A 288,358-nucleotide genomic window follows, 5' to 3' on the forward strand; every position below is an offset into this window, starting at 1 on the left:
CTGAAGGACACCTCTAGATCTGTCCAGCACAACTTGAGTATGTTAATCGTTTTCTTAATGGCACATCTGGTTCTCATTTGGCTTCTGCTGTACCATTCTTGGGCTTCATTGTTTGGCTTTCACCTGTGTCATTAAGCAGGTTTAAAGGAGGTATCCCTTGTCTCCAAGCAGTCACCCCTTAAGTCTGTTTGCAGTTCAAAGAAGTTGGGAAGCTTGGACTGCTGCAACCCGAGAATCTGGCACACACCTGCAGAAACCTTTCCTTATGGTGGCATACCAGCTGCACATTAATGGAATGGGAATCCTTGCGATACATAATGCCACGTGTGTGCAATTGATGATGCCCTGTACCTGTGGGAAGCCTACCAAAGCCACAAACCTGAGAACCCGTCATTTTGATTGGTAACATCACAGGCAAAGCTGACATCATTACCAGCTCTGGGAAACAACCCAGCAGCAACTTGCCTTATGCGTTTGTGTTCAGCTGACTGGCTGTATCTCCAATAGCACGTTGGAAGAAGCAGACAAATAGGTTGAACGTTCACTTTCATCACCATTGGTAATATGTGGTCACCAGGTCCAGCAGGAAGCTAGCCTTCTTCTGAGAGGCTGTCATCACCTGACACGACAACCTCAGCCTTCATAAGCATTGCTTTTCTGAGATCAAGGAACCTGAGCCTCTACTTGTACATCCTGTTTCATGGATAGTGACACCTGCAAGTCCTCTGCTGCTCCACTCTCTGCTCACCACCTGCAGGTCTCACTGCAGCAGGTTGTTGTGCTGCTGCCCCCTCCCAGCTGCCCTCTCCCAGCTGAACCCCTCACTGCTGCCCCCCTCCATGCTGCTCCTGCCCTACTTCCCCCCTCCCTGCTGCCCCCTGCCTTGCTGCTGCTGCCCTCCTTATGCTTCCCTGTTCCCTGCTGACCCCCTCCCTGCTGCACCCACCTTACTTCCCCCCTCTCTGCTGCTGCCCTCTCTGCTGCCCACCCCTCTTGCCGCCACTTGGAAAAAGTGTTCTAAAGTCCATCTGGAGTATTGTTTATGGGACCGTCATCTATGGTACCCCCCGATGTGGGATTGGGGCATCATCACAATCCCACATGATTGGATCACAGGGTCGCAGAGAGGTGAATTCATCAGACCTATTAGACTTCGGTCCTGTGTTTGCCAGCTGGTAAAGCTTCATCTGATTGATGTGAAAACACTTAACCTGCTTGGGCAGCTGGACTGCATACGTCATAGGGCTAGTTTTTTTCAATATTGAATATGGTCCCTTGTAGAGTGGATCAAGCACTCCCACTCTAGCTCTAGCGCAATTTTGGACCATGACCTGATCACCCACATCCCTTTCCTGAGGTTTCAGTGGCTCCAGGATCAAGCAGTTTTGCCAGTGAATGTGACCTATGGTTATTGCGGGGTTACAATATAGGGAACGCAATGTCTGCCACAATTCAACTGTACGTTATCCTTGGTAACTTCCCTAATCTGTGGCTGGGTAAGGGTGGGCACCAGTATATGCACTGGCTTTCTCATCTGACACCCAGTGACCAGCTCATGAGGGGAATAACCCGTTCCTTTGGATTTTGTACCTCGAATAACCATGAGTATCAGTGGGAGGACTTCATCTCACTACCCGTCCCGAGCGAGGAGATCTTTATGTATAGCATTTTTGAGGGCTAGGGTTCATGCCGATACCTGAAGACTAGGATTATGCGCAACATGCCTTTTACCTTCAATCCCTAATAGCTTTAAAGTAGCCTGCGTTACCTGTGAAGTGGCTGCCCTGATCTGACTCCACCACCTGTGGTCGCCCCCATCGAAAAAACACCTCCCTAAATAGGGTCTTGACAGTCCACAATGCAGAGGCAGCCTTACAGGGAAAAGCTTCCACCCACTTGATGAAATTGTCCACTAGAACAAGGCAGAACTTGTTACCTTTCTTTGTGGTAGGTAAGGGGCCAATGAAGTCAATCTGGACACACTGCCAGGGTCCCTCTATGCACCTAATATGACCCATTGAAACTTTGTGATGGTGAGGATCAGGATTGTTCACTACACAGACTAAACAGGCTTTACAGTAACTGTCAACATCCTGGTGAATTAGCGTCTCCAAGCCACAGACTTGATCTGTTCCCAGGTAGTCTCAGGGTCAGGGTGACCCGCTCTTGGACCCCCATTAACTAGATTTATAATCTCTTAATGATATCCGTCAGGGAAAACTCACCATCTTTAAATAACATGCCTTTCCTTAGCTGGACATCAGGGCCTCGAAGGGTCCTTCCATTGTGTGGTTTGGCCTGGGTGACTGCCCTCAGGACTACATCCTTCATCTGTAACTCTTTCAAGTTGGGTGGGAGTGGGATCTCAACCGGTGTGCTGGGAGTAACTGCCTTTACTACTCCTGACTGATAGGGGTCCTAAAGCATCCCTTCTACAGCTCCCCTTTTGGCTAGTTCATCTGCCTTCTTACTCTCCTCTCACCTAGGCTCGCTTTTAGAATGGGCCTTAACCTTGTGGATGTAATATTCACCATCCCCTTTCCCAACCACTTGGAGAATAGCCTTCAGCAAAGGTGCACTGACTAGGGGCTAACCATCTGCCAATACGAAACCCCTACAGTCCGTCCCAAATTGCTAAAAATTCTGTCATGGCTTTGCAAGTAAACACTGAGTGGGAGCAGACTGTATAGGGGGTAGGAAATTCCTGAGGGTGAGTAACCACATCAGCGACAGCAGCCTGTTCAACCTGTTGCACACTGAGGTGGGATGGTAATTTTATAGCTAACTCAATGCTTTGGAGGGGGGTCATAGATCCCACAATCCGTCTTCCATTCTCCTTGTTTTCCAAAACCAGACCCGTTCATAGGATTCCCCTGAATAGCTAAGGTTAGCTGCCAGTCGAGGCTCCAACAATGCCTTGATCTTTAGGGTGGTGCTCTGCAACCAAAGTGTCCACCTGGCCACTCATGCACTGGAGACCGTCCCTTCCAGTAATAGCCTGGTGAGAGTGTGATGGGTGGTCAGTGTCACTAACTGAGTGCCTGTAAACACGTCGATATGTTTCACTGCCCTAAAAGTGGTTAACAGATGGCGCTCACACATTGAATATCCCTTCTCTACCTCTGTGAGATCTCTGGACACATACGCTACTGGCCGCTGGAGGCTGTGTACTTCCTGCATCAGAACTGCGCTTAGGCTGGTGTCTCTGGCAGCCACTTCCAGGGCAAATTCTCAGGTCGGATCCACTATATTGATGGTAAATCTCCCTTCAATTGGACAAAAGCCTCCTCACATTGGGGTTTCCATTCCCAGTCCACTCCCTTCTTAAGCAGGACAAACGTGGCGCTGACTTCCCACCATAATCCTCAATAAACTCCCTGCAATACCCAGTGAGGCCCCAAAAGGATCGGAGGGCTGGCACTGATACAGGGCGGTTAAGGGCCTTTATGGTTTTCCAAATCCCTTGATCTATGGCCCGTTCCCCTGGTCCAATTGTCAAGCCTAGAAATTGGACTTCCCTCTGTCCTATCTGCACCTTCTTAGGGTTTATTTTAAAACCTGCCTCTCTTAACAAAACCAGCAATTAAGGAGTTCCTTATGGTCCCCTTTGGTCTCAGTGAAGAGGAGCAAATCGTCCACAAATTGGGTGAGGTGGATTGGACAACTAAATCCTTTCAGGGCATCAGCCATGCCCTGGTGGAAGATGGAGGGGCTGTTATGGAAGCCCTGGGTCAAACATGTCCAGGTATACTGCTGACCCTTAAAGGTGAAAGAAAATTTGTACCAGTCCTCCTTCCTTCCTGGGATGGACCAGAACCCATTCCAAATATCTAAGACAGTAAAAATTTGGGCATTGACCGGGATAGCACCTATCAAGTCTGCTGTCGCATCAACTGGGCGGACACAAGCTGGGATGTTCTTATTCCAGACCCAATAGTCCACTGTCAACCTCCATGACCCATCTAGTTTCTTCACAGTCCAAATGGGGGAAATTGACATGGGTGGCTAACAGTCAGAGAACTCCCTGTTCCATTAGGGATCCCAACGCTTTCTCCAAGTCATCCTCTGCCTCTTTTAGGTAGGTGTATAGTTTCTGGGGTTGTGCCATAGCTTCCCCATCTACCTGCACCTTCATCCCAATCATCCTCCCGCAACCATGCTTATGGTGGCAAACGAGGCCCTCTGTTTCCCAATTAAATCTTTATAATCAGAAGGGATATGCTGTCCTCCCCATATCTACAGCCACCTGGTACAGAGTATACAATCTGCTTCTAAAACTCCTACTCCTGGCTTTGAGCTCAGGACGTTGGTCCAACTAACAATAAAATATATGTTATTTTACATAACATATTTTTAACATAAATTAATTAAAATATAATCAATAATTATATTTTACATAACATATATTTAACATAACTATAAAAATAAGGCAAATTAAAAACAAAGAAAGGCCTTATATCATGACATAAATACACAAAATATCAAAATGCCTTAAGGTTACTCCTGATTGAACAAGATTTAAGATTTTCATTAGTCTTTGAGTGAATAATTAGCCTAAGCTTCTGCCATAACAGTGATCTCCGTGCAGATTCCATTGGCCAAGATTTTAACACTGTAGGCTGTAGAGGAAGAGGATATCACTGAAAGCAACTTCCAAATTTATTATGTGCAACTACACATATGCAGAAGCCAGGTGTTGCTGTCATTTTTACACAGTAGTAATGGTGAATGCTGACAGATTCATTGTTACTAACACAACCGAATCCGGGATGTTATTTTACAGTTTGACAATAGACACCACAGCCACCTTGCACCACAGTATGACACTGACCTTAGGCCAAGTTGTGGGTCATATATGTTCGTGCATGTGTGTATGTGTTTGTGGGGGCGGGGGGGAGGGTAAGTTACGTAGGATAAATGGCACACAAACAGGCCAGTCGGCCCAGCAAATCCATGCCTATTGCTGGCATATATGCTCCACTCGAGCCTTATCCCACTTTTTTACCATTGTAACTTATTACAGCACCCCCTTGTGATCATTTGTGTATATATGTATATATATCAAACCACATTAAACTAGTTTAGTTGGGTGCTTGACTTCCATGTGACACATTGTCATTTTTGTACTGCAAATATATTACAGTTTGGTGATGAGAGTGGGATTACAGACTCCACAGCCGAACAAATATGGTTGCCGAAGATTTTAGCAAACCAGCAGAAGAACTGACGTTTTTTTTTGCTGAGAAATGGGCTTAAAAATCCGATCTTGGGCTGTTTGTACCTGTGGCTGGACTGACCTTTGAAGATGGTTGCGTCAACAGGTATTATTATTGAGCATCTGGGAGAGTACAGTTGTGACTGAGAGCCTTTCAATGCTTATGTGGAGCAGCTCGAGATTCTTCGCACTGCTAATAATATCCTCAATGATCCTGATAATCCATTCTGGGCAGTGAAACATGTTGCCATGTATACAGGCACTCAGATAGTGGCACTGAGCACCCATCACAATCAGGCAGTGGGGTAAAGGAAAAGGGTGATATTTTTGACTGGAGCAGGCCCAGAAGTGTATGAAGCACTCAAGAATCTGCTTGCCCTAGGAAAGCCAAAAGACATACCGCTGTCAGACATTTTGTATAAACTTGAGCAGCATTACAGGTCCAAGCCTTTGGAAATTCCTGAAAAATATCGGTTTAGAACAAGAAATCAGTTACCTGGTGAGGACATTGGAGGATTTATCACTTGATTTTGCATGGTCTGTGTGGAGGTGTCATGAAGATGTGCTTTATGCAAAATGTTTATTTTTAATCCACTGGCTGGAAGTCTGAATTGAGCTCTTAAAACAGACTTTTTAACAAAGAGTCTAAAGTGACTTGAACTCACAGCCCAAGGTGGCTAACCCCAATTTGCAGTACTATATGTTCCACATCCCATTCATTGGAGTCAGCATAGCCAATTAAAGACAATGGCCAGGATTTCCCGGTCGGCAAGCAGGGGGCGGGGCCCACTCGCCGACGCATAAAATGACGCAGGATGACATTGGGCGGAACTCCCGACGTCACCCCACCTCATTTCAATTTTCAGGTTGGCGGGGGCTCAGCCGAATCAGCTATGCGCCTGCTGACCTGTCAATGGCCTACTGAGGCCATTGACAAAGTAATTAATGTGACTAGTGGACCTGCCCGTCCAACCTTAAGGTTGGCGGGCAGGCCGGGAGCCCTGGTGGGCATTGGAAAAAGCATGAAACCTCATCCACGGGCACGATGAGGTTTCATGTAGGTTTTTAAAAATTTAATAAAAGTGTACTTAAAAGTGATGGACATGTCCCAACTCATGTGACAGTGTCACATGAGGGGACATGTCAGGAAATTTTTTTTTCTGTTTTTAAGATTTTTTATTGTGGAGCTGATCTCACTGAGGCAGCTCGTAGCCTCAGGGAGATGAGTGCGCTCTTTTGCGTGCGTGCATGAAAGGCCGCACTCTCGGCTCAGGGAATCCGTCCCCGCCTGCACAGGGAGCGCACAGCGCTTCCTTGCGGATGTCACGCTGGGCGGGCCTTAATTGGCCCGCCCACGTAAAATGGCGGCATGCCCCCAACCGGGGACGTGCCTCCACACGCCCGCTCCTGAACATCCCCCTCAACGGGGGAAAAATTCTGCCCCATAACTTCAGGAAAGTGTGAAGGACTCACATCTCCAGTATCATTAGCAAGGCATCCATAGCACTCATCTGAGGCATTCAACTATTGGAGACAGGCCCTTTAGACTAATCACTTTGACAATGGGACCCTGGCTAAGTTAGCTTCCAGATATGAGCGAATCAAGTCACCTTTGGAATACACGGACAATGTCTTCTTTTGAATTCCCCGGCAACTGGAGAAGGCAGGTCATAAGACAAGCCAGCCTTTTGTAGGGTTTAAGCCCTTTTTTTCTCAGCAGCACTGAGGGCAAGCAGCTTAGGGAGAAGACCTAAATGGGGGCTTCTCCTCCCTCCTTCTTTCTTTCAACCCACATGGTAAGCTTCGAGCCCTGTTTACTGACTGTGATCATCCAGGAATGCCCTGCTGCTGACAGAGATTTCTTAAAAGAATCCAACCCAGCTCTATTGTCTTCCAAAGAACAATCAACTCAATTGTCTACATCTTTAATTCAGAAGCATCGAGACAATGAAATTCAGCCTGAAGCCAGACGAATCACCAAACTACAAATTGTATATTCTAACTTTTTTTTATGGACTCTAATTTGGCTAACCTATCCTTCCCCACTCTGTAATGTGTGAACTGTGAGAGTGTGTGCGCGTGTGTGTTGTGTGTATGCACGAATGTTGATGCATATTTTATTATTTTACTTAGTTGTTTAAGTATAAAAGCTAACCTCTTTCTTTGTTAAACTCAAGAAAATCTATCCTATTATGATCTATCTTTTATGATCACAGTGCATAAATAGTTAAATACTCACTGAATTGGCAAGTATATCCTTTTCAAAACATAAAAGCCTGTAGCGATCAAACGAGGAGGGGGCAAAGAGATGAGCCCTTCGACCCCTCCTCACCTGGTTGTAATAAATGGCTTTGAAGAAGCTGCCCATTCCCTGTAATTTTGGAGAATTTCAAGAGAGAGTTTTACAGGACAGATTTGTGTGCTGTTTAAAAAGTGAATGCATTCGCAGTAAGTTGCTGACATTGCCAAAGTTTACTTTTGACCTAGCTTGCCAAACAGCATTGTCTGTGGGCATGGCGGAACGTGACTCAAGAGAAGCCAGGCTTAACAACAGCCAGTCCTCTTCTGAAGTAACTAAGCTGCAGCTGAGTAAGCAGCAAGCTCCAACGACAACAGTTAGTAGAAGCAGAGATATGACCAAGTACTGTTACTGGTGCTTAGGCCAACATTGGGCACAGAATTGTCCAGAAAAAGGGTCATCTTGCCGAGGCATGTCAGAAGAAGGTAAATGGAGAACATGCAGTCATTGCATACAGTTGTCGAATAGCACCAGGTCGATGAATTCAAAGCACAAGGATGTCCAATAGAAATTCGCTGGGCATGGTAGCCCAAGTTGGAGTTTGGGTAAACATGGGGGTCGACATGGGTGTATCAGTCAGCGTGATTCCTAAATTGATATAGCATCAAAAATCGTGGCAGCATCAGCTGGCAAAATCACACATAGAATTACGAAGTTATGGAGAGAAAATCCCCATAATGGGAAGTGTGTCAGTTCCAGTTACATACAAGAAGCAATGCGCAAAATTGCCCATCATTGTAGTGGAAAGTGAAAAACTAGCCTTATTAGGAAAAAACTGGTTAACAGCAATTAAGTTAAACTGGATTGAACCTTTTCACATAGAAGCGAAATTCACAAGGCAAGACAATGTGATTGTGAATTATCCTCAGGTGTTTAATGAACCCGGCAAACTGATTCAAGGATATAAGGCCAACGTGTAGGTCCAGGGGAGCACAAAACCAGTTTACTCCAGGTTTCATCCAGAGCCTTATGCGTTAAAGGAGAAAGTAAAGCAAGAACTAAAAAGACTTACGACTGAGGACATTATCTCCAAAATAGAGCAGAGTAATTGGGCTACTCCCATAGAGGTAGTACCAAAGTCAGATGGTGGTGTAAGAATGTGTGGGGATTGTAAGGTAACCGTAAATCAGGCACTAGAATGTAATCCATCTGAAACTTTGCCAAACATGGAGGATCTGTTCACAATGTTGGCAGGAGGCCAGAATTTTTTCAAAATGAGATCTGACAAACACCTATCTGCAACATGAGTTAGATGATGGTCTAAGTCATATTTGACTATTAATACACACATGGGTCTATTTCAGTCTCATAAGCTGCCATTTATTGTTTCTTCATTTGCCAGAATTTTCCAAGGGGTAGTGAACCAAATTTTGCAAGGACTTCAGGGAGTAGTGTGCTATCTGGATGACATGCTTATTTCAACTCCAAACAGGCAGACCCATGATGATAGCTGAATAAGGTGGTCCCAACATTTGGAAAAGCATGGAGTTCAGGCAAAGGCACACAAATGTGAAATGTTCCAAAACTCTACAGAGTACTTGGGTCACAGGGTAGACAAAGATGGGTTACATCTTACCAAGAGTAAGGTTCAAGCAATAAGAAATGTGTCACACCCTCAGAATATTTCTGAGCTCAGATCTTTTTTGGTCCTAGTAATTACTCCAGTAAATTCATAACAAATTTGGCAACCTTACTGCATCCATTGAATGAACTCTAAAGGAAGGGTGTTCTGTGAAATTGGACAAGGGGGTGTGACAAGACATCCCAGTTGTGTAAAAGTAAATTGGTATATGGCTTTTAAAATTTTTAGTCGGCGGGTGGGCGTGCACCCAACCGAGCATAAAATGACGTGCGATGACGTTGGGCAAGTGTCCCGACGTCATCGCGCATTCGCATGATATTTCAGTCGGCAGGTGCACGCCGACAATTAAAAGGCCTAGTAAGGCCATTAAAAAGTTAATTAAAAGAAATTTTTCGCTGCCCGTCCAACCTTACGTTTGGCGGCCAGGTGAAAGGCCAAGCGGCCTTTGCACTTTTTTGGAAACCTCATCCACGGGTGGGATGAGGTTTCCAAAAGCAAATAAAAATGAAATAAAAACTTTATTTTAAAATTAATAACATGTCCCTGCTCATGTGACTCCGTCACATGAGGGGCACGTTTCACGCTGGGCAGGCCTTAATTGGCCCTCCAGCGTGAAATTGTCTTCCAGCTCCGATCGTGGGCAGCGGTCAGCTTTCCAACTGCCCCTGCCGAGCCCGCCCAACAGGGGTGAAATTCTGCCCTGTGAGTTTCTAGAGGAAATTGAGTCCGACAACAGACCTCAGTTTTGTTCAGAAGAGTTTTCCAATTTCATGAGAATGAATTAGATAAAACACACTATGGTTCAATTTGGTTTACTGCATTCGCTGCTCACAATGTGGTCGTGGAGAGACTAAACGCAGGCTGGGTGACCGCTTTGCGGAACACCTTTGCTCAATTTGCCAGCATGACCCCCACCTTTCTGGTGCTTGCCATTTCAATTCACCATCTTGCTCTCATGCCCACATTTCTGTCCTTGGTTTGCTACAATGTTCCAGTGAAGCCCTATGCAAATTGGAGGAACAGCACCTCATCTTCCAATTAGGCACTTTACAGCCTTCCGGACTTAACATTATGTTCAACAACTTTAGACCTAAACTCTGTCCTCCATTTTGATATTTTTTTCCAAACCCCTTCCCCCACGAGGGCAAGTCTGTAACTTATTCTCATGTTTTACTTTCAAACAGCGCTGACCCTTGTTCGCCAGTAACACATTCAGCTAACTGATCTTTATGCCACTATTAACACGTGCCTTAGTCTTTAACACCATCATTAACACTCCCTTTGTCTTGTCAAATCTCTCCTGAATTCCGACCTATCCCTGACCTTCTATTTTGCTTCACCTGCTGCACCCCTTCTCCAACAGTATGAAACCCGTCATATTTCTACGTCTTTTCAGCTCTGAAGAAGTCAAATGGACTCGAAATGTTAACTCTGTTACTCTCTCCACAGATGCTGCCTGAGTTCTTCCAGCATTTTCTATTTTTATTTCAGATTTCCAACATATTTTGCAGCATTTTGCTTTTATTCCACCGTATCATCCTGCTTCAAATGGAGCAGCAGAGCACACAATACAAACTGTTAAATGCACTCTTGATATGAAAGTGCTGGATACAAATTGGAAGAAATGTCAGCTGTCATTGACTCACAAACAGGCAATTTTTTGGTTTATTGCAATGCACCTCAAACTACTACCAGCAGAATGCCAGCTGAGTTGTTTCTTAGAAAACAGCCTGGAACGAGTTTTTCATTCTGAAGCCACATTTAGCAATCGTTAGAAGACAAACAATCCAGGCTGCAAGGGAGTTATGAAAGGGGTAGAGTCAAAGGGGTAGAGTGCGAGCAAGAAGTTTGAACTTGAACCAGAATGTTAAGGTGAAAGAACATCATCATAAGTGGTGACCAGGAAGGGTCATGAAAATAAGTGGTCCTTGCACACATTTGGTCACAAGATGTTTGGTAGTGGAAAGGTTAGGTTTGTACATATAGGCCATGTTTTATCTTCAGAGGCTCATGAAGAGGAAGGAAGTTGGAAGAATCAAATGAGTCTGATGAATTGGATAGTTGGGATACGAGAATACTAATAGTTACTCCAATACAAGTTATGCCTGAATCCATTTCAGAACTGTCTCAGTCAGACATGTCTGATGAAGTGGACATTTCTATTTAAGGCCAAGAGCAAATCAGTTTTTTTTTGGCGAAAACGTCTCAGACTTAGGCCTAGTATGGTCAAGCTCATTCCCCAAGTTCTTAAGGTTTGGGTCAAGAAAGGAGGTATCCTTTTAGGAATAGGAAACCAATGGTTATGTTAGATCTTTAAATAAAAGAAAAACAAGAAATGTATATAAATTACATGGAATTTGAACATTTGTGTACTTTTATTAAGGGGGGAGGAGTGTAATAGTACTCTCTTGTGGCCATTTGTAAAAGAGTCAAACCGGATTAAACTAGTTTAGTTCGATAGTTGACTTCCACATAGTATTTTGTTTTTAACACTGAAGGTTTTGTCCTGTAAAGATACTACATAATCTACAATTGCCTGATATGCTCCTGTATCTGTACTATTCACTTCAGCTACTCTCTGTGGTAGCAAGTTCCACCTTCTCACCAGTCTTTGAGCAAAGATGGTTCTTCCGGAGGGGAAAGAAGGATCAGAGTTTGGAAAAGATCGGGGATAGTTAGCTTCGTACAAAGTGCAAGATGTAGACTGATGTCCGCAATATGTCTATAAAGTTTTGTTGAAACAATCCCAGCTCCGCTGCCAAGGAAGACCCACCTCTGTGACGTCAATGGGAAGCAAAATGTCCAATCGCAGTTAAATACGGATGTCGTCATCCCGTCGTGTGCGTGCGGCGGGACGCAGCTTGGATGACGCGTTGACATCATCCCCTTGCGAGCGTGCGGCGGGACGCTGCTTGGATGACGCCTTGACATCATCCCTTTGCGAGCATGCGACGGGTCGCGCCTGTTCGTGACGCGGTGACGTGTCCGGTCATTGTTGGCGAGTAACGTGGTGGATGATAAAATGTTTCGGAGGAAACTGTCGGCTCTCGAGTATCATAATAGCGGTGTGTTTGACTGTAAAGGTACGGAACAGAACGGAGCTGGCAGTGGTTCGCAGGGCCCGCAATGTCTGGGCTACTCGCTCTGTCCAACCCACGCCTCAGAGTCTGCGGATGGAGAGAGGGGCCCGGCCTAGTGTACGAACATCCACCCCAGCAGTGCTCTCTGCAGTTTACACTAAGCTTTAACATAATTAAAGACATCATAGTATTTATACATTTCAGCACATCTTATGAGTAATGGGCAAAGTATATCATATAAACCATTGAATTGCAGTCACTCTTGCTATCTTGTCGACAAATGGCGCAGCCATTTTATGCACAGCAAGCTCCCACAGGCAGCGGTGAAATGATTGAGCAAATGATTAATTTGATTTTGGCGGTTGAAGAGGAAAGTGGTACGAGAGAGCTCCCCTTCCCGTCTTTTAAACAGTACCGCATTTTGTTTCAAGTCTACCCAATCTGTATCCCTAATTTATAAGAAAACAAAATTGAATTAAATGTTATTTGTGCAGGATAAATACTCCTCCATAATACTTTATTTATACTGAAAGTGAATAGTGAAGCTCTTCAGAGAGAGATAAAAGTGCACAACCTAGACAGAAAATGTTTCCCCCCCCCCCCACAGTAACTAAAGTTTAAAATGGATTTGTGATATTGAATTATAGTCTGTTGTGGAAGTACTTATATTGTTAGATGAAGTGTTGAGAAATGTATTGATACTGTTTTAGGAATTGAAGGTATTTAGACTGCATATGCAGTGACAGGCTGGTGTAACCAGGTGGGTCTTAAAATGGAGCATGCTATGTAAAATGTAAAGTTGCAATCAATAACAGTAGTTTGTTATGCGTTAGGGCTTTGTTGAAAGTTGATAGAAATAGCTACTTGAGGAAAGATGTGAAATCAGGCTTGAAATGAGAAGGGAACATGAAATATCATGGCCCCAGTGTCCTATTAAAAATGAATGCAGCCTGAATGTTTTAACCCTTATTTCCTATCCCAGTTATAAGATTTTACTTAATTCTAATTAAGTTTCTAATTTTTAATGAATATTACATTTTTGTTTTGCAAAGTTGAAAATCTAATTGTATCATTTTGCACTTGCCAATAAAAAAAATCCTCAGGAAATGTGAGGTAAGTTTAAGCTTTCAATTGAATTTTTCAGTTCATTGAAGGACTAAGTGTGGTTGACTCTTCAAATTGGCAGTGATGTTCCAATAATCAGTGAAGTGTGTGTGTCATTGGATTATGAAATCTGAAAAATATTGTCAGGTGTACAAGCTGAGAGTACTGACTCTTAAGTTGCTGCTCCACTTGTGCCAGCAGTTCTAAACTATTTTCAACAACACAGATGATTTTTTTCCCTTAATTAATCTATGCAAAAGATGACCAGGAATTTTTTCCTGATGCAGATTTGACATTTAAAAAGTTACTTATTTACATAACACTTAAACATATCTTTATAATATTTCAGTGTACAAGCAAAATCAATGAATTGTTTCTGAAGTGACAAAATCCTGCAACCAGTTAATGAGACCAGTGACTAATCCATTTTCATTGGTATTGATTGAGGGAGGAATGTGGGACAGGGCACTGGGAGAACTCACTGCTGCCTTTTGTCTGAGGCCATGAGAACTTTCATGCCTGCTGGAATAGGTGGATAAAGCCTCATTTTAAATGATTCTTTTGAAAGATGGCACCTTTACTAATGTAACATTTCCTCAGTCATCTGTGTTCAATTCCCAGAAAATGGACCTCTCCCAATATGACTTTCACAAATTAGCAAAAATTGCCCTCCAGTGATCTTGGACCATATGAATGAAAATGTTGAGTGGGGAAAAACAATGAATTAAAAGGCTGTTTGTGAAAATAAATCCATTAATTCTGCACTATTGCTCTGTTTTGGAGGTAGAATCAAATTGCCATTTTCCAAAAAACCCTTTTATGTAAAAAAAATTGTAGGAATGCTGAGGAAAAGTGCAGTAATTTCTTTCCGACATGGAGTTAATCAACAAAGTCAACTAGCTTACGTTTGAGGAGGGAGGAATATGATAAAGCATCAATCAATCTTTAAAACTGGGGAGAAGACGATTATTAAAAGCTGAGGTCTTTCTAAAGGAAGCTTTAATATTTAGTGTCCTATTTTGGAAGTATTGTATAAGGTGAACACGAGCCTTAAATCTAAATATAAATCATATAGTGAATCATAGAAGTTTACTCGAGAAGTTGCTTGTAGTTTAGCACTGGATTTTACCTGTGTTGACTCTTGATGTTGAAGCTGGTAGATCGATTTGCAGATCGATTTAGACAAGTAAAACAGCTGTAAATTATAAATTCTGGAAATAAGTCTCCCTTGAAGTGGATGGTATAGTGCTAATATTTTTAGCACATTTAATATTCTTAAGCTTGGAGTTTGTCAATGTATTTTTTTTTAACTAATCTGTGTCTGAAGCAATTACTTTTTATATTCTAGATGAGGTGGAATTTAGAAATTTAATTGTGTGGCTTGAAGATCAGAAGGTAAGACATTATAAGATCGAAGAGAGAGGCAACCTTAGAAATGTGCACAGTAATGAATGGCCAAAGCACTTTGAAAAGGTGAGCATTATTTTGAATAAAATAATGTATGTTTTGGTGTTATTTGAATGTATGTCAAATCTGCATGTTTTAGTCTGATATATTTGTAAATTGTTTTACCAATAAATTATCATATTTTCCATTTCCTGGATGTGAACTTTTTAAATTGCAAACAATGGTGATGTAGAAACAACAGTACCGAAGTGATGAAAATCGTTTTGGTGGGGAAGAGAAATGATGCAGATCAGTATGCATTGACAGTCACAATAATATAGCTGATCTTTATTGGGATTGGCTTGCATTTTTCTTTTCTATCACGTCTTTGCCTGTTGTCAGTTCTGCAGCTGGTTGCCAATTTTCAACGTTTGACTTGAGTTTTGATAGAAATAGCAGCTGACACATGAAGTGATGAACTTGCATAATATTTTCATATAATTCCACTGAATATTTTACTATATATATCCCATGGATATTTCAGGCTTCAGTAGAAGGAGGAGCTATCTTGCTTGAAGTTAATCATAGAAATTACAGCACAGAAGGAGACAATTTGATGCATAATGATGGTGGTGGTACTTGATTTTCCATTATCTACTCTAATCCCACTTCTTTTGCCCTTTTCTGCATATGCTTTTATATTTTTTAACACTTCTCAAGTTCCCTTTTAAGCCTCGTAGCAGCTGCCTCTATCACCACTTTGTGGCAGCTTATTCCCTAATCTAATAACCCTGTGGGAAAAAATAAAATAATTCTTTCTTCTCCCTTTGTTCTCTTAGTAAACCTGGATCTTTGCCCCCTTATTTGTGATGAATCTCCCTCTTTCTGAATTTTGAAAGTCACTATCTGATTCTCTGTCCATTCAGATTTTTTTTTAGCCCTTTTTTTCCTAATTCCTCATTCATTGGCTCAGCCTTAGCTCAGTGGCAGAACTTTTGCCTCATCCGAAGGTCTGATGTCCAAATTCTCTTCCTGATACTTGGGACGCATTATCTAGGCAGATGCTTCAGTGCAGCACTGGGGGATGCTGCACTTTTGGAGGTGACATTTTTAGGATGAGATGGTGAACCGAGGCACTGTCTGCCCTCTCAGGTGGATACCAAATTTCCTTGGTGGTATTCAGAGAAGAGCAGAGATTTCTGGCATCCTGGTCAATTTTTATTCCTCACCTGAAACTACTGAAAGCTGATTAGCTTGTCATTTAGCTCATTTCTGTCTGTGGGACCTTGATCTGTGCAAATTGGCTATTGCATTTCCTTATATTACAGCAATCATTATACTTCAAGAGTGCTTAATTGGCTGCAACGCACTTTAGACATGCAGAACTCAAGCAAGTTCTTTCCTGGCATAATTATAGTAGCATGCCAACTGCTCTGGAGCCCCTAAAGCTATGTCGAACTGGAGGATTTATTTAATATTAGACTGTGGGGAATTCCTGGCAATAATGTACAGACTGACAATGCAGATGACATTTACGTTCTTAATTGCACCCTGTTGTATCACAGAGTTTCATTAAGCGCTTTTCATGTCTGTAAAAAGCAATGCTAGCAGATTTGCTGTTGCCAAGAAGCTACATTGATGGAAGGAAGGGTTATTTATAATTCACCACGTCCAAAGCCACCGATACTATCCCTCTCCCTGGCCACTGTCTGAGGCTGAACCAGACTGTTCGCAACTTTAGAATTTCTATTTGACTCTGAGATGAGCTTTTGATCGTGCATATGTTTCATCCCAAAGACAGCCTAATCCCACCTCCACAATGTCGCCGATCACTGCCCTGCCTCAGGTCATCAGTGCCTTTGTTCCCTCTAGATTTGACTGTCCCAGTGCTCTCCATCTTCCTAACTTCTACCCTTCATAAACTTGAACTCATCCAAAACTCTGCTGCTTAAATCCTAACTCGCACCGAGTCCAGTTCAACCATTATCCCTGTGCTCGCTGACCTACATTGGCTTTCAATCCAGCAACATCTTGATTTTAAAATTTTCATACTTGTTTTCAAATCTCTCCGTGGCCTCGCCCCTTCCCTATCTCTGTAACCATCACTAGCTCCATAACCTCCGAGATATCTGTGCTTTTCGTATTCTGACCTCTTATGCACCTTCAGTTTTAATCGCTCCACCACTTGGTAGCCGTGTTCTCAGTGTCTAGGCTCTAATGTCTGGAATTTCCTCCCTAAACCCCTCTACCCCTTTAAGACAATTCTTAAAACCCACCTCTTTGACCAAGCTTTAGATCATGTCGGAATATCTCCTTATGGAACTGGATGTCACATTTATCCTGTGAACTGCCGTAGGATCTTTAACTACTTTAAAGGTGTTATCTAAATGGATGTTGTCGTAGTAATTTCTCAGGGAATCTGCGGACTTGAGCCTAAAATAAGTATGGCACAAATCTACAATGTTATTGTGCTTCTAACAACTCCATAATATTTTAAAATACGGATGAAAATAGGAGACCCCAAGACTTAGCACCTGACAGTTTATAATTGGAATTACATGCATACAAATTGACATAAATAACTCTGAAAATGGACATATTTTGTACGTTCACTACTCTTTATTCGTATGAAGTCTTAATATTATAATAAACATTTAACAATGACTTGAAATGTATGTTTATGATTTTTTTGTTTACCAGTAAACTTTCCTACTGCTAACGTGTTCACAGCCCAATGTATTTAATGATCCAAGATTCCCTATCATCTATTATAGCCATCAACACTGTCTATTCAACACTTATATGAAAACCTTAATTTAAATATTATGCGAATCCATGTAAATGATTAATTTTGCAAACTTAAAATTCTACTGTATTTGATTCATTTACTTTCAGTATCTGGCAGATGTAAACTGCCCATTCAAGGCTCAGGAAAGACAGGAAAATGTTGACTGGCTTCTGGGCTTGGCTGTGAGACTTGAATACTCGGATAATGGTATGATTCTTTAAATGGCTCGATGTTGCTGACCATTTTATAATTGCCATTCTGGAACTTCCTATCCTTTCAACTTTTTAAAGCAACCTTTTTTTTGTTTACATCATAATTTTCCTTTTGAATTTTACAATGTTAGTTTATAAATTGGTAATTCAGCTTTCATTAGATGTAGACCACAATATAACATTGGGGCAGGATAAAGCTATAGTGCATGTGAATGTTTCTGTTACAGTCCCTTGATTATTTGAACTTAAGCGTCCAACTGAACTTCAGCCTCTAAGCATTCATTATTTTCAATATATTTGAGTGCTGGTTGTGGTTAGTCTTCTATAGTCTACTTTTAAAATGGAATCTTTAAATATTGAAATTAGACTGTTAAAGAGGGAGCAATACTGTTGAATAGAGGTGAGTATCCAAAGTACTCCCCCTCTCTCTCTTACCCTCCTTCAGCCTATGATTTTATCTCTCTTTGTCCCTCAGGAGACATTACAAATTTCAGCTTATAACTGTGTTAGTTACGTGAGTCAGCTGTGCTGCTGTGTACAGCAGGTCCTTTGGTACCTTTTCTGTGTGTACCAAATGGTGAATAACTACTGTTTTCCTCTACCTACACAATGTAGGACCAATATTAATCAAGTTCTTGATGCAAGAAGTATTGATTACTTGGAATGTTTACCAAATAGGCTGTTGGAGGCAAAAAATCTTAAAACTCTTTCAAAAGTAAGACACATGACATGATGGGGAACTTTTATGTTGGAATTGGGGGTTTGCATTTATGTGATGGTTACATTAAATATATAAAGGAATTAATTTGCATGATATTAAATTTCTGTTGTGAAATTTAAAAATGTAGAATGAAATGGATTAACAGTAAAGAAAGGCAGTTAGCACCTCTTGTATGTTAATGTTAATTAAATGTGACCAATTGCCTTTTCCATATGTCAACTTTCCATTCCTATGATGCATATCTAAAAAAAATTTTAATATCTAGAACCATCAACGTTAATTCAGAACAAGAGGGTATAGGTTATGCCATGGTAATAGAACAGAATTGTGTGGCTGTGGAATTCACTTCTGCTGTTAATGGTTGAGGTAGAAACTAAGTCAGCGTTTAAGATTAAATTGGATAGGTGGATGAAGCAAAAGGAGATAATGACATGCAGATCAGGGTGGGCAAATAAGGTATTTGCTTGCAAGCAGGGAGAGAAGGGCACCTGGTTTGTCTTGCGTGTGACTGTAGTCCTACACTATGTAGTTGATTGTAAATGCCCTCAGATGCAAATGCAACCCCTAGCAGAGCAGCTAGGAGGTCAGCAATGTGCTGTGCAATACACACCTCCTGAGAAAGTTTGAAACTGCTGTCTCCTGCCAGTAAGCTTGTTTTTAACTATGAATGTTTGTTTTCCCTCACAGTGGATAAATACAAGAATTGTACAGCAGAAAGTGTAAGAAATGATGCTACTAAAGGTACCGATCCACTTATTAATCTGGATGGTAAGTAACAGCCATGCTCAGCCATAGTTTACTGCAAGACGAAGACACATAATTGAAGCAGATGGTTGGGTTGTCCAGATTGACCAGAAAGTTGCAGGGAAGCAGTATGTTTCTATTGAAAGGCCCAGGGCACTCTTCAAATACTGCAGTAGCCTGTTAACATCTGGAGGCTATAATCATTGACACCTACATTTGTTTTCAGATATATTATAGAAAAAGTTAGGAATGTACCACGCAGCGAATCATGGATGTGAACTTCATTATTCTCTTAGAATCGTAGTCATAGAGTCATTAACGCACTGAATGAGGCCATTCTGCCCATTGAGTCTTCGTCAGCAAGAGTGCAAGTAGCAGAGAATGGTTCCAATCCATTGAACTCTGTGAGCTTTGGGCCCAGCAAGCTTTCGCTATGCCACTCTGCTACAGAAGATTGGAGAATATGGGCACTGATCCCACTACCTCTCTCTTGCTAAGCGACACTCTACCATCTGAGCTAATTCCCCAGTCTCTCTTACAATGCCTCTCTGGGTTGCTGGTGCATGTCCTTCTATTCATTTTTATACTTTGATTAAAAATGCTAATGTTAGATTTTTGTGTCTGACAGAAAGTGGTTTCTCCCAATTTGGCATCAATTTTAGTTTTTTTAAGCTCTGCTAGCAAGCCAATTTTAAAGTTAGAATTATGCTGCGATCTTTTCATTAATGCAAAATAGCTTTAGGTGCTTACTAATACAGAAGTGATTATAAACTCAGGAATTAGAGCCCAGTCCAACACCTTCAGCCAAGTGCGACTCCTACCACTTCGTGGCACAATGATTTTGTATCAGCTGATGATTAACTCTATTTGGTGCACTGTTGTATTATGAGAGCCTTTAGGCAGTCAGTGATCCTTCTGAAAACTTTTAAAACTTTGTATGGAACCCTCAACACCGAGCAGATACTTCCCGTTTTCTATAATCAAAAATTAGTTGCCTGCGTGCATTGCCTTGTAGGTGTCCAAGCACACTATAGTCCAAACTTGGTGCAATATGAGACAAATTGCAACTGACATTATAACTTCAATTTGCCAGCTACATAGCACTCTAGATAGCAGTCTGAGACTGATAGCTTTAGTATAACTACATCCTAATCCTCACTCTTTCCCAGGTCTGTTCTAGATTTCTGATTTCCCAATAGTTCTGTTCAGATGTGGTGTCCAACTGCGTGTTTAATTAGTTTTTTTTATGTTGTAACTCTGCACAATTCTGTACAAGTTCCAGGAATGGATAAAAATGTGCATTTTCTCATATAATATAGTCCTTTATCAGATGGCTTTTGATTGTTCTTGGTTAGCTTAATTTACATATAATATGAAAATATAAAACTTCAGATGAATAGAGGTAGGGGAGAAAATTTTTGAATTTCAAAAATAAGACATATTTAGATTTTATTAAACTTGAAGGCCATGTGCCATTTGAGTTTGGCAAAAATTTGAACGTAGTAATTATTATGATGCAGAAATATCAGGAAATAATGGTGTCAGTGACATGCTATTAGGCACACCATGCCATAATTTGCTTGGTCTTTTGTATTATGCCACAGGGACCCTTGCCAAAAGAGTTGAACAGCTCATTATCAAAGCTCCACCTCCTGTGAAATCTAGAACACCACTGTGATAGCATGGCCCGTAGACCATTACAGACTGACTTTGGAGGGCTTAGAGCCAATAAAGTATTTAATAGCTCTCAACATGTATGAGGCTAACATCTTTATTGGCTTATTCTAGAAACGTCAAAATGTCAACTAAGTAATAAAATAAATGTTTTGACAGCCAGGCATGCATTGATTTTCCCCCTGACTGATATTTTTATCTCATTTATTGAGCTACATATATATTTGATGTTTACTGTTTCAATGTAAATTCATAAATCAAATTAATCCCAGCCTGGACACACTGCCTCTACAAACCGTGACCCATCATCACTTTATCGGATTGGAACTACTGCTCCTAAATGTGTTCCTGTTGAATAACCTGTTGTTCCATTTTTATAGAGCCCGGTAGCTCAGATATGTATCAGCTATATGCTATACTGCAACATATTCTAACCATTTTTCCATATGGTGTGTGTAATTGCCACTGGAGGATCAGGGAGCATAACAATTTCGTTTGTGGCATTCGCCAATATTGCCACTGCCTTGAATTCCTAGCTGTTGTTATTTCCGGATTCTCAGAGAAACAGACCTGTAGAGGGTGCTGTTTACAGCCACTGGTGCTGCATTGCATTTACCATATCTTTTAGCCATAATTCCTTAAACTGTTGAGTCAAAGTAAATTGTTGTTTTTTTTGGAGACTTTTAATTTAAACTATTATCCCAAATTTACAATTTTTGTTGAAATAAATTTGCTTGCAGTTTATATTTTTTCAGTTCCATAACGTATGTTTTTTTGCCATAGTTAACAACCCTGACTTTAAGGCTGGTGTGATGGCATTGGCCAACCTTTTGCAAATCCAGCGCCACGATGACTATCTGGTAATGTTGAAGGTAAGCATAATCGCTTCATTAGTGTTCTTTAAATGTGTCTCAACAACTTGTGTAAAATAGTTCTTTGTACTGCATCTATGAAAGAAATATTTTAGTGAGTAATGTATTGATGCATTTCCTAGAATAGGTACTTCATAAAGTAAATAAGCTTACATCTCATTACATAAATAAAAGGTAAAAAACTGCAAATGGTGTAACTGAAACTAGAACACAAAGTGCTGACAATATGCAACAGGTCAGTCAAGACCTGTAAAGAGAATGCAGGTTAATTTTTGGGGTTTAGAGCCTTTCTTAGAGCTGAAAGTTGAGTAAGGGGAGAATTAATTGGCTTTTCAATCAATCAGAGAGAGAAAATGAGTGGATTGAATGCAAGCTACTTTTCAGAAAACCGTGATATCAAAGCTCATCCCTGAAACAATGGTAAGATGTTAAAACAAAAAGAGAAATGCAAATAGCTGAGAGTGTATAAAAGACATAGAAGAGAGTCACTACAAAAAATGGAGAAGAGGTGGTGGGGAACCCTGTAGATGCAGAAATTCTGAAGTATTAATCGAAAAGACTAGAAACATAGTTGGCCTGCTAGCTCCAAAAAACAAACAAAATAGCAAAATATGGCAGGTGCATTACTGCTGCCGGAACTTTGTTCTAAGGAATGATCTATACCCAGAATGTCAACCTCACCCCACTTCTTCCTCTCTCCCATAGCCAGTAGATCCAGCCCACATCACCAGAACTTCCTGCTGTAGCAAAATGGGGATAGTATTTAATGTCTAAAATCAGTGGTCAAACCAGAGGTCACTTAATTTTACATGGGTAGCATTTCATCATATTGGTACTAGAGCTACCTTTACCATGACAGTTTGCATTGATGCTAATAACCTGATGCGGCACAGCCCTACGTTACACTCAGCCGGAGTGTGAAGAGAATAACCAGTCCTTGGAAGTTACTCCAGTGTCACTGATTTAGTGCAAACAGAGCACTGCAGGAGGAAGAGAGTAGTTTATCTAGGCACGACTTCACTGTGAAGGCTCCAATTGAATTCAAAATTAATATTAGTTTAGTTTGAGATTGCACTAGATATTAATTCATGACTTTTATATAAGCAGTGCACTGCAATGGAATAGTAGATCACAGGAAACACACTGTCTTAGTGATGCTCTCAGGAAAAGTGTAGCAAAAGCACTTTTTAAAAAATCTCCTTGAAACAAAATCTCTCTCTTGGAGTGTTGAATTCCAGCTGAATACATTTAATGCCTTGACAGTAAATGTTGACTGCTGTCCTGTGAATACTTGGCGGGGGGGGGGGCCTTCAGAGGTCAGTATGAACTGGCCTTATCCATTGTCCTCATTGCAATCCAGTAATCCCTCCTAGAAATGTCAATCAGGTTGTACAGCTGGCTGCTCCATTCTTCTCCACCCTTAATTTTATACTTTCATGGGATGGGAATGTCACAGTCTAGGTCAGCATTTGTTGTCGACCCCTAAATGCCTTTAGAGTAGGTGGTGGTGAGCAGCCTTCTTGGACCATCTGGTGTAGATACACCCGCACTGCTGTTAGGAAGGGAGTTCCACGATTTTGACCTATTGATAATGAAAGAATGGTGATATAGTTCCAAGTCAGGATAATGTGTGGCTTGGAGGGGAACTTGCAGGTGGTGATGTTCCTATGTGTCTGCTGCCCTTGTCTTTCTAGGTGTAGAGGGTTTTAAAGGTGCTGTCAAAGGAGGAATGGTGATTGCTGAAGTGCATCTTGTAGAGGGCACACACTGCTGCCACTGCGCGCCAGTGGTAGATGGGGTGCTGCTCAGTCAGCTGCTTTGTCCTGGATGGTATCGAGCTTCTTGAGTGTTGTCGGAGCCGCACTCAGCGAGCCAAGTGGAGGATATTCCATTACACTCCTGACTTGTGCCTTGTAGATGGTGGACAGGCTTTGGGGAGTCAGAAAGTGAGTTACTTGGTGCTGGATTCCTAGCCTCTGACCTGCTCTTGTCGCCACAGTATTTATGTGGCTGGCCCAGTTAAGTTTCTGGTCAATGGTAACCCCCCCCGGGATTTTTTTGTTAGGGGGTTCAGCGATGGTAATGCCGTTGAATGTCAAGCGTAGATTTTCTCTTGTTGGAAATGATCATTGCCTGGCACTTGTGTGGCACGAATATTACTTGCCACTTATAAGCTCAAGCCTGAACTGTATATGGACATGGATTGCTTCAGTTTCTGAGAAGTTGTGAATAGGACTGAACAGTGTACAAGCATCAACAAACATCCTACTTCTGACCTTAAGATGGAGGGAAGGTCACTGAGGAAGCAGTTGAAGATGGTTGGGGCCCAGGACACTATCCTGAGGAACTCATGCAGCGATGTCCTGGGACTGAGATGATTGACCTTCAACAACCACAACCATCTTTCTCTGTGCTAGACTCCAAGCAGCAGAGATTTTTCCTCTTGATTCCCATTGGCTTCAATTAGGCTGCTTGATACCACACAGTCAAATGCCACCCTTTGTGTCAGTCAGTCACTTTCACCTCACCTCTAGAGTTCAGCTCTTTTGTCCATGTTTCCACCAAAGCTGTAATGAGGTCAGGAGCTGAATGTCCCTGGCGGAATCCAAACTGAGCATCAATGAGCAGGTTATTGCTATGTAAATGCCGCTAGATAGCACAGTCATTACACCTCCCGATATTTTGCTGATGATCGAGGGTAGACTGATGGGGCAATAATTGTCTGTATTAAATTTATCCTGCTTTTGTGGGTGTACATGTCTATGAGAGAGCCCCTCGTGTAGCCCTTCTCCTACTTGGAACTGGCTAGAAAGGTCACAATGATTTTCTTCAGTCTCCTATGCTTCTTTGTTCTCGGTTACTCACCCTAACACAGCCAACACATTTCCAGAAATGGCTTCTCTTCGCATTCCTACATTATGATTATCTTCTGAATGCCCCCTTTCCTCTACTTCAGATACGTTACCTCTGTACTTACGGTCAGTTTCCATTTGTAGACTACTTACTTTCAGTGCTCCCACTATCCCTCAATTCTGCCTTTATCTTGTCGCTGCTGGTGCATTCGTTGCAACAGCAACTTGTACTACTCTAGGTTAATCAGGGAATAAAAGTGGCCTTGTCGGTGACTCCCTCATCCCATGAATGATATTGTACGATATGGTATAATGTCTTTAAAGTAGTAAAATGTCCCAAGGCACTTCATAGGAGCATTATTAATCAAAATCTGACACTGACACATGAGGGATCAGGGCAGATGGCCTAAAGCTTTATAAAATAGGTTGGTTTTTGAGGAGTGTTTTAAAGGAGAAAAGAGAGGCAGAGAGATTTAGAGGGGGAGTTCCAGAGCTTCGGGCAGGGCCTTGCCGCCTGAAGACGTAGCTCCTTTTGGTGAAGGGATTAAAATCAGGGATACGCAAGATGCTAGAATTGGAGTAGCGCAGAGATTTCGGAGGGGTGAAGGGCTGGAAAAGTTTACAGAGATAGGGAGGGACCAGGTCATGAAGGGACTTGACAGCAAGTGTAAAAATTTTAAAATTGGGGTACTGGTTAACGGGAGCCAATGTAGGTCAGCAAGCACAGGGATAATGGGTGAATGAGATTTGACCAAGTTAGGTCATGGGAAGAAGAGTTTTGAATTACCTTAAATTTACACAGTGGAATATAGGCCTAGAATGTGTTGGATCAAAGGCATGGACGAGAGTTTCAACAGCAGATTGGCTGAGGTGGAAATAGGCATTCTTAATGATGGTGCAGATATGTGGTTGGACATTCATCTCTGGGTCAAAATGCTGAGATTGTGAACAATCTGGTTCAGCCTCAGACAGTTGTCCGGAAGAGGTATGGAGTCGGCGGTTCGGAAACAGAATTTTGTGGTGGGAACTGAAGGCAATAACTTCACTTTTCCCAATATTTAGTTGAAGGAAATTTCTGCTCGTCCAGTGATGGGTGATCGGATAAGCAGTGTAATAATTTAGAGACAGCGAAGGGTTTGAAAGGGATAGTGGTGGTGAGGTAGCGAACATGTGAAAACGGATGCCTTTTTTTGAGCGATGTTGTCAAGGAATTGTATGTAGAGGAGAAATAGGAGCGGGCCAAGGATGGACCCTTGGAGGACACAAGCATTACAGGTGATTCTCAGGCTACAGCTGAATAGAGAAAAATGGAACAAAGCTAATGCAACCCAGCCCAGCTGGATGATGGTAGAGAGGTGTTGGAGGAGGATGGTCAATCATGTCAACGGTTGCAAACAGGGTGAGGAGAGGTATTTTACCATTTCCACAATGAGAGGGGATGTCATTTGTAGCTTTGAGCCATTTTAGTACTGTGGCAGGCATGGAATCTCGATGAGATTCATTCAAGTATGGAATTCTGGGAAAAAATGGGCACAAGTATGAGAGGTGGCAACATGTTCATGAACTTGGGAGAGGAATGGGAAATTGGAGATAGGTGTCATGAAAGTATAATCATTTTTTTTTTGGTTTATTATAAAGTAGGTTTATGGGGATAAGTACAGTTAGGCCTGTCTGTGTGTGATTTAATTACATTTGAAGTCAAGTAGACTAGGCTTTGATTCATCAAAAGAAGCTAGGTGCTTGGTGTGCTAATGAGTTAACATGGATACTGGCTTAGCATAAAAGCTGTTGAAGAGTCATACGGACTCGAAACATTAACTGTGTCCCTCTCCGCAGATGCTGTCAGACTTGCTGAGTTTTTCCAGGTATTTTTATTTTTGTGCTGGCCTAGCATGTAAGGTGTGAAGGGAAATTGCATTTTTAGATAGGTGAAAGGGATTTTAGTTTATTTACAATTAACCAGACAAGCAAGGCTAAGGAATGTGTTTATTTTTCCCAAGGGTTACTGACAATATATAGTGACAACGTGAAAGTTTTAATGTTATGAGGGAGATACAGTTTCAAAGACATATGAAGCAATAACGTTTACATATTAAAAAGTGAGAAACATATATTAAGGAGAATGAGGCTGTGTCAGGGGAAGGCATTGTGAGATCTAACAGAAGTGTGTGAAATAGCTTTAGTGAAACCTCCAGTATTTGTGTATAAGCCTGCTGTCTACAGCAACTGAAGCTGGAGGAGAAAGCCATTTGGAATTCCACTGTCCAGGGTATTGTGTTAAATTACTGGATCTGTTTAAAATCTAAAATCTGTTTTTGGACTGTTGCCTTAAAGGGGGTGTAACTGGGAGTAAGGTTAATTAAGGATTTTAGGAGTTATTATAGTAGTAATTTGTAGCTCTGTGTATGTGCTTGAAATCTTCTCTTTTGTTAATAAGTATTTTAATTTAGTTTTAAAAAAATCTCTAAAAGTCTTGGTTGACTTATTACTTCTGAATTCAGTGCACAGATCTTGAAATAAATACAAATTGCAAAACCGTTGTGATAGCACGATCAAGTTCCCCTCGTGGATTTGAACCTCCTAGCACACATCATCTGCTGCGTCATAGGGCAGTGGTCTCCAGGGTCGAGGGGTTCAAGGCTTGATTTTTGAGGACTGGTTTGATGATGCTAGATTTGAAGGAGATGTTGCAGCCTCTGAAGAAAAAGAACAGTTAACTGATATCAGCTAACATGGGAGGCTGAGTGGTCACCAGTTTAGTGGGAATTGGGTCAAGGGAGTAGCAGGTGAGTCTCATAGATAAGGTATCCTTGGAGAGGGTGCAAGGGAGATAGAGAGAAATGCAAGTTCAGGGCTGGGTCAGTGGGAATACTTAGAGAAAGTTTGGCTCAGTGGGCTGAGGGAGGGGAGAGAAGCAGCAGCTGATCAGATGGCTTCAGTCTTTGTGACAAAGAAGTCCATGAGCTCTCCCACATCAGTGAGGCTGGAGGAGACAGGGAAGAGGAATTTAGGAACTAGTGAAAAGAACATAGGTGTTAATTTTGCATTCCGGATGATCCTGAAATAGTGAACAGATCTGAGGGTGAATGGCTAAACCAGTTGTCTGCCGCATCTGTCCCAATCTGTGTCTCCATGAATTAGGGGAGTGAAGGTGAGGGCCTATGAAGGAGAGCGGTCAGGATAAGTGGGAGTAACTATGTTAGATGACAAAGTCAAGGCTGTGAATATGGGTAAGAAAGTTTAAGTGGAGGGAGGGATTAAGGAATGTTAGGGGGGCAGTAAACTCGGGAGAGAGAGCATGGTGAATTGAGACGAAGGTTGAAATCACCAAGATGCGAAGTCACTTAGTGCAGAGGCTGAGGGAAGAAAGCAGTGAAGATTTTTACTGAGTATTTTTAATGTAGGTCGTCTGCTTGTGTTCTGTAAAAAGCCACTGATTTGGGTTTTCTGAGTCAACCTCAAAGTTAACTGTTGGTGGCAGTGCAACATCGTGTATCGCTGGCTGTAATCAATCACCTTGGATGGCCCTTTCAATTGTGTGTCTCATTCTTCCTTGCTGTCCTGCCCCCTGTTGCAACTGGTACTGCTGCCTGCCTGCCCCATTCAACTTTGTGGATTTGGGTCAATGCTCACTCCTCCCATTGCTGCTGCAGCTGCCCTATTAGTGAATGGGAAGAAGAGTGAATTAATTGAAGTACTGAAGATCAATATAGCATGATTTTAACAACTTTGTGCTCCCATCAAGAGCCAGCACTGCTGGGATAATAAATTGGAAGTTCTGGTGCATTCTGCAGTTTTCGAACTACCAACTGAAATAGTTCATGTGCCAAATGTACATGTACCCATATTTTGAAGCAAGCATTTTTTGCAGTACATTTTCTAGTGAAAAAGAAAGTATTTTCTCCAGCAGCTGCTACTGGATCTGTAAGATGTCTGTTTTCCCTAAGATTTCTTCTTATTTAGAACATTTTCATTGTTTTATTTAGCCAGCTGTTGAATCTATATTTTTACTACTGATAAAAATGTCTCAAGTCATTATACACTCTTTAAAAAAAACCAGATGTGAGCACTGAAATGCACAAGTATTTTTTAGAACTGTAAGCAATGGGACTATCTGCTTTGTTCCCAGCAGAGTTGTAAATAAACCATTTTGTGAAATTGATTCCATATGTTAGCCATGATATCTGTAAATTCTTGGTGAACTGTATGAATTGTCTTATAATATCGATACCATTGGCTATATTAAAATGCTTCTCTCAGTTGATAAGAAATTATATTTTGAGATACCTGTAGCTGAACTAGGGCCAATGAAGTCTGTATTCTCAATTTCAGATTTGTTTTTTTAGCACCTTCACTTATCTTTCAAATTTTGATTTTAGGCTATTCGCATTTTGGTACAAGAGCGATTAAGCCCGGAGGCCATTGCAAAAGCAAACCGATCAAAAGAGGTAAACAATGCTTTCAAAAGTTGTTCAGAATGAAAATGACCAGTATGCTTCTCTGTTTTAAGCTTCGATTTATATCTTTGGTACAGTTAAATCAGATGTACAATTCTCCTGAATCTTTTGTTACTCAGCTTTGGCTAGATTTAAACTCGAGAAGCAAGATTGAGGATTTTTTAAAAAGGCCAAAAAGAAAGGAAATTACTCACCGCAGAAAGATCAAACCAGAAAAGGAAAGTTTTAAACAATAGAAGTGACTGAACACTAGCCTGTTGTAGCAGTTGAAAATCATGATATATTGTGTCAGACACATGGTTAACTTTCAGTGATGAGAGAGGAGTACAACAACAATGGGTTTACAGCTTTCAAGAAGGATACGCTACACAGGAAAGGAAGTAGGATATGATGTATTTGCCTGGAATACCCAAGACATAAAGGACATAGATTCTTTGGTACAGAATAAACTTGCTTCAAAGCTTGTCTGGCTTTGAAGTATGCAGTACAAAAGGAGCAAAGTAACTGTAGGTTTTCTATAGACCACCTGGCCAAAATGAATGAGGAGAGAAAGAAGTTGTGTGCAAAAAAAAAAGGCTCTGTATAATGGGGCCTTTAATAAAGTGGGAAATGCCTTGTTGGTAGCAAATGTGGTCAGATCAGGTTTCTGTGAATGGCACATCCATTGGACAGTGGACCCTATTATGTTTAACAGGTGGCAATCTCACCAAGTTGTCCGCTTAAGGTGAAGTAAGAACACAGCAGAACCAACAAAAGTTTTGTGAAGAATCCATCTCTCTCTTGATAGAGGAAGTACTTTTGCTGCATCTTAGCACTCATTTTTGCAGATTCATCTACCTTGTAGCCCCATGTTGACTTATTGTGCCAGCTCTGTTCCATTTGATTCTTATCTATCAAACAAAGCAAACTATCTATGAAATGAAATGCATTTTTAGTTCCTTAACTTCGCTGTGAAAATGTATTATTGAAGTTGTCATGCAGCCTTTCTTCCCAGCGGCCAGTTGCAACATTGTGTTAGTGTATGTGACAGTTATTAATACTTTCAAACTAGAATCTTGTAACTCAGATAGTTGAGGGTAGGTGCATACACAAGCTTCTATTAGATCCCATTTAGAATACTGGGCACCACATCCCAGGTAGGGTGTAATTGGCCTTCAATACCATTCATTGAAATGGAAAATTTCAAAACTGAGATTAATTAAGTTTTGTTCAGCAAGTGTATCAACAGTTTTGGATCCAAGGTGAGTAGATGGAGTTAGAATACAACTTAGCTATGATCTAATTGAATGGCGGTACAAACTCAGGGAGCTGAATGGCACCTCTTGTTCCTCGCCCCAGTGAACAAATGCAGTCTACTGCCTTCAGATCCATTTCTGAGACAAGTACACCATGCAACTCCCTCTCCACACTTTCTCAGAGATATTTCTTTCAAGGCAGCACTTGGTAATACTGCAGCTGAAGAGGGCACACTTCCTTATGAAGGCTGTTAAGAAACCCATATCCTGCTATTTAATGGCATATTCTGTATGGCTTGTGCACTATAATTGATAAATCACTGATGATGATCAAATCTGGCATCTGATTACTGGTTCTTCACCTCAGAGTTTACTTTCTGCCTGGGGCTGATTAAAAACATTGATATTTGTGCCGAGAGGAGAAAGAGCAGGGAACTGTGATTCAGCGGAGAGACCAGTCACTGGTAATAGAGTGGTTTGGGCCCTACCAGACTGACTGTCCCTAAAAGATACTTCAAGTTTCTCATGGAAAAAGCAGGATGCTGATTGAACAGCGCTTAAATTCCGCTCAGCACTGATACCATATACCCAATCGATGGCAAAAACTGCGCATGTACAAAGACACCAAGGATGTCTTCAAGTCGATGTCAGGAGATACAGTATTCTCAAATCCTCCCAGTTCATACTGTTCATCTCCAGCCCAGTTAAGGTAGTGCTCATCTTCCAATCTCCTAGTTCATGTAAGCATCCTTCCTCCCTACATTCTCTATAATGCTGACACTCGTTTTCCTCTTCCATCCAAAAAGCATACTTCCAGCTTCTCCCATCTCTTCCCCCAAAGCACCACTTTAGCCTTCTCTCTCATGCCCCTCCCCAAAAGCCTCTTTGTTCCCTATCACGTTTATTATCATCAGTCTCCCGTTTTAGTCATTCATTCCCCTTGATCCGATCTGAGTCTAGTGGCTATTGAAGTGGAACAGGTCCTATCTGTTTTCTATGCCATTCCCATTGTTCTTAAGTTCCTAACCACTGTATAGAGAAACCACATGCTAGCCATTAGTACTGGGATCTGTACAGGGAGCAGGCAGAGAGACCTATCCTGATGTAATAGCCACTTGACATGAGAGGAATAGGTGAGGAACAAAGCAGTAGCACTGGGATCTGTACAGGGAGCAGGCAGAGTGACCTATCCTGATGCAATAGCCACTTGACACGAGAGGAACAGGTGAGGAACAAAGCAGTCATGGCTGTGCTGACTTTTGTCAACAAATGCGTACCAGATCCTCCAAAAATTCATTGTCAGCATGAAGCACTGCCAGTTGGCATGTTTCCATGTATTCTTCTGCCCTGTGGATTAATCTGGGCTCTCACATTGATTATCCTCAAAATTTAACTTTCATGTTCATGAACCAGCTCTGCACTGAACATTAACTTGCCACTTCAAGTTAAAATTACTGCATTATGCTAGTATTTAAATAACCTTTATTTTTTACTTTTATAATGAATTAACTGATGCTGTGCTGAAGATTTATTTCTAAGAAAGGATTGTAAAAGTGTGGGGCTCTAGCTCTGTGCAGCCAACTATAAGATACAACTTCTATTCAAATGGAAGTGAAACAAGGAAGCAATTCAGTTCTACTGCAATGTCCGTGGTTCAGATGTGAAATTTATTTGGGTACTTCTGTTAGCATCTTTTTCTCCTTGCAGATCTTCCCTTACTTATTATACAAAACCATCTAACGTTTAGTTTGGAAGAGTATTGCTCCTTGTTCCGAAAGCTAGAAGTCAAACTCTTTATATGCTTTGTTAATACTATTTTTGCTAATATACTCTTCCATTTTATTTTTCAGGGCTTAACTGTATCTCTAGAAAAGCATTTACTTGGCTTTGATACTGGAGGTAAGCGGAATGACATTGAATTGCAAATCTTAGAATCACTGGTATGCTGTAACTTGTATGTATAAAGTCATAGTTATAACGGCACAGACGGAGACCATGCAGCTCATCACACTCATGCCAGCTCTTTGTAGAACTATTCTGCCAGTCCCATTCCCCTGCTCTATCCTTATAGCCTGCAAGCTTATTTCCCTCATGCGCCCATCCAATTTTCTTTTGAAATCATTGTCTCTTCTTCCACCCTCGTAGACAGCGAGCTCCAGGCCATTACTACTCACTGTATTAAAAAATGCTCTACCTTACATCCCCTATGTATCTCTTGTCTAAAACCTTAAATCTGTGTCCCCTAGTCTGTGAACCATCAGCTAATGGGACAACTTTTCTTTAACTACCTTATCTAAACTTGTCATAATCTTGTACACCTTGATCAAATTTCCCTGCAGCCTCCTTTGCTGCAAGGAGAACAATGCCACAGCATCTCCAGCCTAACCTTCTGCCCAAAATCCCTCATCCTGGAAGCATACTGGTAAATTTCCTCTGCACCCTCCCAAGGACTTTCACATCTTTCCTAAAGTGTGGTGATCAGAACTGGATGGAATACTCTAGTTGTGGCATAACCAGAGCTTTACAAAGGTTGAGCGTAATTTCCCTGCTTTTGTACACAATACCTCTATTTATGAAGCCCATGATCCTATATCTTTGGTAAGTGCTCTCTCAATATGCCCTGCCACCTTCAAAGATTTATGCATAAGAACCCCCCAGGCCCTCTGACCCTGCACTCTTTTTATAACTGTGCCATTAAGCTTGTATTGCACCTCCCTATCCTTTTTGCCAAAATGCATCAGCTCATGGTTTTTTGTATCAAATTCCATCTGCTACCTGTCTGCCCATTTTGCTAGCTCATCTATGTCCTGTTGCAGTCAATTGTTATCATCTGCACTGTTTGTCACACCTCCAAGTTTGGTGTCATCAACAAATTTGAACATTTTTATTCTGCATTCCAATATCCAAGTCATTCATATGTATCAAAATAGCAATGGTTCTCACATTGGCCCTTGGGGAACACCACTGTCTACCATCCTCTATGCTGAAAAATAACCATTTACCACAACTCTTTTCTGCCCTTAGGCTAGGCTTTTTTTAATCCCAGCTGGCCTCGTATTCCACAAGCCTCAATGTTATTAACCAGCCTTTTATTTGGTACTTCGCCAAATGTTTTCACAAAATCCATATAAACAATATCCACTGCATTCCCCTCACCAACCTTCTGTTACTTAAAGCTGTAGAAAGAGGGCAGGAAAAGACCAGTTATTTCATCAAGCTTGCCCCATCCTGACATGGTATAAGCTCCACCCATGACCTTATTAAATTTTGCCAATCATGTAAGATCCTGGGGAAGTAAGAATCCAGAGGGATTAAAAGCCTCCAGTTTAAGAAAGGACCTCGGAAATTCCTGTTTGATCCCTGCAATCAATCAGCAGGTTCCTGGAGACTGCAGTGACTGGTATCATTGCCCCATTTATCCACCTACCTTCTGTGCTTTGCACACGTGCAAATTGGTCCATATCTCTCTCGAACACTTGGTGAATCAGCAGTCACTGTGCATACTGGCAACTTATTCTGGAAATTGACAACTTTATAAAAAGAAGCACTTCCTAGCATTAATCCTAACTCTTCTGCTTTCATGACTTGTGCTCATTACCCCTTGTCCTCCTTATCCTATCTAGCACAAATAACTATTCCATGTGGATAGAGCTAATCTCTTTATTATTGTAAGTACATCAGTCATATCAAAGACCTCAAAGCCTGTACTTTTCCAAAGTTAAAAGTCCCAGCTGCATAAGCTGTCCAGATAACTAATGGCCTTTTACCAAGGATCAGTTGAGCAGTCCTCCTTTGAATCTTTCCAGAGCCTCAATATCTGCCACCATGTGAGAGAACCAAAACTGGACACAGTATTCCAGATACAATCAGACCAAGGTCCTGTATGAGGAAAGGATGGTACTTCCAGTTTTATATTGAATTTTTCTAACTATCATCCTGATGCCCTATTTGCTTTTGCATGAGCTTTTTTGGCATTGGCACAGACCTATGGTGACTCTTGAGCTGTAATCCCCAGGTCCATCTGCTCAGCATCATTGAGCACTTAACCTTGAATAATGCTCAGTGTGATGCATTTGACCATCCCTCAAATACATCACACTGAACTTCTCTTAAAAGACACCTATCAGTATTGGGCCCATTGCATTTCGACCTGTTTGTAATTTTTTTTTCATCCAGACTCCTTGTATTTGCTCATGTCAGGCAACTGGGTGTGAATTTCTGTATTGAACTGCAAGAACCAAGCTATGTAATGATCAGATTCTTCTCACTTACAACATTACACATTCTAATTTTTTTTTTCATAATTAGTTCAGTATGATTAGTTCAGTTCTCCACTACTAGGTTTAGTTATTCAGAGTTAAATTCAATGACGAAGTAGGCACTGCTAAATAATCAATTGTTAAGGGACATTGATGGAGCTGCATTTTAAAGGTGGCAGAAGGCATTTTGGTTTTTGAAAATGTACACTGGGGGGAAGTTTTTTAAACTCAATTTATCTAAACGAATTACTTGAATTGTCCTAACCTTTCAGCATGACCTTGTGTATAATTACACATACCCTGTTGCCTTAATTTATACTGTAACCCATTATGGCATTGAAATTATTGTGATTATTTACTTTCCAAACAGTGTTTCCAAGTCAAATGGGTGTTGCATAATTTGAGTATATATACATCAACATTTTAAAGAGATATTTAACTTATCTTTCGATTTTGTCAAATTGGGATCCTATATTATTATGGGATTTCTTCAATATTGTAGTTTGTAATCTCTGGTTTCTACTGTCAATGTACTAATCCTTCAAGTGATTAAATAATATGAAGTTATGTATCTATTCAGTTTATCCCGTCCACACTGGTATTTAATTTTTGTGGGAGCAGTAATCCTAATCCCAGATGTCTACCTTACTCTCATTTCTTTAGTTTCCCACTCTTTCAATCACCTATCTAACCAATTAAAATTCAGCATGGTTTCAATCATCTAACTATATTAATGCATTCACAGCCTCACAATCTGTTGTACTTTGGAAAAAAGTTTCTCCTCTTTCCTAATTTTAAAAAAAATTAATCTTGTATCAGAGTGATAGCCTAAATGTCTTCAATGAGCTTGCTTCTTGTCTTGGTACAGATGAAAGATGTGAAATTCAGATACATTTAAAGTGATTTTCATATTATAGTCAAGGTATTAACTATTTAACTTTATTAATGCCTTCAGGTAGCTACAGATCACAAGCTTACAATGATTTAGCACTGAATTAATCTGCTCCCAATTTACATGGTACCTTCACAGGAATACAGGCATTGTACAAATTCCAACTGGGGCAGGTTTGTTTTGTGCTAGGAGAAATTTACACTGCAGGATTAGTCAGTTGGTCTTGCTATGCATGATCAGCTGATCCTATTATGTAGCAGTTGGATCTGTTCCAACTATGTTCAAATTGGCTTTCTAAATTGCTTGATTCCATTGCTAGCTGTTACTTTGAATTTTTCCAGAAATAACCAGTATTTCATTGGCTTTAACAGATGCCACCTTGAATGAGGCTGCAAGAGTCCTGCGGCTGCTCCATATAGAGGAACTACGAGACCTTCAGACCAAGATTAATGAAGCTATTGTAGCTGTTCAGTCAATAATAGCTGATCCCAAAACCGATCACAGGCTGGGAAAGGTTGGAAGATGATCAAAAGATGGAAATAGTTGGCAATTTGCACTGTGTCATTTTTATTTTGAAACTGTAGACTTAAGTTGTTGAAAAAAGGAAGCTAACTTTTGAGCCTAGGTGATTAAGTAAACTGACAGTGGTAAACAATTCACTAAAATGGAATAAATGCTTAAAGAACATGAAAAATTGCAAGATGTGTTTTTTGAGTTTATTAAATTGGAATGAAGTTACAACAGTGTGGTTACAAGAATATTGTCTAGTTACACACATTCCAAGTGATGTATATGCTTTTCAATAAAACATTGAAAAAGTACAAAATTAAACTGTTCAGGTTGTGTTAAAATTATAGTTTACGTCTTGCAAGAAAAAAAACTTGCATGGAACAACACTAAAATGTATGCTGTAAAATGAAACAAATACAAAAATGTTTGAGTGTGTTCCTTTATTAAATGTTTATTGATACATAAAACCATGAGAACTTGTGCTGATCAAAGTATTTCTTAACTTTTTTCAGTGAATAGTATAACTAGAAAAGCTGAATAATTTATATTATTTTCTATGATAACCAGTAGAGAATCCCACATTGAACCAGTTGGAAGTGGGTTTATAGTGCTGTCCCCACCTGGAGAAGCAGTTTAGAAACAAAAACAGGATTATTTTTAAAAAGTGTAGCTTAGTGTTGGAAGGCATGATAGAATAGCAAAATTTGAACTGTGGATGAATTAATCAAATAATTGAAGGGTTCAAATTAATTTTCCTTCAACCTGTCTGCCAGTTTTTGTTCACACTAAAGTGACATATTATCCTAGTGAAATATTTGCATGTCTTCTCATTTTTTGTCATCTTTTGCAATGCTTCAAGAATATTAGTTAGAGTTAGACTGGGAGTAAACATTTTGTGTAACTAATATAAATCAATAGTGCATATCACTCAGATTTTGCACACACAATGTCTACTGTGAAGCTACTTTAACAATTTTAAAACATAACTAAGGTATTTAAGAGCTACTGAGACAATATATTTTCCTCCTCAACATTTATTACCACAAAATCTTGGCTCAATATAACACTGAGGCTATCACCACTCACCGATATTAAAGAGTAAATGGGAGAGCAACTCCCAGTATCTGCACATACACAGTAAAGTATAGAAATCAGGATGTTCCTATCTGATTTGCCCTGCTCCTCTACAAGCTTTGCAACACCGGCATCTCGCTGAGAGATTGTAATGAAACATGTGAAAGGTGTGAAGTTGTGGTGCTTACCCAATAGGCACGCCTAAAAATTTGTGTGAATTTAATATTCTAACTTGCACTTCCTGGTTTAGGTATTGCACACCTCAGAGAGGATTCCTCAATGCAGTTGAAGAGGCAGGCTGTTGCTTGTCCCACTCTCACTTAGATCCCCTGGGGAGAGTGTGGTACTGATTTCACTGTCTACAACCCTAAGTTGCTGCTCAAAAGCCCACTAAAACTCTTGGCAGTTTAAGCATAATGAATGGTGAGCACTATTCTTGCCAATGACTACATAATCCAGGTTTTTTAATATGTGATTACTCAATAGAATATCTTTGTGATAAAATGTAGAATCTAAAATTCTGAATTGCATTTAATGAGAATCAGTTCCACATTATAAAGTCTGAAGAATGCCTGGATTAAACTGAACTCTGTGCTTTCCCTTTAGATACGAATAATTAAACTTCAACTTTTTCTTTCAAGCTTTTTTTCTACTAGGATGTTTTTAGCAGGATTTGTGAGTGATTAATAATTCATATTTTAAAATTAACATTAAGTATTAAATTCGTGTATTATTTTCTACCCCTACACTTCTCAATCTGTAACAAAGGTTGAATGCCTGTTGCAAAGTATTTTGATAATTTCCTAACTCAGTTATGAGCCTTCTGTACCTTGATGAGGAAAAACAAGTTGATTATCCAGATGCTTTTCTTCCTGCCCCTCTATCTTTTGTCTGTTTTTGCTGCCCAGGTCCTTTTGAGAAGTAAAGGTTGAAAATGCTGCTTGTCCAAGTCCAGTTTGTGGACTGTGAGGATTAAGGACTGCAGGGAAGGGTTACAGCCTTTATGGTCAGTTATAACAACATGATACCCTACTCATCTCTAGAGTTGCTGGGTACCTTTTATGTAAATCAATACTTTCTAATGACAGGAATACAGAATAGATCTACATATTGCAAAACCACTAAAATTTGTGACATCATCAGCACTGAATCAATTAATTGCCAAAAAAGTTAACTTTGCTGTTGCTTCATTTGTTAAATAGGCCAATTAAAAACTACAACCTGTATTTAGGAAAAAATAATGGTTCCATAGTGTGTCAATGTGTAAATGCATCTGTGTCGGAGTCAGCCATAAAGATCAGGAACGCGCTGCAGATTCAGTCCAGTTCTTTTCAACTCTTTGAAAACTGAAGCCAACTTCAAGGGAAAAACATGCCTAATTCTTAGATATTCTTTTAAAATATTCATGATAAAGTGATTTCTTAAATTTGAATCATAGCTTTTAAAATAGTTTGACAATTTTTAATGCTTTTGAAAATAAATAGCCCAAGTATAATATGATCTACTATAAGCATTATTCATCGCCTGTAAGGGTCAAGGATGACCACCTGACATTTTGGGTTTTGTCTGTAGTATTCATCTCATACATCCAGAATATGTCAGGCTAGTCATAAATGACACTCAGCAATTGCTACTTCACTAATATGATACACAGGCATTTCACAAAATAAAACCGGTATTACTGTGGTTTGTTCCAGATTAAATCCCCTGATGTACCAAACTTTGGCTCAATTTTTAATATTGCTTTGTGGTTAAAGCAGTTTCAATTAAAGAGAAATCTCCACTTGAAACAGGAACTAATTATATGCTTTATCAAACTATGTCACATTCATATATCTGATTCATCTATTGTATGTATCTTGACAAAGGTAACAATTATAAACATCTGGCTGAATACTAAATCTTGCAAAGTTTTAGGTGCAGATTCAAGATGTAGAACTTCTAAAAACCATGATTGCAGTTATTTGAAGCTGACTGAAGAATACTACAGTCTGTGGTAAATTCTGGATGGTGGGAAAGGAAATTGAAATCTTTTTGACAACCTTTAGAAAAAATTACCACATCTCTGAAGTGTTTGTAGTTTTGCTTGTGCTCCACTGCATTGCACACTTCTGTTATATATCCAGCATAGAGCTACTGTTTAAGCTTGTGTTCGTAAACTTCAGAATGAGTGGTCAGGTAGGCTTGCATTCGTACCAGTCAGTCATTGTCTCAAATATGCCAATCAAAAGGCAGCACAGTAGTGTTTTCTTTTAAGTCATGAGGTATGAAAGCTCTTACAAAAAATGTAGTTGCTATGTAACACATTTTCAGTTTAGTTCCCTACTAACAATGGGGGAGAAGTACACACCAATCTGTGCAGCATTCTGCTCCAAATAGAGACCTTTTCCTCCATTTGTATTAGCTGAAACATAGTTTTCGTTACCAGCAGAGTCATTATTTTCTTCCTGCCAGAAAGGAAGGAAAAGGTGGTCAGTAAATGATGGACTTCTATTAGGAATGCATGCACGCAAGGTTAAATGGACAAAGCTATTTCACCGAATTTTAGCAATTGAAGCCATTTGAGACTACTTTGTTTTTCTTAAAGCTGAGAATAATACATTGTTAATTAACAAGCTCATATCCTGCTACAATCGGGCAAGAATTAAGTTATTTCCCTATAATTTTTTGACTTAAGAATTCTACCAACTGAGAGCTCCAAGATATTGATTTGAGAACTCTTATTTTGAAGAGGGGCATTGTCTTGAGAATGTGAATGCAGAAGAAAATGAAGATGGGTGGGGTGAAATTGGGAAAACCTGAGAGACTGAGTTACTAAGCCAGGAAACAATTACTTCACATCATTAAAGATAAAAATGAGAGAAACAAAAAGGCAGTGGTGTATATCAAAATAGGTTTTACAACACTTGTTTATGTAGTGCCATTAAATTAACAAAATGTCCCAAAGTATTGCAGAGGAGCGCTATAAAACAAAAAAGACACCAATCACATAAGGAGACAGGGTCAGATGACCAAAAGCAAAGGAGTGCTGTAAAGGAATAAGGTGAGATGGAGAGGCACAGAGTCATTATGGCACAGAAGAAAGCAATTTGACCCATAGAGTCATTGCATGTTCTCTAGATCAAACCAGCTAGTCCATTCTCCTACTCTTTTCCCATATCCCTGAGAGCTTACTTTGCTCAAGTGCCCACCCAGTTCCTTTTGAAATCATTCAAGGTATCCACTTCCACTAGCCTTGAGTTCTAGGCCATTACCACTGGCTACACACAAAAAAAATTCTTTCTCACATATTCCCCCTGTATCTCTTGCCTAAAACCTTAAAACAGTCCCCTCCTCCTTGTACTATCAGTTAATGGGAACAGCTTTTCTTTTGTCTACCTTTTCTAAACCTATCATAATCTTGTACACCTCTACCAAATCTTCCCTCAATCTCCTTCGCTCCAAGGAGAACCACCCCAGCTTCTCCATCCTAACCTTGTAGCTAAAATCCATCATCCCTGGAACCATTCTGGTAAATCTCCTGTGCACCCACTCATCCTTCCTAAAGTGTGACCAGAACTGATGCAATACTTTAGTTGTAGCCTTATCAGAGCTTTATCCAATTTCAGCATAACTTCCCTGCTTCTGTATGCACTACCTCTATAAAGCCCAAGATCCAATATGCTTTGCGAATTACTCTCTCATATCCTGCCACCTTCAAAGATCTACGCACATGAATCCCCAAGGTCTCTTTCTTCCTGTGTATTTTGTGGATCTGTGATTTAGTCTATATTGGCTCTCCCTATTCCTTCTGCCAAAATGTATCATCTTACACTTCTCTGCATACTTGTCTGCCCATGCCACAACTCCAAGTTTGGAATCATACAGAAAATTTGGACATTTAACTATATTCCACAAGTCATTTATAGATATCAAAGAAACAATGGTTCCAGCACTGCCCCTTGGGGAACACCACTGTCTGCCATCCTGCTGTCTGAAAAACAACCATTTACCACAATTTGCTGTTTTCTGTCCTTAAGCCAATTTTTTTTTTATCCAAGCTGACACTCCCTCCTATTCCATGAGTCTCAATTTTGTTAACCAGCCTTTCATGTAGTACTTGGTCAAAGGCTTTCTTAAAAGCCATATAGACAACATGCATTGCTTTCTCTTCATCGAGCTTCTCTATTACTTCATCAAATAGCTCAAGTAGATTAGTCAAGCATGATCTGCCTTTTACAAATTACTGCTGGCTTTCTCTGTAATTAACTCAAACCTCTCCAAGCACCTGTTGATTTTTTTCCCTTGATTATGGTTTTTAAAATCTTATGTTAAACTGACCTGCCTGTAGTTAGTAAGAATGTCCTTGCACCCTTTCTTGAATAACGTGTCACATTTACCACTCTTCAACCCTCTTCCACCTCCCCTGTATCAAGGGAAGATTTGAAGATTATGATGAGTCCTTCCACTATCTCCACTCCCACTTCTTTTAGTGACCTGAGATACAAGCCATCCAAGCCAGGTGACTTATCTACCCTAAGCATTATCAACCTTTCCAGTATATCCTACTTGTCAATTTTCACCCCATCCATTAACACTACCACCTCCACTTCTTCTGATATTTTGTCAGCATCCCATTCCTTCATAAAAACCAATATAAAGCTTAAGTATTCTAGCCTTGCCCTGTGCCTCTAAGCATACATCATCCACTCTGACCCTAATAGGCCTCATTCCACCTCTTAACTTGCCCGCTTACCATTTACATGTCGATCTAAGATTTTTGGGTTTCCTCTTATGTTAAATGCCATTCTATTCTCATATTATGTCTTTGGCAGTCATATTTTCCTGCATCATGAACTCTCTTTTTGTTTCATCATATTCTCTATCTCCCTAGTCATGTAAGGAGCCCTACCTTTCTACCTTGTCGGAATATACTTGGCCTGTACCTGAAACATCACTTCCTTAAAGATCACCCAATGTTCCATTACAGTTTTTCTTGTCAATCTTTGATTCCATTTTCCCCTGGCTAGATCCCCCCTCAATTCATTGAAGTTAGCCCTTTTTTAATTTAGAAGTTCTACTTTAGATTGTTTCTTGCTGTTCTCCATTACTAATCTAAACTTTATGATATGATGATCACTCTTACCCAAGTGTTCCCCCACAGACACTTGTTCCACTTGGCCCATCTCGTTCCCTAGCAATAAATCCAAGAATGCTTCCTTCTTAGTTGGAGCGAGAACATACTGGTCAAGGAAGTTATCCTGAACACATTTCATGAGAGAGAGGTAATTCCATAAAGGGATTTGAAAACAAGGGCGAGAATTTTAAAACCAAGATGTTTGACCAGAAGCCATTGCAGATCAGCGAGTACAGGGGTGATTGGGAAATGGGACTTGGTGTGAGTTAAGGCATGGGCAACAGAGTTTTAGATAACCTCAGGTTTACAGACGATAGAATTTGGGAGGCCAGCCAGGAGTGCATGGGAATAGCCAAGTCTAGAGGTAACAAAAGCATGAATGATGGTTTCAGCAACAAATGGGCTGCAACAGGGGCTATAGAGGTGGAAATAGGCAGTCTTAGTGACAGCACCAATATGAGGTTAGAAGCACATCTAGGGGTCAGATGCAACACTAAGGTTGTGAACAGACTGATTTTACCAGAGTTTAGGAATACTTGTATCAAATTTCTTTGAACAAGCATAGAGCCATTTTTAATAGTATATTGGTATGGTTCTTAAGCCAAAACTGTAGGAAGGATTTGCTTAAAAGCTAGTACCCTTTAATCTAATTGTACAGATGGATGTAAAAGTAGGACTTTTCTTTCATTGATGTTTTAAGTTAAAGGAGGATTTTCATCACCACTTCTGTTACATCAACTCTTAAAATATTTGCCAATGTGATTGATGCAAATGGGATCTCAGAAGGTGCAATGTGATTTGAGTCACAAAACAACAGATTTGTATAAGTATTAGCATTACCTCATAAAAATTACATTCCCAAAATGCAAAACTTTTTCAGCTTGCAGTTACGCAGTTGGGTGAGGAATATTGGTTGGGGCACCAGAACTCCTTCCCTGCTCCTTTGAATAATTCTACAAAATATTTCAAGTCTACTTGAACAAGCTTGTTCTAACTCCTTTTGTATTTATATCTTCTGTACTGCACTGAAGTGTCAGCCTATGTTATGTGCTCGGGTCCCATGCAGTTTGAACCCACGGCCTTCTGATTCATAAGTTCCATCAACTGATTAGATTGTCAAGACCTAGCTTTGCAAACTCCGCTTTGAAAACTCTGCATAAACTACAGTCTTGAAACAAAAGTTCTAAGTCAAATGCTGACTTTTGGCAGCAACAATAAGAGTAGCCCTGTAATACATTTTTTTAACCCTAAGTTTTAATTATTCTTGTTTTTAAAATTCTAAAGTAATGGGAGGCTGCAGTAAGCCTATAATATGTTGATACATGATCTGCACCAGGAAAGCTTTCAATAAGAAGTAGCATTAGAAATAGAATGTGGTTGCAACTTTATATTGGACCTTTTGGAACCACAGAAAATTCTTTTAGAACACAATGCTTTAAGGCGGAGTAATATTGCAAAGCCCAGGAATTTTAAATTGAAAGGAATTGCATTTCCTGGCAAGAAACTTCCAATTTTTTATCCTCTTACCATGTGGACAACGAGGGTAAGCCACAGTTATTCCATACAGATGTGATCGCTGATCAGGTAGGTACTCATCAGTAATCTGGTTGCTATCTTTGGTTACAACTATAATTCCATCTCTGAAAAGTAAGAAATTGAAGACAATTAAAACCACAGAATTCAAGTTTGGAAAAACTGGAAAGAAGAAATATGCAACCCCAGTGAGTGGTCTCCAGACACTAGTCTAATCAAGAGGTCTAAATAAGTTGTAAACACGTTAACCTTTGCTCTTGTGAATCCCTCAATTAGGCTGCTGCCTTGAAGTTGCTCTGGTATTTAATGTGTATAACATTTCCTGTTTTATATTGGTTTTATTTTGGTCTTTAAAAAGACTGCTGGAGGCCACTAAAGAAATAGTAAGAAAAAGATTTTTTACATCTCAGATACAGGCCGTTACTTTGCACCCCAGTACCTCCTCTATATATTGAAGCTTGTAATACTCCCTGAGCCCAGTCAGGGTGCTCAGTCCACTTCCTTGTGTTCCCATTTGCCTACCAGTGGAAATAATCTTTCACTGTTTACCCATAGTAAGGTCCCCAGGTTTCACTTGCCCTTTTACTGGCAGCTCCTCTCAATGCTGCCCCCACTTACTGCATTGCTGCTGTGGCTTCTGGCTTTCCCATCCTACTCCATTCCTCTCCTCGCCCAAGCCCCTTCTCAAGCCCAGATCCTTGCCTGCATTTTCCTAGCCCTCCTCTTTTTCCCTGAGCCCCCATTTCACAGTTTGTGACTCCTGAGCCACCTACACATGTCTCCCTGCACCATTCTGTGTTGGTACAGGGAATGCTGATGCAGTGCTCTCCTGGGCAGCTGGAGCAGACTGTGAAGAGTGCCTAGGAGATTTGTGGCCCATTTTGGGACATGACAATGTTAAACACATGACACTGAAGGCTGCATTGAACTATATCGTGAGCAGATGTTTGACACCCCTGCATTGGTACATCACCTCCTGGTCACACACCATCCTGACTAGGCCATATTATGGCTCATCATCACTGGATCAAAATCCTGGAACATCCTACTCAACAACATTAGAGGAGAACCATCACCACCTGGCCTGCAGTGGTTCAAGAAGAAGGCCCATCACCTTCTTGGGGAAATTAGGGATGGGAAATAAATGCGGGCTCTAGTAGTAATGTTCACATCCTGAGAATGAATTGTTTTAAAAATTAACTCTATGCATCAAGTCTTTGTATTTTTCTCCAAATACAACTTGTATTTATATACCATCTTTAATGCAAAAAAAACACCCAAAACATCTCGTAAGGGCATAATCATAAAATGGGTGTGGAGCCAAAAAAGATAGTCAGATGGGGGTGGACAAAAACTTGTCCAAAGACCTGCATTTAAGGACGATTTTAAAGAAGGAGAGGTAGAGGGCAGGAATGCCATCTCCTATCCTATTAGCAAAGTATCCAGATAATCACCTGGGTACCCAACCGGTGGAGACAAACCATTAGGCATAATCACTTGACAATAGAGCCCTGGCTGAAAGAGGAATTCCCAACCAGAATATAATCAAGTTACAATTGGAATACATTAGCCATGATCATATCTGAGTCACTGGGCAACTGGAGTGAGAAGGTCACGTGACAGGCCAATCCTGTGTAGGTTTACACACCTGTTTTCTATGCAGAACAGGCCAAGCAACTGAGACGCTGAAGGAACAAAACTCTGAATAGGTTCTTTCTCTCTCTCTCCATCCAACTTGCAATTTTTGAACCCTGTCTGCTGAATTTGATTATCCAGGTGCCACAGATGGGAGATTTTAAGAACAATTTAACCCAGCACTGCTGTCTCCAGAAGAACAGATAAAATCATCCACTTACAGCTTTAAAACGCCTCAACATCAAAAGCTGCAGGACCACCGAGTTCACCTTGAAGTTCAGCCAAGTCACCAACCTTCAAGAGCTGTATACCTTTTTAATTTTACTGGACTCTAAATTCTTTAATCTTATCCTCCCCACTCTGTAATCTATTTGTGTGTATGTTAACTTTGAGTGTGGCTGTGTGTGAAAGTTGGAGCATTTTTATGATTTTACTTAGATTGTGTTAAGTACAATAAAAACTATCTTTTTTAAAAGAAAACTCAAAAAATCTGTCTGATCGTGTCTCTTATGGTCATAGTATATAAACAGTTGAACACTCACAGAATTGGCAAATATATATTTTTTAAAACCTGTTGCGGTCAAGTGAGGAGAGGGAAAAGTGGGACCCATTCGATCCCTCCTCACCTGAGTGTAACACATAGTTGTTTAGTAGGGCAAATGGAATATTAGATTATATTCACTCTTACCATTTCATATTCTTAATTGCAAGTTATCAATTAAATCCCTTTTAAAATAAACTATGGACAGACATTTGCTTTGACAATGGCTTGTGGCAGAAAATTTCAGTTATAATCCCATTTTGTGTAAAGGTTATTTTTCCAAACTTAGTAAACTGCTGAGAAATTAATAGTTGACTACCGATTAGTGGGATTGGTTCCTCAATTTTTGTTTTCTTTATTGGTTGATGGGATGTGGGTATTGCTGGCACGGCCAGAATTTGTTGCCCATCCCTAATTGCCTTGGAACTGAGTGACTGGTTAGTCATTTCAGAGGGAAGTTAAGAGTCAACCACATTGCCGTGGGTCTGGAGTTACATGTAGGCCAGACCAGATAAGGATGGCAGATTTCTGTCCCTAAAGGATATTAGTGAACCACATGGGTTTTTACAACAATCAATGATAGTTTCATGGTCACCATTACTGAGACTAGCTTTCAATTCCAGATTTTATTAATTGAATTTAAATTCCACCAGCTGCCATGGCGGGGTTTGAACCCATGGGCAGAATCTTCCGGTCGGTGTGCGGGGGCGGGCCCAACATGCCAACGCGTAAAATGACGTGCGACGGCGTTGGGCGTGCGTCCTGACGTCATCGTGCATCATCACGATATAGCCGAAGTTGGCTGCGCACCCGTCGAAATGTTAAGGACCTATTAAGGCTATTAAGAAATTAATTAAGTATTTAACAACGCTGCCCGTTCAACCTTAAGGTTGACGGGCAGGCGAAAAGCCCAAGTGGCCTTGGCGTTTTTCAGGAAACCACAACCACAGGCGGAATGAGACTTCCTGAAGCTTTGATAAAACAATTAAATAAATTTTCCCACCATTACAAACATGTCCCAACTCATGTGACACAGTCACATGAGGGGACACGTTTGAATAAATTTTTAAATCCATTATTTAACTTTTTGCATGATCCATTCAATCTCCCTGAGGCATGGAGCTGCCTCAGGGAGATTTCTGCACCCTTTCATGCGCATGCGCGAAAGAGCACAGACCCCGACTCTCCCTCCTTCCCCCCCTGGTAGCGTTCAGCACTACCGGCTGCGCATTACGCTGGGCGGGCCTTAATTGGCCTGCCTGTGTAAAATGGCGGCACGCAGCCGATCGCAAGCGGCAATCGGCTCCACGCCTGCCCCCGCCCAGCCCACCTGCCATAGGAAAAATCCAGACCCATGTCTCCAGAGCATTAGCCTGGGTCTCTGGATTACTAGTCCAGTGACATTAACACTACGTCACCATCTCCCCCCATCTGTCCATCAATCGAGTATAAGCAGAATTTAAGATATAGTTAAATTAACAGTTCCATTATGTTTTTTGTTCCTACCTTCTCCAGTCTGTGTAATAGAAGTGATTTGAGTAGGCAACAATACTAAAGGGATAGTTTAGACCACGCTGCACCACATGCCTTCCTGTACCATCTGAAAATATGCACTCCAGGTCTTTGGTTCCTTTTGATCCCAATCATTAATGAAAGCAAGTGTAATGAGAAAGGTAGTTAGTATTCAACAGCAAATTTCAAAAGTGGAATTCCTCAACTTTTCTTTATTCTTCATGACCTACAGTCATATTTTAAAACTTTAATGCCAACTAACTTGATCCTTTTAAAATGTTTCCTTCAAAAATTAAACCTGCTTAGCCCGTGGAACATACCTGCATCAGCCCAGCACAGTTGTGAGGAAAATGGGTCAAAAGTCAGCCCATTGGGCAGTCCAATGTCGTTTTTAACCAACACCCTTCTGTTTGTTCCATCTACACGAGATGTCTCAATTTTAGGAGCTTCACGATTCCAGTCTGTCCAGTAAAGGTTGCTGAAGGGAAAGCAAGAGGAGCGCAAGAATTAATACAAACAAGTCAGTGTATCTAATCTAAAGGCAGTGCGAGCCTGTCATTTAGCATTTACAAACAGACCATGATCTTTATTGAGGCTATCTTAAAAGGAAACATTTGCTGGCCCCAGGCTTTTTGTTTAATTCTATTCGAACTTTGCTGCTAGTCAATGAGATATTCTACAGATTTCAATTTACTGCAATATAAATTTTCTCCATCCTAAAAACAGAGGAAGTATTTTAGATCCACAATATAGTGCGGTACCAACATCTGTGCAACATGATGCCACATCATGTAATTTGGATGGTTGTCATATGTTAACATTTTGGAAAAACCCTGCTTTTGCTTGATATCTTGTAAAAGCTATAATCATGTTGTCTACATGGGCTGTGTATGCATGTCTAACCAGAAAGATAATACGCCAAATATTTTAAAATTATTTTCTTCTGGAAAACTCTAAAGTTGTAAAAATTTGATACCTTCATATGAAACCTACCCATTTCGAGAGTCCACTGCTATTCCTCTGGGATTTACCAGATCAGTATCAACAAGAACTTGCCGTTCAGATCCATCCATTTTGGCAACTTCTATTTTATCCAATCCACTGTCAGTCCAAAACATGTTTCTATGGAGGTAGTCTATGGTTAATCCTTCAGGACTAATCAGGTCTAAAATAGAAGCAGAAACACAAAGAGTAGGTACAAATTATTTAGTATCCATCTGATCACTTACTAGGGTAACTGGCCAGGATAATTGCAATTATGGGTTGGGTTTGACACTGTGCTGAGGTCTCTGCACCAACCCCCCCTCCCAAACCCCAATGTAAATGTTGGCGGCGAACCCAATCCTCTCTGGTGGGTTGCATGGCAGCTGCTTAATGCTCAGCAGGGAATTAATTCTCTCTTCATCTGGGGAGGAAATCCCACCTCCAAGCTGGCAGCTCTCTGAGGAGGGGGAGGGGGAGGGGGAGGGGTGGGTGGGGGTGGTTTTGGCAGATCCAGGTAGGCCCTGGTGAGGTGGTGAGTGGTGTTTGGGGGAGGTGGGATGCTGGGGTGGACAGGCCAGGGAAGATGGGGGTGGAAGTTGGGGGGGGGGGGCGGTGCTCTGATGAGCCTGGAGGATTGTAAAGGAGGTACTACTCACCTCCTTGTCCAACACCAGCCTGAGCAGTGAAAGCTGCTGGGCTTCTCATTTGGCACTGGCCTCTGATATCCACAGAAGAAATTGCAGCAGGGGTGGGAACAGGCCATTAATAGGCCCATTTTTACACCCCCTCACCTGCCTGCCAACCTGCCCCTGGGAAGCATAAAATCCTGCCCTATGGGTCGATTATTTCCAGTGGTAAGGTCTCAGAACTTAAAGTTATTTAATGCAGTGTGTCACAAGATATAAAAGTGCCAGCACTCTGGGTTTCCTGTATATAGTTAGGTAATCTAGAGTTGCACAACAATGAGCCTGCAATATGTGAAGCTAAGGAAAAATTGGAGAGATAAGTGAAAGAAAGCATAACTGCTATTTCATCTCCCACTCTCCTCAAGTAGTGAATCATGTTGGATAAAATTCCACAGCCTCAGGCAGCCTCTAGTACCTCATCCAGTTGTCCATTTTTCTCATCTGAGTTTAGGCTGAGTGTCAGCAAGCTGCTCAACTGAGATTTGACCCTATCCTCATTTGTATTCATCACATACTTACAATAAGGATCACTGGGAAGTGTTAGAGTGGCATCACTAGCCGATTATTTAATCAATGATGTATTTTCCTTTCCTCCCTCCCTTGCCTGAGGGTATTGAAGTCAATTGTAATTCCCCAACGGTGCTCCATCCTCCTAAACTAATTCAGCATAGATAAGAGATCATGGCTGCATTTTTGACAATATTTTGAAAGGGAATGCATTAATGTGCTATTAATGTAAGCCATTAACGGCCATTTTAACATGAATTGTAAGAAACACTAGCATGAATAATACTTGGGCGAGAATTTTCCTATTGAGGCCATTCAAAAATCAATTAAAGCAATTAGTGGACCTGCCCGTCCAATCTTAAGGTTGGCGGGCAGGTCGGGGGCGCTGGCGGCTACCTGAAAAAGCATGAAATCTCATTCACTTTTACTTAAAGTTACATGAGGGGACATGGATGGCAAATGAAATTTTCGAAACAAAAACTTTTTCCCTTTGGGAACCGATCTCCTTGAGGCAGCACTTAGTCTCAGGGAGATCGGAGCGCTCTTTCACGCACATGCACGAAGGAGCGCATTTCCACAATTACCATTCCCCCTCCCCACACAGGAAGCACACAGCACTTCCATGTGGACGTCACACTGGGCGGGCCTTAATTGGCCCGCTCACAAAAAATGGCGGTGCGCCCATGATTGGGGGCGCCGATTGGAGGGACGCCCGCCCATGCCAACTCCCGCACTCCCCCCACCCCCCACCCACCCCTCCGACGTGGGGAAAATTTTGCCCTTGGGCAAGAGGGACAATCAGAAAGTTGAGAACATTTAGCATTTCACTTGCACCACCCCCACCCCATTCATACTCCAGCCCTTAAGAAGAATGCAGAGATGCCTGCCAATATTTTTCATTTGTCTGACAAAAAATAAATCATAATTACACAAAAGTTTAAGTTTACACTATTTAATTTTCTTATATTCATGATTTTTGTTCTTATCTACTGTAAAAGTGGGACCTGTTAGCTCAGTTGGCTAGATGGCTAGTGTGCAGTTCAGAATAAATGCCAACAGTGCAGGTTTGATTTTCGTTCCGGCTAAGGTGGGCTCGGGACCTGCTTCCTCACCCTGCCCCCTCACCCTGCCCAATGGAAGGCAATGGAAAACCGCCACCGACAAAATCACCAAGGAAAATGGCTCAGGATGAAGCATCAGCAGACCCAATGGGTTAGGGACCTGCCTGTAAGCAGAGCACAAGTGATGATGATAATGTTGATGATGATCATAAAAGCACAATACATTTCAGGGCCTGAATTAATGACAACTCACCCGAATTAATAATAATTTCTGGCTCAGCACCTGGTTCCAAACTAACTCGATTAATGGTTCGGCCAGAAACATCAGTCCAGTAAACCATCTTGTCCCTGCAGTCGTAATCAATGCCAATAACAATTGAACCCTGGAAGGAAAAAATAAGCCAGGAGAAAACAGTTAATCATCTCATAGACCACCATTTGGAAATTCAATAAAGCCGTGAACTCGATCTGGGCAAATTTACAAATCTGGTTAACAGCTGGAGAAACTCAAATACAAACTCAAGTTTGCACATTATCTCACTGGAAGGAGATCACAATTTACATAGCTCTGCTTAACTACCAGCATTTTTGACATTAGTGTCTACTTTATCCAAGTTTAAAGCCAATTTCATATGTTAAACATTAATTAATGCAAAATAGCAGATGCACAAATGCTTTTAGGCCATTGTAGGAAGACAAACATAAAAAGTAGCAGTAAAGGAAACAATTAAAACTACTCATGAAAGAAACACTCTAGCATGTAAGTTGCAGCAGAACCTGAATTACTTTAAATTAATATTTTTCTCTAGTGGTTACATAAGTTGATTCACAGAATATGACATTACTGCAAATTACCTACTCCAATTTGGTAATGACTTACTATTTAAAAAAAAAAATCTCTGCTCAATCACATAGAAAGGAACTGACAGCAGGTACAGAACATACATTTGCATGTGCAAATGATGGTGCTCAATTTTCTGCTTCTGGCTTGCCAGCAATAAGCAGAGCAATTCACTTCATGCTGAAGGGCCACAACCATTCCCTTCATTCCCCAATAGCTTTTATCTCTGGACTGAGAACAGAGAAGGCCTGAATAAAACCTGAGTGAAACCAGGTCAAGTGTGCACTGATCTATTATTTCAACAAGGTTGTCAAAAATCATGACTCCAAAATCCCTGGGTCAGGAGAGGACACATGTCAGGTTTCTCTCTAGGGGCGATCTGGAATATGAGACCATACTGGTTCCAATGGAATTGTGCCTTGTTTGGATTGGACCTTTAAATACTGGTCAGAGTGGGGGTGGTGATGGGGGGCTAGGGGCAGTGGTGGGTGGCCCATAGATGGATCTATGGATCCCTTATCCCCAAGGCAAGGAGGTGTGATGGGGGGTGGGGTGGGGTGGGGGGAAGGGAGTTCCCGGGCTTCCCTGGGAAATTCCTCCTTTTGTGGATCCAATAGGTTTCATGTCAGTTGAGACCAGGTATGAGTATGAAGGCCCCAAACCTTTGCTGGATTAAGGTAATTAATCCCAATGCAATGGTTTGTTTATCTTCTCTAATGGCATAATGACTAGAGTGAAAAATGTTTCTCTTTGGTTCATTTGGGCATCAGGGGTCCGGAGGCAGAGCAGCAAGTTGCTCTTTCACCCCACAAGGGCAGAACAGGTCTATATGGGACAGTAGCCCCTGGGGTGTCCCTGCAGGAGCCAATGGTCTGTCTTGGCCATGCTAATGGCCTTGTCTCCAAGATTTGGAACAAGGGCTTGGACCTGGACTATGATCAGTAGGGGTTTCACTCAGTTAGTGGAGCAGCCCCCAGGAATGTCAGGATCCATTGCTCAGCACTGGCTCCATGGGCCTCAAATGTCTTAAAGAATGAAAAGAGATAAAAATGCTCTCAACAAATTGTAACACAGGGGAAGCAACTTTCCTATATAATAACTGTGGCTATTTGTCGAAAGTAATTAACTGGTAGTAAAACACTTTGGAATGTCCTGAGATCATGGAAGGCGCTATATAAATGCAATCTTTCTTCCAACTTACCAGTTAACATCTCTGCATTCACTTCTCTCACTTCCACTACTGTACTTGCCACTAACTCTGTTTCAATTAATCTCATTTGCATAGTACCATTAATTTTCCTGTCCTAATGCTTGATTTGATTTTTCTTTTATATGCATCGGTCCAATCTGATGGTTTTGACCCATATACACTTGCTGAAAAATGAAAGTAACCTGCTGTTCCCCCTTCCCAAGTGCTAAATTTATCTGGGGCTATTCCAATGGAGAAACTTATAAAAATAGATACTTTACATGAAGAGCTAACAGGCTCTTGGCTCCCTCTTTGTTTAGCTGAGTACCATTCAGGGGCAGGTACCCAATGTGCTGTCCCTGAGCATATAAAAGGAAGGTACCCGTGCGTGGTGGAGTCACAACAGGCGCTGGAGAAGGCTGTATAATAGGAGGTGCAACAGTTGGTATACCTGGCAAATTTAACAGAAAAAAATATTTGTAAAATCGCTTGGATGAATTCTAAATCTTTACAAAACTACTATGATTATAATGCTATGTGTCATTAAAAGACAATTAGTAAGAACAATTCTGATTAACCAATGCAGACTGTGACTTTGTACTGTTGCTATCTATAATACCACAAGGGTAAACTTTGGCTCAATTTGTAGTATTCTTGCCTCTGACTGAGAAGGTTGTGGGTTCAAACCCCACTCCAGGGGATAAAATATAGGTTGACTCAAGTGCAGTATCAAGGGGCTGGTGCACTATCTTTTGGATAAGACATTACACCAATGTGCAATATGTCCTTTCTGATGGACACAAATGATCTTCTGCCACTATTCGAAGACAGAAAAGGGAGTTTTCCCTGGTGTCCCGGCCAAAATGTATCCCTCCACCAGCATCACTAAGATAAGATTATCTGCGCATTGCAGTTTGTGGGATCTTGCTGTGCACAAATTAGCTGCTGTGTTTCATGGGATCTTAGAATGGCTACAGCACAGAAGGAGGCCATTCATCCCATCATGTCTGTGCTAGCCCTCTGAGGGAGCGATTCACCTAGTGGCACTCCCCGACCTTTTCCCTGTAGGGCTGCACATTTTTCTTTTTCAGAAAATAACCCAACTTCCTTTGCTTGATTGAACCTGCCTCCGCCACACTCTCAGGCAGTGTATCCTAGGTCCTAACCACTCACTACATAATGTCAATTACTTTAAATCTGTTGCCCTCTGGTGCACAATCCTTTGGCCAATGGGAACAGTTCCATCCTATCTACTCCATCCAGAATCCTCATGGCGTTGAATACCTTTATCCATTCACCTCTAAACCTTCTCTTCTTCTGCTGCATGCAAATCCGAAGCCTCAAACCAAGGCATGGATAACCCTTCCTGTGACCATTGGGGAGGGAAGAGAGGTGAGCCGCCTGAGTGAGACCTAGCACTGTTGGCTGGGCAGAGACATGGAGAGCGCGGGGGTTGGGAGAGAGAGCTGGGGGAGACCATGGAGGCCTGCAGGGGCCGGAGCAGCAAGTTCAGCGCTAGGTTAAGCCATTGTTACCAACAGTGGCTACAATTCAATAAAGTACTTTCATTTATTTTGATCATAAAATATATTACATAAATGCAATGGTATAAAAGTTGTTTCTTTCTAGAAGTGCCCCGATGATTTGAACTTCTCATTTTGGAAAGCATAGAACATTTTTACTAGCGACTGTGTTTTGATTATTCTTTTCCTCTATCTTTAAACAGGGCTTTAATTTTCACTTTACAATCAAAGTAAAGATGGAAATGCTCACATGCTGGTGGACTGCCAGGTTCAGTTCTAGTTCCCTGAATTTCTCGACCGTCTCTATCCACACACCAACAGTAACCGCTGTTTCCATGGCATTGTAAGGGGCTAAAATTCCCAAACTCATTACACTCGGGAATATATTGATCATCAGTTGGTCTGCCACCATAATGTTCCAGAAGGCTCAGTCTCCAACGTTCACACACAGTCGGTTGTCGCTGCGTGGGTGCTTCATTCTGAGAACCTCCACCTATTGGATGAAACAATTATTAACAATGCTTTCTTGTTATGACTTAATTCTCTGAATAGGGTGCAAAGAGATCTAGCCCAGAATAATTGATTGGAAAAATGACATATGGCAGATTAAACAGTGGGGTATATTTAAGTATGAGATCTATGTTTAATTAAATTCAGAATAGGAGTAAAAGCAATGCTTCAATAGCTGGATTCTAGGGATAAACAGATTTGAGCAAAACATAAGTTTAAAAACAGACATGTTAACTACAGTGGGAGAATAATATATAAGCAAACCGAGAAACATAAAAAGTGTAAAAGGAATGCAAAAACTAAAATTAAGAAAGCAACAGTAAGGGCATTGATAAGCGCGTAGGAAGCAAAGGGATAGTTAAAGGGACTAGTTAGTGATGAAGAAGGCCACTTTGTACTTGAATGTGAGGCAATGACAGAGAAGCTAAATAAGTATTTAGCCTCAGTTTTATAGAGGAACGTGAAAGAGGCTCTGTCAGAGTTTCTGAGGAGGATGTAGAAGAATCACCACTAGACATAAATATTCAAAGAGAAACCACATTAAAAAAAAGTTAATTGGTCTCAAAATAGAAAAGCAATCAAACCCAAATGATATGCATCCCAAAATACACAAGTGGAGGAAATTGTAGGTGGAGGGGAGCATATTGCTCAGCACCCCCAGCCCACCACTGCAACCCCCCTCCCCACCCCCTCCCCGGAACGAAAGTTGGTGCCACTCCGATCGAGGCTCAACAAGGCTGCCTCGCAGCAATGAAGCACTGCCAGTGGCATAAACGAGGTTAGAGTGGGACATCTGCCCCCTCAGTGGGAGGAAGTCCCACCCTTGAGTGCTGCCAGGTAATCTGATTGGCCGGCAGCTCTCATGGCCCTAGCAGTGCCAGAACTCAGTAGTGGGCACTGCTGAGAGTGCAAGGAGGAGCAGGAAGAAGATGACATGGATCCCAGAGCGAGATGAATCTGGGTATTGGACGGGCATGGATCATGGAGACTAGGGAGGGGTCAAGGGAGTTGGGAGGTGGCAGGTTTTGGAGGTCAGGGAGGCAGGGATAAAGTGGGGGAACATCTTGGGGGGTGCCCCCGATGGGCACAGGGCAACCCTTGAAGGATGTACCCCACCTGCTTCCTGCCTTTTAAGCAGTTTGCTTAAAAAAAAATGCCTACCCATTCCTGCCCGCTTGCCCTGTGGTAGAATGGGGTAATGAAGTAGTTATGGTAATGAGCGATGTAGACCATGAGGTAATGACATCAGCAGCCATGTGGTAGATACTTTGTACAGCAGATAAAGCAGGCAGAATTCAGGAGAGATGTGCCTACTTTGTAGCTTAAAATGAATATTGTGTGCCTAGTGTAAATAAAACAGTTTGAAGTAACTACCCGAGTAGGCCTAAGGTCTCTCTAGATAAGATACACATCACCAGTATACGAAACATGGTGGCAGCGGTGGTGACACCAGTCTAACCAAGTGTTGGTGCCATCGGCAAAACATCCACAGCCCAGAACTGGAACAAACCCTGATCGGAACGCATATATGCAAGCATACTTATGAAGAAGGCTAACAGGAAAGGGTAGTGATGGCTGCACTCAACAAGCAGTCGCTGCCCCTACCCCACCTGCTCGAAAGTCTCGAGGGCCCACACAGAGGTCAACATTGGAAAACACGGCAAAAGAACTTCTTGAGATACCAAGTGTTGTGTTTTTATATTGATATGAAAAGCACCAATTTCTCAAAACGGATTGGGTAAACACGTTGTGGGTTCCTTTATTAGACTAGGCACATGAGAACATATATACATGGAAAGAAAGTTTGAAGGCATCAGAGCTGTTCTGCTCACAGGCAAAAATAAAACTGAGGCTGGATACATGACACACTTCCATTCTAGTGATGGCATGCTGTTATCCCTTAATGGCATATTACAACACCAAGCAGCCTCAGGTTTCCTTACAAAAGAGCAGAAGCACTAGGTTAGTTCATTCCTCAATGTCGTTGGGCCCATCACCAATGAGATCCTTCTCAGACAGGGGGTTAAAAGAGACTTCTGCAGACTTTGAATCTGTTTTAAAAGCCTTCAATGTGTTTTTTTACTCAGAAATGAAAACTTGTTGCTGGGTGAGCACATTTCAACCAGAATAGGAAGCAAAATCGGCGCCTCACACTGAGGCATCAGAGGTTGCCACTCACAGTTTAGGCCCAAAGGTGGTAGCCCCATCCACGCAAAAGCCCGCCAAATTGGCCAAAAGAGTGGGAAACCCTACAGCAGCCATTTGAAGTGCTTATGCTGCGGCACAAAGAAGCAGCACAGATGGCAAGCTTGCCCAGCAGGGCGCAGAATGTTTCCGATGTGGGAGGACAGGACGCTTCCAGCAATTCTGTACATTTAAAATCATCACTAAGGGAACAAAACAACTGAACAAATAAAGCTTACAGGTCACCCAGAACTTGGATCACAAATAAACAAATGCCATCTCCAATTTTCATGCAGAAGTACAGGACCTCAACAAGGTCTGTCACTTTGGAAGTTAAAGGGTTTAAAACCCACTTTAAGCTTGATATTAGTGCTGGTGTTTCCATATTGGCTGATCATTTAGCATGGCTCAACGCAGTTCCTGTCCAGCTATCAAACATCAAACTTCAAGGTCCAGGAGGAATGAATCTGCAGATGAAAGGTCAGATACTCTTTGCCACAAGGGGCGACAGATCACAGAGGCTCTCTATATTCTGCATATTCAAAGTATCTCTTTACTCAGCAGGATTGCGTGCATGCAACTGGACATCCTACAAAAAGTGGATGAAGTCCTTCAACCAGACATCAGGACTGAACTCCGCCAAGAATTCCCACAGCTCTTCCAGGGACTTAGCAAGCTAAAAAATGAATACCATATTACACTGCTTCCAGATGCCATGCTGGCGTGCCTATTTACCCCCAGGAGGGTACCACATCCTCTGCTGCTGGAAGTCAAAGAGGAGCTTGATCCATGCTGCACAGGGGTGTCATATCACCTGTGACAGAGCCAACCCAGTGGTGCTCAGAGCTGGGAGTAGTCCCCAAACCAAATGGTCAGCTCAGACTGTGTGTTGACCTCCCGCAACTAAATAAAGCACTCCGGAGGAAAATCCACCCAATGGCATTGGAGGACAACAGCCTGGCAACGCTTGCCAACAGTGTCCTCTTCACCAAACTTGATGCTAATAGTGGGTTTTGGCAGATATTCCTTGACCAGGAGTCCAGGCTGTTAACAACCTTTTATCACGGTGTTTAGACACTTTTGTTTTAATCACCTTCTCTTCAGCATTTCATCCTCTCTGGAGATATTCCAGCACAAATAGTCCATGATCTTAGAGGGTAAACAAGGAGTCATTTGTCACATGGTTGACGTCCTTATCCATGGGTCCACAAGAGAGGAGCAGGACCACAGGGATCGGGAGATTCTCAAAGTCCTACACGAGGCAGGTCTCACTTTAAATGAGAAGTGTGAATTCACCAAAACCAACATCAAATTTCTGGGGCATATCATTCAAAGACAGGGTATCATGGTAGGCCCTCAAAAAATGAAAGCCATCAGCAACCTCCCTCAACCAAATGCATTACTGATGTCCAGAGGTTCTTCAGAATGGTCAATCAGGTTGACAAAGTTATTCCAAATCTAGCCACCAATTCGGAACCTTTAAGAGATCTCCTACGAAAAGGCCAACAGTGGTTCTGGAGCATTGAGCAAACTAAAGCATTTCAATGTATCAGGGAAAGGCTGGTCTCTTCAGATGTGTTGGCACATTATGATCCACCATTACCCACAGTGGTGGCAGCTGATGCATCTTCAACAGGCCTTGGAGCTGTACTCATTCAAGTCCAGAAGAATGACAACATGAAGCCTCCAGGGCATTGACAGAAACAGAGCAATGCCATGCCTCCGCAGAAAAGGAAGCACTGGCAATCACATGGGCAGTGGACAGGTTCTCTGACTGCCTGATGGACTTACCTTCCCACATTATGACTGACCATAAACCGCTAATTACCCTCTTGAATTCCACAGAGGTCATCAAAACGCCCCTGTGAATTCAATGTTCAAGCTTCGGTTGATGGGTTGATGTGTATGTTCCAGGAAAGTTGCACACTATGGCTGATGCTCTCTCCAGAGCTACAATGGACCAAGCTGTTACCCAGGACCTCATCCTTATTTCCATGGTGGAAACATTCTCTTTGACCATAACGAACTTCTTGCCAATCTCTGCCAGAAAGCTACAAGATGAAGGAAGAGCACAGAAAGAGGGCGTGGAATATGTCCAAGTACGAGAGCTCTGCCGGAAACGTTGGTCCAAATATAATGCTGCTGACCAGCTCCTCTGTAAATGCCACCAATAACACAGACACTTAGCCATAGTGGATGAACTCTTGATTTTTTATCATCACCTGGTCATTCCTAAATTGATGTGGGAAGAGATCCTTCCTAGAGTCCATGGGGGCCACCTGGGGGCTGCAAAGTGCACAGTATGCACACTGCAATCTGTGTGGCAGCCAAGCATTACATAGGATGTCCAAGATTTTGTTCTCTCTTGCCAGACCTGCAAAATTAGCAGTCAGATACCCACAGAGCCCCTAGTACCATTCCGCTTCCCAGACAGACCTTGGCAGAAATGGGACTCGACCTCTTTGATTGTCAGGCAAGATGTAACTCGCTAGGTAACTATTCCAGGTGTTTGGGAGTGGCCAGACTCCACACCACTAGAGTCGAGTCGGTGATGAGGGTGCTTCAGACCATATTCTACACACAAGGATTTCCAGGTGAAATTCTCTCAGATAACGGACCACAAATCGGCAGTGAATACTTTAGAAAATTTGCCGATGACAATGGGATCACCCATGTCACCAGTTCTCCTCTCCAGCCACAAGCTAATGGAGAGGCTGAAAGAGCAGTGGGGACCATCAAGACCCTAATGACCAAGCATTTGGACTGACATTCAGCCCTGCTGCACTATCAAGCTATACCTTTATTTAATGGTTTCTCACCAGCACAACTGCTCATGGGCCGATGTCTGAAGACACAAATTCCCCTGCTGCCAAGGAACATCCAACCTAACGTTACCCTTGCTGACCACAAGAAGGTGAGAAACAGGGAGGCTGGCCTCCGTGAGAAGCAACAACGTTGGTACAACTCCAGACGTAGGGCCAAGACCCCAGAGCCCCTAACAGTAGGCCAGAGGGTTTGGATTTGGGATTGTAAATCAGAAGGGGTGGTCCTTCAAAGAATGGAGCACCACGGTCAGACTTGATCCAAACACCATCTGGTACTTTCCGATGCAAGAGGAGAGCCCTGATTTCATTGGTGCCCAAAAGAGCACAGGTCTTTGATTACCACACGATGTGGAATGGAGATCCCAAAGGTACTTTGAGCAGCTTGCATGATGCTGACCCACCCGAGGATCCAATTCAAGACCACCTGCCCCATGTAGCAGCCACAACCACGTGGTCCAGGAGAGTAGTGAAGGCACCACAAAGCCTTCACCACTGACTGGTGGATTTTGCGAGGTGGAGATGGTAGAGCCAATGCAGTGTAAGTAGATTAAAGTAAATGCAATGTAAATAGTTTCAAAAATAGTTAACATTGTATTAAAGAAATTGGTAGTGTACTTGGTCAGGGGTAGTGTAATGGGTAAATGGGATAATTACGGCAATAAGTGATGTAGACCACGAGGTAACAGTGACATTAGCAGTCATGTGCAAGAGAGTCTGTACAGCAGATAGAGCAGGCAACATTGAGGAGAGACATGCCTACTTTGTAGCTCATCATGTGTACATAGTGTAAATCAGGCTTGTCTAACATGCGGCCTGTGGGCCAGATGCGGCTGCGAAGCCTCTCTACGTGGCCCCCGGAGCCAGTTTTCAAAATTCCGGTCAAACAGGTGAGATTCAATGGCAGGTTCTGCATGGAGAGCTACTCATCCAATCAGAGACTGTTTCTCTCCTGCGTTTGCTGCTGATAGGCTCACCAGTGACCACCCGTACAAGGAAGTTCACAAAGATGAATAAGATGTTTGGCTCATCTAACTCATTTTTCAATAGAAACCTATAGTGGTCCCTTCAGGGCATCTAGTTGCCAGTTGAATTCTCCCAGGGTTTTGGCTCAATTACTCTATTCAGAAGACAGTCCCAGATATTAATCACTCAGTGTGAAGGAATGTTTCCTGAATTTCCTTTTTAAAAAAATAATTTTATACATATGACCCCTTCTCCTGCAGTTGTGGCTTAATTTACAACAATTCTCTGGATTAACTATTTCTATTACACTTAGTATTTCATTTGGCTCTTTTTCCTTTCACACCCAACCACCACTGCATCCCCCAACCACCCAACCAAAGTGAAATACTCTCTTCAGTCAAGCTTATCATGTGAAATAAACAGGTTTGGCGATTTACCATTGGCCTTATCTCTGTAGAATATTTATCTGTCTGCCTCAAGAATAAAGAAGATAGAATATGGAGCGTGTAAGAGATCACAGTATCTAGTACACACAATGAGAAGGTCTTATTGTTACAACTTCGAACTCACATGATCACGTTACTAGAGACATGGCAGTAATGGTCCTCTCGAGATTGTAGTGCCACTGGGCTTGCTTTATGGGAATACCCAGTGACACAGAGCCCGAGAGGATGGCTCAAATCTTCCCTGGGGTGGAAACCCACTGGAGTTGGATTGCTACTGCACTCCTTTTTACTTCCGACCCAGGCCTGCTGAGAAACGTGCAGTGTAGCTGCTCCTGGAGGCCTTCAGTGCAGTGCAGGGTTGTTGTCGGGGGTGGGGGACAAAGCCACGCCCTCTTTTATGGCATTAGCTTAACATAAACCGATAGGTTTAAATCTCCCAGCCACTTTGATGCACAGTAGCAGCAGTGTGTACCACCTACAAGACGCACTGCAGGAATTCACCAAGGCTCCTTAGACAGCACCTTCCAAACCCATGATCTCTGCCATCTAGAAGGACAAGGGCAGCAGACACATGGGAACACCACCACCTGCAAGTTCCCATTCAAGCCACTCACCATCCTGACTAGGAATTATATCGCCATTCCTTCACTGTCAATGGGTCAAAATCCTGGAACTCTCTTCCTAACAGCACTGTAGATGTACCTACACCACATGAACAGCAGCGGTTCAAGAAGGCAGCTCACCACCACCTTCTAAGGGCAATTAGGCATAGACCACAAATGCTGGCCTAGCCAGTGACACCCGCACGCCCACATCCATGAACAATGAGAGCTTCCTTTTTTGCCTTATCTTAGTCTGTAAACCCTTGACATCAAAGAGGTTGTGGATGCTGAATAATACAGGGGGTGTGGGGGAGGCAGACTGTACGACTCCCTGGAAAACATGCCGGCGTGGAGCCAACACGCTCCATGCCAACCTCCCCCGCAGCCCTAAAGCACTACAGGGTTGACTAAAAAGGGCTAATTGGCCGGCAGCTCCAACAGTCCCGGCAGCACTAGGAAGGCGTCAGTGGCCACTGCTGGGACTGCTGGTGAAGGGAGGACATCAAGGCCTTGGATCCCTGGAGCAGGTAAGCCCGGGATCTTGGGCTAGGTGGGTTTGGGTAGGTTAGGCAGAGGGGCAGTTGGGGAGGTGAGGAGGGGGGGAGAGGGAGGGAGCAGGTAGAAAGGAAGTTGGGGGGGTTCAACCTTAGAGGAGGCTGCTCCGCGATCGGCAAAGGGCAGCCCCCACAGAATGACCCCCGCCTTCCGTCCCGCCCTTTAAACATTTAGGTTTAAAATCAAGCTTCCCGCTTCTGCCCTGCTGCCCATGCCAAACGTTTTATGGTGTGGGCAGTGTATTATCAGGGTCAATTGGCTTGATAACAAGCCTAATTGACTCTTAACTGTTCATTTAGATATGGTGGGTGTGCTGCCGTATTATGGGGGCTAGCTTGGGGTGGCTGGGAAGGTAGTGAGATGGGTGCCAACCCCATTTTCATGCCCTTCCGCCCCCCCCCCCCCCCCCCCGCCACCCCCCCGTGGGAAACATGCCTGCTGAGGGGCACATAAAATTCAGCCATAGATTTAGGAGTCCTACCCCATAACTCATGCATGCCAGTCCCGCTTTCTCCAAGGTTTGAGCAATCATCAGACAGTACTTAAAGAGACTGCTGGAGGCTTACCATAAAAGCAATGTTGTTTGCTTTTTTTAAAAATAAGAGATTTTAAAATACTCCTCAAGGCCTTGCAAAGATTTTCCAGCTTATTGTGTTCTGGTCTTGTTACCACCACCACCCCCAGCATGTGCTCCTCCCAACAGGCTTAACCCTGGTGCGTATGACCACCAGCTGATCTTCTATCTCAGGAAAGCAGTGAGTTGCAACACTGCATTCTTTTGCCAACCATTGCTTGCCATGGAAAAACATTAATGGAATGGGCCTCCTGGATGCCACTTTGGACGGGTACTGCAGGCACACTGCCAACATCGTGCCTGATTGGTGCCCAAGTGGAAAATCCCCTCTTACAACTTCTTACATTTAAAGTGTGGTGTAGGAAGGTGAAATCACATGATGGAGAGCTGTGATGCATTCTTTGAAAAGGTGTAATGACTTGACAGAGTGGACAGGTTTCAACAAGAAACAGATAAACATTATTACAGAGAGCTTTTCATGCGCTACATGTTCGATCAGGACTCGTCAGGAAGCCCCAACCCCAGGATTGCCCGCGCTTAGGGCTCATTAGTCGGTGCGTACCAGGACATCACGTGACCCCTGATAGACAGCAGGAGGGGCTATACCCAATGTTACTACATTTCCTCCCCACTTTGCTTTTTTTACAATTTTTATTTACAGGGAAACATTGAATATCCAACAAACATTGAATATCCAACAATATACACGTATGTACATCAGGTAATTAACGATCAAGTCTCTGAGGTGGTCTCCTTATACCATTAGAGCAGCACAGCTCTACAGCTTGAGGTTCCTCAACAGGATCTAGAACTGCAGCATGAGGCACATCATTAGAAAGTGGCAGTTCTGGGTTTGGCAACTCTACAGAGACATCAGGCATGTCTATCCTAGGTCAATCTGTCACCTCAGGAATTGATGTTTCAACTTTAATGACACGCAGAATAATTGGGTGTTGGAATGTCTCTCTAACACAAATATGATCCACGTGCTTACAAACGATTCTATCTTTCACTAGTACTTGGAAATATAATAGACCAGTCTCTGAGATAATGGTCCCAGGAACCCAATAAGGTCCACTTCTGAAATTTTGCATGATTACTGTGTCACCGGCATCGAATGTGTGAGTTTTGCTTTGCATATCATGATTCAATTTTTGATGGCTCTGATTCTGCTGCACCTTCCCCTCTAAATTTGGAAACACCAGACTTAACCGTGTATGTTGGCAGCATTTCAGCAATAATTCAGACGGTGTTGAGCCCGTAGTCGAATGTGGAAGCGTACGATAACTGAGAAGAAAGTGGGAAAGCTGAGATTCTAGCGTACCTTCTGATAACCTTTTCATACCTGACTTGAAAGTTTGCACAGCCCTCTCGGCTAAATCATTTAATGAGGGATGGTAAGGAGCTGTTTTAATATGTCTGACTCCATTCAGATTCATGAATTTCTGAAACTCTGCGTTGGTAAAGGCTGTGCCGCTATCAGAAACGACAATTTCAGGTACGCCATGTGTACTAAAACAGTGACGTAGCTTCCTGATAGTAGTGCTCAATGTTGATGATTTTACTTCATATATATCCATCCATTTAGATTGTGCAACACGATCAATAAAAACATGGTACCTAAGAATGGTCCTATGTAATCAATATTCCGTCTAACCAAGGGTCCACTAGGCCACTCCCACAGATGTAGTGGAGCTGAAACAGTGAAGCAATGGAGACAGTGCTTGACTATGCTTTCAATGTCACTGTCTATGCCTGGCCACCAGACATAGCCTCGTGCAAGCATTTTCATCTTTGATATGCCTGGAAGCGCATTGTGAAGCTCTGTCAAGAGTGGTTCTCTGTCTTGTGATGGGGCGACAACTCTTGATCTCCACAACAAAATTCCACCTTGACAGCTTAACTCTGTTTCTGGCATGGAATGGTCTCAACTCTTCAGATACAGGCGAATTTGACCATCCTTGCAAAACAAAGTCTCTGGCTTTTGACAACATTGGATCTCTCTTTGTCCAATTTATAATTTGCTTCAGGCACACAGGTGAAGAATCCAGGAAATTTTGTAATAACACAACTTTTTGTGGAATAGGAGCATGTACAATGCTATCTGGTAACGTTAGATGACTGAGTGCATCCGCATTAGCAATGTGTAAGCTAGGGCCGGTACATAAAGGTGTACACATACGCAGATAATATCAGAACCCAACATTGAATTCTTGCTGAGGCTACTGGCGGAATGGCCTTATCCTCACTGAATAAAGCCATTAATGGTTTATGGTCCAACACAATGGTCAAATGTCGTCCGTGCAGGTACTGGTGGAATTTCTTCACTCCGAATGCCACCGATAAACCTTCCTTTTCTAGCTGGGAATGACTATTCTCGGTTGTGGAGAGGGTTCTGGAGACATAGCCAATGGGCCTTTCTGATCCATTTTCCAGTCTATGTGATAACACTGCTCTTACACCAGAAGGAGAGGCATCACATATTAACTCTTTCGATGGGTCGTGGTGTAACAATAAACACAATGAATGCAACAGTTTCTTAACTTTCACAACGGTTTCTTCCTGTTGTGAATTCCATGACCAACGGTGATTCTTTCTTAACTAGTGTAATGGTGCCAACACAGTTGATAAGTTAGAGAAGAAGCGGCTATAGTCATACCCAGGAAGGACTTGAGTTTGGTAACATTGGATGGTGAGGGTGCATCTTTTATTGCCCGAACTTTCTCTTCTACTGGATGCAAACCCATGACATCCACCCTGTGACCCAGGTAAGTAAATTCTGGTGCCTGACATGTACATTTTTCCCAAAAGCCAGCTTCCATGAACCTTCTTAGCACCTCCTCCAGGTTGGCCAAGTGTTTGGTCTTGGTTGACGTTGTGATCAGATCATCATCTAGGTATACTACCACTCGGGGAAGTCCTGGCAAAAGACTCCACTGTTTTCTGGAAAATAGTGCACGGAGACGATACTCCAAAGGATAGGCAAGTCTACTGATAAAGACCCTTGTGTATGTTCATAGTCATGTGTTCTCTCGACGTGCTATCCAATTCATTTTGTTGGTAGGCGTGGCTCATAACCAATCTTGTATAAGGCTTGTCCCCAGCCAGCTTTGCATATAAGTCATCTATCCTTGGAATGGGGTACTTATCTAGTTTTGCTGCCTTGTTCACAGTCAATTTATAGTCCCCACAGATGCGTATGGCTTGGTCAGGTTTAACCACTGGAACTATGGGTGTTGCCCATTCCGAGAATTGGACAGATTGGATGATGCCCAGTTTTCCTAACTCGCACAGTTCTGCATCCACCTTCTCCTTCAATGCATAAGGTCTGTCCTTAAAGAAACATGGTGTCTGTCCTTAAAGAAACATGGTGTCACCTGAAGATCCACATATATCTTGGCTTCAGGCCTTTTAACTTCCCTAATTTGTCTTGAAAAACCGTGCTATATTTCCTTAGCAGTAGTTCAGGAACTCCTCCTGTTTTCAGGTGAAATATCTCAGACCAGTCAAGCTTGATCTTCAGTAACCAGTCTCGCCCTAAAAGACTGGGTCCTTGTCCTTTCACTATTGTCACAGGCAGCTGGGCTATCTGTTACCTGTAGGACACTGGTACTGTGGCGATGCTCTTTACCTGAATAGATTCTCCAATGTATGTCTTTAATTTAGCAGTTGTCTGCACCAGATTTACTGGTTTTCTACCTTTGTTAAGGTATTTGAAAGTGTGCTCTCCCACCACTGTAGTTCAGGCACCTGTATCCACCTCCATTATTAGTGCTTCTCATTAATTTGGATTGTGACAGTGATAGGTTCAGTTTTTACAACGGTTACATCATACAGTGAATAAATGTTGATGTCGGCAGCTTCAGGTTCTGCTGTAGTCTTTAATTCAACCATGTTAGTTTGTTGCTTTATGGGCTGTTTTGACTTTTCCTTGCATTGCCTTACTACATGACCTTTCTTATGGCAGTAATGGCATTCTGCCTCCTTAAAGTTACAGGTGTCCGCTCCGTGGTCATCTCCACATCTATGAAAACTCACTCTTGGAGTCGCTGCTGAAGTGTTTCTACTAGGCCTTTTCATGAATCTAACAGCCGACATTGCATCTCGCATTGATACTGTGGGCCTGGTTTTGGGCTTGGCAGTAGATTCCCGCCCCACATGAAGAATGATGCCATGTATGTGTTGCAAAGCCTACGAGTCTCTCGCCACACTTTCCACGGTGAGGGAGATTCCTAGGGTGTGCTTAAAGTCGATGTTGACCTCAGCAGGTAAACAGTGCTGTCGGTGTCATCCTGAACTCCATAAACTAATCGGTCCAGCAGCATATCATTTAATGTGTCCCTGAAGTCACAGTGTTCTGTCAACTGCTTTAGGTTTGCTACATAGGTTGTGATGGACTCTCCTGGGGTCTTAACTCTGGAATTAAACTTAAAATGCTGCGTTATTATGGATGGCGTTGGCTAGAAATGCATTTTCACGAGGTCCACCAATTCATTATAGGACTTGGAATTGGCTGTGCTCAGGGCCGTCAGGCTGTGAATGAGGTTGTATGTCTTACTGCCATATACACTCTAAAGGATGGCTTTCAGCTTCTCTTCCGTGGTAATTTTGTTCTCTACGAAATAAACCTGAGGCGCTCTACATACTGGCTCCAGTCTTCCATAGCTGCATCATAAGGATCGATTCTGCCAAAGACTGGCATGACTGGTGAGTAGTCTTCTTTTTCTGAAGATTCGATGTACTCACGGTAACAAGGTGTGGTGCAGCGTCAGAGCTATTTTACCCTTGTCGCCAAATGTAATCACTTGACAGGGTGGACAGGTTTCAACAAGAGATAAACTTTATTACAGAGAGTTTTTCAGGTGCTACATGCTCGATCAGGACTCTCGTCAGGAAGCCCCACCTCCCGGATTGCCCGCGCTTATGGCTCATTGGTCGCAGCCTCCCAGAACATTATGTGACCCCCTGATAGACAGCAAGAGAACCAAAGTTACTACTAAAGGTAATGGAGTTGTGAGCAGCATCTGTGAGCTATAGATCATTTAGATGGTACATTCAAAATATTTAAGAGTAATGCTTATTTTCAAAGAGTGGTTTAGACATCAAAAGCATTGTGATCCAAAACAAAAACAGAATTACCTGGAAAAACTCAGCAGGTCTGGCAGCATCGGTGGAGAAGAAATCAGTCAACGTTTCGAGTCTTCATGACCCTTCGGCAGAACTGAAGCATAGTTAGGAGAAAGATGAAATATAAGCTGGTTTAAGGTGGGGGGGCGGGTGGAGAGAGAGAAGTTGAGGGTGTGGTGATTGTGGAGATAAGCAAGCAGTGATAGGAGCAGATAATCAAAAGATGTTACAGACAAAAGGATCAAAGAGGTGTTCAAGGTGGTGATATTGTCTAAGAAAGGTGCTAATTAAGAATGGAAGACAGGACACTCAAGGTACAGCTCTAGTTCTCCACCGATGCTGCCAGACCTGCTGAGTTTTTCCAGGTAATTCTGTTTTTGTTTTGGATTTCCAGCATCCGCAGTAGCTTTTAGCTTTTTGTTTTTATAAAAGCATTGTGATGTTCTGTGAACTCAATATAGACTCTTCATTCAAAATTTCTGAATTCAAATGAATCTGATTAATTTTTAGCACATAATTCCCACTTTGCTGCATTATTTACATTGTTAATTTAAATTATTGGATAATCTGTTAGCACAAAAAAAATAAAATTTGCAGAGAAAACTGTACAACCATTTGTTAAAATGTGAATGCTCAGAACCAATTACTCTAAGGCTCATGGAAACTATATACACTTTAAAAATGCTACAAAAATGTGTCGGAAAATCTGGCTAACTTCAGAAGCAGCCTTATTCAGTCATGTAAGAAGTTTGCAATGTTGCTTGTGCCAGCAAAACTAGGAGCCAGTCGGCTATTCAACAGGCTAGATATTGTTGTTTTAGAGGAAGTTAAGTCCTTACACAAGTTTAAAGGTTACTTGTTCCATACCATTCCCTTTGATGCCAAATGACATGAAGTAGCGGTGGAGTCAGTATGAAACCAATTACATACACTCAGACAGACATCATTACAGTATTTTCAAAAATAAAACTGTATATTGACTGACCTTGCAGCCCACACTGTGGCTGATCGTTTCCAGGGAGTGTCCTGGTTCCAGGAATTTCCCGGCCTAATTCATCCACACACCAACAGTGGCCTGTACTGCTGTGGCACTGCAGAGGCCTGAAATTCCCTTCTGCATCACACTGAGGAATATGTACTCCGATAGCAGGTCGAGCGCTATGCATATTGAGCTCTGCTTGTATTTGATCTCGCTGCTCCACACAAGCAGTTTTTGGATATTCAGTTCGTGCTAATCAAGTGAAAAGAAAGAATCCAGATTTCAAAATATCACACAGGTAAAAATATAAAGGGCAATGTTTGAGCATTTAGTGTAATTTTTGTTATCTTTCCATTCCACGGATTACTTCACAAAAACAAAAAATGCAACATCTGGTCCACGATAAAGCCTGCATGAGCGTAAAATGGCTACATTCACCAAATCAACTGAGATCTCTTTAAATGCTCGCTCTCATTTACTGTCTATAATGATTGTTCGCAATCACTTTTATTGAAATTTTATGTCAAAGTAACGCAAGATCCAATCTGTCAATAAATTTATTTAAAATCAGAATGAAAGGCTCAATGTTTTTAACAGATAGGAAAATTATATTATATTTAGTCATTCAATACGAACATATTTATATACGGGTATCAATTAAAAATATGCAAATGTATAATTTAATACAATTTTACAATTGCAAAGTTTAATTTCATTTATATCTGGCAAACATTTTCACCCACCAGAGAAAATCTATTTTTGACCTAGCCTTTAAATCAGTTCCTGAATGGTTTTATGAAGGTGGAACATATGCTTGCTCCTTAAATGTCGTTTTAAAATGATTTTGTGGGGCCAGGGGAAGTACTAAAGCACTTTCACACTTCCCCCATAAAATCAACCCCACATCTTTCCCATCCTCCCCACCCCCAACAATGCCCTTCCCTGGAAAAGCCATCCCCTCCCCTCACTTAAATTGCTTACACCAGTTGGGCACCATGTGTATCCTACACCCTCTGACCAACCAGTCGAGCAACCTGCCGACAGAATGTTAATAAGCCCAACCATGAAAACGGTCCAGAATTCCGACTGCTTCCATGAGGCAGGTGCCGCTGGACACTCTCTACTTGTCTCCCATCCAATGTAGGTGAGTAGGCTGAAATCCGGCCCGTTATGTTCAATCCACTTCCATGTCACAGCTGCTCCAAATGATAGTAACAGGCGCTCAACAGCCACACGTATAATGAATGCTTAATTAATTTAGCTTCCCTGAAATTTTCCAGCAACTCCCTAGTTGCATCATAATTAAGCGTGAACCATGGTTCAGTGATTCAGTGATAGCACTCTGACTCTGAGTCGGAAGGTTGTGGCTTCAAGCCACACTCCAGAAACAAAATCAAGGCAATCACTTCAGTACAGTTCTAAGGGAGCACTTAAAACTCGAAGGTGCTGTCTCTCAGATAAGATTCTAAACCGGGGTCTCATCTTCCCTCTTGGGTAGACGCAAAAGATCCCAAGGGACTATTTTGAAGAATGGTATGGGAGTTCTGGCCATTACTTATCCCTTGACCATCGCCTAAAACAGGTTATTTAGGTACTATTATGTTGCTGTTGGCAGAATCTGGCTGTGTGCAAATTAGCTACGGTGTTTCCTACATTATAACAGTGACTACGCGTTAAATGTGCTTCATCATATCATAAAGCACTTTGAAATCCTCAGATCATGAAAGTTGCAATAGAAAAGCAAGTCCCTTTTTTCTATTTTTGCTACAAATATGGTGATTTTGCTTCATTAAAATACTGACTGACCTGGCAGTCCACAGCGAGGTTGACCAGTTCCAGGTGATGTCCTAGTCCCAGAAATTTCCTGTCCCCTTTCATCCACACACCAGCAGTAGCCTGTACTGCCGTGACATTGCAGAGGCCTGAAGTTCCCTTCTTCATCGCACTCAGGGATGTAGAGTCCAACAATAGGTTCAGATCCACGCAGGTTCAGCTCTGCTTCCAGTCTCTCTCGGTGCTGTTCACAAACAGTCTTTGGTCTTTCATTGGTTGCTAATCAAACAAAAAGAGAATGGTTTTGGAACTACTATAAAATAAAAGTACAAATCTCTCAGGCTGTAACTTCGGCTGGTATTTTCCAGTCCCTCACGCCAGCAGGCTCTTCCTGTCCCACGGATGTGAACAGACATTTCGATGGCTTGCCGGCCCCACCAAGGGGGAACCCGCTGTGAGGAGCTGGAAAAATCTGGCCCTCTTCTCTCATATGCTGCTAGTTGTTACCGGTCGATTTAAATGAAAGAAAATATACCTAAGGCATTTTACATTTCAAAAGTAAGAGATTTAACTTTGCTCATATGTTTAATTTCTCACCTCAAATTGATCACAATTCTACCATCACCAGAGATACACATGTACCCATAAGAATTTAGTATTTTCAATTAGTGTTCTACAGTTTATTGCTGACATAGCCATAGATTTTTGTTAAAACTTGTTATGATCCCCATAGGCATAAATAACTCAAAACAAGGTTGAATTCCCAGGGACCAATGGAAAGGAATTGCATTTCAAGATTTCAAGGCTTAAGACTTTTACTGTAACAACAAACTAAAAGCGACATTAACTAAATAATACCCAGTGGACAACTCATTATCTAAACGACAGAAAGATAACCCTCGTTAATATCTTAATGCAACAATAATCCAATGCTGCATGTAAATATATAATACAGCACACTTTCCACAGAATTACACTCCTTATAAGAAACAGTCCACAGTTACTCCCAGCTTCCAATGGGTTCATGTTTCCCCGCTTCTCTGAGTCAGAACGTGCCCAGACTGTCAAAAGGTTCTTCCCTCAGTTTTCGGGGAATTCCCAAACTGAGTACCAGTAATAATGTCTACTCCAATGATTTCTCCTCCTGGCCTCACCAGGGAAAATCTTCCAGAGTCGTTAGATTGACACAGGAGGCATCTTTTCAACCAGAGACCACCCTTCCTCCCACGTTCAGCCTGGTAGCTCACCAAGGATCAGCAGCTTTCTCCTCTCTGCTGCCCACACCAGCTGCAGCCCTTTGTCTCTGAGAGACCTCTTTCTTTCAGTCCAAAATGCTCAGAGGCAGAAAGTCTGTTCCTAGTCAGTCTAGCTGCTCTCGTTTTTGTTTTCAGGTTGAAATGCATTTCAACAGCTCTGGCCTGGGCCCTTACACCCCACGGTAACCAAGCCATACAGGCCTGTTGTCAAATAGATGCCTTACCAGATCACAAGACTCTCTTTACTGCTCCATTTTACCTTGAATTAAAGAAACAGTCCAAAACATAACCATCTTATAAAACCTCACATTCCTAACAAATTAAAATACTGACTGACCTGGCAGTCCACAGCGAGGTTGACCAGTTCCAGGTGATGTCCTAGTCCCAGAAATTTCCTGTCCCCTTTCATCCACACACCAGCAGTAGCCTGTACTGCCGTGACATTGCAGAGGCCTGAAGTTCCCTTCTTCATCGCACTCAGGGATGTAGAGTCCAACAATAGGTTCAGATCCACGCAGGTTCAGCTCTGCTTCCAGTCTCTCTCGGTGCTGTTCACAAACAGTCTTTGGTCTTTCATTGGTTGCTAATCAAACAAAAAGAGAATGGTTTTGGAACTACTATAAAATAAAAGTACAAATCTCTCAGGTTGTAACTTCGGCTGGTATTTTCCAGTCCCTCACGCCAGCGGGATCTTCCTGTCCCACGGATGTGAACAGACATTTCGATGGCTTGCCGGCCCCACCAAGGGGGAACCCGCTGTGAGGAGCTGGAAAAATCTGGCCCTCTTTTCTCGTATGCTGCTTGTTGTTACCGGTCGATTTAAATGAAAGAAAATATACCTAAGGCATTTTACATTTCAAAAGTAAGAGATTTAACTTTGCTCATATGTTTAATTTCTCACCTCAAATTGATCTCAATTCTACCATCACCAGAGATACACTTGTACCCATAAGAATTTAGTATTTTCAATTAGTGTTCTACAGTTTATTGCTGACATAGCCATAGATTTTTGTTAAAACTTGTTATGATCCCCATAGGCACAAATAACTCAAAACAAGATTGAATTCCCAGGGACCAATGGAAAGGAATTGCATGACAAGATTTCAAGGCTTAAGACTTTTACTGTAACAACAAACTAAAAGCGACATTAACTAAATAATACCCAGTGGACAACTCATTATCTAAACGACAGAAAGATAACCCTCGTTAATATCTTAATGCAACAATAATCCAATGCTGCATGTAAATATATAATAAAGCACACTTTCCACAGAATTACACTCCTTATAAGAAACAGTCCACAGTTACTCCCAGCTTCCAATGGGTTCACCTTTCCCCGCTTCTCTGAGTCAGAACGTGCCCTGACTGTCAAAAGGCTCTTCCCTCAGTTTTCGGAGAATTCCCAAACTGAGTACCAGTAATAATGTCTACTCCAATGATTTCTCCTCCTGGCCTCACCAGGGAAAATCTTCCAGAGTCGTTAGATTGACACAGGAGGCATCTTTTCAACCAGAGACCACCCTTCCTCCCACGTTCAGCCTGGTAGCTCACCAAGAATCAGCAGCTTTCTCCTCTCTGTGGCCCACACCAGCTGCAGCCCTTTGTCTCTGAGAGACCTCTTTCTTTCAGTCCAAAATGCTCAGAGGCAGAAAGTCTGTTCCTAGTCAGTCTAGCTGCTCTCGTTTTTGTTTTCAGGTTGAAATACATTTCAACAGCCTCTGGCCTGGGCCCTTAAACCCCATGGTAACCAAGCCATACAGGCCTGTTGTCAAATAGATGCCTTACCAGATCACAAGACTCTCTTTACTGCTCCATTTTACCTTGAATTAATGAAACAGTCCAAAACGTAATCATCTTATAAAACCTCACATTCCTAACAAATTAAAATACTCACTGACCTGGCAGTCCACAGCGAGGTTGACCAGTTCCAGGTGATGTCCTAGTCCCAGAAATTTCCTGTCCCCTTTCATCCACACACCAGCAGTAGCCTGTACTGCCGTGACATTGCAGAGGCCTGAAGTTCCCTTCTTCATCGCACTCAGGGATGTAGAGTCCAACAATAGGTTCAGATCCACGCAGGTTCAGCTCTGCTTCCAGTCTCTCTCGGTGCTGTTCACAAACAGTCTTTGGTCTTTCATTGGTTGCTAATCAAACAAAAAGAGAATGGTTTTGGAACTACTATAAAATAAAAGTACAAATCTCTCAGGTTGTAACTTCGGCTGGTATTTTCCAGTCCCTCACGCCAGCGGGATCTTCCTGTCCCACGGATGTGAACAGACATTTCGATGGCTTGCCGGCCCCACCAAGGGGGAACCCGCTGTGAGGAGCTGGAAAATTCTGGCCCTCTTTTCTCGTATGCTGCTTGTTGTTACCGGTCGATTTAAATGAAAGAAAATATACCTAAGGCATTTTACATTTCAAAAGTAAGAGATTTAACTTTGCTCATATGTTTAATTTCTCACCTCAAATTGATCTCAATTCTACCATCACCAGAGATACACTTGTACCCATAAGAATTTAGTATTTTCAATTAGTGTTCTACAGCTTATTGCTGACATAGCCATAGATTTTTGTTAAAACTTGTTATGATCCCCATAGGCACAAATAACTCAAAACAAGGTTGAATTCCCAGGGACCAATGGAAAGGAATTGCATGACAAGATTTCAAGGCTTAAGACTTTTACTGTAACAACAAACTAAAAGCAACATTAACTAAATAATACCCAGTAGACAACTCATACTCTAAACGACATTAAAGATAACCCTCGTTAATGTCTTAATGCAACAATAATCCAACGTCGCATATGTATACATTACAGCACACTTTCCACAGAATTACACTCCTTATAAGAAACAGTCCACAGTTACTCCCAGCTTCCAATGGGTTCACGTTTCCCCGCTTCTCTGAGTCAGAACGTGCCCTGACTGTCAAAAGGCTCTTCCCTCAGTTTTCGGAGAATTCCCAAACTGAGTACCAGCAATAATGTCTACTCCAATAATTTCTCCTCCTGGCCTCAGCAGGGAAAATCTTTCAGAGTCGTTAGATTGACACAGGAGGCATCTTTTCAACCAGAGACCACCCTTCCTCCCACGTTCAGCCTGGTAGCTCACCGAGGATCAGCAACTTTCTCCTCTCTGCGGCCCACACCAGCTGCAGCCCTTTGTATCTGTGAGACCTCTCTTTCCCTCTATCTTTCTGTCCAAAAAGCTCAGAGGCAGAAAGTCTGTTTCTAGTCAGTCTAGTTGATCTCAGTTTTCAGGTTGAAATGCATTTCAACAGCCTCTGGCCTAGGCCCTTACACCCCATGGTAACCAAGCCATACAGGCCTGTTGTCAAATAGACGCCTTACCAGATCACATGACTCTCTTTACTGCTCCATTTTACCTTGAATTAAAGAAACAGTCCAAAACGTAATCATCTTATAAAACTTCGCATTCCTAACAAATGAGGGGTGCATCTGTCAACAGCATGCTGTCCCCGATGATGTAACCGGAAGTGGGCACCACTTCTGATCTCTTGCTTTTTCCCCATTTCCCATGTGATTGCAATTGAAATTTAAAGTACTGCTGGCATGCATGGAGACACATGTGATCACGCGGTGGGGGAAGCTTTTCAGTGGTAACACCCACTGTCAGCTGACAATGCAGCAGCTACGGGCAGGCTATAAAAGAGTCTCCTGGTCAAACAGTGAGGCTCTGCATCACAGTCACAACTTTCCTGCCAATTCCATTGCCATTATCATAAGACTTACTAAGAGCACAAAGGTGGCACAGGTATTTTCAAATTTAAATTTCAATTGCAAATATTTCACATTACTTTGGTTTCACTTTATTCATGTATTCATCATTGTTATTTGTTGAGACTAGCTTAGGCAGAGGGTAAAATGGATTGGCATACCTCATAGTTGGCACACCTTGATGGTTACAGGGAGTTAGGAGCGTTTCCTTTATTGCAGAAGAAACAATGTTGTGTTTTTTTTTGTTCACTCTTTATTGAATGTTCATGTTATTATCCAGTGTTGTACTCGTCACTCTGTGGGACATGGCTGAACTTGCAGGCTCAGCTGGCCCTCCCTTCTACACATTGTAAAGGACATTGTCTGAGATCACTCTCAGTGGGGATAATTGAAATGTTGTAGGTGACCAGGAAGCCCTGTAAGGACTCTGACAGCCAACTCCCTGAGATGGACACACATTTGGACAGTACTGACTCTGCCCTTTAGGCCCCTCATTTTCTTACCTTGACTGGCTGTTCCCACCAAACTTGCCACCATACCTGGAACATCAAACCCCCCCCACTTCACTCTTCCATGTCCCTAACCCCGCCCACTGTCCTCCATTGGATCCCTCTTCCATTCCTCAAATCCCCTGACCCCACCCTCTGTCCAATCCTGGATCCCTCTTATCTCCTTCCTGACCCCAAGCCCACTCCACGCCATCCCCCTCACCACTGACTCGCCCTTGCCCATCCTGAGTCTCCATGCAAGCTGCCATTCTCCTGATTCCCTCCCTTTGTGCCATAGAGTTCAACAAGGAAAATCACTGACCACACATGACTGCACAAAGCCGAATCGCCATCTTTAAACAAACGTGAATCGGGTGGCACGAGATTCTCGTGCGCCGTTGACTTTATCTTGAAGGTAGGGCGTAATTAAAACAAATTTCATGCTAATGAGTATTCATGCCATGCAAATGTGTGACAAGTGTGAAGCTGCCAGAGGCAGGTGTGAGGCTCGACACCCTGCGAACATACTGCTGACCTTATCTCGGCATCTCAACCCGCCGTCAGGATATCGAAATTTTGCATCCTGCCTAATTCAGTCAGCATGTTTCCCCTCTCTTGCGGGGTTCATAAAATCCACCCCGTCCCCCTACAACCTCTATCAGCACCATTACACACTGCAGAAGTCGGATTTTCCATCAATGTTGTATAGTTTATTGCAGACACAACCCTAGATTTTTGTATCTATTTGGTGCATGTTCATTTTTGAGCATTATTATAGCAGCAATTATCTTGCAGGATTAAACTTGCTGGAGTATGATTGGAAAAGAAGTTTGCTTAGTAGAAGTGCTGGTGTAGGATTTATTTTACTGGAATAGAATAGGGGAGAAAAATTTGATGTCAGATGACTTTGTATGCAGAGGGATTTAGCAGTCCTCGTACATGTTTCTCCAAGCTCCAAGTTAGACTCACAAAAAAAAGTAAACTCTGAACTCCTCATTTTTTACAACAACACTGATCATTTAGCTTAATTAAAATACTGACTGACCTGACTGTCCACACTGTGGTTGACCAGTTCCAGGTGGTGTCCTAGTCCCAGAAATTTCCTGTCCCCTTTCATCCACACACCAGCAGTAGCCTGTGCTGCCGTGACATTGCAGAGGCCTGAAGTTCCCACCTTCATCACACTCAGGGATATGGAGTCCAACAAGAGATTGAGATCCACGCAGCCTCAGCTCTGTTTGCAGTCTCTCTCGGTGCTGTTCACAAACAGTCTTTGGTTGTTCAATGGGTTCTAAACAAACAAAAAGAAACTTTTATGAAACAAGAAGATAAATCACTCAAATTGGGTCATGTAACATTGATTTCTTGTCTATTGTCAGCAGTTGCATTATAGAAAAAAATTCATAGTTAAGCCAACACATTTTAACGTGCAATATAACCGATGTTCATTTTCTCAATTGGTTTCCACCATTATCACCACCAGGGTTACAACAGTAAACAATACAAATCCGATTTTCAATGGATGATATAAAGTTTATTGCAGACACTACCTGGATTTTTATCTGTCATTGGAAAAATGTTCTTTTGTTAGCATTATTATGAGGAACCATTATAACAGCACTCACAAAATTATTTTTCACGGAGTGAATTGGAAATAATTTTCTTTGGTAGAATGTAATTGTGTATGATTAATTTACTGGAATGTAATAGGGAAGAAAGTTGATGTCAGATGGTTTTATGCAAAGAGATTTGGAAGTCCTGGTGCATGAAACACAGGACGTTATTGTGCAGGTACCGCACAATTGGAAAGGCCAATAGAATGCTTTGCCTTTATTGCAAGGAGGTTGGTGTATTAGAGTTACGAAATAATGCTTGAGTAGGACATTGGTGAGACCACAGTTGAAAAATGAGGAGTTCAAAGGCAATTTAATTTTTTTTTTGGGAGCATAACTTGGAGCTTGGAGAAACACATGGGTGAAATTTATAGAAGCTGGTTATCATGAGATCAGCTGATATAGTCATCTGTTATCTCCTGTATTTACATAGTGCCTACTCGCGACAGTTGAAGTATTGGGTAAGGCTTTACTCACCTTACCCACGAAGTATATACTTGCCTTGAAGGTGGTGTAATGGAGGTTCATTAGATTGATTCCTGGGATAAGAGAGCTGTCCTTTGAGAAGAGATGGAGTAAAATGGACCTAATTGCTTTGGGGTTTAGAATAATAAGATGTGATCTCATTGAACCATACAAAATTCTTAATGGCTTTTCAGGTAGGTGTGAGAGGCTCTTTCCTAAGACTGGTGAGTCTAGAACTTGGGGACCTAGCAACAGGATAAGGGATGGCCATTTAGGACTGAGATGAGGAGAATTCTCTTCACTCAGTGAGTTGTTAATCTTTGGAATTCTCTTCCCCAGAGCACTACGGATACACATTTAATGGGTATTTCAAGACTGAAATCTGTAGATTTTTAGGCACTAATGGAATCAAGGGATGTGGGAAAAAGGCAGGAAAATTGAGTTAATTTAGAAGTTCAGTCTTGATCTTATTGAATGGCCAAATAGGCTCGAGGAGCCATTTGGCCTAACCCTGCTCCTATTTCTTATGTGTTTACAATGGTTTTAGTAAGTAGCTAAAATTTTATTTAAAACATTTTTGATTTCTCTGTTTTTACATTCATCTGTTACTTTTCTGATTATTTTTATTTAATCCTTTATTCATACATATATTGTGTATTACATCTCCTTCTGAATCTTAGAGCAGAATTTTCCCGCCATCGGGGGGGGATGTTCAGGAGCGGGTGCGCCTCCGATCGGCGACCCTGATTGGGGGCACGCCGCCATTTTACGTGGGTGGGCCAATTAAGGCCCGCCCACCGTGACATCCGCAAGGAAGCGCTATGTGCTCCCTGTGTGGGCGGGGGGAGATTCCCTGAGCGGGCGGGGGGGAGATTCCCTGAGCGGGCGGGGGGAGATTCCCTGAGCGGGCGGGGGGAGATTCCCTGAGCGGGCGGGGGGAGATTCCCTGAGCGGGCGGGGGGAGATTCCCTGAGCGGGCGGGGGGAGATTCCCTGAGCCGAGGGTGCACTCTTTTGCGCATGAATATTGAAAATTGAAACGGGGCGGGGTGATGTAGGGAGTTCCGCCCGACGTCATCCCGCATCATTTTACGTGTCAGTGAGCGGGCCCTGCCCCCGCTTACCGACCGGGAAATCGTGGCCTTACAGTGTAGATATACTAGTCTGGAAATAAAGGGTGAATTAATTTGGTGAGAACAAGGAAGCCAGAGGCACAGCAGTAGAAAAGGAAGATCAGTTGACATGAAGGAGTATGAGGGTAATGTGAGCTGGGTGACAACCAAAGAGAATGATGGGAGAGATGGGGGGGTAATAATCAGGAAGGATAATCAGACTTTTTGGATAGAAATGGATGTGGTCAGACCTTTTGTTCCAGTCACACTTACAGCACAATACCAAACAATAGTGATAGGCACTACGTACACACAGGAAATAAGAGATGACCAAATCAGCTATTTCCATGATAACCAGCTTCTGTGAATTACACCCGGGTGTTTCTCCAAGCTCCAAATTAGAGTCATTTACAGCATAGAAGGAGGCCTTTCGGTCTATCGAGTTCATGCAGTCTCTCCTTGGAGCAACTCAATCAGTCCCACTCTCCAGCTTGACCCCATAACTCTGCACATTTTTTTTGCTTCAAGGGCCCATCCAATTTCCATTTGAAATCATTGGTTGTTTCCATTTCCACCATCCTCATAGGCAGCGAGTTCCAGGTCATTGCCACTCACTGTGTAAAAACGTTCCTCCTCAGATTTCTCCTGCACCTTTTGCCCAAAACCTTAAATCTGTGTCCCCGAGTCCTTGTATCATTAGCTAATGGGAACAATTTTCCCTTATCTACGTATCCAAACCTGCCATAATCTTGTACACCTCTAAAAAATCTCCTCTCAATCTCCTCTGCTCCCAGGAGAACAATCTTACTTTTCCAGCTAGCTTGCTACCACCACAAACACATCCTGCAGGTCTGCGCACAGTTTCCAGGAAGTGTCCACGACTTCGACATTCTCAGTCGGTCACAGATCCCTGGAGTCTTCCAGGGTCCACAGAGGCTGAAGCGTTGGCTCCTCAAGGACCATGGCTACCCGCAGAGGACCTGGCTGATGACACCCTCAGACTGCAGCAGGGCGAAGAAATAACAAGGCTCATGCTGCAACTCACAACTTGGTGGAACAAACCATCGGGATGTTGAAAATGAGGTTCCGGTGCCTGGACTGGTCTGCTGGAGCCCTGCAATACAGTCCACAGAGGATGTCACGCATTGTTGACACCTGCTGCGCCCTTTACAACCTGGCGCTGCAACAGGGAGAGGAGCTGGCTGAGGAGGAGATAGAGGAGCGGAGGTCTCCTCCGATGAGGAGGATGCCGATGGGCTGGGGGTGAGGAGGTCCTCGAAGGCGACGATGACGGGGGTGAGGCCCTTGGACTGGCCAGATGTGGTAGGCACACTCAGAAGGCCGGCATAGCTGCTAGCTTTATGGAGGATGATGATGACACGCAGTGAGGAGACACCATAGATCCTCACAGTGCATCTATGAATGTTTGACTCCAGTCTGGCTTATGGCAATGCACATACCCCCTGTGATAATGCTCCTGTCATGGAGAGGCAGTGGAGGCCCTAATAGTCACTCAAATCCGGGAAGATGATGATGACACGCCATGAGGACACTCCATAGATCTTCACATAGCCTCTAAGCATGTCGGACTCCTGTTTGGCCGAGGGCAGCTCACTTGCGCTCTGTGATCAGGGTCATATCATGGAGATGCAGCCATGAAACTTTAAAAGCATCTGATCCTTTGTCTTCCTTCAGCACCTGACCCCTTTAGGAGCACAGTGTCACTGGTCAGAGATGCTGAAGAGATGGGGGCCAGCCCCACCTTAAAGCTGCTGAGAGCAGACAGAGAGAATGTTCTGTGAGTGATGCCTGCCCACGACATTCTGGCAGCAATGACAAGCACCATCGAGGTGCATGCATCAGTAATGTTTCCAGGGAGTGTGAGGCCGGACCATCACTTCGGTCTGAAGGCTGCGCAGAGCATAGGGAAGAAGCCTTGGACTGAGACACCTGTCTTGATCTTGTGCAGAAAGATTTCACATCTGAGTGACACGAGCACTGCTCATCAGAACAAGGAACCATAGGCAGGGAGACGTTCTTGGGAGTTCATCGACAATAGTGAACATCATGTACAATTGATTGACACCCACGCCCTGGCTGTGCAATTACATCTTCTTAATCCGGGGTCGAGTTCTGGTCATAAACCAGCTGATTGCCGCCATGCTGTTGTACCGGCTGGTCACTTTGACCCCTCCCCCGGACTTTGTCACGAAAATCCAGAGAATGCTCGTCGACTTCTTCTGGGACGAAAGATTGCACTGGATCGCTGCTGAGGTTCTGAGTCTCCCGCTTAGGGAGGGCGGTCAGGCGCTGGTGTGCCTTTGCACCCAGGTGGCGACTTTCCGCCTTCAGGCCCTGCAGCGATACCTTTACGTTGAGCCCGCTCCGAGATGGTGTGCCCTGGCGACGTATTTCTTCTGCCAGGTGCACGGCCTAGATTACAATGTGCAGCTCCTGTTTATAGAGCTGAGGGGCCTTCGTGGCTCCTTGCAGGCGTTGCCAGTCTTTTACCAGGACCTGATCAAAGTCTGGAACATGGTCGCCTCGTGACGCAGCTCTCCCCTGAAGCAGCTGGAGACACTTCCTACCCTCAAAAACAAATTAAAGACTCTTTGAACTCATTCTTTGCTAAAAGGTCGATCATTTTGCTTAATTAAAATACTGACTGACCTGGCTGTTCACACTGTGGTTGACCAGTACCAGGTGGTGTCCTAGTCCCAGAAATTTCCTGTCCCCTTTCATCCACACACCAGCAGTAGCCTGTGCTGCCGTGACATTGCAGAGTCCTGAAGTTCCCTTCTCCATCGCACTCAGGGATATGGAGTCCAACAAGAGGTTGAGATCCACGCAGCCTCAGCTCTGTTTGCAGTCTCTCTCGGTGCTGTTCACAAACAGTCTTTGGACGTTCAATGTGTTCTAATTAAACAGACAGAAACAAATACAAAAAAATGCATAAATGTCTCAAACTGTCATGTAACATCATTTCTTCTGCACTCCTGGTGTCACCAGTCTATTTATAGGAAAGAAATTATATCTAAGCCAATACATGTTAACATATTTCACGCCTGATTGTCTTAATCATCACTTCAAATTACTTCCGTTTCTAACACAACCAGGGAACCATCTGTACACAGCAGAATTCAGGTTTGCAATGAGTGTTAATACGTTTATTGCAGACCCTACCCCAGATTTCTGTATCTGTAATTTGATATATGTCCTTTTATGAGTATTGTTGTGAGGAACTGTGATATCAGCAATATTCTCGCAGAAATATTCTTCCTGGAATGTAACAGAAAACAATTTTCTTTGGTAGAATGTAAATGTGTATGATTAATTTACTGGAATTCAATAGGGAAGAACATTGACGTCAGATGATTTTGTGCAAAGAGATTTAGAAGCCCTTGTACATGAAACACAGGACATTACTGTGCACGTACAGCACACAATTGGGAGGCCAATAGAATGTTCCCGTTTATTGCAAGGTGGTTGGAGTACAAGAGGAAGGAAATCTTGTTTATAGAGGATATTGGTGGGACGACAGTACTATTTGGAGTTTTACTCTCCTTCCTCATGAAAGATTCATTTGCCTCGGGGTTGGTGCAATGAAGGTTTACTAGATTGATTCCTGGGAAGAAGTCTTTTGAGAAGAGATTGGGCAGAATGGGCACAATTGCTTTGGCGCTTAGAACAATAATAGGTGATCTCATTGAACCACAGAACATTCGTAAGGGCTTCACAGGTAGATGTGAGTGGCTGGTCTGTGTAGAATTTGGGGTCCTAGCAACAGGATAAGGGATTGGCCATTTAGGACTGAGATGGGGAGAACTCTCTTCACTCAGTGAATTGTTAATCTTTGGAATTCTTTTCCCCAGAGCACTATGGATACACATTTAATGGGCATTTCAAGACTGAAATCTGTAGATTTTTAGGCACTAATGGAATCAAGGGATGTGGGAAAAAGGCAGGAAAATTGAGTTAATTTAGAAGTTAAGTCTTGATCTTATTGAATGGCCAAACAGGCTCGAGGAGCCATTTGGCCTAACCCTGCTCCTATTTCTTATGTGTTTACAATGGTTTTAGTGAGCAATTAAAATTTTATTTTTAAAATATTTGATTTCTCTGTTTTTGCATTCATCTGTTACTTTTCCAATTATTTTTATTTAACCTTTATTCGTACATATATTGTGTATTACATCTACTTCTGAATCTTAGAGTGAAGATATACTAATCTGCAAAATTTGAGTAAATGGTGAATTAATTTGGTGAGAACAAGGAAGCCAGAGGCACAGCAGTAGAAAAGGGAGATCAGTTGACATGAAGGAGTATGAGGGTAATGTGAGCTGGGAGACAACCAAAGAGAATGATGGGAGAGATGGGGGGGAATAATCAGGAAGGATAATCAGACTTTTTGGATAGAAATGGATGTGGTCAGACCTTTTGTTCCCGTCACACTTACAGCACAATACCAAACAATAGTGATAGGCACTACGTACACACAGGAAATAAGAGATGACCAAATCAGCTATTTCCATGATAACCAGCTTCTGTGAATTACATCTGGGTGTTTCTCCAAGCTCCAAATTAGAGTCATTTACAGTGATGGAGTCATAGAGTCATTTACAGCACAGAAGGAGGCCATTGTTGCCCACTGAGCTCATGCAGTCTCTCCTTGGAACAATCCAGTCAGGCTGCTTCCCCATTCGATCCCTGTCGCCCTACAAGTTTATTTCCTTCAAGAGCCCATCAAATTTCCTTTTGTAATAATTGATTGTTTCCATGGGCAGTGAGTTCCAGGTCATTGCCACTCACTGTGTAAAAATGTTCCTCCTTATATTTCTCCTGCACCTTTTGCCCAAAGCCTTAAACCTGTGTCCCCTAATCCTTGTATCATCAGCTAATGGGAACAGTGTTTCCTTATCTACGTATCCAAACCTGCCATAATCTTGTACACCTCTAACAAATCTCTTCTCAATCTCCTTTGCTCCCAGGAGAATAATCCCACTTTTCCAACCTAACCTTGTAACGAAAATTCACCATCCCTGGAACCATTTTGGTGAATCATCTCTGCACTCTCTGAAGGGCCCTCACATCCTTCCTAAAGTGTGGTGACCAGAACTGGATCCAATACTCTAGTTGGTGCCTAACCAGAGCTTTATACAGGTTCAGCATAACTTCCCTGCTTTTGTACTCAATACCTCTATTTATGAAACCCGATCGGCGGGATTTTCCGCACCCGCCCTGCCATCGTGATCTTCCGGTCCCACTGCAAGTCAATGGACTTCTGGCTGGGGCTCCGCCTCGCCCACAGCCAGTTCCACCCATGACATGGCCGGATAATTCCAGCCAAGATCACTTATGCTTTGCGAATCTCTCAATATGTCTTGCCACCTTCAAAGTTCAATTCAAATGCACACCAAGTCCCTCTGTTCCTGCACATTATTTGGGACTGTGTCATTGGGTGGAATTTAATGGAGCCCGCTGGAGTGGGCATGATGGCAGGGGGAATCAGGAGAATTGGCCGGGTGTCTCTGCATCTAATTCCCTGCAGCAGGAAAACCATCCTGCATTTTGGGGGGTGTGGGAAGGGCACCCGCTGGCAGTGGGATGTCAATCAGGCTTGTTAATGAGCTACTCGATTGCACTTAAATAGCATTGGGCCTCCTGAGAAAAGCAACACGGGGTTCCCACTAGCTCTCCCAACAGGCGGGCAGACCGTCACACAAACTAAATTCTGTTCATCAGTGTATTTTGCCTCTCCCTATCCCTTCTTCCAAAATACATCACCTCACAATTCTCTTTATTAAATTCAATCTGCTACTTGCCAACACATCCCACTAGCCTATCTATGTCAAATTTTGTGATTTGTATCATTCTCACTGTTTGCCTCTCCTCTGAGTTTGTTGACATCAGCAAATTTTGAAATTCTGCCATGTATTTCAAGATCCAATTAAGTTAGATGTAGCAAAAACAGCAGTGGTTCTAGCACTGGCCCTTGGGGAACAGCATTGATCATCCTCCAGTCTGAAAAATAACCATTTAGCATGATTCACTGTTCTCTATCCCTAAGCCAATTTCTTATCCAATTAGACACTGACCCTCCGGTGCAATGAGACTCAATTTTGTAAACCAGCTTTTTCTGTGGTACTCTATTAAAATTAAATAAAATCCATATCAACAACATCCACCGCATTTCCTTCATCACGTTTCTCTGTTATTTCATCAAAAAATTCAACTGGATAAGTCAAGAATGAGCTGCATTTTATAAAGCTGTGCTGGCTATGCTGCCCATGTGTCTGTTGATTTTTTCACTTGACTGTTGATTATTGTTTCTAAAACTTTACCCACTTTTAATGTCAAATGAACTGGTCTGCAGTGGACTGTCTAAACATTCTTCCTTGAATAAGGGTGCCACCTTTTTTTATTCTTCTATAGGATGTGAGAATTGCTGGCAAGGCCAGCATTTGTTGCCCATCCTGACTTGCCCTTCAACTGAGTGACTTGCTCGGCCATTTCAGAGGGCAGTTAAGAGTCAACCACACTGCTGTGGGTCTGGAATCACTTGCAGACCAGACCAGGTAATGAAAGCAGTTTTTACAACAATTGATGATAGTTGTCCTGGTCTGAGGCTGGCATTATATTTCAGGTTTTTATTAATAGCATTTAAATTCCATTAGCTGCCTTAGTGGGATTTGAGCCCATATCCTCAAAGCATGAGACTGGGTGTTGGGATTACTAGTCCAGTGACATCACCATTAAGGCACTGACTCCAGTGCTCACCTCTCTCAATTTATACTCTTTGCTATTGCCTCATGTGCTGTCACTTGCCCATTCATGACAGGATGTGGACTGCACTCCTTCAGGGTAACATCATTCCCAGCAGTCTCCAACACTGAGTTCGAGTTTGAGAGTGGCACACACCCCAAAGATTCCTGCATTTCCTGCTTCTTCCTATTCTTCCTGATGGTGACCCACCAACTATCCTGAACTGAGCTTGACTGGAGGGGTAGCCAGCTCCTGGAACCTACGATCCAGGAAACTCTCCTCTTCGCTGATGCCTGGCAATGACTCCGGTTGCCCCTCGAGCTCAAAAATCCTGAGCTTGAGCTGAAGCAGCTGGAGACACTTCCTACTCTCAAAAACAAATGAAGACTCTTTGAACTCCTGATTTTTCACTACAACATTGAACATTTTGCTTAATTAAAATACTGACTGACCTGGCTGTCCACATTGTGGCTGACCAGTTCCAGGTGGTGTACTAGTCCCAGGAATTTCCTGTCCCCTTTCATCCACACACCAACAGTAGCCTGTACTGCCATGACATTGCAGAGGCCTGAAGTTCCCTTCTTCATCGCACTCAGGGATATAGAGTCCAACAAGAGGTTCAGATCCATGCGGCCTCAGCTCTGCTTCCAGTCTCTCTCGGTGCTGTTCACAAACAGTCTTTGGACGTTCAATGTGTTCTAATTAAACAGGCAGAAAATGATTTGAAATGATTACAGAATAATGCACAAATGCCTCAACTTGTCATGTAACATCATTTCTTCTACACTGCTGGAGTCACCAGTCTATTTATAGGGAAGAAATGCTATCAATGCCAATACATTTTAACATTTTTCACATGTGATTGGCTTAATCATCACTTCAAATGGTTTCCAACTTTAACGCCACCAGGAATCCATCTGTACACAGCAGAATTCAAATTTGCAATGAGTGTTATCAAGGTTATTGCAGGCCCAACCCTAGGTTTATGTTTCTGTAGTCATTTGGTAGTACAGAACTTGAGTATTGCTGAAAAAAGAGACATATTGAAGGTTATCATTTTGCACTCATCAGGACACTTTGCAAGAATACCAATAAAAGGAGAAAGCAACAGTTTATACTGTATGTGAAGAGTGTGCTGATTGTTTGGCAAGTGGAGTCTGATTGGTAGAGGCATTGCCATGGAGAATGCACCAGTGATGGTGACTGACAGTTAATTGCCGAGCATTGTCTGAATTTAAACCAGGCAGCATCACCCTGATTGGTCAAGGCATTGCCCTGAGGAATGATTCAGCGAATGGCTGTCACTTATTTTGTTTAGCTGAAACAGGCGCAATGTGTGTTAATGTTCCTTCTGTCTGCAAAGAACAGCAGGGCCCTGTGTACTAATATATGTAGCTTCCAGTACATGCAAATGCGCCACATTGCGAGTCTGACTGACAATCTTAAATTGGTTATCAGCGTAATTCATAGCACACTGAGGATTATTTAGCAAATGTTGTCTAATCATGGAACCAATCTAAGTTGGACACTGTGCTTTGAGCTTTGTAAGCACAGGCTGGTTGGGTAGGATCTGTACCTTGCCCATTGCGAACAGTGGCTGGGACATGCTGTTTGATACGATCCGCCAGTCTTTGGGACATACAGCCTCCATACCTAGCATCACACTGGCACTGAAATTCATATACCACATTGCTCATTTGTGTGATAGGCAGAATGTCATTTTGGCTTGACAGTAACATCCTGTTAATGGTGAATACCACTCCTGTTGCTACTGTACATTAGCAGCGTAAAACAGCTAGCTTCACCTGTTGCTGCAATTGCGGTAGACCATGGTAGAGAATCCCCTGGCACATTTCTCAACTCGTACTTCAAGGAAAGGGAGTTCATTTGACTGCTCCATTTCAAAGGTGAATTTGAGTGCAGGATGGAGCCCATTAAGACATGTAAGGAAATGATTACATGCAGCTACGGATTTAAATAGAGCAGACGTATCGTCCACATATCGGAAATATGCGAGCAGCCGGACATCAGGTGTCATTCCATCGAAGAACGAACCCTCTCAATTCACAACGTCCACGTGTGTATGGGCTGTCCAAGACACACAAAGCTGATGTCCCTTTACACCATATCTTATCTATGACCGGTTCCGCACAGCATCAATTGGCCAACTGGTTGGGCGAATTGTTACAACCAGTTTTGACCAAGTTTTCCACATAGACAGTGAAGGATTCTTTCACATATGCGAAGGCCAAATAGGACTTGCATATCAATAGCAATACTGTGTCCATGTGCTCATTTGACATTGCTAGCCTATTCACCAATGTTCCATTTAAGGAAGCCATAGGTATTTGTGCTGCAGCACTATAACATGGCAATCTAGGCTTGCCACCGTTGCGTGAATCAGTATTCACTGAGCTTATGAACTTGGCAACTCACGCAGTTGAGTTCAATTTTAATGACGCCATGTATGCCCAACTAGATGTTGTTGTCATGGGATCCCCTCAAGGTCCAGCTCTCACAAATATCTTTGTTGGGTTCCATGAGAAATGTGTCTTTGATGGAATGACACCTAACCTCCTACCCCTCGCATATTTCTGATATGTTGGGTGATACGTTATTTAAATCCTATTTTTAAATCTATATTTAAATCCGCAGGTGCACGTAACAGTTTACTTACATGTCTTAATGGGCTCCATCCTGCGCTCAAATTCACCTATGAAATGGAGCAGACAAATGAACTCTGCTTCTTTGATGTACTATTTGAGAAATCTGCCAGTGGATTCTCTACCATGGTCTGCCATAGGCTTACCTTCACTGGTCAATATATGCGTTGGGATTCTTACAGTCCCACACACTATAAGATTGGTCTAATCGGCAACCTTGTAAATAGGGTCTGAGTCATTTGCTCACCATGCAAGCTTGATGCTGAAATAGGGCACATCAAAGACATCCTGCAGGATAATGGCTACACTGATCAGATCATTTCATGCTGTATATCATGCAAATTCATGAATGGGCCTAAGGCCGTCACCTTTGGCCCTGAAAAGTGCCCAGTCTACCTCAGATCATCCTGGAAGGGCAAGGCATCTCAAAAATGTCAGCAACAGGTGAAGCTAGCTGTTTCACGCTGCTACTGTGCAGTAGCAACATGAGTGGTATTCACCACTAATAGGATGCGGCCGTCAAACCAAAAATGCGTTCTGCCTATCACACAAATGAGCAATGTGGTGTATGAATTTCAGTGCCAGTGTGATGCTAGATATGTAGGCTGTATGGCCCAAAGACTGGCGGATCGTATCAAACAGCATGTTCCAGCCAGTGTTTGCAACGGGCAAGGTACCCAACTAGTCTGTGCTTACAAAACTCAAAACACAGTGTCTAACTTTAAATGTGATTTGGCGATTAGACAACATTTGCTAAGTACTCCTGAGTGTGCTAAGAATTACATTGACAACCAATTTAAGATTGTCAGTCGGGCATGTAGTGTGGCGCATTTGCGTGCACGGTAAGCTACATATTTTAATACACAGGGCCCTGTTCTTTGCAGACAGAAAAGACATGTACCCACCTGTTTCAGCTAAACAAAATAAGTGACAGCCACTCAGTGATTCATTCCTCAGGGCAATGACTTGACCAATCAGGGTGATGTTGCCTGGGTTAAACTTCAAACAATGCTTAGCAATTAACTGTCAGTCACCATCACTGGTGCATTCACCATGGCAACGCCTCGACCAATCAGAGTCCACTTGCCAACCAATCAGCACTCTCTTCACATACAGTATAAATTGTAGCTTTCCTCTTTTATTGGTATTTTTGCAAAGTGTCCCAGTAAGTGCAAGATGACAAGCTTTGACATGTATATATAATTGGATAAATATCCTTTTATGAGTATTGTTGTGAGGAACTGTTATATCTGCAATTTTCTCGCCGAAATATTCTTCCTGCAATGAAACTGCAAACAATTCTCTTTGGTAGAATGTAATTGTCTATGATTAATTTACTGGACAGTAAAAGGGAAAAAAATTGATGTCAGATGATTTCATGCAAAGAGATTTGGAAGTCTTTGTGCATGAAACACAGGACGTTAACGTGCAGGTACAGCACAGAATTAGGAAGGCCAGTAGAATGTCTGTCTTTATTGCAAGGGGGTTGGAGTATAAGAGTCAGGAAATCTTGCTTAAGTAAGATATTGGTGAGGCCACAGTTAAAGTACTGTCTAGAGTTTACTCTCCTTACCCATGAAGAATACATTTGCCTTGGAGTTAGTGCAATGAGGGCTCATCAGATTTATTCTCAGGATGAAAGGCCTATCCTTTGAGGAGAGATTGAGTAGAGTGGGCACAATTGCTTTGGAGTTTAGAACAATAAGAGATGATTTCATTGAACGATAGAAAATTTTTAAGGGCTTCACAGGTAGATGTGACAGGCTCTTTCCCATGACTGGTCTGTCTAGAACTTGGGATCATAGCCACAGGGTAAGGGATTGGCCATTTAGCCCTGAGATGAGAAGAACTCTCATCACTGAGAGAGTTGTTGATCTTTGGAATTCACTTCCCCAGAGGTCTGTGAATACACACTTGATTGGTACATTCGAGACTGAGATCTACTGATTTTTAGGCACGGAGGGAATCAAGGGAAAATGGCGGGAAAGTGGAAGTCAGGATGATCTCATTGAATGGCAGAGCAGGCTCAAGCAGCCACACGACCTACTTCTCTTATTATTTATGTTCTTAAAATGGCTGTAGTATATTTATAGTAAGAGGTTAAAAGTTCATGTTAAAAATACTTGATTTCTCTTTTTTGCATTTATCTGTACTTTTCTGATTAATATTGAAAAGAGAGACATGTTGACAAAGGTTTTTGTCTTGCACTCATCAGCACAAACGCAAGAATGCCAAATTTCAAGCGATCACAGCAGTTTATACTAAAGGAGAAAAAGGTGCTGATTGGTTGGCAAGTCAGTTTTGATTAGTCATAGTGTTGCCATGGAGAAAGCAATGAGGAACTATAGGCTCCCCCAGCTCCCAGGTAATTCGAATATGTTGCAAGGCTTGAACATATTCCTTTCGTTTGCAGAGAACAGGCCCCTGTGTATGAATGTATGTTGCTTCTAGCAAGCTTAAATGAACCACATTACAAGTGTGGCTGATTAGCTTAAATTGGTCATTAGTGTAGCTATTAGCACACTCGGGATTGTTCAGAAAGCGCTACCCAATTGGGGAAACACATTGAGCGGTAGATGTTTTCTTTTGGGTACTGTAAGTGTGGGCCGGTTGTGCATGTCTGTACTCTACCTATTTTAAACAACCAAAGGAACATGCTGTTTCCCTTGATCAGCTAATTGTTGGGATGTATGGCCAAGGTGTCTGCCATCGCACAGTCACTGAAATTCTTTCACAACTTTGCTCAGTAGTGTGGTAAGAAGAACGTCCTTTTGCACTGATGGTAGCACCCTGTTAATAGCAAGTACCAAGTGTGTAGCCACTGCATAGTAGCAGCTTGAAACGGTCACTTTAACCTAACATTCAAATAGTTGAGATACTCTGCCTTTCCAGGGTAATTTGAGGTAAACTGGGCAGTTTTCAGATCTGAATGTGGCAGGCTTTGGCCCATTTATGACTTTGTATGATGCACCATACCTCAAGCCATGCATTGACCATTGATATTTTCCTGTTTCTAGTCTGGCCAGCATGTGCATTCAGAGTAATCCAGAGATTAGCACCTTTAAGATCCTACTTCTTAACTTCCTTCATAGTTCCATAGGACCTCAGCACCTGCCCTCTCTGGGTCATTGGTACCAATGTGTACGACAACTTCTGGCTCACTCCCTACCTGCAGAACATTCTACATCCTCTCCGTGATATCGTTTACTTTGGTACCAGAGAGGCAACACACCAAGTGGGATACACAACGATAGTTACAGAAATGCTTGTCTGTCCTCTTGACTATGCAATCTCCTACAACAGCTCCATTTCTACTCTTTGACCTTACTTCCCATGCTGTCCGCAGTCCATTGGTTCCATGGTCTGGACTGTACTCCAGGGTAGCATCACGCCCAGCAGTCTGCAATACTGAGTATTTGTTTGAGGATGGCAGACACCCTGAAGACTCCTGTACCTCCTGCCTCTTCCTACTCTTCCGGATTGCCATCCACTAACAATCCGGAACTCATCTCGGATGGACGGGTAGCCGCCTCCTGGACCTATGATCCAGGAATCCCTCATCCTTCCTAATGCTCCGCAGTGATCCCAGCTGCTACTCATGTTCACTTGGAAATCTGGAGCTCGAGCTGAAGCTGCTGGAAACACTTGCTAATCTCAAAACCAAATTAAAGACTCTTTGAACTCTTCATTCTTTGCTACAATGTTGGGCATTTTGCTTAATTAAAATACTGACTGACCTGGCTGTCCACACTGTGGTTGACCAGTTCCAGGTGGTGTCCTGGTACCAGGAATTTCCTGTCCCCTTTCATCCACACACCAGCAGTAGCCTGTGCTGCTGTGACATTGCAGAGGCCTGAACTTCCCACCTTCATCACACTCAGGGATATGGAGTCCAACAAGAGGTTGAGATCCACGCAGCCTCAACTCTGTTTGCAGCCTCTCTCGGTGCTGTTCACAAACAGTCTTTGGTCGTTCAACATGTTCTAATTAAACAGACAAACTGATTTGAGACAATTACAAAACTATGCACAAATGTCTCATACTGTCATGCAACATAATTTCTTTTGCATTTCTGGAGTCACCAGTCTATTTATAGGAAAGAAATTATATCTAAGCCAATACATTTTAACATATTTCACAAGTGATTTTCCTAATCATCACTTCAAATGGTTTCCAACCACCAGGGTTCCATCTGTACACAGCAGAATTCAAATTTGCAATGAGCGTTATAAACTTTTCCTCATTCATTTATGGGATGTGGGCATCGCTGGCTAGGCCAGCATTTATTGCCCATCCCTAGTTGCCCTTAAGAAGGTGGTGGTGAGCTGCCTTCTTGAACTGCTGCTGTCCATGTGGTGTAGGGACACCCACAGTGCTGTTAGAGAAAGAGTTCCAGGGTTTTGAGCCAGTGACAGTGAAGGAACGGCGATGCATTTCAAAGTCAGGATGGTGAGTGGCTTGGAGGGGAACTTCCAGGTGGTGTTGTTCTGATGTATCTGCTGCCCTTGTCCTTGTAGATGCTGGTGGTCATGGGTTTTGAAGGTACTGCCTAAGGAGCCTTGGTGAGTTTCTGCATTGACTCCAATTTTGCTAGGGCTCCTTGATGCCTTGATGTCAAGGGCAGTCATTGTCACCTCACCCCTGGAGTTCAGTCCTATTGTCCATGTTTGAACCAAGGCTGTAAGAGCGTCAAAACCTGAGTAACCCTGGCAGAACCCAGACTGAGCGTCATTGAGCAGATTATTGCTAATCAAGCCAAACTCTAGATTTATGTATCTGTAATTTTAATAGATGTCCTTTTATGAGTGTTGTGAGGAGCAATTTTATCGCAGAAATATTCTTCCTGGAATGTAATGGAGAAGAATTTTATTTGGTAGAATGTAATTACGTATGATTAATCTATTGGCACTGAATAGGGAAGAATACTGATGTCAAATGATTTAATGCAAAGAGATTTGGAAGTCCTTGTGCATGAAATACAGGATGTTACTGTGCAGCTACAGCACACAATTGAGAAGACCAATAGAATATTTATTGCAAGGTGTTGGAGTATAGAAGTTAGGAAATCTTGCCTATGTAGGACATTGGTAAGACCACAGTTAAATAATCGTCTAGAATTTTACTCCCCTTACCCATGAAGGCTACATTTGCCATGAAGTTAGTGCAATGAAGGGTCATTGGATTGATTCTGGAGATGAAAGGGCTGTATCTGAGAAGAGATTGAGTAGAATGGGCATAACTGCTTTGGAGTTTAGAACAATAAGAAATGATCTCATTGAACCATAGAATATTCTTAAGGGCCTCACAGGTGGTTGTGAAAGGTTCTTTCCTGTGACTGGTACGTCTAGAACTTGGGATCATAGCCACAGGATAAGGGATTGGCCATTTAGCACTAAGATTAGGAGAACTCTTTTCACACAGAGAGTTGTTAATGTTTGGAATTCCCTTCTCCATAGGTCTGTGAATACACACTTGATCGGTATGTTCAGGACTGAGTTCCATTGATTTTTAGGCACTAAAGGAATCAAGGGAAAATGGCAGGAAAGTGGAGTTGTTGCAGAAGTTCAGGGTGATCTTATTGGATGGTGGAGCAGGCTCGAGGAGCCATATGATCTCCTGCTGCTCTTATTGTTTATGTTCTTAAAATGGTTGTAGTATAGTTATAGTAAGCGGTTTAAACTCCATTTTAAAAGTATTTGATTCATCATTTTTTGCATTTAACTGTTACTGATCTGATTATTGCTGAAAAGAGAGAAATGTAGCTGAAGGTTTTCATCTTGCACTCATTAGCACAAACGCAAAAATGCCAAATTTCAAACCACCACAACAGTTTATACTAAAGGAGAAAAGGGTGCTGATTGCTCAGTAAGTCAACTCTGATTGATCCTGGTGTTGCCATGGAGAAAGCATTGGGGAACTAAAAGCTCCCCAAGCTGCTGGGTCATTGAAATATTGTGCAAGGTGTGAATATATTCCTTTTGTTTGCAAAGATCAGGCGCCTGTGTATGAATATATGCTCTGTCTAGCAAGCTTAAATGAACCACGTTACAAGCATGACTGGTTATCTTAAATTCATTGTTGGCGTAACTATTAGCACACTTCGGATTGTTGTGCAAGTGTTGCCCGATAACAGAATCACATTAAGCAGTAGATGTTTTGTTTTGGGTTTTGTAAGTGCGGGCTGGTTACCCACAGTCTGTACTCTGCCTATTTTGAATAACAAAGGGACATGCTGTTTGATCTGACCAGCCACTTGTTGGGGCGTAACGCCTACATATTTAGCATCTCACAGACACTGAAATTCACACATGACTTTGCTAAATAATCCGGTAGGCAGAATGTCTTTTTGGACTGATGGCTACATCCAGTTAAGGCCAAATACCAATCATGTAGCCACTGCATAGTAGCAGCGTGAAACGGTTTCTTTAACATAATATTCAAATATTTGAAATACTCTGCCTTCCAGCGTAATTTGAAGCAGACTGGGCACTATTCAGATCTGAATGTGGCATCCTTAGACCCATTTGCACCTTTGTGTGATACACCATACCTCAAGCCATGCACTGACCCTTGCTATTTTCCTGTTTTCTGCTAAGGCTAGCGCGTGCATTCAGAGTAATCCTGTGATTTCTACATTTAAACTCCTACTTGTTAACTTCCTTCCTAGCTCCTGAAAATCTGGCCATAGGACCTCAGTACCTGCCCTCTCTATCTCATTGGTACCAACATGTACCATAGCGTCCGGCTCACTGCCTACTCTGCAGAATATTTTGCATCCTCTCCATGATATCCTTTACTCTGGCGCCAGAGAGGCAACACACCAAGTGGGATTCACAACAACAGTTACAAAACTGCCTGTCTGTTCTCTTGACTGTGGAATCTCAAATAAGAACTCCGTTTCTACTCTTTGCTGTTGTCTTCTATGCTGTCCTTTGCCTATTGGTGCCATGGTCTGCACTGCTCTACCTCAGAGTAGTGTCACACCCAGTAGTCTGCAATACTGAGTATCTGTTTGAGATTGGCACACCCCCCGAAGACTCCTGTTCTTCCTGCCTCTTCCTGCTCTTCCGGATGGCCATCCGCTAACTATCCTGAAGTCATCTTGGTTGGATGGGTACCCACCTCCCGGAACCTATGATCCAGGAATCTCTCATCCACCCTTGTGCTCCAAAGTGACCTCAGCTGTCCCTGAAGCTCGGAAATCTGGAGCTTGAGCAGAAGCAGCTGGACACACTTCCTACTCTCAAAAACAATTCTAGACTCTTTGAACTCCTCATTCTTTGATACACAATTGGTTGTTTTGCTTAATTAAAATACTGACTGACCTGGCAGTCCACACTGTGGTTGACCAGTTCCAGGTCCTTTTCTGAATATTGGTATAAAGAGGGACATGTTGCCAAAGCTTTTGGTCTTGCACTCATCAGGACAAACACAAGAATGCCAAATTACAAACAATCACAACAGTTTATACTAAAGGGTGCTGATTGGTTAACAAGTCAACTCTGATTGGTCATGGTGTTACCTTTGAGAAAGTAATGGGGAATTATAGGCTCCCCAAGCTCCTGGGCAATTCAAATATGGCGTAAGGCTTGAACATATTCCTTTTTAAAAATTTGTTCATGGGATGTGGACATCGCTGGCTAGGCCAGCATTTATTGCTCATCCCTAATTGCCCTTGTTCAGAGGGCCATTAAGAGTCAACCACATTGTTGTGGATCTGGAGTCACATGTAGGCCAGACCAGGTAAGGACAGCAGATTTCCTTCCCTAAAGGACATTAGTGGACCAGATGGGTTTTTACAACAATTGGCAATGGTTTCATGGTCATCATCAGACTTTTAATTCCAGATTTTTATTGATTCAAATTTCACCAGCTGCCATAATGGGATTCGAACTCAATTCCCAGAGCATTGCTCTGGGTCTCTAGAATACTAGTTCAGTGACAATACCACTACATCACTGCCTCCCCTGCAGTGAGAGCTGTTCCTTTCGCAAGGAACGGACCCCTGTGTATGAATATATGTTCTGTCTAGCAAGCTTTATTGAACCACATTACAAACGTGACTGATAATCTTAAATTAGTTGTTAGTGTAGCTATTAGCACACTCAGGATTGTTGAGCAAATGCTGACTGATCGCGGAATCACATTGAGCAGTAGATGTTTTGTTTTGGGTTTTGAGAGTGTGGACTGGTTGCACACAGCCTGTACCTATTTTGAACAACCAAAGGAACATGCCGTTTGATTTGTTCAGCCAATCGTTGGAACATAAGGCTTATGAAACTGGCATTGCACAGGCACTGAAATTCATTCACAGCTTTTCTCAATAGTGCGGTAGTGCAGTGGGCAGGATGTCTTTTTGGGCTGACAGCTGCATCCTGTTAATGGCATATACCAATCATAAAGCCACAGCATAGTGGCAGCGTGAAACGGCTTGTTTGCACAATCGGTCAAATTTTTTAGATACTCTGCCTTTATAGCGTAATTTAAAGTAGATGGGCTCTTTTCAAATCTGAATGTGGCAGCCTTAGGCCCATTTGCGACTTTGTGTGATGCACCATAGCTACAAGCCATGCATTGACCCTTGCTATTTTCCTGTTTCTGCCATGGCTAGCGTGCTCACTTGGACTAATCCAGAGATTTCCAGCATTAAGCTCCTACTTTTTAAATTTGTTCCTAGCTCCTGAAAATCTGACCATAGAGAGGGCAGGTACTGAGGTCCTATGTCATTGGTATCAACATATATGACAACTTCTGGCTCTCTCCCTAGCCTGCAAAATATTCTGGTCCTCTCTGTGGTGTCATTTTCTCTGGCATCAGGGAGGCAATACACCATGTGGGCCTCACAACGACAGCTACAGAAATGCCAGTCTGTCCTCCTGGCTCTGGAATCTCGAATAAGAACTCAGTTTCTACTCTTTCCTGGTGCCTCCTATGGAGTCCCTTGCCCATTGGTGCCATGGTCTGGACTGTACTCTTTCAGGGCAGCATCACACCGAACAGTCTGCAATACTGTGTATCTGTTTGAGAGTGGTGCACACCCCGAAGATTCCTGTACTTCCTGCTTCTTCCTACTCTTCCAGATGGACATCCACTAATTATGCTGAACTGAGCTTAAATGGACGGATTGCCACCTCCCAGAACCTATGATCCAGAGATCTCTCATCCTCCTTGGTGCTCCATAGTAACCCCATGCTGCCCTTCAAGCTGGCTTGGAAATCCAGAGCTCCAGCTGAAGCAGCTGTACACACTTCCTACTTTCAAAAACAAATTAAAGACTCTCTGAAATCCTCATTCCTTGGTAAACAATTGGCGATTTTGCTTGATTAAAATACTGACTGACCTGGCTGTCCACACTGTGGTTGACCAGTTCCAGGTGATGTCCTAGTCCCAGAAATTTCCTGTCCCCTTTCATCCACACACCAGCAGTAGCCTGTGCTGCTGTGACATTGCAGAGACCTGAAGTTCCCTTCTTCATCACACTCAGGGATATGGAGTCCAATAAGAGTTTGAGATCCACGCAGGTTCAGCTCTGCTTGCAGTCTCTCTCTGTGCTGTTCACAAACAGTCTTTGGACGTTCAATGTGTTCTAGTTAAACAGACAGAAACAGATTTGAAACGATTACAAATAAATGCACAAATGTCTCAAATTGTCACGTAACATCATTTCTTTTGCATTCCTGGTGTTACCAGTTTACTTATAGGAAAGAAATTATATCTAAGCCAATACATTTAAACATATTTCACACGTGATTGTCTTAATCATCACCTCAAATAGCTTCCACCTCTAACACCACTAGCGATCCATTGTACACAGCAGAATTCAGATTTCCAATGAGTGCTATAAAGTACATTGCAGGCCCAACACTAGATTTATGTATCTGTAATTTGATAAATGTTCTTTTATGGGTATTTCTGAGGAACTGTTATATCAGCAATTTTCTCACAGAAATATGCATCCTGGGATTTAATTTGAAAAGATTTTCTTTGGTAGAATGTAATCCTGTATGATTAATTTACCATATAAAATTCTTAAGGGCTTCACAGGTAGATGTGACATGTTCTTTCCTGTGACTAGTCTGTCTAGAACTTGGGGTCATAGCCACAGAGTAAAGAATTAGTCATTTAGCACTGAGATGAGGAGAACTCTCTTCACTCAGAGAGCTGCTGGACTTTGGAATTCCCTCCCCCAGAGGTCTTTGAATACACACTTGATCAGTATATTCAGGACTGAGGTCTATTGATTTTTAGGCACTGAGGGAATCAAGGGAAAGTGGCAGGAAAATGGAGCTATAGTAGAAGTTCAGGATGATCTTATCGAATGGCAGAGCAGGTTCAAGGAGCCATGTGACCCACTGCTGCTCTTATTATTTATAATAATATATATAATATATAATGGTGATAGTATAGTTATGGTAAGCGGTTAAAACTTAATTTTAAAAATACTTGATTTATCTTTTTTTGCATTTATCTGCTACTTTTCTGAATATTGATGTAAAGAGGGACATGTTCATGCAGTCATCAGGACAAACACAAGAATGAAAAATTTCAAATGATCACAACAGATTATACTAAAGGGGAAAACGGTGCTGATTGGTTGGCAAGTCGACTCTGATTGGTCATGGTGTTGCCATGGAGAAAGCAATGGGAAACTATAGGCTCCCCATGCTCCTGGGCAAATGAAATATTGTGCAAGGCTTGAACATATTCCTTTTGTTTGCAGAGAACAGGACCCTGTGTATGAATATATGTTGTTTCCGGCAAGCTTAAATGAACCACGTTACAAGAGTGACTGACGATCTTAAATTGATTATTAGTGGAGCTTTTAGCACACTTGGCATTGTTCAGCAAGTTCTGCCCAATCCTAGAAGCACATCGATCAGTAGATGTTTCGTTTTGGGTTTTGTAAGTGTGGGCTGATTGCCCACGGTCTGTACACTCCCTAGTTTGAAAAACCAAAAGAACATGCCATTTGATTTGATCAGCCAATCTTTGGAACATAAGGCCTATGAATCTGGCCTCACACAGGCACTGAAATTCATTCACAACTTTGCTCAATAGTGCGGTAGGCAAAATGTCTTTTTGGACTGACGGCAGCATCCTGTTAATAGCAAATGCCAATTGCCTAGCCACGGCATAGCAGCATGAAACGGCTTGTTTAAACAAACATTGAAATTTTTGAGATGCTCTGCCTTTTCAGGGTAATTTAACATAGACCAGGCACTTTTCAGATCTGAACAGGGCAGCCTTTGACCCATTGCGAGTTTGTGCGATACGTCATACTTCAAGTCAGGCAATGACCCTTGCGATCTTCCTTTTTCTACTATGGTTATTATGTGCACTCAGAGTAATCCAGAGATTTCTACCTTTAAGCTTCTACTTTTTAACTTCCTTCCTAGCTCCTGAAAATCTGACCATAGGACCTCGGTACCTGCCATCTCTATGTCATTGGTACCAACATGTACCACAATGTCTGGTTCACTGCCTACTCTGCAGAACATTCTGCATTCTCTCCGTGATGTCATTTTCTCTGGCATCAGGGTGGCAACATACCATGTGGGTCTCACAACGACAGCCACAGAAATACCAGTCTGTCCTCCTGACTATGAAATCTCAAATAAGAACTCATTTTCTACTCTTTGCTGTTGCCCCCTATGAAGTCCCTTGCCCATTGGTGCCAAGGTTTGGACTGCACTCCTTCCAGGTAGCATCACACCCAGCAGTCTGCAATACTGAGCATTTATTTGAAGGTGGCAGACACCCTGAAGACTCCTGTCCTTCCTGCCTCTTCCTGCTCTTCTGGATGGCCATCCACCAACTATCCTCAACCGAGCTTGGGTAGATGGGTAGCCACCTCCCGGAGCCTGCAATCCAGGAAACGCTAATCCTCCCTTGTGCTCCGTAGAGACCCCATGCTGCCCATCACTTTCGCTCGGAAATCTGGAGCTTGAGCAGCAACAGCTGGAGACACTTCCTACTCTCAAAAACAAGTTAAAAGCTCTTTGAACTCCTCATTCCTTGGTAAACAATTGGTGATGTTGCTTAATTAAAATACTGACTGACCTGACTGTTCACACTGTGGTTGACCAGTTCCAGGTGGTGTCCTAGTCCCAGGAATTTCCTGCCCATTTTCATCCACACACCAGCAGTAGCCTGTGCTGCCGTGACACTGCAGAGGCCTGAAGTTCCCTTCTTCATCACACTCAGGGATATGGAGTCCAACAAGAGGTTGAGATCCACGCAGGTTCAGCTCTGCTTGCAGTCTCTCTCGGTGCTGTTCACAAACAGTCTTAGGTCGTTCAACATGTTCTAATTAAACAGACAGAAACAAATTTGAAACAATTACAAAACAATGCACAAATGTCTGAAATTGTCATGTAACATCATTTCTTCTGCACTCCTGGTGTTAGTCTATTAATAGAAATTATATCAATGCCAATATATTTTAATATATTTCACATGTGGTTGTCTTAATCACCACCTCAAATGGTTTCCACTTCTAACACCACGAGGGATCCATCTGTATACAGCAGATTTCAGATTTGCAATAAGTGTTATAAATTGCATTGCAGGCCCAACGCTAGATTTATGTATCTGTAACTGGATAAATGTCCATTTATAAGTATTGCTGCGAGGAACTGTTATATCAGCCATTTTCTTGCAGAAATATTCGTCCTGGAATGTAATTCGAAACAGCTTTCTTGATAGAATGTAATTGTGTGTGATTAATTTCCTGGAATTTAATAGGGGAGAAAATTGATGTCAGATGATTTTATGCAAAGAGGTTTGGAAGTCCTTGTACATGAAAGACAGCACTTTAATGTGCGGCTACGGCACTCAATTGGGAAGGCCTATATAATGTTCTCCTTTGTTGCAAAGAGGTTGGAGTATAAAAGTTAGGAAATCTTGCTGATGTAGGACATTTGTGAGACTACAGTTGAAGTACTGCATAGGGTTTTACTCTCCTTACCCATGAAGGATACCTTTGCCTTGGAGTTGGTGCAATGAAGGCTCATTTGATTCCTGGGATGAAAGGCCTATCCTTTGAGAAGAGAATGAGCAGAATGGGCACAATTGCTTTGGAGTTTAGAACAATAAGAGGTGATCTCACTGAACCAGAGAAAATTCTTAAGGGCTTCACAGATAGACGTGACAGGCTCTTTCCTGTGACTGGTCTGTTTAGGACTTGGGATCATAGCCACAGGATAAGGGATTGGCCATTTAGCACTGAAATGAGGAGAACTCTCTTCACTCAGAGTTGTTGATCTTTGGAATTCTGTTCCCCAGAGGTCTGTTAGCATGCAGAAAGCAATGGGGAAGTATAGGCTCCGTAAGATCCTGTGTAATTCAAAAATAGTGCAAGACTTGAACATATATCCTTTTGTTTGCAGAGAACAGGCCCCTGTGTATGAATATATGCTGCTTCTAGCAAGCTTAGATGAACCATGCTACAAGTTCACTTACTATCTTAATTTGGTCATTAGTGTAGCTATTAACACACTTAGGATTGTTCAGCAATTGCTCCCCATTGCGGAATCACATCTAACAGCAGGCGTTTTGTTTTGGGATTTGTAAGTGCGGGTTGGTTGCACATGATCTGTACTCTGCCTATTTTGAACAACCCAGGGAACATGCTGTTTGATTTGATCAGCCAATCGCTGGGACGTAAGGCCTATGAATTTGGCATCGCTCCAGCACTGAAGTAAACACACAACATTGCTTAATTGTGTCCGTAGCAGATTGTCTTTTTGGACTGATGGCAGCATCATGTTAGTGGCAAATACCATTTGAGTAGCCACTGCATATAGTAGCGGGAAACAGCTTGTCTAACCTGCCGTTAAATTTTTGAGATACTCTGCCTTTCCAGGATAATTTGAGATAGACCGGGTACTTTTCAGATTTGAACATAGCAAGCTTTGACCCAGTTGAGTTTGTGTGGTGCACCATACCTCAAGCAGTTCACTGACCCTTGATATCTTCCTTTTTCTACTCTGGCTAGCACGCGCACTCGGAGTAATCCAGAGATTATCTCCTTTAAGCTTCTACTTTTTAACTTCCTTCTTAGCTCCTGAAAATCTGACCATTGGATCCCAGCATCTGCCCTCTCTAGGTCATTGGTACCAATGTGCACGACAACTTCTGGCACACTCCCTACCCTGCAGAACATTCTGCACTCTCTCTTTGATTGCTTTCCCCTGGAACCAGGGAGGCAACACAACATATGGGACTCACAATCACAGTAACAGAAATGCCTGCCGGTCCCCCTGACTATGGAATTTCCTATAACAACTCCATTTTTACTCTGTGCTGTTTCCTCCTGTGCTATCCCTTCCCCATTGGTGCCATGGTCTGGACTGCACTCCTTCAGGGTAACTTCACTCTCAGCAGTCTCCAAAACTGTGTAACTGTTTCAGTGAGGTACACATCCCGAAGACACCTGCACTTCCTGCTTCTTCCTACTCTTCCAGATGGCCATCCACCAACTATCCTGAAGTGTGCCTGGGTGGATGCCACCTCCCGGAACCTATGATCCAGGAAACTCTCATCCTCCTTGATGCTCCATAGTGACCCTAGCTGCCCCTCAAATTCGCTCGGAAATCCAGAGCTTGAGTTGAAGCAGCTGGAGTCACTTCCTACACTCAAGAGCAAATTAAAGACTCTTTGAACTCATTCTCCGCTAAAAAGTCGATCATTTTGCTAAATTAAAATACTGACTGACCTGGCTGTCCACACTGTGGTTGACCAGTTCCAGGTGGTGTCCTAGTCCCAGAAATTTCCTGTCCCCTTTCATCCACACACCAGCAGTAGCCTGTACTGCCATGACATTGCAGAGGTCTGAAGTTCCCTTCTCCATCACACTCAGGGATATGGAGTCCAACAAGAGGTTGAGATCCACGCAGCCTCAGCTCTGTTTGCAGTCTCTCTTGGTTCTGTTCACAAGCAGTCTTTGGACGTTCAATGTGTTCTAATTAAACAGACAGAAACAAATACAAAACAATGCACAAATGTCTCAAACTGTTGTGTAACGTCATTTCTTCTGCATTCCTGCTGTCACCTGTCTATATATAGGAAAGAAATGATATCTAAGCCAATACATTTTAACATATTTCACATGTCTTAATCAGCACTTCAAACGGTTTCCATCTCTAACGCCACCAGAGATTTACCTGTACACAACAGAATTCAGATTTGCAAGGAATGTTATTGAGTTTATTGCAGGCCAAACCCTAGACTTTTGAACCTGCAATTGGATACATGTCCTTTTACAAGTATTGTTGTGAGGAACTGTTAGATCAGCTATTTTCTCACAGAAATATTCTTCCTGGAATGTAATTGGAAACAATTTTCTTTGGTAGAATGTAATTGTCCATGATTAATTTACTGAAATTTAATAAGGGAGAAAATTGATGTCAGATGATTTTATGCAAAGAGATTTAGAAGCCCTTGTACATGAAACACAGGATGTTAGTGTGCAGGTACAGCACACAATTGCGAGGCCAATAGAAAGTTCACCTTTATTGCAAGTGGTTGAAGTATAAGAGGGAGGAAATCTTGTTTATATAGGACATTGGTGAGACCACGGTTGAAGTACTGCCTAGAATTTTACTTTCCTTGCCCAAGGAGGATACATTTGCCTTGGAGTTGGTGCAATGAAGGTTCATTACAATGATTATGGGATGAGAGGACTGTCCTTTGAGAAGGGATTTAGTCAAATGGGTACAATTGCTTTGGCATTTAGAGCAATAAGAGGTGATCTCATTAAACCATATGAAATTCTTAAGAGCTTCACAGGTAGATGTGAGAGTCTGTTGCAAGGGACTGAGCTGAGAAGAACTCTATTCACTCAGAGAGTCGTTGCTTTTTGGATACAGGCTTGATTGGTATATTCAGAACAGAGATCTATTGTTTTTTAGGCATGAAGGGAGTGAAGGGAAAATGGCAGGAAAATGGAGTTATTGTAGAAATTCAGCCATAATCTTATTGAATAGCAATGTGGGCTCAAGGAGTCATATGACCTACTGCTGCTCATATTTCTTATGTTCTTAAAATGGTTATAGTAAGCAGTTAAAACTTTATTTTAAAAAATCTAATTCCTTGTTTTTTGCATTCATCTGTTACTTTTCTGATTATTGATTAAAAGAAAGATGTGTTGCTGAAGCTTTTCGTCTTGCACTCATCAGGACAAATGCAAGAATGCCAAATTTCAAGTGATCACAACACTAATACCAAAGGAGAAAAGGGTACTCATTGGTTGCAAGTCAACTCTGGTTGGCCATGGTGTTGCCATGGAGAAAGCAATGGGGAACTATAGGCTCCCCAAGCTCCCAGGTAATTTGAATGTGACGCAAGGCTTGAACATATTCCATTTGTTTGCAGAGAACAGGCCCATGTATTAATATATGTTGCTTCTAACAAGCTTAAGTGAACCATGTTACAGTGTGATTAATTGCCTTAAACTAGTTGTTAGTGTAGCTATTAGCACACTTAGGATTGTTCAGCAAGTGCTGCCCAATCACAGAATGATATCTAACAATGGACGTTTTGTTTTGGGTTTTTTTAAGTGTGGGCTGGTTGCTCATTGTCTATACTCTACCTATTTTGAACAACCAAAGGAACATGCTGTTTGATTTAATCAGCCAATCATTGGGACGCAAGGCCTACGTATCTGTTATCACACAGGCACTGAAATTCATACATGACTTTGCTCAATAGCATTGTAGGCAGAACATCTTTTTGGGCTGTTGGAAGCATCCTGTTAGTGGTAAGCACCATTCATGTACTCACTGCAGAGTAGCAGCATAAGCAGCTTGTTTAACTTGTTGTTCAAACTTTTGAGATACTCTGCCTTTCGAGGGCAATTTGTGGTAGACTAGGCATTTTTCAGACCTGAATGTGACAGACTTTGACCTATTTGTGAGTTTGTACCTCAAGCAATGCATTGATCCTTGCTTTCCTGTTCCTACTATAGTTAGTGCATGCACTCGGAGTAATCCAGAGATTACCACCTTCACGTTCCTACTTTTTAACTTCCTTCCTAGCTCCTGAAAAATCTGACCATAGGACTTCAGTACCTGCCCTCTCTATATCGTTGGGGCCAACATGTACGACAGCTTCTGGCTCACTCCCTACTCTGAAGAATATTCTGCACCATCTCAATGATGTCCTTTACACTGGTTCCAGGGAGGCAATACACCATTCAACATTGGTCATTTAGCTTAATTAAAACACTGACTGACCTGGCTGTCCACACTGTGGTTGACCAGTTCCAGGTGGTGTCCTAGTCCCAGAAATTTCCTGTCCCCTTTCATCCACACACCAGCAGTAGCCTGTGCTGCCGTGACACTGCAGAGGCCTGAAGTTCCCTTCTTCATCACACTCAGGAATATGGAGTCCAACAAGAGGTTCAGATCCACGCAGCCTTAGCTCTGTTTGCAGCCTCTCTCGGTGCTGTTCACAAACAGTCTTTGGACGTTCATCATGTTCTAATTAAACAGACAGAAACAAATTTGAAACAACTACAAAACAATGCACAAATGTGTCCGAGCGTCATGTAACATAATTTCTTCTGCACTTCTGGTGTCACCAGTCTATTTATAGGAAAGAAATTATATCTACCCCAATATATTTGAACATATTTCACATGTGATTGTTTTAATCATCACCTCAACCAGTTTCCACCTCTAACACTCCAGGGATCCACCCGTACACAGTTCAGGTTTGCAATGAGCATTATAATGTTTATTGCTGATACAACCCTAGGTTTTTGCTTTTGTAATTGGATAAATGTCCTTTTATGAGTATTGTTGTGAGGAACTGTTATATCAGCAATTTTCTCACAGAAATATTCTTCCTGGAATGTAAGAGGAAACAATTTTCTTTGGTAGAATATGGATGTGTCAGTCTATTTTACTGGAAGTGTACTTGGGGAGAAAAAAGTTGATGTCAGATGATTTCTCGTTGATAAACTTGTAACTGAGGAAGAAAATAATCCAAATCAACACAGGAGAGAGGGACACCAGAACACTAACAAAGGGATATGCAACTGAAGACACGCATAAAGACAGGTGAAGTTTTATTTTCAAAATATTATTCTTCCTTTTTGCTTTCTTGTATTACTTTTGTCATGTGCTTTTTATTCAGTTTGAGTATTTTGCTCATGCAGTATCTATATTGTTCTTTTCTACTTGTTCTGATTCTTAGAGTGAGGATAAACTGCCACTTTTGTTAGGCTGTAAAATCTGAATAAAGGGTTAATTAATTTGGTGAAAACAAGGAAGCCAGAGACACAGCAGTAGAAAAGGGAGATCCATCGAAATGAAGGAGACAAGGGGTAATATGAGCTGGGTGATAACCAAAGAGAATGATGGAAGAGTCGGGGGAATAATCAGGAATGATCTTTTGGATGGAAATAGATGTGGTCACATCTTCTGATCCAGTCACACTTACAGCACACTACCAAACAATAGTGATAGGCACTACGTACACACAGGAAATAACAGATGAACAAAGCAACTATATGCACAGGCTTCTGTGAATTACCCCTCGGTGTTTCGCCAAATTCCAGGTTAGACTCACAAAAAAACGGAAGTCTCTTTGAACTCTTCATTCTTTAATATACAATTGGACATTTTGCTTCATTAAAATACTGACTGACCTGGCTGTCCACACTGTGGTTGACCAGTCCCGGGTGGTGTACTAGTCCCAGGAATTTCCTGTCCCCTTTCATCCACACACCAGCAGTAGCCTGTGCTGCCGTGACATTGCAGAGGCCTGAAGTTCCCTTCTCCATCACACTCAGGGATATGGAGTCCAACAAGAGGTTGAGATCCACGCAGCCTCAGCTCTGTTTGCAGTCTCTCTCGGTGCTGTTCACAAACAGTCTTTGGACGTTCAATGGGTTCTAATCAAAAAGATTCTGATTTTAAAATAACTACAAAATAATAATACAAATCATTGGGTCAATGAATGCCTCTCCTTGTCATTAGCAGTCTGTTTACAGAAAAGAAAACAGAGCGGAATCTTGTGCACTCCCCCATGGCTGGTTTTGTGGCAGGGGGGCATTAATTAAGTGGTAGGATGGCATTTGGGCAGCCCACCACCTTCCCAACTCCTCCCAATTGTGCCCGTGGCGGGAAGGCCAGTGAACAGCCTTCCCACCCTGCCAATTGAGGCCTTTCGGTGGGAAATTACTGGTATCAACCCAGTGGCAGGTGGCGGGCTCACCATGCAGGGACCATGACAAGCGAACCCTGTTAGTTTGCTTGTGGGGTCTTGGGGGATTGATGGGGGCGCGCGGTCCCTCGTTCAAAGGCACTCAGTGCCTGACCGAGGAACCCAGCATCAGGAAGTGGGGACCCACTGAGAGTCATCACCCTGCCCTTGCTGCTGATAACCCATCCTACAGTCCCCACCTTGCCACCCTGCGCAATCCACCACCCCACCCCATCAGCACTCACCTCTGGCCTGGGATCCAGCAACGAATCTAGGCCTTAGGTGGGTGCATACTGGCAGCAGCTACTGCCTCCCAGTGGTACTGTCGTTCAATAGAGCTATCGGCCTCTGATTGGCAGGCAGCGTTTGGGTGGGTGGGGCTTACGCCCGGGGTCCTTGATCCTGGGGGAAAGCCTGCCACTGGCCCATCAAGTGTCTTAGTGGAACAAGATGCTGCAGGCCTTCCAGAAAAGAGATGACGCAGAGTTCCCACCTCCAGAGGCCCCAATCGCCACTGCAAGATTCCGCCATAGACTTTACATGATATTCCTGATGCAACACCTCAGCTTGCTCCCACTTCTATCATCATACCTAGGCCTGTCAGAGTTATTCATTCCAAACAGAACCTTAGATTTCTGTGCATGTTATTTCATTTTGAAACTACGGATGAACCTGCCCCCATCACAATGCAGTACTTGAGTTGAAGGGCCACAGCTCTTTGAAAATCCGCGAGGGTTGGTCATCCTGGCCACCATTATTAAAGTAGCCTACTGGCCAAAGGCCCACCTTTTCAGGCAGTCGCCTCTGTTCGTACGCAATTTGGGTCCTGTGACATACAAAGGCCACTGATTGCCATGATTAGAGTTTCGGTCACAGAGTGTGGCACGCACATTCCAACCAGTTTTGCTGACTGTCTGGCTAAAATGGACTTGTTGGTTCCTGGCATGAGGGAGGGTGTTGGCTCCCACATTTGAATGTCAGAAAGTTAAAATCTACCCCCACATATAGCTCACTCCAGACACAACATTAAAGTTGTATGTGTCTTTTCTATGATGAATTTTACTTCAGAAGTTTATAGTGAGATGGGCAAGGAATGTTCATGTGATCAGTGTCTCATAGGACCTTTTTTTCCCTGGATCATATTTGGAAAGAATTTTGTTTGGTGGATGCCTGCAACTCAGTGTATATAGGCAAAGAATCAGCTTCTTTGAAACAGCTAAACTCCAGTTCTTCAGGAGGCTCAGAGTATCCTGTCAGGTCATTGCAGACATTGACAATCTACAGGGAAGAAGATGTGCAGCTATGTGACCTGATGGTCATGCTTTACCAGCGGCTTTTAAAGTGGCCATCATTCTTGCAGTAATTATAGTTATGTTAAATGTTGGACTGTAGCTTTAAGAATAATCCTGTGCTGTAAGATCACATGATCTGTGTAAACCAATATGTGAGCAGCAGCGCAGGGAACCTCTACAGAGAGAAGACTTCTTTAGTTATGGCGTTGAATGCACACGTCTAATTGCTACTACTGTCTTGTAAATAAAACCAAATGTTTCCACTAAGAAAGTTTGTCTGAAGATCAATTCTATAACAAACTGGCAACTAAGATAAATCAGAACCGACGCTGTACCTCGCCCAGCGATTGTGACTAAGTTTGTTTAAAATAGCAGAAGATATACTCATCCGAAATGTCACAGTTCAGCAGAATCAATCCCTTTGAGCCAGCCACAGATGACTGGTCTCAGTTTATAGAATGTCTTGCATTCTTTTCTCAAGCAAATTAAATCACAGGGGAAGAGTGTGGGAGCAAAACCTACAATTTTATTCGAAGCTTGACAGCCCCCAGTGCCCCATAATCAAAGATCTTCAGTGAATTAGTAGACCTCATTAAGGGACATTTTCAACCCAAGCTCCAAGTCACAATGCAGAGGTTCAGGTTCAGTTCATGAAATAAAGCCCCGGGTGAGACAATTGCTAACTACATGGTTAAATTAAAACAACTAATGGAATATTGTGATTTCGGTGAAACCCTGAATGACATGCTCAGAGATCGTTTAGTATGTAGCGTACAAGAAGACACTATTCAGCAAAGATTGCTGGCTGAAGTGAATCTCAATTTTAAGAAAAAGCGTTAGAAATAGCGCTGGCCATGGAGAGCGCTGCGAAGGATTCACAAGCAATTCAAGGGGCGCAAAATGGCGCCATATTCCTAATCGGGCGGGAACAGTCAGCCAAAAAAGGCGTGAGAAGTCGAGACTCCACCGTGAAGCGGGAAACAGAGCCACTAATCAAAAAATGAGAGGAAACAGCTTAGCAACGAAATCAAAAAATAACTTGCATCGACGTGGAAACAATCAATCAGTCTTCTCGTGATTGGCGATTTAAAGAAGTAGAATATTATTTTTGTCACAGAAGTGGACACATAATTAGACAGTACAAAGTGAGATTTAAATAGGCTTCCAAACAACAAACTAAGTCCAATGAAGTATATAGTGTAGAAGAGCCTGAAATAACAAATTCTGACATTTATTCATTATTCAACTTGAAAGTTGGGAAGACAGAGCCAATACTTGTTACTGTGCAAGTGAATGGTTAACCATTAAAAATGGAAGTAGACACGGGAGCTTCCACCACTGTAATAGGAGAAAACACTTTCAGATATTTAAATAATGGTAATCAATTAAATTTAGAACAAACATCTGCCAAGTTGAAAACGAACACAGGTGAAGAAATTCAGGTAAAAGGTATCATTAGAGCAGCTGTTCATTATAGACACCAAGCAGCTCAGCTACTAGTGATGCTGGTAGTAGGTGAAGGGCCAAGTCTTCTAGGGCGAGATTGGTTAAAGAAGATCAAATTAAACTGGTCCAAAATCTTCCAGTTGAGAGCAAGCGGACTACCAGAGCTGCTTAAAAAGTATGACGCCATCTTCATGGATGAACTGGGAAAAATCCAAGGCCTGCAGGCCAAGACTTGTGTGGACCCTGAAGCAAGCCCTTGATTCATGAAAGCTAGGCCAGTGCCATACGCCCTGACAGAGAAGGTTGACACTGAGCTGAACTGGCTAGAGAGGTTGGGAGTCATAAAACCAGTTCAGTTTTCAGAATAGGCAGCACCGATAGTCCCTTTCCTTAAACCAGACCAAACCGTCCGCAATCTGTGGGGACTATAAATTAACGGTCGACAGAGCAACCAAACTGGACAGGTACCCCATTCCCAAAATTGAAGACCTATATGCCAAACTAGCAGGAGGGACAACGTATACAAAGCTTGACATGAGTCACGCATATCAGCAATTAGAGCTGGATGACTCCTCCCAGGAATGCGTCACCATTAATACCCACAAAGGGTTATGCCAATATACACGCCTGCCCTTCGGTGTTTTCTCAGCTTGTGCCATCTTTCAGAGAACAATGGAAAGCGTACTGCAAGAACTATCCCAGACAATTTGTTGATAAGTGGATTCACAGAAAAGGAACACTTGGCTGACCTAGAGGAAATCCTGAAACACTCTTTACAAGCAGGAGTGCGCCTGAAGAAGGAAAAATGCACTTTTCAAGAATATGAAGTCATCTATTTGGGCCACTGGGTAAACTCTCAAGGGTTACACCCGGCTGAAGAGAAAGTTAAAGCAATAAGAGAGGCACCTGCACTCTGAACTTAATTTATCATCCCTAAAAATGATTTATTATGAGGGATCTTTACCTAATTTATCCACAGTTCTGGCCCCTCTGCATTCACTGCTAAGAAAGAACCAGCGTTGGTCTTGGGTGGCACCCCAAAAAGATGCCTTCATGGAAGTGAAACAGCTCTTACACTCATCCAATCTGTTAGTGCATTATGACCAGACGAAAGAGTTGGTGCTCATGTGTGACGCGTCACCCTATGGGGTGGGAGCGGTACTATCTCATTAAATGGACGACGGCACAGAGAGGCCAATAGGTTATGTATCCAGGGCACATACTGCAGCTGAAAGAGGATATTCTCAGATTGAAAAGGAAGGTCTATCGGTTATTTTTGGTGTAAAAAAATATTCCACCAATATGTTCACGGGCGGCATTTCACAATAGTACCAGACCACAAACCACTGTAGGGTCTGTTTAGTGAGGAAAAGGCTATACCTTCCATAGCCTCAGCAAGAATACAATGATGGGCCCTAATTTTACAGCTTATGAATACACCTTTGTACATAGACCTGGCATTCACATCGTGAATGCCGATGCCTTGAGTCGCCTGCCCTTGCAAGAGAACAACGATCATGTCCCAGTTCCACAGGAACTTGCATTGGTAATAAATTTTCTAGATTCCTCACCAGTCTGTGCCAGGCAGATAAGAAGCTGGACGAATCACGATCCAGTCCTATCTCGAGTGAGAGACTAAACATTACATAATTGGTCCCAGGAGCCAGTCTCCGATGAAATGTAACCTTTCTTCAACCATAGACACGAGATGAGCAGTCAAGAGGGTATTCTATTGTGGGGTGCTCGGGTAGTTGTTCCGAACAGGGAAGGGAGCCACTTTTAGTCGAGCTACACAGTGCCTATCCAGGGATCTCCCAAATGAAGACGATAGTGCGGGGTTATCTATGGTGGCCAGGGATGGATGGCAATATTGAAAATGTGTAAGACACTGTGTACATTGTCAACAGTTGCAAAAGTTGCTGGTGACAGCCCCATTACACCCATGGGAGTGGCCTGGTAGATCCTGGGTGCGGTTACATATCAACTATGTCTGTCCTTTCCTTGGAACCATGTTTTTACTGATTGTAGGTGCTCATTCTAAGTGGCTACATGTTTATGAGGTAAAGTCACCCATGTCAACCGCTACAATAGAAAAACTACGTCAGAGTTTTGCCATCCACGGCTTACCAGAGGTGGTCGTCTTAGATAATGGCACTGCATTTACACGTGCTGACTTCTAATGATTTATCAGCCTCAACAGTATCAACCATGCGAAAACTGCACCATACCATCCGTCATCAAATGGACTGGTGGAAAGGGCGGTACAAACTTTTAAGGCAGGAATGAAGAAGTGAACAGGTGATTCGTTGGAGACCATAGAACCATAGAACGACCCCCCACACTACGACAGGAACATCACCTGCAGAATTATTGATGAGGCGCCGTCTTTGGACAAGACTAGGCCTAATACTTCCCAATTTGGAGGGGAAGGTGGGGAAAAATCAAGGGAACCAAAAAGTGATGCACGATTTGCATAGTCGTGAGAGACAATTTACTGTTGGAGACGCAGTATACGTAAAGAATTTCGGTGAAAGACCGAAGTGGTTACCTGGTAAAGTAAGTTCTGTGACCGGACCATTGTCATACCACGTGGAAGTGGAGGGCTGGATCACTCATAAACATGTGGATCATTTAAGAAAAAGAGAGATACCGCAACAAGATATTGTTCCACTTGTAACCATTACTGAACCAGTGGTTCCTGTTGAAGATGCTCAACCAAGGACAGACATGCCTGATGTCTCTATTGGAGAGGAAGATACTGAACTGCAAGTGCCTAGTGAGGTACCGGGTGTTAATGCAGTTTCGGAGATGGTGGTTCCTGCAAAAGAATCTGAAGTCGTGAAGCTGCAACGTTCCACAACAGATCAGGAAACCACCTGAAAGACTGAACTTGAACTTTCCTGACCTTTGTAAATATTGTAATGTCATGAGATACATATCCTTGTAAATACAATGTGTACAGAAAAGTTAAAGGGGCAAGAATGTAGCAATTATAGTTGTGTTAAATGTTGGACTGTAGCTTTAAAAATAATCCTGTGTTGTATGATCACATGATCTGTGTAAACCAATATGTGAGCAGCATGGGGAACAGGGAGAAGAGACCTCTTTAGTGAGCATCACCAGCATTTATTACCCATCCCTAATTGCCCTTGTTCAGAGGTCATTTAAGACTCCACCCTCTGGAGTCACATGTAGGCCAGACCAGGTAAGGACAGTAGACTTCCTTCCCTAAAGGGCAATGGGTTTTTACAACAGTCATTTCATGGTCATCGCTAGACTTTTATTCAAATTCCACCATCTACCATGGGGGCATTACCCTGGGTCACTAGATCAGCAACAATACCACTACGCCATCACCTCCCCTTGACGGCCTATGGAGTTGAATGCACACGTGTAGTTGCTACTACTGTCTTGCAAATAAAACCAAATGTTTCCACTAAAAAACGTTTGTCTGAAGATCAACTCTAACAATCCACAACCTCTTTGCCTCTAGCTCACTTCAGAGATCTGCAAAAATTATATGCGAAACACCACAGTCTGCCACCCCAATAATGCAACACACAAGGACTAATATCATTTTGTCAGAATAGACAATTATGTACACTTTGCAAACAATGAAGTTGCCATGGGAGTCAGCAGTAGAGTTATCACATGGAGGATTGGGTCAATGTTGCAAGAGATCAATGACCTATTACGGTCTGGGAAGATGAATGGCAAGTGATAATCCGGGTGTTAGGTCTCTAACTCTGTCTGCAGCAGCATGCATAAAAGCTGAGCAGACTGAGTGCATAAACTTCTCCCTAACATCGTCAGAGCAAGTGGCCAGTTGCATCAGTTAGACACCCTCATCTAAGGGGCTCAATTGTGAAGGGGGTATCACTGGAGGAGCACAGGTTTCTCAATGTCATGTTGGGATAGGGAGGGAGGCCAGGTCACTCATACATCATTCCCTCCTCATCCTGAAGGAAAAGCAAACGCGCAACAGGTGTGAGATGGCTCAAATGGGCAGTGGTGTTGTTCACCTTCACAACCTCACACCAATGGAGGAGATGGTGTAGGATATTGCATGGATGTCATCACAGCAGGCCGTCAGTGAGACTTGAAGCCATGAGGAGCAGAAGCATTTGATAGCTCTATCTTCATGTGAAGGGCATGGAAGAAATTTCTGCTCAACGTGCGCTGTGGCTCTTCACCGCTGTCATCATGGGGTTGGTTGCACCTGCTGAGTAGCCCGAGCTCTTACCACCATCTTCTTGTGTTTTCCACGGGGCCTGTACTGAAGGGGGAGCTGAGTGGTCCTGCACAGGTCCTGCACCAGCCTCCTCAATGAGGGGAGACTCCACAGAGCCTGTACCATGACATCATTCCTCTGCATCGTCCACCATCACAGACATACTCACATCAGTTGGGCCTCAATCAAGATTAGGAGGAGGAGCACTAGGTGAGCAGCACATCACAGGGTGAGCAGGAAGAGGGCAGTGAGACAGAGTCAACTGTGGACAGTCCCCCGTTGAGGTCGGAGGTTAGACACAACCATGCTCCGCTACGTGGAGATGCTGGGCCTTGGGTGTCACAAACAGGAAGGGTCTTCCTGGAACATCAGAGGCAGATGAGCTCCCGAATGTTTGAGATCCCTGAGGCATTGCAGAGTCATAAGCAGACAATGGAGGAGACCATGCAGCACATGTTGCTCCATCAAGGCTCGGTGATTTGAGTGCATGAGCTCCTCCATTGAGAGAGCGGCCAACCTCTTGGGGATTCACTCCGGGTGGTTGCAAGAGCAGTGGACTGATATGCATAAAAAGAATGAGACTCTCTGAAGATTTGATCGTTCAGTCTCACTGATGGAGCAGAAATGCTTGGAGTGGATGCCAGCTGTGTGGCCTCGTTCAGCATGCAAGAGTGCCATAAAAGGGCTGAAACAGTCAAAAAGGGGGTCACCCCTCAGGGGGCACCAGTATCATCCCTTGTCTCCTTGATCCTTCCAACTCAAGAACCACCCAAGCCACAAGGCCCTGTGGCCAAGACTGCCCCTGCAATGATGCAGCTGCAGCAGCTTGTGGGGAGGTCCTGATGGGCGCCTCGATGACGAGGAAGGGAACCTTTGGGCACCTTCACCATGGGCAGAGACAAGAAAACAGACTGGCGTCACCTCTTCCTCAACCACAGGGGGAGAACCTTGCAGGAGCGTGCATGAGCCCAAGTGATGCCAGCAGCTTGACATCACCTTCAAGACTCCAACTTCTCACTGTTGACTAATACAAGCCTCTCAGTATCAGCAATGGAAACTCTGTATCACTGGTTGTACACCGAAGCCTTATTTTCCCTCATTTAAATGAGTTGATCAGCGTATCCATTAGCCCTTGTTTCATTTATAAGGACAGCTGTACTTCTTCAGTGTGTACTCAGTGAGAGCCTTTATTGAACTGATCTTAAGATGTCTACCCCTAGAGGCAGAGTGCCTCATGGCAGTCACATGGCCAACACTAGTTGGTCAGTACAGCATTGCCTTTCCAAAACCCAAACATCCCCTTTTTCATATAAAAAAAGATACACATTCCCTTTTCTGCCAGTGAACAAAAGAGACATTTGCATGCACGATCCTGTGTGACTGTGAGTTGCCCAAGTTACCCACTATATACCCACTGTTCTCATGCATTGACAACTGTTTGGTTTACTATTCAGTATCTGCACATGCATTGCACACAGTCTTTAAACTGTGCAGGTCTCTTAATGGAATGCGTGTGTGTTGATGTGCCTTGTCCGGAGAGTGTCGTTCCCATGGCACCTGTTGCCTTGGTGACTGTTGTTGTTTCATTGCTGTTGTTTAGGAGTCATGGACCTCTGGGATTGATGGTAGTTCTGTATTAAGTTTCCTAATATTCCTTCTTCCTGACCACCCGATTGCTGTGACGGAACAGCTTAGCTAGTTGCACCAGTATATTTGGTCATTCACTTGCACTGCGTACAATCGAGGTGACAATTTCTCTATGCATGTGCCAAGTTTCCATGTGGGCTGACTCCTGTTGAGAGCTTTGAAGGTTTGCACCCTGTCTGGCTCTCCAATGCTCAGCTCTGGCAATGGTTTGGCAGTCTTGTCATACTGAAATTTGGCTTTCTGTCGTTTTACCTTGATCTTTTCACTCTCACCTGTTACTACTTCTGGTTTCAGTAGCTTTTTCGCTATTGGAAGAGTAGTTTGTGTGCGGCATGGCATCAGTCTCTGGACAGGACCAGTTTCCATGCCTTCAGTCAGTGTGTTTCTCAAGGTTTGCCTTGTGTATGGATTTACTCGATTTCTTGATGAGTCCTTTGGCGATTTTCACTGCCGCCTCAGTCTTTCTCTTCAACTGGGGAGAGGGCGGAGATGATGTGTAGTTCTGAGTTTCCCAATCCATTGTGAATCGGCTGAACTCTTCACTTGTGAACGGAGGGACACTGTCACTCATCACAATGTCTGGAATGCCATACTGACTGAAGTGGGCTTTCAGGCATTCTACTATTTCTCTCGTTGCTGTTGAAGCCAACTGTCTAACTCCCAGTCGTCAGAATAGCAGTCTAAAGTGACAAGACAATCAGTTTCTGCCAAAGTTTAAAGTTCTTCTCTCAGCTTCATCCATGGTCTGTCTGGGATGTCATGCTTCATCAATGGCTCTCTAGCTGGCTTAGCTTGGTACTTATTACAAGCACCATACTGGCCAATGTGGTCTATAATTTCATTGCACATGTTTGGCCAGTATGTACTTCTCTTGTCTTTCTCAGAGTCGATTCAATTCCTTGATGGCTTGCATGGATGCACTTCAGCGTCTCTCCTCTCATATCCTTCGGGATGATGACTCTATTTCCTTTGTACAAGATTCCATATTGGGCTATCAATTCATCTCAGTATGCCCAATACGCTGCTGTGACCACAGGTGAGGCCTAGCTGCTCTCAGACCATCCTTTCATCACCACTTCCTGTAGCACTGGTAAAGTTGCATCTTGTTTGGTTGTTCGCTTGATTTGAGCAAGGCGGCTGTCTGTCAGATTCAATGTCTCTGCTGGGTTGGTGGCTTCCAGATTATGGCTAGCTGCTGTTTTACATTGAATCTGGAAGATTTTGCATTCTGTTGCAGCATCCTCAACTTGCTTCATGGGGAGTACTGCTCTCGACAGCATGTCTGCGATGTACATCTGGTTCTTTTTCTTGTGTCACATCCAGATGATATTTTTATAAACAAAGTAGCATTCTTTGCAGTTGCTTTGGAGCAGATAGGAATGGTTTGCGAAAAAAACTCTGAAGAGGCTTGTGGTTGGTCTCTACTGTTACTTTGTTTCTCCCAAGCAGGTACTGATGAAAATGCTCACATGCAAAAACAATAGCCAGGCACTCTTTCTCAATCTGAGCGTAGCGTTGTTCTGTTTGCGCTAGTGCCCTGGATGCAAATGTGACCGGTTGTCCTTGCTGCATCAGAGTCACTCACAGACCCATCTCGTTGGCATCACACTGCAAGGTGACTTCCGTCAAAGACAGCACAGTACTTCAACACTGGCATTGTCGTCACTAGTTGCTTGATTTTAGTGAATGCTGCTTCTTATTCTGTGCCCCAATACCACACACATCCTTGGCCACAAGTTTGTATAATGGGCCACGCTCTGCTGACAAATTAGGCAAAAGTTTTACTAGATAGTTCATGAATCCAACAAATCGATGCACTGCTTTCACATCTGTCAGCCATTGCGTCGCTGCTACAGCTCTCACCTTGTCAGGATCCAGGTGAAGACCTTTTGCTGTCAATACATGACCCAAGACTTCAGGCACCTTCAGTTGCAATTTTGCTTGTTCAGCTTCAGATTGATCTGGTGAGATCTCTCCAGCGGTTGTATTAAATTCTGATCATGGTCCGCTATGGCTTCTTCCATTGTGTCTTCACATCAACAGACTAATAGATCATCCACTATGGTTTTCACTCCAGGAAGATCTCTGACTATCTCGTGCTGTCTGCGTTGATACTCTTCTGGAGCCGTGGAAATGCCAAACCGAATGCGCAGCCATCTGTATCACCCAAACAGTGTCCAGACTGTCTTTAGAAAGCTGCTGCTCTCACCCAGCTTCAGTTGTCAGTAACCATCCTTCGCATCGAGGGTAGTGAATATCTTTGCCTTGGCAAGTTGCAGCAAAGTTCCTTCGATGGTTGGCATGGGGTAGTGAGATCTCTTCAGTGCTTTATTTAGATCCTTTGGGTCTAAGCATACTCACAGCTTTCCAGGTTGTTTCACTGCTACCATGCTGCTAATTCAGTCTGTGAGAGTCGTAATTTTTTTGATTACTCTCTTTTCCAGCTCTTCAATCAAATAGTTACATCAAATAGTTGTACCATCTGGATACAGAAATGAAATATTGAGAGTAGCTCATTAAATTCCGATAGCTGGACATTTAGGAATTAGGAAAACTCAGGCGAAAATACAAAAACATTTTTATTGGCCTGGATTGCATAAAAATGTAGTCAAATTCTGTAGATCATGCCACACATGTCAGGTGACAGGAAAACCTCAAGCAGTGATTAAACCGGCACCTTTAATTCTGATTCAAGCATTTGAGGAACCTTTTACCAGGGTCCTGATTGATTGTGTAGGACGCCTTCCTAAGACTAAAAGTGGAAATCAGCACTTGATGACAATTATGGATGTATCTGCAAGGTTTCCGGCAGCAATACCTTTACGAAATACTGCAGCAAAGAGAATTGTAGAGGAGTTGACTAAATTTTTTACAAGATATAGGTTACCAAAAGAAATACAGTCGGATCAGGGTTCGAATTTCATGTCACAGCTGTTTAAGGAAGTAATGAGCAGCCTCGGGATAAAGCAGTTTAAGTCATCAGCTTGTCATCCTGAACCACAAGGTGCTTTGGAGAGATGGCATCAAACTTTGAAAACCACGATGAGAGCTTGTAGACAAGACTATCCGCAGCACTGGGATCGGGGGATTCCATTCTTGTTACTTGCTATTAGGGATGCTCCTAATTAATCAACAGGATTTAGTCCTTTTGAATTAGTCTACGTTCATGAAGTAAGGGGACCACTTAAGTTGATTCAGGAGAAGTTAATGGGTCAGAATTTGGAAAATACTCTCCTGGATTATGTGACAAACTTCAGCAAAAGATTAAACAGGGCATGTGAGTTAGCTAAAGAACATTTAAATATGTCACAGCAGGGGATGAAGATAAAGGCAGAGAAGAGGGCCAAAGCTCCTACTTCTGTTGCTGGGGAAGAGGTATTAGTCTTGTTACAGTGTTAGGCGAACCATGAAAGGCAAGGTTTAGTGGGTCTTACAGGATTGAAAAGAAACTGAGTGAAGTAAATTATTTAATAAATACTCCAGATAGAAGAAAGAAACAGAGTTGTGTCTTGTGAACATGCTTACAAGGTACTTTGACAGGGAAGATAACCAAAAGGAGGTATTAGTGGTGGTAGATAAGGAGAAAGAAGTGGAAATAAGAGACTCTGAAACTGATTTTCCTCTAATCAAATTGGATGATGAGGGGGTACTTAAAAATTTAAATGTAATAATGAGTTACCTTCCAGACAAGTGTCAAAGTGATTTGGAAAAGCTATTGCAGTCACCCAAACTATTTGTGGGAATAAGCTGGGAAAGACAAATTATACAAATGATATAGATGTGGGTGATTCAGTTTCAATGAGGCAACATCCTTATAGGTTAAATCCAGTAAAATCTCAAGTACAGAAAAATATTGAATTCATGCTTCAGAATGACATTATAGAGTCTAGTTGCAGTAACTGGAGTTCACCTATTGTGATGGTACCCGAAGCCGGATGGAACACAAAGACTGTGTGTGGATTATCGAAAAGTAAATGCAGTGCCAAAAGTGGATTCATACCCTATTCCACGGTTGGAAGATTGTATTGAGAAAATGGGACAATCAAAGTTTATCACAAATATTGATTTGCTGTGAGGATATTGGCAAGTACAGTTATCAGAGAGAGCAAAAGAGATATCGGCTTTTGTAATGCCAGATGGACAATATCAGTTTAAAGTTATGCCATTTGGAATGAAGAATGCACCAGCAACATTTCAAAGACTGACAAACAAAGTAATTGCAGGTCTGAGCAATTGTGCTGTTTATATTGATGACTTGGTAGTTTTCAGTCAACGTGGGAAGAGCATTTACAACATCTGAAAGAACTGTTTGAAAGACTGCAAGAAGCTAATTTGGTGGTGAATTTGACTAAGAGTGAATTTGCAAAAAAGTGCAAGCTATATATCTAGGCCATACCATTGGACATGGCCAGGTGGTTCCAAGAGATATGAAAGTAAAAGCCATCCTGAGTTTCCCTGTGCCTAAAACAAAGCGGGAAGTTTTGAGATTTCTGGGCATGAGTGGATTTTACCAGAAGTTTGTACCAAATTTTACCAGTGTGGTTGCTCCATTGACTGAACTACTAAAAAAAGAAGTTTCAATGGACACAGGAGTGTCAAAACGTGTTTGACAGTTTAAAAACTGTGTTGACTACCACAACAGTTTTGGCAGTACCTAATTACGCCAAGCAGCTTAAATTGGCTGTGGATGCAGGTGATTTGGGTATTGGTGCTGTATCGTTACAAGAAGTTGAAACTGGGATTGAGAAGCCATTAGGGTATTTTTCATGGAAGCAGAATGTACATTAGAGAAGGTACTCAACCATCAAAAAAGAGACTCTAGGTCTGGTGTTATCGTTGCAGTATTTCGAAGTTTATGTTGCAAGCAATTCGTCAGAAACAATTGTTTATACGGACCACAATCCTTTAAAATTTCTGGGCAGATTTCATGACCCAAGTGCAAGACAGATAGAGTTTACCACAGCAACAATTTAATCCACAGATTATACATGTGGCTGGATGAGAAAATTGAATTGTGGATGCATTATCAAGAGTTTAATGTTCAAAGGAAATAGAACATATAAAACGTGGACCTTGGACTGAAATAACCTCTGTTGAAACAAAGGATTTGTTTTTATATATATTGTTATGATAAAGCATGCACCTGGTAGTGTAATAGGTTATGTATATAGATAAGTACAGTATGTAATGTAAGATGGGTTGAGAAAATGAAACCGTCTTTTAAAATTACGACAGCTCATTTTTCCATAAGGATGGAAGTGTCACAAAAGTATCATATTTTTCATAATAGCATTATGGGGTATTGAAAAGTAGGCTTATGTGTATGTGTGTGGATGGTTCTGTCTGTGTGACTGATTTAATTGAATTAGAGACGGATAGACTGCAAGGTTTAAATGATTATAGAAATTAGGTGTAAAAAGGAATTTGAAATGCTAATGAGTGAGCTAGGGTAAAGTCAGCAGGTATGAAATTTTTATTTTTAGACAAGGGGAAAAGTTGTTGGATTTTCAAAGAGACATGATGAGGTTTTTATAACCAACAAGATAAATAGGGCAAGCTTATTACGTTGATTTTTCCCAAAGGTGCTGACCATAATGATAATATGAAAGATTTTTATATTATGGGAAAAGTAAATTCCAAAGACATGGGGAAACAGTGGGACTTACAAATCAAAGAAGAAGAAATATATTTAAAGAAAGATGGAAAGCAGTATGGGATGCGGCTGTGTGAGATCTGAAAGGTACACAATGTGAAACTGACTTGGGATAAAGTCTCTAGCCACTTTGCAGAAGTCTGCTATTTCAGTAACTGAAGTTGTGTTAAAAGCCTTTGGAATCCCTCTGTCAAGTGGGTGCTTGTGGTAACCTTGCTGGATTGTCTCTATAAATTTAAAACCTATTTCAGACTGTTGCCTTAAAGGGTGTGTATAGTTGGGAGTCTGGGTAATTAGGAATTTTGGGAATTGTTATAATATTAAGTAACCATGTAACTGTAATCTTGTGTGTGTGGTTATTCTTTTCTTTTGTCAATAAATATTTTAATCTAATTTTTAAAGTCTCAAAGTGTTAGTGGACTCATTACTTCTGAATTCAGTGCAAAAACCTTCTTGTAATAAATACAAATTGCAAAACCGTTGTGATAAAGTGGCCAAATTTTCCTTGTGGATTTGGTCGGCCTGGCAAATACCACCTTTCATATCAGAATACAGTTATTTCACTTGCAACCTGTGTGCTTTTCTTTTGTCCTTTTTAGCAGCTTTTTTTTTGCAGCTTTAAACTTTTCTGTGTTCCTGAATTTTCAGTGTCTTCTCTGCTCCTTTTGCAGGGTTTAAAAATCTATTTTTTCTTCACTTCTGTTTCATGTTTCATGTATAAGGACAGCTGAACTTCTTCAGTGTGGGCTCAGTGAGAGCCTTTATTGAACTGATCTTAAGATGTCTGCTTCCAGAAGCAGAGTGCCTCATGGCAGAGCCACATGACTATGGCAAGCCAATTAGTCTGTACTGCATTGCATTTCCAAAACCCAAACAGCCTTCATTATTCCTTGTTGTGTGCATGCCAGCTGCACCCTGACATGTCCCAGAGTCTGAATGTTCCCCATGTCTGACAATTGAAACTTCAAAACTACTCCTCTGAGGCCTATTAATGCTCATCAATAAGCTCAACTTAATTGGAGATGTGTGGGCTTCATAAACACCCTCAGTTTGAAAATCACATCACATCTCAGAGGTGACTGGATCCAGCGCTGCCCTCCAGGAATGCAATTTTCAAATCCGCGCTCATTCCTGCATCCACTGTCATCTGAAAATCTTACTTTGATGTCACAGGATTAGTGAATGACAAAAATATAAGAAATATAAAAAAAACAAATAGAAATATGTTTGGTAATCTGTGATTTGTTCAAAATAAAGGGGTGGGGGGTAATTTTATGACAGATATCAGGAAATTATTTCCACACTAAGGATGATCAATGTGCAAAATAAATTTCTAGAGCAGTGAAGGAAAGTACCCTGGAGCCAACTAAAGAAAATTTGATGCTAAAATGGAAAAGGAAACTACAATTTCTTGGGACTGATAAGCCAAATTGGCTGATTTGCCTCCTCACTTTTAATTACCATGTGATGTTATGAATATAGGCACTGCATAAACACAGGGGATAACAGATTGAGTTAATCAACTGTGCATTATAATATGAATTACACTCAAGTGCTCCAACAGGTTGCAATTCAGACTCACTTTTAAAAAATAAAAGTCTCTTTCAATTCCTCTTTTTTGCTACAATTCAGGTCATTTTGCTTAATTAAAATACTGACTGACCTGGCTATCCACTCTGTGATTGACCAGTTCCAGGTGGTGTCCTAGTTCCTGTCCCCTTTCATCCACACACCAGCAGTAGCCTGTACTGCCGTGACATTGCAGAGGCCTGAAGTTACTTTCGTAAGAAACCTATAAGACTCGGTGGTCTTATTACTACTAGATTCAAAGCAAGCATCTTGAAATATATACAAATTGCAAAACAATTGTGGCAGTTGTTTCAAGTCTCCCTTTGGGATTTGAGCAGCTCAGCATTTACCATCAGCTGAGCCATAACATTACACATACGTGTTTCACTAAGTTTCAAATTAGAATCACTTTTTGACCTCATTTTTCCTACAATGCCGGTTATTTTGTATATTTAAAATACTGACTGACCTGGCTGTCCACACTGTGGTTGACCAGTTCCAGGTGGTGTCCTAGTCCCAGGAATTTCCTGTCCGTTTTCATACACACACCAGCAGTAGCCTGTGCTGCCGTGACACTGCAGAGGCCTGAAGTTCCCTTCTTCATCGCACTCAGGGATATGGATTCCAACAAGAGGTTGAGATCCACGCAGGTTCAGCTCTGTTTGCAGTCTCTCTCTGTGCTGTTCACAAGCAGTCTTTGGACGTTCAATGGGTTCTAATCAAAAAGATTCTGATTTTAAAATAACTCAACTACATACTGCTCCACAGAGAGAGGGAATGAGCATAGACTTCAAGCTTGTAGGAGGCAATGTCCCCAAACCCTGGCTTTCTAGGCAGAAGATAAGCTTCCTGGACATGACAAAGTAGCAGTACCTCACGAGGCTCTGAAGTTTGCATCAGGTGATGGCTGACATTTGCAGCCTCCAGGAAGAAGACCTTCTGTCAAGTGGACCAGGTGTGCTCGCATTGCTAGTGGCTGTCAGTCACCACAGACCTTCATTTCTTTGCCTCTGGCTCTTAGCAATCTGGGGTGATATTTGTAGAATCTCACAAACTGCAGTCCACAAGTGCATCTCACTGGTGACCAGTGCTAGTTTGCCAGGGCCAGGATTTATGTGTACATCTCAACTTATAAGGCAAAGGGACATAGGGACCGGAGTGGGCTATGCAGCTCTGTGAGCCTGTTACACCATTCAATGAGATCATGGCTGACCTGTGACCTAACTTCATATGCCAACCTTTGTCTCATATCCCTAATAGCTTTGGCTAACAAAAACTATCAATCCAGTTTTAAAGTTACGAATTGATCTATCATCGATTGCTATTTGTGGAAGAGAATTCCAAACTTCTAACACTTGTTACACATAGAAGTGTTTACTAATCTCACTCCTGAAAGGTCTGGCTCTAATCTTTTGGCTATGCCACTGAGTACGAGACTGCCCATCAGCAGAAGTAGTTTCTTTCTATCTACCCTATAAGTTCTCCTTAATATCTTGAAAACTTTGATCAAATCACCCTATAACTTTCGATTCCAGGATATGATTTACCTTTTAACCTATTTTTCCAGCTCCCTTTAGATAACTCTGTCTTCTTACCCTTCTGATTGCCATTATTTAAGTTTAAGGCACTTGTTTTAGACCCACATTTCATACCCTCAAACTGAATGTGAAATTCTATCATGTTATGATCACTCTTGCCTACAGGATCCTTTACTGTGAGGTAATTAATTCATCCTGTCTCATTACACATTACCAGGTTTAAAACAGCCTTCTCCATAATGGTTACCATATCATATCCTCCAAGTTGATTACGTGCTTGTAATTCATTCAATATGTTTCTTATATCTGTATCTGTTTGAATAAAGGATACTTATTTAGCACAAACGGTAACCTACCCTTCTGCTCTTATGTTTCACTCACATATTTCTTATTTCCCTCCCCTGGTTAAATTGCTCTATAATTTTTAGTTTCCCCTTTATCTCTAGTGCCTACAGCACAATTTCTGACCCTTATTCTGCCCTCTTCCCTTTTGTTTGTTTTCAAACTATTATGCATACTACATTTTACATCTGAGTTCTCCCCCACTACTTACTGGTATAAACTCCTTGTGCCTGTCCTGTTTATCCTTTTAGCTAGGACCCTGGTCCCAACCTGATTCAGATGGAGTTCATTCTAATGGTACTATTCTTTGCTGCTCAGTACTGATGCCAGTGTACCATGAAATGTAACCCTTCTTTCCAATGCCTCACCTTCAGACAATCATTCACCTTCCTAATCTGTTCATCCCTATGTCCATTTTTACGTGTTATGAGCAATAATTCAGAGATTACAACCCTTGAGCTCCTGTCCTTTAATGTAGCTCCTAGTTCCTGCTATTCAGTAAAAAAGGATCTCTTGTCTAACCTATCTTGTGTTGTTGGACCCAACATGGATCATAATGATTGGATCCTCCCTCTCCCTCTTCAATATCCTTTCAAGCTGGTTCAAGATGTCCCTCACCCTGGCACCAGATAGGTAACAAACCTTGTGGGACTCATGACCCCGCTTACAAAGAAAGCTATCCATCCCCCTAATTATTCAATTCCCCAACAAATACCACATTAGGCTTCCCTTCTTCTCCCTGTTTTGGACATCTTCTTGCACCAGGTGCCATGGATTGCATTCTGGCTGTTCTTCCAACAGTCTTTATTCTTATCCCCACAGGTAGTTAGCACATTATACCTGTTGGATACGATCAGTTTCTGTGATTTGTCATTTTCTGTCTCAGTTGGGCTCCTTTTACTCTGAACACTATTGATCTGAACGTGTACCTCTCTATGAGGTGTGACTGAAGTCTGGAGCAAACAGTCTAGCTACTGTTGTCCCTCCCTTATGTTTCAAAGAGTCTCCAACTGACACACCAGTTCAATGATTCGGAGCTGAGGAGATTCAAGGTGGAGACACCTACTGCAGACATGTTCACATGGTACAGTCTCGCTGTCTACAAACTTTCACCTACTGCAGTCCATGCACATCACCTGCTCTGTCCGATCTTGTTCGTTTATGCAAAGATTCCCAGGAAACCATAACAATGCTTTCTAATTGTACCAGTCAAGACCCCCTTAGATATTTACACCTCAAAGCAGAGATAGTGGATGGCTCCTTGGAGAGAAGGGCTAACCTCTGAAGATGTGATAAGTGACACCTGTAAGGAGGTTAGACATTGACATTTGGGAAACATATAATAGAAGCCAACTGGCCACCAGAGCTGTCATACAGCAAGTAATTGGGATGCTGCAGATGTACTTTAGGAAGCTTGACAAATCTTGGGGTACCCTTCAGTCTGTACCCATAAGGGCATCTAGAATGCCTTGCATAACATAGCACAACAGTAAGAACTCAATTTCCAGGAGGAAGGTACTGAGTGCGCTGCCTCTTCATATAATGAGGACCATCAGGAAGAACACAATGTAGAAAAGGCACCAGCAGTCTCAAACCTAGAGGCTTGGGTGAGACTGATTCAGGCATAGGCTCACTTAGACAGAGGCAATGCAGTCATCTGGCACAAAATCACCCAATGCCCCCTGCCCCCTCCACAAACTCAGCACAAAATGGCCCTACAATCAGTAATTCACACATTCCAGAGATACTAATTGCTCATCTTTAACTTTTGATAGAACGCTGCAGGCTTTGCAAAGAATCACAAGTGCCAGTCGTCTGATAATAAGGGGAAACGTGGGCTTTTCCGGTTGAAAAGGAGGCAACTGAGAGGTGATTTTAGAGTCACATGAGATTGTTAAGGGTATAGAAAAAGCTAATCCTGAATATTATTTGAAATAAAATTACAGGAGTAGAAAAGGAAACAAAGATTCAAATTAAGTGGGATGGGGTAAAGGTGGTATCTGAGCACCTTTACCATAGGTATCAGGAGATTCTTCTTCACACTTAGGATAGTCAATGGAATATCCTGGAATCCATTAAGGAACTGCTTTGACAGGTATGTCTCGAAGAACTTTCTTCCTAGAGTCTAACTGGAAAGAAATTTGTTCGATAGTATATAATTTGAGAAGAAAATGTTATGTTCTAAAGTGAGTGGGAGAAAATTTAAATTGGAGACTAAGATTGTATGTCACAGGATTAGTGAATGACAAAAATATCCAAATAGAAAAAAGGGAAAACCGCAGAGACTGGAGCCATATAATTGATTTCATTTTTTTTCTTGCTTTCTTCTTTTCATTTTCTGATGGCCTCTTTTTAATGTTAATCCTTTATAGTTACCTGTTAGCTCACTGCATGTGTTTGTGAATCTTAGTGTGGGGCCATATACACCCTTTTTTGAGGTTGCAAATCTGAATAGATGGTGAACTAACTTGGTGAGAATCAAGAAGCCAGGGAAACAGCAGTGGAAAACAGAAACCAGTAGAATTGAAGCATGCAAGATTTATTCTGAGCTCGTTGACAATAGAAGAGAACAATGGGAGAAATGAGGGATGGGGGAATATTCAGGAAGGATAATCAGGCTGTTTCAATGGAAATAAATGTGGTCAGGTGCTTTATTCCAGTCATGCTTACAGCTCAATGCCAAACAACAGAGATAGGTATTTCATAAATATAAGAAATAACTTTTCTTTCCTTTCACGCGATGTGGGCAGCGTTTATTGCCCGTCCCTAAACTTTTGGCAAAATCAGCAGTTTCATTAATGATTAGCTTTACTCACGTGCATTTCATCAAGTTCCAAGTTAGAATCATTTCAAAATAAATTAAAGTCTCTTTGAACTCCTCATTTTTCCTACAATGCCGGTTATTTCGCATATTTAAAACACTGACTAACCTGGCAGCCCACAGCGAGGTTGACTAGTTCCAGGTGATGTCCTAGTCCCAGAAATTTCCTGTCCGTTTTCATACACACACCAGCAGTAGCCTGTGCTGCCGTGACATTGCAGAGGCCTGAAGTTCCCTTCTTCATCGCACTCAGGGATATGGATTCCAACAAGAGATTGAGATCCACGCAGGTTCAGCTCTGTTTGCAGTCTCTCTCTGTGCTGTTCACAAGCAGTCTTTGAACGTTCATTGGTTGCTAATCAAATAAAAAGAAACTGGTTTTGAAACAAGTACAAGTTAAAAGTAACATTCTCTCAAATTAAGTCTCTTACATCTCTTATTAAGTGGTCAGCAGTTCTAACAGCATCTGTGGAGAGAAAAACAGAGTTAACGTTTCGACTCCGATATGGACTCGAAGCATTAACTCTGCTTTTCTCTCCACAGATGCTGTTAGACCTGCTGAGATTTTCCAGCATTTTCTGTTTTTGTTTCAGATTTCCAGCATCCACAGCCTTTTGCTTTTATCCTATTAAATGGTGTTGTTGTCACCCACCTGTTTATAGGACAGAATGCACACCCAAGACAATATGCTATAAACACAACACATTTCACATTATAGTTAATTTATCACCTCAAATTGATCCAAATTCCACCACCACCACAGATACATCCATACCCATCAGAATTTAGTATTTTCAACTAGTGTTATATAGCTAATTTGTGAACAAAATCTCTGTTAACTGATAAATAGTACTTTTTGAGAGTTAATTGTGAGGAACTGCCTTGGCATCTGTATCTTGCAGAACTATCTAACTGGCATGTAATTGGAAAGAAATTGGTTTGATAGTATGTGATTGTGTAGCAAATTTTTATGTTGTAATGTGATTGGGAAGAAAATTTACATTGCTGAGAAAAGAGACTTGTCAAAGCTTTTCATCTTGCAATCAGGACACCTCACAGGAATGCCAATATAAGGGGAAAACAACAATTTATACTGTATGTGAAGAAAGCGCTGATTAGTTGGCAAGTGGACTCTGATTCATAGAAGCATTGCCATGGAGAATGCACCAGTGATGCTGTATGACAGTAAACTGCCAAGCATTGTTTGAAATTTAAACCAGGCAGAGCTTGATCCCGATTTGTCAAGGCATTGCCTTGAGGAATGAGTCAGTGAATGGCTGTCACTTATTTTGTTTAGATGAAACAGGCACTATGTATATACATGTTCTTTCTGTCTGCAAAGAACAGGGCCCTGTGTATTAATATATGTAGCTTCCAGTACACGCAAATGTGCCACACTGTAAGCACAGCTGACAATCTTAAATTGGCTGTCAGCATAATTCTTGGCACATTGAGGATTATTCAGCAAATGTTTTCCAATCGCAGAATCATATCTAATGCTGGACACTGTGTTTTGAGTTTTGTAAGCATGGGCTGGTTGGGTAGGGTCTGTACCTTGCCCAATGCGAACAATGGCTGGGACATGCTGTTTGATACAATCAACCAGTCTTTGAGACCTATGGCCTATATACCTAGCATCACACTGGCACTGAAAATTTAAATTGGGAACAAAGATTTTGGGGGCACTTTTAACCTGACTGAGTGGGCGGGTGTGGGTGGGTTTGCGAGTGGTCGGCTAGTTAAAAGAGCTCAAATTACCAGCGGGTCAGCAACCTACCGACTTTCACCTTTAACCTCTGTCTGATCTACAGTGCATAGAAAAACCCTGTCGCACAAGTGGGTTGGCAATTTCAATATGTTAAGTGCTCATTATCAGCTATTTTGAGCCTGGATTCTGACTTTAACAATGTGCACACAAATTTCCTGGGCTCCCTGGAACTCACTGGGGAAATCAAGGTGAGAGGACAGCAGGATTGAGAGGGCTGATGAGTGACAGGCAAGAAATGCCTGAGATCTCACACTGGCTTCCTTGCCTAGGTGAAAGGTTTTTTGCTCACAGGACCTGTTCTGAGAGGATGCTTTCACTGCCTTGAACGTGAATTCCAATAACTTGGATGTCATTTCTACTACTCTGGAATCTACATAGATCGATCTACACTTCCCAGCTTTCAACCTTCAGTTCAGCGTGGGAGCTGCTTATGCACATTCACCTTGAACCTCAGAGGAGGAACAAGATGGGCAGCAGCAGTAACACCAGCAGCAGGGGCAGCCTGTGGTACAACCAGCAGTTGACCTACAGGAGAAAAAGGATGAGCCTGAGTTCCAGCTTGTAGCAGGTATTACCCCCAACACAAGGTATACAGGCAGAGGGTTAGATTTCCCGACACGCCTGAACAGCAGTGCATCAGAAGGCTCAGAGTTTCGTGCCAAGTCGTCACTGACGTTTGCAGCCTCCTGGAAGAAGACCACCCGCCATGTGGGCACACGTTGCCAGTCATGGTAACAGCCACCACAGCCTGGTTTTCTTCATCTCTGGCTCCTTCCATGGATCTGAAGGTGATATTTGTAGAATCCCACAATCTGCTGCCTACAAGTGCATCTCATGGATGGCTGATGTCGTGTTTGCTTGTGCCGAGGTCCACTTTTCTACTGATGAGGCCAGTCAGAATGAGCAGGCACTCGTCTTTGCTGCTCTGGTTGGATTCTCATGCATCCGTGGAATCATTGGCTCCACGCATGTCATAATCAAGATACCCCAGATAATCCTGAAGCCTTCAACCGTAAGAGATTCCAGTCCATCAAATGTTCAATTCACCTACAATCAACAAAAAAGTTATTATCCATATCTCCAAGATTTCCAGGGAGCTGTCATGGTGCTTTCATCCTGCATCAGTCTAGCCTTCCTTCGATCTTCACACCTCGAAGCAGAGTTAGGAGATTGCTCCTTGAAGACAAGGACTATCCTCTGAAGACAAAGCTGATGACACCTTCGAGAAGCCCAGATAATGACATTCAGTAACAATACAATAGAATCTACCTTACCACCAGAGCTGAGAGAGGGAGAAAGAAATTGGGATGGTGAAGGTGCACTTTAGGTGTCCCGACAAACCTTGGGACACACTCAGTATGTGCCAGTCAGGGGTGCCAGACTGATAGTGGTTTGTTGTGTCTTGCACATCATTGTACAGCAATGAGGACTAGAGCTCCAGCTGGAGGAAGGTGTTGAGCATTCAGCCTCAATGTAGGAGCTGGAGGAGGAGAAGGAAGAGGAAGAGCATGATGTGGCAAGGAAACCAATAGCAGCACACACAACTGCCAGGTTATGGGGCAGTGCAGCCATCGAGCACACCAATTCTGAACCCATTAGGTCCCCCAGCTTCCAGCACAAAGCAGTCCCAAATAATCCATCCCTTCCACAGACATCTTTGTCTTTGGCTCTTGTATTACTATTCTTCAACAGCAGAAGGCCATTTGGCAGGCGGAAGGCAAAAAATGGGCAAGCCTGCACAATGGAGCAATTAAATAAATTTCATGGTGCAGAAACATGAAACAAATGTAGCAATGTGGTAAAACGCACTTATACCAATTATAAACCCTCTCTCTTTCCATTACCCCCATGTGGGGCTACCTTGTGGCTTCAGCATAGCAAGATGGTGGCTGCTCATTCCCCTGCTCTGACTGCTCAGGTGTTCTTTGCTGACGTCCTGAGTTTTGGAGCCCATGAGCAGCCCACTAAAGATTACCCCACCTGCAACTGTGCAGGGGCAGACTCGGGCATCAGGACAGGAGGCAGCATGTGGGGCTCTGTCTGGGGGTGGTATGGAGAGGGGTGCAAGGGGCAGAAAGTCAGGCGCTGAAGCACTTTGAGCAGAGTGCCTGTTTCTGTGTTCCCCTTGTCCATCTTCCCTTTCGTAGCTCACCATCATGTAATGAGCTGAAGAGCACTTTCCTGCACTTCAATGAGGCGCTTCAAGACCAGGTTTTCATCAATCCCGCATAAGGCCGTTTTCTGAGCATATAGGCCATTGGTCAGGGCCAGCATGCACTCAGTCGACTGTCACATTTGAGACTCTATGCAGTTGACCAATCATTTCCACATGTATAAATATCAGCACAAAGACCTGAGACAATATGGCACTCATTGTGAGACAGACTCATCCAATCTCTCACCAATTGTCCGCAGTGTGGCTCGAAAGGCTGAAAGAACTTCACAACTATTTTGATGCTGCTCCAGAATTGTCCTCTTCATCAATGACACGCTACCCACCCTATATCCAGCTGAGCAGAGCTTGGTGGATTCTGCACCCTCACATAGGGACTCTCTGTTTATACCCCCATCTCCAGCATCGTCTCTCATTTGTGACGTGTGAGACATCAGGTGCCAGCCCAACTACTTGTCCCACCAGGGTGCATATCGGAGCTAGTGGAGGGTGTACACGAATCATGTGGCTGTGCTTTCTCAGAGATGAGTGACCTCTGACAACTTTTCATCCTGCTCCTACACAAGCTCCAGAGGGACACCTGATGGGCATGTGGGAAATTAAAGACATATATTAATTAGAACTGTGAAGGTTAGGAGGTGTTATGTGAACATTTTGCACATTGTCACTGGCTGACGACATCAAGTCAACATGACTGAGTGTTATATACCATTTGACTGAGTGATATTTAATTCTATCACCGGTAGCTGGGAGACCCACATCTCTCCATCGCTAAGGCTTGATGAGATTCGGTTTATCTCCAGTGTCTCCTCCTCTGGAGCTGTTGCAGTGGGGATGGCCGGACAGTCTCCAGTTCCCTGACTATCTCTAGTGTTTACCTGGTGTTTCGTGCTCTCTTCCTGCAAGGAGGGAAAGAATACAATGGTCTAAAACACGTATCGGGGGCAGAATCGCTGGCAGGTTTGCAGGCGGAGTGGGTCTGTAAAATTCCTTGAATGGCCTTTACACCGGCTCCCGCCCACCCTGACCTTTCACAATTTTTTGGTGGGACGGGCAAGGGCGAGGCTGGACTGCTCGCCCTTGCCCCAATTGAGGCCCTTAAGTGGTCAATTAATTCCCATTTAAGGACCGTTTCCCACGCGGCCTCAATTTTCAGGATGGTGGGAGGAGTTCAGGGGCAGAAGGGAAGCTTGAAAAGTGTCCCTCCCTCAGGCCCCGGGTGGGGAGGGGTGGAGCGCTTTCATCAACATCCTCATAATAATAACAGGTGCCCCCTCCCACAAGGTCTGGCCCATGTGGGTGCTCCCTTCCCCCCTCCACTGGCCTCTCCACCAATACCCCAACCACCCTCTGCCCAACCCCCTCGGCTTCACCTCCCCTCCCTGCCTTCAGGCCCCCACAGTTACCTGGTTCTGCAGTCCCGAGAATTTAAGCCGGGATTTTCCAGCCCCGTCGCGGGTGGGACCCGCCGTGGGCGAGGCGGCGCCCCAGCCAGAAGCCCATTGACTTGCGGTGAGACCGGAAGATCCCAGCGGCGGGCAGGTGCAGGAAATCCCACCCTGAGGCCCTGGGGACTGCTTGCAGTCCCAGTCCTGTCCACTGCAGCCTCTGGCGCTGCTGAGACTAGAGAGCTGCCAGCCAATCAGATTGGCCAACAAGTCTCTGAGGTGGGACTTCCTCCTGGCTGAGGGGGTGGAAATCCTGTCTCCAGTCAATTAACAGTTGGAGTATTAAACGATTGTGGGGCAGCCAGTATCAGCGAGGACGCGTTTGCTGCCAACTCTTCAGATGGCAGGAAGGGAAACCCCGCCATCCTAAAAATCCTGGTCCAGGACAAACTTAAATGTTCCCTGCTGCTCACGTTTCCTGCTCTTATTAGATCATTTAACCTCTTCAGGGCACTCTCAGGTCACTTCCAACCGGGCCTTCTTGTTTTCTGAAGCAGGCTTCTCCCTCCCGTCCACAGGGAGCAGAATCTCCATTTGGGCCATTACAGCCTGCAGCAGCATCTCCAGAGGGGTATCAATGCAGGGTGGTGCCGCCTTGCTATTCCGTGTCTCCATATCAGAAGGTTCTCGTTTGTCTGGCAGTGCTTCAAGTCTGATCCTTTAGATGGTTGAGCTGAAATAGGCTGATGTGGGTCAGCATCTTGCCACTTGCTCGAACTGATCAGGAAGCAGGATATACCCAGATGGAAATGCAGTGGCTGGGTTAAAATGTCATACACAAATGCCCCCTTGAAGCTCTCAGTTTTCCTCATGCCCTGCCTGCAAGCCGGTTGGGAAGCTCAAATTCAGCTCTTTATGTTACAGAACTATTGAATGACAACAATATGAGAAATGTAGAAAATATCCAATTAAAAAGTAGAAAAGCACACAGTCTGGGACGCTCAAACAAAAGAAACAAAAAAGAAGCAATATAATGAATATAAAAGCAAAATACTTGGATGCTGGAAATGTGAAATAAAAAGAGAAAGTGCTAGAAATACTCAGCTGGTCTGGGAGCGTCTGTGAAGAGGGAAACAGATTTAACAGGTGGAATCTGCTGTTCTGGAGTCCAGTGGTGGGTGGGGAAGACAGCGTGATACCCGCTGGGCGGCAGGATGGCTGAACACACGGGGTCTTCCGCTGTTCAGCTCATTAATCATGCATCTGCGAGGAACATGGCGAAACACGTGGCAGGTCAGGCAGGAAGTCGCCCGCCCAATCACTCACTGCAGGCCAGGAGCTCCGCATCACTCCTCCAGAGTCCTTAAGGCTCCGGCGCATCCTGGAGAAGCTGACAGATGTGACCAACCACATCCCAGGACATACAAGGGTGTCTCCGGCATTGCCTTTCGCTCATCTCTAGATCAGAGCACTGCCTGTGATACATCCATGGTTGGGCCAGTGCTTGCCATTGTAGTGGGCCCTGTTTGCCAGCATCTTGACCCGCTGCCTCTTGCTGCTCAGGCCCTTGCTCCTCCTGGCCCTGTGCCAACCTGCAATGGGCCCTCCTTCTCCTCATCTGGTTTCCCTCCATCTCAAAGCCAGAAGGCCAGTGCTCAGTCCTTCACTCGGCCCCTGTCTAGGAATGGCAGCCCCACCCCATCTTTTACTGGTGAAGGACATCCTGGAGGATCAGGGATGGTGTTCCTCCTGTTCATACATGACCATGCATGGAGACATTGCTCTTTGACCAAGGTGATGAGATCCATGTGCGAGAAGCCTAACTTGGCACTATTCTGATGCCTCCATTACATCAGAGGCATTTGAGACTCAATAGAAAGGACTGAGATGAGGAGAAATTTCTTCACCCAGAGAGTGGTGAGCCTGTGGAATTTGTTACCACAGAAAGTAGTTGAGCCCAAAACAATGCATGTTTTCAAGAAGGAGTTAGATATAGCTCTTGGGGCGAAAGGGACCAAAGGGCATGAGGAGAAAGCGGGAGCAGGCTATTGAGTTGGATGATCAGCCATGATCATAATGAATGGCGGAGCAGGCTCGAAGGGCCGAATGGCCTACTCCTGCTCCTAGTTTCTATGTTTCTATGAGAGACCATTGCCTTGGCAGCATAGAAAGAGTAGCCATGTGAGCCCTTGTCAGCCATAAACATTCACCCTGGAAGTTGGAGGTTTAGAATTGAGAGTTTGCTGCCGCCCACCAGCTGTGCCTCTTGGAGGCATTCCACCTCCCTCCATCCCTGCCTCTGACTGCAGCAGATAGAAAATGGCACAGAATGAGCAGCAGCTGCACATCTTGCTGGGATCTCAATGTTACGCAGCCCATGAGTCATGAACAAACCTGCTGTGTATGAGCTTCACCATAGAGAGGAGAACACAACTGAGCATGGTTGGCATCCAATTGCCTCACAATTATCAAGATGTCCCTTAAGTTGGCCACGTGCTGACCTTGAACTCCACCCACCCTCCTCCCACTTTGAGGGATCTTATTTAATGACTAACTGTGTGGTCAAGGTCAGATTTGAAAAGTGGTGCACGTCACCTTCCAAACTCAGCCCACTACCTTCTACTCTCCCCAATACCCCCCAACTTCCCCCCATCAACATAGACCCACCCAATATCATCATTTCTCTCCCCTCTGTCACCCTTGAACTTCCTCCCATAACCCTGGACCCTATCACGATCCACCTCCACATGTCTACTCTCCCCTCAAAGCCAATTCCCATTACCATCCCCATGCCCACCCTGACCCTGCCCCCTTCTGTTATCCGAGCCACCTGTCTAGTCCACCTCCATGACACCACCACCCCACACCCCCCATGAAACCTTTACCTACCAAACTCCACACCCTGGACCTGCTACCCTACAGCATCCCACTCCCACCTCTGACTGTGACTGTTTCTTCCTATTACCAGTAACCTGAGTTCACCACCACACCCTCCAAGACCCCACCGGTGACACCACTAACCTTGCCCTCCACGACACTCTCTCCCCCCCATCGCCTGCCCTTCCCTGGACACTCTTCCCTCCACCCCCACAGCGTTTCCCTGCTTAGCCTGCCTCCCCTGTCCAACCTTCACTCCACCCTACCCCCAATTAAGGCCCGCCCAGTGTGACGCACACCCGGAAGCGTTGAGCGCTCCCTGTGCAGGCGGGGGAAGGAGGCTGAGTCAGGGCCTTCGCTGTTTCGCGCATGCATGCGAAAGAGTGCAGAAATCTCCCTGAGGCACCGAGCTGCCTCAGGAAGATTAGTTTGATTTCGAAAAATTTAAATAAAGAAAAAAAAAATTTTAAGACATGTCCCCTCATGTGACAGGGACATGTCTATGAATTATATTAAAAATTTTTATTAAAGTTTAAAATCATTCATGAAACCTCATCCCGCCCGTGGATGAAGTTTCATGATAAATGCAAAGGCTGCCTGGGCTCTTGCCTGCCCACCAACCTTAAGGTTGGACGGGCAGCTCTGTTAATCCTTTTAATTGTTATTTAAATAGCCTTAATAGGTCTTTGATATTTCGGCGGGCGCGCCCACCGAGCTGAAGATCTGAATGACGCACGGTGATGTCGGGACGCACGCCCAATGTCACCGCGCGTCATTTTACGCGTCAGCAAGCGGGGCCCACCCCCACACGCCAACCAGAAGATTCAGGCCTATGTTTCAATAAGATCACCTCTCAGTCTTCTAAACTCCAAATGAGTATAGGCCCAACCTGCTTAACCTTTCCTCATAAAACAACCCTTCATCCCAGGAATCAGCCTAGTGAACCTTCTCTGAACTGCCTCCAATGCAAGTATATGCCCCCTCAAGTAAGGGGACCAAAATTCTACACAGTACTCTGGGTGTGATCTCACCAATGCCTTGTACTAAGTTGTAGTAAGACTTTCCTACTTATATACTCCATCCTCCTTGCAATAAAGGCCAACATTCCGTTTGCCTTCTTAATTACTTACTGTACCTGCATACTGTCTTTGTGTGATTCATGTACAAGGGTACCCAGATCTCTCTGTACCACAGCATTTTGCAGTTGCTCACTATTGAAATAATGCTCTGTTTTCCTATTTCCCTGCCAAAGTGGACAACCTCACATTTCCCCACATTATACTCGATATGCCAAACTTTTGCCCACTCGCTTAACCTATCTGTATCCCTTTATAGACTTTGTATCCTCCTCACAACTTGCTTTCCTACCTATCTTGGTTTTGTCAGCAAATTTGGCTACAATACAGCAACTGAGACCCAAGCACTGATCCCTGTGGCACTCCACTAGTTACAGTTTGCCAACCTGAGAATGACCCATTTATCCCGATGCTCTGCTTCTTCTTAGTTAGCCGATCCTCTATTCATGCTAATATATCACCCCCAAAATTATTTGCTCTTATCTTGTGTAGTAACCTTTTATGTGGCACCTTATTAAATGCCTTTTGGAAACCCAAATACACTATATCTACTGGTTCCCCTTCATTCACTTTGTTTGCTACATCATCAAAGAACTGTTTCAATGATGATCAGTTTATCACACATGCATTTCCTCAAGTTCCAAGCTAGAATCACTTTAAAATAAATTAAAGTCTCTTTTAACTCCTCATTTTTCCTACATTACTGGTCGTTTCACATTTAAAATACTGACTGACCTGGCTGTCCACACTGTGGTTGACCAGTTCCAGGTGGTGTCCTAGTCCCAGGAATTTCCTGTCCGTTTTCATACACACACCAGCAGTAGCCTGTGCTGCCGTGACATTGCTGAGGCCTGAAGTTCCCTTCTTCATCGCACTCAGGGATATGGAGTCCAACAAGAGGTTCAGATCCATGCAGGTTCAGCTCTGTTTGCAGTCTCTCTCTGTGCTGTTCACAAGCAGTCTTTGGACGTTCATTGGTTGCTAATCAAATAAAAAGAAACTGGTTTTGAGAGAATAGAAATTAAAAGTACAAATCCCTTAAATAGGTTATGTAACATCTCATATTGTAGACTGACTGCTGTCACCAGCCTGTTCATTTGTTTTAAATACAATACATTTCAAACTAAATAGTACATTTATCACTTCAAATCAATCCAAATTCTATCATCACCAAGGGTACACCTGTACTCACCTGAATTTAATATTTTGAACTGGAGTTAAATAGTTCATTTGTGACAAAAGCCAAAAACTCTATTATCTGAGAAATCTTGCTTATCAATAGTTTGTTGTGAGGATTCTTGGTTTCTTGGCAGCGGTATCTTACAGGACTTGCTAATTGGAAAGAAATTGGTTTGGTAGAATGGGATTGCTAAGGATATTTTTTATGTTGAAATAACGTGATTGGGGAGATAGTTTTAATTGGGGAGTAAGATTTTGCTGGGGAATTTTACCCTGACCAGGTGGGCGGGGTTATGGGTGGGTTTGTCAGCGAACGGCCGGTTAAAAGGGCTGAAATTGCCATTGGGTCAGGAAGTGAGCAGCAGCAGCACACCAGCTTCCACCTTTAACCTCAGTGCGGTCTGCAACACGTGGGAATCCTTCATGGGACAGGCAGGTTGGTAATTTAAATGTGTTAGGTGTTCACTGTCAGCTTCTTTCACCCTGAATTCTGATTTTAACAGTGGGTACGTGGATATCCCGGGACTTTGCGGACTTGCCTGGGAAATGAAATCGAGAGTAAATGGGATTTGAGAGGGCTGATCAAGGAACAGGCAAGACATACTTTAAATACAGATTTCACACCTGTTTCCATACCTAGGTGAAAAGCTTTTACTCATGGACCAGTGCTGAAAGTGTGCTTTCACTGCATTGAACGTGATTGCCAGTACTTTGGAAGTCCTTTCTACTTCTCTGGTGTTTACATCAATTGATCTACACTTCCCGGCTTTCAACATTCAGTTCAGTGTGACAGCTGCTTTACCTTGGACCACAGATCAGGAACAAGATGGGCAGCAGCAGCAACACCAACAGGCACTTCACAGCTACAATGGAAAACAGATGTGCATATCACCCGTTTCCATGATAATCAGCTTTTATGAATTAAACTCAGGTGCCCTAGCACCTGTCCCACTTCAGACGCACTTTAAAAAAAATGCCCCTTTCGACCTACCATTTTTGCTCCACATTTAAAATACTGACTGACCTGACTGTCCACACTGTGGTCGACCAGTTCCAGGTGATGTCCTAGTCCCAGGAACTTCCTGTCCGTTTTCATACACACACCAGCAGTAGCCTGTGCTGCCGTGACATTGCTGAGGCCTGAAGTTCCCTTCTCCATCACACTCAGGGATATGGAGTCCAACAAGAGGTTCAGATCCACGCAGCCTCAGCTCTGTTTGCAGTCTCTCTCGGTGTTGTTCACAAGCAGTCTTTGGACGTTCATTGGTTGCTAATCAAACAAAAATAAACTGGTTTTAAACAACAGCAAAGTAGAAGTACAAATCGCTCGAATTGGATCACATAACATCTCTTCCTGTACACTGTGTTGTCATCAGTCTGATTATGGCAAATATGCATTATCATTAACATGTGGTATTCTTAAAATATCTTAAATTATTTTCACCATATCACCATCAGGTATAGAACTCTACCAACCAGAATTAATGTTAAAAATTATATTCCAAGCACAATCCAAGGTTTTTTTTTTATTTGATATATTTTAGATTTTTGTGATGTTATTGTGCACATTAGTAATGGCAGCAGATTCTCTACATTTTTTAATTCCATGGAATTAGAAATCATTTTGTTTGATAGAATGTGGCTTTACAAGATTCAATCAACTTACGTCACAAAATCCAAACAGCCTGTGATAATGGAAATCTACCTGCTATGTATGAAGGGATAAAGAGGGCGCTTGGTCCTACCATCACCAAAGTTGCCCCCCTGAAGACAGCAGCTGGTGAAGTACTCACTGACAGAAGTAAACATGTGTCCCATTGGGCCGAACACTTCTGTGAGCTGTACTCCTGTGAGTCAAACATTTCTCAGTGCGCGTTTGATGCTCTCTCATAGCTTCCTGTCATGGATGAATTCAATGAAGAAACCTCATCACTTGAGCTTGAGAAGGCCATAGAGCGCTTAGCAAAAGGAAAGGTACCCAGCAAGGATGGAATCCCAGCCAAACTGCTCAAGCACGCAGGGTCCCATCTAATGCCGTATTTTATGAACTTCTACTTTTCTGCTGGAAAGTAGGTTCTGTTCTACAGGACATGCATGATGCAAAAATCACTATACGAAAACAAAGGCAACAGAGGAGACTGCAACAACTACAGGGGCGTCTCGCTCCTTAGCTTTTGCTAGGGTCATACTTAAAAGACTCCATCTACTTGTAGATTAAGTGCACAGAAAGACAGTGCGGTTTCTGTGTCAACAGACCTACTCTGGATGTAATCTTCTCCATCCCAAGCTACAAGAGAAGTATAGGGAATGGGGCATAGCCTTTGACCTTATTTTCATAGAGCTCACTAAGGCATTCAACAATGTCAGGGCTCTACAAGATGTTGGAGAAAACTGGCTGTCTGCCAAAGCTCCTCTGTCTCGTTCTCTCCTTCTATGACAAAAATGTACAGTTTGATGGCTCTATTTCTGACAGTTACAGAGCGAAGAATAGAGCAAAATAGAGCTGCATCCTAGTCCCCGTTCTGTTTGGTATCTTCTTCTCCATGCTACTGACCTTTGCCTTCCCTGCAGGTGGAAGGAGTCTACTTGCACACCAGGACAGACAGCAGCTCTACAATCCATCAAGGATGAAAGCAAAGACAAAAACACACGGCGCCCTAATTAGAAATCTCCTCTACGCTAATGATGCTGTGCTAGTCACCCACACAGAAGCTCAGTTACAAAGACTCATGGGCCTGAGTTTTCAGCGTGGCTTGGCGAGCGCAATCGGCAGGCTCAGTAGTAGATGTGGAATCTGCTCCTGCCCGCAGTCGGCTGTCCAATTAACTGCCAGCCAGCATGAAGTGCCAGTGGGGGCGGGAAGAGGGAGAGTGCCGGCAACAGGAAGGGTGCGGGCGGGGGATTTAAATACCGCTCCCTGCAGGCTGGAAGTCTCAAGGTGCCTCAGGAAGCTGGTTTGCAGTGGGAATTTATTTGGTCACTGTTACAGATTTAAAGTGCTGCTCCAGTGTGCAAGAGGGCAGCGATGCCCGGATCCCATGCCAGGTGTGATAGGAATGTCCAGATCTAGTTTGCCCCCACCCCCCCATGGTTTTCAGATGAATGCCTGAGGGTATTACTGGAGGCACTAAATGACTGTTGTCACATGCTGCTGCGAAAGGGCAGCAAGAGGAGACCTCTTCATATCACGAAGGAGGCCCGGATGGGGGTGGCGGGCCTGGTCAGCAGCCATGGCATAGTACACAGAGCCTGGACCCAATGACCTTCTACACTCTGGCAGGGTGAGTATGGATTCCAGATGGAACCTTGGATGGATGTCTTTGTGGGTTGCAGCACATGTTGGTGCTTAGGGGTGTGAAATGCAGAGCACAATGTGGCACATCACGTGTCTTGATAGACCATAGCTGGCATTGGGTCAAAGCGATGTACAACAATGTGACAGGTAACTGTTCCTACCTCTTTGGAGATGGGGAGGCTACATTGTGGTGGCATGTTAGGGAGGACTAATGGAAGCACATTTTCCCTCACAGGAGAAAAGGAGTCATAGTTCGGTGAAGCGAGGACGAACTGGTGGAGGGATATCAAACCTACTGCTTCTCAGTCATGCAGAAGAGCAACTCTGAAAAAAAAACTGCGAGCGTGGAGCCAGATCCACAGTTTGCAGAGAGGCAGGGGCGTTGGATGAGGGAAGAAGTCCAGTGGAAAGGGATGACTTTGGTGTAGGGCCTGAGCGGTGTGGGGCTGTTGTTCTAAGACTGACATGTAAAATGCAGCTATTCCCATTGCTCGTCCATTCGAAAGTATTTGTTCAGCCAGATGTCCAATCTAATAAGAAAGCACATTGAGTGCACCCTGACTTTGTAATGATGGTTGATGCTGACATTTTTGCTTCCTCCCTCATATGGGTCATCATCATGACCCCAAAAGGACCCTGAGGACCCCCCATTGACCCCCGAGGAGGAACAGCTGCCAGGTGCACCCGTGTCACATCCTTCCTCTGCACAATGTGCTAGCGCAGTTACAGGCCCACTGGTGGGCATAAGTGTCGTGGCTCAGATGGTACTGCACACTGGGAAAGCACATCACATTGCCTGAGGAGTTAGTAGAGACAGAGGGTGCCAGCAGTCGGAGGATTGCTGGAGACCAGGGCAATGCTGAGTCCGAGGCAGATGATGAGCCTCAGGAGTCATCCATCAGGCGGCAGTTGTAGGATGTCCAGTGGGATGCACGGGAAGATCTGGCAGAGATCCCTGAAGGTCTGCATGCCATGGTGTCTGTCTTGGGTGAGTCCATGCAGAGTCTAAGCACTGTGTTGACCCAGAGCTCAGAATGCACAGCCTCCTCCATAAAGAGGGTGGCAACTCTCATGGAGAGGAAGCTCCAGGAACTCAATCAATGGTTTCTGGGGTTGTGTTCCGAGCTGCCAGCCCACACACTGGCAGTGACCTCAGCAGGTCACTGCCAATGTGACAGATGGATGAGGCACCTAGTAACTCTGCTAGCTGCCCGTCCATCCATGGTGAGTAGGAAGGTGCAAACCAACCTCATGTTGGTGTTCGAGCTGCAGCTGGCACCTGCAAGCTCCTTTCAGGGCGCTCTGGATGATGGCAGCAACTCGCCCACCCCTCTGCCCATGACTGTTGCATCTGATGAGACCACGACGACTGAGGACTGCCCAGCCATGGCGCTGGACTCTCCTGCCCAAACAGGGCCTGCACAGGCTCCGCTAACCAGAGGACAGCTGCCAAGGTCATCAAAGCCAACAGGGCATTAGAGTCAGCAGCTGCCTCCAATCCAGCTGGCAGCAATGGGTGGGGGCACCAAGACATTGCATTTGCAAACGGAAGTTTAAGTCACTTTGATCACATAAGGCATTGTCATGGGTGATTTATGTTTCCTTGGCAAGTGTATACTAGATCATTTGTATATTTGTCTTCATTATAAAAATGTCTCATTCTGTGCAATGGGCTTACTGCGTTTCATGCATTTGATAGGGAAGAGGCCTGGGAGGTGCATGTGACACAGAGGAAGAGCTGCAAATTATTTCAGAGATTGGACCTTGACTTAAGGGTGGCAGGATTGCCTTATCAGGAAAGATCAGTAAGGTGGCGTACCCTTTACCATCACCTTGACTCCTTGCTTTGGATGTCTAGCTGAAAATCCTCTGGATCAAGGACTCCCTGCCTCCCATAAAGATCCTCACATCGGGATCCTGCTCCTCATCCTGGGGCTCCTCCGACTCCTCCTCAGACCCAGCACTTGAGTCATTCTCTGTGGCCTGTGGAGCAGGATTGCTGTCTTCATCCTCCAATGGTTTCCCCCTTGTCAGAGCCAGAATATGCAGTGCGCAGCACTAAACAACAAGGGAAAGGCGATCTGGAGGATATTGAAGTGATCCCCATAGTGGTCCAGGCACCAAAACCTCATCTTGAGTAGGCCTATGGTCCTCTCAATTACCATCCTTGTGGAGGCATGACTGCGATTATAGCTCTCCTCAGCTTCTGTCCTTGGGTGTCTCAGTGGTGTCATGAACCACCTTTTTAGGGGATAACCTTTGTCCCCAGGAGCCAACCATCCAAGCGAGCTGGAGCAATGAAGAGTCTTGGCACTGGGAGTGACGGAGGATGTAGGCATCATGACTGCTTCCAGGATACTTGGCACAAACTTGCAAAATCTGACTCTTATAATCACATGCAATCTGGACATTGAGAAAATGGAAGCCCTTTCTATTGACAAAGGCACCCGGCTCCCCCTCTAGTGCCTTTATGGGCACATGCATGCAGTCAATAGCTCCCTGGATGTGGGGAAATCCTGCAATTGCAGCTAAGCCTCTCACTCGCTCAGCCTGGCTGGATTTGTTGTTCCGCAAATGAATGAATGTACTGACCCTTTAGAAAAGAATGTCAGTTACCAGCTTGGGCAGGCGATTGGGTGATACCATGTAGAACACCCACTGACCCCTGGAAAGAACCTAAGGTGTAAAAGTTCAGGGCAACTGTAACCTTAAGGGCCACTGGCATAGGGTGGCCACCTACACAGTTGGAGGTGATCTCTGGACCAATCATCTGGCATATGGAGGTGACAGTCTCCCTGGAGAGGCACTCCTTCAGCATTGAATCTCAGACATATCCAGGTAGCACGAGCGCTGCCTGCAGACTCTGCCTGCTGGAAAATGACGCCTTCTTTGGACCCTTCTGCCTTGCACTTCCTGCTGGCCCTGCACGCCTATAGGCTCTCGATCCACGGGTCCCACTCTGGGACACTGCCAGTGGGAAACAGGCCTCCTCTCCCTTCTGGCCCTCTCTTCCTCTTCTGAGGAGGTCCCTCAAGCAGAGTAAACAGTCCCCATTTTTGTGCTGGTGTTTCCACAGGTTTCTGCAGTGAAGGGGCTTATTGGCAGATCTGCAAATGATATCAGAGAGTTCTCCTGAACAACACAAAAATGTAACAAACTATCTATAAACCAGCTCCAAACCACACACAGACAAACTCCTAGCTACTCACCTTTGCATCCACCTGTGGGCCTTATATCCTGCCCTGGATGTAGAATCCATGAAAAACATGAAGGCTGCCTGGCCAAGTGGTCCATGCGCCAAGCATAAAAACGCATGGGCCACATAAAATCGCAGTCAATTGCCCTTTAAATGATCTCAACTGGCCCTTTAATTGTCGGTGGGCGGGCTTTCAACTTCCATATGCGCCCGCTGACCAAAATATTGCAAGGTGGCGCGATGAAGTCGGGAAGGCCTCCCGACGTTGTTGCACCCCATTTTATGAATGACCGGGACCACCGGAGGCCTGCTCCGGAAATGCAAAATTCTGGTCATGGACTGTCATTCCTGTAACTCGTTCTCCCTGACTCCAAACATCAAGAAAACCGTGGTTTTTAAACAAGGTGTTTGCACCTCGCCCCTGATCACACTAAATAACACCCGGCTGGATGTGGTGAGCAAATTCTGCTACCTTGGGTCCACAATGACAGACAATCTGTCCCTTAATGCAGAACTTGATACTTGTATAGGGAAAACAGCTACCACCTTTGGCTGACTCACGAAATGCACATGAAATAACATCAAGCTGACCCTTAGGACCCAGCAGATGGTTTATAAGGCCTGTGTTCTCAGCATCTTGCCGTATGGCTGTGGAACATAGACGACTTCCAGCTATCGAGGAAAGAAGATCCACAATTTCCATTTTTGCTGCCTGTGGCGCATTTTGAGTATAACCTGGCAGAACAAAATCATGAATGTGGCAGTCCTCTCAAGGGCAGAGCTGCCAACTTTGTTAGCACTCATCAAACAGAGATAGACAGCTCTGTTGGCTCAGACATCATGTCCGCAGGATGGAAGATGGTCGCATACCCAAGGACTTTCTGCATGGTGAGCTGGCGGAGCCAGATGACCAGTGGGATGTCCAAAGGTCCACTTCAAGGATTCTTGTAAGTGTGACATGAAGGCCCTGGACATCAGTTATCACACCTAGAAGTCACTAGCTGATTTCAGAGAAAAATGGTGATGCCTCCAGCGGGCTGGAGTGCACCAGCACGATGGCCAGTGGCTACAGCAGCTAGGCAACACCAAGCAATGGGGCATTAGGGTCAGCAGCTGCCTCCAATCCAGCTGGCAGCAATGCGTGGGGGCACCAAGACATAGCATTCACAAACAGCAGTTTAAGTCACTTTGATCACATAAGGCGTTGTCATGGGTAATTATATTTCCTTGGCAAGCGTATACTGGATCATTTGTATATTTGTCTTCATTATAAAAATGTCTCATTCTGTGCAATGGGGTTAATGTGTTTCATGCATTTGATAGGGAAGAGACCTGGGAGTCGCATGTGACACAGAGGAAGAACTGCAAATTATTTCAGAGATTGGACCTTGACTTAAGGGTGGCAGGATTGCCTTATCAGGGAAGATCAGTAGGGTGGCATACCCCTTACCATCACCTTGACTCCTTGCTTTGGATGTCTAGCTGAAAATTCTCTGGATCAAGGCCTCCCTGCCTCCCCTAAGCATCCTCAACCCACAATCACACTTATTGGAAGCTTCATACATGGCACTTGTGGCAAAACCTGCCCCTCAAGGATTGGCCTCTTCAGCCATTAGCAAAGGTGCGCCATCTGAAGCCACCCCATCTGGAATGGATTCTTAACCAGCCTGTCCATCATCTTTCATAGATGGAAGAATTCCGACGATGGCTGCATAGGATTTATTTTCCTGAAAGGTGATAGTAGAAAATTGACCTTGGGAAGAAAGCTTTCAGATCACAGGATTGTCAACTGGCAAAAATATATCAAAATGTTGGAATTTAAATTACAAGAGAAAATGCAGACACTAGAAAAATTAAACAACAAATTAATGCCCTGAAACTATTTTCATTTATGTTTTTTGTGATTTTGCAATTTTAAAAAAAAATGTTAGTCCTTTACTCATGTTGTTCATTGGATCTATTGCAGAATCTTAGAGTGAAGGTAAACTGTCATATTCCCAAGGCTACAAAATCTCAATAAATGTTGAGAGCAAGGAATCTGGAAACACAGCAGGAGAAAAGAGAAACCAGTAGAAATGAAGGGGATGGTGAGCTGGATGACAACAGAAGAGGATGATGGGAAAGGTGGGGTGAATAATTAGGAAGGATAATCAGACTTTTTGGATATAAGTAGATGTTGTCAGGTGTTTCATCCCAGTACATACAACCCAATGCCAAATCATTAACTGATCCAAAATTGACTGTTTCTATGATAAGCAGCTGCTATAAATTACACATGGCTGTCTGACCAAATTTCAGGTTAGACTCACTTAAACAAATTGAAGTCTCTTTGAACTCCTCAGCTTTGCTACAATACAGGTCATTTTGCTTAATTAAAATACTGACTGACCTGGCTGTCTACACTGTGGTTGACCAGTTCCAGGTGGTGTCCTAGTCCCAGGAATTTCCTGTCCCCTTTCATCCACACACCAGCAGTAGCCTGTGCTGCCGTGACATTGCAGGATTCTGAAGTTCCCTTCTCCATCACACTCAGGGATATAGGCTCCAACAAGAGGTTGAGATCCACGCAGCCTCAGCTCTGTTTGCAGCCTCTCTCGGTGCTGTTCACAAACAGTCTTTGGACGTTCAGTGACAGCTAAACAAACAAAGAGATGGATTTTGTAACAAACAAGCAAATTGGCTCTTTTTTGTATAATGTTACATGAGGTTCAAACATGCAGACAGCATGACGATTTTGAAACAGCTTTTTTATTGCACTGACATCAATTAATTATAAACATTAATAGAGCAGCTTAACTTAAAGGAACAAACTATTTACAATGGATATTCACGGCTAATGCACCAGATCCACCATGGTTCCATCAAGAGCTTAACTCCTGATCTCTAATCAACAAGATAGTATGGTTTAATTGGTGGAGCTCCTATTGCTAACTTCCCGTGACCACATGAACGCGATTATCTTCTCTCCCAGGCACCTCTTCTTGTGGCCTCTCGAATTGAGGGGTGCTGTTTAGCCGATCTGCCAGGTTGTCTGCAGCTGTTTGCTTGATCCACTGCCACTTCGTGTTACAGCCAACATTAGAAGCTTCGGTCAGTCCTATTTGTGGCCTGGGCGCCTCGATGTTGTGACTCACTAGCCTTGGACTTCTGCTCCTGCTCCTTGCTGCTGCTCTGCTCTTCTCACTCTCTCCCAGGCTTCTAGCCTCCCTGCTTATCCAGCCCATGCTCTGGGCTTTAGACTCTGCCCCCAGCCTGTCGAGAGCATCTCCTCTCATCCCAAGGGGGACCCACAGGGCCAAACGAGTTTCCTGCCTGGCATCCTCCTGGGCCAACAACCTCAGCTGGCGGAGACCCAGTGCCCCGCAGGCAATGCCCGGCATTGGATGGGGCACAGCAGCCAGCCCCGTTCCAATGTTGGAAGTCGGGACCCAAGGTCCTGCTCACCTCCCCCTCAAACACATACATGAAGGTTGTCACCAGTCTAATTAAAGGAACGAAAACACCTCTAAGCCGATATGCTTTCATACTCGATGCACTTTACGTAACACTGTAAAATCTTCATCTGAAATCACCTCCCATTCTGTAAGTGAAGGGATGCAGCTGCACACACCAGTATTCAGATTTTCAACCAGAGTTATATAGTTCATTGCAGACAACATGCGAAGCCTTTTCTCCATTATTTGATAACTGTTCTTTTATGAGTATTATTGTGAGGAACTGTTATAGCAGCAAATTCTTGCAGAAAATATTCTTCCTGGAGTCTAACTGGGCAGAGCTTTGGTAGAATGTGCCCGTGTAGGATTTATTGCTGGATTATGACAGATGACAGAAAAATGTATGTCAGATGATTTTTAACTGACAAAATGTTACAGTTGCAGCAAATAACCAATTAGATTTGGGGAGGCAGTGGCGTAGTGGTGTCTCTAATCCAGAAATCCAGGGTAATGCTCTGGGGGCCTGGGTTCAAACGGCAGATGGTGAAATTTGAATTCAATAAAAAATATCTGGAATTAAAAATCTAACGATGACCATGAAACCATGTTGATCGTCATAAAAACCCATCTGGTTCACTAATGTCCTTCAGGGAAGGAAATCTGCCATCCTTACCTGGCCTTCACGTGTCTCCAGACCCACAGCAATGAGGTTGACTCTTAAATGCCCTCTGAAATGGCCAAGCAAGCCACTCAGTTGTATCAAAACCACTAAAAACGAATCAGTAAGGAATGAAACCGGTCGGACCACCTGGCATTGACCTAGGCACCGGAAACGACATGAGCAAATTCAGCCCTGTCGACTCTGCAAATTCCTCCTTGCAAGCATCTGGGGGCTTGTGCCAAAATTGGGAGAGCCGTCTCACAGACTAATCAAGCAACAGCCTGACATAGTCATTCTCATGGAATCATACCTTACAGGTAATGTCCCAGACACCACCATCACCATCCCCAGGTACGTCCTGTGCAACCGGCAGGACAGACCCAGCAGAGATGGCGGCACAGTGGTATACAGTCAGGAGGGAGCTGCCCTCGGAATCCTCAATATTGACTCTGGACCCCATGAAATCTTATGGCACCGGGTCAAACATGGGCAAGCAAACCTCCTGCTGATTGCCACGTACTGAAGCAGTCCATGTTCAAATGCAGCAAGACCTGACAATATCCAGGCTTGGGCTGACAAGTGGCAATTAACATTTATGCCACACAAGTGTCAGGCAATGATCATCTACAACAAGAGAGAATCTAACCATTGTCCCTTGACATTCAATGGCATTGCCATAGCTGAATCCCCCACTATCAACATCCTGGGGCGGGGGTTACCATTGACCAGAAGCTGAACTGCACTAGCCGTATAAATACTGTGGCTCCAAAAGCAGGTCAGAGGCTAGGGATCCTGTGGCGAGTAACTAGCCTCCTGACTTCCTAAAGCCTGTTCACCAACCACAAGGTACAAGCCAGGAGTGTGATGGAATACTCCCCACTTGCCTGGATAGGTGCAGCTCCAACAACATTCAAGAAGTTTGACACCATCCAGGACAAAGCAGCCCACTTGATTGGCACCCCTTCCACAAACATTCATCCCTCCGCCACTGACGAACAGTAGCACCAGTGTGTACCATCTACAAGGTGCACTGCAGGAATTCACCAAGGCTCCTTAGACTGCACCTTCCAAACCCAAAACCACTACCATCTAGAAGGACAAGGACAACAGACACATGGGAACACCACCACCTGGAAGTTCCCACCCCAAGCCACTCACCACCCTGACTTGGAAATATATCGCCGTTCCTTCACTGTCACTGGTTCAAAGTCCTGGAACTCCCTCCCTAACAGCACTGTGGGTGTACCTACACAACGTGGACTGCAATGGTTCAAGAAGGCAGCTCACAACCACTTTCTCAATGGCAACTAGGGATGGGCAATAAATGCTGGCCCAGCCAATGACACCCACATCCCATGAATGAATAAAAGAGATTTCTAAGGGTTTCTTTCTTTTTAATCCTTTATTCTTATCTGTTTGTTTATTGCTTCTATTCCTGAATCTTGGAGTCAAGATATAGGGGCATTTTTCTGAAGCAGATAACCTGAATAAATGGTGAATTAATTTGGTGAGATCAAGGAGGTCAGAGAAACATCAGTGGAAAAGAGATCAGTTGCAATGAATGATACAAGGGGTTGGTTAACCACAGAAGAGGAAGATGGCAGAGGGATGGGGGAAATAATTAGTTATCAGGCTTTTTAGATGCAAATGAATGTGATCAGATCTTTTGTTGCAGTCATACTCACAGCACAATGCCAAATGATAGTGGAAGGCCATTCATAATCACAGGAGATAACAAATCCTAGATCAGTTTTTATCAATTACACACAGGTGTTTCTCCAGGCTCCAAGATAGACTCATTTTAAAAAAAATAAAGACACTTTCAACTCCTCAGTTTTTGCCAGAATGCTGATCATTTTGCTTAATTAAAACACTGACTGACCTGGCTGTCCACACTGTGGTTGACCAGTTCCAGGTGGTGTCCTAGTCCCAGAAATTTCTTGTCCCCTTTCATCCACACACCAGCAGTAGCCTGTGCTGCCGTGACATTGCAGAGGCCTGAAGTTCCCTTCTTCATCGCACTCAGGGATATGGAGTCCAACAAGAGGGGTTAACTCAGATTGCAGTCTCTTGCAGTGCATATTCACAAACAGTCTTTGGATGTTCACTGCCATGCCTCTCCATCACAGTCACAGCGCTCCATCCATCAGGTGAACACATTCCATTACTTCCCCCCCTTGTAGGAAAATTGAACACAGGATACCAGGGAGAGCAGGGAACTGGAGGTGGTCATGCAGTCATCTCCATTTTGACAACAGGAGAAGAGGATGTGCTGAAAATCAGTGAAGCTTTGATATGCCTGGCTGTCGGAGATAGAGGGATGGGTGCCTGCTAGCTACCTCATGATGGAATGAAACGTCAGACAGCCACATGGCATACAACACTCAGTAATGCTGCCTTGATGTCAACAGCAACTGCAATATGACCATGTGCATAATGATAACTTCAAGCATTCTGACTGAGACAGGGCTTATTCATGCATGCTTTTTATTTTCCACAGTGCCTTCATGCATTCATCAGACAATGATTGAGGTAGTCCACAAAAACGCTGACTTCTCAGGGGAGCTCACTCTAAGGGTGCTCAGTTACAGGATTTATAGATACCATGTACCAACTCAGATACTCACACTTTAGTGGGATAAGTTAGAGAGATAGTTCGATTTTTAACATGGTGACTCACACTTCACAAGCCAAAAAGAGATGGTGAAATCATGGACAACAGTAGAGAGTCTGCATCATAGGCCCAGCATACTCTCCAAGGTCTGTTCAGCTGGATGTAGATGCTGTAGCCCAGGGGCTGTCGATGAACAGGATACCTGTTGAGCAGCAACAGAGAACGTACGGTGTGCTGGCAGACATTCCAAGTGCACTTACATGATTGCGGAGAGGAGAGGAGTCTGTCTCAGGCATGGTTCAGTAATGTTGCAGGTCTTCAACGATGATGACTTCAACAATGGAAAGAATGGCCTGGAGCATCAGTTGTGACAATCATGTGAAGGAATGCTGTTAATTCATTCTGAAGCCAGGTGGTGAAGTAGGAAGCCAAACAACAATCTTTTTACTTAATACTAGATTTATTTACAGATGCAACATTTCACTTGCCTGCCTCCTCCCTAACCAACACCCTGTGTCCCAGCAGTTTTTCTCTTTTTAGAAAAACAAAACTCAATAAATGAGGGGGTGATGGCCCCTGGTGGGGCACTGTAAGAAAAGATCAAAATTTTCAAAAAGAAACTTACAAAATCAAATCAAATGTCATTTCCAGAGTTGATGATACACTCCAGCCCCCATGACGCCCACCAGTCGCAGAATAGTTTTTCTTAATATCTGCTCAAGGTGCTTAATCAATCAATGAGCTTTACCTGTGTATCCTTAACATTGATAATACAATTAACATACCATTAATACATGCAGGCCTTCAACAATGGCTTGAGCATTCTGAACGCCATCTTAAATAAAATGAATGATACCCTAGCCTTGCCTTTCATCACCCCACTAATCTGCAGCAAAGTATTCTCCAACAGGTTGCTAGCAGGGAAGTGCAACTGGGCCATGGGAGGGATGATGGTGAAGGGGACACAGAAGCGGGGGACATCACACAAAGCACTTCCACTTCTCACCCACTTCCTTCACCTTACTCAGCATCCCACATGCTGCCTCATGTCCCAAAGGTTGTGTCAGCCCCTGCGCAGATACAAGTGGAACAGTCTTTGCCATGGCTTTCATGGGCTCCAAAACCTAGAAGGACGTCAGCCAAGAGCATCTTGGCAGTCAGAGTGGGATTCTAAACATCCTGCATGTAACTCTGATGAAGCCCAAACATTGCAACATATGGAAGCACCAGGAGAAGGAAAAATAAAGATTTATGGTTGCACTGAAGTGTGTCACACAGTGATTATATTATTATATTGCACCACTTTGTTACCATTTTGCATTCTTGATTGCTGGCTGCCAAATGGCCTTTTCGATTGTCTGTTGATGAATGGGTAAACACAGTAATCAATGGGGAGCTATGAAAGGGGTGCTAGGCTATTTACGACTCCTTTTGTATAAATGGCGTTGGGGGTGGAGGGGGTGCAAAAGTGGTTTTTGCAAATCGTTGTTAAGATTGGCCAGAATGAGGGAATCCCAGGCAGCAATATGCACCGTAGGTGGGCCTGCATCACCTTCTACCTCCTTGTCTTTCTTTTCCTCCTCCATCCTTCTCAAAGAGGACCTTTGCTTTGTGCCTTGCTCCTCCTGTGCAAAACTCATTGCTGTTTGAGATTATACAGAGTACAACACTCCGTAATCGTTCTGGAGACTTGGCTGCTGAGCATTGAAGGTGCCTCCAGATTTGTCCAGGTATCTGAAATGCATCTTCAGCATGCCAATGGTTTGCTCGATGCCACATCTGGTGGTGATATAACAGTCATTTTAAAGCTCCTGGGTCATTCTGCAGGTTTCTGGTGGTATCATCAGCCATATTTCAAATGGGTAATTCTTTTCTCTGAGCAGCCAGATAGTATCTCTGCTTCCAAATGCAAAGCCATCTGAGAGGCGGCCTGCCACTGGACAAAAGCATTATAGCAGCTCTCCTGGAATGCTGCACAAAATTCAGCATAAAGATCCTTTTGCACACCAACTGCACATTAGAGTGGAAGCCCTTGCGGTTGACAAATGCCCCTGTGTGATCGGGGGTGACTTAACTTGCCACATGTGTGCAGTCAATGGCGCCCTGTACCCATGGATGGCCAGCCAAAGGCGCAAACCTGAGCAGTCATTCATTCTCACTGGCATTATCGTAGGCAAAGTTGAAATAATTGGAGACCTTGACACACATTCCATCAGCCACCTGAGGTCTGCATTTGTGTGTTACCAACTGCGGGATCCTGCACTCACACTAGCAGAGCCCTGGAAGGATTCACGAGGTGGTGATTTTGACAGCCAATGGGAAAGTGTGGTCGCCAGGTCAAGTAGGCAGCAGGTCTTATTCCAGCAGCCTGACAATGTCTTCCACCACCTGATATACAACACCCTGAACCTCCTGAGGCACTGGTGCTCAGTCATGTAGAAGAGGCTAATCCTCTGTCTGTTGACCATGTGTGTTGTTTATGACCTCCTTTGAGTTGTGTCTGCTTGCTCATCCCCCTTCTCCTGTGGAGCTATAGGTCTGCGAGCAGCAGCGTAGTGTAAGCAATGTAAGCAGAACCCCCATACTGATCTGATAGATCAATGTTCCAAAGTGCAGCTCAAACCTCCAAAGTGCAGATGGCATTTCCAAAATGTGTAAAACAACCTCTTAGCACAAGTACAGTGAACAAACGCTTGCCCACAAGCAGATTAGAAAGTAGCTGTGAGTGCCAAATATATTGGCATATTTCCCTAAATTGACTTCAGTCCTCTCAACTGTCCCTGTTTTTGTTGTGCTTTCACTGGCAAGTTCCAGGAAACCAAAAAATCCAAGGTCCGCAAGTTAAAGTAGAAATCTAATTGAGCCGATTGACATTACTTATGTGGCAACCATCTTCTCCAGAGCTCACATGCAGCCTGATTGGCTCCAATCAAATGAGGAAGTCAGCGAATTGGAGCCAGCTTCCCAATACACCGTCAATATCACCAGCTCCCACCCGCTCCCAAACCTATGTGCTCCCAAATATTAAAATTAAGCCTCTTATGTCAAATGACAATTGAACAGCAAAAATGTAACGAGTGCAGCAAATAATTACCATAGATGTCAGCATATAGACCAACCTTGAAGTCTCGAAAAATCCCTCCAGAAACAGGGGTCAACTTATATGCTGAATATAAAAGTGAATGGCCGCCGTGGGTGTGGTTGGGCGCCATTTTAAAATGTCATTGGCATCTGACACAAAGAGTTGGCGTATCTTAAACTCCAAAGCATTTTCACAACACAGCCTGTATCGCCTGCTTGATTCCTTGCACCCAGTTATAAGTAAGTAAAACCCACATTTGTGGGGTGAAAAATTGAGGCTGACTACTAATGCAAGTGCTGCATGTCATGGCTGAAAAGCGGGAGGGGCGTGACTGACTTATACTCCATGTATATGCAAAACACATGATTTTTGGAGCTGGGAAAATGGGGTCATTTTATGCATCGTGATTTACAGTATTTCGAACAGAGAAACTCACAGATGGGAGTAATTTTCATTTCACTGTGCAATGGTAATCTGATAAAGCAGATTGTTTTGTAGAACCTGCCTGATTTTCATTCCATTCAAATCAACACAATGAGATTGGACAGTTTTTGTAAAGGGCGGGTGATCCAAGGGGACAGGCTACTGACAAAGAGGCCGACATTCAAAATAACTTCCAGAGACTGGAATACTTAATGATGAGGAAGAAAACAAACAGTCTCAATGATTACATTATAAAAGCATTGAATTCTTTTTTGAAATCTTACTTTAGTTATCTGATCATAGAATGAGTACAGCACGGAAGGAGGCCATTCAGTCCGTCGTGTCTGTGCTGGCCCTCTGCACAAGCAATTCATCTAGTGCCACCCCTCCTGCCTTTTCCCCATTGTCCCTTAACTTTTTCCTTTCAGGTAATGATCCAATTCCCTTTTGAAAGCCTCACTTGACCCTGCCTCCACCACACTCTCGGGCAGTGCATTCCGGATCCTAACCACTTGCAGCTTGAAAAAGGTTTTCCTCTTGTCGCCATTGCTTCTTTGCCAATTACCTTAAATCTGTGCCCTCTCGCTCTCGATCCTTCCACCGATGGGAACAGTTTTTCCCTATTTACTCTGTCCAGACCCCTCATGATTTTGAATACCTCTATCAAATCTCCTCTCAACCATCTCTTCTCGAAGGAAAACAGTCCCAACTTCTCCAATTTATCCACATAACTAAAGTTCCTCATCCCTGGAACTGTCCTAATGAATCTTTCCTGCACCCTCTCTAATGTCTTTAAATCCTTCCTAAATTGTAGTGCCCAGAACTCGGCACAATACTCAAGTTGAGGCCAAACCATTGTTTTACACAAGTTTAACATAACTTCTTTGCTCTTGTACTCTGTACAAGGATGCCGTATGCTTTACTACCCACTCTCTCAACCTGTCCTACCACCTCCAATGATTTATGCACATATACACCCAGGTCCCTCTGCTCCTGCATGCCCTATAGAATTGTACCCTTTATTTTGTATTGTCTCTGTGCCCTTCCTATCAAATTGAATCACTTCACACTTCTCTGTGATATTTCATCTGGCCCTTGTCCGTCCATTTCACCTGTCTATGTTCTTTTGAAGTTCTACACTATCCTTCTGATGGTCCACAGTACTTCCAGGTTTCATGCCATCTGCAAATTTTGAAATTGGACTCTGTACTTGAAGGTCTAGGTCATTAATATATAGGAAGAGCAGGAGTCCTACCACTGATCCCTGGGGAACTCCACTATAAACATTCCTCCAATCTGCAAAACAACCATTCATCACTGCTCTGTTTCCTGTCACTCAGCCAATTTCATATCCATGTTGCTATTGTCCCTTTTATTCCACCATCTGTGCGCCACCTTATCGAATGCCTTTTGGGAGTCCATGTATGCATTACTCTCATCAACCCTCTCTGTTACTTCATCAAAGAATTCAAGCAAGTTAGTGAAATATGATTTGCCCTTAACAAATCCATCATGGCTTTCCTTAATTAACCTGCTTTTGCCCAAGTGACTAGCAATTTTTTTCCGAATTATTGTTTCTAGAAGCCTCCCCACCACCAAGGTTAAACTGACTGGTTTATAGTTGCTGGGCTTATCTTTACACCCTTTTTTGAACAAGGTTGTAACATTAGCAATTCTCCAGTCCTCTGGCATCACCTGAGTCTAAGGGAGTCTCAAATATTATGGCTGTGCCTCCACAATTTCCACTCTCACTTCCCTCAGTACCCTGGGATGCATCTCATCTGGTTCTGGTGCCTTATCAACTATAAGTACAGACAGCCTATCCAATACCTCCTCCTTATCATTTTAAACTATTCAAGTGTTTGAACTACCTCCGCTTTCACCCTGACTTGGGCAGCATCTTCTTCCTTGTTAAAGACAGGTGCGAAGTATTCATTTAGTACCTCAGCCATGTCCCCGCCTCCATGTGTAATCCCGTAACTGGCCAAAAATTAAGAAGTCTTGCGGGCACAATGGTGGTAGGGTACTGAGACACTGTTATGGTATGTACATCTATATGGAATGCACATCTATATAGATATCATAATATATTTTGTTCACTTGACTATTGTGTACATTATGTACATTTGTTGGGATGTCATCCTTCAGGAGGCATATTGCACTGTCATGTCTCATGTTTGGCAGTCATTGCTGAATGAAGGGGACTGGGGAGCATCTCACCTGTGTAGCAGTTTCTTAGCAGCTATGTCGGTGGGCACTAACACTGTGACCCTGAAGCTGAAGCCCATCTACCTCCACCCTCTGCCAACCTTGAGTTTCCTCCTATCTCCCTTGACCCTGCTCCTTCTCCCAATCATGAAGCATCCAACCATCATCCTTCACCTGCCTTCATTTTCCCTCAACCCTCCCTCAGAGACCATTGACCAGCTCCCCTATAGCTAGACCTGCTCTGCTTCAAACTCAAGGTCTCTTCCCTGACTGTTGGCCTGCCATGTGTGGTGCAGCTGCCTCCCTTGGACACACAGGGCGAGACCACTGCAACAATGGACCCCAACCTATGGGCAGAGCCTGGCTCCCTTAAGGCACCTCTTCCCCCACTACCCCCAAATGCCCCAGTGCCTTGCTGTGCTGCCACATGAGGACCCGAGCACAAGGCCCAGTCTCTTGCCAACCCAACCGCTGCACCGTTTGAAGACCCGAGCACCTCACTCTCCACCCCTGCCTGGTGCATTCCATTACCTTCCCCTGGTAACGCCCCCTGTGCTGGTGAGTCTGACACAGACAAAACTTCAACTTTGATCCAAAGATTGAACAATCTCACCTGGTGCACACCATCTTTAAGCTATCAGAAAACAGTAGGCATGAATTTCCTGTGCGCCAGTGACTTAATCTTGAAGGTAGGGCTTCATTTGGTGTGCTTCCAATTAATAAGTATTCATGCTATGCAAATAAATGGTAAATAGGTTCCTGCCAGCAGGCAGCATGTTGGCCGCTGACACGCCACCCACTTTATCTCATGAACTCAACCCGATGTCTGGAAACCGAGATTTCCGTTGAATTAAGTCACCCCGCCCACCACCTTTCACACTCTTACAGACCCCATTAAATACTGCCCATATTGCTGTAAAAAATTCTCCTGAACACACTTGCCCCTCTCTGCCCTTTACACTATGACTAACCCAGTCTATATTTGGATAATTAAAGTCTCCTGATATTCTCTTTTACATTGTAACCCTTTACTCTAAACTGCTTTGTTCACGGCATTAGTTTCTGAATCTTAGAGTGAAGATATACTGCTGAGGTTTTTCTGAGGTTGAATATCTGAACAAATGGTAATTCATTTGTTGAGAACAAGGAAACAGGAGATGTAGTGGTGGAATAGTCAAAACAAATGGTACAAGGAGAATTCTAAAATTGTTGACAATAGAAATACTGCTAGGAAGGCAGTGCGGAGGAGCTGAAATGATGAAAAAAGATAATCTGATCTACTGGATGTGAATATAAGGTGATAAGAACTTTTGTTCCAGTCATACCTAAGCTCAAGGTCAACCAATAGTGATAGGAACTGCATAGCCGCAGGAAATAACAGATCCTAAATTGGTTGTTTCCATAATGATCAGCTTCTCTGCATTATGCCTATTATTTTCCAAGCTCCAAGTTAGACTCAATTTAAAGCAAACGAAAGTCTCTTGGAACTCCTAATTTTTCTACAACATTGGTAATTTTTCTTAATTATGATACTGACTGACCTGGCAACCCACAGTGTGGCTGATTGATTCCAGGTGGTGTCCTAGTCCCAGGAATTTCCTGTCCATTTTCATACACACACCAGCAGTAGCCTGTGCTGCTGTGACATTGCAGAGGCCTGAAGTTCCCTTCTTCGTCGCACTCAGGGATATAGAGTCCAACAACAGGTTGAGATCCACGCAGGTTCAGCTCTGCTTGCAGTCTCTCTCGGTGCTGTTCACAAACAGTCTTTGGTCTTTCATTGTGTTCTAATTAAACAGACAGAAACTGGTTACAAAATAAGGATGCGTATCATGCAAATTGGGCCATGCAATATCTCCTCAAGAACACTACACGCTGTCATCCGTCCATTTATAGAAAGCACACGTGTAAACCAATGTAATACAAACACATTTCACATGATATAGTTAATTCATCGCCTCAAATTGATCCAAGTTCTATCAACAACAACTTCTATTTATATATCACCTTTAACGTAATGAAACATCCCAAGGCCTTTCATAGGATCATTATAAGACAAAGTATGACACTGAGCCACAATAAGGAGATATTATATCAGGTGACCAAAACCTTGGTCAAAGAGGTAGATTTTAAGAAGTGTCTTGAAAGAGGAAAGCTGGATAGAGAGGTGTAGGGTGGAAATTCCAGAGCTTAAGGCCTAGGCACCTGAAGGCACAGCCACCCATGGTGGAGAAATTATAATTGGGAATGCACAAGAGGCCTGAATTGGAGGAGCACAGATATCTTGGATGGTTAAGGGGTTGGAGGAGATAACAGATAGGGAGGGGCAAGGCCATGGAGGAAATTGAAATCAAGGATAGGAATTTTAAAATCAAGATGTTGCTTGACTGGGAGCCAATATAGGTTAACAAGACAAGGGTGATAAGGTGATCACAACCACGGATACAGCTGTACCCACCAGTATTTTCAGCTCATGTTATATTGCTCCATACATGGTACAAACCTAAATTTTTGTGTGTATCATTTGATAGATGCTAGTTTATGAGAGTCTATTGTTTGGAATGGTTACAGCTGAAATATCTCAAAAAAATCGTTAAATGGAATTGGAAAGAATCTGGTTGGCAGAACATTACTGAGTAGGATTTTTTTGTGGGATATGATTGGGAACAAAATTGAAATTGATAGGTAAGAAAACACACACAAGCCATTGACCTTCACTCTGCCAGGGCACCTAACAGCGTAGGTTAGTCTTACCCTTACACATTTAAATGTTTTAAATTTTGCATGGCAAGTTGCTGAAAGTGTCAGGTGAACATCACAGTGAGGGAAACCGGGTATCTGGGACTTGAGCGCACAGAGTAAGCAGCTGTCCACCCCCTTAACCACAGATTGAAAGATCATGAAAATAACAGCTCAATTACTGAAAATAATGTGTGGATTGATTTAAAGTCAAATCAAGTGTAGAAAAAGAAATGAGTGAGGGAAAGAGAGATTATATTAAGAGAGAGAAAAATGAGAAAAGTAAAAAGAAAAAAACTACAAGTTTTACATTTTTAAATCTCCAACAATTAATAGTTGAAGGAATGAGATTCCATACTTGTAATAGTTAATTTTCAATGTTACAGAGGATGATTGACTGTAACTAACACTTACCATGTTGGTAAAAGTGTAATTATACACTAAATGGCTTAACTCTCTGTGGCACATTTAGTTCATACCTATCATTTAAATGCAGCAACTTAATGCATTTCAATAGTGAGGCAGACAGTGAGATATCGCTTTCTGTATGAATCAAAATCTAGCATAAGCAACTTCCACCCAAACTTCTGGTTAGTTGCACCCCAATTGAAAGATAAAGCAAATAAACAAAAAGCAGAGGATAACCATATGATAAACTGACAGGATGACAGTTCTAAAGGACAATGGACCTGTAATTTTACCCCATTTAAGATTTCAGCAAATCAGCAGTTTAGTGAGATAACAACTATGATTGAATTAAACTACAGCTGCTGACCTGGGGGTCCACACTGTGGTGGATTATTTCCAGGGTGTGTTCTGCTTCCAGGAATTTCCCTTCCCCATGCATCCACACACCAACACTGGCCTGTACTGCTGTGGCACTGTAGGGGCCTGAAGTTGCCCTGCTCATCACACTGAGGAACATGCATTCCAAAGTGTGGTCGATTCCCATGGGGGCTGAACGCTGCTTCCACTTTCTCTCGCTGCTCCTCACAAGCAGTCTTTGGCCGTCCTGTAAGTTCTAAAGGAAGACATTTCTGTCAGCTATGCCGCATGAAATACAGTGCTTCAGACTACAACAAGATCATAAAAGTAGCATTGCAATCCCACCCTGCCCCTACCCCCAATATCTTTTTTTTTGAAAAATATACTTTATTCATAAAATATCTGGAAGAACATTCTAAAACATTTCAAAATCACCATCACAAAAGTACAATCAGTTTCAACTTTTACACATGGATCACAAGGTGCATCAATACAATCAATGAATATTACAATTATTTCAATATGGTCAATGCAGACAATCAGACAATGGTATTGGAGTTATCAACATACATCATGTTGCACTCTGAGGTGCTTCAATACAATTATAATACAATTAGTATTCAATGCGTACATTCATTTTGAGCTGTACAGCCTGAGGGGCTCTCAACAGTTCCCAGCCCCTCGGTGCACTGTGGCAGAAAGGTTTTAGACAGCGACCCTTCCCCATTGCGCCTTTGCAGCGGTTGCCCCAAGCTTTAGTGCATCCCTCAGCACGTAGTCCTGGACCTTGGAATGTGCCAGTCTGCAACACTTGGTCGGGGACAACTCTTTGTGCTGGAAGACCAACAAGTTTCAGACAGACCAAAGAGCGTCTTTCACAGAGTTGATGATCCTCCAGCTGCAGCTGATGTTTGTCTTGGTGTGTGTCCCTGGGAACAACCCGTAGAGCACAGAGTCCTGTGTCACAGAACTGCTCGGGATGAACCTCGACAGAAACCACTGCATCTCTCTCCAGACCTTCTTTGCAAAGGCACATTCCACAAGGAGGTGAACAACAGTCTCGTCCCCACCACAGCCACCCCCAATATTGTACAGAACACAAATGTCCCACATCCCCAGTCTGTGCTTAGTTAACCTTCTCAGAATGGAGGACATTAGGGCACTACTATACCTTTAAGTTAGAGAAAGGAAAGTTGACCACAATTCATAACTCATGGGCAGAATCTTGTTACAATGGCGTGTGTTCCAATGGCGGGACCGGAAACATATGGGACTTCCGACTGGAAGTGAGACAACTGACCATGCAGTCACATGGTGGTCAGCCAGTTAGCTATGCAGAGTCGAGGGGCACAGCCAATTGTGTGACGGGGGCAGACAGGAAGTCACTGACCCTGCCATTACCTCGCGGTTGTCGAAGGTCTGGGCGCCATATTTAAACAACAGTCAGATGGGCACCTACTCCCTACAAGCCAGCAGCATCATTCTGTCTGTCTAAGTGGAGGATCTTGAGCTTGAACTGCTAGCACCCTCTCCCCACCTGCCAGACTTTGTTCCCTGGAGCTGCAAGTCATCACCCTAAACCCTCCCTCAGTCACCTTTGGCTTTCCTCCATCACCGTATCCCTGCCTTCTGTGACCCTTGAGCCACCAACCATCACCCTCTGTCAACCTAGAGCCACCATCATCCTCTACTCTTCCTCCATCACCCTTGATCTTCCCTCCATTACCCTTGACTCTCCTTGCATCTGTACTGATCTGCACTCATTCACCCTTGATCTCCCCTTTATCATGCAGGAGGTGCCTACAGCCCTCTATAGTCCAGCTCACTCCCTCTATCCCCCACAACCCTTCTTAGGGCCATCACGACCTGACCTTCGTCCCCCAGACAGCCATGTCCTGACCTCCCTTTGAGAAGCAAAACACTGTCGCTTGGGGATTGTTGAATCAAAGGGCAGAATTTTCCCTTCATGGACTAAGTCTCATGGCAGGGGTGGGAATGGGGAGTGTTTCCCGCTGTGGAGGATGCCGGGAATTCGTCCAGTATCATATAATCCTGGCCTCATTAATAACACAGTCAAGTGTTGCCTCATATTTGCGCGGTGGGGCCGGCTGGGTGGCATGTGCCCCGCCATCATATCCGGCTGCCATATTTAAAAGGTGCCATCGCACTGATCGAGGAGATGGCCAGAAGAGGCCAGAAGAGGACAGAAGAGTTCAGCGATGCCTCCCTGGGCATCCTCCTCAACCAAGTGGAGGCCAGGGGGGACGTCCTCTTCCCAGCAGATGAGGGAAGGAGGCTGAGCAGGGAGACAAACCCTGTTTGGGAGCAAGTCTCCGGGGCAGTAAGTGCCCAGGGCCTCCAGCGGTGGACTGCCCCAGCAATGCCACAAGAGTTGAATGACCTCATCTGCTCCACCAGAGTAAGTAAACTCTCAGCAGCTCACTCTCACCTCAATGAATGGTACAGGGGATGTAGGCCTCAGTGGCACTGTGATAAGGTCATGCCACATAGCCCCATCCACTCTGCAGGTGGAGAGGTCAACATGGCTCCCTCACCCTTCCACACAGAGAGCTCACACGCTGTCTGGAAAGTGGGGGGGAATGGGGGGTATGGGTTCAGGCATTGAGGGCATCAGCAAACAATGCTAGTAACATGCCTCCTGTGAGGCTTAGCCTTCAATCTGCATGGGCTCATTGCTCTGGAGGGTGCAGGCCCAGAACCCTTGTGGACAACCTGCAGTGCATCAATCACATGGCACACAATCCAATGGGTTACTTGTAAGACTGGAAAGCATGAGAAAGAGATGTGAAATTGCTATATACAATTAAATGCTAAATACAATTGCTCTCAACCCCATCTCTCTTTGCGCAGGAGTAGTGAAGCCATAATTCTAGACAGAGGAAGAAGACAGAAGAAGGAGGGGTTCAGCCACATTTGAAAGAACTGTCTGACTTCGAGGAGTGGGCAATCCAGCTGGCAGGGCTGGAGCGGGACAAGTCCATCAGAAATGGAGAGATTGGCTTGCAGCCTCCATCCAGTAAGGTTCCATGCATAGAAACCTCAGGGTCAAGCATTCCTCCATGTTGGACACAGCTCATGCAGTCACTCACTCTCTCCTCTCTCATTTACAGGTGCCACCAGAAAGACGGCAAGGCCTGTGACTCAGGAAACCCTGCCCAACTCTGAAACAAGCCCAGAGAGGAGCAAGGACATCGTTGATGAAGAAAGTGCATCTGTAGAAGCGTCACAGCAGACACCTGCACCCTCCACCAGCCCAGAGACACACACCTCGGTAGGTTTTAGTGCTAGTTTAGGAAGGGCCTCACATTTTGGTGGTCACTGCATGGACATTTGTCCGCAGCAGGAGGAGGCGGTGTCAGCCAAGCTTACCGGCACTTGGAGGAGTGCTTTGGAAGTGACATCTGCGAGGTTTGAGTCCAATGAGGGCCTCTGGAATCAGCCTTCCAAGTGATGCTGGAGAGGCTGCAAGAGTTGGGGGAACATGTGACAGAGATGTCAGAGGCCCTCAACAGGGTGGCACACGATGTGAAGGAGACCATCGGCCTGCTGGCTGATGAAGTGCTGCTGACCTGTGTACACATTGAGGTCTCCATGGGGAGGATGGCGGACTCCATGGAGATCCAAGTCCAGGGGATTCTGCTGGAGATGCGTGCAGATCTGCACTCCATCGCGGTAGCCATGGGTGAGCTTTTGCAGTGGCTCTGCGAGAGGGGGATAGGGCACCTCAACTTCCCTCCAGGTGCCTCTTCCCCTCAAGGAGTCAGGCAGGGGCCTTTGGGCACCCAAAGGGAGGAGAAACAGCTATTGGACACCCCTGGGACATCCACTCAGGACTCTCTGAGAGTGTCCGGCCCTTCGGAATCCCCTTTGCCTGTGTCCCCTTCAGCATCGTCCTCTGTGACAGAGGGAACAGCTGCCCCACAGCAGGACAGCCAAAGTAAGCTGGCTTCCAGGCCTCAGGTCTCCAGAGGACAGCCACCAAGGTCATCCAAGGCAACAGGCCAAACAGCTCAGCAGGCTGCCTCCAACCCTGCTGCAGATGTCAGGGGAGCACCTAGAAGTGGTAGGGAAAGAAAATTTAAGTTCTGAAATAACAAGATATACTTTGATTGCTACACATGTCAAACTTTTATAAATGTAGTTCACTTGCACATTAATCATGTCTGATGTGGTTTATTAAGCCTGTATGCGGCCCCCAAGCCCCCTAGTGACATCTGCGGGACAGCCCATGTACCCCAGAATCAAGCATGTGCAGGGAGGTAAAGTTCTTTGCCTGGGGGCCCTTGCAATCCATGTGCATGAAGTCTCCCACGCACACTGAGCCTTTGCCCTTCACGCTTTCATCTGTCCGAAGGCCCTAGCATTGTAAATACAACATGCTGGGTTCCTCTTCAGTTGTCCAGTTGAGATGACCTAATTCCCATGCAGCATCTCTAGATCTCCACCACAAGGCTGTGCATAGTTGCGACCAGCCATGGTGATAGTAACATTGAAGGTGCAGTCTAACACCTTTTCCCCTCCCCCTGTCACCCACTCCCTCTCCTCCAAAACCACTGACGCCCTCCCCCAGGAATTACTCTCGACCTCCCTACCGTCATCCTTCAGCACTCACACATCACCTTCCATCCCGTCTAGGTAAATGTAGAGGTCCCCTACACTTCTGAACATCCCACCCCCATAACGATAGACATGACCCCCCCTCATCCTTCTAACCCCACCCCCCCGAATCCGAGCGACTATCCCTGCCAACAACCCCGGCGCCCTTCACGTGACATCGTTGCACCCTCATCCTCCCACGCTACTGGCTCCCACTGCCCCCCTGTAACCATCACCATCCCCTCCTACCACCGCTACTCTTTCCCCCCTTTTAACTCGCAACCCAACATGACCCTCCCACTCCGTACCAGCTCACCCATTGCAAGATCCCTGCTGTATCTCTCTTTCCCCTAGCACTCCCAACTTCCCCAGCCCCCCTCTAGGCCTTCATATCCACCCCACTTCTTCATCCCCTCCTCCCTGTCTTCCTCCACCCCCCCTCCCCCACAACTGCTGAAAGGTTCTCATCGCCCAGCAGTACCTCCTGCAGACTTCCACCTGCAGCTTGATGATCCAGGCCCTGGGGGAAGTTGCTGCTGGGAGATCTAGGCCCTGGGGAAGTTGCTGCTGGGATATCCAGGCCCTGGGGGAAGTTGCTGCTGGGAGATCCAGGCCTTGGGGAAGTTGCTGCTGGGATATCCAGGCCCTGGGGGAAGTTGCTGCTGGGAGATCCAGATCCTGGGGGAAGTTGCTGCTGGGAGATCCAGGCTCTGGGGGTAGTTGCTGCTGGGAGGTCCAGACCCCGGGGGAAGTTGCTGCTGGGAGGTCCAGACCCTGGGGGAAGTTGCTGCTGGAAGATCCAGGCCCTGGGGAACATTGCTGCTGGGATATCCAGACCCTGGGGGACATTGCTGCTGGGATATCCAGACCCTGGGGGTAGTTGCTGTGTTGAGAACAGCCACCTCCTGGAAGCTGCTGTGCAGAGAAGATCCACGTGGTTGATGCTCCACCTGCCCAGTGCTGCGTGTGGTGTTCCAGTGTCCGGTCGCTGCAGGCTCCCACCTTCTCCTCATCCCCGCAAGCTGCCCCAGGCCTTCTGAAGGTGAGCGCCAGCTTTTACATGCAACATTGGCCCAGACATGTTCTGGACCAGCGTGATTTCCTGCTGGCGTTGCAGACAATCAGGCATGGGGCAAGTCCGATCAGGTCTTCATCTGCATCCCATAGCGGGATGTAAATCAGTTTCAAACCGGCCTCTGGCAGGAATTGTGACCCACCATGGAAGCCAGGCGTGGAAGATCCCACTGGCATAAAACGATAGTGGGAAACTGATTTGTGAGCACCTGCCACATTGACCCCTCCTCACCCACCATTAAACCTGTCACAGGGGGGGATGGGAAAATTCTGCCCGAAGTTGCAGGCTACATTATAATTATGGTTTGTCAATGTTCAGTTTTAGTTCACTCTGCTTCTTACTACCTGACATTGATTGCCCACAAGAGATAATATTGGGCATATGTTCTCTAATAGAATTGAAAGTAACAAATAATAGAATAACATTATCATCATTTGGGCCCCAGAAGCAGGAGGTTGCAAAGGATTCTCATATGTCCATCAAGATGGGGTGTGGGGCAGGAATTAAGATTTAAATAGTTAGCTTATGAAAGGCACCAAATTCAAAAAAGAAAAAAATAACTTTTAACATTGTCACCTGGGACAGGTGGCCCATCTACACTGAGAAATAAAGAAATAGGGCTAAGTTTTAACTCCTGGGCAGGAACATGGCAAAGTGAGCACTGTGCCCATTTAGGAACCTTGGCAGGGAGACATTGGCCAATTTTAAGAGGGGCCTTGTTACCATGCTGATTACCAACTTCCAGGGGCATCTCCTTCTAAAGCAAGAGTGTGTTTCAAATTGACTTTGGGCTCATCTGTAGTTGTCAGAGCCAGAAAAATACTACTACTGTAGGCTAGAGGTGTACTCAGCAGAAAATAATTCTCCTGTTTTTCCCAGTCCTTCAAATTAAATCCCACCATAAAACACAATGCTACTGTAAATATAATTTGATTTTAGAATCCTACCAGGCTGTATCGACCTACAATGGACACCATCTCCTTCATAACCAGGGTTACACCGACAGACAAATGAGTCAGGGACATTGTAACAAGTCGCATGTGGATGACATAAACCTTCAGTACATTTATCTACACCTGCAAAAAAATAACACAAGCATATTTTAGTCAGGTTTTCCTCCCTCATATTTCTTTCCTTTTTCCATTACTCTCCTAAATGAGCATCGTTTGGAGAAGGACAGTTCCATCATTGGGAGCAGGAACCCTGAAATCCCCTCACCAAATGGCTGTTTCTTATGTTGCAGCCTGGCTAACAAATGCATGTAGATTATTTAACTATGAGCTTGATCCTGTCCTTATCCAAACATGCCTGTACACAATGTTACCACCACAGCCGATGTTATTCGCTGAGCAAGTCAAGTCCCAGAAGAAATTGTCTTACTGATCATAACCTTTCTTTAGTATTTTGAAAACGAGGGGAAGAACTACTGATCCCAGAAGCATAGAATCCCAATAACACTTCTGAATTTTAAAATTAAAAAAATTATTAACAAGAAGGGAAAAAAAACTTAAGCACACAAGATTAAAGTTACACAGTTAAAACAGTTTTACAAAACATCCCCCAAAAAGACCTACTTCATCAGAAACACACAAGTAAACTACATGGCAACAACTCCCTTATAGATTTTTAACTATAAAAATCCAGTAATATTACCCAAGGCAAAAACTGCTGTTACTTTAGTAAAGTATACCACACAACTTCTCACTCTCTTCCACTCTGCTGTGGAAATCCAAGAAAGTTCAGAAACAGGCTGATTCCTGAAAACAAAGACTTCTCTGGCTTGAAACTGGATGGCTGCTTCAAATTCACAACTTTTCTCAGCACAGAGTTGGTCTCAGGGCACCTCCCCCACACAGCCACCACCAACTCAACTTAACATCTTTCCTTAAACATCCTTTTCCCCTTTCATCTTAGATTCCAATGTTCTAAGTAATTCTTTGAACTCAGCTTTGCCAAAATATAAAAATCTTTCATGTTTCCTATTGCCTCCACTTGCAGGTCAAATATAATTTAATAACCTTCCCTTGTCTACTTATGAAATCTTTATAAGTTGTAAAAGTCCCTTGTCATTTCTAAACTCCCCTTTTGAAATTCAACAGCCGAAAAGTCAAGTCCCTACCGTATCTCATAATGTAAATTTTACCCAACCTATTTAATTGTAATTCCAACTTCACCGTAGCCTCTCATTACAAATGCATGCAACCAGCTCTTTTACCTTTCATCTCTCAGTTCCCATAGTCAAGCTGCCTTTTCTAACCTTTCCCCCAGTTTAATTAATCATGGACACAGACACACATAGCTTTCTTTACACCATATTCCCAAAAATATTTTTAAAAAATAACACCCATCTTCACAACGTGGATAAATCCATCAGCGGTTAATGGATAGTGTAGTGTGAGTCCTGACCTATTTGTGCTTCACTAGCTTAGAGACAACTGCAGCACTCCCATTGCTGCCTAATTTGACATCAGCTAACTCCAACATAGACATGGGAATCAAGCCTCAGTGTAGTTCTCAAGTCCACACCATGTGGTGCACTTTTCAACAGAGCTATTAAGGAGAAACAGTCAAATGTAAACAGCCAGTAACCTTCTTCGAGGCTGAAAGGTCTGTGAGCATTGCTCCCCACTGGGAATCAGTTCTCTTATCTATAATGGGGCAAGCTTTGTTAAAGATGATAACATGTTGTAAAATATTATAGATATCATTAAAATGTTATCAATATTGTATGTAGTATTGTAAATGGCATCCCTAGAAAGTGACTCCATCCCTCTCCCTAGCATCTGTCAGATGCTGAACCAAACTGTTCACAGTCTTGGTATCATACTTGACCCAGAGATGAGTTTCTGACCACGTATCTATGCCATTGGCAAATGTCTCCCAGTTGTCAGTTTCAATGTCCGCCATCTTCATATCTTTCTTGCAGGTGTCCTTGCAGTGGACACCTAGCAAGTCATGACCCAGTGGCCAGTTTACTATATGGGTATATGGCCATTATCCAAGCAAGCGCAAACATTGTTGGCTTAGTATGAGTGTATGCCGATGGAATTAGCACACTCCAGGACCTATGAGCTGGTGACCTTGCCCACCTCCACTAATATCACATTATGTGGCTCAGTATCAAATTTTGCTTCATAGCAGTATTGTGAAGAGCATTGAGATGTTCTATTACATTAAAGGTGTTATTGAAATGCAAGTTGTTTTTATTGTTATTATTTCTGGCAGAAGTTCTCCAAACCTAGCCATCCAACTTTGCCATGTGACATGTCTCAATATATAGATGTAGTGATTGCAAATCCCTTTTGGGTGCCAAGAGATTGTCCAGTTCCATTTGCAATCTCTTAAAATGTTACCATGTCAAAAATCTTTGGGATAATTCTGTGATCCAGTGATCACAGCATGGTGTGTTGGTCAAAATATCAGGGCCACAGTGTTTTAGCCTTATCCCTGAACCATGCTCCCTTTGAGTGTAGTCTCATCATGAGGAATATGGAATTATGGAATTAAGCCTAATTTTATTTAAAGGTATTTGTATTCAAAAATAGCATTATCCTCTCTTGATATTTAATAGGGGAGAAACTGGTCTTGGGCTGCAGCTTAAAATGGATGCTAAAGAATCAGGAGCCTGTTTTACACTCCACCAGATTTCTTTTTCCAATCGGGCAGGGGTGTAAAGCAAGATGCCAATTCACTATCATCCATTTTGTGCAGCTCCCCAAGACCAATTTTACCCCTAATGCGTTTGCTCTATTATTGCTGATTTCCTATTTAAAATTAATGTTGATTTGTTCAAAACAGGGGAAATGGCTACCGTCAGCAGAAAGAGAGGGAATGCTGAAATCACATCTACAGCGGCACAAACAGCTGAAACTGCTTCTGCCAAACTATACATGTCATCTGTAATCCTTGGAGGACTAAAGAATGTTTCAAATCCAGAGGGGAAATAAAAACTTCTTCCATCACATTTGTTTTCTACAATTGCATTAAGCACAAGCAGAATACTGATTACAGAGCACATTTTTGGGCAAAGCTCAAAATATAGCCTCAACAGGATATGTAAAAACAACTTGTGTGTAACCTTTTACCCTGGGGTCACAAATAAGATCACGGTTAGTCACAATGCCCAAATCTCTTCCTGCAGTTCTGGGGTTATCAGACTAATCAAAAGGAAAGGAGCATGTCCTCTGGGAAACTCATCTGTAAAATTTGGTAATGGTCTGAGAGAGCTATTTTCAGTTAATTTGTTTCTGTCATGAAAGCACAGAGAGGCAGACTGACAGATAGCTAGCTGCACATAACAATCACTCCATCCCCTGAAGGTTGGAAGTGGAATGATGCCCAGATAGAGACAACCGATTTACCTTAGCTAAGGGGCCAAAAACCAGAAGGCTTAGATTTAAAGTAATTAGTAGGATTAGAGGGGAGATGAAGAAGCACGTTTTCACCCAGAGGGCGATGGAATCCTGGGCTCACTGTTTGAAAGGAAGATGGAGACAGAAACTCATACAACATTTAAAAAGCATTTGAATGTCTACTTGAAGAGCTGTGACCTACAGGGCTACAAGTGTAATGCAGGGAGGTGAGATTAGGCTGGGTAGCTCTTCATCAGCTGGCAAGGACAAGCTGGGCTGAATAACTTCCTTCTGTGTGGTAAATTTCTATGGGGTAGGATTTTTTTTGGATGGCAGGGTTTCCGATCCCGCTACCCAAAGAGTCAGCAGGGGACGCATCCACGCCGATCACAGCAGCTCCACACTCATTTAACGCTCCGAAGAGTATTAATTGGCTAGAGATGGGTCTTCCGCCCCTCACTCAGGCAGAAGTGCCGCCTCAGAGAGCTGCCAGCCAATCTGATTGGCCTGCAGCTCTGTAGCGCCAGCAGTGTCACTGGCAGCAGTGGCCAGGACTGGGACTACAAACGGTCCCGGATTCAAGTCCAGGGCCAGGTAAGTCTGGGGGTGGTGGTAGGGGGTCTCAGAGCAGGGAGAGGAGGTGAGGCCAGGGGGTTTGGGGAAAGGAGGTTAGGGACTTGATGAAGAGACCAAGAGGGAGGGAGTACCCATGAGGGGGGTGGGGGGTGGGGGATGACCAATGTGAAAAGGCAGCCTTTGAGGGAGGTACGCCTCCTTCATTCTCAACTGAGGCCTCAAGCAAATAAAAGCTGGTCAGGAAACAGATCTTAAGTGGCCAATAGGCCTCAATTGTGGCAAGGGCAAGCAGGTAAAATTCTGTCCATGATCTCTATGATTACCAGTCCTGAGTTGCAAATATCAGCTAAGAAACAGTGGCATATGAGTTAGGCAATAATTCAGGGTTTTACTTGAAAGTTGTGTTTTTTGTTGCTTCACTGAACGTCAGTTAAAGTAAAGATCAAAAACAAGGGTTGAGTTTCTGCACATTTAGCAGAAGAGCCATGGAAACCCTGTAAAAATGGTGTTGCTGCTGTTCTTCTGTGGCTCTTCTGCCAACGATGTGTCAAGCAATCAGGAGAAGCCCTGCGGAAACACCCTCCTACCAACTCAATTGGGCTATATGATCCTTTTTTCTAAAATTTCAATGCAGGAAAGTGTTGTTTTGAGACATGCAATTTTGTTGAATGCAAATTTGCTCGCTAGAACAGCATTTTCTTTTTTGGTTGCTATTCACATGTTTATGGAACCCAGGAACATAGAAATAAAGAGACAGAGGAACAGGGGTGGGCCATTCAACCCTCTAGTCCGTTTGTCATTCAATTAGATCTTGGCTGATCTTTACATAAATTCGATTTCTATTACAATAATAGTCTTTTAGTTAGCAAAAGCTGCTGGTTTGTTACCTGAGCCACAGGACCAAACAGATTAGAGAATTAAATGCATGGCTCAAAGAATGGTGTGGGAATCAGAGGTTTCGATTTATGGGGCATTGGCCCCATTACAGGGAAAGAGGGAGGTGTTCCATGGGGATGGGGTCGATGTAAATCAGGCGGCATCAGTGCCCTGGTGAATTATATAATTAGGGCTGTGGGTAGGCCCTCACCATCTGTCCTCAAGGTTCACACTTCTCTGGAGCGCCATGTTATAGAGAGCACAGCAAGCCACCACAATGACCAGGATTGTTGCAGGAGGATATTGGAGGGCACCCAATCAGTCCATGCACCGGAATCACATCTTCAGAAGCCCGATGGCCTACTCAATGGGTTCCCACTGAGCGAGTGGCATTGTTTGTATTGCTTCTGTGTCTCTGCCTGGAGTTCCTGCTGATGGGTCAGTAGTCATCTCCGAAAGGAATTTTGCAAGCAGCTACACAAAAGGTCAATACATCAGATCAGGGCTCAGTGAGCTGGGGCTAATATATTAGCATGGATAGAGAATTGATTAATGGACAGGAAACAGAGAGTAGGGATAACCAGGACATTTTCAAGTTGACAAACTCTAACTAGTGGAGTGTTGCAAGGATCAGTGCTGGGACCTCAGCTATTTACAATCTCTATTAATGATTTGGATGGAAGGATGGAGAGTAATGTGTATAGGTTTGCTAACAATACAAAGCTAGATGGGAATGTAAGCTGTGAGGGACACAAAGGGGTTATAAAGAGATTTAAACAAGTTGGCTGGGGCTTTCAATTGCCTGTGGGGATCAGGACAGGAGCAGGTGAGCTTTGAAAATAGCGTTCCGGATGGTGTGTCAGTCTCCTGGCACCTCCGGGGTGCACTGGAATTTTCAAAGTGAGGGTGGGGGCAAGTCAGGAACCCGCACGTCTCCTAATAATGGCCTTTTATCCTCCTCGAGGAGCTTGTTAATGGGCCAGGGAGGACGAGAAGGCAATTTTTCAATTTGCAAATTGCCAAACCCGAACAGTTTGGTGCATGTTAGTGCACAACTGCCAGGTTCAATGCAGGCAGAAATTAATGCATTTTTTTAATAACAGAAAACCCTGGGAACGAGGGGATCTTGGTCTGGATTGTGCGCATTAACTTTGGTTTAGCTGTTTGGCCTTTGTTCTCGGCAGGGCTGCTGGCCCTCCAAGGTGCTGCCTCCTCTCTCCTGCAGACAGCACCCACCTCCCGGTGTCACGTGACACCCGATTAGAGCATTTACATTTGAAGATTGTGTTGCATGAGTGATGCAGATGTGCCACGGTGTTGGGAGACAGAAATTATCTGGGTGTCGGGTTCCCGACACAGAATTGAAAATCAAGCCAGTTAAGTGAGTCGGTAACAAGGTGACAGATGGAGCGTAATGTGGGGTAGTGTGAAGTTATTCACTTTGGTATTAAGAACAGAAAAGCAGGACATTTTTAAAAAGACTTGTAAATGTTGATGGTCAGAAACACCAAGTGTCACTACGTGCTGAGGTTCTACCTGTCCCCGGTGTTGCGAAGGATGGGTCTGGCCACGCTGCCGCGGAACGCTCCAAGTAGTTGGACCGTGCCGTACCACCTGTCCCTGGTGGAAAAATTTATGCAGAAAAACACCTTTGACCACAAGTCCATCAGGCAGTGGTCAGCACGTAACGTCCTAGAGGCCCTGAGGGATAAGGAGAGGGTGGACCCTGTGGGATGGTTCCCCGAGCAGACTGTCAAAGTCATTTGGCAGAATGCCTCATCGCCAGAACTTTCCAACAAGCACCAAGACGTAGCTTGGCTGGTGGTGAGAAAGGCCCTCCCCGTCAGATCCTTCCTACACGCCAGGAGTCTCACCCCCTCTGCACGATGCCCTCGAGGTGGCTGTGGTGGGGAAGAGACCGTTGTTCACCTCCTTGTGGATTGTGCCTTTGCAAAGAAAGTCTGGAGAGAGATGCAGTGGTTGCTGTCGAGGTTCATCCCGAGCAGTTCTGTGACACAGGACTCTGTGCTCTACGGGCTGTTCCCAGGGACACACACCGAGACAAACATCAACTGCAGCTGGAGGATCATCAACTCGGTGAAAGACGCGCTTTGGTCTGCCCGAAACTTGTTGGTCTTCCAGCACAAAGAGTTGTCCCCGACCGATTGTTGCGGACTGGCACAATCCAAAGTCCAGGACTACGTGCTGAGGGACGCACTAAAGCTTGGGGCAGCTGCCGCAAAGGCGCAATGGGGAAGGGTCGCTGTCTAAGACCTTTCTACCACAGCGCACCGAGAGACTGGGAACTGTTTAGAGCCCCTCGGGCTGTACAGATCAAAATGAAAGGCTGTAAATGATTGTAATATTGTTTGTACTGATGCACCTGCTGATACATTTTGTAAAAGTTTAACCTGGATTGTACCCTTGTAATGTTGTTTTTGAAATGGTTTTGAATGTGATTGAAGATTTTTTATGAATAAAGTATATTTTTACAAAAAAAAAAGTTCAGAGTGACTTGGGTACTTGTACAAGGAACACAGGGAGTTACCATACAGGTACAGCAAGCGCTTAGGAAGGCAAATGGCATATTGGCCTTTATTGCAAAGGGATTGGAACACAGAATTAAGTAAGTCTTGCTGCAATTGTACAGAACTTTGGTGAGACCACACCAGGGGTACTGTGGCAGTTCTGTTCTCCATATTTAAGAAAGGATGTACATGCCTCGGAGGCAGGACAGCTAAGGGTCACTAGATTGGCTCCTGGGATGAAAGGACTGTCCTATGATGAGATGCTGAGTAAATAGGGCCTATACTCTCTAGAGACGAGAAGAATGAGAGGTGATCTCATTGAAACATACAAGACTCCGAAGGGGATTGACAGGGTAAAGGCTGAGAAATTGTTTCCCCTAGCTGGGGTATCTAGAACATGGGGACACAGTCTCAAGTTAAGGGGTCGATTATTTAAGACTGAGATGATCTACAACCAGCGGAGTGTAGATGCTCCATTGTTGAGTATATTTAAGGTTGACATAGGCAGATTTTTGGTCTTTCAGAGAATGAAGGAATAAGGGGAGCAGGCAGTAAAGTCCAGTTGAGGCAGAAGATCAGTTGTGATCATACTGAATGGTGGAAAGAAGGGGTCTGAATGGGCCACTTGGTCTACTCCTACTCCTATTTCTTATGTTTGTAATGGCCCTTTATATTTAAGTATGCCATAAGATTATTGTTTGGTACACAATAGTTATCTGAATAGTGTGCAAGATGCCTCAGTTGTCTTGGCGAAGCTTCATTTTCCTTTACTATTAATGGTATTAAGTTTTATATGGTTGCAGGCATGGTGTTACAATATTTTATGTTACTATCTGATCCTAAAATATTTACTGGGGGTGCCTGGAAGGATTTTGAACCATATGAGCCATTGGCAGTGTTAATTTCAATATGGAGCAAGTATTCATCTTGATTGCTCTCTTTCGATCAACAGTCTTTCTGCCTAGTACAATTTTGCCGTCAAGCTCAGGTAGTTAACTACACTGAGGTACATTCACTACCTTGGGTAATGTCTAATGTAAGTAATGCACCAGCTGTGACCTATTTGCTCCTTCCTCCTCTTGCTGAAATGACTATAACCATCCTCTGGGAATAGGGTGGCTAGCTCTGGTTGGATGTATTCCTCATGTCATCAAATGATTTCCAGCCTCCAACCTCCTCATCCGTCCTATGAGTCTTTTACTCCCCGTCACCAATAATTCTATAACTTATAAAGGAAAGTGTTCAAAGAAAATGAGAAAAGGACATCATATTTTTGAAAATGCTCCTATGATGTTTCTTCTGTGTTGCTCATAGCAATGACCAAGCAATGACTTTTTAATCCTGAAAAATGAGCAACCCTAGCTGAGAAAGAAATCTCCTTTGTAATGTTCATTTTAGTCTCTGCAGCAATGTTAAGTTGAAACCTGAAACTCTACTAAGATCATGAACTCCATGTCTGGTCTGGAGTTAAACACTTCAATTTGGCATAACTTTTACATTTGCAGTTTAACAAGACTTGATGAGTAAAATGCTGTTTTTTTTCCCTCTCACTTTTCATAAACCCATTTTTGGAACAAAGCAATCTTCAAATGAAGCAGTCTAATAGTGTGTTCTATCAGAAATGTTCAAAATGTATGCATGTGTGTAACATTGGCAAAAATTATCCAACAGAAGAAACTATGATCTAATAATGCTAGAGATTCTTTGGAATAAGGATGAACATCTCAATTATACTAATATTACCTTCTAAATGATTTGATTACAACATTTGGTGTTCATTAGCTACTAAGCACAGCCACAGAGAATAAGCTTACTTAAAGATATCTAAAAAAAAACACTTACGAACACATATATTTCCATTCTCTAGAATTTCATAACCATGCTGGCACTCACACCCATAGGATCCAGGAACATTGACACAGTCAGTATGTTCTCCACATTCATGGGAACTTATATCAGCACACTCATCAATATCTGAGGAGAAAGTGAAAGTCTTGTTGCATTAATTACAGTTATACAGTAATGAAGAAAAACCTCCCTGAAAGTGTGCCTTCCAATTAGCAATAAACTAGCAGAAACACTGAAGCTGTCTCACATAAGGTACAAGGCATTCCATGTGGAGTTTGAATAGTTTCAAAATTATAAGGTGGAAGGAGCAGATCCAGCTGGTGGATGTTTATTTAAAAAGAAAGACACAGCTTTGTTCCAATCTGGACAACAGGAAATATTTCACCTTTTGCTCTGCAGAGCTTACAAAGAAAATAGATGACCTTCCTCTAACCCCGAATAATTTGGCAGGGTAAGGAGTGGAGATCACCAGCAGGCTGTGCAGCTTCAGAGTCACTGCAACAGCACAATACTCACCCAGAATGCTTTAACCACAATAAGTGAACATCAACTCAGTCATTATATAGAGGTAACCCCCAAGTGACTAACTACAGACTAGATCATTTGCTGAAAATGAAATCCAAAGAGCCATTGCCCATAAGACCATCACTTACAAGATTCGCCTCCAATCAGCACCTTCCTGACTTTGACATATATTACCATTGCCTCAACGTTGTTGGCTAAATATCCTGGAATGTTCTACTTTACACATTGAGGGAGCATCATCAACACAAGCAGAAGGCCCATTACCACTTTCACAGGGCAGTTAGGAACAAGTAATAAATGCAGCCTTGCTGTGTTGCCCACATCCCAAGGTCAAATTAAAACAAAACAAGAAGATCCCAAGTTTCATTCCCTTTCTGTGCTGTTCTTAAAGGATTGTCAATAGAATTGCAACAATTGACCTTGTGTCATTGAAGGACAGTTGACTTTGATTCTGCTCCTGATTACTATCCAGCAACTGTCATTGGTTGAGGATTCAACTCAGTAGTGATGCCGCTCATGAAAAATTAGCCTACCAAGATGCACCATTAAAGACCACACATAAATAATAGGCATGTTGGTGAAGTAACTGAAGTGCCCTGCACTGTGGAACCATGCACCAACAAGGAGTTGACACCTTCAAGAGTGGAGGAGAAGACAAAAGATTGGTGGCAAACACTTAGAAAGAAAATAAAAACTAAATTTCGCCTTTGAGTTCAAGATTCTAGACTGGATTTACACAAAGGATTATAATTTTTCCCTTTAGAAGAAATTCTTAACTGTCATTTCATGAATACTACCTGCCCAAACTGATAGCAGCACTGGGAGTTGGAATTGCACCTCACCAAGCAGGAACTGGTCAATACACTGGTGGACATCTTCAAATTTCTCACGGAATCAATGAGCTAGTTAATCACCACTTGTTGTAAATAGGCTATAAATACAGCTCTACAGTGAGCAGTGATTAGGATGCTCAAGCAATGTCTGTCTAGACAGTTTTGCTTGTACAGCAGCAGCTGTTCATGTGGGACTTTATCAAAGGTTTGCCTCAAATCCAGATACAACACATCACAAAGGCTTTCCAAATTCACTTGGGATGCCAGTACCTCAAAAATGTTAAGAGGGTTGCCAGACAGAACCTCCCCCTGCTGAGACCCTGTCGGCTATCATTTACTTAGTCATTTTGATGGATGTAATTCTCTATATTTATCCAGAGTCATTTTATTAACTTTTATGAAAATAGCCGCGTTGTCTTATTTGTAATCTAGTGAGACATCTGAAGATACACCAGATTTGGAGTTGTTTATTGTGAGACATAAGTATAGTGAAGAAGACAAAGCCTGTACATGTGGGTCCAGAAAGTGACTAACTGTAAAAATAGCAACATGTATAAAGTTGATCATTTTAGGGAAGTGGCCAACTAATAAAAAAACAGGCTGCTTTTCTTTTGTTGCTGTTGGCTACATACGAGCTGATTCCAATTAAGTCTTCAATTGATGCCTGGAAGGTGGTAGTGGCATACAAATTCAGTGCAATGTTCTGTTGGAGAACCTCCAATACTTTAAACACGTCTCTGCAGCCCCTTGTATCTAATTGTCCACAATGGTATACTGGACAATTATCACCACTCTTATTGTTCTATTCAAGTATACATAAGAATCAAGAATGCAAGCACAGGGCAGAATTTTCCATGCCCATTGGTGGCGGGCATGGATGGCGGTGTGAGCGGACAATATGGCGAGAAGGCCAAAAATCGGTTTCACAACGTCACAAAACCAGTTTGCAATCATCCGCCCTGCCCATCAATGGCAGGCTGTGTTTCCCGCCATCGGACACTGGGAACTTCATTGTAATATATCTGCATATCATTATAAGCTAACTCGTCTGAATCATCCCCCCCCAACCATGTTGGATCATCCAATGTGTTTCACAACTGTACATAAGGGACGTGCACCTGGTGAGTTGCACTTGCTCGGGACTTCGAGGTTTGTTTGCCCACCCTGCTTTGGGCAACATTCACGGTCATCAGCGCCAGGCTTCACAGGCAGCGCCACATCACCTTTACGGGGGCTCACAGGCAACTCTCAAACTACGAGACCAGCTGTAAGGCAGGGGTGGCTTTTCAACGGCTGCAGGGGCAGGGCTGGCTTTGTGAAGGGGGGAAGTGGCCTCAGGAAAGGGAAAAGGCTGCACGGCGAGGGCTATACTGGGGAAAAGGGGTAGCCCAGGATGTGTTGGGGGGGGGGGCACAAGTTCATCTGTGCAAGTGGCCTCAAGATGATGAGGGCTGAGGAGGCAGTCTCCAGAGGATATGAGGCCAGGTGGAGATGTGAGGGTGTGTGTGAGTGAGTGGTGATGTGCCTTGAGCTGGCAGTGAGTGAGATGTCAGGGAATGTCTGATGGGCTTGTGAGTGTGAGAGTTTAAGAGTGATGAGATGGTTACCTTACCCTGGCAGCATGGATGAAATCATTCATCCTCTATCTGCATTGGATGGCCAACCTCTTCCGTGCAGCATTGGCATTGATCATCACTGCCATCACCTACCAAGCCAAAGTGGTGAGATTGCTGGACCTCCTGTGGCCAGAGCAGAGCTAGAGGACATTGCAGCAGGCCTCCATGGCATCAAAAAGGTGTTCCAAGGACGGGACACTGAATTGAGGGCTGCAGTCTTCTTGCCTTTCAGGGCCATGTCTTCTGTGCAGCAGTCCTGGGCTGGAAGCGCTGAGAGGTGTATGTGCGGTTGCATTTTAAACATGGTATTCAGTGTGAGGAAGCAGCGAGGTGACAGCGTGGTGGGCGAATGAGAGCCCGCCCACCATTGAAACACTGTTTCCCAGGAATGCAAGTTTAATGAGAGGGCCGGGCAAAACATTCTTTATCCCACCCACTGCTGCACTTTGTGCAAATCTGGGAAGATTCCGCCCATAGCATCTGCAAAAGCCTCAGCTACAGTTGCTCATTGCTATGTCTCACTATCTAAAGACTAACATGTCATTTGGTGTTCCAAATATAGAAATGCTGCCCAAATGAAGGGATGATGATTGAAATTTTTGCAGATCAAGCAAACCACAGTTCCCACTTTGTGCTTCTACAGCAGAGGTAGGGTGGAGCAAATCCCTTTAATGTGATGTGTCAAGTGTTACTAATAACTTTTTGTTCTTTGCAGGTGGGCCTCAGCACTGCAATGCAAATAAAGAATGCGGACGATTTTCATCCCACTTTTCTTGTGGGGACGGGGTGGTAAGCACAAGGAAAATGGCAGCACAGTAGATACCCACTCATTCTTCCTGTCGATCCAACTAATCCTTGAAATGGGCAGCCAGAGCACCCATTTGTTCCAGGGAAGCACCTCATGAGGTAAGAATAGAATCCTAGAATGGTTACAGCATACAGGGAGGCTATTTGGCCCGCTGTGTCTGTGCTGGTTCTCTGCAAAAACAACTCAGCTAGTTCCACTCTGCCACCTATTCCTTATAACCCTGCAAACTTTTTCTTTTCAGGTAATTATCCAATACCCTTCTGAAAGCCATGATTGAATCTGCTTCCACCGCACTCTTAGGCTGTGCATTCCAGATCCTAACCACTTGCTGCACAGAAGCATTTTTCCTCATGTTGCATTTGGTTCTTTTGTCTTTCACTTTAAATCGGTGTCCTTGGTGTTCTCGACCCTGCTGCCAGTTTCAGTTGGAACAGTTTCTCCATATCTGCTCTGTCCAGACCCCTCATGATTTTGGACATCTTTATTAAATCTCCTCTCAACCTTCACTTCTCTAAGGAGAACAATCCCAGCTCCTCCAAACTATCCATGTAACGGAAGTCCCTCATCCATGTAACCATTCCCGAAAATCTTTTCTGCACCCTCTCTAATGGCTTCACATCCATCGTAAAGTGTGGTGCCCAGAATTGGACACAGTGCACCAATTGAGGCCAAACCAGGGTTTCATAAAAGTTCACCATAACCTCCGTGCTTTTATACTCTTTCTCTTTGCCTCTATTTATAAAGCCCTAGTTCCTGAAAATTGGGGTCTTATAGCAAATATGAACCCAATGCAATTTTCAGTTACTAATAGTTGGAGCATGTGCCATGCAAACACTACACATTGATACTTAGTCCTTAGTGACATGATCAGCAGTCCTTCATAAGACCTTTGCATTATTGCTCCAGCTAACCTCTTAAAAATCCCATCTGCTGCCAGCTGCTCCATGTTCCACCCTCCCCTTTAGGCTTTACTTCCGGCTCAACTTCACATGGGAGCTCCTGGATTTTCCACATTTCCCTCCCCCCTCATCTCCCCCAACTTGGCGAGCTGCCATGTCAGCAGTCAGAGTGTTGGCAGCTTGTTGAGATTATTCAAATGAGGCCTCCATTGCAGAAGCATAAGATGTAGGGGATACATTAAACAGAACCCTGCACACTGGCTGACAGGTTCTCGGGGACAAGATACAGGCTACTTTCCCTCAAGGCTTTCAGAACCTGATAACTACTTTAGATCTGCCACTCTGCAGTGAACACACAAATCCTGGACCCAGAAGAATGATAACACATGGCATTTGCACAAGGTTGCCATTTCTCAAGAGAGACAGTGCAAACCAAGCACCTTGCCTATCCCCTCAGAGCTCAATATTAGATCACACTTACGAATGGAATCAGGGGAGGGGCCCAGGCACAAGCAGCGGAGGGTTGAGTCAACGGTCCCTTCTAGGACCAAGATGCCATGAGAGGGGGGCCATCTCAGTCACATGAGGCATTTGCCAATAATAGCAACCATCTACCACTCATGATGCTGGTTGCACGTACAAGAAGCAGTAGAATGAAGTAGCAGTAAGAGAAAGAAAAGCACGTTTAAATAGCCAGGGGACATATGGGTGCATAGAAAGAATAGGTTGGCTAATGATTATTTATCACATTGTTTTAATAAAAGAAAAGGAACACTAATTTTGTGCTCAGCTGTTCATGGAGCTCATTAAGATTGGAAGAGTTTAGTGGAGGCAAAGCACTCTGAGGTACAATGCGATTCTGCAATGTGGATGACAGTTAAAGAGTTGAACATGACCTGAAGGCACATGGAAAATAGAACAATGGCAATGGTGATAAGGGGAAACATCTAAACAGAAGAGAATAATTAAATGATTAGCTGCTTTCGGATCTTCTTTACAAATGGTACTGAGAAATCCGCCAGGTAACAGTCTTCATGGGGCTCCATTCCATTCTCCCCACAAGCTTCTGAGGCCACCTCTCCAGGAATCGCTGATAACTGGGCTTTTTTGGATGCCAAAGTTGTGCAGGGCTGAGTAAACTACAACATGACATACGTTCAGGAGATCCTTGCAGAGATGATCTTTCCAGGTAATGAAAGCACTCGCCTAAGGCCCCTCTTATTCTCTCTGATATCTCCATTGCAGCACGTGCTTTGCTGTAATGCTCGTGGAGGAATCATTATGCCTGAAAGCAATGGGTTCACATAATCACCAATAAACAATCCATTCACCTAATTCTTGCCCTCAAACAGATCAGGGAGACTGGAATTCCTGAGGATGAAGGCTTCATGACAATCTCCAGTGAATTTGGCATTAACATAGAGAATTATTGGGGCTAGTTACACATGATCTGAACATTCAGTGAGTTGAAGCTGCTCCTATTCAGAAGGTTCAGTGGATTTAATGTAAGAGTTTGCAATGCTATGTAGGTGCCATCTACTGCACCCTGAACTTTGGAGGCACTAGTAACTGGGTAGTTCTATAACAATATTCTTGCTATCATGTCAAATTGCATGCATTCTCCAGCTCTATTGAAAATATTAGTTTCTGACGTCTACATGCTCTGACAGATCCCTGGTTGATATTATACAGATTCCACTTGGTTGCTTGAAAGGAGCCAATGGCATAGAAACTATGCGCAGTGATAAGTTTTACAGTCACAGGCACAGCTGCTCAGCAGATGATGTTGGTTACAGTCTTCACTGAAAAAGCTGGCACAGCTCTCCTATAGCTTTTTTAAAAAAAAACTTTTACTTCCAAACACAACGTTCCTCACTGCTACCTTCAAAAGATTATCAAGATCTGTAAACTCTTTGTGAGGGTGCAACAACTTATGTGGTGCATCCTCCTCAAAAACTGTTTCACCTTCCCTTCATAATGCTGACTCAGAATATTTTACTTTTACTTTTGCTGAGGACAAGCAATTCCTTGCTACCTCAGAAGCCCTCAGGCTGTCAGGGTAAGATCAGTTCTGTACAGGTGCGCTGCAAAACGGAAAACCATCCCAAACAATCTTTTCAAATACACTAATCACTGTTCAAAACTTCTCAAGACTACGAGCTCCAAGTTTCTACTAACATCAGCAAATGTGGGCAACAGAAGCACCTCATATGCTCCATTCTAACTTAACCTTGGTGCACGTGTTTCTGGCCCATGCACAACATTCATTTGCATATTTTAAGTGGGCTCCAGGAAATATTGGCTCACACATCAAAAGGAGGCCCCAGGCCCAAATAGAAACAGCTATTATATAGGAGAGAGATCTAATGAAACAGGATCTACCACAATTTGCAGACTTTGCAAAGTAGAAATTCCATGCCAGCATTAATAAAATGCTGGTAAAGGTGTGGAAACTTAAGACAAGTGTAAACAAAATCTTGCCACGTCAGTCCAAATCTACTATACTGTTTTACTACTTTTTTCCAGGTGTTAATTATTTTCATGAGTACTTATGAAATAAACATATACACTGCAGCATCATACAGCTATAAAATGTATCCCTGAATACCATATAAAAGTGGATTTAAATCTACATTATATCCAGCTTCCATAGAATGTAGTTGCACTTTTCTCAGTCAGTATTGGGTAAAAATTGCTAGTTAGAATGAAAATAAGTTAAAGGGTGTACAACAAAGACCAGACAGGACTGTACAGTACTAATAATACAGTTATTCTCTTCACGCACCTGTGCAAACTTTGCCGTCTCCTTGGTAGCCGGGTGCACATTTGCAGATGTGTTCATGTTCATTTATTGGGAAACACTGTGCTCTTGCATCACAAGTATGCCTTCCATCCTGACATGGATTTACAGTATCAGGCCCAGAGTTAACTGCAGAAAGAACAGGAGAAATACATGAAGAACTGTATTTTAAAGAAGGGTGTGTATATTGAGGAAATACCGTAGCTTCAATTATGGAAGACCAGTCATATGATGATCCAAGGACAGGTGAGTGACTTAATTAGATTTAACTATTATCAGTAGCTTACCATTAGTTTATATACCAGAGAAATAATTCACATCCATAATTAGCCTGAACGCTGGTACTGAACACAGAAAGTAGACTATGGTTTGTCAACAGTGCTAAATGAACAAAGACAAAGCAAGAATGATGTTATATTTATATTTTACTTCATCATATTCTCATAGAACCATAGAAAAGTTACAGCACAGAAGGAGGCCATTCGGCCCATCTTGTCCATGCCAGCCCGAGGACACCCAGGTGCCCTTTCTAATCCCACCTTCCTGCACCTGGCCCATAGCCCTGCATCTTACAGCACTTTAGATGCAGATCCAGGTACTTTTTAAAAGAGTTTAAAGTTTCTGCCTCTACCACCAACTTGGGCAGCGAATTCCAGACACCCACTACCCTCTGCATAAAAAAGTTCTTCTTCATGTCCCCCCTACACCTTCTGCCACTTATCTTGAATCTATGTCCCCTGGTTCTAGAATTCTCTGTCAAGGGAAACAATTTTATCCTGTCCACTCTATCTATTCCCCTCATAATTTTGTACACCTCAATCAAGTTGCCTCTCAGCCTTCTTTGTTCTAAGGAAAATAACCCCAACCTATCCAATCTCTCCTCATAGCTATACTTTTCTAACCCTGGCAACATTCTTGTAAACCTCCTCTGCACTCTCTCCAGAGCTATTACGTCCTTCCTGCAATGTGGTGACCAGAACTGCACACAACACTCCAGTTGTGGCCTCACCAGTGTTTTATACAATTCCAACATTATATCCTTACTTTTATATTCTATACCTCTGCCTATGAAGGAGAGCATTCCATATGCCTTCTTTACAACCTTGTCTACTTGAACTGCTGCCTTCAGGGACCTGTGTACTTGTACGCCAAGATCTCTCACTTCATCTACCCCTCTTAGTATATTCCCATTTATTTTGTAAGCCCTGTAACTGTTTGACCTCCCTAAATGTATGACCTCACACTTCTCTATGTTAAAATCCATCTGCTGCTTTACCGCCCACTCCACCAACCCACCCATGATATGCCACAGAACTTTACAACCAATGGATTACCCTTAAAATGCTTTCATTACTGTTATGTGAACAAACAGGACAATTTGTTACCCAGCAAAGTTTCACAAACACCAGATGTAAGAGTGACCAAGGGCAGAATTTTCCAGTTGGCGTGCAGGGGCGGGCCCGACACGCCAACGCATAAATTGACGCGTGATGACATCGGGCGTGCGTCCCAAAGTCATCGCGATATTTCATTCAGCAGGTGCGCACCGGAGTCGGCTGTGCGCCCACTGAAATATAAACGGCCTATTAAGAAATTAATCGAAGCACTTGTGAATGCTGCCCATTCAACCTTAAGGTTGGCGGGCAGGCGAAAAGCCCAAACAGCCTTCCTGTTTTTCAGGAAACCTCATCCATGAGCGGGATGAGGTTTCCTGAAGCTTTTATTAAATAAATAAATTTTGATAAATGTAAAAACATGTCCCCACTCATGTGACACAGTCACAAAAGGGGACATGTTCAAATATATTTTTTAATTATTTCTTTAATTATTTTAATATCCATTCAACCTCCTTGAGGCTGCTCTGTGCCTCAGGGAGATTGCTGCGTTCTTTCACATGCATGCGTGAAAGAGCGCTGGCCCCGACTCTCCCTCCTCCCCCCACCCGCACAGATAGCACTAAGCGCTACTGGCCCACCCATGTAAAATGGCGGCACGGAGCTGATCGCGGGCGGCAATTGGCTTTGCGCCTGCCCCCGCCTAGCCCGCCCGCCATAAGAAAAATCCTGCACCAGATAATGTGCTTTTGATGGCCTTAGGAGCAAGGGGTGGGTTTTCTTCCCTCCAACCCTCCAGGATTGGCCTGGAGTCTCCAGGAATTGAAGATCAATTCCTGGACTCAGCTGTGTGCAATCCTCGAGAAATATCATAGCGACATTAATAAAGATTGTTTTTTTCCATTTTCTTTGAACATTCGCTTTACCAGATGTAAAAATATCGAAAACGAGGAAAAAAAGCTGTTTGCCTGACAGTCAAGCATCATCCAATTGGGTAGTAATTGGGTAATAAGTCTTTTTGATTTGCAAATGGCGTAGGAAGGCAGTGCGTCACAAGGATGGATGTGTTGGCCACCTAATGGCTGGATCGTGAGGCAAGTCATGTGGTGAAACTTCCAGGAATGCGCTTAATCAGATTTGGCAACCTGAGCAAGGGATGAAACAGAGTTTACTTAGTTACCCATGACAATCAACCTTGCTCCCTCCCCTCTATACAGAGGAGCACTTTATTTCTATAAACCACTAAACTCAGCTGTACCTCACCACCACATCTCTCGGCCTTTCCACTGTCTCTGAATTTTCATACTTAAGGGCAGGAATTCCTCCAATTAAATATTGGGAAGACCAAAGTCATTGGATGGGATTTTCCAGTCCCGCCCATCGCAGGACTGGAAATTCCTGCCCGAAGACAGAGGACCTTTGGCTGGCCTGTCAAATTTTCCATCCCGCCCCCAACAATTCCCACCCGTGGGCGGGACTGGAAAATCCTGGCCAAATGCCTTTGGCTCCCACCACAAACACTATTCCCTACTCACTAAGTCCATCTCTCTCCTGGCAACTGTTTATCGTCTTGGGCCAGAATATTTCATTGAGGCAGTGACCATGACTGGATTTAACGGTCGTTGGGCAGTTAAAACCTGAGGTCCTGGTTTCCTCCCCCATGTGTAAGGATATCCTGCCTCCATGAGCTGTTGGCTGGTCAGATGGCTGGCAGCTACCCAGTCTCAGCAGCGCCACTGTGAACAGAGGTCACTACTGACATTGCAGTCATTGTCTAAGGATGAACAGAGATGAAGGCCAGATAATGAAGCTAGTGGGGCAGCTGGGGCCAGTCAGGCAGATCCGGGAGTGGGGGAAGGGGCAGCGCTCAGGAGACCAAGGGATGGGGAAACAAGCGGGGGGCAGCTATTTCCATTGGGGGGGTGTGACTCCACTGGGCACAGAGTATCCAAACAAAAGTGCCCCCTGCTAAGCCCACAGCCAGGCCACCAGAGTTTACCTAGCAGCCTCGCAATGTGGCATAGGCAACCCCACGGCAGGTAAAATAGCAGCAGTGGTAAGACGAGACCCTTAAGTCACCATTAATTAGCCATTTAAGGGCCTCAAATGGCCCGGGGGCAGCAGGCGCCTATCACCTATCCTGCCAAAAGGTGCAATACCATTGGAGGTGGGTAGATGATGGCACAGGGTACCCCCCACATCCCAACATCCCACCTGATTTTATACCTCCTGCTGCCTGCCAGCCCACCTCCAGGGGTGGGGGGGGGGGCGGGGGGAAGCATAAAATTCCAGCCTTGGTGTCATACTTGACCCAGAGTTGAGCCTCTGATCATATATCCACAGCATCACTGAGACCACCTACTTCCAACTTTCTATAACATTTGCCTGACTCTGAGCCTACCTCAGCTCATCTTCTGATGAAATCCTCATCTCCGCCATGGTACCTCCAGACTTGACTATTTCAATGCACTCCTTACCACACTCTCACCTTCCACCTCAATAAACTCATCCAAAATTCTGCTGCCCATATCATAATTTGCACGTTTCCCTTAACCAACCCGGTATGATGTACCTGCTGCCTGTGTGGATGAGGGCAAAGTTTGCAGAGTGGATCAGCAAATTGACCATAGTGCAGGAGGCCTTTCAAGTCAGGGAGGTAAAAAGGAATATGGTCGTGATATGGGAAGAGTATAGTCGGGGGATAGATACCGTCCATTGCAGCTGCAACTGGGACTTCCAACTGGGTTCAAAGGTTGCGTCGCCTGCCTGGTGCCAGGGTTTAGGACATGTCCTCACAACTGGAGAAGAACTTGGGAGTTGGAGAGAGAGGCTCCAATTGTGGTGGTCCATGTGGGAACCAACACCATAGGTAGAACTAGAAATGAGGTTGTGCTGAGAGAGTTTGATGAGCTAGGGTCAAAATAAAAACACAGAACTCATAGGTGACCATCTCCGGATTGTTACCTGAGGCACACACAAATTGGCATAATGATAAACAGATTAGAAGGTTAAACACATGGCTGAAAAAATGTTGTAGGGAGGTAGGAGTTTCAATTCAAGGGGCACTGGCACTAGTACTGGGGAAAGAGGAGCTATTTATTGGGACAGAATACACTCAAACCTGGCTTATACTGGTGTTACGCTAGTGGCAAATCGAATAACTACAGCAGTAGATAGAGTTTTAAACTAATGGTATGGACGGTGGGGTAGGATTCAGGAAAGGATCAATTCATAAACAGTAAGACAAATGTCAAGTCTGTAGAACAGAGCAGTGACTGGGTAAAGATAAGCAGTATGAATCAGGAAGGGACAGAGAGGTTAACAAAGGTAATAGGATTTTTGAGATTAAATGTAACATCAGAGAAGAAGAGAAAAAAAGTTAAAGACATGGGGAATAAATTTGTTCACGTGGTGCTGCTTCAAATTGGTGCCACCTAGGCACCCTGGGGCAGACAGCGCCAAGGGATGGTACTTGCAAAAACCCGTGTCAACCCAGCAGCTATCAACCCACAGTGCTATCTGCACCTGGGGATTCTACACAGTCTACATAGCGCCAATTTGAAGCAGAGCTACATGAACACATATTTCACTTATTACATTGGAGTGTGCAAAATATTTACAACAAAATGGATGAATTAATAGCACAGGTCGAGAAGTAAATATTCCATGATACATGGCATTTAGAAGAGATAGGCAAAATGGAAAAGAAGTGATAATAAAGGATGGGACAAAGACAGTAGAGGGAAAGGATAGTAGTTTGGAAAATCAAGATGTAAAATCATTTTGGATGCAACTCAGAAACAGAAGGGGACAGAAACAATTGGTTGGAGTTGTTTATCGACCCCAAACAACAGCTGTAGTGTCAGGCAGAGTATAAATCAGGAAATTGGAGGTGCATGTAACAAAGATGATACAGTAATAATGTGGGACTTTAATCTTCCTATAGATTGGCCAAAAAAGATTGCAGTGGGAGCATTGAGGACGGGTTCATGGAATGCCTTCCAGATAAGTATGTCATGGTACCAAATAGGGAATAAACTATTTTAGATCTAATGTTGCATGATGAGAAAGAGTTTGGGAAAGAGTGATCATAACATGAAATAATTTTATAGAGCTTAAGAGTGATTTAGTTCAGCCAAAACTAGAGTCTTAACACTACGTAAGTATTAAAGGACAAGTTGGCTAATGCAGATTGGGAAACCAAATTAAAAGGTAAAGCAGCAAGAAGATAAACAATGGTAAGCATTTAAATAATTAATTTATAATTCACAATGACTATACATTACTTTATAGAATAAACACCTCTCAGGGAAAGTAGTCCAATCATGGTTAACAAAAGAAGTTAAAGATAGCATAGCTGTCTATTAAAGGAAAAGGCTTATAATGTTGCCAAGAAGAGTGGTAAGCTCTGGCACTGAGAAGATTTTAGAATTCAGCAAAGGATAACCAAGAAACTGATAAAGAAAGAGAAAACAGAACAAGAGTGAACCAGAAGGAGTCATAAAAACAAATTGCAAACCTGCTATAAGTATGTAAAAAGGAAAAGAATAGCAAAAGTAAACATGGGTCCTTTAGAAACTGAGACATAAGAAATTATAATGCGGAATAAGGAAATTGCAGAGATATTACTAAGATCACTTTTCACCTCGGTAACATCGTCTTACTCCAACCTTGCCTCAGTTCATCTGCTACTGAAGCCCTCATTCAAGCCTTTGTTATGTCTAAACTTGACTATTCCACCACTGGTCTTCCACAGTCTACCCTCCATAAACTTGAGCTTATCCAAATCTCTGCTACCTGTGTTCATTCTCGTATCAAGTCCCGTTCGCCCATCAACCCTGTGCTCACTGATCTACATTGTATCCTGGTCAAGCAATGCCTCGATTTTAAAATTCTCATCCTTGTTTTCAAATTCCTCATGACCCTGCCACTCCCTATCTCAGCAATCTACTCCAACCCTGCTTGGAGAGAAGGCGGCTAAGAGGAGATTTGATAAAGATGTCCAAAATCATGAGGGGGCTGGACAGAGTAGAAAGGGAGAAGCTGTTCCCGCTCGTAAAAGGATCAAGAACGAGAGGGCACTGATTTGCAAAAGAAGCAAATGTGACATGAGAAAAAACTTTTTCACATGAGTCATTCAGGTCTGGAATGCACTGCCTTGAAGTGTAGTGGAGGCAGGTTCAATTGAGGCATTCAAGAGGACATTATATGATTATTTGAATAGAAACAATGTGCAGAGGTGCAGGGAAAAGGCAGGGCAATGGCACTAGGTCATAATGGTCATTTGGAGAGCCAGTGCAGACACGGTGGGCCAAATGGCCTCCTCCTGTGCTGCTAAAATTTTGTGATTCTATAATATCTGTGCTCATCTAACTCTAGCCTCTGGAGACCGAAACTGTACACAGTATTCCAGGTGTACACAGTATTCTAGATTTTTATTTGCTCAACCATTGCTCCACCATTGTTGGCCATGGCAGAAAGATAGGAAGAAAGGAAAAGGAGGAAGAGAAGGATGAGATCAATGCAGTAGTGAGAAATGATCTTGGTTCACAAGATCAAGATGTAGAATCAGTTTTGGGGAAAATAAGAAATAACAAAGGAAAGAAGTCATGGTGAGAATAGTCTAGAGGCCCTGTAACAGTAGCAATACTGTAGAACAGAATATAAATCAAGAAATAATGTGATTCTGCAATAATCCGTGGCAAACCAAATTAGCAAAGGATGCAACGGGGATGAGTTCATAGAGTGTATTTGGAACAATTTCTTAGAACAATGCATTCTGGAACCAACCAGTAAACAGGTTATTTTGGGCTTGGTATTGTGTAATGAGGCAGGATTAATTAATGATCTCATAACAAAGGACCCTCTAGGCAAAAGTGATCATAGCATGATAGAATTTCACACTCAATTTGAGAGTCAGAAACTTGGCCCTGAAACTAGTGTCTTAAATTTAAATAAAGGCAATTGCAAAGGTATGAAGGCAGAGTTGGCTACGGTAGACTAAGAAAATAGGTTGAAGCAGTGGCATGCACTTAAGGAAATATTTCATAACTGTGAACAAAAATATATTACATTGAGAAAGGAAGACTCTGAGAACGATGCACAAGGAAGGCAAATGTTATGTTGGCCTTTGTTGCAAGAGGATTTGAGTACAGGAGTAAAGATGTGTTGCTGCATTTGTATGGAGCCTTGGTGAGACTGCACCTGAAGAATCGCATAGTTTTGGTCTCCTTATCTAAGGAAGAATATACTTGCCATAGAGAGATTGCAACGAAGGAATCACCAGACTGATTACTGAGATAGCAGGATTGTCCTATGAAGAGAGATTGAAGAGACTGGGCCTGTATTCTCTAAAGTTTAGAAGAATGAGAGGTGAATTCATTGAAAAATACAAAATTCTTGTAAGGCTCAACACGGTAGATGCAGGATGTTACCCCTGGCTGTGGGGTCTAGAAACAGGGGACACAGTCTCAGATTAAAAGGTAAGCCATTTAGGGCTGAGATAAGGAGGAATTTCTTCACTCAGATGGTGGTGAATCTTTGGAATCTGCTACCCCAGAGGTCTGCAGAGGCTCAATCATTGAGTATGTTCAAGTCAGAGACAGTTTTGAAATGCTGAGGAAAAACTACCTAATGCTGTGAAAAAGAAATGATGTTCCTACAACCCTATAGAAGTGTCAATCAGAAAGGACCATTATGGTGTCAGTAACAAAAGCTTTACTCAGTTCATACCTCTTAACCTTATCCAAATACACATAGACTCATTGACAAAAGAGATCATAGAAAGAATAACCCTCATAAAGATGTCCATCAAGCAAAGTAAATACTCCACTTCAGTTTGTCCAAACAGACCCCCGCTGAGCTAATGCATTTGTCAGTTTTGGAGCTCAACCAAACATTCATATGGAGCCCAGGTATAGAACCAGATGTCTGGCCATCTGTTTCTGTTGATATAGTTCCCTGCTTCTTAAAAGAAGTGGCTACAGAGATAGTGGGTGCACTGGTTTTAATTTTCCAAAATTCTGGGATGGTCCCAGCAGATTGGAAAGCCTCAAATGTAACACCTCTTTTCATGAAAGCAGCGAACTATAGGCCAGTGAGCCTAGCATCTGTTTTTGGATATATGCTGCAATCCATTATTAAGGACATAATAGCAGGATATTTAGAAAATCATAATATAATCAGACAGCGTCAACATGGCTTTATGAAAGGGAAATCATGTTCGACTAATCTGTTATAGTTTTCTGAGGTTGTAATTAGCAGGGTAGATAAGGGGAATCAATGGATGTAGTGTATTTGGATTTTCAAAAAGTATTTAATCAGGTGCCATGCAAGAGGTTGATACACAAAATTAGGATTCATGGAATTGGAAGTCATATGTTGTCATGAATTAAGGTTTGGTTAACCGACAGAAAACAGAGAGTAAGAATAAATGGGTCAATTTCAGGTTGGCAGGCTGTACCTAATGATGCAGCATAAGGAGTAGTACTTGGCCCTCAACTACTTACAATTTATATCAAAGACTTAGATGGGGGGACTGAGTGTAACGTAGCCAAGTTTTTTCTTATTTATTCTTTCATGGGATATGGTCATCACTTGCAAGGCCAGCATTTGTTGCCCCTGCCTAATTGTCCTTGAACTGGGTGCTTGCTGGGCCATTTCAGAAGGCAGTTAAGACTCAAACACATTAATGTGGACCTTGAGTGATGCGTTGGGCAGGCTAGGTAGGAATGGCAGATTTCTTCCCCTGAAGGACATTTGTGAGTAGGTTTCAATGATAGTTTTCAATTCCAGATTTTATTAATTGAATTTAAAATTCTACCAGCTGTCATTGTGGGATTTGAACTCACATTCCCAAAATATTAGCCTGGGTCTATTGATTACTAATCCAGTGACATGACCACTACACCACCCTCTCCCTCTGATGATACATGTTTAGGTGGGAAAGTAATATTTGAGGAGGATGCAGGAGCCACAAAGCAATATAGACAGGTTATGTGAGTGTTATGAAGTTATTCACTTTGGTAGGAGAAATACAACAGAAAGAAAAGGAAGACTTGCATTTATATAGCACCTTTAATGACCAATGAGCATGCCAAAGCATCTTATAGCCACTGAAATACTTTAGAAGTGTAATCACTGTTATAATGTAGGAAATGTTGCAGCCAATTTGCACACAGCAAGCTCCCACAAACATCAGTGTGATAATGATCAGATACTCTGCTTTTGCGATGTTGATCAGGCAGAATAGTTTAAATAGCAAGAGACTGAGAAATGTTTCTTCCCAGAGGGACCTGAGTGTTCTTGCACATGAATCACAGAACGTTAACATGCAGGTACAGCAAACAATTAGGAAAGAAAAGAATTACATTAGCCTTTATTGCAAAGGGGTTGGAGTACTAGAGTAAAAAAGACTTCTTGCAATTATATTGGACTTCAGTGAGACCACACCTGGAATCCTGCATACAGTTTTGGTCTCTTTGCCTGAGGAAAGATATAACTTAGAGGGAATCCAAAAAATGTTCACCGGGCTGATTCCTGCGATGAGCGAATTGTCCTATGAGGACGGATTGAGTAGACTAGACCTATATTTCCTAGAGTTTAGAATGAGAGGTGATCGCATTGAAACATAGGGCAGAATTTTACATTTCCCCCACCGGTGGGTTTACATACAGGTGGGGTAGGGCGGGGTGTGGGGGGGGTGGGGGGTGCATAAAATGCCTCAGATGGCCTTCCCACTGGCCTCCCATTTGCCTCAACCTCTCCACAATTTTACAGTGAGATGGGTGAGGTCTAGGGCCAGCTTGCCCACTCTTGCCCAATTGAGGCCCTTGTGGCCAATTAATGACCACTAAAGGGTTGTTTCCTGCCCAGTCACAATTTTCAGGCTGATAGAAAGCGTTCAGCGGCAGGAGGGAAGCCAAGAGAGTGACCCCGCTCAGGCCTCAGGTGAGAAGGAGGGTCACCTCCGTCAATGGCCTCCTTTGAACATTGGGCGTCCTCCACCTCCCCACAAAGTCTGTGTGCTCCCACCCCTCCCAGGCCTCTCCATCAACACCCTCCCCCCTGCCCACCACTCCCCGTGGGCTTCACCTCATCTCCCTGCCCTGAGACCCCCACACTTGGCTGATCCTGGATTCCTGGGACTTAGACTCTGGGGACTGCTTGTAATCCCAGTCCTGCCCACTACAGCTTGTGGCGTTGCTGAGACTAGAGAGCTGCTGGCCAATCAGATTGGCCTACAGCTCTCTGAGGCGGGACTTCCTCCCGAGGTCCCATCTGCAGCCAATTAATTTTCCTTGGAGGGGCAGCCTGTATCGGCAGGGACTCTTCGGGTGACGGGTATCCTAAAAATCTTGACCAAAGTAAACTTTTAAAAGGGCTTGACAGGGTAGTAGGGTTGCCAACTCTGGCTGGGCATAGTCTGGGAGATGTCAACAGAACTAGCGTCACAGAATCCTGGTGGCCTGGCGAGAGTGGGTGAGCCCATCCAGGGTGGGGGAACAAAAGCCTAAAGACCCAGGCTGCACATAAATGAACAAAAGTACTTTGATATTCTATCCTTGTTTAGAATTGGCTTGTTCAGGCACTGCAGTGCCCGGGCAGCTGTTGGAACCACGATCAGGTGGCAGCCCTTTAAAGTAGTCACTGCTGAATCCTCACCCACTTCCAGGCTCAGACCCTGGTCCCTCCGCTTGCCCCAACACACCCAATTCCTGGGGCTCTTGAAGGACAATAGCAAACACACACCAGACACTGATCAGCAACCGCCTCGGGTTCTGTTCTCCAACTGATGGGGGCCCTAGCCTGCTCCCTCCTGACAGTTACATTAGTATCAGAATCGGCACTGTAACATTTGCTGCACACGCTCCACCCCTGGGACCATGGTCTTGTGCCCCGTGCCTTCTTCCCGCAGAAGCGCTGATTCTCTCTGCCCGCTCACACCGCCCTCACCTCACAGGCTAGCGGCAGCTGCTGAGCAGCCCTCCGAGTCCCCTACTGAGCAAAACAGTACCCAGAGATACAACAGTCACCATTCCATTACTCATGTGTGCTCTTCTCTCAAAGAACACATGAGAGCTTCACCTTTAACCTTCTTGGCAGGGAAAAACAGGCAGCGAGGTTTATGGGCACAGTACACGTGCATGGCCCACATCAGTACCAGTTTACTGCAAATTAATTTATTTGCTGGTTTGCTTTCAATAATCAACGGGAGATTAATGTCCATTCCTGGAGATCCCTCCGGCCATTCCGGGAGGGTTGGCAACCCTCCAGGATAGAGGCAAGGGGGCATTTCCCCTGGCTGGGAATCTAAAACTAGGTCGTCACAATGGCTGCCCGTTTAAGACTGAGATGAGGAGAAATTTCTTCACTCACAAGGTTGTGAACCTTTGGAATTCTCTATTCTAGGGAGCTGTCGGTGCACAGTTAATAGGCATATTCAAAACAAGAGATCGGCAGATTTTTGGATGCAACGAGAATCAAGGAACATGAGAATAGCACAGGAACGTGGAGTTGATGTGGCATGTCACTCCATATCTTATTGATTGACAAAGTAAGCTCAAAATGGAGAATGGCCTAATCCCGCTCCCATTTCTTACATTCTTACTGAGTTCCATTCACCGTTTATCCCTGTACTTGCTGACCTGGATGGGCTCCTAGCTGAGCAATGCCTCAATTTTAAAATTTTCATCCTTGCTTTCTAATCCCTCTATGACCTTGCCTCCCTCAATCTCTTTAACCTTCTCTAGCCTCACCACTCTCTTGAGAAATCTACACTCCTCCAAATCTGGCCTTTTGCTCATCCTCAATTTCACCTCACTAATGTCCTTTAGGGAAGGAAATCTGCCATCTTTACCTGGTCTGGCCTACATGTGACTCCAAATCCACAGCAATGTACTTGACTCTTCAATGCCCTCCTAATGAGGTCAATTAGGGATGGGCAATAATTGTTGGCCTAGCCAGCTACGCCCACATCTCATGAACAAATTTTAAAAATGCTCCACCATTGGTAGCCATATCTTCAGCTGCCAAGGCTCTAAGCTTCTGGGACTCCCTCCCTAAACCTCTCCACCTCTCTTAAGGAGAAGCTCCTTAAAAATTAGCTCTTTGACAAAGTTCTTGGTCATTTGTCCAAATATTCTCTGAGGAGGCTTGATGTTCAATTTTGTTTCATAATGCTGCTGTGAAGCAACTTGGGATGTTTCACTTCATTTAAAGGCACTATATAAATGTATGTTATTGTAAACTGATTCACTTACTTTATACCACCTTCTTGTACTTTTTCCTACTTGGATTATTCTCGGTTTCAAATTTAAACAACGATTTGAGCAATGAAAAACCATTATTAGGAAGAGAATTGCGCTTCGGATGAGGGTTGAAGGAATATTCAGAATTCGCGGAAGCAGAGAGGATGGGGTCACAAAGCAGACGGACATAAAGATAAAGTGGGCATTAACATTCATGTGGGCATTAACATGCAGGATTTCTAAATGACAAAATGTTAATTTAAATCTTTCTGCTCATTAAAATCTAGTTTTAATACAGCAGAAAGTTTTCGGTTGTAGCCTGTGTTCAGGGCTGCTGCAGCCATTAGACGAACTAGGTGGTCGCTGAGGGTGGCAAGATTTGGGAGGTGGCACACCGGTACTGGCACTATGGCAAAAAGCCGGACTGAAACTAAAGGGAGCTTTAAAATGACATAAGCAACTTTCCATGATTGTCCAGGGCACTCATGGAAAGTTGCTCATATCATTTTAAAGCTCTATGGGTATAAAGCTTTAAACCAACCTAAAGCAACTTTGCTGGGAAAGTTTAAAAAATACTCAGGGGGCAGCACTTCCTAAACCAGCGATGGAACAGCCCCAGTTACTGAAACACAGTCGATTCCAGCAGTGCTCTCACCCTCTCTGCTCCGAGGTCAGACTCCAGAAATTTTCTCACTCTCTCTGCTCTGAGATCAGACTCCAGGAATGTTCTCACCCTCTCTGCTCCAGAATCAGAATGGGATCAGGCTCCAGGCATGTTCTCACCATTTCTGCTCTGGGATCAGATTGGGATCAGACTCCAGGAATGTTATCACCCCCTCTGCTCTGGGAACAGAAGTTTAGACTGAAAAAGTGAACAGCAGCAGCTAGAGGTTTGTTTTCTCGGATTCTCAGCAAATTATCACACCAATAATTTAACTCTTATTTATATTTAACACAACTGCTCACAACTTACATGGGAGTGGTGATTAAATTAAAAGCTACCTGAATCTGAAGTTGAAACCTCGCTGTAATTGCATAGTGAATTGATCAGCATATGAGAGCAGCCACCTGGGACTGAAGGTTATATTGAAAATCTCTGAGACACTGAATGTTGTGCATATCCAGTGCTTTCAAAATTGTGCATAAATGTCAGTTCTAAAATTAATATTTGTAAGCTCAGTACAGATTTTTACCAGCTGTCCATTGATTTGAATAATTTTGATTTCAGTTTTTTAATTATTAAAGAAGGAAACAGGCACTGTGAGTACGAGTTGCCCTGGTGCAAGTGCAGGACCCTTTAGGGAGGCAGGGTTTTTCCAATTTAGCACCTCAACACAGCCTGATTGAGGAGGTGAGTCCAATTCTAAGGTTTTGTTTAAATTTTCACCATTATTCATTCTGGAAGGTGCAACCTTTTATTTAAGAGTAAAATTGTTTTGGAGAAAACATTTCTAAAGATTGCTTGCAGTTATTAAATTCCAGCAACTTTTTTTTGCCAATTTTCTATTTGCAAAGTCCAGAATAAAGGTTTCCCTTCCTAGCGTCTAATTGGAGCTTCAAAAATCCTAGATATCAAGAGCTAAAATCAGGGATCACACAGATCCCAGCTTCCAGGCTAATAGAGCAGAGCGATTGTCAAGGGCAGTGCCACTGGCTAATCAAAAATGCCAGTTACCTAAGAGTTCCGTGTTTTAACCAATCAGAAAGCTCCTGGGTGATCTCGTGGTGATGTAGTGTTGAGGCCTCACGAGAGGTGCTGCAGTGGAGCGCGGGAATCAAGTGAGCGGCGTCAAGGGAACATGCAGAAGCAGAACAGTGGGAGGCTGAGGCCAGAGTGAGGACAGGCCATGGATAATTACTACCCATGAGTTTGAATAATTTTAGCGGTTGTGTGAAAGTGGGACCATTTTACTGTATTCATTTTTGAAAGTTAATTATGGGGACATGGGTGGGGGCGGGGGGGTGGGCGCCAGGCTTAAGGTTTGCCGAGGATGCCAAATCCTCTTGCACCAACCCTGCCTGTGTTCATATTTGGTGGCATTACCAAATCAAGGCTATTGAAAGGACGTGCCTGCATGTATCATTTCTCAATTGTAGGTTGTCTTGTAATGTTTTTATCATCAGGGCCAATTGAAGGTGGCTAAAGATAAACAATTACTAGAAGTATAACAGAATTGTTATGGCGTAGAAGGAGGCCATTTGGCTCATCGTGTTTGCATCGGCTCTCCGATTGAGCAATTTCCCTAATTCCATTTTCCCACCTTCTCCCTGTTAGCTCCTCTGTAACATTCTTCCTTTTCAGGTAACAGTCTAATTCCCTTTTGAGTGCTTGAATTGACCCTGCCTCTACCACACTCTGAGGCAGTGCATTCCAAACGCTAACCACTTGCTGCGTGAAAAAGATTTTCCTCATTTCCCTTTTGCTTTTTTTACTAATTACTTCAAATCTGTGCCCTTTTGTTCTTGATCCTTTTGCGAGTGGAAACATTTTCTCCCTATCTACTCTGTCCGGTCCCCTCATGATTTTGAATACCTCTATCGCATCTCCTCTCAGCCTTCCTTTTTCCAAGCACAACAGTCCTAACTTCTTCAACCTAACTTCATAACTGAAGTTTCTCATCGCTGGAACATAAGAACATAAGATCTAGGAGCAGCAGTAGGCAATTCAGCCCCTCAAGCCTGCCCCGCCATTCAATACGATCATGGGCTGATCTCATTTCGGCCTCAACTCCAATTTCCCGCCCTCTCCCCATAACCTTTCAGTCCGTTACTAATTAAAAATCTGTCTATCTCTTCCTTAAATTTATTCAGCGTCCCGGCATCCACTACACTCCAAGGTAGTGAATTCCACAGATTCACGACCCTTTGAGAAAAGTAATTCCTCCTCATCTCTGATTTAAATCTACCACCCCTTAGCCTAAAACTATGGCCTCTCATTCTAGAATGCTCCACAAGGAGAAACATCCGCTCCATGTCTACTTTGTCTATCCCCTTTGGCATCTTATATACCTCAATTAGATCTCCTCTCATCCTTCTAAACTCTAGCAAGTATAGGCCTAAACTGCTCAATCTCTCCTCATTTGATTAATTAATTAATTAATTAGGAACCATTCTTGTGACTTTTTTCCTGCACCCTCCCTAATGCCTTCACATCTTTCCTAAAGTCAGGCACCCAGAATTGGACACTGCTCTAACTGAGACTGAACTCATGATTTAAACAAGTTCAACAAAACCTCTTCACTCTTATCTCTATGCCCCTATTAATAAAGCCCAGGAAACTGTTTGCTTTATTAACTGCTCTTTCAATCTATCTTGCCACCTTCAATGATTTGTGCACATAAGCACCAGGTCCCTTTGCTCCTGCACCCTCTTTAGAGTTGTACCTTTTATTTTATATTGTTGCTCCATGTTCTTCCTACCAAAATGAATCACTTCACATTTAGCTGCATTGAACTTTATCTGCCACCTGTCCACCCATTCCACCAACTTGTCAATGTCATTTTGAAGTTCTATATTCCCTTCCTCACAGTTCACAATGCTTTCAAGTTTCGTATCATCTGCAAACTTTGAAATTGTGCCCTGTACACCAAGATCCAGCTCATTACTATATATCAGGAAAAGCAAGGGTCCCGACACTGACCCCTGGGGAACTCTACCACAAACCTTCCTCCAGCAAGAAAAACATCCGTTAAGCACAACTCTCTGTTTCCTGACACTTAGCTAATTCTGTATCCATGTTACCACTGACCCTTTTATTCCATGAACTATAACTTTGCTCACAGGTCTGTTGTGTGGCACTGTATCAAATGCCTTTGGAAGTCCATGTGCACCAAGTCAACAACATTGCTCTCATCAACTCTCTCTGTTCCTCTTCAAAAAAACTCCAACAAGTTAGTTAAATATGATTTTCCCTTAAGAAATCCATGCTGGCTTTCCTTAATTAATCCACATTCGTCTATGTGGCTATTAATTTTGTCCGAAGTTATTATTTCTAGGGCTAGGATTTTTCCCTCGTCGGGCGGGCTTGGCGGGGCTGGGCTCGGCGGGGGTGGGCTCAGTGGGGGCGGGCAGGAGCGGTCAGGAAGCCGACCGCCCCCTGCGATCGGGGCCAGACCGCGATTTCATGCTGGTGGGCCAATTAAGGCTCACGCTGCCTGGGGGGGGTGGGAGGAGGGCGAGAGCGCAAGTTTGTGCATGCGCGCGGGTGTGCACCGGGAAAGCTCCCTGAGGCACAGAGCTGTCTCAAGGAGATGAAGAGTTTTGACAATTAAAAATAAAGATATTTGAAATGTTAAAAAGACATTCCCCTCATGTGACTCTGTCACATGAGCAGGGGCATGTTAGAAATTAGGATGAAAATTTTCCTTTTTTTTTCAAGACCTTATCCCGCCCATGGATGAGGTTTTGCAAAAAATGCAAAGGACGCTTGGCCTTTTCGCCTGCCCGCCAACTATAGTTTGGATAGACAGTGAAAAATTTAATTCAATTATCTTTTTAATGGCCTTTTAATTGTCGGCGGGTGCGCTGCTGATTCTCACATGCGCCCGCCGACTGAAATATCGTGCGAGTGCGCGATGAGGTCAGGACACTCGCCCGCCGTCATCACAAGTCATTTTACGCTTGAGCGGGTCGGGCAGGTGCTCGCCTGCTCAGCGAAAAGTCCTGCCCTAGAAATTTCCCACTGAGTGGCCTGTAGTTGCTGGGCTTTTTGAACAAGAGTGTAACGTTTGCAGTTCTCCAGTCCTGCAGGACCACACCTGAGTTGAAGAAAGACTGAAAAATTACAGCCAGTGCCTTTGAAATTTCCACTCTCACTTCCCACAGTATCCTTGGATGCATCTCATCGTGTCCCGGTGCCTTATCAACTTTAAGTACAGATAACTTATCCACTATGACCTTCTCTTCAAGTTTAAACCCTTCTAGTGTCTGATTTACCACCTCTTTTACCATGGCCTGGGTAGCAACTTCTACCTTGGTAAAGACAGATGCAATTAAGTTTCACTAATATCACAACCATGCCCTCTGCCTCCATGTGTAAACCCCCTTTCTGGTCCCTAATCGACCCTACTCCTCCTTTTACCACCTTTTTACTATTTATATGCCCATAGAAGACTTTGGGATTCCCTTTTGTGTTAGCAGCCAGTCTCTTTTGCTCCCTCATTACTTCTCTTATTTACTTCTCCACCTTACTTCTGAACCTTCTATATTCAGCTTGGTTTTCAGTTATATTTTCTACCTGGCATCTGTCATAACCACACTTTTTCTTCTTTAACTTAATTTCTATCTCCTTTGTCATCCAGGTAGCTCTGAATTTGTTTGGTCTACCAGTCCCTTTCAAGGAATATACTTTGTACTCGAATTATCTCTTCTTTGTAGGTAGCCATTGTTCAGCTAACATTTTTCCTGCCAACCTTTGACTCCAATTTATTCAGCCCAGTTCCATTCTTGCCCCATTGAAGTTGGCTTTCTGCCAGTTAATGTTTCTTACTCTGGACTTTTCTTTGCCCTTTTCCATAGTCAACCTAAACCTTATAATACAATGATCACTGTGCCCTAAATGTTCTCCAACTGACACTTGATCCACTTGGCCCACCTGATTCCAAGAATCAGGTCTGGCAATGCCTCCTTTCTCATTGGACTGGAAACATATTGCTGAAGAAAATTTTCCTGAACACAGTCTAAGAACTCTTGGCCATCTCTTCCTTTTACACTACAAATTTTCCAATCTATATTTGGATAATTAAAGTCCTCCATTATATGTGCTCTATAATTTTTGCACCTCTCTGTAATTTCCTTGCAAATTTGTTTCTATACAACTTTCCCACTAGTTGGTAGCCTATAGACTACACCGAGCAATAAATTGCACCCTTTTTGTTTCTTAGCTCTAGCCAAACAGATCCTGTCCTTGACCCCTCTGAGATATACTCTTTCTCCAGCACTGCAATGCTCTCCTTAATCAATACCGCCACCCCTCCTCCTTTACTTCCTTTCCTGAACACCTTGTACCCACGAATATTTAACACCTAGTCCTGCCCTTCTTTGAGCCAGGTCTCTGTTATAGCCACAACAACTTATTTCCACACTGCAATCTGCACCTGTAGCTCACCAGTCTTGTTTACCACACTCTGTGCATTCACATACATGCACAGTAACCCTGATTTAGCCGCTATTACTTTCTCCTTTACTCCTGCCTCATCTATTAACCTACTATTCCCTACCCTAGTGCTATCCATCCCTTCCAGTATTTCATGCACCTTGGTATTCCTTTCTGATATTATCTCCTGGTTCCCACACCCCTGCCAAGTTAGTTTCAATGAACTAACTTGGTACAAGTATAAAAGCAAAATACTGCAAATGCTAGAAATTGGAAATAAAAACAAAAATGCTGAAAATACTCTGCAGGTCAGGCAGCATGGTTGATAATCCTTCATCAGAACTAGAACTAGAACTAGAATTCATCAGATACCAGGATTAACAGAGGTCTACTTTGGAAGAATTTATATTAATTATGCCCTTTCAAAGTGTATTCCATCTCATGACAATACATTTAACATTAAAGTTAAGAGTTCTAGGGAAACCTTGAATAAACAGCTATACAGCATAAAAATTCTTAAGTACATGCCAAGAATTTTCCCATAAGCTTCCCAATCTGGGGAGTTGCATTATACATGACTGTGTAACCTCTGTGATAATAATACAATTGCACCATCAGAGTTGGCATCATCCTTTTACTAGCAACTAAATAATAGGCAGCAGTTTTAAATATGCCCTACAGCAATAAGAGAAGGTTCAATGTTCTGGTCAGTCCTACCATTAAACCCAGCTCAATAAAAGATTTATTGTCTTAAGTTCATTCTTACTTGGAAAGAAATTCTTACCAAAAGCAATTTCAATTCCTAGGAAGGAAATATGTTATAAAAGGAATGACTGTTGGTCAGTAATGGATAAACATAATTTATAGCAATGTACCAAATCCCATTTTCAACACACAATCTTACTAGAAAATAGTTCTGCATATTTTAAATCAGCAAGCTTAAGATTTCCTTCCCCATCTCTTACATACTTTATCTCCAACGTTGAATACTATGACTTCCTGCCCTCAGGCCTGTGGCCAACTTATTTACTTGTTCAGAGTAAAAAGAGCTTTGTTAAGATCAGACATATTAAGATACTGCCTCGTTCTTTTTCAATAGCCTCGGTGTAAAGTCATTATTCTTTTCTTGCCCACCTCCTTTATGAATATCTGTTTTATGCTTAATGCATGAGCAAGAGCTTCCTATGAAAGCCAGAACAATCAGAAGGCATCATACAGCTGAGATTACATAAGGTACATTGTTCAACGATTAAGTAAACAATGTTCTTCCACCACCAGTTGCTGGCAGGTATTCTTTAACATGCATTTCTAAGACTGACTGCTAACTCCTTGAATTGAAAAGAATTTGGTCAGGGTATTTTTTAAACTGCTAGCTGTACATTTATTATTGCCTATATGCAGTCTTATCATTTAAAGCAAACATTGAGTGTTCCATCATCTTATTCTTTCTCCACAAAGCTAATAAAAGAATGTAAAAACAGAGGGAGATTTTAATCCAGAAATCATTTACCTCTGGCTGGTCCAATCTGGTTGATCATTGCATATCTAACCACTTGCTCACTTTGATCATATAGCACAAAAATATGGTTAGCGTTAAGTTGTTGAGTGGCTGGAATGGTCCGTGGTGCATGTTCACAGTCATAGTAAGTAATATTCTGTCTCAACTGATATCGAAGTGTCTGTGTCTCACCATTCCTGGATTCAACAGAATATTCCCTGTAGGCTGTAGAAGTCATTGCTGCAAAGGAGAAGTTCGAAAATAAAAGTAGCATCTATACAATTTTTGTGTTAAAGAAAATTAAAATTGAAAGGTTGGGAATAACAATATGGTTTATACTTCCCAGTGCACCATTTGTAAAATGGGCTCACACAGAAAGCTATATAGTACAAAATGGTTTTATGCATTTACAAAGCTTCAGTTAAGGATGTTATATCACCTGCCCAGCGAATAGCAAGCTAACTATTTAACAGCTGCTTGAATTTCAGAGAAAATTGCAAGAAGCCATAATTTAAAAAAATAATAAACTGAGAATTTTCACACAGCAATGAAAATGATGGAAGTTTAAAAATAAAAAAAAAACTAAAAGAAGTACACTTAATGATGTTGACATACCAGAACTGGAGCGGTGGTAGAGTTCATCATATGGCTGGATCTGGACTGTAGCACCTTGTGCAATATTAGGCAACTCACCCTCAATCTCAGTAGCAACACTGAGATAATTCTGCGTATCAAGTCCTTGAGCTATTTGCATTATATTTAACTTCTCATTGCCTGGATAGAAGGTGATATCGACATTGCGAATAAATTTAGCACCTAGAAGACATTTTTAAAATTAGGTTATGCAATGAAAGTAGCCTACTGGCTACATTTTTTTCTTTTGTTACACCTCCTCTTCTAAAAGCAATAATTCACATGATGATTAAATGGTCATTCTCTGTGTGAGAGTGTGGGCATTGAGCATTCAACAACTGTGGAGAAAAATCACAGCTGAACTAGGTCACGTGTACATTTCAGCTGGGGTCACTGGTAATAATCAGGAGCAAGGAACCATGAGTAATGCTTTTTTCCCCAGCCTACTCTGGAGGTGATGAGGTTCAACTGAAGCACTACCATTCTACTCTGAAGTGGTGTATCATGTTTGTATTACTAGCATCAGAAAACCATTGGATGATATAAGCTGTGCACAGTGATATTCACAGGCATACAGAGAATTATGAAATAAAAACAGAAAACGCTTGAAACTTAACCACGTGAAAAGTTCACCTCAGCAGGTTAGTCAGCACCTGATAAAGAAAGACAGGTTAACACTTAGAGTGGAATCTCTGCTCTGGCAATGGTCAACTAACTTAACGCAGACCAGGAGCTCAATTTTAACTTTACACAAGTGGACGGGTTTTGAATGAGTTAAAATCAGATTGCAGATATCAAAGTTGAGACACTCTAGCACTGCACCATTGGCGCTTTTATCTGCTGGAGCTTCTGTTAAATTTAAATTGTGAACAAATATAGGTAGTAACTCAAAATTGGTAAGAGAAGCACAGATTATTTTCTTTACTACTGTTTAAAGTTAGGAGGGCTCCAAAATCTTCATTAAAACTGGCTATGTTAAGTCACACAATGTAACTCAATGTTAGTTTGGGTTCAAGCTCTGATTAGTGTCTACAACATTGGACATTTAGTACACTTAAGCACTGATCTTTGCAACTACAATGAAAGAGCACTATAGGGCTTTTTGCTCAGCTGCTTGATGCAGTTTTCAGGTTAGCTTTCATGTTAGAAGGAGTCAGTGGTCAAGAGGACTACTCTTCATTTATCAAACTTCTTACTTTGGATATTGGAAATATGTCAAATTTCAATTAAAATTACACAATGGAGACTCACTTACCTGCAATGCTGAAACCATTTTTGAAGCCTGGTTGCTCTACAGCAAACAACCATCCAAAAAGATCTCCAATTATAGAAAGTGATTGCATTGCCCAACCTACTTCCTCAGGAATTTGACTAATAGCTGTAAAGGCTCTCCCATCATTTACAACTACATATGCATGCAGGTCAACATTCCGAAACTCCACAGGCATTCGACTCGTTCCAACCATTAACTTCCCATTTACTTTTCCATTCACACGCTGTGTAACACCTACAGAGAAATGAATCAAATGATTATACAAATGTATAAATGCTAGACAGTTTCTAAGCACAGAGATAACTTTAAATTGAGCTAGAAACTTTATTTTAAATTGTTTTTAACTACCTTCTGGTAGACATTCTCTTCCATTGCCATAGTAACCAGAATGGCAATGGCAGCAAAATCCACTTGAGTAATCTGTACAAGAAGCATGCTGGGAACATTGCCCCTGGTTTCTCTCACAGGTTTCTTTTGTATCTGTACTGTAAGTGAAAACTGAAAGACAAAGAATGCCTTAATCAGAATACCCAACATTTTTTTTTCAGATTACAACAAGGAAAATATCAGGTCATTTTTTTACCATTTCTTATGAGCCACAGGTAACATTGACACAAGTTTTACTGAAAATAGCCATTGCTGTTTGCTTTGAAAAACCCTGTACCATTTAGATCCCAGAAAACAAAGGAGGAGGTAAGTTATCAAATCCCTATTTACAATTCCTACAAATACAACCTCCATCTTACAATAATTTTATTTGTACTTTCATTATTTTTTAATAATTGCACTGCTAGATGCCTGGACATAAAATTGTCAAAGCGTATGGTGATTCAGATTCAACAAACAGTACCTTGTGCTAACTAAATCTTGCTACAAATTATCTAAAAACTTTCATATCTAGTGCAAAAGTATTTTTGTATTTTTGAATGGTAAACTCTGCTTTAATTGACTATTACAAATTAGAATAGTACAGGCTACAATTTCAAAAGTTAGTTTTTGATCATAATGTATTGATCAAGTAGTATAAATGTATTTGAAATCAACTTTCCAAGCTACTTACCACCAGCACCTAATTCCTCATCTTCTTCCACACTGACAACATGTCTATCATGTGTAACTGATAATGGATTTCTAGGCAAAGGTTCAACTTCTGAGTATTCATCAGTGTGCCTTGGCCCAGTCTCACCCTCAGGATGCCTCTTAAGATATGATGGCAAAGCCCAAGACTCAGGGTATGATGACACAATGCCTGCCTCTGGATAGCCTTCAGGATAGGATGGTATAATGCCTACATCTGGATATGGTGGGTCATCTGGAATACCATCAACACTGTCCTCAGGTTCTGTGGATACGGAGGGTATGTAGTCCAACTCTTCTTCATTATTATCTTCATAATATTGTTTGTAATCTTCAGCCTCAGTGTATTCAGATTCCAATGTATCAGGCACAACTGGACCACTTAAAGTACTGTCCAGTGTTACAATAGAATCCCCTTCTGATGGTGCCCTTCCTATTTTTGCTTGCACTACATTGTTGAAAGAGGAAGTTGCACCAATATGAAAAACCCAAACTCCTCGGGTTCCTGAATTGCCCATCCTATAATGGTCATAAAATAACGAGATTAGTCTTAAATTTAATACTTATTTTATAAATGGCATTTGTGAGCTTTAGTTATCAGTGTTTCAAGCAGATTTCCAGTAAAATTTAGCAAAACTTCTCTTTGTCAATCAAAGTAATTCTCATTAGGCATATTTAAAACTTACTGAATATTAAGCCAAGCACAAGATCTCAAACATACAAAACCTACAGAACTGAGTCTTTGGTATTCTGCTAACTGACAATTTATTCACCAAGGGTATTAAATTCAGTTCTTAATATACACAAAAGCTTGCAATGCTTTATCTCAAAATGTGACTTGCTAATCATTCAAATTTAATTAAATTACACGTGGCTTAATATTTATTTTTAAGTTACCATGCAACACAAAATAACTGTATTTATATAGTGCCTTAGTACAAAGTCTCAGGAGTAGAATGGGCAAGCCAAAGAAGAAGATATTAGGACAGGTGGCAAAAAGCTTGAACAAAGAGGAGTGCCTTAAAGGAGGGACAAAGTGCAGAAGCAAAGAGGTTACAAGGGCAAAATTCTGCATGGCAGTGAATGAAAAGTACTCACTGATATAGATTTTTCACGGTTTGCTCATTGCTGGTAATACTGTAATGAGGGCCCTCACTTTTCCACAGCAGGAACCCAGTTTCTCCTCTGCTGAAGCCCACCCGAGCAGGCAGCTCTATCTGAACATTGTAGGACTCCTTAGGACGGGTCCCAAAGAACTGCAAGCCATCTTCTGGGTACAGAAAAATTGCATAGGTGTTTGACTCATCAAAAGCCAATAGTGCTTGAAAGGTGTTGAACTAAAGAGAGAAAAATATGTACAAATTCCATTTAGTTGCACAATTTCTTCAATCATGAGGCTTTTCATAAGAACAATCTATTTAAACAGACAGAAACTAAATGTTTCAATATAACAGGTTCAACATTAATTCCAAAAGAACTCTCTTGCTGAGGAACAACTGGGCAATTAGTGATAGAAAAAGTGTGTTTGACAAACTCAGATCAATTTAAGTAAGCAAACAAGAACTAAATTGTGTCTCGAATATCGTGTTAAGTGCCACCCACCCATTATTTAGATTTAGGGTGAATTCCTCCCCCTCCATATCCCACCAATGGCTATGAAATGGATACCATTTCAGCAAGAATGGCTTGCCAGGAAGGTATACAGCAATACTAGTGTAGTGGTAACGTAACTGAACTAGTAATACCGAGGCCTGGACTATTGCTCCAAAGACATACATTCAAATTCCAACAGCAGCTGGTAGAATGTAAACTCAATTAATAAATCTGGAATAGGGAGACAATAATATTAATGATAACTATGAAACTACTATATTATCGTGAAAACTCATTCTGTTCATTAATACCCTTTAAAGAAGAGGGCCAATCCTGGTCCATTCAATGAGGAGTGCAGGACAGCATGCTAGGAACAGCTGTAAGCATACCTAAAAATGAGGTGCTAACCTTCACCACAGGACTACATGCATGCTAAACAGTCATAGCAGCATGTTATAGGCAAAACTAAGGGTTTGCACAACCAAAGAATCAGATCATAGCTCTGCAGTCCCAGTCATGAAGGGTGATGGACAATTAAGCAACTAAACAGAGGAGGGGGTTCCACAAAAATCCCCATCCTCAATAATGAGGGAGCCCAGCATGTCAGTGCAAAAGACAAGGCTGTAGGGTTTACAAACATCTTCAACCTGAAGTGTCAAATGGATGATCCATCCCAGCCTCCTGAAGTCCCCAGCATTACAGATGCCAGTCTTCAGCCAATTTGATTAACTCCACACAATATCAAGAAACAGCTAATGGCACTGATTGCAGAAAGGCTATGGGCTCTGGCAACATTCCAGCCATAGTACTGAAGAGTTGTGCTTCAGAACTAGGTGTACCCCTACAACACTGGCATCTATACAACAATGTGGAAAATTGCCCAAATATGCCCAATCCAAACTGGACAACTACTGCCCAATCAATCTACTCTCAATCATTAGCAAAGTGATGAAAGGTAACATTAACAATGCTATCAAGTGGCACTTAATCAGCAACAACCTGGTCATTCAGTTTGGTTTCCTCCAAGGCCACTCCATTCCACACCTCATCACAGCTTTGGTGCAAACATGAGTAAAAGAGGTGATTTCCAAAGGTGAAATGAGAGTGAGTGCCCTTGACATCAAAGTAGCATTTGATCAATTGTTGCCTCAAGAATCCTTAGTAAAATTGAAGCCAATGGAAATCGGGGCAGGGGGTGGTTAGGGAGGTGAAACGTTTCACTGCGTGGAGGCAAACCCAGCACAAAGAGTGATGGTTGTGGCTACCGGGAGGTCAGTCGTCAAATCCCTCAAATATTGCTTCAGGAGTGCCTCAGAGAGTGCCCTAGGCCCAACCATCTTCACCTACTTCATCAGTGACCTTTCTTCCATCATTAGGTCAGAGGTGGAGATGTTTGCTGTGATTGCACAATGTTCAGCACCGTTCACAACTCTTCAGACACTGAAGCAGTTCAAGCCTGCATGCAGCAAGACCTGGACAACATCCAGGCTGGGGCTGACAAGTGGCAAGTAACATTCATGCAACTCAAGCACCAGGCAATGACCATCTCCAAAAAGAGAGAATCCAACCATCTCCCCTTGACATTCAACAGCACTATCATCATCAAATCCCATACCACCAACATCCTGGGAGTTGCCATTGATCAGAAACATATCTGGACCAACAAACTAAATATTGTGGCTACAAAAGCAGATCAGAGGCTGGGAATTCTCCTGCTTTCTGTCTCCCCAAAGCCTGTCCACCATCTACAAGGCACAAGTCAGGAGTGTGATGGACTACTCTCCACTTGCCTGATTGAGTGCAGCTCCAACAACACTCAAGGAGCTCGACATCATCTAGGACAAAGCAACCCGCTTGATTGGCACCATATCCATCACCTTAAACATTCACTCCCTCCACCAATGATGCACAGCAACTGCAGCAACTTGCCAGGTCTCCTCTGACAGCACCTTCCAAACCTGCAACCTCTACTACCTAGGGCAGCAGACGCATTGGGAATACCACCACCTTCAAGTTTTCCTCTAAATTACACACCATTCTGACTTGGAACTATATCACTGTCCCTTCACTATTACTGAGTCAAAAACCTGGAACTCCTTCCCTGACAGGACAGTAGGTGTAACTGCCCCACATGGAAAGCAGCTGTTCAAGAAAGCACTCACCACCAGCTGCTCAAGGGCATTTAAGGATGGGCAATAAATGCTGACTGTACCAGCGACACTCACATTCCACGAAAAAAAAATTATACATGTATATGTATATTTAAGAATCAACAAGATAACAAAACGCATCCTGGTTTATTTCAAACAAGCTTCTTGATAACACTAACTTAGCCAGTATGGCTTTAAATCTAAAATCACTTCGGTAAGTTAATAGTGGAAAATAGTGTTGCATTGGAAGTGCTCCCTAGTGCTGACCTAAAGCTTGATCATCAAGCTTTGAGGAAAGCGCCAATAGGATGACTCCTAAAGCTGTACCCAAGCCAGGCCCATACACGTTTGCTGACATCTCAGTACTAACGAAGTTTACTGATCCCTTGTAGTTTCTTACCCGGTCAGAGGAGGCAACCGAGCGCGTTATTTCCTCATAAGGCGCCACGTTCTCCCAGGTGGCGATGAAAGCGTTGGTCGGGGTGAATGAACTTTGAGGAAAGCCTCTCCTGATCTCTTGGCCTGCGCGGTCAAGGACGTCAGAGGAATCGTCTTCTCTGTAATAAATCCGCCCTCGGCCATTACTTGTGTCGATATCTGACAAGTAAGGCGCTATCACCGGGAAGTCAGTGGGGAATCCGTCATCCACATATTGGGTCTCTCGGGGGAAATCCTGAGTGGAGATGATCCCATTCGTTCCTACCTGAAGATAAAGGATTCAACCATTTATTAGCAACCCAGTGAAACTCAGTGAAACGCCTTGTTGCCTTTGTTCTTAAACATAAAGGCTACAATAAAATTCACCTTTGATGCTTTGATTGTACTTTCGCACTTTTAACAATGATTGCCCTGAAATATTTATTTACAGGCACGTTCATATCTGAACACAAAATAAATATATACCTCATTACAAATAGCACTTTTAGATCAGACTACAATTTTCAGTTTTTCCTGTCAAGGGTGGGAATGATCGTCCCCTGATTTAGTTCAATTAGTTAGTGAAACTATTGCCTTTCATAAATGATTGGAGGGCGCGGTGTTTGTCAAATCCTAACAGGGCTTAATTCTGAGAAGCGATAAAGCAGAAGTTAGAGATAATCCTCCCCACCCCCAGCCCCGATAACTAAAACAATAAGCCGGGAGGAGGTCTGCTTTAATGTTCATTACGTAGTTCGAGTAAAGAAAATAGCACCCACTAACATGTAACGGTCGTTTTTGCTTAACACCGCACACAACAGCAAATAGACTTAAAGACAAAAACTTACGTAAAGATTACTGAACTGTGTATCATAAAAAACAAGTGGCCTTTTGAGTTTTACAACTTGAGAAGTTTCATCATCGCCTTGTTGCAGGGTAATGTCCTGTGTGTGTGGACCAAACGGGAAAAGCTCCTCTCTCTGGATTGCAGAAACCAAGTTGAGAATCCAGTGGAGTTTTAAAAGGAAAGCGAAGCCCTTTTCCTGCATTCTGGAAGCGAGCAGATGTGCTCCAAAGTGGATAGGGGAAGGAAAGGAGAAGCGGCTCGGTGCTCTGATCTGGTTTTATAGCTGCCTTTATGTTTTAACCCCAGAACAGCCAATAGCCCCCGGGAGAGGGCAGAGCAACCCAATCTCTGCGCTCTCATTGGCTAATGCCTGAACTGATCGACAGGTCAAGCCGCACTCTCCTCACTCGTTGACATCTGGTTGCCATTAAACTTTGTCTATGCTCCACTTTCTCATCGCACTTATTCGTTCAAATAGTCAAGACCTAAAGAAAACACCGAGAGGGAAAAGGAAAACACACATCGTTGGAAATGTTTAGAAGTGTTGGCGCGAACCCATTGGAAAAAGCCCCAGTACATGTTGTACCAGAACTAATGCTCGCGGGCCCGGTGACTTTACTGCACTGGAAACAAGAGCATTGCCGTGTTCTTTGACACGTAGTGGGGGTGGAAGAGCAACAAAAACAGAATTCCCTGAAGCCGATGAACCCGATTCCTGAAATGATGGAAATCCGCAACGTTCATGGAAACCAGACACCAATCGCTTTTGGCCATCTCGTGTACTCAGACTGGTGGTTGCGATACGAACTGTTTTAACAGTACTGGGACCAAGAAACGGTCAAATGAGAGCATTACCCTGAAAAAGACTTGTACAATCTACAAACAGCAACTGGGAACAGGACCTGACATTCCTCATAAAATAACTGCTTTTTATTAAACCATAATCTAAACGCTTTACTGTCTGTGTGGTGAGGGCGGGGGGAACGGTGCAGTAATCTTCAAATTCCCTGACAGCGTGCTGCAAATCGTATCTGCTTTTTTTCCCCAAAGGCTCGTTGTTGAATGTTCGGTCTCAGTCAGGGACAAGCTAAGTTGCAGTTTGACCGGGATGGTGTGCAGCATACCCCTTTCTTTATTTTGCCTCAAATTTCAGTGGCTTAATAATGCTTTCCACTCCAGCCACTCCCTGCTGATCCAAATGAAGTGAATCAAATTTTCTTGCCGAGCTGATGCTGGGAAGATGTCCTTCAGTAAGACAAATATGATGCCCGAAGGAAATCCAGTTAAGTTTGCTGCAATCCTATACGCGTGATGCATATGTTCCATGTTTAGATGCTGAACTCTAATGGGCCGTGTTCCATTGTGTTTGCACATCATAGTTGATGTCATTCGTAAAGATGTGTAAGTGTCACCGTTTACTCACACGATTCTACTATTTGCAAACTGGACAAGAAGGAATGATTACTGTCATATCTGAAACTCACCAGGACACGCTTAAACCAGTTAGCCGATACACCATCGAAACAATTTCCTAACTCCGTTCAAGCTACTGTGTTACAATTCTGATTACAATTATGCTTGGAAACTGCAAGTTAAGAGATATAGTGGGTAAAAAAAAATACACTTAAGATCAGTAAACAATTGGCTGTTCTATCGCACTTGGCAAAACACCAAAAAATCCTACGCAGATATTGATCAGCAAATCATCAACTCCAGAGCAATATCATAGGGTCACACAGCGCAGGATAAGGCCATTCAGCCCTTTGTGCCAGTGCAGGCTCTTTTTAAAAGTTTTCTCATTAAACCTTGTTCTTTCCGCTTAGCCCTGCAAAACAAACAAACAAAAATTCATATTCCATAAATTGTGGGTCGATTTAAAAGTGTCGCGCCTTTTTAGTACCAAAGATATATATAATTAAAATGTACGGCTATTCCGCTCGGCATTTTGCTTTGAAATTGCTGCAATGTAATTTGAAATTCTGGCTCGCCACAGGATGCAATGAAAACAGACAGCTGGAGGACACCTTCGAGTTGAGCAGCAACACGAATATTTCAAAGGGGCCCGTGGTGAATTCTTCATTATTTGCATATCATGAACAGACAGAAATGAAGAAGCTTTCCATGAGTTGGTGATGTTTGTGCACTTTCTTTGCCAGATACCAGTGTCCCATTTTGAGTAAGATCTTCAAAAATATCCCGTCAACGTCACCTCATTGTTTACTCGAAGGTTTCTTATTTTAATTAAAACCTCGTATGTAATAACATGGTTGGTGTTTAAAGTGCTGTATTACTAAAAAAAAGTAACAAGATTTTTTTTTTCAATTTAACTGAGGTGAGCACTCGGACCATTTCAGCTTCGACAAGACCTGCCCCTGATATGGCTTCTGAATGCTGGCTGCATTTTGCAGATACTCGTCTCTGACACATGTATCTGCGCAGTAAATTAAAATATGTTCATAAATGTTTCGTTGTAGTTTGTTAAATAGTTGTGTTCATTCTTGATGTGTCCCATTATTGTAATTATTGAAGAACAAATTAATTATTTTCTTAGTGAGACGAGGAAGTCAAGTATTATGTGTGGGGGGTGGTAGTTGAACCCATAACCAGATCAACCATGATCTTGTCGAATGGCTCGAAGGGCTGAATGGCCTCTTTCTGCTCCTAAATTCTATATTCCTTTGAGTTCCCTCTTACGCGAGCATCACTTACTGTTAGCATCAATGTGCGAGAAGCATTCTATACTTTCATGATCACGGAATATGTGAACTTAATGTAGGAAAATTACACCATCGTAATGAATTGGAACTTTAAGCTTTTGATAAATTAATGTTTCCCCTTAATTCGGATTAACCCATTCTTACATGAAACCGCACGAAAAGAGTCATTTTATTTTTACTCCCATTCCAGCGAGTTTATGATGATGTGGGTCATGCATACTATTATTAAAAATCAGCAGGAGTGGATCGGATTGTGTTTCTTTCCTCTCCAATTCCATTCACATTCTAGTTAAGATGAAAGGACTGTGAAGAGGGACGCGGAAAGGATAGTCTTGTCTGTTCCAAATGCAATGGGACTGGACGTGACCTTCCGTCTTTTGCCTGGCAGTGTTCAAAGGATTGTTATGACCAGCATGCATTTGTTAGTCATAGATAAGATCTGGCTGATTAGTAAAGGCTTCAGGGACCGTCAAAGGATGTCCCCGCTCTTTTTGGAATACTTTTAGGCAAAACATCAGTTCTGGGAGAGGAACACCTACAGTTCTGACATCCACACTTGTCCAAAAACAATGTTGTTCTTAATATATGAGCGTTATAAAGATCATGAACACATAGAGAGCCATCCTTCTCCAGCTTAATTTGAACAAACTGGTAGACTGAATAAATAGTTAGTCAGCTAGATAATAGTATAGACCATTTTAACCTTCATTGCCGTTACCCTCAGATTTACTCACGTGCTGAAATGGACGTAAGTAAATTAGAGGAACAAACTTAAAACTTTGAGTAAAAGCTTGCTAACAGTTAGCGTGGAGATGTTGGTAATGGTCTGCCCTGAGCAGACAGATGGGGAAGAGTGTGGAAAGTGTAAACGGAGTCCAGGGCGCTGAGAGTTCTTATTCAGAACATGATATAAACATAAGGAACAACACCAACAACATCTTTTGCTCAGGCATTTTACAGCCTTTGGGACTGAACATTGAGCTCAATAATCCCTAATCTCTGCCCCCATATTCCCCCAGGGCAGCTGTTGGTATTGCCATTTACACTTTGTCTGGGCCCAGCTTTTGTTTCTTGTCCCATTCCCATTTCCTTTGCCTTGCACCATTATCCCTTTTGTCATTTAGGGTTGAATTGTAATTTTCAGACATAGCAGAGGAATCCGGCAGCACACCAGGAACCTGAAAGTTTCAGCAGTGCATTTGTCAATGGGGTTTTTTAATCCAGCCACTTCATTCGCATCTGGCTTCCAGATTTCCCAACCATCTAGAGCTGCCAGGTGTGATGCCAACCTCCATCAGTGTGTTTCAGCTCCAATGTTTAAAGGGATCCTGCGAGGATCAGAACTGGAACATTGTGGTAGTGTCATGACAGGAACTTCATAGTTGGTGGCTCAGCCTGGAAAGGGCAGTACCAGGCTTCTGGAATGCTGCAGGTTGTAAAGATCCGCAGGGAGACTCTGTTCCCCACTGAGGGGGAAAGGGGGCAGCCTCAGAGAACAAGCAGGCATGGCTGGAAGTGGCTGAAGAGGTCGGTAGTAGAAGGGTTGTGCCCCACTCCTGGATACAATGTCACAAGGTTTTCAATGACCTGATCAGGGCAGGAATGGCAAGTGTCAAGGTGCATTCAGGTACAAACTCCCTCACTTTGCCTTCCCCAGCCTTCTCCTTGCACTTCACTTCTCAGAACAAGAAAGCTTGCAGGTGTACCTGTCCCTCTCAGTCCAGGTGCCTCCTCAAATCCCCATCTGAGTCGTTGCCACTAGCATTCACCTTCATCTTATAACAATGTCACACCCACCCCTCAGTGACCCTCCATAAATGTTATCCTTCCATCCTCTCAAAACATTGCACAGTTCACACTCATAGCTCTGCTCTTTCTCTCCTTACAGGAGGAGCGCACAGAACACCAAGGAGAGGAAGAGAACAGGAGGTGACCTTCCAATCATCTCCACCTTGACGGCTGCGGAGGAGGGGCTGGATGTAAACCTGTTGCATGCCTGGCCATTGGTGATGGACAGGTGGGGTAACCAAGATATATGGTGACAAAATTACATATCAAACAAGCAGATGGCATACAACTCACTCCTGTAGATGTGATATCAGTAGCCACTAAAAAATGATGATCTGCACAATGATGTCTTAGAATCCTCTCAACTGGTACACTTCCAATTCGTATCTTTTATTTCTCAAAGGTCCTACAAGTGCCAATCAGGAGATGGCACCAGAGAGGAGGAAGGCAGCTTAGAGAAGGTCACCCACTCTGAGGAGGCACCACCACATAGCTCATGTGCATCCTCCACCAATGCATACCTTGGTGGGACGGGCAGGACAGGTAGTTGGATTGTCACAAATGGTGAAGCACACATTACAAGTGGGCAGAGCAGTAGAAAGTCCCCATTGGAGGGTGCAGAACTCTCCAAGTTCTGCTCAATTTGGCACAGATGCTGAGCCTCAGGGGTCCTTGGTGAAAAGGATTATTCATGAGCAGCAGCAGAAAATGCCTGAGGTTCTGCCAGCCTTTCCAGAAACACTGCACACCATTGGAGAGAGACTAGAGTCAAGCATCATGAAGAGATACTAACGTCTATAATGTTTCTGGAAGTTATTTTTAAAATGTAATTGTAGTAGGGTCTGTATCTATGTGTGTGCCTTTGTGTGTCTTAACTAGTTTAAAGCCAGCTAGCCTGGGTGCTTTGATGTACAGTAGTTTGAGGCATTAATTGAATAAGGATAGAATGTAAAGTGTAAATTTGCATTTGTTGAATAAACCATTCAAAAGAATGGGTAAAATCTTGCACGTAGCTGAGAGACACCAAGCAATGTGTTTATATTACTAATAAAAATTGGTGAAATTAAAGGTTATTATTGCTAGGAGAGGTAAAATTAAAAACCTAGTAAGACAATGGAAAATTTCCATTCAAAGGAAAAACTAGGTATAAACAGAAAGGGGTTTGTGTGTGTGAGTCAGAGGCATTTAAGATCTAACCAGCCTGTAAGCTTACAACTGTGTCTGCAAAGAAACCATACTGCAAGGAAGCTCATTTTGAATTTGTAAGGTCAAATGTGCTTTGTCTGTTGCCTGTTTAAAGTCTATTAGTTATTGTTGCTTTGGTGAAGATTTACCTGAGAGTGATTAATTTGGGGATTTGTTTAAAAGTTATTATGGCAGTAATTATAGACATGTGTATGTATTTAATTTGTTGTTAAATTAATAAATGTTTAATTTAGTTTTATATAAAAAACACCTTTGGAGGCTCGTTGGTCTTATTCCTCAATTCAGAGCTGCATCTCAAACATACCAATTAAAAATATAGGTTATGACAGTTGTTCAAGTTTCCCTCTGGGATTTAAACAACTCAGCCTTTGCAAACTGCTGTGTCATAACACCAGTGATGAAGACATTCAGAGCTGTGGAGATCTTGACTGCACTGCATGCTTACTTTGTCAGGAGGGCTTCTTCTTGGAAACTACAAATATAAGCAGCCACCTGATGAGAAAGTTTTAACCTCCTGAGATACTGGTGCTGAGTGTTCAGAAAGCCAATTCTCTGCCTGTAAACTTGTGTTGTGGGTTATCACCTTCAGCAATCTGGAGTTCTATGCCCATTCCTCTGTACCAGCAGGTGGCTGGGGAGAAGGCTGCTGCTGATGTTACTTCTGCTGCTGCTGCTCATCAGGGCTCCATGGTAGAGTTGCATAAACTGCTCCTATCTTGACAGGAAGGTTGACAGCTGGGAAGTGCAGATCAAAGACACGAATCTCCACAATAGTATAAATGACCTCTAAAGTCTTGGAAATCACCTCCAAAGCAGTGAAAGCACCCTCTCAGAACAGGTCCTGTGAGTAAAAGACTTTTACTTGGGCAAGGAGGCAGCTGTGATGTCTCAGTATTTAAGTCTTTATTGCCTGCCAATTCCTACAATCCCCTCTGTTTTCTCACCTTGTTTTACCTGGTGAGTTCCAGGAAGCCAGGAAACCCGTGCTGTCAGAGTTAAAGACAGAATCCATGGCTTAAAACTACACTGAATTGCTATTTAACTTATTTAGATCTCAAGCCAAACTGTCCCATGGGGGTTTCCTAGGTGTTAACAAATGTGTTTGGATTAAATGCGGAAGTTGGCGGATTTCTGATGGCCTCCTGACATGCTGACAGTTCCTGGTCTTTTAACCTGCCATCTGCAGAGATCTGCCCACCCTGGCAGTTTAACATGCCCCCCTTAATAATCCCTGCCTTCCACCCTAATACAGCCCTCCCTTTCTGCTCTTTCCCCTTTTCCCTGCCTCTTAAAACCTGTTGTGTCTCTAAAGTTTTCCAGCTCTACTGAAAGGTCATCAAGCAGAAACATTAATTCTGCCTCTATCTCCACAGATACTGCTGACTTGTAGGAACATTGCATCATAAGAACAGGGATAGACCATTTGGTCCATTGAGCCTGTTCCACTATTCAATGACATCATTGTTGATTTGCAACCTAACTCTATACTTTTGCCTCATACTCCTTAATACTCCTGGTTAACAAAAAATTATTAATCTTATATTGAAAATTAACAATAAATTTAGCATCAATTGTCATTTGGAGAAGAGAGTTCCAAACTTCTACCATCTTTAACATGAAGAACTGTTTCCCAATTCCACTCCTGAAAGTTCTGGCTCGTTTTTTAAATGTGCTCCCTTCTCTTAGAACCAGCAGAAATGGTTTCTCTCTCTGCCTATCTGTTTCCCTTAACATCTTGAAAAATTTGATCAAATCACATTATAACCATCTATATTCTAGGGCGTATAACATTAGTTTGTGCAATCTCTCCCTGTAATTTAACCCTTGGAGCCCAGGTACTATTCTAGTGAATCCACCAAAGCCAACATGTCCTTCCTGAAGTGTGGTGCTCAAATCTGTTCACAGTGCTGTAGCTGTGCTCTAATCAGGCCTTTGCATGGCTGTAGCATATTTGCTACCCCCTTGTATTCTAGTTCCCTGGAGAGAAAGGCCATTTTATTGGCCATTTTGATTATTTTTTGTACCTGTTCATGACATTTCAATGATCTATGTACATGATCTTTTGGGACCTCCATTGTTTTTGGATTTTGAGAATTTAGAAAGCAATCACCTATTCTTTCTTTGGTTCAAAGTGGATGGCCTCACATTTGCATACATTGAAAACCATTTGCCACAGTTTTGCCTATTCGCTTAATCAATAGTTCTTTGTAATTTTATCCTTCCATCTATACTGTTTGCAATGCCACCTATCTTAGTGCTGTCAGCAAACTTGAATATATGTTTTTTATTCCAGCTAGTATTTCTAGCATTTTCTGTTTTTATCTTACAAAGGGAAAGTTAGATTCAGACCTATCAACACATCATTGCTAGAAGTGGATAGTAGAAGATTTTTTCAGCCACACAGAATGATGCAGGCACCTTTTGTGCTATATCATAGTGCAGAGAAAAGCACATGGCAACCCAGCATTATTCTTTTCATAGGAGGTGCAATGCTCCTTGATAAAACTGTCCCTGTAACACCAGTAACCTACTCGATCATGACCCATGTCCATTGCATGGTGAGCTCCAGAATCATGAGCAATGCTACAATTGAAATATGCCCTTGGTTCATAGAGGCCACACCCACTACCAGTGGCAGCAAAAGTCACCATCGCCTTTTTCACAATCCCCACGGAGACCACTAACTTTTAAAAAGAGATGAATTTCCCAATGGAAAGAACCGGACAAGATTTCACATTTTAAGATTTTTACTGTAACAAACAAACTATAATCGGCATACTTAACAGACTTAACACCAAACTGAATAAAAGGTGCTTCCACATGAACTAACTAACACAACTGAAATATGACTAATGATACGTTTTTACTTTAAGCCACACTTCTGGCAGATATGTAGCATTAAAGATTAATGCTCAAGTTACTCCCAATGTTCCAGTAGGCTCACTCCTCCCTGCCACGCTAAGTAGAATCTTCCAATATCCTTCGAAAATCATTCCACTGAGCCTAAGTCTTCCTGAACCAACTTCCAATAGCCAGGCCCAACTTGGTGACTCCTTGTTCTTTCAGTTAAATCTCCAGAAGTCCCAACTGTTCTGTTCTCTTCTCTTTGAGCAGCAAACCAACTCTCATCAGTAGTGGCTGCTTTTGTTTCTCCCTCTTTTTCTCCATGTCTCTCTGTCTCTGTCCCCAAAAAGCAGCTGTCCCTTTTTCTATGTCAAGGTGTGAAAACTGTCACTTGCTTTTCAATAGGTTTTGGTCTGGGATTTTTCCCCATGACAACCAGATAACATGGGTCTGTCTCCAGGCAGAAGTTTAGCATGAGCTCACCATCCCCCTGTCCAGAACATTCTGTTTCACTTTAAATTAAAGGAGGCATTTTAAAACATAGCTGCCTTGTAAAGACCAGCATTCATAATACGTTCTATAGTTTATGCTGCAGGAACATTACAAGTATCAATTGCAATGTGATGGGTTGGGATTGGATGGGATGCTAAAATTTTTAACACCTTAAGCCTGACCCCAACCCATCTATTTCACTAATGATGGTGAAACACTTCCAGGAGATGGGCTAGCCATTAAAATATTACAGTAAGACCATGGACCTCATATTTAATTCATCTTTCAGGTTTAACCTGGCTACTAAAGAACATGGAGACAACTTCATGGAAGAGATAAGTGCCTTTATAGCACTGCTGGTGGGCCAAGAAGAGCAATACAGCAAGCTTGCCTGCTTCCCTGCCTGCCATTAAAAAGCCACCTGCCCTGCCCCTCAATTCAAAGCACCTCTCTGTTATGTTGGACCTCCTGGACCCCCACAAGATCGGTGAATATCTTCCCCTGCATGATCAGAGAGCTCTCCCCCACACCCTGTATTGGATCCCCAGGGACCAGAAACCGCCCTTCTGCAAAAAATCCAGACACCCACCCCACTGCCATGCTCCACCATTTCAATAGCTCCCTCTTCTCCTAGGTTGTGGCTTGTTCAGGATCTCTCCCTGCCTCAGAGGGAATCAAGTCTTTCAACTATGCTGGCTTCCAGGTGGTAAATATACTTGAAAAAAAGACAGATGCTGCAGAATTAAAACAGCACAGAGTGTAGGGAAACCCAGATATGGGTTTCCCAAACAAAATTCCTCCCTCCCAAACGCAAACTTGTCCCAGTCAAATCTGGGGCTTTTGCCAGTCCATGCTGTAACTGACACCCTAATTCATGATGCCTCCACATAAATGTATCAGCAGAGTCCACCAACAGCAGGGGAATAGCTAATGAAAGTTTTCAATATTGATTGCTTCCCCAAAATGGAGAGCATCATTGTAGCCATTTGAACCATTACCAACAGTCCTATGTCAAACCTCAATAAGAAAGGCTATTATATTATCAATGTGCAAGTGATATGCTCTCCCTACAGAAAGTATTGCACGTCAATTAAAAGAGAGTTGCACATTCAAGAGATAATACTTAGTTAGGCAGTCCAGATGGAAGCAGAAAGTTACAAAAGAACAAAGACTAAGAGAGTGAACAAATTTATAACAGATGGAGTCAATTTAGGGAAGTTTGAAGTCATCCAACTTAAATCTGAGAAAGACAAATCAGAACTTTAATGGGAAGAGACAAGGAGCTGTAGGGAAACAAAAAGATTTGTATCCATGTACACAAATCATTAAAGGATAAGGTAAGAGAGAGAAGCTGACATCAGACAGTGAGAGCTTCGTACTGCAGATAGCCTCGAGAAGTATAGAGAGTGCAGGGGTGAATTTAAAAAGAAATTATGAAAACAAAGAGAGGATATGAAAATATGTTGCAAGTAAAATCAAGTAAAAACCGAAGATGCTTTATAAATACATATAGAGCAAGAGGATAACAAAGGAAAGAGTAGGGTCTATTTGAGGCCAGAAAAGCAGCCTGTTTTGGAGATGACAACATTGGCATGGCTCTCGATGAATACATTGCACTTGTCTTCACACAAGAGGGGACACTTCACAAATTGTTAAGGAGGATGAGTTTGAAATATTGGGCGGAATTTTCTGAGCCCGCTGGCGGCGGGCGTGATAGGTGGTGTGCACGGAAAATATGGCGTGACCTGCGTCACGACGGTGTGAAGGCAAGTCGCGGGCTTCCGCTCAGCCCGACAACGGTGGGCCGCATTTTCCACCATCGGTCGGCAGGGAGCTAATTGTAATTCATTAGCATATAATTAAAAGGCCATCTCGCCAGGCTCTTGGAACCCCGCCGTATCATCCATCCACGTCAGCAGGAAAGCACGCCGACATGTTTCACAACAACACACAGGTGACGCACTTGGCGGCCTTCACTTTGGGGGAACTGAGGTGAGTGAGCAGCAGCGTTCTCCACAGCTCACCCATTGTTTACAGGCCTCAGGGGCGCCGTGGGGTGGGGGCAACTGATGCCTGGCCCTGGAAGCGACTGCTGAGGTGGGGGGGGTTGACCAGGGCAAGTGCTGGCCGGCTTCGGAGGCGACTGCTGAGGTGGTGGGGGAGGGGTGGTCAGGTGCTGCCCTGGCGCTGCAGCCTGCAGACAGGCAATCGAGTTGGGGGTCAGGGTAAGCGAGGGGAGTGGCCACGCATTAGGGACACCTGTATAAACTGGCCATGCCTCTGCAACTAAGACAGATCAGGCACAGCCACAGTAATATGATTGGGGTCAGGCTCCTAGCCTGCCCACCCATACAAGCAACACGGAGGCACCAAAGGGCCACCTAGCACTCCACACCTTACCCCCACCAGCCCCCACCACCCCCCCAACCACCACCCCACCAGCACAGACTTCGAGTCCACCACCACTTTATTGGACTGTGGAGCAGTTGGGCTGCACACATTGTACAATCTCCTCACCAACACTGGCCATGTAGCAGTCACTGCTGGAGGTGCTCACAGCCCCTTGCAATCTCAGCATCCTGGTTTGGACCAGTCCCCCATGTCGCAGGTTGAAGGGCAGCCATGCAGCACATTCATCTCTGGCCCTCCAAGGGGTGACCAGAACTCTCTGGGAAGCATTAAGGACCGGTCACACAGAGCCAGGAAAGGTGCTAAGTAATCACATCTCTATCTCCTTCATGCTGCAGGAGGACCATGTCAGGATCATGGAACCTGGTGACCTAGCTGTATGCCCGATGGCCTACAGAGACTGTGGAAGATTGAAGAGGGAGCGACTGAGGGACCTGGCTGCACAAAGGCAAGAGCAGCAACCTCATGAAGAAGGGGCTCCCGCAAATGCTGCCCAGGAGCGAGCCGTGGCTGGTTGGCGCCTAATGCACCCAGGGTCTATAGACGCCCCTTGTCTTTCGTGCAGGTGACTGAGAACCAGTGACGCCGAGGTCTGTGCATGTCTAGGGACCTGGTGGCTCACATCTGCCACTTACTGCAGGACTTGGCGCCAAGGGGACATGGAGGGCATCCAGTGCCAGTGGCTGTGAAAGTGACCAGGGTGCTCAATTCCTATGCCAATGGCTCCTTTCAGGGCTCCACAGGTGACCTCTGTGGGATTTCACAAGCTGCCACCCATAAATGCAACCATGAGGTCATGGATGCCATCTTCTACATGGCACACAACTTTGTGCATTTCACCCGGACCGGGACAACCAGGATGCAAAGGCCATTGGATTTGCCCTGATCTCGGGATTCCCACAGGTGCAGGGTGTGATTGACTGCACTCATGTGGCATTCAGGTCTCTGTCGCTACACTCGGTGGACTTCGTCAGCCGCAAGGGCTTCCACTCACTGAACGTGCAGCTGGTATGTGGCAACCAGAAACGCATCCTTCAGGTGTGTGCACAGTTTCCAGGGAGTGTGCATGATGCCTACATCCTTAGTCACCTGCATATCCCTGCAGTCTTCCAGGGTCCACAGAGACTGCAGGGTTGGCTCCTCGGGGACAAGGGCTACCCACAGAGGCCATGGCTGATGACACCCATGTGGCGGCCTCAGACTGCAGCACAGCAATGCTATAATGAGACTCATGCAGCAGATCGCACTTTGGTGGAGCAGACCATCGGGATGCTGAAGGTGCGGTTCCGGTGTCTGGGCCAGTCTGGTGGAGCCCTGCACCACAGTCGGCAAAGGGTGTCATGCATCATCGTCGCTTGCTGCGCCCTTTACAACCTGGCGCTGCAACGGGGAGAGGACCTGGCTGAGGAGGAGATGGAGGAGTTGCACTTCTCCACCCGTGAGGAGGACGCTGACGGGGATGAGGGTGAGGAGGTCCTCAATGGTGACATCGACGGGGGTGAGGCTTTTGCACTGGCCAGACAAGGCAGGCGCACTCGCGAGGCCCTCATAGCTGCCAGGTTTGTGGAGGATGATGACAACATGCAGTGAGGTATCCCCATAGATCCTCACATCGCAGTTGTGAATGTTTAACTCCAGTCTGGCTTATCGCAGTGCCAATACCCTCTGTGAGAATGCTCCTGTCATGGAGGTACAGTGGAGGCATTAATAGTTGCTCGATTGCAGGAGGATGATGACAACATGCAGTGAGATCTTCACACAGCCTCTGAGAATGTCTGACTCCTGTCTGGCTGAGGGCAGTTTGCGTGTGTTCCATGATCAGAGCCATCTCAGAGATGCAGCCATGAAACTTTAGATGTACCTGATGCTATGTCCGCCTTCAGCACCTCAGCCCTTCAGGAGCTGGTGCACAGCATCACTGGTCACAGATGCTGGTGTGATGGGGGCCAGCCCCACCTTAAAGGTGCTGAGAGCACACAGAGTGTATGAGGGAACTCTGTGGCGCCTGCCCACTACATTCTGGCAGCAATGACAAGCACTGCCGAGGTGCAGGCATCAGTAATGTTTCCAGCGAGTGTGAGGTTGGACCATCACTGTGGTCTGAAGGCTGCACAGAGCAAAAGGGAAGAGGCCATGGACTGAGACACCTGCCTTTTATCTTGTGCAGAAAGGTTTCACATCTGAGTGACAAGAACACTGCTCATCAGAACAAGGAGCCATAGGCAGGGAGACATTCTTAAGAATTTATTAACAATAATGAACAGTGTGTACAAGTGATTAACACCCATGGCCAGGCTGTGCAACTACTTTTACCTAACTTTCTTAACCCTGCTGCTACGTTTGGTGCTTCCTGGACATCCACAGCGCAGATGGAGGTGGCCTGCTGACTGCTACACCGTGTCTGTGATGATCTTGACAGATGTCCTCTGGAGGGCCGAGACCTGGAGGGCCCCAGTCTGCTCTTGAGGTCCTGCTGTGTGGCAGCGACACCCTCCTTGGCTTGTGAAGCTGGATCTGCGGAGGTCACAGGAAGAGGGGATGCAGATGGGCCACTCACACCCAGAGTCACCTGGGTGGATGGCCCCAGAGAGTGCACCTGCTGATCCTCCTCCCTGTGGGTGCCTGAGGGCCTCTGGCTGATTCCATCAGTGGAAGGGGTAGCTGGAGTGAGATCGAGCTGCCCAGCATCCCTCTCACGTACACACTGTTGGAGGCTAACTGTGGCATCAGCAATGGAGTTGAGCCCATGCAGCAGTGCAGGAGTGACATCCTTGACCAAGGTCTCCATGGCGGCCTCCACCCTGCTTGTGTTGACCTCGGTGCATTGCAATGCCGGCGCTATCACCTCAGCCTGAAGACAGGCAGGCTCCTCCATCGTGCCTTGCACTCGGTCATGTCACAGTTGCTGGAGCTGCAAAGGCAAGCTAGGTGACAACAGGAAAGGATGTCCGCTGCACTCCTCAGATCCCAGAGGCTTGTCATCTGACTCGACTCAGCAACATTCTGGCCTCCAGCAGTCCTCGAGTGCCAAGGACCTGGGAAGTCCCTGCCGCTGCCTGTTGTGGATCAGACAGTGCAATGTGCTCACCAAATTGTGATCCGGAGGCTACTCTAAAGCTAGGTCCCACCAAGGTGTGTGTTGCTGCGCTGGTGGAGGGTGAGGGTGAGCGCTGTGACGGGACTTCAGGGAGGGTGCCTTCAGATTCCTCTTCAGAGGTTTCTTCGGGGCTTGATTGGAGGCCCTGGGTCATGGACTCTGTCGGCTGTTTGGCAGATGTGCCTGCGAAAGCAAGGGGAGATAATTAGTGCATGGCAGTGGCCTGGGAAACAGGACACATCACTCACGGCATGGTTGTCTGATGGATGTTGCACTGCTGGATCCTCAATTGGTAGAGCAGCGCCGACCTCACCGTCAGCACAGGACCGGTCCCAGTCATCGCCGGCCAGCTGGATGGCTCTGTTTTCAAATTCTGTCAGAACTTTGATTTCTGGCATCCCTCCACCTGTCTGCGTCCTTTCCCTCCTGTTGTGTGCCAATTTGTCCTGCATGATTAGAGATGGGGAAAGTGTATCAGGACTCCTGCCAGGCCAGATGATAAGTATGCCTGGCCTGTGTGGATGGTGAGTGGTCCCATGGATGGGATGAGGACAATGACAGTGTGTGTGAAAGAGTGAATGGTGATGTCCCTTGCACTGGAAGTGAGTGAGGGTCCTGTGGATGTGTGATGGGTTTGTGAGTGTGTAAGTTGGGAGTGATGAAAAGAGTGACTTACCCTGGTGGAACGGAGAAGATCATTTATCTTTTTGCAACACTGGGTGGCTGTCATCCTCTGCAGGGCGTTCACGCTGACCACCGCTGCCACCACCTACCAAGCCAGGTTGGTGACTTTGCTACCAATCCTGCGGTCAGAGCGAGGGTAGAGCAAAGCTCATCGGGCCTCCATGGCATCCAGCAGTCGCTCGAGGGACCCGTCATTGAAGCAGAGGGCTGCAGTCTTTTTGCCTTTGCTGGACATGTCTCCCAGTGGTGGTGAGCCGGTGGCGAGTGCTTTGCTGGCGGCTGCCTTTTAAAGATGGCGGCCGGCGTGATGCAACAGCGAGGCGATGGTGGGTGGGCAAATGAGAGCCCGCCCGCCATGGAAATGGCGTGTTTCCTGGGAATGCATAAATAATGAGGCGGGCTCGGCAAGATATGGAGTGAAAACCCGTCATTTTCATCAATGGGTAGGACTCCATTTTACCCACCGTCTCCCGCACTTAGTGCAATTCTGGGAAAATTCTGCCCAATGGATAGGACAAAGATAGTGAGAGAAAAAATACTAAGGAATTGAGCATTTCTGAAAGTAAATAAATAACCAGGCTTGGATGAAAATGTATCCCAGGCTGTTACGTTAAGCAAGGAAGGCAATAGCAAAGGTTCTGACTATCATTTTCCAATCCTCTCTGGCTACCAGTGTGATGCCAGAGCACCAGAGGATGTACTGTTGTTCAAAAAGGGAGAAAGGAATAGATCGAGCAATTACAGGTCAGTTAGCCGAACCTCAGTGGTGGGAAAATTATTGGAAAAAACCCTGAGGAGGAGTATTTAGGGAGGCTGGGGTTAATTAGGACAATTAGCATACATTTTTTTAAGAGAAGATCATGTCTGGCTAACTTGACTTTTTTTGAGGATGTAACAAAGAGGGTCATTAAGGGTAGCATGTTTGATGTATTTTACATGGATTTGAAAAAGGCTTTTGACAGGGTTCTATATGGTAGACTTGTCAATGAAATAAAAGCCCTTGGGATCCAAGGCAAAGGGACAAGTTGGATCTAAAATTGGCTCAGTTACAGGAAGAAAGGGCAATGGTTGATGTGTGGTTTTGTGACTGGAAAGCTGATTCTGGCGAGTTTCCACAGGTGCAATTTCTTCACTGGATGACCATTTTGTGGAACATCTGCATTCAGTCTGCAAATACGACTCTGGACTTAAAGGTGGCATGTCATTTTAATTCTTCATCTGCTCTGAAGCTGACATCTCTGCCCTCGGCCTCCTGCTGTGTTCTAGTGAAACAGAGCACAAGCCTGAGGAACAGCATTTCATCTTTCAATTAGGCACTTTACAGCTGCCTGGACTCAACATTGAGTTCAACCATTTTGGACCATAATCTCTGCCCCACATTTTGTCTCCAGTTCCTTGCAGGTTTCGGTCTTAAACTTGTTTTTGTTTTCGATGGCAGTTGTTCATAATTCTGCCATTCACACTTCCTCTGGACCCATCTTTTGTTTCATTACTTGTACCGTTACCATGCCCTTTGGCTCTGTTCCACCAACTCTTTTATCATTTGATGTCTCCCATCTTCTGTCCTCTCTCAGAACTTCTTCCATTTCACCTCCTTAAAAGCTATTACATTTATAACTTTTCCCAGTTTTGATTAAAGGTGATGACTGAATTGTTAACTCTGTTTCTCTCTCCCCAGCTGCTGCCAGACCTGTGGAGTATTTCCAGCATTTTCTGTTTTCATTCCACCCTCTTCGATCCCAAAGAGGCCAGCTGGTGCATGTGTCACTTGGCAATCCAAGAGTTAAATTCCACACAAGCTTTTCAAAATGTCTGATCCCAATGACTGTCCACAAGACACTACCGATGGCCAGCAAAAAAGAACAACAGTTAATGCTTTCATTTATCCCACAAGACTCTTATTAAAATATAACAAAATAAAACAGTGCAATCTAATTACTTAAAAGATTTAAAATCCGTAGCCATTCTTGTTTCATTTTTCTAACCCTTATCCAAAGCATCAATGTCCTGCGGGGGTGCTCAAGAGGAATTTGTCAAGCGTATTAACCTCAACAACCTCAAACCTCAGGTTTTCCCATTTTCCCTGGAGACAATTCATCTTTCTAAACAGCGACTTGGCTGTTTCCTGCAATGTTTTTCACAATGTATATGTTTACAGGCTGCCAGCGTTTCTCATAGAAGTAAGTTTATCATTTTTTTCCCGAAAGAGTGATAAGGAGTTATTTTAACTTTTTAAGTGTTGCCATCACACTTACCTACTGTATAAAATGTGCATCTAAGCTGTTGTTTGGCAGAGTTGTGGAAATTATGAAGAATTATTTTGCTTGGATAAAACTCCTTAGTTATTTTGACCAGTTGTAAAAGTTCTGGTTCTGAGCCAAGTTTGATCTGTAGTTTGTACTAAATGAGTTAATCTTAGCCAGCACTCATGGGTGACTATAGGACCCCTAGATGAAGGAAAGCTGCGGTTGCCACGCCTAATTTTTTACTTTCTACCTTTCATCTTTCAGATGGGACGTTAAACTGAGACTCTGTTTACCCTCTTAGGAGGACACAAAATATTCCATGGCACTGTTTTGAAGAAGAGCAGGGGGTTATCCATGGTGCCTTGATCAATATTTATCCCTTGATCAGCATCATGAAAAATAAACAGGTTCTCATTCTCATATTGCTGTTTGTGGAATCTTGCTGTGCACAAATTGGCTGCCATGTTTCCTGCATCACAACACCTCAATAGGCTGTGAAGTGCTTTAGGGGGTCCTGTGGTCGTGAAAGGTGCTATATAAATACAAGTCTTTCTTTTTCTCTAATGATGATTTAACACCCTCTGCTGGAAGTGTAATGTGGTTACATTCGATAACGACAAGGTTGGGCTGAGCTGTGATGCCCTAGCTGGTCTAATAGCCCATCAATGTTTATTGTCCAGCTTCATTCAGTAAGAATGCCCATTTAGATGAGGTACCAGAGACCTCAGCCATCTTTACAACTCCAACATGAGCTGTTGGGCGTGAATTTCCATGAAGCCTCTCCTGTAACGTTGCAGGAAGTTTGGGGGATTACAGCACCATTTCAGTCTGCAAACAGGCGAACTGACAAACTCCTACAGTCGCAGAGCGAGAGAAACCCTGAAGAAACTCCCCCCACCACCCCCCACCCTCCCCACCACCCCCACCCCCGACTTCTGAACAGGACGTAATTCAGGGAGAAAAACTGGTAAAAAAAATAGTCAGAGAGAGAAAACAAAGAACATTCTTGTTAACCATAAACCCGAGTTGTGATAAAGCAGCCAAACAATAAGGGATTTCAGGAAGAATGGTCAGTTATTGTTTTTGACAGATGGTCAACTCAGAAATTCCTGAGTTTAGTTTTTGTGACATGACACAGTCTTTTGAAAACAGCTAAATGCCCCCAGCCCAGAAGATAGAAAGTACAGCATTGTCAGTTTGTTGTGAGTATTAAGTTGCACATCAGCAAAACAGAGGGGTTCACGATGTGAAATCGTGAAGTTAGCCTGTGGACTGGAAGCAATTAAATAAAGCCACTCTGTTCTTAAGTGTTGCAGCATAACCCTGGTTCACAAACCTTTAACTTGCAGTAGACTGCAACAGTGTCGTCATGCCTTTGGTTACAGGAGTCACAGCTGTCACAGCAGCAACTCTGGAATAGCTGTGCACACACAAGATGGCCAATGCTACAAAGTTATTGTAACTTCCCCATTCTGACTGCAGACTTGCTCAATCTCAAGGGAAGGACTTGCAAGGCCGCAAAGAGAAAGTCACAGGGCTGGTCTGTATGGGCTAGCTCAGAGTGTCAGTCACACAAAGTCAGAATAATATGGGGCAGAATCATCCCACTAAGCACAGCAATGGATGGGCAAAATGACGTATTACCTGCTGGCTGCAATGGTGACTTCTCACGCCGTATCGTCCCAAACCTGCAGCATTAATTATGCGTTCTGGGGAAACATGTTGTTTCTGTGGCGGGTGGGCGGGCTCTCATTCGCCCGCCACCCCATCACTTCGCTGCTTCATCATGCCGGGTGCCATATTTGAAGGGCAGCCATGCGCACACCTCTCAGTACTTCCAGCCCAGGGCTGCTGCACAGAAGACATGGCCCCGAAAGGCAAGACGACTGCAGCCCCCAGGTTCAATGACATGTCCCTTGAGGACCTTTTGGGCATAGTCGAGGCCTGCTGTGATGTCCTTTACCCCCAGTCTGACCGCAGGATGGGCAGCAATATCACCAATCCGGCTTGGGAGGCGGTGACAGCGGTGGTCAGTGCCAATGCCCTGCAAAAGAGGGCAGGGCCACCCAGTGCCACAAAAGGATGAATGATCTGCTCTGCTCCGCCAGGGTAAGTCACTCTTCTCATCACTCCCAGCTCACACACTCACAAACCCATCACACATCCACAGGGCCCTCACTCACTGCCAGTTCAAGGAACATCACTATTCACTCTCTCACACTCACCGTCATTGTCCTCCTCCTCCTCATGGGACCACTCACCACCCGCACAGGCCAGGAGAGGTGGCAGACTGGTGTAAAATGCCTGAAATCAATGTCCTCACAGATTTTGAAAACATCCATTCAGCTGGCCAGCGAGGATCTGGACTGGTCTTGTGTTGATGACGAGGAGACTCCAGGAATCTACCAAGTGAGGATCCAGCAGTGCAACATCCATCAGACAACCATGCCGTGAGTGATGTGTCCTGTTTCACAGGCCACTGCCATGCACTAATTATCTGCCTTGCTTTCGCAGGCACATCTGCCAAACAACCAAGACAGTCCACAACCCAGGGCCTCCAATCAAGTATCGAGGGAAGCTCTGTAGAGGAATCCACTGAAACTCTCCCTGAAGTCCCGTCATAGCACTCACCCACACCCTCCACCAGCACAGAGACACACGCCTCGGTGGGAACAAGCTTTAGAGTAGCTTCGGGATCACAATCTGGTGAGCACATCGCACTGTCTGATCCACAGCAGGCGGCGGCAAGGACTTCCCTGGTGTCCGGCACTCAGAGGACTGCTGGAGGCCAGAAATTTGCTGAGCCCAAATCAGATGAGGAGCCTCTGGACTCGGTCATGTCCCAGTTGCTGGAGCTGCAAAGGCAAGTTAGGGAACATCAGGAAGGCACGTCTACTGCACTCCTCAGATTGGCAGGCACGATGGGGGAGTCCTTCCTCCTTCAGGCTGAGGTGATAGCGCCGGCATGCCAATGCACTGAGGTCAACACTGGAAGGATGGCGGCCGCTATGGAGACCTTAGTCCAGGACGTCGTTCCTGCACTGCTGTGTGGGCTGAACTCCATCGCTGACACCACAGTTGGCTTCCAACAGTGTGTATGCGAGAGGGCTTTGGGGCAGCCCGGTCTGACTCCAGTTACCCCTTCTCCTCAAGGTATCAGCTAGGGGCCCTCAGACACCCATAGGGAGGAGGATCAGCAGGTGTACCACCTGGGGCCGTCCATTCTGGAGACTCCAGGAGTGTCCGGTTGATCTGTATCCCCTCTTCCTGCGACCTCAGCAGTTCCAGCTCCACAGGCCGAGGAGGGTGCCACTGCCACACAGCTGGACCCTGAAAGCAGGCCAGGGCCCTCCAGAGGACACCCGCCAAGGTCATCACAGACAGGGCGTCGCAGTCAGCAGCTGCCTCCACCTCCACTGTGGATGTCCAGGGAGAACCAACACGTAGCGGCAAGGTTAGGAAAGTTAAAAACATATAATTGCACAGCCTAGGCATGGGTGTTAATCACTTCTACATACTGTTCATTATTGTCAATAAACTCCCAAGAACATGAAGAGTCATACGGACTCGAAACGTTAACTCTGTCTTCCTCTCCACAGATGCTGTCAGACCTGCTGAGTTTTTCCAGCAACTTTTATTTTTGTTTCAGATTTCCAGCATCTGCAGTATTTTGCTTTTATCCCATGAATTTCTCCCTGCCTATGGCTCCTTGTTTGGATAAGCAGTGTTCGCGTCACTCAGATGTGAAACCTTTCTGCACAAGATAAAGGCAGGTGTGTCAGTCCAGAGTCTCTTCCCTGTGCTTTGTGCAGCCTTTAGACCAAAGTGATGGTCCGGCCTCACATCCCCAGACATATTACTGAAGCCTGCACCTCGATGGTGCTTGTCATTGCTGCCAGAATGTCATGGGCAGGCGTCACAGATTTCCATCATTCTCTCTGTGTGCTCTCAGCACCTTTTCAACAGCTGTGACCAGTGATTCTGTGCTCCTGAAGGATCAGGTGCTTTTAACGTTTCGTGGCTGTGTCTCCATGATATGACCCTGATCACAGGGAGCAAGCGAGCTGCCCTTGGCCAGAGAGAAGTCAGACATTCTCAGGGCCTGTGAAAATCTATGGAGTGTCCTCACTGCAGGTCATCATCATCCTCCTGCAATTGAGCAACTATTAGGGCCTCCACTGCATTTCCATGACAGGAGCATTCTCACATGGGTATGTGAGCTGCCATAAGCCAGACTGGAGTCAAACATTCATGGATGCAATGTGAGGATCTATAGTGTCTCCTCACTGCATGTCATCATCATCCTGCACAAATCTAGCAGCTATGAGGGCCTCCTGAGTGCGCCTGCCTCGTCTGGCCAGTGCGAGAGTCTCATTGCCGTCATTGTCACCTTCAAGGACCTCCTTACCCTCATCACCATTAACATCCTCCTCATCGGAGGAGACCTCCAACTCCTGCATCTCCTCCTCGGCCAGCTCCTCTCCCAGTTGCAGTGCCAGGTTGTAAAGGGCACAGCAGACAGCGACGATGTGTGACACCCTCTGTGGACTATATTGGTGGGCTCCACCAGCCCAGCCCAGGTACTGGTACCTCATTTTCAACATCCTGATGGTTTGATTTTGCGATTTGCAGCATGAGCCTCGTTATACTGTCGCTCTGCTGCAGTCTGAGGCTGCCACACGCGTATTATCAGCCACGTCCTCTGCGGGTAGCCCTTGTCCCCTAGAAGCCAACCCTGCAGCCTCTGTAGACCCTGGAAGATATCAGGGATCTGTGACCGACTGAGGATGTAGAAATCGTGGACAGTCGCTGGAAACCATGCGCAGACCTGCAGGATGCGTTTGTGGTGGTCGCACACCAGCTGAACATTCAGTGAATGGAAACCCTTGTGGTTGGCATAATTGACCGCTTGTTGTGATGGAGATCTGAGCGCCACGTGAGTGCAGTCGAATGCACCCTGCACCTGTGGGAAATCCAAGATCTGAACAAATCCAATCACTCTTCTATCCTGGCTGTCCTGGTCCCAGGCGAAATGCACAAAGTTTTGTGCCCTCGTGAAGATGACATCTGTGACCTCATGGATGCCTTTGAGGGTGGAGGCTTGTGATATCCCACAGAGGTCACCTGTGGAGCCCTGAAAGCAGCCACTGGCATAGAAATTGTCATTTTTGCAGCCACTGGCAGTGGATGTCCTTCATGTCCCCGTGGCACCAAATCCTACAGCAGCTGGCAGATGTGACTGACTAGTTCCTTAGACATGCGCAGTCTTCGGCAACACTGGTCTTGGTCATCTGCAGGAATGAAAGGTGGTGTCTACAGACCCTGGGTCTAGCTGGGCTCTGGCCAGTGAGTCCTTGCTGTGGCTCTTCAGAAGCGTGTGCGGGAGCTGCAGCCGCCCTTCTTCCTGAGGGTGCTGCTCCTCCCTCTGCACAGCTAAGAGCCTCCATCACTCTCTTTTCCATCGTCTCCGCTCTCTGTACACCACAAGGCATACAGCTTGGTCACCGGGCTCCATGCTCCTGATGTACTCCTCCTGCAGGATGAAAGAGAGAGACACGTGGGTTAGCTTGGGTTTACTGGGTTAAGTCTGAAGGCCCCTTAATGGACCCCGGAGAGTGCTGGCCACCACTGGAATGGCTAGAGTTTATTGCGCTGCATGGCTGCCCGAAACCCCACTCTCCTTTGCCCCACTCCACCTGACTGACTGGTGGCAGCTTTGCCCACTGGACTGCATGCTGTGCTCTCAGCTCAGGTGCAGGCATTCTCCTAACCCACACTGCAAGGCTGCACTGTTAGCTTGAACCATTGGGGAGACTGGTCCAAAATGGGATGCTGACATTGCAAGGGGCTGTGAGCGCCTCCACCAGTGACTGCTTTAGCAAGGAGATTGTACAACGTGCCCAGTAGTCCAACTGTTCTGCAATCCACTAAAACGTTCATTACTTTGCAGTCTGTGCCCAAGGAGTGAAAAGCTCTGGAGAATTTGGTGGCACTTTCATGCCTCTGCGTTGTTTGAGTGGGCAGATAAGCTAGAGGCCCGACTCTATGCATGCGTCTGAACTGACTCAATTGCAGAGGAATGGTCACTTTATATAATGTGCGGCCGCTTCCCTCCCACCTCCCCGCATCTGCTTGTGCACTACCTTCAACCGCACGTCAGCCCTTATCTCCACCCCCAGTCACCTCAACTGCAGGGCAGCCTTGCCCCCATCCCAAGTTGCCTCAACCTTGAAGTCCAACAGGCAACCTGGGCGAGGGCTGCACAACGTTACTATGCACTCACCTCCGAGTTCCCCTCAAAGTGCAGCCCGCCAAGTGCATGCCTTATATACGCTGTTATGAAAGACTTCGGTGGGATGGGCGGATGATCCAGCAGCGGGGGAATGTTTCCGACGGGCTGGCCTTATAATGATATGCAAATGTATTACAATGAGGTTCCCGATGTCTGCTGGTAGGAAACGTGGCCCGCCATCGATGGGCTGAGCGTACCATTGCAAACTGGTTTCATGACATTGTGGAACTGATTTCTGGCCTTCTCACCATATTGTCCGCTCACGCCGCTGAGCATGCCTGACGGCAGTGGGCACGGACAATTCCACCCATGTCACCTGGAGTCTTTGAGGATTTAGAGAGCATCTCTGTAATATAACCGTGGCAACAAAGTGTTCGTAGAGAAACTGTTGGAGCTGAGGACATGGATGCACTTTTAATGTTCTTTGTTCTATTTGTGGATTGTTTTTCAAATGCACAATCTTGTAGCACTGTACTTGGAGCTGTGAGACAGAGGACTGCTTAATGCAGAATTCAAAAAGATGATTATTGCAAATTCAAGCAAATTTAGTTTGCACTCTGTAGAACATCGATTCAAAACATCAGAATGTTGTTTTATGTGGAAAATAAACTGGATTTGGAGATCATTGCAAGATATTGTAATATAAATAAGAATAATATATCCCCACAGGATGGAAATAATCTAAAGTAGTATGTGACAGTTCTGTGTAGTATGTTGCTATACAAGAAACCTGAAAGATTTTCTTAGGGTATCATTTCACAATAGTAAGTTTCACAAGCAAGCATAAACATAGTTGGCATCTAAAATAATCAGCTGTCATTCTTTATGCTAGAAAGGTCCATGCTAAGAATGCATTGATCTTACTGAAGGTTGGGAGAGTTGAAACATTTTTTAAACTATGGATGATTATTTTAAAATAGGCTATAAAGTAAATGAATAATTTCTGTGAAGTATTTGGACATAGGATGACAGTGTTGCAACATTTCTTGGCAAAGACTGTGAGTGATTCATGTTTAATGCTCACTGGATTGTAATATACACATATTTAAAAGATTATGTGCACCCATGTGGTCAGTACAGCAAACTTAAACAGTTCTAGTTCCTCCCAAATGAATTGCAACTGGTATTGTTTAGCCTTATAGTTTATGAGTTGCTTTTGCAGCTGCAAGCTGTAGTGGGAACTGTCTACATGTAAGTTACTGGCATTTTGTAATATGTTAATGAAATTGTTTGGTGACCTGTGGTAACGATCTCCAGATCTCCCAATATGGTTCATGTAGAGGTGTCCATACCAAATATGTAAAGAGCATTAAAATTAGAGTTCTGCCACCATGGTATTGCTTCAGTTCAGTTAGCAACATTTAAATCAAATTTGCAAACTATGCACGATGTGTTATCCCTTTAATATTTATGCATATTTCTGCTTATGTCCCATCTGTTCTGTGTAATTCTGAAAGAATGTCCAGAAGTTTGACAGATTCTTTCAGTATTTATTGTGGCATTTACACTTTGGATGATATCAGGGGAGAGATTGGATAAGGCTGGAAAACGGGCAATGGGGATTGCAATGGGTGGTTAACCTGTGACTGATCGTTGTGCTGCACTTTCTGTGAATTTAAATGATAGTGGCATGCAGCGCAGCACTAAATACGCTGATGAGTGACTGCATGTCTCAGCCGGGGGCCCAAACTCTTGCTCAGACCACTTCAAGCTAGCCAGTACTACTTAAAGCCAGGTTGCACTTTGAAAAGAGGAAGCGCACTCTGGCTGCAACAGGTGCTGGAACTAGTTACAAGAGAGACTTTGAGCTGACAGAAGAGCGGAAATGGTGCAAACATGCCCAACGTTTCTCTGATGCAGCACTGGAGAGCTTGGTACAGGAGCTGGAAAGGAGGAGAAAAGTCCTCTTTTTTCAGGGGCCCAGGAAGCCCTCCAAACTGAGAAGGTAGTGGATGCAGATGGCCATCACAGTCACTGGCAGCAGACTAACCCCGAGGGCCTGGATACAGTGCAGAAAGAAGTCTCATGGGCTCACATGAGTGGTCGAAGCCAGTAAACACATCATCAAATGCTATATCCTTGCAAATGAACCACCACCCTCCCTCACTTACCAACAATCTCAATCAAGCAGAACTCAGACCTCATATTCATAGCATCACTTCACCTTCACACATGCAAGCCTCAGGCCCACATCTCTCAGCTTGGTACAAACTGCCTGTTATTGAAGTATGACAGCTACATCATCCAAACACATAGCAACACATGCTGACACACTTCTCTCTCTCACGCAGGACCACGAGGCACATAAGTTGAAATGGCAGCAGCAAACCAGCAGGGACAGGCATGGATGGATGGCCCAGCCAGATGGTGGAGATAAGGCTCATTGGTGTGGCCACAAGTGAGGCAGTGGCTGTAACTATCAAGGATAATGGTATGTTCTTACCAAATCGACCTTCTCACATCCCACTTCACTCTCATCTCACACTTTCTTCTGAGTTATAAGTTGCAGATGGTCTAATTATGCACCCCATGTTTCCCCTCTGTCACCCCTTCCCTCATCCCAACCCTATCCTAATGCCTTTCTCCTTTCAGATACCCAAAAACTGCTACCTAGTCAAGCATTGGTGCAGGAGTTTGAAGTGCAAGACGAGCAAGCCACTGATGATAAAAAACACCGTCACTTGATCTCACACTCACAACCACCAGCTCAAATATAGCCACTGCATGTACTTTAGAGGACAGGTTCGAGGCTGGCTCTGCAGTGGTGAGTCACTGGGCATGAGTGACCTGCAGCCAGGCCAGGGGAAAGGGAAGCACAGGTGCCAGCACTGAAGGCCATGTTTGCACACAGGTTCTGCCGCAGAAAAGCCAGCTGAGGACTTTGATGTGTACAGTAAAAGGCTGATATGCAAACATAGTGAAATGCTTGATGCATTAATGCCTAATGTCACTGTCAAGGAGCATAGAGGAGTCCAGCTCCAACTTGGCATTAGACTTTGCACGGAACTTGGAACCCATCATTTCAACTCCATTAGAACACTTACGGGCCTAACCATGATGCAGCATCTGATGGTCAATGACTCAGTTTGCATTGCAGCACAGGCAGAAACCACCAAACGTCTGAGCGCAGCAATGGAAGCTCAGAAGGAGGTAATGAAATCTCAGTTTGAGGCCCGGAGACTTAGGCTGCTGTTTCCATGGCTGCGGATATCTGTTTTCAAAAAGACTCGCAGTCCAGCAATCTGCCCCCCAACTGATTGCCAGCATTGCAAAGGCACTGCCCTGGGAGAGCAGCAGTGGTTCTGTGGAATGTGAAGCCTGTTGTCCCCACTCAGGATGACAATATTCATCTTTCCATCACTGCCACTTGCCACTCCATCCCCTGCAGTTTCTCTTAGCCAGCGAGACCAGACTCCTGCCACCATGATGAGAGGGTGCAGTCAGGAGCAAGGCCTTCTAGTCTCACAGCTGCTTGTAAGGGTCCCCCAAGGCCATTTGCAGTCTTTCTAACTAAAATCAGCAGCCTTCCACCAGCCCTGCTGCAGCCACTGGGGTAACGTTGTGTAAGAACCCTAGGACAGGCAAAGACACCTGCGAATGCACAAGGGTGATTAAATGAGCATTGTATGGAATATTGGATGGTTTGTTGGGTAAAGTTGATTTGGGATGTTGGTGCATGGTGGCTTCTATTTCAGCATTGTGGCGAAGAGGATGTTGTGATGACCTATAGCAGAGGGATAGTGTGGATGGTTATACAATGAGGATTTGGTGTTGTGTTCAGTGGGAACTGTACTCGAATGAGGTGATCATGGATGACCTGATCAGAAAAGGGATGTGCTGGTTGCCTCCTCCCTTCCTTTGCTCCTCCTCTTCCTCTTCCTCAGATCCTCCTCCTCCTGCTTCTAAGCTGCTAGCTACATCTTTGGTGGCGAGAGCTGCGACTTCATGATGGCCAGGTTATGGAGGGTGCAGTAGAGCACAACAAAATGGCTCACATGTTTTGGTGACTACTGCACAGTTCTGCTAGAGTGGTCCAGGCAGTGGAACCATTGCTTCAGCACCCCAATGGTCTGCTCTATGATGTTTGGTGTAATGGCATGGCTCTCAATGTATGCCTGTTAGCCTTGTGTAGTTGGATTGTAGGGGGGAGTAATGAGTCAGATGTGGAGCGGATAGCTCTTGGAGTGCTCTGGTTTGACATGGTGGCTTAAATACCAAAGGGACACGGACTGGCACATAATAAAAGCATTATACCAGGATAGAGGGCATTCACCTGCATGATGAAGTGAACATGGTCACCCACCAGCTGCACACACAAGACGGGGTAAAGTTTGCAGCTACAATACATCTCAACATTGAGATGTGTCACCCACAGACCTATGTGCAGTTAATGCCGGGGGAAGCCTACCATCCTGGCAAAGCCACCTCTCTGCCACTCGCTCTAAGAATAGCTGCAGCTTTTAATATTGTGGATCAGCATGTTACACATCTGGAATGTGGATTCCTCCACACTTGTCGCCATGGCATGGAAACTGGTGGGCATATCACACAGTGATTACATTTGACTATTGTACTCTGAAAGTATTCTTCTTTTGAATGTAGGGCAATAGATATCCCGTCCATTGCATGTAAAGCCACTTGAGGAAGCTCTCTCATCCTTTGAGGTGTGACCTGGTCTCATTCCTCCTCTTGCTCTTCTTGTACCAACTCTCTAATGTACAGTGATTTCACCTCAGTGATCCCTTCATGCTCCGTCTATATCTCCCCAAGTGGAATAGCAAGGATGCTGTATCTTAAGTCTAGGAATTATGAAGGAATGCTCAATGAGGTTCTCTCAAATTCCCTGAAAGGTTCAGCCCTTCCAGTGAATGCATAAAGAGTGGTAAAAATAAAGGGCGGAATTGTCTGTACCTGCTGGCATCGGGTGTGTTCAGTGGCGTGAGCGGACAATATGGCGAGAAGGCCAAAAATCAGTTTCATGACATCATGAAACCAGTGCATGATTGTCCGCTCAGCTCGCGGATGACGGGCCACGTTTCCCACCACCAGATGTTAGGTGTTGTAATGTATTGGCATATCCTTAAAAGGCCAACCCGCTGGACTCACCCTGCCCCGCTTGATCATCTGCCCACGTCGGTGTGATTGCATGCTGATGTGTTTCACAACAGCACATGAAGGGCATGCACCTGGCGGGCTGCACTTTGAGGGGAACTCGGAGGTGAGTGCACAGTAATGTTGTGGTGCACTCGCGAGGGTCGCCTTTTGGACTTCAAGATTGAGGTGCATTGGGGAGGGTGGGGGGCAAAGGCTGCCCTACGGTTGAATATAGCAGGGTGGGGGTGGGCGAGGGGTGAGGGAAGTGGTCACGCTTTGGGGAAACCTTGTATAAAATGACAATTTCTCTGCCGTGTGGGTTAGGAGAATGCCTGCGCCTGAGCTGAGAACACAGCATGCAGTACAATGGGCAAAGCTGCTGCCAATCAGTCAGGTGGAACGGGGCAGAGGTGGGTGGGGTTTCGAGCAACCATGAAGCACAATAAACTCTGGCCATCCAAGTGGTGGCCAGCACTCTCCGGGAGGCATTAAGTGGCCTTCGGACTTAACCAAGACAGGTTCTTAGTATACACAAGCTAACCTACATGTCTCCATCTTTCATTCTGCAGGAGGAGTACATCAGGAGCATGGAGCCTGGTGAACTAGTTGTATATCTTGTGGTGTCCAGAGAGCAAAGATGATGGAGAAGAGAGTGGCAGAGACGCCTGGCTGCGCAGAGGGAGTGGCAGCTGGGGCTCGCACACACTCCGCCAAAGAGCCACAGTAAGACATTACTGGCTGGTGCCTAGCTAGCCCCAGGATCTTTAGATGCCACCTTTCATTCCTGCAGATGACCGAGAACCAATGTCGCTGCAGACTGCACAAGTCTAGGGAACAGGTCATTCACATCTGCCGCTGCTCCAGGATTTGGTGCCACGGGGACATGGAGGGCATCCACTGCCAGTGGCCATGAAAGTAGCAGCAGCGCTCAATTTCTATGCCAGCGGCTCCTTTCAGGGCTCCACAAGTGGCCTCTGTAGACTATCACAAGTCTCCACCCACAAATGCATCCATGAGATCATGGATGCCATCTTCACAAAGGCACACAGCTTTGTGCATTTCGCCCGGGACCAGGACAGACAGGATGCAAGAGCAGCTGGATTTGCCCAGGTCCTGGGTATCCCAAAGCTGCAGGGTGCCATCGGTTGCACTCAAGTGGCGCTCAAATCTCCATCGCAACACGCGGTCAACTATATCAACCACAAGGGATTCCACTCACTGAATGTGCAGCTGGTGTGCGACCACCACAAATGCATCCTGCAGGTCTGCGTGCGGTTCCCAGGGATTGTGCATGACTCCAACGCTCTCAGTCAGTCACAGATCCCTGACGTTTTTCAGGGTCCACAGAGACTGCAGGGATGGCTCCTCGGGGACAGGGGCTACCGGAGAGGGCGTGGCTGATGACTGCAGCAGAGAGAAGGTAGAATAAGGCTCATGCTGCAGCTCACAACTTGGTGGAGCAAAACATCGGGATGCTGAAGATGAGGTTCCAGTGCCTGGACCGGTCTGGTGGAGCCCTGCAATATAGTCCACAGAGGGTGTCACACATCGTTGTTGCCTGCTGGGCCCTTTACAACTTGGCGCTGCAACGGGGAGAAGAGCTGGCTGAGGAGGAGATGCAGGAGCTGGGGGTCTCTTCCGATGGGGAAGAAGTTGATGGTGATGAGGGTGAGGAGGTCCTCAAAGGCGACGATCACAGCGATGAGGCCCTTGCACTGGCCAGACGAGGCAGGCACACTCGGGAGGCCCTCAAAGCTGCTAGATTTGTGCAGGATGAAGACCACATGCAGTGAGGGGATGCCTGGATCCTCACATCATACCTATGAATGTTTGACTCCAATCTGGCTTATGGAAATGCACATACACTCTGTGAGAATGCTGCTGTCATGGAGACTCAGTGGAGGCCCTAATAGTCATTTGATTGCAGGAGGATGATGACAATATGCAGTGAGGACACTCCATAGATTTTCACATAGCCTCTGAGAATGTCTGACTCCTGTCTGGCCGAGGGCAGCTTGCTTGCGCTCTGTGATCAGGGTCATATCATGGAGAAGCAGCCATGAAACTTTAAAAGCACCTGATCCTTTGTCCATCTTTAGCACCTGACCCCTTCAGGAGCACAGCATCAGTAGTTACAGATGCTGAAGAGATGGGGACCAGCCCCACCTTAAAGGTGCTGAGAGCACACAGAGAGAATGATGGAACTCTGTGATGCCTGCCCACGACATTTTGGCATCAATGACCAGCACTAACGAGGTGCAGGCATCAATAATGTGTCCAGGGAATGTGAGGCTCGACCATCACTTTGGTCTGAAGGCTGCACAAAGCACAGGGAAGAGGCCCTGGGCTGAGACACTTGCCTTTATCTTGTGCAGAAAGATTTCACATCTGAGTGACACGAACACTGCTTAACAGAACAAGGAGCCACAGGCAGGGAGACATTCTTGGGAGTTTATTGACTATAGTGAACATTATGCAGAAGTGATTAACACCCGTGCCCAGGCTGTTCAATTATCTGTTCTTAACTTTCCTAACCCTGCCACTTGGTGCTCCCTGGACATCCACAGTGAAGGTGGAGGCAGCCTGCTGACTGCTACACCCTGTCTGTGATGACCTTGACTGGCGTCCTCTGGAGGGCCGAAACTTGGAGGGCCCCGGCCTGCTTCTGAGGGACCTGCTGTTTGGCAGTGGCACCTTTCTCCAGCGAATGAGAGCCCGCCCGCCATGGAAATGGCATGTTGCCCAGGAATGCATAATTAGTGTGGCAGGTTTGGGACGATACGGTATGAAAAGCTGCCATTGCAGCCAACGGGTAAAACATCATTTTACATGCTCGCTACCGCACCCAGTGCAAATCTGGGATGATTCCGCCCAAAGGCAAATTAAATACTGGGTGCTTGATTGGGTTTTATCATAACTGTCACCTGTGTCAGAAAACCTTGAAAGTTGACATTTTCAGACAAATCTATCAAATTTGAGAAGAAATATAGGGAAGAGAACAATAAGCTCTTAGCGGGGTCAAGTCTACCTACTTCACCATCACTCAAATTTCATTACGAGAACACCATTGTCCTTTTTCAAATGCGGTCACTCCCTGGACTGTAGCAGATTCTCCTCCAGTAACTGTGATCTGCCCACTGTTAAATGTTGCCTTTTGCCTGCAGACATATACAAGACTACATGCCTGAGTGCAGCATCATTCATTGTGCAACATTAACAGCGCCTTTTTCCAAAATGGCTGCGGTGTCTGGGAAAGTTGGTGTTATTTTGTTGTATTTATTTATTTATCTATTTATTTTCATGCAATTCATCCTTGCATTTACTTGTGTGGAATGACTGTGACTTTTGGTTAGTGAGTCAACCCTATTAAACATCAGACTGTATGATTCTTGTTTAATATTATCTTATGGATGAAAAATATGCTTTACTCCCCGCAACAGCTGGTCAATGGCCTGGTCAGAAAAGCCCTTACACAATCAGTCCTCTTTGCTGACATATGCTCATGGGTTGTAAACTATATAGCCTCACTGCTGTCATGAAATCATCCTCCTTGGCACTGCCACTTTCGAGCAAAAATAATTTCTCAGAAGCACCCCAAGATATTAGTCTGCACATTGTAGGTTTCCACATAGCTAACCCAGAGCTCAGGCTTCCCTTTGTTCTCTGTAAAGTCTCCCAAGATGCTCCAGGGCTCTTTAAGTGGTTACAGGCCTGTGAGACCTGCAGCAATGTTTCAGTTTCCAGTGCCCTCACAAGAATTCCCAGCTGGAGACCTCCTGGTTAAGACATTTAAGACCTTATGGTTAATGACATTTCTGTGAGGAGCTTGCGACCAATCATTCAAAATGGCGTCACCTTGTCCATCGAGCCGCATCGTGCTTTGAGTCACAACATTATAATGATGAGGCAGAGTGGAAGCAGAGAAGGGATGGAATCATCCCTGATTTTCACCGTGTGGTAGCAGGCATGAAAAATTCATGGGACCTGCTGGCCGCAATGGCAGGTTTTTGTTCGTATCATCCCATTCCCGGCATGTCCCTCATCATTTATTGTGGGTATAACCTTTCCTACTGCCTTTAGGGATCATGTGATTGTACTGATGGATCAGACCTAAGCGCACGTAATCTTAGGGGTGGAGCTTCCTAGTTGTGGATCTGATTCAAGCATGTAGCTCCTACAAGAGCTCTGTAATGAAGTTAACTGTTTCAAGTAAGAAACCTGTCCAGTACATCAAGTTTATTACATGAATGATGGGTCCATGTGAAACACTCCGTATCGGGAGTGTTTGGATTTGCCCACCATGCTGTTCCGTCAGTGCTTCCTCGCTCCGGATGCCTCTGGAGCACAGTCTGCTTTATGTCTTCAGAGGACTGCTCCAGGCGACAGATGACTCCGAAGACAGCACCCCCAAATTTAGAGATGTCTCTCTGCGGTGCCTGCGGGACGCAGTGGAAGGCCACTGCGATGTCCTCTACCCCCGCTCTGGCCGCAGGAGGACCACCAGGGTCACCAATCCGGCCTGGCAGGTGGTGGCACCTCCACCGACAGACCACCGAGGGAGTCAGCCATCCAGTGCAGGAAGAGGATGAATGATCTCATCCATTCCACCAGGGTAAGTCAACTACCTCACCACTCTCAACTCACACACTCACAAACCCATCACACATCCACAGGGATCTCATACCTCAAGGGACAGCATCACTAACTCTCACACACACCTTCACATCTCCATCAGATTCATATCCTCTGGAGCTCACATCCTCATCCCGCCCATGGCTCCACGCACCACACAAATATTCCACGCAATGCCATGTGTCCTGCTCACACTCACTCCATCTGTTTTCATGCAGGAGAAGCTGGATCACAACAGCAGGGAGAGGTCCCAGACCAGGGATGGAATGGCTCACATTAGGCCCCTCACGTTGAGGAGCGTGCCATTGTGCTGACTGTTGAGGGCGTGGACTGTGCCTACGGTGACAGTGAGGTCGGCGGCGAGCATTCATGTGAGGATCCTGAACCACGTCATCCCTCTCTCAATGCAACTGTGAGTGCTCTCTCTCCTGCGTTTGAACGTGCTGCCATGCACTAATTATCTCTACTTTGGTTCACAGGGAGCTCTGCCTAGTGACGGATACCCTCAGCTAGCCAGTCCCTCACCTCCATCCAGGTCCTCACCTCCAGCCAAGAGGACACCTCCTCCATTGAAGAGCTGGAAATAAGCAGCCTGGAAGACCCATCACAGCGCTTACCCACACCTTGCACCAGCGCAGAGACATACACCTTGGTGGGACCTAGATCTAGAGCAGGCTCGGGTTCACAATCTGGTGGTCACTACGTGGACACGTGTCCGCAGCAGAAGGAGGCAGGTTCAGCCAAGCTCCCTGGCACTCGAAGGACTGCTGGGGAAGAGGTATCTGGGAGGCCTGAGTCAGATGATGCCTTTCAGAGCTTCGTGGAAGCAATTTCCCACAAACGTGGAGCCTTCCTCCATCACAATCATCTCACTGTCCCGAGTATTTTCAATGCTGCCTGCCTTTCAGTTGTCCATCTGAGCTGACTGGCATCTCCGCCCACCCACCGATCACACTCCCATGCAGCACCCGTGTCCGTCCAACATGAGGCTACACTCACTTTCGATTTCTGAGAAACGGTAGTTGTCATGTTTATCATCAGCTCCCCTGTCTTTTACCCTCCCCCAGTCACCCATGTTGTTTCCCACATCACTGCTGGCACCCCTTGGCATCACCTTCCACCTCCCCACCATCACCTACCAACCAGAACCCTTGTCATTCCAGGATGTCCAGGGGAACACGTTCCCTACCTTCCAGAGAATCCCACACCCATCCACATTGGCATCCCTGACCTCTTCCTCCCCACCCCCTCTGCCTCCGAGTCACCACTAACCACCCTCGCTGTCCCTTCTACAGCTACCAACGCACCCTGACCCTCCCACTGTACTGGCTTCATCTGCCCCCTCTCATATTCACCATTCCTTCCTACCCCGCCCACCCTCTGTTCACTCCCCAGGAGGCAGTCATTGACTCCACAGACACTTCCCTTGCACGTTCACCTGGAAATCCCACCTGACTTCCTCCTCCACCATTACTCCCCCAGACACTTTCCCCCGCTCCGACCTCCTTCCCCCCTCCGAACTCCCTCCTCTCCCCGGACTCCTTCCCCCATCCAATATCCCTCCTCCCCCTGGACATCTCCCCCACCCGAGCTCCTTCCCCACTTCAAGCTCCTTCCCCCTTCTGAACTCCCTCCCTTATACCTTCCTCCTCCCTTACACCTGCCTCCCCACTTGGTGTATTGTCCCCCGTTACACTCTCCTCCCTGAACTCCCTCCTCCCCCCTCCCAACATCACTCCCCTCTAAAACCTCGACCCCCCCCTCACAAACTCTCCCTACCTGGGTGCCCGTTCCTTTCCCATTCAAACTTAGACCTTCTTCTTCCAACCAAACCACACCCCCCCCCCACCCGCCCCCGGTACACCTTCCTCTCTCACTCACAGTTAGGCCTTCCTATCCGCCCCTCATCGCCGATCATCTGTAGCAGCCAATGGCCAAGACCATGATGTTCCAAAGCAAACCTGAAGCATCAACGGAGACCTCCCACCTTCCGTGAGCTGCTTTGTGGTGGAGCCATGTCCATGAGGATCCACCCAGCATGCCATGCACATGGTCCTCCAGGATCTAGTAGCTGTAGGGCTCCAGCATCTTCTTCTCCTCGGGTGTCCGCGATCTGAACAAGGCACTAACGCTAAGCCCCGATTTCTACAGGTCACACTTGTCCTGACGTGATCTGGGCTGGTGTGTTTCCCAGCCAGCGTAATGGTAAATCGGGCATGGGGGGGGGATGATTCCGGCCAGGCCTTACTTTGCATCCTATTACAGGGATGCAGATTGGGTTCACGCTGGCCTCCAGTGGGATTCGCGTTCAGCCATGGCGGCCACCGTCGGATGATCCCGCTGTTCTTTCACGCCTGCGTGAAACTGATTTCTGCCCCTCACACTGGATTGTTCCCCTCTAACCTGTTCAGGAATCTAGTGCCTTCTGTCCCCTTTCCCTTTCAAAATCCCAGTTATATGTTTTCCAGGGGTTTAGGGTTTTCATTAATATCTGTTTGTAGTGCTTTGGGAATTTTAGTGCCAACAGACGAGTGACTTTTAGCAAGCCTTAGGGTTCATGGAGATTCAAGCTTAACTCTGTAGTCGTGAAACGAATCAAATTTTGCAGGCTGCTGAGGGGTAAGGTGTGTAAAAGGCAATTTCTCTTACTGCATAGCTACACTGCCTGTAAAGTTCTTAACCCTGTAACTGCTGTTTCCATAACCCATAGGCTGAATTTTGCCTTTGACAGGCGGGTGGGCCCGACTGATTCAGCGGCGGGTGGGCAGCCGATCGCTGCCACCGGAACGAGCCATGCCGCCATTTTGCGCGGGCAGGCCAATTAAGGCCCAGCCAGCAGGTTTACGACTCCCGTGTACATCGGGAAAATCAAATTGTCGCCCACGTGTTCAGACATATAAAGAGCGGCCAGGCAGCCTCCTTTAGGCTGTTCACCATGGCCAGTCACCGGGTAGCACAAGATGTAAGGGCAGAGGAGGAGGAGGAGGGCAGGCTGCAGGATAAGCCAGCGGGGGGGCCACTGTGCCCTTCGGTTCCCAGATGCCTGCCTTGCTGTCCTCCTGCAACAGGTGACCAACCATCGGGATGTCTTGTTTCCAGATGATGGGAGGAGGAGGGCCCCCCACGTCACCAGGCAGGCGTGGCAGGAGGTGACGGAGACTGTAAGCTCCCATGATGCTGTGCGGCGCACCAGAACACAGTGCCGCAAGCGCTTCAATGATTTGTTGCGCTCTGGAAGGGTCAGTACCATGTCAGCCTTGGCCATTTTACCCAGCAGGTAGCCTTAGCCTTTGAGGCGCCCCCCCACCCCCAACGTCTTAGTGTCGTTACTGCATTGGGCATTTGACACACACTGGGTGGGCAAATAGATAGTGACCATGCTTAATTCAGCCTTAGTGGTTGAGGAGAAGATGGGTTCTGCCTGCAGCATATGTTGGTGTTTGTCGCATTTGACTAGTCTGGGGGCAACCTACAGGAGAGGCAGCTAGACACATACTCAGAACTCCAACACATGTCTTATTGATGGTGATGAGATGGCGGAAGGGGAGCCTCAAGGTGTCGTGGCCAAGAGCCAACTGCTGGCCTCGGCGCCGCACCTAGTTGCGCCTCTTTGCCATGGGCGCTAAGACCCATGTGTTATTCAAAGTGATGGACGCCGAATGTGTCCAAGGTGTCCGCTGGAGGAGGGGGTTGGGAGCAGCCGTACTATCTTCTGGGGACTGATCACCAGTAGTGTGGACAGGAGCCGCTGGAGGCCTCAGATGGGCCACTGTGGTTGGGGTGCAGCGTGCGTGTGCAGAGTACATGAGCGATCAGCCCCAATAAATGCTCTTCTCTGTTCTGCAGGCAAAAACAGAGCACAATCTGAGGGAGCGCCAGTGGACTGGTGGTGGGCACGCCGTGCTCCAGTACCTCACCATATATGAGGAGCAGGTCATGGAGCTGGGGAGGAGGCAGGCAGCCAGGTCAGCAGGTATCGGTGAGGCTGGGGTGCAGCGGCCAGGTATTTGAGGTCCACAGTCCCATTCACTCTGTCTTCCCACCATCCAAAGCACTGATGGCTGCTGCAATCGTTAATGCAGCAACACTGCTCATTCACAGACTGATACAGTCAGACGTGTGGGTCATACACAAAGGTCCCTCGGCCCCTTGAGGATGCGCATCTCTAGCACCTTCTAAAGTCGCCTTATCCCATTTGTGACCACTATCCCCATGGCCTAACATGCCATAGCATCGCTGATGCACATCCAAAGGCTTATTGCACCTTAGGAGGGTTTGTACCTCCACCACCCTTTCAGCCAGTGTGTCCCACATTACTCTGTCCAAAAGGTCCTCAGCACCTCACCTGTCAACCTCATGGCACTCAACTTAAATAAATGCCACCACGTTAATCATCCCTGTGCCAAGGGGAAATGTTGCCTTGTGTCCACCCATAACGGTATGAAGATCAATAATGTGACCTGTCAATCTCCAGTGCTCCACGGCAAATGTCGCAAGTGTTTGCAATGTTTCCTCATCACTGCAACTCTCCAGGCCAGCATGCATCCAGGTCAGGAACCTCTGCACTCTCCCCACCCCAATGCCATCCCTCCGATGAAGTGCAGGTCACAACTGAACGCAGAAGTGTAGCTGTGGCCTCAACAGCGTTTTTTGCACTTGCAACATGACCTCCCATTTCCTACATTCTATTCCTCGGCTAATAAAGGCAAGTCTGGCTTCGACCTTGTTAAAGACCTTATGTTCCTGTTGTGCTACCTTAACGGGTCTGCCCAGCAAGGTCCTGGTAATCGTCGTGACCTCCCCTGTCCTAACATTACTCATGTATTCCCGTACCTTGCTTGTCTTGCCCAAGTGCTTAACCGCACACTTATCCACATAACATTCCATGTGGCATTCCTTAGGCCATCTGACCAGCCTGTCTGTATCCACCTGTAATGTTTGGGCCTCCTCTTGACTATTTACCATCCCACCAATGTTCGTCTCCTTAGGTTCTTGAAGGGTGAGCGACTTATGAGGCTGGTGGGGGAAAGGGATGAAAGGTGTTACTGACTGAACGCTAACTGATGCACTGTCCTTGTTAATTTCAGCATCACCACTGCATGGCCGCCAGTAACACGTCCAGAGCCCCCCCTCCACACCTGAGGGCCAACACTTGCAACTTGCGTCACATCCTTTCAGCGAGCCAGGCACCAGCGCAGCGACAAACACTTTGGTGGGGATTATGATGTCGGCTAGTGTCCCGGGGCACAGTGGAGAGGGCACTTCACAATCGCCGGAGGAGATGGCACGGACAGAGAGTGCTGATGGCGCCAGCAGCCGGAGAACGGCAAGGGACCAGGCACATGCTGAGTCCGACAGCGATGATGTGCCTCTGGAGATGTCAGCCATACAGCAGCTGCAGGACAGGTGGCAGGATGCGTGGGAGCATCTGGCAGGGTTGTATGAGGGTGTGCTTCAGTTGGTCTCTGTGGTGGAGGAGTCCAGGCAGAGTGTAAGTGAAGGCATGGACCTCAGGACAGAGCTTCAGGCTTCCTCCCCAGAGAGATTGGCGACACTCATGGAGAGGGGCTTCGATCGGATTGAGACTCTTCTCATCGGGTTACGCTCTGACCTGCAAGCCCTCACAGCGCTAATGGCCACAGGTGATCATTCGCAATGTGGGAGATGTTCTGGGCACCAAGAGTTGCCGCTCGGTGCCCATCCATCTGCGGTGTGCAGGGAGGTCCAATGTGACCTCACGTTGGTGCAGCAGCTGCCTGTCGTCGCTGTGGGCTCCTCTCACGGCGCTCCGGATGAGGGTAGCAGCTCCGCCGCCCCTCTGCCAGTGACCGTTACATCCATTGAGGCTGCGACAACTGGGGAGGTGCCAGTTCTGGAATTGGCCACTCCCTCCCAGGCGGGGCCATCACAGGCTCCACGGGCCAGAGGGCACCCACCAAGGTCATCGAGGCCAACAGGACAGCAGAGTCAGCAGCCTGTCTCACAAGCCACTCCGAACGATGGGGCGGCACCAAGACAAGGCACCCGCAAACGGAAGCATAAGGCACGAGAGGCACTCCATGGGTATGTCACTGGTGATTTTGTGTTGGCCCTAGATTAGGGAAAAAATAGATATGTATGTCAGAACGATGATTGTGTGTTATGTTGGACTGAATAAAGTCCACATTTCTGACCGTGGCTGAGGGTGTTTTCTTTGTGCTGCATTTGTATGTTTCACAGACATCTCATGAGTGTTTGAGTGGACATTGACGTTTCTGTACTAAGCCCTTAGTTGCAGCTGATGAGGTGGAAGATGTAGCACCTAAGTGCCACGTGTGGAAGTGCCAGGCAAGGCTGATCCTGCTGATCCATGTGGAGCTAGCTGAAGGTTCGTTGGATTAAAGTGTCCCGGGTGTCCCTGCCTCCTTGGTGTAGTAGTGGGTCGGCGTGCTGCCCCTCATCATTGCCCTGTGCTTCCTCATCCTCTGAGCCACTGCTGGATACATCATGTGCAGCCTCAGCCACTGTATCAAGGTCTTCATCGTTAACTGCATCCCCCCTTTCCAGCGCAAGATTGTGCAGAGTGCAGCATGCTACCACTATCAGAGAGACGCGATCTGGGGGGTACTGGAGTGTGCTCCCTGAGTGGTCCAGGCAACAGAAGTGCATCTTGAGAAGACCGATGGCTCTCTCCACCACAGCCCTTGTGGTGCCATGGCTCCTATTGTAGCACTCCTCAGCTTCTGTTCTTGGAGAGGTGTCATGAGCCATCTTCTGAGGGGATAGCCCTTGTCACCCAACATCCATCCATCCAGCCGGGCTGGAACACTGAAGAGCCCCGGCACCTGGGAATGTCTGAGGATGTAGGCATCGTGGGAGCTGCCTGGGGTACCTTGCACAGACTTGTAGAATCAGCATCCTGTGATCACACCCTATCTGCACGTCCATGGAGTGGAAGCCCTTCCTGTTGACCGAAGGTACCGGGTTCACCTGCTGGGGCCTTGATGGCCACATGTGTACAGTCTATAGCACCCTGGACATGGGGGAAGCCAGCAATGGCTGTGAAGCCTCTAGCTCGCTGTGTCTGACTTGCCTGGTCGCAGCGGAAGTGGATGAAGGTCAATGCATGCCTGAACAGAGCGTCTGTAGCCTGCTTGACACAAGTGTGGACAGCTGATTGGGAGACACTGCAAAGATCACCCACCGAGCCCTGGAAGGAGCCAGATGCATAGAAGTGGAGGGCAACTGTGACCTTCAGAGCCGCTGGCATGGGTTGTCCACCCACACAGTTAGGGGAGATGTCAGGGCCAATCATCTGACAGATATAGCTGACTGCTACCCTTGGCAGATGGAGCCTCCTTCGGCGCTGCACCTCAGTCATATTGAGGTAGCTGCTTTGCCGCCTGTATACCCTGGCAGCAGGATAATGGCGTCTTCTGCGGCCCCTTCCACCTTAGACAACCTCTTGGCCCTGCGCCCCTTGTGGCTGTGCCTGGCGTCCCAAAGGTGGCTCCCCTGGAGGCTGATTGTCCACTCCTGGCCTCCTCCTTATTCTATCCCTCCCTTCCTCCTCAGAGGAGCTGCCTCCAGTGGAGATGTCAGAACCCATACCCAAGCTAAATGGAGGCCTCTGGAAAGCTGCAGGCCTGATAAAGATTACTGTCTGCAGAGCGCTGAGCTGAAGCTTCAAAGTACAGAGAAAGCTATTGGAAATCGATCTGAACTGCTAACAATCACACAGGCAAGTTTAAAACACTTTCTGCATTAAATACTTCAGAAAAAACATGGACAACCCCTCTGAGCCCACATATCCCACCCGTGGATGAGGTTTGTTAAAAAATCAGTTACCCGCCTGCCCTTTGGGCCTGTGCGCCGAGGCGAAGATCGCATGGGCTCCTCAAAATCGGCTTCAATTGCCGAGTTAAGGGCCTTAACAAGGCCTTTAAATAATGGCGGGTGCGCGTTGTGCTGCATAGCGCCCGCCCACCTAAATATCACGATGCTGCTCGCTGACGTCGGGACTCTCGCTCAACGTCAGAGCGCGACATTTTAAGTGCTGACGTGCGGGCTCCACCACCCGCACATCAGCCATAAAATTCAGCCCCATGGATCTAATAGTTCAGGTTCTCATCCATTGATAATTCTTATTTCTAGGGCAACACCACATGGACTGCAGCGGTTCAAGAAGGCAGCTCACAACCACTTTCTCAAGGGCAATTAGGGATGGGCAATAAATGCTGGCATGGCCAGCAACACCCACATCCCATGAATGACTATAAAAAAACTGTCCTCTGGGGTACTACTGCTTGCAGTTGGCTGTCCAGCTTTTGCTGCACTCCCTTGTGGCACTTCAGTTAGGTGAGGCATCACCATCATGTCCTTCTTGCCTGTTTGGGAACTTTCTTGGTCCCTGCTCAGAAGAAGGTTTCTGCCAATCACACCTCTGGTCCATTTCCTTCAACCTCTACTGCTTTTATCCTGGCTCCTTTGCGTTATTCTGTCCCTGTCTGGGCCTCTTTAAACTCTACCGGCTCTATTTAGGCCTTTTTAAATTCTACAGGCTCCATTCTGGCCCCTTTAAATGCCATTGGCTTTCTTTTAGCCTCCTTAGTCTTTACTGGCTCTATCACCTCCTGTGGGATTTTAGGGATTTCCTCAGCCCTCTGCAGTTCAGTAGTATTTTGCTGGTTCCCCTCTGTTTTCCCAGTCACCATGGACTGCTCTGGACCCTCAGAAAATAAGACCTGACATCCTGCTAAGTCATTACCTCACAATAGGTTGACCACTTGCATTGGTAAGCTTGGAACAGCCCTGACCATCATTATCCCAGTGACCAACTTACTCTGCAGGCAAACTTTAACTAAGGGAACCTTCAAGCATTTGCCAGTAAGCCCTTTTATTAATACTGTTGCATTTGTTCTGCTTTCGGGTGGCATCTCTGCAACCTTCACTACTTGTAGTGTTTGGAGGCAACCAGTGTCTGTGAGAATGGTTCTGGTAGGTATGCTGTTCCTCCCCTGGTGCATTTGAGAATGGGTTCACTACCCTTATGGCTACAGGTGATGCCTTGACTGCAGCATCCTCTGTTTGTCTTTTCGAATACCAAACATTTTCTCTTCTCTGTCTAGACTTCCCACACTGAAAACACACTGGGCATGCCCCGGCTGGTTTACCATCTTAGTTCCTACTTTTGAATGTTGGGGACTAACCTGGTTTTTCTTCCCCACTCTCCTTTTCTCTTGAGTCCATTTCTGCTCCATCTACATCCATTGTATATCTCCCTAGCTTGTAAGGGATACCAGATTCAAACACTGAATGTGTTATCAAATTGATAAACCAGCAGCAAGCATTTGTGGGTTTAAACAAGAGGATTGTTTAATCACGTATTCACCCTGAATGTCTAATGCTATGTCACTCACTCGGCGCACACACACACGTGTGCATACGCGTGAGAAAAATACAGTTAAAGAAAATAGTGCACTTTTGCAAGTTGTAAACAGAAGTATAGTTTGTAATTCACATGTTTGGCTCATCTTAGTTAAAAGCATGCATTGCCGGCTCATAGAAGAAGGTGTATTTGCATCTGAAGTGTTGTCAAGGTGGATTTAATAGTCAGGGTCGTATATGAGGAATATTGCAGGATTCCCTCAAAGAGATGGATTTTTCGCAGGTCACAAAATTAGTGACTTATAGTCTTATTACCAGGAAGATCAATTTTTGTACTGGTGGACTTTAAAATGAACAAACTGGTAGATCATACAGTGTTGTAGTGTCCAGCTTTGAGGCATAGATGTTGCTGCCATCCCTACTGTGTGGTTTTCAGACTGGTCTCTCTGTCATTCTTGAGGTAATAAAATTAATTTTCTGGAGACAGTTTCAGTCAGGTAGCTACATGATCAATACTTATTTGTCCACTCAGAATGATTTAAAGTTAGAATCCATTGTGAGATAATGGAGGATGGATGTTGGCCATTCACACCTACATACAATTTGACTGATTTCTCTACAGCTCTCATTGTTAAGTTTTGAGCTCAGAGACAGTAAGTCTAAGAGCCCATAGATTTTGAGTTTTGAGTAAGTCCACAAATAATAGGAAGTGTGAATTCCACAAATGGTTTTGTCTTGGTATTTTCATTCAAGGGAAGCACTCCACCCATGGTCATTAAGTTAGGAACTTTCCAGAGATTTGAGCCACTTCTGAGTCTATGCAGAAATTGCAAAAGTCACCTGAACCTCAGTAGCCATCTTAGCAGTCTTTTAATGTCCATTTTTAAAAAGAAATGGCAGTTCCAGAAAACTCAATACTGAATATAGTCCATGTTTAAAGTTATGAATATGACATGTTTTTACTGGGCATGACGCGAGGGACAACTGACAATGACAATGATGATTATGGAGCAGAAATTGTGACAGAGGGAAGTAATGTCAGGAGAAGGGCTAGTGTAGCCTAGTGCACTACTCACATATAGGCCTCATTTCCATAGGCGTCTGAAAAATTGGCCCTTATTGCTGGACGGTCAGACAGTGAAGAATTCAGATGGCATCACAGGACAGCAAAACTGTTACAATCATGAAGGTCAGCTGTACTTCAAACATCTGCAACATCTGCCTATTTTTGATTTATTGAATTGCTTAAAGATGTTAAATAATGAGGATACAACAAAGGATGGAATGCAGAATTAGTAATGGATAATAGAAAGTTAATAGCTTTATGAAGGAGTGTACAGCAAGTGGGATGATTTGATAGAAGTTCCAGAAGGATTCCTTAAGGAGTCAATGGCAAAATAGTTGGGAATTGTGGCCACGTCCTCTGCTACAGAGTTGTGCATGTGGTGGATCCTGGATGCAGATTTGACTGCAACAATGAACAGAGCCCCTCCAAAGCTTCGTGACTGAAACAAAATCTCCTGAGACGGAGCTCCTTGGGAGAGGTCCTAGAAAGTTGCACAGATCAATAGGCCTTGCTGGGTGCAAAGTACTGAGTGGCCTGGCTCATCTCTCATCCTGAGAGAGGGATCTGTGGTCCCTTACACCCCCCTGCTATTCCTTTTCCTCCAACATATATATCACATAAAGTGGATTCCCATTGGGAAGTCCATTGTGCAGCTGTCAGACAGTCGACTAGAAACTCTTGAAATACAATGACTTTCAAGGGTAATGCAGAAAGGGCTGCCAGTGGAAATTGATTTTGAATAGCTGCATTGAGTCCCAAGGTACAACTAAGCCTCCACAAGCAAGCTTAGCTGAACAGTGTTCCATTAACCAAGTACTTCTGCATTGATGAATGGGGGCTGGCAAACTGTGCTTTTTAATTTGTGGTGCACATTCTCAAGGACAGATGGGAAAGTAGAAATGATGGAACTTAGCATGCATTATGTCAACAAGTCCTAATTCTGTAATTTGCTTGTGGCTGAAAATGGCAGGGGATGTGCTTCTTTAATGCATCCTGAAGTTCAATGCAATTTATACAGAGGCTCTTCTGCATTGGAATGCCAGTGTACATCGGCCCCATAATTGATTTACACTCTTCCCAATCCAGGAATTTCGGGGCCATAGTTCTGTCTGCTTCTATGGAGCACTCAAATGCTGTCACAACCCAGCGAAAATTCCTCTTGATAAAACTTGGCAACAATTTTTTTTTCTATGTGTTATTGTTAAGGTCATTATATCCCTAAACGAAGCACTAATTTAAAGGCCATAAGCCAGGGCTGGCAACATTAATACAATGATTTGGAAACTTCTTGGAAGAGATAACAGATAATTTGTTGTTGCCAGAAATAATAATGCTATGCATCCAGCAATGTGGAAATAGCCTGCATTATTTCTGTGACGGAAGAAGGTTCAAAGTCCAAGACTGTTATGTTCTATAGTTCTTTTCTAGTCAGTACATGCATTAATACTTTATCATTGGTAAGTTCTCCAGGGTGACCATTGAGTAACAACAGTGCTTGTCAAAGCCTGGTAATTAGTTCATTTTTCCAACTCCTACACTGCTTGTTAAGAAATTGAATAGAGGCTTATCATATAATTTATGGTGATATGGAATGTGCCTAAGGAATTCCTTTTGTCTTTTGTTCACTGGTCTATCTCGAGTGTAATCAGATATATCTGTATTCAGATCTTCTCTGGCTCCTATTTGTGTCTCAAACAGACCAAAGTCCTGACCAGTATCGTTTACAACAAAGCATTTCCCTGGGTTAAAGGAGCCAGACTTTTAAAGATTTTTGGTGTACCTGGAATATCTTGATGTTATGTCTGTAGAGAGTGTTTTCCAAACATTTTGATTGTGAGGCCCTGAAACCTTGAGGCAGTTCTTCTGAAAGAGCTTCAACAGGGGTAGCGTTTGCATCCCGAGAGAAATATTTTCAGCTACTTACGCCGTTTCCCTGATGATTTTAGCAATCTACTGTGGAAGTCATGGCCGGAGACCTGGAGAACTTCTGTAAAGTTTCCAGGCCATGGTCTCGGAAAAAGCAAGAAGAATGTTTCTGCACATGGTATTGAGGAGCTGAATGTACCCAGTTGACCAAGGTTGTAGGAAAAAGCAGTTATGCTATAGCTGTAAGACACAGTTATACCACAGGTTCAGGTTACAGTCATACCACAGCTTTAGAGTGTAGTCATACTACAGGTTTAGGAGACAGCTGTACTAAAGATTCAGACTACAGTCTAAGATTTAGGGTGCAGCCAGGTTACAAGTCTATTATTAGCAGTACCTGTGTAGTTAAGGTTCAATTGAAACAAGTTATGCCATTATCTCCATATTTCCAAGCCAGGGGAATGCAATTCTGCGCAGGTTTGTGAGAATGCAAAGTTTCAAAAGCTCTCTTGCACAGTTAGGATCAATGTAAAACTGAAAAGGTTTGGCAATCCTTTTACCGACAGATTGAATCTGAATATCCAGGTGGAAATATGCAGGAATTCAAACATATGGGTCAGTTCTTATCTATATTTCAACAACATAGCTAAGCAGATACAAGACTTTCTGGCTTAATTTTGATTGTAGCTAGTTATTTTTAAAAAAGCATGACAATTTTGGGGGAATCAGCTGTTCAAAATATATGTCAGTTGGTGTAAAATGTTAGATTTCTCGTTTAATTATATTATGCAAGTACAATACTCTTCTGATTACAAAGATACAGGATATGGTTTTACTACTTAAAGTGAAACCAGAACAATAATGAAGTTGTGCTCATATTTGAAATGGAGAGGGCATTGAATAACAAATGTATAATACAGGAAAACAAGTGAACAGCGTCAACTATCACAGTTCCTATTTACAAGAGTTCCTACAATTTAGGGTTAAGAATACTCCAAACACATTGCAAAATTGTTTCAGCTACTTGTTATTGTATCAGTAATATATTTCATCTATGCACAATTCCATTAAACTGCTGCGTCAACGTTTGATCAGAAGGTTATAGGCTCAAGTCCCACTCCAGACTTGAGCACAGGATCTAAGCTGATACTCCAGTGCAGTACTAAGGGAGTGCTGCACTGTTGGAGGTGTCATCTTTCAGATGAAATGTTAAACCAAAGCTGCATCTGCCCTCTCGTGTGAACGTAAAATGGCATTATTTTGAAGGAGAGCAGGGGAGTTATCGCTGTTTTCCTGGCCAATATCATAGAAACAGATTATATGATCATTATTATATTGCAATTTGTGGAAGTTGTTCGTGTTTTTTTTATTCTTTCACGGGATGTGGGCATTTATTGTCCATCCCTAATTGCCCTTGAGAAGCTGGCGGTGAATTGCCTTCTTGAACCGTTGTTTCCCATGTGGTGTAGGTGCACCCACAGTGCTGTTAGGGAGGGAGTTCCAAGATTTTGACCCAACGTTATTGAAGAATGGGGATATAATTCCAAGTCAGGATAGTGTGTGGCTAGCAGGTGGTGGTGTACTCATGCATCTGCTGCCCTTGTCCTTCTAGGTGGTAGAGTTCGTGGGTTTGGAAAGTGCTGTTAAAGGACCCTTGATGAGTTGCTGCAGTACATCTTGTAGATAGTACACACTGCTGCCTCTGTGCATCAGTGATGGAGAGAGTGAATGTTGAAGATGGTGGATGCGGTACCAATCAAGTGGGCTGCTTTGTCCCAGATGGTGTCGAACTTCTCGAGTGTTGTTGCAGTTGCACTCATCCAGGCAAGGGGAGAGTATTCCATTACACTCCTGACTTGTGCCTTGTATCTACAATGTCGACAGGCATCGGGGAGCCAGGAGGTGAGCTACTCGCCACAGAATTCCCAGCCTCTGACCTGCTCTTGTAGCCACAGTGTTTATACAGCTGGTCCACTTCAGTTTCTGGCCAATGGTAACCACCAGGATATAGATAGTGGGGTATTCAGCAATGGTAATGAGACTGAATGTCCAGGGGAGATGGTTGGATTCCCTCTTGTTGGAGATGGTCATTGCCTGGCACTTGGGTGGCGTGAATGTTACTTGTCATTTATCAGCCCAAGCCTGAATGTTGTCCAGGTCTTGCTGCATTTGAGCATGGATGCTTCAGTATCTGAGGAGTCGCGAATGGTTCTGAACATTGTGCAATCATTAGCGAATATCCCCACTTCTGACCTTATGATGGAAGGAAGGTCATTGATGAAGCAGCTGAAGATGACTGGGCCTACGAAACTACCCTGAGGAACTCCTACAGTGATGTCTCAGGACTGAGATAAGAGTAAAATACTGTGGATGCTGGAAATCTGAAACAAAAACTGAAAATGCTGGAAAAACTCAGCAGGTCTAACAGCATCCGTGGAGAGGGAAAAACAAAGTTAACACTTCAAGTCCGTACAGCCCTTCTCCAGCTCTGAAGAAGGGTCATATGGACTCGAGGGAAGCGGCCACGTATTAGGGAAACCTTGTATTAAGGGACAATTCGTCTGCAGCTGAGACAGTTCAGACGCAGCCACATTGACATGCGTGGAGGCAGGCTTTCTAGCTTATCTGCCCACCCAAGCAACACAGAGGCATGAAAGTGGCACCAATGCTCCAGAGCTTTTCACCCCTTGGACACAGACTGCAAAGTAATGAGAGTTTTAGTGGACTGCAGAACAGTTGGATGACTGAGCACATTGTACAATCTCCTCGTTAAAGCTAGCCGTGGAGCAGTCACTGGTGGAGGCCCCTTGCAATGTCATCATTCCAGTTTGGACCAGTCTACCCCATGGCTCAAGCTAACAGTGCAGCCTTGCAGTGTGGGTTAGGAGAATGCCTGCGCCTGAGCTGAGAGCACAGCATGCAGTCCAATGGGCAAAGCTGCCACCAATCGGTCAGGTGGAGTGGGGCGGAGGTGGGTGGGGTTTCAGGCAGCCATGCAGTGCATGTCCTTGCAAGTGGTGGCCAGAATTCTCCGGGATGCATTAAGGGGCCTTCAGACTTAACCAGGACAGGTTCTTAGTACACCCAAGCTAATCCACACGTCTCCCATTTTCATCCTGCAGGAGGAGTACATCAGGAGCATGGAGCCTGGTGAACTAGCTGTGTGCCTTGTGGCGTACTGAGTGTGGAGGCGATGGAGAAGAGAGCGGCGGAGGTGCCTGTCTACGCAGAGGGAGGAGCAGCACCCTCAGGAAGAAGGGGCGGCTGCGGCTTCCGCACAGTCTGCCAAAGAGCCTCAGTGAGCCGTCATTGGTTGGCACCTAGGTAGACCCAGGGTGTATAGATGCTGCCTTTCATTCCTGCAGATGATCTAGAAGCAGTGTCACCAAAGACTGCGCATGTCTAGGGAACTGGTTGGTCACATCTGCCAGCTACTGGTTTTAGAGCCACGGGGACATGGAGGGCATCCACTGCCAGTGGCCGTGAAAGTGACAGTGGCGCTCAATTTCTACGCCAGTTGCTCCTCTCAGGGCTCCACAAGTGACCTGTGTGGGATATCACAAGCTTCCACATAAATGCATCCATGAGGTCAAGGATGCCACCTTCACAAGGGCACTCAACAACATGCACTTTGCCCAGGACCAAGACAGCCAGGATGCAAGAGCGATTGGATTTGCCCAGATCTTGGGTTTCCCACAGGTACAGGGTGCGATTGACTGCACTCACATGGCGCTCAGGTCTCCATCACAACAAGGGGCCAACCACAAGTGATTCCATTCGCTGAATGTTCAGTTGGTGTATGACCACTGCAAACGCGTCGTGCAGGTGTTTGCGTGGTTCCCAGGGAATGTCCATGACTCCTACATTCTCAGTCTGTCATAGATCCCTGCAGTCTTCCAGGGTCCACAGAGGCTGCAGGGATGGCTCCTCGGGGACAAGGGCTACCCACAGAGGACGTGGCTGATGACTGCAGCAGAGAGAAGGTAGAATAAGGCTCATGCTGCAAATCGCACTTTCATGGAACAAACCATCGGGATGCTGAAAATGAGATTCCAGTGCCTGGACTGGTCTGGTGGAGCCCTGCAACACAGTCCACAGAGGGTGTCATGCATCATCGTCGCCTGCTGCGCACTTTACAACCTGGCACCGCAACGGTGGGAGGGGCTGGCTGAGGAGGAGATGCAGGAGCTGGAGGTCTCCTCCGATGAGGAGGGCGTCGACAGGGGTGAGGGCAATGAGGCCCTTGTATTGGCCAGTTGAGGAAGGCACATTTGGGGGACCCTCATAGCTGCTAGATTTGTGGAGGATGATGACGACATGCAGTGAGGAGACACCATAGATCTTTACATTACATCTGTAAATGTTTGCCTCCAGCCTAGCTTACAGCAGTGCACATAGCCTCTGTGATAATGCTCCTGTCATGGAGATGCACTGGAGGCCCTAATAGTCACTCGATTGCAGGAGGATGATGAAGGCATGCAGTGAGGACATTCCATAGATCTTCACATAGCCTCTAAGAGTGTCTGACTCCTGTCTGGCTCAGGGCAGCTCACTTGCACTCTGTGATCAGGGTCATATCATGGAGATGCAGCCATGAAACTTTAGAAGCACTTGATATTTTGTCTGCCTTCAACACCTGACCCCTTCAGGAGCACAGCTTCACTGGTCACAGATGCTGAAGAGATGGTAGCCAGCCCAACCTTAGAGGTGCTGAGAGCACACAGAGAGAATGATGGAACTCTGTGATGCCTGTCAATGACATTTTGGCAGCAATGACTAGCACCATCGAGGTGCAGGCATCACTAATATGTCCAGCGAGTGTAAGGCCAGGCAATCACTTTGGTCTAAAGGCTACATAAAGCACAGGGAAGAGGCTCTGGACTGAGACACCTGCCTTTATCATGTGCAGAAAGATTCCACATCTGAGTGATACGAAAACTGCCTATCAGAACAAGGAACCATAGGCAGGGAGACATTCTTGGGAGTTTAGTAACAATAGTGAACATTATGTACAAGTGATTAACACCCGTGCCCAGGCTGTGCAACTACATCTTCTTCTTGAGGTGTCAGCTGTGGCTCAGTTCATAGCACCCTCGCCTTTGAATCAGAAGGTTGTGGGTTCATGTCCCACTCCCGGAAACCAAGAACTCTGAATGTACTCGAAAGAGTTACAATCTGTGACTGTTGATAACTCGAAAGAGTTACATCTTCTTCTTGAGGTGTCAGCTGTGGCTCAGTTCATAGCACCCTCGCCTTTGAATCAGAAGGTTGTGGGTTCATGTTCCACTCCCGGAAACCAAGAACTGTGAATGTACTCGAAAGAGTTACAATCTGTGACTGTTGATAACTCGAAAGAGTTACATCTTCGTAACCTTCCTAACCCTGCCACTACATCTTGATGCTTCCCGGCCATCCACAGCGGAGGTGGTGGCAGCCTGCTGACTGCTATACCCTTTCTGCGATGACCTTGACGGGTGTCCTGTGGAGGGCCAAATCCGGGAGGGCCCCGGTCTGCTTTCGGGGCCCTATTGTGTGGCAGTGGCACCCTCCTCGGCCTGTGAAGCTGGATCTGCTGAGGTCACAGGAAGAGGGGATTCGGATGGGCCGGACACTCCCGGAGTGCCCTGGGTGGATGGCCCCGGGGGGCACACCTGCTGATCCTCCTCCCTGTGGGTGCCCAAGGGCCCCAGGCTGACTCCTTGAGGAGAAGGGGTAGCTGGAGTGAGATCTTGCTGCCCAGCACCCCTCTTGCATACACACTATTGGAGGCTAACTATGGCGTTGGCGCTTGAGTTCAGCCCGTGCAGCAGTGCAGGAGCGACGTCCTGGAACAAGGTCTGTATGGTGGCCGCCATCCTACCAGTGTTGACCTTGATACATTGGCATGCTGGCGTTATCATCTTAACCTGAAGGTGGATGGATTCCTCCATTGTGCCTTGCAATCTGAGGAGTGCAGCGGACATCCCTTCCTGATGTTCCCAAGCTTGCCTTTGCAGCTCCAGCAACTGTGACATGACCGAGTCCAGAGGCCCATCATCTGAATCGGGCTCAGCAAATTTCTGGTTTCCAGCAGTCTTCTGAGTGCCAGACACCTGGGAAGTCCCTTCTGTGGATCAGACAGTGCGATTTGCTTGCCAGATTGTGATCCCGAAGCTACTCTAAAGCTTGTTCCCACCGAGGTGTGTGTCTCTGCGCTGGTGGAGGGTGTGGATGAGCACTGTGACAAGTCTTCAGGGAGGGTTTCAGTGGATTTCTCTTCTGAGCTTCCCTCGGGGCTTGAGTTGAGGGCCTGGGTCATGGACTCTCTTGGCTGTTTCCCAGATGTGCCTGCGAAAAAAAGGAGAGATAATTAGTGCATGGTAGTGGCCTGTGAAACAGGGCACATCACTCACGGCATGGTTGCCTGATGAATGTTGCACTGATGGATCCTCATTTGGTAGAGCAGCACCAACCTCACCGTCAGCACAGGAATGGTCGAGATCCTCACCAGCCAGCTTGATGGCTCTGGTTTCAAAGTCCATGAGCACATTGATTTCAGGCATTTTACACCCGTCTGCAACTTCTCCCTCTTGTGTGCCAGCTTGTCCTGCATGAGTAGAGACGAAAAGAGTGTAAGCAGGATGCCTGCCAGACCAGATGATAAGTATGCCTAGCATGTGTGGGTGGTGAGTGGTCCCACGGATGGGACGAGGACAATGTTGATGAGTGTGAGAGGGTGAATAGTAATGTCCCTTGAACCAGCAGTGAGTGAGGGCCATGTGGATGTGCGGTGGGTTTGTGAGTGTGTGAGTTGAGACTGAAGAGTAGAGTGACTTACCCTGGTGGAACAGCGGAGATCATTCATCTTCTTGCGGCACTAGGTGGCTGCCTTTTTTGGTGGGGATCTGGACCATTCCTGTGCTGACGGTGAGGTTGGCGCTGCTCTACCAAGTGAGGATCCATCAGTGCAACACTCATCAGGCAACCATGCCGTGAGTGATGTGTCCTGTTTCACAGGCCACTGCCATGCACTAATTAGGCACCACCAATGCCACTGCCGCCCAAGCCGTATTAGTGATGTTGCCTTTCCTGTGGCCAGAACGGGGATAGAGAACATCACAATGAGCCTCCACTGCATCCAAAAGGTGCTCAAGGGACGCGTCATTGAACCTGGGGGCTGCAGTCCTCTTGCCTTTTGGGGCCATGTCTTCCAGGCAACAGTCGTGGGCTGGAAGCATTTGGAGGTGTGCACATGGCTGCACTTTAAATGTGGCGCCTGGCATGATGAAGTGGCAATGTGATGACATGGCGGGCGAATGAGACCCTGCCTGCCATGGAAACGGCGTGTTTCCCAGGAATGCATCATTAATACGGTGGGATTGGGATGATACGTTGTAAGAAGCCATGGTGGCCAGCAGATAAAACGTTATTTTACCTGCCCACTACCGCACTTAGTGCAAATCTGGATGATTCCACCCTTGATCTCCATTCCCCATGTGCAATTTGATGGGCAATTGACTAGTATAGTTCTTTTTAAAACATTGTTCTCAGGTCTTTGGTGAGATTGGAAAGGCCTCATTTATTACCCATCTTAAACAGAATCTCTGATAATTCAGGACTCCCTCAGTACTTCACTGAAGTGGCAGAGTAATGTATATTGCGAGATAGATAGATAATTCAAAACTGTAGCAAGGCTTGAACCCACAACTTTCAGGTTCAGAAACAAGAGTACAACCAATTGAGCCAGCTCCCTCTTTGCATAGAACCTGTGTCTCAGAGCGAGGGTTAAATCTTGTCTTTACTGCATGTACATTAAGCATCATCTAAACACAATGCAAAGAAGGAAATCAGGAAAGCACAATCAATCCTTCCTACCCAGTTTTTCTCTTTGCACCCTGATCAGATGATGCTTAATACATACACAGTAAAACTGAAAAAATACCCCCACATTTAATTGCACAAATTGAAATTGTCACTTCTAAAATTTTGTGATATTCAATACTACCTTGTTACGGTCATTAAACTCTGACAGAAACTTGATATAAAGTCGCTGAGTTAATTTTGCACTCCCCTCTTTGAGCTAGTGCTGTGAGTCTTCTGTGACAGAGCCATTGTGGCTGTTTGAAATTAGCCTATTGCATAAAAATTGAGTGCGTTTGTCATTCTAACAATGCTGGCAGAATAATACAGGAAGAGGATCATGGCTATAGGGCTTCATGTATTGGCTGGTACAGCTCCCCTATTGAGTCTTTGGCAAAGTACACTCTTCTACACAGAACGCCTTATGTAGGTCTTCACAGAATCTACGTTGCCTTCTTTGTGGGGAGGTTAAGGCACTATCTCCTCAAATGATATTTCACCTACCTTTTCTGCATCCTGCACTGCTCTCCCTCCATTCTAATTGCATACCAGGCAATACACAAAGCTGGTCTTCAGAACTTATGGTGCATGGCGCAAAAATCATTCAGTGGTTTCAGAGAAAAATTGGGGACAATCAGTTCACTGCACAGTGGTTAACCTTGTACCAGTCCCTGGGCAGAAAAGTGTAAACTTAACCTGGAATATAAATGCAAACCTTTAGAGCTGTCCCTGTGGGTCATAGGCTATGAATCTGTGTGGTAAATCCCCTATTGTTCTCCATTCACTCTTACATTTTCCACCTGGTCCTAGTGTCTTATGTTTTGTGTTTTTAGATAAAGTACATAAAATAAAATAAATATATCTTTGCACCAATTCAAATAAGAATGATTTGGGGATTTCAAGGTGAACTGATATTTACCTCTTGGTAAAGTATAAACATTTCAAACTACTGCCAGGACAAGACAATTTCAGAGCACCTTAAAACTGACTGGTTCCCTCTTAGCTGTTCGCACTGGTGTCAAACTAGAGAATGATCAATGATCTGTATTAATATCTAGGAATAAAAATAATTTTGAACAGTGTGTTTCGGTGAAGGAGTTTAATAATGGAATTCATGGCTGTCCAGTTTCAAATTTCCACAGGGTCAGAAATGTCAGGTGTCCTCTAAGGATGCACCTTGCCAGCAGAACTCATAATGGGCCATAACTTCCACTGGGGTGGCAATTGAATCGGACTGCCAATCCACTCAAAGTTACTTACCCAAGAATCCAGGTGATCCTATCTCACCGACCTTCTGACTCAGACTGGGCAAGATCTGTGTAGTGCAGCTCGTTCTCAGGGCCTACAGTTGAGGGCAGCTCTTTTGCAGGTAAGTAAGCCACTCTCCCTCATTTAATGCACTAGCTGCCATGAACCAGGTAAGTTTAAGGGTCCAGCCAAGTTTAGGGCAAGTCAGGGGGAAGTTAAATGTATAAGGTAAGTGAGTAGGATCTGGGAGGGTTTTATGTCTTGAGTCTATGATTTCATTAGTCAAGTAACCTTGAATTGCACGCCTTCATATACACTTGTTAGTCGATGCTCGCTATCAATAAGGGAGAGAGACCGACATAAGAACAAACTGTGATTTGTTTATTGCTAAAGAAGGCTGAGCTCTAAATGCTTGCGTGCTCCCAAAACCACCTCCAACTCTAGACTTCCAGTTAACTAGTAGCCTGCGCTGTACAGTGATTAGTCAGTACTGTCACATGATTAGTCCACTTGCATTCTCTTAAAGGTATATGGTACTCCACTTTACCACAGGGGGTCAGGTCCGGAGTTGGGCCTGTGGGGAAATTCGGAGTTGGGCCTGGGGCCTGGGGCTAGTCGGCCTGGTACATGGAGGGTGTCGGGCCTGGTGGTGGGGAGTCGGGAGTTGGGCCTGGGGGTGGGGGCAGTCAGGAGTCCTGCCTGGGAGAGGCGGGGGTTGGGGGGGAGCTGGGAGTCTGGAGTCGGGCATAGGGGTGGCTGGGAGTTGGTAGTCGGGTCAGGAGTTAGGCCTGGGGGTAGAGGTGGTGGTAGGATGGACCTTGGATGGTGATTAGGTTAGTCTGGGGGGTGTGGGGCGGGGGGAGTCCTGTGGTGAATCGGGAGGGTAGTCCCTTGGGGATTCTAGGGCGTAGCCCCATGGGGATTGGGGGGGGGTGAGTAGTCAGGGTGTGATAGTGGGGGATGGAGGGGGAGTCCTGTGGGGGGGTCAGAGTAGTCAGGGGAGGGTAGTGGGGGTTGGAGAGAGTCCCATAGAGGGGTCAGGGGGTTGGGGGAGGTCCCATAGGGGGTCAGGGAGGTCAGTTACCCAGGAGCTAGAAGTGATTTTAATTCTTCTAACATTTTCTGGGTAACTATTGCTGTAACACAGCTGGAACCATCTGAAGTTGACAATTTAAATCACCTTTTTGGATGGTTCCCAGTGCGGGGCAATTGCCCAAAGGAAGTTGGAACTTTCCAGGCAATGGCTGCGCAATCCTTACCTGGGAACATCTGGGGGGGATACCACCACCCCGCCCCCTGCCCCCAGTTCCACTGTCCTGGAGCTTGGGAGTTATGGCCCAATAGCTCCTCACAGAGATATAGGGGATTTTTGATGAACTCATGGGTGCCAGTCCTTCTGGCCACTAAGTAGAAAAATGGCAACAGCGGCAGTGTAGATCTAGACTCAGCTAATGCACTGTGTATTTGAAAAGTCCTGAACCAAGGTTGTGTTCAAAGAGCGTGAAACTGAGAATGTGGCGTGATACTAAACTGAAATTCACAGGCAGGTTAAAACCAACATCCAGAGCACATTCAAAGCCAAAGATTAGACTATCAGGACAGGCTTCCCTATAGTTTTTACATGGAACAATAACCATCAAGTTGGCTGTACAATAATATAGTATTATATTACAATCATATTTCTATCTGATTTTACAGTTCAATTGAACAATTTGACATACATGATATAAGCAAATACTGCCCAGTGATCAGAATCTAGTCAGACACCCCTTTCTCTTATAGGCAATGAACATTTCCATATAAAATCTATTTTTAAACATGGATTAGGCCATTAAGTAAAATTGGGACTTTTTAAAATTCGAGTATAACTGGATTCTCCAGATACAAGTGTGTAAAAAAATTTGACTGTTACTGCCCCCTATTGGCAAAAAAAACTAGAACTGTAAGTAGTCAATGTTTCGAGTCCTCATGACCCTTCAGCAGAACTGAGTGAAGTTAGGAGAGGGGTGAAATATAAGCTGGTTTAAGGTCAGGGCGGGGAGGTGGGGGGAGAGAAGTTGTGGGGGTGGGTTGGTTGTAGGGACAAGCAAGCAGTGATACAGATGATCAAAAGATGTTACAGACGAAGGAACAGGGAGGTGTTAAAGGTGGTGATATTATCTAAGAGAATGTGCTAATTAAGAATGGATGGCAGGACACTCAAAGTACAGCTCTAGTGGGGGTGGGGTGGAAAGACTGACAGGGTATTATAGTTATAGATTTAAAAATAATGGAAATAGGTGGGAAAAGAAAAATCTATATAATTTATTGGAAAAAACAAAAGGGAGGGGGAAGAAACGGAAATGGGGGTGGGGATGGGGGAGGGAGTTTAAGATCTAAAGTTGTTGAATTCAATATTCAGCCCGGAAGGCTGTAAAGTGCCTAGTCGGAAGATGAGGTGCTGTTCCTCCAGTTTACATTGGGCTTCACTGGAACAATGCAGCAAGCCAAGGACAGACATGTGGGCAAGAGAGCAGGGTGGAGTGTTAAAATGGCAAGCGACAGGGAGGTTTGGGTCTTTCTTGCGGACAGACCACAGGTGTTCTGCAAAGCGGTCGCCCAGTTTGCGTTTGGTCTCTCCAATGTAGAGGAGACTGCATTGGGAGCAACGAATGCAGTAGACTAAGTTAGAGGAAATGCAAGTGAAATGCTGCTTCACTTGAAAGGAGTGTTTGGGCCCTTGGACGGTGAGGAGAGAGGAAGTGAAGGGGCAGGTGTTGCATCTTCTGCGTGGGCATGGGGAGGTGCCATAGGTGGGGGTTGAGGAGTAGGGGGTGATGGAGGAGTGGACCAGGGTGTCCCGGAGGGAACGATCCCTACGGAATGCCGCCGGGGGGGGTGAAGGGAAGATGTGTTTGGTGGTGGCATCATGCTGGAGTTGGCGGAAATGGCGGAGGATGATCCTTTGAATGCGGAGGCTGGTGGGGTGATAAGTGAGGACAAGGGGGACCCTATCATGTTTCTGGGAGGGAGGAGAAGGCGTGAGGGCGGATGCGCGGGAGATGGGCCGGACACGGTTGAGGTCCCTGTCAACGATCGTGGGTGGAAAACCTCGGTTAAGGAAGAAGGAGGACATGTCAGAGGAACTGTTTTTGGAGGTAGCATCATCAGAACAGATGCGACAGAGGCGAAGGAACTGAGAGAATGGGATGGAGTCCTTACAGGAAGCGGGGTGTGAGGAGCTGTAGTCGATGTAGCTGTGGGAGTCAGTAGGCTTGTAATGGATATTGGTGGACAGTCTATCATCAGAAATTGAGACAGAGAGGTCAAGGAAGCGAAGGGAAGTGTCAGAGATGGACCATGTGAAAATGATGGAGGGGTGGAGATTGGAAGCAAAATTAATAAATTTTTCCAAGTCCCGACGAGAGCATGAAGCCGCACCGAAGTAATCATCGATGTACCGGAGAAAGAGTTGTGGGAGGGGGCCGGAGTAGGACTGGAACAAGGAATGTTCCACATACCCCATAAAGAGACAGGCCGAGCCCGCAAACTGGAGGAACAGCACCTCATCTTCCGACTAGGCACTTTACAGCCTTCCGGGCTGAATATTGAATTCAACAACTTTAGATCTTAAACTCCCTCCCCCATCCCCACCCCCATTTCCGTTTCTTCCCCCTCCCTTTTGTTTTTTCCAATAATTTATATAGATTTTTCTTTCCCCAACTATTTCCATTATTTTTAAATCTATAACTATAATACTGTCAGTCTTTCCACCCCACCCCCACTAGAGCTGTACTTTGAGTGTCCTGCCATCCATTCTTAATTAGCACATTCTCTTAGATAATATCACCACCTTTAACACCTCCCTGTTCCTTTGTCTGTAACATCTTTTGATCATCTGTATCACTGCTTGCTTGTCCCTACAACCAATCCCCCCCAACTTCTCTCCTCCTACACCCCCCCCCTCCCGACCTTAAACCAGCTTATATTTCACCCCTCTCCTAACTTCACTCAGTTCTGCTGAAGGGTCATGAGGACTCGAAACGTTGACTCTTTTCTTCTCCGCCGATGCTGCCAGACCTGCTAAGTTTTTCCAGGTAATTTTGTTTTTGTTTTGGATTTCCAGCATCCGCAGTAGTTTTTTGTTTTTAGAACTGTAAGTTCACATTTTACACAGCTCGAATAGTGCCAAAGCTGCTTAAATGACAAATCAATTGGAATTATTTTGTACGATTTTGATTCCAATATGTATGCCTACTTACCTTCAACCCAACTCAGATTTTTAATTTAATTTTATTCTTAAAAGGTTTATTAACAGTAGTCAGGTTAAAACATTCTGAATTCCTATGCTCTCTGCAAGGATGATCTGAATGCGCACCTCTGGCAGTGTATTTTCAGAAAGGTTGGAGTGCTACCTATGACTTTCAATTTGAAAATCATATGGAGTAGGTCTGCAATGTATACCCCTGACAAGTGAGGCTGCATGCTGCATGCGAATATTCACAAGGTTGGCTGTAAATTGTCAAACACATTTAGCACTGGGCAAATGTCACCAGAGAAATGGGTTAAGATGGTAGGAGAATGCCTGATCTCCAGGGAGGATTCCCGGCTGACAATAAGAGTAGGATTTCCAGTTGGTTACATTTGATTAGTAGGTGTAAAGCAGGGTAAGTGATGAGCAAAATTGGTGGGGCTGAGTTTTCTGGCTCACGCATGGGTGGCAGAGCCCGCACGTCAGCGCTTAAAATGTCGCGTGAGCGTCCCGGCGTCAGATATTTAGGTGGGCGGGCGCTATGAAGCACGACGTGCGCCCGCCATTAATTAAAGGCCTTGTTAAGGCCCTTAACTCGGCAATTGAAGCCGATTTTGAGGAGCCCGTGCGATCTTCACCTCGGTGCACAGGCCCAACGGGCAGGCAGGTAACTGATTTTTTAACAAACCTCATCCACGGACGGGATATGTGGGCTCAGAGGGGTTGTCCATGTTTTTTCTGAAGTATTTAATGCAGAAAGTGCTTTAAACTTGCCTGTGTGATTGTTAACAGTTCAGATCGATTTCCAACAGCTTTCTCTGTACTTTGAAGCTTCAGCTCAGCGCTCTGCAGACAGGAATCTTTATCAGGCCTGCAGCTTTCCAGAAGCCTCCATTTAGCCTGGGTATGGGTTCTGACATCTCCACTGGAGGCAGCTCCTCTGAGGAGGAAGGGAGGGATAGAATAAGGAGGAGGCCCGGAGTGGACAGTCAGCCTCCAGGGGAGCCACCTTTGGGAGACCAGGCGCAGGCACAAGGGGCGCAGGGCCAAGAGATTGTCCAAGGTGGAAGGGGCCGCAGAAGATGCCACTATCCTGCTCCCAGGGTATACAGGCGGCGAAACAGCTACCTCAGTATGACTGAGGTGCAGTGCCGAAGGAGGCTCTGTGTGTCAAGGGAGACAGTCAACTATATCTGTCAGATGATTGGCCCTGACATCTCCCCTAACTGTGTGGGTGGACAACACATGCCAGCGGCTCTGAAGGTCACAGTTGCCCTCCACTTCTATGCATCTGGCTCCTTCCAGGGCTCGATGGGTGATCTTTGCGGTGTCTCCCAATCAGCTATCTACACTTGTGTCAAGCAGGTTACAGACGCTCTGTTCAGGCGTGCATTGACCTTCATCCACTTCCGCTGCGACCAGGCAAGTCAGGCACAGCGAGCTAGAGGCTTCGCAGCCATTGCTGGCTTCCCCTGCGTCCAGGGTGCAATAGACTGTACACATGTGGCCATCAAGGTGCCAGCAGGTGAGCCCGGTGCCTTCGGTCAACAGGAAGGGCTTCCACTCCATGAACGTGCAGATAGTGTGTGATCACAAAATGCAGATTCTGCAAGTCTGTGCAAGGTACCCAGGCAGCTCCCATGATGCCTACATCCTCAGACACTCCCAGATGCTGAGGCTCTTCAGTGCTCCGGCTCGGCTGGATGGTTGGCTGCTGGGTGACAAGGGCTATCCCCTCAGAAGGTGGCTCATGACGCCTCTCTGCCATCCAAGAACAGAAGCTGAGGAGCGCTACAATAGGAGCCACGGCACCACAAGGGCTGTGGTGGAGAGAACCATCGGTCTTCTCAAGATGCGCTTCCGTTGCCTGGACCGCTCAGGAGGCGACACCAGTACCCCACAGATCGCGTCTCTCTGATAGTGGTAGCATGCTGCACTCTGCACAATCTTGCACTGGAAAGGGGGGATGCAGTTGACGATGAAGACCTTGACGCCCTGGATGAGGCTGCACATGATGAATCCAGCAGTGGCTCAGAGGATGAGGAAGCACAGGGTGATGATGAGGGGCAGCACGCCGACCCACTACTACACCAAGGAGGCAGGGACACCCGGGACATTTTAATCCAACGAACCTTCAGCGAGCTCCACACACATGGATCAGCAGGAGCAGCCTTGCCTGGCACTTCCACACATGGCACTTAGGCGCTACATCTTCCACCTCATCAGCTGCAACTAAAGGCTCAATACAGAAACATCAATGTCCACTCAAACACTCATGATATGTCTGCGAAACATACAAATGCAGCACAAAGGAAACACCCTCAGCCATGGTCAGAAAAGTGGACTTTATTCTGTCCAAAATAAAACACAAACGTCGCTCAGACATACATAATGATATATTCCCTAATCTAGGGCCAACACAAAATCACCAGTGACATACCCGTGGAGTGCCTCACGCGCCTTATGCTTACGTTTGCAGGTGCTACGTCTAGGTGCCGCCCCATCGCTTGGAGTGGCTTGTGAGACAGCCTGCTGACTCTGCTGTTCTGTTAGCCTCAATGACCTTGGCGGTCGTCCTCTGGCCTGTGCAGCCTGTGATGATCCTGCCTGGGAGGGAGTGGCCAGTTCCAGAACTGGCACCTCCCCAGTTGTCGCAGCCTCAAAGGATGCAACGGTCACTGGCAGAGGGGCGGAGGAGCTGCTGCCCTCATCCGGAGCGCCGAGAGAGGAGCTCGCAGCGGCGACAGGCAGCTGCTGCACCAACGTGAGGTCACATTGGACTTCCCTGCTCACCGCAGATGGATGGGCACCAAGCGGCGACACTTGGTGCCTGTGGCCATTAGCGCTGTGAGGGCTTGCAGGTCAGAGCATAACCCCATCAGAAGAGTCTCAATCCGATCAAAGCTCTCTCCATGAGAGTCACCAATCTCTCAGTGGAGGAAGCCTGAAGCTCTGTCCTGAGGTTCATGCCATCACTGACACTCTGCCTGGACTTCTCCACCACAGAGACCAACTGAAGCACACCTCATGCAACCTTGCCAGATGCTCGCGCGCACCCTGCCATTTGTCCTGCAGCTGCTGCATTGGTGACATCTCCAGAGGCACATCATCACTGCCGGACTCAGCATGTGCTAGGTCCCCTGCAGTCCACCAGCTGCTGGCGCCATTGGCACTCTCTGTCCATGCCATCTCCTCCAGCGATTGTGAAGTGCCCTCTCCACTGTGCCCCGGGACACTAGCCGTCGTCATAATCCCCGCTGAAGTGTTTGTCGCTGCGCTGGTGCCCGGCTCGCTGAAAGGATGTGACGCAAGTTGCAAGTGTTAGCCCTCAGGTGTGGAGGGGGGGGCTCCGGATGTGTTGGTGGCGGCCATGCGGTGGTGATGCTGAAATTAACAACAAGGACAGTGCATCAGTTAGCGTTCAGTCAGTAACACCTTTCATCCCTTTCCCCTCCAGCCTCATAAGTCGCTCACCCTTCAAGAACCTAAGGAGACGAACATTAGTGAGGTGGTAAATAGTCAAGAGGAGGCCCAAACATTACTCGCGGATACAGACAGGCTGGTCAGATGGCCTAAGGAATGCTACATAGAATGTTATATGGATAGGTGTTCGGTTAAGCACTTGGCAAGACAAGCAAGGTACGGGAATACATGAGTAATGGTAGGACCGTGGGAAGTCACGATGATTACAGGGACCTTGCTGGGCAGACCCGTTAAGGTAGCAAAACAGGAACATAAGGTGTTTAACAAGGTCAAAGCCAGACTTGCCTTTATTAGCCGAGGAATAGAATATAGGAAAAGGGAGGTCATGTTGCAAGTGCAGAAAACGCTGTTGAGGCCACATCTACACTTCTGCGTTCAGTTGTGACCTGCGCTTCATCGGAGGGATGGCATTGGAGTGGGCAGAGTGCAGAGGTTCCTGACCTGGATGCATGCTGGCCTGGAGAGCTGGAGTGATGAGGAAACATTGCAAACACTTGCGACATTTGCCGTGGAGAACAGGAGATTGACAGGTCACATTATTGACCTTCATACCATTATGAGTGGATACAAGGCAACATTTCCCCTTGGCACAGGGATGACTAACGTGGTGGCATTTATTTAAGTTGAGTGCCATGAGGTTGACAGGTGAGGTGCTGAGGACCTTTTGGACAGAGTAATGTGGGACGCACTGGCTGAAAGGGTGGTGGAGGTACAAACCCTCCTAAGATGCAATAAGTCTTTGGTTGTGCAGCAGCAATGCTATGGCATGTTAGGCCATGGGGATAGTGGTCACAAATGGGATAAGGCGACTTTAGAAGGTGTTTAGAGATGCGCATCCTCAAGGGGCCGAGGGACCTTTGTGTATGACCCACACGTCTGACTGTATCAGTCTGTGAATGAGCAGTGTTGCTGCATTAACGATTGCAGCAGCCATCAGTGCTTTGGATGGTGGGGAGACAGAGTGAATGGGACTGTGGACCTCAAATACCTGGCCGCTGCACCCCAGCCTCACCGATACCTGCTGACCTGGCTGCCTGCCTCCTCCCCAGCTCCATGACCTGCTCCTCATAGGTTGTGAGGTGCTGGAGCAGGGCGTGCCCACCACCAGTCCACTGATGCTCCCGGATTTTGCTCTCAGTTTTTGCCTGCAGAACAGAGAAGAGCATTTATTGGGGCTGATCGCTCATGTACTCGGCACGCGCACGGTGCACCTCAACCACAGTGGCCCATCTGAGGCCTCCAGCGGCTCCTGTCCACACTACTGGTGATCAGTCCCCAGAAGATAGTACGGCTGCTCCCAACCACCCCCCCGCCCCCCACAACGGACTCCTTGGACACATTCGGCGTCCATCACTTTGAATAACACACGGGTCTTAGCGCCCACGGCAAGGGGCACAACTAGGTGTGGCGCCGCGGCCAGCAGGTGGCTCTTGGCCGCAACACCTCGAGGCTCCCCTTCCGCCATCTCATCACCATCAATAAGACATGTGTTGGAATTCTGAGTATGTGTCTAGCTGCCTCCCCTGCAGGTTGCCCCCAGACTAGTCAAATGCGACAAACACCAACATATGCTGCGGGGAGAACCCATCTTGTCCTCAACCACTAAGGCTGATGTAAGCATGGTCACTATCTGTTTACCCACCCAGTGTGTGCCAAATGCCCAATGCAGTAACGACACTAAGACATAAGGAGGGGTGGCCTCACAGGCTAAGGCTACCTGCTGGGTCAAATGGCCAAGGCTGACATGGTACTGACCCTTCCAGAGCACAACAAATCATTGAAGCGCTTGCGGCACTGCGTCCCGGTGCGCCGCACAGCATCATGGGAGCTTACAGCCTCCGTCACCTCCTGCCACGCCTGCCTGGTCACGGGGGGGCCCTCCTCCTCCCATCCTGCGGAAACAAGACCTCCCGATGGTTGGTCACCTGTTGCAGGAGGATAGCAAGGCAGACATCTGAGAACCAAGGGGTACAGTGGCCCCCCGCTGGCCTATCCTGCAGCCTGCCCTCCTCTTCTTCCTCTGCCCTCAAATCATGTCCTTCCCTATGAGTGGCCATGGTGAACAGCCTAAAGGAGGCTGCCAGGCCACTCTTTATACAGACTGTCAGTCCCCCATTGGAACCAGCAGTCTGAACACGCCCGGCAACAATTGGATTTTCCCGATGTACACGGGAGTCGCAAATCCGCTGGGCAGGCTTAATTGGCCTGCCCGCGCAAAATGGCGGCGTGGCCTGTTTGGCGGTGGCGATCGGCTGCCCACCCACCACCGAGTCGGTTGGGCTCACCCGCCAAGCACAAAATTCAGCCCGTGGAGTTCTATCGTGCTAGATTTGTGCACCAAATTTTCCTGGTGAGGTTTTCTATTGGTATCAGATGGACATAGAAATTTTCAGTTAACTATATTATAATTAGGTCCTGAATGCATCATATTCCATTTCTATTCCATTTCCTAGAACTTATACTGGCTTAGAGATCACTCACTATCTCTTATTTTCAATCAGACCCTCTCTGGAGATCAGAGCTTAGCCATGTTCCTATTAACTTTATTTTATTCGTTCACGGGATGTGGGTGTTGAAAGGCCATATTTATTGTCCATTCCTAATTGCCCTTGAGAGGGTGGTGGTGAGTTACCTTCCTGAACTGCAGCAGTCCACATGGTGTAGGTACACCCATAGTGCTGTTAGGAAAGGGGTTCCAGGATTTTGACCCAGTGACAGTGAAGGAACGGTGATATATTTCCAAGTCAGGATGGTATGTAGCTTGGAGGGGGACTTGCGGGTGGTGGTGCTCCCATGCATCTGCCGCCCTTGTCATTCTAGGTGGTAAAGGTCACTGGGTTTGGAAGGTGCTGTCGAAGGAGCCTTGGTGAGTTGCTGCAGTGCATCTTGTAGATTGTACACACTGCTGCTACTGTGTGTCAGCGTTGGACGGAGTGGATGTTGAAGGTGAGGGATGGAGCGCCAATCAAACGGGCTGCTTTGTCCTGGATGATGTTGAGCCTTTTGTGTGTTATTGGAGCTGCCACTCATTCAGGCAAGTAGGGAGTATTCCATCACACCACTAACTTGTGCCTTGTAGATCGTGGCAGGCTTTGGGAAATTAGAAGTTGAATTACTGTCTACATAATTCCCAGCCTCTGACGTGCTCTTGTAGCCACAGTATTTATTTGTCTGGTCCCGTTCAGTTTCTGGTCAATGGTTATCCGCAGGATGTTGATAGTGGGGGATTTAGCAACTCTTTTTGTTCGAGAGGGTCATTACCTTGCACTTGGGTGGAGTAAATGTTATTTGCCACTTGTCAGCCTAAGCCTGAATATTGTCTGGCTCTTGCTGCATATGGACAAGGACTGCTTCAGTACCTGATGAGTCACGAATGGTGCTGAACATTGCGTAATTATCACCGAACATCCCCACTTCTGACCTTATGATAAAGGGAAGGTCATTGATGAAGCAGCTGAAGATGGTTGGGCTTAGAACACTACCCTGAGGAACTCCTGCAGTAATGTCCTGGGACTGAGATGATTGACCTCCAACAACCCACAACCATCTTCCTTTGTGCTAGGAATGACTCCAACCAGTGGAGAGTTCCCCCCATGATTCCCATTGACTCCAGTTTTGCTAGGGCTCCTTGTTGCCACACTCGGTCAAATGCTGCCTGGACGCCAAGTGCAGTCATTTACAGCCTTGCTTGTCAGAAGTGCATACTGGGAAATCATAATCCGATTCTTAAGTGATTTTCAATTTGAAAATCATGGGTAGCACCCTGGCATTTTTCAAAATGTACTGCCAGAGGTGTGCATTCATATAGTCTTTAGACACTGTTGAGAGTGCAGGAATTCTGGATGTTTTAACCTGACTACTGTTTTATTGATTTTTTAAAAATAAGATTAAAAGTCTGAATTGTGTTGAAGGTAAGTAGACATGCATGTTAAAATCAAAATTGTACAATATCATTCAAATTGATTTGTCATTTAAGCAACATTAGTGTTCAAGCTGTGTAGAAAGTACACTTACAGTTCTAGTTTTCATTGCTATTTCCTTTGTTTCTTTTCTGTCTCTCTACTTAGTTGGACAGAAGACTTTGTAGCAAGTATTCTGTAAGTGCCAATTCTTTGGTGCATCCACAACATTTGACACTATGGAGGTAATTTTCTCATCACTGCCTGGGTGATAATTTGGCAGAGGGTACCGTTCACCCATTGTAAAATCAGTCTAATTTGCATCTCATGGGGGTTGGGGGGGGGGGGGGTGTTGCAGGCAGATCCTATAACAAGTGTGTAAATGTCTATATTTATCTGTCTATATGCATCTGTCCATCTATCAAAGTAAAAGCATCCATTTAGTAAAGTATACAATACAACACAGCTTTAATAATATAATCTAGGCTGCATTCTGAGCCTCATATTAAAAAAGGTAGCTTTTGCTTGTTACATAATGCTGGATTCCACCTACACTGAGACCTGGGAGGGAACCTTTGTGTGTTCTTGGAGAAAGAAGCTGTTCATTAATTCCTGCTGCTCTTCTCATGCTGACAGAGGTCATGCTTCATCGGGAGATAAATGTTGCCCTCCCTTATCCATTAATGATACCATGATTATCCATGCTGATACCACTTTCAGTTGTACACGGATTAGTTGTCAGAACACTCCGGGCATCTGCAGTGCTATTTAAGCAGAGCAAAGGTCTCTCGATCAGCACATGATCCAGATTCAAGTCTCATTGTACCATAATTCAGCTTGTTTATAATTCATTATTTCCCAGCAGGTGGGAGTGAAGTCTCACCTCTCCTAAAAAGAACTTGTGAAGTTGGATTGCCTCAAGCAGCATGAATTGGAGCTATCTAAAGAAGCTGGCATTATTATGATAAATAGAGAGTTGCAATAAAACTGCCAACTGGTAAAGCCAGTATACTAATTTTTGTGCCCCTATATTCCCTTTGCTATTTTTTAGGGATAATACTCTGTTTTTACCTCACTGACCTAGCATACACAGCAGAATTTCCAAAATATTCTCTTGGTGCAAGACCAATTCTGCTATGTGCACAAAATTGGAAAATGACCCATTTTACTGTCTGTTCAAAATGTTTTTTCTGAAATGAGCAACTTTGACCTAGATTGCTTGCCAGCCCCCAACTTGCTCAGGGATGTGCTCTGCTAAATCTCCATCAAATGGAACAAATTTTGGAACACATTCTCTGACGTGCTTCCTTTGTTTGCATTCTTTGAATGTTGGGCCCAATGGATGCCTGTTGGACAGACATCCTGTGTTCCAAGGTCGGCAGAGGAAGCCCAAAATTATTTTTCACACGTTAGGTGCGCCAGAGCAACGGAGTTCTTCAGCTCAATAGGTAAGTCGAACATTTTTGCTTAAATAAATTGCACCTTTCACAGGTGGCACAGAGACGATTTTGCATCATTCATGTTTCGGCAGCAATCACTGGTAGATGCCTTCAATATTTAAATGAACCCAAGGGGGGAAGATTGGCTGCTGCTTGGGTTGCAGCTCTGTGAGAAATAGAAGTCCTACCGTACTGGAAATGTAGCATAATCAGCATAAAATCCAGGCCTTTGAATTGAGAAGAGTGGACTGCACAGCATCTGAACAGTAAACCACCACCATTCACTGTTAGTGCCACAGGAGGGCAGTGTAAGCACTCTCAGTTAATTGGATGCTGAGTCGATTCTAAGAATGATGTTAGAAATGATTCTTAGTATGCGTGGTCTCTTTTTCTATTTGTGTTACTCTCTCATTCTATATGCTTATGAAAGAAAGTAAAGATTGGCATTTTGTTCAACCCATCAGAACATCTGAAAGTGCTTCACATCCAGTTGAGTACTTTCTTATAGAGTGCTAATTATTGAATGGGAAAGAGCAGATATTCTTTATAATGGTGGACAAAGAAATGTCTGACCAACTAAATACATACTTTGGTTCTGTCTTCACAAAGAAATGACTGACCAACTAAATACATACTTTGGTTCAGTCTTACCAGGAATGTTGGGGAACACAGGGTTTAGTGAGAGGGAGGAACTGAAAGAAATCAGTATTAGTAGGGAAATGGTGTTGGGGAAATTGATGGGATTGAAGGCCGATAAATCCCCAGGGCCGGATAATCTACATCCCAGAGTACTTAAGGAAGTGGCCCTAGAAATAGTGGATGCATTGGTGGTCATCATCCGAGATTCTATAGACTCTGGAACAGTTCCTACAGATTGGAGGGTAGCTAATGTAACCCCACTATTTAAAAAGGGAGGTAGAGGGAAAGCAGGGAATTATAGACCAGTCAGCCTGACGTCAGTAGTGGGGAAAATTCTAGAGTCCATTATAAAAGATTTAATAGCTGAGCACTTGGAAAACAGTGGCAGAATTGGACAGAGTCAGCATGGATTTATGAAAGGGAAATCATGCTTGACAATGTAACTAGTAGAGTTGATGAGGGGGGAGAACCAGGGGTCACATTCTGAGGATATGGGGTAGACCATTTAGGACTGAGATAAGGAGAAATTTCTTCACCCAGAGAGTGGTGAACCTGTGGAATTCGTTACCACAGAAAGTAGTTGAGAACAAAACATTGTATGCTTTCAAGAAGGAGTTGGATATAGCTCTTGGGGTGAAAGGGATCAAAGGGTATGGGGAAAAAGCAGGAGCAGGCTATTGAGTTGGATGATCAGCCATGATCATAATGAATGGCGGAGCAGGCTTGAAGGGCCGAATGGCCTACTCCTGCTCCTAGTTTCTATGTTTATTTGAAGTTCTTATCATTAGGTGCTACTAGAATTTAATCATGTTCACTGCACAACTTAGTGACCTTGTTCTTCCTTTATTAAATTGGCAAATTAGTATTGAATCAACAAGACCAATTTAAAAATAATTAATCAGATTGCCACAAATTGTACTCACATATGCTCCAATTTTCACCTGTACATTGAACTTTAAGTCTTGAACTGTCCTTCTTTATATTTAATCATGAACAGTTGGCCTATCACAGTGCCTGCTGATAGATCTGGTGCTGGAGCTGCCTTACAGATGAGCAAGCACACTAGGCGGCTGCATCCCTGGACTGCAAGTGCAAAAGTCAGTTTTTGACTGCTTCCCAGTGCTGGAAAGTTTGCATAGAATCATAGAATAGTACAGCACAGAAGGAGGCCATTCAGCCCATTGAGTGTATGCCAATTCTTTCTAAGTGCAATCTAGTTAGTCCTGCTCCCTCACTCTTTCCCATGTCCCTGGATTTTTTTCTCCTTTAATAATTTATCCAATTCCCCTTTGAAGGCTACTACTGAATCTTTATCCACCACACTGTCATGAAGTGCATTTCAAATCCCAACCACCAGGTGCATAAGAGAGATTTTCCTCATGCCACTTTTTTTTTGCCAATTACCTTAAATCAGTGCCCTCTTCAGCCTGTGGTACCCTTCAGCTATTGGAAACAGCTTCTCTTTATTTCTTCTATCTAAACCCTTCATGATTTTAAACACCCCTATCAAACCTCCTTTGGCTTTCTCCACTGTAATGAGAACAGCCTGAGCTTCACCAATCTATTCATGTAACTGTAATCCCTCATCCCTGGAGCTGTTCTGGTAAATCTCATCTGGACCCTTTCCAAAGCCTTTACAACCTCTCTAAAATGTGGTGTCCAGAAATGAACACTATATTCCAACTAGGGCTAAGCTAATGTTTATATAACCTCTTGGCTTTTATATAACAGTGCCTCTGTTTATAAAGTCCAGGAACCCATTTGCTTTATAAGCCAGTTCTGCTGAAGGGTCATGAGGACTCGAAACGTCAACTCTTTTCTTCTCCGCCGATGCTGCCAGACCTGCTGAGTTTTTCCAGGTAATTCTGTTTTTGTTTTGCTTTATAAGCTGCTTTGTTAACCTGTCATGTGACTTTCACATTTGTGTACAAACACCCCCAGATGCCTCTCTCTTTTTACACCCCCTTTAAAATTGCACCACTCAATATGTATTGTCTCTCTTCATCCTTCTTACCAAAATAAATCACCTCACACTTTATTACATTGGATATTTCATCTTCCATGTGTCCACCCATTCACACAAGCCTGTCTGTGGGTCCTCTTGAAGTGTATTGTATTATTTTCCTTAATGCTTTCTACGCTTCCAAGTTTGTGTCATCTGAAAATTTTGACACCGTTTCCGAGTCCAAGTCATTAATATGCAAAATACTGCAGATGCTGGAAATCTGAAGTAAAAGCAAAAAATACTGGAAAAACTCAGCAGGCCTGGCAGCATCTGTGGAGAGAGAAATAGAGTTAATGTTTCGAGTCCATATGACTCTTCCTCAGAGCTCTGAAGAACTGTCATGTGGACTCGAAATGTTAACTCTTGTTTCTCTCTGCACAGGTGCTGCCAAACCTGCTGAGTTTTTCCAGTATTTTTATTCCGAGTCATTGATGTATATTAAAAGCAGAAGTGATCCAAGTACTGATCCCTACGGAGCATCTCTCCCCAGTCCAAAAATAAAAGCCATTCATCATAACTCTCAGTGATCCATCCCTTAGCCAATTTTGTATCCATGTATTAGCATCTGCTAAGGGCTGGACTGAGGCGTTTTCTATTGTTAAGGACACCATCTACATTTATATAGTGCTCCTCACATGAATGAATAACATTTCAGAAGACACTGAACAAGGGAAAAAGAAAAAATAGGGAAAATGAGTCTAAGGCATGGTCAAAGAGAAACAGGCAGTCAAGTAGCAAGCCAGGGGCATTTTAAGTGTGAGCCCAAAAGGGTGAGAGTATGGACATTGAAAGAGAGGTGGAGGCAGAATCACAGGATTGTTACAGCACAGAGATTGTTGCTGTGCTGTCCCTCCATAGGAGAAATTTACCTCATGTCACTCCCCCACCTTCTTCCCGTAGCCCTGCACTCTCTACCTTTTTCAGATAACAATTCAATTCCCTCTTGAATGCTTTGATTGAACCTGCCCTCACCACACTATCAGGCAGTGCATTTCAGATTCTAACCAGACGCTGTGTGAAAACATTTTACCTCATGTCGCCATTGCTTCTTTTGCCAATTACCTTAAATCTGTGCCCTCTTGGTCTTGATCCTTCCACCAATGGGAACATTTTTTCCCTATCTACTCTGTCCAGACCCCTCATGATTTTGAATACCTCTCAACCTTTTCTTCTCCAAGGAAAACAGTCCCAACTTCTCCAATCTATCCACATAACTGAAGTTCCTCATTCTTTGAACCATTCTCATGAATCTTTTCTGCATTCTCTCTAATGCCTTCACATCTTTCCTAAAGTGTGGCACCCAGAACTTGACACAATACTCTAGCTGACACTGGATGAGTATTCTATACATGTTTAACATAAATTCCTTGTTTTTATACTCCGTGTCCCTATTAATAAAGCCTAAGATGCCATAGGCATTATTAACCGCACTCTCAAAATGTCCTGCCAACTTCAATGACTTTTGCACATATACACCCAGGTCCCTCTGCTCCTGCTGCCCATTTAGAATGGTACCCTTTATTTTATATTGTACCTCCGCATTCTTCCTACCAAAATTAATCACTTCACACTTCTCACCTTAAACCGCCCCCAGCTACAACCTTTGAAGTAGGGAGGGCCAGTGGAAGATCTGCACATGGCCTGCCTACCTGAAAGTGACTGACTAAAATGAATGGGCAGGATGCTGGCATCACACAAATTATGGACACCTGACTAATTCCTGTCAAAGGTTGAAAGTCCTCTTGTCTTAGCCGCTTGTAAGAGAAAAGTGCCCATAATGAGAGGGCGAGAATCCACAAAGAAGGATTCACCCCCTCAAACAATATACTCTCACCCCTTTCAAGGAGGAAGCCAAGAGATACAAGGCAAGGACAATCTGAAAGGAGGAGGAACTGGGAATGCTGGCACTCTGGAATTGGTTGAGCGTGCGTAGCCAGCATTTCTTAATTGTTTTTTAATTGCTAACTGCTTCACTCACTCACTAAAACAACCTGACCACAAATAAAATACACAGGGAATTTCATGGCACTGTTTCTGCTCCACAGTCATAATGTCACTGGGTGTTTGGCAGAAACTCCTGTTATGCACGTTGTTACTTCCCACGCTGCAGGACTGGGAGGCCAAAATATAAAAGTATCATATTAGGGCATAGAGCATTCCATTCAGACATTGAGCACAAATACTAGAGCGGTAAATGAATCAAGAAAACAAGGTAAGATGGTAAAATGGGATGAGATTTTATTAGCATTGTGTCCAGGACGTTCTGCATTCACAATGTCAATTTGAACCTGAAGCAAGGTGAATGAGCTGCTTGTCAGCTGTAGGAGGCACTAATTTCCAGAGGATGGGGAAGATATTTGGAAGAACTGTTACAGCATGGGGGCTAACATGGCTAATGGGGGATGTTAGCGATCAAGACTGAGGAATAGTTTTTTTTATTTGTTCATGCGATGTGGGAATTGCTGGCTAGGCCAGCATTTTTTGCCCATCCCTAATTTCCCTTGAGAAGGTGGTGGTGAGCTGCCTTCCTGAACCATTGCAGCCCTTGTGGTGTAGGTACATCCACAGTGCTGTTAGGAATGGAGTTCTAGGATTTTGACCTAGAGGCAGTGAAGGAACGGTGATATAGTTCCAAGTCGGGATGGTGTGTGGCTTGGAGAGGAACTTGCAGGTAGTGATGTCCCCATGTGGCCGCTGCGCTTGTCCTTCTAGGTGGTAGAGTTCACAAGTTTGAAAGTTGCTGTCAAAGGAGACATGCCAATTTATTGCAGTGCATCTTGTAGATGGCACACACTGCAGCTACTGTGCATTATTGGTGGAGGGACTATATGTTTCAGGTGGTGTTGTGTGCCGATCAAGCAAACTGTAGTAAGTGAATTCAAAGGCGTTAAAAAATGTGTCTTTTCAAAGGTCATATACACAGCCTGCTATTGGGCTAGGTCACACAGTGTTTACGTTTAGACTCGCTTTATCATTCCATCTTTTCATGCTGTGTGAATGCAACCATTGATGTCTAATGTATAACTTGGGAGCATAATATTAAGCATGCCTTGGGACATCTTGATAGGAGTTGATACCCAAACTGGGTAAAGGATTACGGAATGCAGATGTCTTCAGAATAATGCAGTTGCAAACAGTATAAATGAGGTAAAATCATAACCATAGATTAGAAAATGAAGAAGGGAGGCATCTGGAGCATTGAGTTCAACTGTCTGTAATATGTGCATCTTCTACAACCGCATCTTTTGTTACCTTGATGTTTGTTGGCCATGAGTATAGCCTGGTTCCTTTAAATTTTAATAAATGTTCAAATGTTTGACTCAATATTAAAGAGTAGGATCTCAATGCTAGTTATCTCTGGATTAATGCAAGTACCATGTGCTAGTGAGTATAGGATCAATAAGTTAAGAAAGCTTAATGTGTTGCTGGAGAATTGGTTCAGAAGGGAGGGCTTCTGTTAGGAACTAGAGATAGTTTAAGTAAGTTATATTTGTATTTGTGGGTGTTAGGAATGAGTCTTAGCTTTAAGTTTAATTTGTGTTTCTGTATTTGTGTGTTAAGAAGGGGGAACTTGAGTTTTGGTTTCACTTTAAAAGGTGGCTGCATTCTAATGGGGTTCTATGACCCTTGGAGGGAAGTTAAAACAAACACAAGGTAGAAAAACTGGGCTTTTGCCTAGCAACAAGAGGCCCACACAGAGACAGGGAGAAACAGAGCAGCAGTTTTTTTAGTTCAGTTTAAGCCCAGAGCCAGGAGAAGCTGGACACAGCAGAGGGAAATGCAGAGGGAGCATGTTTCCCAAAAGAACCAAAATGTCCCAAAGCGGAGTGAGATAGAAAGGAAGGGTCCCAAGAAGACCTTCTGGTCAAAGGAAGAACAGGAGTCTGGAACAAGATCCTGTTCAGTGGGAGTGAAAGGAGCAGAGAGGAAGGCTTAAAGGGAGAAAGTTGCAGTTTGCAGACTTAAAGCAAAATAAGCTTGTAAGAAGTCAGGAGATCTGAGGAGACAGCCAAAGGTTGGTGCCTCCTTACTGTGGGCATGTGAAGCTATGGTGTTCTGTTGGTATGACTGAGCATCTGAGAGAGAGTGCTTGGAAGGCAAGGGTTGAATTCACGTGATGATGCAGGGGAGAAGAACTTCGGAAGGAGAGTCAAAACCCTGGAGGTAGACGCTTGTGGAAGGTGTTTGAGTTAAGGCATCATTTAGGAGAAGATTCCAAAGCGAGTTCTTCAAGAGTGGAGATTGGAAACCCTCATGTGAAAGATAGAGTTCAGTGAGACCAGTTGGCTTATGGTGTGATAGGCGTCTTGGGGGAGTTGATGGGAGTTGTTTGGGGTGGCATCTGTCACTTGGTTTCAGAGTGTGGTGTGTCTGACCACAGGTCACCTATTGGTTTACATGGACTATGTACTTACTGTGAACATTAGATATAAGATAGCTTTTGTAACTTGTGTTATCCTTACAAATCTGTATATATCTGTAAAGGTAAAGTTGAGGGTGAAGGAATATTGTAATATAGTTCATATTAACTTGTTTAATAAATGTTTTATTCTTTTGTTAAAAGTTTAACAGCTGACTCCTGTGACTCTGCCCCATTTCTAAACAAAAAATAAAAGTTAGGATCTATCAAGCCGGGTTCTACCCTGGGATCTGACTTGTCCAGTCGTAACATCAGCTGGGATCATAACAAAGAGTGGGCTCATTCGAGATTATCGTTATAAGGTGGGATCTCTTGTGGGATTGGAAATCCTTGACTTTCGGTGGGACCTGTAAATCCTTAAAATTGAGTACGTGGAGGTACTGAGGTACTAGACAGAGGAATTGGAGTTGCTGTGAGGTATATCATACTGGTTGGAATTCAATATGGCTTTGGAGGTTGCTAAGACTTTTCTACAGATGGAAGATGTAACCCTGA

General features: G+C 44.4%; 2 protein-coding genes across 18 annotated transcripts; one reads left to right on the forward strand and one right to left on the reverse strand.

Moving 5' to 3' along the window:
- Positions 1 to 11,566: 11,566 nt before the first annotated feature.
- On the forward strand, positions 11,567 to 36,349 carry rtraf (RNA transcription, translation and transport factor). Its single transcript, XM_078562596.1, has 8 exons — positions 11,567 to 12,179; positions 14,629 to 14,753; positions 17,562 to 17,661; positions 19,075 to 19,155; positions 21,589 to 21,677; positions 28,909 to 28,977; positions 32,072 to 32,120; positions 35,744 to 36,349. Exons 1-8 carry the CDS (start codon positions 12,119 to 12,121, stop codon positions 35,896 to 35,898), a joined length of 729 nt encoding a protein of 242 aa, XP_078418722.1. The 5' UTR covers positions 11,567 to 12,118; the 3' UTR covers positions 35,899 to 36,349.
- A 1,947-nt stretch (positions 36,350 to 38,296) lies between these two features.
- On the reverse strand, positions 38,297 to 213,120 carry nid2a (nidogen 2a (osteonidogen)). 17 transcript variants are annotated; one of them, XM_078562589.1, is made up of 39 exons: positions 212,863 to 213,120; positions 211,998 to 212,300; positions 208,953 to 209,191; positions 207,838 to 208,373; positions 207,126 to 207,275; positions 206,760 to 207,011; positions 205,487 to 205,687; positions 204,884 to 205,111; positions 184,682 to 184,825; positions 177,210 to 177,341; positions 167,983 to 168,111; positions 161,354 to 161,599; positions 159,381 to 159,626; positions 148,007 to 148,049; positions 139,951 to 140,150; positions 138,483 to 138,728; positions 128,575 to 128,820; positions 124,234 to 124,479; positions 107,370 to 107,615; positions 105,952 to 106,197; positions 103,434 to 103,679; positions 100,778 to 101,023; positions 98,058 to 98,303; positions 92,455 to 92,700; positions 86,507 to 86,752; positions 81,963 to 82,208; positions 77,149 to 77,394; positions 73,777 to 74,022; positions 72,216 to 72,461; positions 70,656 to 70,901; positions 68,856 to 69,101; positions 54,335 to 54,577; positions 52,843 to 53,012; positions 50,785 to 50,914; positions 48,287 to 48,458; positions 47,614 to 47,771; positions 47,288 to 47,411; positions 43,600 to 43,712; positions 38,297 to 39,403 (listed from the first exon to the last, which is right to left on the reverse strand). In XM_078562589.1, exons 1-39 carry the CDS (start codon positions 213,061 to 213,063, stop codon positions 39,393 to 39,395), a joined length of 8,307 nt encoding a protein of 2,768 aa, XP_078418715.1. In that variant the 5' UTR covers positions 213,064 to 213,120; the 3' UTR covers positions 38,297 to 39,392. The 17 variants fall into 17 exon arrangements, with proteins under 17 accessions (XP_078418715.1, XP_078418704.1, XP_078418702.1 ...); XM_078562578.1 differs by having other exon boundaries at positions 139,951 to 140,196; positions 147,807 to 148,049; XM_078562576.1 differs by having other exon boundaries at positions 139,951 to 140,196; positions 147,807 to 148,052.
- Positions 213,121 to 288,358: the final 75,238 nt, after the last annotated feature.

Source organism: Cetorhinus maximus, chromosome 18, assembly GCF_964194155.1.
Source record: "Cetorhinus maximus chromosome 18, sCetMax3.hap1.1, whole genome shotgun sequence".
NCBI lineage: Eukaryota > Metazoa > Chordata > Chondrichthyes > Lamniformes > Cetorhinidae > Cetorhinus > Cetorhinus maximus.

What these genes read in the sequence shown, in the direction of transcription:
- rtraf (XM_078562596.1), top strand. Translation starts at nt 12,119, where the DNA reads ATGTTTCGGAGGAAACTGTCGGCTCTCGAGTATCATAATAGCGGTGTG. An exon ending in ACTTGAATACTCGGATAATG is followed by an intron (nt 17,662 to 19,074) that starts GTATGATTCTTT and finishes TTTCCCTCACAG; the next exon opens with TGGATAAATACAAGAATTGT. An exon ending in ACTTGGCTTTGATACTGGAG is followed by an intron (nt 32,121 to 35,743) that starts GTAAGCGGAATG and finishes TGGCTTTAACAG; the next exon opens with ATGCCACCTTGAATGAGGCT.
- nid2a (XM_078562576.1), bottom strand. Translation starts at nt 213,063, where the DNA reads ATGCAGGAAAAGGGCTTCGCTTTCCTTTTAAAACTCCACTGGATTCTC. An exon ending in ACCACAGTGTGGACAGCCAG is followed by an intron (nt 128,821 to 138,482) that starts GTCAGTCAGTAT and finishes TTATTTGATTAG; the next exon opens with CAACCAATGAACGTTCAAAG. An exon ending in ACCTGGCAGTCCACCAGCAT is followed by an intron (nt 53,013 to 54,334) that starts GTGAGCATTTCC and finishes TAAATTTGCCAG; the next exon opens with GTATACCAACTGTTGCACCT.